Source organism: Anser cygnoides, chromosome Z, assembly GCF_040182565.1.
Source record: "Anser cygnoides isolate HZ-2024a breed goose chromosome Z, Taihu_goose_T2T_genome, whole genome shotgun sequence".
In the NCBI taxonomy this organism is placed as follows: domain Eukaryota; kingdom Metazoa; phylum Chordata; class Aves; order Anseriformes; family Anatidae; genus Anser; species Anser cygnoides.
The window spans coordinates 50,499,004-50,787,361 of NC_089912.1; the positions used below are offsets into that span (position 1 = coordinate 50,499,004).

The 288,358-nt window shown below is 38.7% G+C and overlaps 3 protein-coding genes and 1 long non-coding RNA gene across 10 annotated transcripts in view; 1 reads left to right on the forward strand and 3 right to left on the reverse strand.

Moving 5' to 3' along the window:
* Positions 1 to 61,008, reverse strand: part of ADAMTSL1 (ADAMTS like 1) — a 481,138-nt gene extending 420,130 nt beyond the window's left edge. Inside the window, exon 1 of one of the 2 annotated variants that reach the window (XM_066987715.1) lies at positions 60,789 to 61,008. In XM_066987715.1, the coding sequence (XP_066843816.1) occupies positions 60,789 to 60,866 (78 nt within the window). In that variant the 5' untranslated portion in view covers positions 60,867 to 61,008. The remainder of the gene's footprint in view (positions 1 to 60,788) is intronic. The other variant, XM_066987719.1, reaches the window with a different exon arrangement.
* Positions 61,009 to 123,019: 62,011 nt separating this feature from the next.
* SH3GL2 (SH3 domain containing GRB2 like 2, endophilin A1) lies at positions 123,020 to 220,697 on the reverse strand. 2 transcript variants are annotated; one of them, XM_048051341.2, is made up of 9 exons: positions 220,510 to 220,697; positions 142,311 to 142,379; positions 139,954 to 140,026; positions 135,929 to 136,072; positions 133,934 to 134,067; positions 132,971 to 133,129; positions 131,349 to 131,452; positions 129,530 to 129,660; positions 123,020 to 124,510 (listed from the first exon to the last, which is right to left on the reverse strand). In XM_048051341.2, the coding sequence occupies exons 1-9, from the start codon at positions 220,552 to 220,554 to the stop codon at positions 124,311 to 124,313; spliced, it is 1,059 nt and encodes a 352-aa protein (XP_047907298.1). In that variant the 5' UTR covers positions 220,555 to 220,697; the 3' UTR covers positions 123,020 to 124,310. The 2 variants fall into 2 exon arrangements, with proteins under 2 accessions (XP_047907298.1, XP_066844241.1); XM_066988140.1 differs by lacking the exon at positions 220,510 to 220,697 and adding an exon at positions 170,729 to 170,797.
* Positions 220,698 to 226,748: 6,051 nt separating this feature from the next.
* LOC136788958 (uncharacterized) lies at positions 226,749 to 237,057 on the forward strand. Its single transcript, XR_010827611.1, has 4 exons — positions 226,749 to 226,876; positions 227,428 to 227,521; positions 227,903 to 227,970; positions 236,676 to 237,057. It is a non-coding gene; the product is annotated as an uncharacterized lncRNA (long non-coding RNA).
* A 10,901-nt stretch (positions 237,058 to 247,958) lies between these two features.
* The window catches only part of CNTLN (centlein), a 208,095-nt gene continuing 167,695 nt past the window's right edge, over positions 247,959 to 288,358 (reverse strand). For 3 of the 5 annotated variants that reach the window (XM_048051337.2, XM_048051338.2, XM_048051336.2), the window contains 8 exons: positions 286,765 to 286,929; positions 283,389 to 283,486; positions 281,505 to 281,631; positions 279,669 to 279,806; positions 279,144 to 279,329; positions 258,212 to 258,397; positions 256,729 to 256,806; positions 247,959 to 248,699 (listed from right to left, as the gene is read on the reverse strand). In XM_048051337.2, the coding sequence (XP_047907294.2) occupies positions 248,598 to 248,699; positions 256,729 to 256,806; positions 258,212 to 258,397; positions 279,144 to 279,329; positions 279,669 to 279,806; positions 281,505 to 281,631; positions 283,389 to 283,486; positions 286,765 to 286,929 (1,080 nt within the window). In that variant the 3' untranslated portion in view covers positions 247,959 to 248,597. Of the gene's footprint in view, positions 248,700 to 256,728; positions 256,807 to 258,211; positions 258,398 to 258,429; positions 260,650 to 277,226; positions 277,608 to 279,143; positions 279,330 to 279,668; positions 279,807 to 281,504; positions 281,632 to 283,388; positions 283,487 to 286,764; positions 286,930 to 288,358 lie in introns of those variants that run through there. The other 2 variants (XM_048051339.2, XM_048051340.2) reach the window with 2 other exon arrangements.

Consider the following 288,358-nt stretch of genomic DNA (forward strand, 5'->3'; position numbering starts at 1 on the left):
TAACTAGACCCAACCACCATCCAAAACCTCATCTGAAATTTCTTAACGTTAATAAAGTCACAAATGGCATGTAAAATCGTGGAAATTATTCAGATATGCTTGTAATTGGTTACAAACCTATCTGCAATTAAATTAGGATCTACAGATCTGCCTGTTGAAAGGAACGTGGCAGTCAGTTCACTTTTCTCCTCATTTCTCTTTACCTTTAAGAAAACGAAGTTTTGTATCCAGCTTCGCAGTCCCAAGAACAATATAGGATACAGGATCTATATAGTTACATTCTTTTTTTTTTGCTACAGCTTGCCTAGCATACAATGGAACAGGGTATTTTTCCAGATGCAGATCAAGAATGTGGTGCTGGTACACACTATTTAACTCATTTCATTTTTATAAAAGGTATCAAAATTGCAAAATTACAAGGAAACAAACAAAATCAACTGCAGTAAACAAAAAGAAGAATTAAAAAAAAAATTACAACCACCAAATAAACAAATAGCCAAAACCCAGGAGATAGCATAGCAGAAGTGTATGTCAATAGTTTGGTTTTGCCTTTTGGAACCTGAACGGAAATTAGAGTAGAGCCTGGCTTATTCTCAGAACCCACTCCACAAAAGAGGTTTACAACAGCCAAACAATCCTCCTAACAGCAAGAGGCATGTTGTAAAAGAGGAGTTTATGTTATGTGACAGCCAAGCTTTTCAGCAAAGCAGCTTTTAAACAAGGGCACGTGCTGGAGAGGATTCCAAAGTATCTTTTCTCTACTAGTCTGAACAATTTTAAAAAATATTAAGACCGTTTTAATTAAAAATACTAATATGCATTTCCCAAAGTAAATCTTTTTTTTTTTTTTTTAATGTTATATATATAACAGGGGAAATGAAATAGTCACTCACCTTCCTGAATTTCTGTGAGGGGTGCACATGCACTCTAGGTAAAATGATCAAGCAAGAATACAGACAAGTATACCACATTAAAATACACTTATGATTACAGAACACGGTTAGAGTTTTCCCTTTCTATGCATAAAATACGTCAGAAAATTAATTATAAAGCAGTACTCAGAAACAACTGATAGTCTTCTTAAAACATGTCCTTAGAGCTAGTTAATATTAATGTGACATCCTGCCAGCCTCTCCAGTAGTATTAAAGCAGTGGAAACAATGAGTGGTCTTTGAAGATTTGGCCCAGCAGTTCTACAATAATACCTCCATTGAAAAGCTTCCTATTAAAATATGCTCTGCCATGCATCGCACATTAACCCTGCAACTGAGTTGAGAAAATTTCTGCTTGCAAAGAAGTGTGATGTTTCTCTTCCCTGGGAAAATCTTATATTAATGTGTGGTTGATAACATTCACTTTGTCAGTTTTCCTGAGCTAAAGTACAAATACCTGTTCACTATTGTTTACTGTGAGTTTCATTGGGGGGGGGGGGGAGGAGGGGGTGGGAAGGGATAGGAAACAGATACTTTTATTTCTTTCAAATTCCAAGAGAAAATAAATTGCTAATTTTCTCTTAGAGGAAAAATAATGACATTCCAGGTAGCTTTACTGCTCAAATATTACTGCAGGTAACAATCAGGGGTAAAAACGCTGTCATTGAGATTGCCTTTGAAATTAAATAGCTTGCATAGATGGTGATAAAAAGTGGCATTTTTAATGATTTACAATGGGCATAGAGTACTCTATGTTCTAAAGACACTAGACAAATGCACTATACAATGGCAGACAAGAATCATTTCTGGACCAGAAGAGCAGCTCCTACTTACTGAAATTCTAATATCAACTATTTTCAGGCAAGAGGGGAGATCTACAGACAAGGTAAAATACTAGTGGTGTATCTCTCTACCCTTCAGTTATACACATTTGTAGTACCAGTTTTAATTGTTCTTCTAAATTTTACTTCCATATTCCCAGTTACGCTTTTAATAATTTCCCAGTTACGCTTTTAATAATTTCTTTAGCATTGGCTGAAACCACTCAGGATCCACACTGGGATTATGAAGTTTATGATAAAGAAGTAATAGTAGAGGCACTCTCTCTGCATGCCTGTAGGAGAGTCTGGAAGCCCACACAAACCAAAGAAATCACTCTTCCTGCACAGTTGTTTATGTTTTCCAGAAACAGCAGCAGACACATGCTATCTTTTTTAATGACAGTGAATAAAATTGCAAATGAATAGTCAGCACTGAAACAACCATGCAAGGGGGCCCAAATGTCAGGCAGAGATTTACAAGCAGGATTACAGCCACTGTACAAACTCCTAATCTAGGTATTTAGCTACTAAAGAAGCTTTCTATGATGGAATGTGTGGGCAGGATAGGAGAGAGATTTAAAATATCAAGAGATTCAGACAGCTGTGATTATAGTGTAGAAAAGTGAGATATCTTTCTTTCCCTTCTCTTCCTTTCTGCCAAGAATGCATAAACTTTGCTAACATTGGGATTATTCCATTTAGACTATTGTTTGCGTCAGGTTAATGTAGTGTAGAGCATGCAAGCCAAATCCTTTCAGGTAGATTTCATACTATGTTTAATTATATTTAACAGTAATATACAAGCGTGAAACTTGCATTATATTTGAAGTAATAATAGTATGACATGGAAAAAATTGATTTGAAGGAGATATTTTTAATTGTGATCCTCGAAATGAAAAATTAAAGACATACAAAAGAAAGATGAAAAACTTTAGATTCCAAGACAAGCAAATAATCCAAACAACTAAAACACAGACACCCCCACTAAATTTCAGCATAACCAACATTTTAAATTATGAACCTCACATGGGACTGGCAGAGTAATTTGTTAGAAACTTAAGACTGGCAGTTATATCTGTGTTTTTTCCTGCTGGAATTGTTCTTGCAAAAATTTATGAGATATGAACATTCTTCCTTCACTTATTCATAAAAACAAAACACCACAAATTCCATAGATGTACAGGCAAACCTGTTTGGGGTTTACTTAAGGTATAGTGTTTCTTATCATTTTTTTTCTTCCTTTTTTTTTTTTTTTGAATATCTGTTCTTTAAAATTTAAGATAATATCAACTTTCAAAAATTCTAATGTTTCAGTTAAATGAGTTTTCAGTGATTCTAGACTTTTCATAAACATGTGTTGTGCACACTCTGTTATAATCGTATTAGAATATTTGTACACAGATCAGTCAGGCAAAACCAGTATTGCCATAGGAAATGTTTTCTGGTTATAATTATGCTAAATTAAAATTGATCCATCAGGAAAGAAGATGATTGCCTGGAGGATTTTTCATAGTTTTTTTTCCCCCTCAGCTGGGAAGAAAAAAAAAAAAGGAAAAAAAAAAAGTTTTTCTTATCCAGATAGAGAGTGTGGTTTTCTTTTCCAGATAGAGAACTAGTGTTGATTTCGATGAAATTTTCTAGTAGTACTCTGCCTCCACCACAGCCAAAGCAATCACTTAGGGGAGAGTATACAAAAAAAGCAAATATAAGCTTATTTTAATCTCAGATAAGTCCTTGATCAGAAGGCATATCTCCATATTTAATAGCAATCCAAAGGTTTTCTTCTATTAGTCCATATATATATGAACTTTTAATTTTTACCTTTCTATTCTTTAGAAAAGTGCCTTTTCCCTCCCCCACTCCACCCCTTTTAATTTCTCATATACCATTATAACTTGATGATTCCCCAGTTCTTGGACTGGAAAAAATAATAACCACCTATTCTTTATCCATGGGCTATCCATGCCATTCATAATTTCATGAACTTCAGCAACCTTTCAGACAAATGAGCTGAGCTAAGATAAAATCTACAACTCCCCATGTCCCCCCCACCAACAAACAAAAATTAAATAAATTGTTACCATTCCCTTCAGTAGCAATTGATCAGTACAAATAGTATATTTTTTTAAATTGCTCAAACTGTGATTGGTCATTTTGCTATATCTGAAAGCCTCATTTGACTGTTTTATTGCAGAGCATTTAATACTCCTTGAGAAGAATAAAACCAAAAGCTGTAATGCTTAAGTCAAAATCTCTCATCAGGCAGGACCCAGCATCACAAACCAATTCATGTGAGCAGTATAACCAAAAGGCCTGCTCTCTTAAAATCTTCCAGTATGGAGTGACTTAATGTGTATGCTTCACCTTATTTTACAATTACAACAACAAAGAGCAAAAGATTTAAAACAGTCTCACCATCATCAGAGGTTCCTTACTCCTCATGCAGTTTCTTCTGCACCTGTACTTTAAATCACAGAAGTCCAGGTTTGGAAAAGTTTCTGCCCCTTCCGATGTGACTTACTTGCTCTTTTCTTCTTTATTTTTCCTTACTTAACTGATCTTGTTCCTTGTAATTGTTAGAAATAAAGCCAAAAGGACATGAGCTATCCTGAATTTCTCCACTTTTTCTCTCCACGTGTACTTGGCTCTGTGTAACCTTTCCCCACTAACCACCACAGAAAACACTTATGGAAAGACAGTCCCTCTGCATGGAAAGCTAGGAAGCACTAGGGTAGACAAAACCCACAAACACAAAGTGCTAAAGAATTGGAAAGGGACATCTTTATGTACATCACAGCTCTCAATTAGGTATACAAGAAGGGAGAGGTCAGAAGTCGGAAGAAGGAGGATAGACACTGAATGAAGGCAGTCACCCTTCTTAGAGATTCCCTGTCAAATTGTGCCTTTCTGAATGGGTGAGGAAAAAATAAAAGTCAGAATGAAGATAATGAGCTAGCTCACTGAAAATCTTTTCTACTGCACTTTAAGGCATGTCTATTTAAGAAATTATATATTAGCTTCAGTAGCTCGTCGGAGAATTATGCCAGGTATTTTAAACTGTATCTGCCTTTTGGTCATTCTCTAAAGCGTGGAACGGGAGAGTAGTGTATTTCAGATCACCTTATATCACCACAAGAGCTATTCTTTTCATTATTACATGTGCCTACAAAACCAAATTGTCAGCAATGTGTGTCTAACCACAGTCTAACAGACATTCTTTATACAAACAGTATTATTTAGAAATCATTTTCACACTGAATAGTGCAAGAAACAAAAGCTGATACACAGACAAATATAGGATTTCCACAAGGGTGTAAGCTTGTCCCACTCTTACTTATTCTTGATGTGAGAAAAATAGGTATATAAAAATGCTGTAAATGGTTTTGAGTGAATATATTTCTAAGGTGTTAGCAATAAGAATTAGCAGATGTCCTAGACTTATTGAGAACGATCTATATATTTGCTTGGACGACCAGAGTGGTCAGGCAAAACAAGGATATAGAGGCAAACCCTAGAAGAATAGTTTACAACAGTTGGCCAACTGAAAGTGCACAAGTGACTTCCAAGCTGGGACTACAGATTGCACTGTAGTGTGTTCCTCACCTTGGAAAAACATAGTTACAGTAGGAGGACACAAGAACATAATGAATGCAACAGGAGCACTTACAGATAATTTCCATTGGCTTCTGCCAGTTCCAAGAAAATAGAGTTTAAGTTATGTGCTTGTACTCCTAACTCTTCATTTCCTCATCAAGCATTTGCTGAACTCATTATCCTGGGAGATCACATGGTGTTAACCCATAGCCTTTAGCATTTTCATTTATGCAAAGTAGTAATTAAATTTACAGGTATTAAGTGCAAATGTACAAAAATGTACTCCTTCAACATGAACCAAATATCTTTTCAGGGAAAATTTTTGCTGTGTAGAGAACAGGGTGTCAAGACATGAAAGGCAGAACTACACTGGAAAGATGATTACTAGAATACATATAGTTGTTCAAGTAAACAGTTAAGCAATGGACTTCAGGAAAAGCACAGTATATTATCCCTTCCAATAAACTTGTTGCTTCTTCTTTATAAGTATTAAAATTGTTTATTTTTCCATTTTAAAGTTATTGTGTATTTCCAAATGCAGGAATGCACCTTTGGGGCAAATCAGTTGAAATTCTTTGAACTATCGATGGAAATAAGTGATTTTTAAAAGGTTTTAATATATAAAAGAACTATCATAAGCCGGTGTCTTCAATCTTAATCTTTCTGGATGCGGTATCAAGGAAGACATATGGAGGTAGCAAAACAGAAGAAATGCCTCAAAAGAAGGGATGTGTAAATGATTGACTATGAAATGTTGCTGTATTAACCATGCTTTTACGTAAGAGTCACTTTATATACAGGCATTAAGAAAACTCCCCTATGTTTTTCATTGTGCCTATATGGTCTAAAATGATCATGCCTGTGGTCACTATTATTCAGTGGTAGGTCCCTTTTGAGAGTAGTCTGTCACTTCACATATTACTTTACTCATTTAAAATATCTTTCCATATCAACAGCAATTTTATTCCCACTCAGTAAATGCAAGTTCAGTGTCAGATTTTTATTTTTTTAAAATTTTTGGTTTAGATAGTCTTATCATTTTTAACGTAAAATCTTATCCTCTGCTTGGAAATTTCACTACTTAAGAAGGGAGCTGAAGCCGATGAGTGAGCATGACATCTTGTCCTTTTACTTATTTGGAGAAGAACACTCATCATCCAGCCACAGGGCTGAATACTGTTTTCCATAGTGAGACAAATTCTTTGCCAACAAATACTTCTCTAGGTTCACTAAGAATTATATGCCCTCTGAGACTTTAATTCCTCTAATTTCTCTGTGCTAGAGATAGTTCATGCAGAAGTTTTGAAGACAAGATTCTCTCACTTTGCACTTTATATTTTTGTTTAAATTGACATGATATGATTTGTAAATAAATAGAAATATGTTGTTTTCTGCATTCCCTTTACTTACATTTGGACTTGCCCCAGATTTGGAGGGCTTTAATAGCTGTTTTTAACATACCTTTGGAAAAAAAGGATGATTAACTTACACACGTTAACCCAGCTAGAAAACACACAAATGTAGATGTTAGTGGGCATTTTGGCAGGATTTAAAACCAACTATAGAAGAAAGAATGATGAGGCTTTATTTGTTGGTCTTTATTTTGGACAAAAGAGAAAAAAAAACCACCCTTACAGTATTTAATTTTGATTTTTTTTTTTTTGAAGAATGTGAGATCTTTTGTCCAATGTTTGTCTTTTTTAAGATATCATGATATCAGCTCTATTTCCATTTCTTAAGTATACTGAATAGATGTTAGAACTGCTTGGAGTGTTTTGCAAATCAATGTGAAAAAACAGTCCTGTAGTCCAGTGCCCTCATAACAGATCTAGTTCGTCTGCTTGTTGGTATGAAAGGCATGCCATCTAGATCTTCCTTAAAGTAGTTTTTGTTTTTAATCCATATTCTGGTCTATATACATAGAATATAAAACTCTGCAAAGGTATCTCTTTTTATGACAGACAAAAATCATACTGATCCTACAAAGAATGCATTTACCATAGTGGAGTGAGATAGATAGAAAAATATGGGGAATTATATACTCCAACAGAATTCACTGGTAGGATACAGGAAAACAATGCTAAGTTTCTTCCCCTGAAGCGAAGGTGAGAATCACAGTCAAAATTTTCACCTCTCCTATGAAGAAAGTCTGAGAGAGCTGGGGGTATATAGCCTGAAGAAGAGAAGGCTCTGGGGAGACCCCCATTGCATCTTTTCAATACTTAAAGGGGGCTTATAAAACAGATGGAGAGCAACTTTTTGCTCAGGCGGATAGTGACAGGACGAGGGGGGAATGGTTTTAAACTAAAAGGAGGAAGATTTAGATTAGATATAAGGAAGAAATTCTTTACTCAGAGGGTGGTGAGACACTGGAACAGACTGCCCAGAGACATGGATGCCCCATCCCTGGAGGTGTTCAAGGCCAGGTGGGATGGGGCTTTGAGCAACCTGGTCTAGTGCAAGGTGTCCCGGCTCAAGGCAGGGGAGTTGGATCTTCCAACCCAAACCAACCTGCTCTCGGTGACACTGTTTCAGCATGGGGACTGGCCTCAGTGACTCACAGAGGTCCCTTCCAACCTCTATCATTCTGTGTCTCTGTGATCCTATTACAAGATGATAGTTCAGCCAATTCAAAGCAATTGCATCCACACAAAAACAAGTATATGGACTCAGTTTTCTGCAGATAAGGTATGCCAAACTTATCCTAATACTAAGCTTAAGTATGATCATATCTGTTCCTGAATCCCAACTGAAAAATTTCAACCCATCGATCTAAATGTTTTTAGGAAGCTAACTGAATACCAACATTTTCTGGAAAATAAATAAATAAATAAATAAATATATCAAAGATTTTTAACTGAGCCCTGCAGGAAATAAAAACAACACTCAGGATGTTATCTGTGTATTAATGTAGACCTTGTATTAGGCTACAAAGGCCTCTTTTGAAGCATCTTACTGTGCAAAAACATGTTAAGAAGTGCAAGAGAAGCTTGTTCCACCATAGATGCATTGTTGTTGTACTAGGATGGGAAAAATGTTTCATGAAAGTAACTAATTCTCAGCAGCTAAACAAATGAAAAGACTTTGAGAAGCGAGTTTATAAGGTAACAGGATGAACAGATAGGTTGATGTTTTTAAGATAACTTTCAAGATGCACACCTTTGCCTGCTGGCACCACTGCAGGAGAAACTTACTTTGTCTTTCTCTGTCACTTTCAGACACAATGTAGTCTTCTGACATTTACTTACGTTTGCCAATTGGTTCCACCACTCAGACTTGGTCTCTTGGTTATGAAACCTTCTCCAACTTTGCTATCTGGATTGATTTGAAAATAACAAAATGATTTGATACCCATCTGTGTTTTCACTCCTTGGACCTTTCATTGAAGCAAGTTACCTAAAAAAAGTCTCAAAAATAAATCCTACTTATTAATTTCCATAAATTTACAAAGCAAGTTGAGCCAAGGACAAAATGACTACCAGGCCAGAATGCATGGGTTTGTTCATTCTTTAACTTTCTAACACTAGCTTCTGTGAATTCCCCTTGGTCCTGTCCTAGCTGAGGTAAAAATATCTTACTTGCAGCACAAATTCTGACTCTGTACATAAAAGTTCCCTGGCTGCTTTCAGTGATGCCAAAAATATCCTTTACTTAGGCTAGGAGGTAGAAGGGAGGATAACAGTCAACTTCTGGCTTGGTGTTCCCTTTAATCTTTGCCCTCAACCATGGCAAAACAGCAACAGTGTGAAGCTATTGTTTCTCCACAGCTACCAAGCTGGCTGTCATGCTTGAGCTCAGGGAAATTCAACTTTATTGGCTTGATTTTGTTGTTGTTATTGTTATTGTTGTTGTTGTTGTTGTTGTTGTTTTGGTATCCCCTCAGAGGTAATTACATAACAAGTTACTCATATCGCTACACACCAGGCTTTTAAGAAGCAGAGGTATTTCCTAGTTCACATACACAAACACACAAAAAAAAAAGTCAAGTGAACGTTTGCAGGTTTGTTGCTATTCCATGCTTTCAAATCCTTAAGTTATGCAACACTAGTCACTTTGTGAACATTTAAATCTTTCCAAGATAAATTCTCCTGCACTGGTGAGAAGTACTGACTACGTACAGATGAGTCAGGAGGGTAAAAATGTATTTAGCTACCACCCAGCAAAGCAAGTCAAAGCTCCAACTATATCCACTGAAAAGACACCTATGACCATATAAGAATTCTGATATTGCAAAGAATTTAAGGTACAATCCAAAGTATGTCACAAAACCTATGAATTCAATTTATGGTCCTACCCCACTAGCATTGCAATTTTAAATAAAATAAATAATTTTATTATTTTGTTCTTTATTTGTTCACATTTAACAGAAAATTTCCACAGACCCAGATTCCATCCTTGCTTGAGAACTGAATTATGATATATACCTGGAAGGAACACCGGTAAAGAAAATGCTAAGAGATAAATCAGAGCTTCACAGTTAACCAGTTTAGCCAGTAGTTTATTTTACTTAATCTGGCACCGAGAAAGTCACTATTTTCATACCTGATATTTTCAGGTAACTCTTCAGCAGATACCTCATCATATCTATACAAACCAATTATAAGTTATAAGTAATAACCAGTTTTAGCAGTTATATAAGTATATAGCAGATGAATCATACTCCAACAGACAACAACGTCCACATGTTAAGATAGGTTAGAATGGTCCCTGGTGTATTAAATTAACCATAAATCATATCCTGTGAAGTTTCAAATGTTGAACAAAAGTTTATTGGAAGTTGTACTTGGATTACATGGTGTACAGTTATATGTTATAACTCATCAATATTGATTTAAAGCAATAACAATATTTAATTGCACTGTTTAAATGAGCATCATTCAAAATGAAGAAATAAATATTACTTTAAACTCCTAATGATAATTACAGCATATCACACAATAATGAAAGTCTGCAAGTACAAAATCTAAGGTATTTTACACACTACACAAAGTAAGTTCTTCAGGTCAGAGTACCACCTCAGACATCTTTATTTAATTTTATGTAAAGGCAATTACAAACTCAATTTACAATCAGTCTGAAAAAAGACTTTAGAGTTAGTCTTGTAATAAAATGTTGGGTACTCATCCACCTCTGGCTTTTTACTTTCATGAAGTTATGTCATGGATGGAACTCATTTATTCTTGATTAAAAGGTTGTTTGCTTAAGCACAACTATGTCTTCATAACTAGTACTACACAAGGACAGAAACTGCCGTCACCTAACAAATGACATCCTTTCAGATTTCACTCAAAATCATATAATAATTTTTGTTATGTGCTGGGATTTGTTATACCATTGATGGAAGTGGACAAGAAATGCAACATCAGAGCCATTCAACTCTTTGCATGCCTGCTGGTAACTGACAAGCCAAATTATATGGCTAGGAAGAGAGACCTTAAATTCCTGTAAGCTACTTTTTCTTTCCTTCAAATAGGATATTCATTTCAGTGGTGTCATTATATGTCTTTATGTCATAATAAATCTGTGAGATCTTATAAATTTCAATGTCGCAGTCTGAAAAATGTATTTCTGGTTTTATTTCCATGAGTTTTGTTTGCATCAGCAAATCAGCCGAATTTTGGTCTTGTCTTCCCTGTTTCTTTTTCACTGCAGGGATTATGTGTTACTGAGCCACTTCTGTCAGGTTTTGTTTTCTAGACCCTGACATTACTTTCAGTCCAATAGAGAAAAATTCAGACTTACATCTGTAAACAGTTAAAGGCGTTTTATCCTCTAGTTAAGAGATGCTATATATATGATTTAGTCCTTATATTACTTGTGAATCTTAACCAAGATAACTTTTGAATCTTAACCAAGGTTAAGATCTTTAAGATCTTTAACCAGGATCTTTGTATGTGTTCAAATGTGCACCTCTTCTTTTCAACTCTTAAAGCACTATGAATACCAAATGCACATTCTCTGGTTGGAGGATTTTATAAAAGTTTAGTTATGCTTGTTTTACAATCACGTGTTTAGAGTACTGATGAGGCTATCATTGGACCACCTAACTCAGTTTTAGCTTTGACACTTCAAAAATGATATGGAAAATTTGAAAAAAGTTATGGATTTATGGACTACAAAAATAATGTGAGGAATCAAGGAAGCATTATGCCTCATAACAAATGCTTTCAGAAGCATAAAATAAATAAAATAATAATAGATTTTTAAAATATAATTTTAAGTGCCTGCATAAGTTTCAAGAATAGATAACTCAACTGATAAATGAAGGTATAAAAAGATCTAATACATAGATACAGAAGCCAGGCTATATTGGAGTAGAAACTGTTAGAAAATATTCGTTATCAGAATTCTTTTATAAATCTAATTGGTTATTATAATTGATTACCTAAGAACATTAAAAAAAAAAATGAGGCCATCACCATTCATTAGTATAGATTCAAAATATTTCTTTTTTTTTTTTCAAGCAGTTGACGTTTCAAAACAAAACACTGTTGTAAGACAAAACAGACATCTGAGAATTTAAAAATATGGTTAGAACATGATCAAAAAATCTTTTAAACTTTTTGTTTGTTTCAGTTTTAATGAATCTGCATTTTCTGACAACAACAACACAAACGAATAATAATAATAATAATAATAATAATAAGTATGAAAAACAAACAAACAAAAAACCAACCACATATCTGTAGTGTACAGTTCAAAGATTCCAAAAAGGTAGTGATCATGACTACCAAAATGAGAAAAATTGATACTTTCTGGTGATGAACATCGAAAAAATATGTTTAGAAGGAAGGGTTCTGTTTTCTTTATGCAAGCCAGGCAGAAACAACAAATGTAAGGCATCAGCTCAACAAAGACTCTCTTGGCTGGGCAACATCATTGAATTCTATGCTGCTTAGAAATGGAAGAAAATGCTCTATTGAGAAAAACATCTGAGCATACTCAGGCATGCTTTATACCAGGATTACCTCATGGCTGCACTCCAGAGCTAAATGCTTTTGTCCATCAAAGCAAAGCTATGAGTACCTCTGAATGACAGATTTTATGGTGTTTTATCCAAATGTGTTAGAAATCTATTACTGTAGTATATGTGTTTTTGTCTGTCACAATTGCTGCAGAATTGACAGAGAAAGAAAAGGAAGTGCCTGATGAGAAAGAGTTGCCTTGGGTGACTGATACTTTAAACTGCAAGAGGTAACTCTCTGGATCTTTGGAATCCATAGTTCCATGGATTAACAGTCATTATAACTTTAGTCTAGCTAACCAAGTTAAAATAGGCATAAACTCTTCAGAAAGACTTACATGCATCCTGGATGTTATACCAGACATTCTGTGTTTTATTTGTATTGTTTTGGTTTTGTCACTTTTGATTTCATTAAAAAAAAAAAAAAAAATATATCATATCTCTCCTACAACTGTTATCCATACTGCCTATGAAAATTAGCAGATATCTTCCCACAAATAGCTGCAAGCAGTTTTACACATGGAAAGATCTATAATGCTTTACACAAAAGTTTACTTCAGTAGAATCATTCTGTTCAATTTCCAGTGCAGGTAAATGCACAAACCTGAACTACATATTGGTCAACCCACATCTTCCAAAACTATATTCCAGGTCTCCAGGAATGATAATGGTAACATAAAATTACAACGGAAATCTTTATGATTTTTTTCCCTTCCTTGAAACTGCTGGAATTCACATTTAATATTTTCTCCACAACCAGGACAATTGTAAACTTTTTCTTTCCAAAGGAAGATTTCATTCACACAGCTCCACAAGAGGGAGCTTGAAAAGAAAAAGAAAAAAAAAAAAAAGAATTATGATAAAAAGCATGATAAGTGCTGTATTTTCAGAGGTATTCTAAGCTTACCTCTTTATTGTTTGTAGTATCAAGACTACATACTGTTAAACAGATGCTATTACCTACCTAGCAGATAAATTATATCTTTCTTATGTGAAAAGAAGAAGACAAATTCAAAATCTTTAATTGTATGCATCTATCCTGCCCTTGCGGTTATTAGAGGAACATACCCATATAAACTAAAAACAAGTCAAAATTCATGTAGTTTGACAGAGAATTAACAGATTTTTTGTCCAAGATATTCTGTTATAATGTCATAAATAACTATAATTCTTTTTACTAAAGCTTCATTGTCAATAACAAAGGAAGAAATAGTTAATTCTTCCTTTCTATCTGAATGACCTGCAATGAGGTCATTATCATTTTTTTTAAACCATGAGCTAGTTTAATATTCCTTCCTGGGAGGACTGCATGTAGATTACAAGTGATCCATCTCTTCTGTGTGGAAAAAAAAATTATATATGAAATGATTGCTAAAATTATGCTGTTGAGTTTTCAAGTCAGAGATGTACCAAAGCTAAGACTCCTATGACCTCAGTTATGCTTCCTAACATATATGCATATATACTCATATATGTATATACACTCATATATTAAAACACACTACAGTTTTTTAGCTTTATGCATTTCACTCTTGCTTTCTTAAAATCCTAATCCAGATTGTCATGTATGGCCATGTGCTATCCCATACGTGTCAATAATGGAAACCTAAAGAGCACATTTCTACAGAAGATAAACAGGAAGAGCTACTTATACAGAAGACATTATGTAAACTGTGGTTTCACTTTCTGGAACTTCAAAGCATTAAAAAAAACTGACAAAGAGGTATGCAAATTCCATTTCTGCATCTCTGTGCTCAGACCAAGCTAGAATTGCTAGTTCTATTGCAAAATTTCCTATTTTGAAGTCAGAGCCTAGACCAGACTAGGTTAATGACAAGGAAACTGCCACCAAGGTGGCTAGTCCGCACTTGCTTGACTCTCACCACTGCAAATAAAAATATGATAACATATTGAAAATATGTTTGAAAATAACATTATTTCTGTTGATTAGGTGCAAATTAGTGTGTAATTTTATCTGCAAGTAAAGAGTAACTAGAGCATAACAACACAACAATAACATATAAAGGAGAAGCCATGAAACTGCATGAGGACGTAAGAAAAAGTGATTTTCAATAATTTTTTGGTATAGGTATAATGTCAAATTCCTCTGTGTTAGTCGTATACCCAAGTATCTGTGTGGCATGGATAGAATTAAAAACCTTTAATGGTTTGACATTTACTTCACCATCACTCAATCTGCTCATTTCACAGTTCTCATCCACCACTGTCAGTGTTGTCACTTATGATTCCTGCACACCAACACTGCAGGCAAAGTCAGCAAAAGCTCTAAGCTAAACAATTGCAGTAAGATATCAAACTCTCTTCCCAGTGTAGACATATGGGAGGAGAGTATAGCTGACTTTTTTTTGTTAGTCCTTAATTCCTGCAAATGTCCCAGATTTTCTTTAAAAACCTTATGTGGAACAAACCACTAACAATCAACACATTCGTTATAATTACCTTCAGCAGTTTTGATGTCACTTCTTGATCCAGTGTTTGTGTAAACCATGTGTAAGCTGGTCTGTGATTTCAGCTTTAGGGGAGTGCTTCATTTGCTTTTTGATTTGGGGTGGGGGATGGGGTACTGGCTACTGACCACCTAAAATTTCTAAGAGGTGTTTCTAATACATCATAGAAGCTTGCACGTAAACTACACACTGAAAACTAACTACTACCACTGTATAATCCCAATAAACAAATGTATTTATACATAGATGCATGCACAGACTCAAAAGAGTTGTTGATCACATTCATCAGATAATCCCCCACTAAGACACAAACAGTGAGAGGCCCTATATTGAAAAAATAAAAATTAAAAAAAATCATTGTATACTTGCATTGCGTGCCTAAAATCTCTTGGCACTCACTATTGCCTGATGTCAGAGATCAAGAGCATGGGTTTGATGGATTGTTGTTTTCACCCAGTCTTCAGATTCTTATGTCCTAGTCAGATAGCACCCTGGGCACAATTCTACCCTCAAGGTGACAAGGATTTTGTCATATTCATGGCATCAGGGTGTCATAAAAAATATTCATCCAAAAACAACACAGAAAACAGAAAAAAAAGGAAAATCTCAAATTCGTATGTGATTCACAATTTTTTGTTAAGGTAAGCATGTAATTCAGTTTTATGGGTGATTCATAACTGATGAACCTGTTGGCTTTTCATTGTTTAAGCACAAATTCTTCTCTGTAGTAATGTTTTTAGAGTTTTGTTTTGTTTTGCTTTGTTTTTTTCACACTTACTTGCAGCTTTGAGCATTACTACATCATCATGATGACCATTTCATATAATCATGATTCTGTTATGTTTTGCAGTCTACATACACACAATAAAAATCAGAAATCAAAGCTGTGTGTTAAGTACCAACCTGATCTTACAGGTGGATAAATGGCAGAACAATGGGAAAGACAGGGAAGCCTAAGCTACATGGAAAGTCTGTTAGAGTTAAAAACAGGCTAACATTTCCATTCCAATCCCGGTGTTTTAAACAAACAACAACAACAAAAAACCTATATCCGCCCATATATTATCCTTCAAAATCAGCTTACCTATTTTAGTAGGCTTTTATATCCTCCCCATGCATTTCTGTTTACATTCTATCTCAAAATGTATGATTTTTTTTCCCTCAGAAATACATACTTTTAAAATTTTGTGGCTGATGATTGAATATATGAGGAATTCCATCGTGCTTATGAAACAAAAATATAAAGTCAGTGAATATGACTACTATTTTGTCATTTTAAATGTACATAACACTGAATTTGTCCAAGTGATACTGAAAATTGCATTTTTTTTATTTTTTTTTTTGCCTCAAAGAGAACATCAAGGTTATGAATTTTTGAAGGCCAAGTTGCTGGTTTCTATGTTCCATTCCATCTTTCATAGTATTCGTATAATTCCACTGTCCTAACCATGAGAGGTGAGACTGCCTAATAGCTTAGAAGAATACCATATCATTCTGGCTACTTGGCTTTTACCACTGCAGTGTGGTATCCCAGACCTGGAAATACTAAAACAAGACAACTTTCTAGCACTTCTTACTCAAGTAAAACACTCTAAGCTTCATTCCAGGTGTATTTTAAGTGGAGAGGTAGAACTGAAAGGAAGAATGTCTATAACAAGCTTTCAAGGTATGGGATAATTCTCCCTGATTTTAATATTTCAGTTTATTGGATAAGTTATGAAAATAAGATTCAAATAAATAAATAAACAAACAGACTAATACATTTCAGAACTGTGATATCCAAAAAATGAAATCACTGTAATGTCATCTACAATTCAACCTCAAAAATTACAGCAATTCTCTTACTAATGGCTACTAAATCTATAAAACAGCAAAGCAAAGCTCTAAGATTCAAGAGAAGCTTTTTCACTGCAGTCAGTGATGCTACTGGAGTTCTTCAAAAGATTACTTCTCAAGTAACTGTGGCTGAGCAATAAAAAACAATGGAAGAACATTACACCCTCCATGTATGTGTTATTTAAAAGAACCTGGTCAAGAACTATTAGACACTGACTGTACCTGAACGCTTCTTTCTGCTTTTGTACACTTCTGGCTGTTGGGTAAGCAAGCCAGCCCTCAGCACAGCAGGCTAACAGTGTTTGCTAATACAACCACTTTGTTAATCAGTATCCGCTGCATATAAAACTGAACAAGTTACCATCCAACATGTGTTCTTAGTCTGCCAGTTATATAGACACAGTGTCACCTGCCAGTAACAACACCAGCCTGCCCCAGTTCTCTGCACTTTACATATGTCATATGTGACATACGAGGATAATGTATGCTTACAATGACCACAGTGGGACCTTGACCAAGTAATGGCATTCCACATAATGAAACAAGAAGAATTACTATTGAGTTTATCAAATTGGCATATCGGCAGATGTTGTCATGCATTATTTGCTGTAATGTCATCACGCCATAGAAGGATTAGCTCAGCTATGCATTAGCACTTGAAAATGACAGTGTACTTCTTTTCACTTATTGTGCACTCTTCATTAATGTTATTTTTAGATAGACCTGTTATTTACATTAAGATTTAACAGCAAGTGTACCTTGGAGGTGATTATTCAAAAATAAAAACAAGAAGTTTGAATTGTGATGGACTATAATATTTGCAAAGATGAAGTATCTCAAAGCAGAACTAATATTTTACATTTGTAGGCTATATTTTTGCTGATGTTGCCCTGAAAATTTTGTAAAACTGAAGAGCCACACTCTGTACTTAGCCTAGGAATGTCTCTGATCATAAGCCAAGACTGATCATAGTCTGTGAATGATCACATTCTTGCAAAATGGAAATCAACTCACTCAAAACTTAGAATTGTTGCTGTGTTCTTAAGCCTGTGACTTTGTAAGAATTCATTAAGTTGCACTCTTTAATTAGATTACATGTTTATCCACAGAACTCCTGTCTCATTCATTACACTGACAAACCCTAGGACCAACTTTGTCTGTATACAGACTATAGATCTATGTGACAAAATGTGAACATCATAGTGGACCTAATAGGCTGTGGACATTACCAGAGCAGCTAAATCACTAAAAAAAAAAAAAAAAAAAAAATCAAGATTCACATCTAGTAATAATAATCCTCTTCATTAAAATATTTAAATTGAAATATGGACCTTATCTGGAAAATCACTGACAATGCAATTTAAAACAATCTGCCTTACTCTCATACTGTTGCAGATTATGCTATTGCAAAAATGGTGGAATAACATTAGTAGGTGGATTGCTCTTCCTGTATGAATAGGAGCATACAAATCCTCTCTTCGCAGAAAAGAGCTGGGCATGGTCAGAATAATTCTGGAGAGCAATAATATACTGTTAAATATGTACTCTTTTCTAGACCACTGTTTTGTAATATAAAAAGAAGAGGACCTTAAACTGGCAAGATATGAAAGTGAAATATACTTTGACACAACTGGGGAAGAGAGGAGACGAGAGAACCCATTGATTCACAGAAAATTTGAAACCCTCAGGGCTTATTTGTTTTCTGCAAAGAGCAAGGTTTTTCTACCCACTGAATCCAGTGGAGACCCAATTCTGAGTATCAAAACAGTGTAGCTAATACTGAAATGCATTCCAGCATGTAAGTTGCTGAGCCTGGTTTTAATTGGCACATGTGCTATCCATTATCACCTAACTGCTTATACTCTCATATTCACTCTAAAGCTAGTCTTCTCAAACTCAGTAACTGTTTACAGTAGATTAAATTTGAAATAATACTACATATTTTCAGAATTAGATATAAAACATTAAAATTAAGCCTTCAATATCTTTGCTTGAAGAGGAAAGATTTCTGTGTTTTATACTTAAAAGAATATTTTGAGGAGCATACCTCAAGAATCTAACTAAACCAGGAAGCAGACTGTAGTCAACTACTTTCTGAAAGATAAGTGGAGAATTGCAATTACATATAAAATTATAGTTACATTGTACAAGGGAATTCAAGGTGACAGGTGGCTTCTCTTTCCATCTGACTTCCAAAATTTTAACACAGATTGCAGTGATGGGAGCCTGGTAAAACTTTTCTGCCTTAAAGAGTTCATTATGAATATAAAGCAATTTGAAGTTTCTAAATATGTTTTGCTTTGTGTTGCAAGGGTGAGTTACATCAGCAGACTTGAAAGATCCTTCGTGTCTGTGCATAGCCTGTTTGTTCACAGCATCCTTCTCCCTCATCAACATACCACTTATGGCTGGATTATAATTCAGGACCTCATGAGACAACCCCAAATCTGACCACACAGAATGTAGTTTGAAAATCTGCAGTTAGTTACTTGAAAATAAAAGTTTTAATAGACGTTTTGGAGCAGATCTTATGGGACTCTCAGTTTCAAATGTTATATCACATGGTGACCTTTCTCTGATCTCTCACAGCATGGCTGAGAGATGAATTTCAGCACTGACATTCATAACATTTTAGATTAATCTTGCCCTTCATGAAAGGGCATTCTGTATTCTGATCCAGCTCTTCAATAAAAGTGAAGGTGAGGAAACTGAATCCCACTTAGGATTCAAGGACTATCAGGATGTAGTCTTATACCTCCTGAGCATTACCACTATCAGCTAGGCTAGACATTGTAGTGTTAGCACAGGTAAAATGGAACGGACAAAATTTTGTATGTCAGTTTGATTGCCTCCTGTGGTCAGATCTTCTTTCTTAAATTAAATGTCCGTTCCATTTGTCTTGTCCAAGGACAGAGAAAACCAACTCAGACTTTTCAAACTAACAAATGAAAAGAAGCCAGAGATAATAGTTCAGAAATCTCAAAGTATTTATATTCCAGGAACTTACATGGAGTTATTAGAAAAATCCCCACATAAAACCAAAGAAAACATGTCTTACATAAAATATTTTCTTGTGGCTTAAAAGGCTCAACTGGAAATATTTACAGGTATATATAATTGACATACCAGATAGACAAAGTCTGTTGCAGTAAGTAAGAAAATAAAGAATTTCTTACAAGTAGAAAGAGGCCTATAACACACTTCATGTAGTAGTACAGTTGCGTATTACACACAGAATGCTTTTGCTGAATCCACCTAACGATCAACATTACATCCTGCGCTGTGATTGCTATCCTTTGATGGTACCTTCACAGTTTAGAAAACCACCTACACCAGTGCTTGCAGTGAAAAAACTACTCTTTCTGGTAAATTTTATGACTCATTTGGTTTGCCTTCCTGTGTCACGGAATCCTATAACTTTACCAGTAGCTGGATTGCCAGAAGATTGCCTTTGCCTAGCCTTCCCTAGGTGCTCACATTCTGACCTTTCTACCCACTCTCACCCATCCCCAACAGTGCAGGAGGAAGAACTTTTTCCTAAAATGTCAGTACTGGTCTACTTCCAATGTGGTGACAACACCTTATTTGCTTTGTATTTCAAGGAATGTTTTTTTTAGAGATCACAAGACCTTCAGCTTCAATGTGGCTGGACATCCAATCTTCTGTGCTAAATCAGGTTACTTCTCTCAGTAGAGCAATGCCTGATTCTGATTCTTTACAGCTTTCTTCAGTTACTAATCCTCTTCATCCTGCTTGTCTCACCAGGAGGCTGCTAGTTTCTCACATAAGAACTTCTGCAAAACTTCTTTTAAGAAGTGCTGCCATGCTAGGCATGATGTTGCCATCTCTGAAATTTTATAGAACCACTATATATGTACTATACAGAAGCACATGATATTTTTAGACCTCCATATCTACAAGGGTAAAAAGTCTGGAATATGAAAATGAAGTCACTGTCTATTAAAAATAAACTGCAGGAAAAAAATGTTAACCTTTACTGTGCTCTTCATCTCTGAAAGAGTTTTTATTTAAAAAAGATCTAGTATAATGTATCATCTGGCTGCACAACCGTATGTATAATGGGAGATCCCAAATACAATATTTTCTCACAATAAGTGACATAGTTAAGGCCACTTAACTTAACATAGTTAAGGCCACTTTTTCTGTTAGCTTTTCTTATGGACTTAAAATCAGAAAATAGAAAACAGGTGGCAATTTTATCTCAAAGTACTAGGAGTGTTCAAGCACAGGTATGCCTCAGCTCAAATGAAAATCCAGAAAACAATTACCTGTGAATTTGTATGCTTTCAATGGACACACTAAGATGTATGTAGCAAGCACAACACATTGTGAAGAACATATCTTTTGCTGTTTTTTCTACTTACGTAATTTGAAAGTAACACTAATAGTACTGAATAGAGGATAAGCAATTTAATGTAAGATACGATATTTATATCTATGTAGTTTCTTCAATGGAGACTGAAAATATCCAATATTACATAATTTTGTGTATTTTTTTAATATAAATTTATCACTTTTCTCTCAATGATTATAGATGTATAAATAGAATAAATCACTGCAGACCTTGTAGATCCTAATCTATATTTGGATACAGGATCCATTAAGGATCCAGAAACAAGAGATCATTTCTAAACTGGGTTCAACTGGAAGAAAAAAAAAATAGTCTCAAAATTGAGATTAGTTGATTATGAATGAGGAGTCTTGTATTCAGTTCTTGAGTCTGTGTCCTTTTCTCTGTGTGTCACTGAGACTGCTCACTTTACAGATGAGAAATCATTACACAGAAGCTGGTCAGAGGTAATGAAAGTGTTGAAGTGTTGAACACGATGGTGCGAAGTTTAAAATAAGCTTATAGTAATTATGTAAGGACAGGAATCCCTACACAGAGTCATATTTTTTTATTAGTATTTTTTAATGACAGTGCTAGAACTGCCATTTCTGCATATTCCTTTATTAAAGAGATCCCACGTTATAAGTTACTTTGATCTTAAATCATTCATAGGTCATTTAGACACTTAGTATTTTATTTTATTGTATTTTATTTTATTAAGTTTTAAAGCAAATATTAAATTAGTCTAAAATTTTTAAAAAGGAGCAAATCTTTGTTTTCTACAGTCAACTGAGATATTCTTTTTCTTACCTGCTTTTAAACTTATCATCTTAAAAGGCTGAAATCTCATTGTTGAATATAATTTCATGGACGTAATAACTTTTCTAACTTGAAGGATGTAATAAATGCATACATTCTTGGGGGTTGGTTTAGAAGATGAGGAATCTATTTCTTTATATCAGATGACTGTAAATCTGTAAATACTATTCAGTTGAAAAGTGAAATTCAGTTTTAAAAGCCCTGTTGCTATTAGCTACAAAGAGATAGCTATACACCGTACACTACAAAGTTGATCACAACTACTCCTAAAACTAAATGCTTATTCAAAGATGGCCTGCGTACATTGTAGCTAGTAAGTTGAACCACTTTTTATCACGCTGTATGTGATTTTTAAATTTTAAGGGTAATCCAGTTATTGAGGAACATACCACTAAAATGTATAAATGACAGTTCTCCGGCACCCTACCAAGTAAGGTCTAGTCAGTTTTACTCTTGCTCCAGAATTTTTATCTGTGTTGCTAAAGTATGTACAGTACAGCTTTAAGACAGAATACAGGAATCCACTGAAGGCTTTTAAATGGTACAAAAGTAATGTCATGTCCAGTACAATATAGTCTTCATGTTTCCTGATCTAGTGAGCATAAGCAGGGAAAAAATGGTACAGGTAGGGCTTTCACATGTTTTACTCATCTCCAAATTCTGTAGAATCTCTAAGCTCTAGAAGATCTCTAGAGCAAATGGCAGCCAGCTGGCTTCACAGCAGCTGGCTGTGATTTATACTGCAACTCCCCTGGTACAGAATGGACACAGAACTGACAAAATCAAGGTTACTGTTTGACTGCCCACCAACTCCATTCATCCGGGAGCTCCTTGGCAATGAATAAAGAAGCAGTCCAATCCAAAATATATTCTGTTATGAAATGAGAGAAAACTTTTTAAAAAGTCTAGTATGTGTGGTTTTCTTGGAGAAAGGTGAAATGTTAATCTCAAAACACAGAAATATCATATTATCCAACAGAGCATATGGTACAGTTTAAAACTTTAAAAGAACATTGAAAAGAGTAAGAAACAGGACCTACTTTTGTTTTGTTTTGAAAACTTATCTCTCATTTGCCATAGGTTTCATCTTAGTCCCATTTCACAATGTAACAATGGTATTTTAAGCTGTGAATTTTGCCCTTTATTAGCACTTACAGACTACATCTTAGCAGTAAGGTTACTAGTCACAACACTGACAAAAAGAAATCACAAAAATCGCAAAGCTAGTGAAACAAAGCTTTTTTTTTTTTTTAATACAGAGGATTTATAGCTCCCGCTAAAATAAAATAAAATAATAAAAAATAAAATAAAAAATAAAATAAAATAAATATTAATATTGCTCAACATTATAAAGAAAAATCTTTGCAGGAGCCTCTGTCTTATACTACATTTTCTACTTCCTAGATTAGTGAATCTTTGCGATTTTCACGGAGCACATAGGTAATCAAACCAAGTCTCTTTTCGCTAGATACTTCAGATATAGCTTTTCTCAAGTCCTTTGAAGAGAATTAGTCCATTGAATTTATCAGAGATAGCATGCGACCTGCCACAGTTCCTTTTTCTTAAGGAAAACAAAACAAAACAAAACAAAAACCAACCACTGTTCATTTATAAAGTTTGTAATGCTTCCACAAACTATCTGACTTTGTTTCAAACTACCTCATTCTGTAGAATTTTTACATACGTTATCAAAGCAAAGGTCTGAAAGAATGCTGAATTCAGAGGATGCATTTGACAAATAGCACATCCCACTGAGCTGTGTCCCAAGAGGAAGGAGAAGGAGAGTGAGAAAGGAGATACCGCTGAATCATTCACTCCCATCAAGCATTTGAAGACCTTGCTTTCAGTAATGGTTCTCAGTCTGAGTAAATACTATTCATTCTGCTTATTCCATTCTTAGAAATAATTTTGCAAAATATAAGATCCTCATCTATACAACAGAGAAAGAAATCAAAGCCTTTTTACCATGGCTGATAGCTGTTTTACCCAGAAACATCTAAGCCTGCAAAGTCTACCGTGTTTCCAAACCATAACTTCAACAGTGTTTCCACTCTGTAGTTTTATCAGCAGATATAACTTGAGGAAAATAAAAAGATGGAAGGAAGGAAGGAAGGAAGGAAGGAAGGAAGGAAGGAAGGAAGGAAGGAAGGAAGGAAGGAAGGAAGGAAGGAAGGAAGGAAGGAAGGAAGGAAGGAAGGAAGGAAGGAAGGAAGGAAGGAAGGAAGGAAGGAGGGAAGGAAGGAAGGAAGGAAAAGAAAGAGAAAGAAAGAAAGAAAGAAAGAAAGAAAGAAAGAAAGAAAGAAAGAAAGAAAGAAAGAAAGAAAGAAAGAAAGAAAGAAAGAAAGAAAGAAAGAAAGAAAGAAAGAAAGAAAGAAAGAAAGAAAGAAAGAAAGAAAGAAAGAAAGAAAGAAAGAAAGAAAGAAGAAAGGAAGGAAGGAAGGAAGGAAGGAAGGAAGGAAGGAAGGAAGGAAGGAAGGAAGGAAGGAAGGAAGGAAGGAAGGAAGGAAGGAAGGAAGGAAGGAAGGAAGGAAGGAAGGAAGGAAGGAAGGAAGGAAGGAAGGAAGGAAGGAAGGAAGGAAGGAAGGAAGAAAACAACAGTACATAAACCTGGGACTTGTCCTGTCTACTGCTCTAAACTAAGTACAGAATCTCTCCTTTTCAGCACATCCGTATTAGGCTTTGGCAAAACCTCTGTGAGGCATAAGGTTTAAGAACTGAAGCATAGTACTCAGGCTACATGGCATAAAGAACAGACTTCTACAAGATGCAGCCACTTGGAGAATCTAATTAAGAGCTTGGTTTTGGACAAGTTAGTATCTTTTAAAGATATACACTTATTCTCAGATCTATTTGAGTTTGAGTTACAGTCCAACCCAGTTGGGACAAACCCAGTGCTACCCTGTACCCTTTAATACTCATAAGGAACTAAAGGCACTTGTGGAATGCAGCAGTTTGCTGGGAACTTCACTATCAATTGCTCAGAGTTAGGCAAGCTGCCTGTATAAATGGAAGTCTTTTTCCTTTGCATCTAAAAGGCAAAGATATTTAATTAAGAATGCTGTTATCTCCAGTTAAAAGGAAATACTTTTATTTTTGTGGTAAGTAATGCAGCATTCATGACTGTAGTAGATTATGTTAGAAAAAGCAAAACAGGATTGAGAAGGATTTTGGCTAGCATTATTTAATAAAATAACACAAATTTCTAAGACAGAAAAAAAAAATTGGGATTAGCCCACAAAAACTTCATACTGTATAAATTATTCCATTGATATTACTTTAAAGTCCTTAATCTAACCAAAAATTTGTTTTGTAAAACACTCATATACACCCACATTTCACTGAGTTTTAGTAAAAGATTTTCACCTCTGAAAATAAAATGTTGATATTTTAACCTTTTTTAATATTTTCAAAATTTTTTTCTTATCCATCTATCCCAAGTATATTCTGGTTTATCCAATTACTTGTTCAGGACACTATTTCTAGTTCATAAGGTATATTGTTACAGAACTTACATTAGAGGTCAACTTCTGCTTAGGTTTTTGAAACAGTCAGGTTTCTTCACAATTTGGTTCAAATCTCTGAGGCTCTTAAAAGCTGCAATTTTTTAATTTCAGTATGTCCGTGGGTGTTAAAAAGTTATATATAAAAAGGTAAAAGGTCTCTTTGCACAGTGTAACTTTTACCTCAATTTTCAGCAAAAGCCCTGCATACAAGCAAAGGTGATTAGAATGTCTGTCAAAATATTGGAATAAATGGTTAACTACCTCTAGGTAAGAAAACAAACTGGGTATTATTACTACTCTGATTCAGAAGATCCCTACATTCTTAACTTTCTGACTCACACATGTACTGACTTGTTTCTCTCTTGCCCATGGAGGTTACATGCTCTTTTCATTTGCAGTATTGCACACAGTACACCTTACATGACACAGAAAGCCAGGGCACATGAACAGTTTTTCCAGTATCAGCAAGAAATACTATTTGTGCTCCAGATAGTAAGAATAATCAAGTATCAAATTAAACAAGAGCTAACACAAAAAAATCAGTCTGTTTTATAGGCCTAGTTTTGCACTTGTAGTGGATTACGTAGATACTTCATTCACATCCTAGCTAACAGCTTATTGCAAGTAGAAAGCTGAGATCAGAACTGTGGTTTAAACAAAAAATAAAATAAAATAAAATAAAATAAAATAAAATAAAATAAAATAAAATAAAATAAAATAAAATAAAATAAAATAAAATAAAATAAATTGCCAACTTGTCTTATAAGGGCTCTCTTTGTTTTGTGTTTTTTTTAACCTTTGTTTGATTGTTTGTATGCTTTTGAGAAGCTTATTGTTCTTTATATCCATTACTATGTTTTATTTTTTTATTTTTTTTTTTATGAAAACCATTTTGTGTACAGAACTGATTATAAGTGAAATACGACTATGTCATTGCTAATGTGTGGCAGTGGATGTTTTGTACTGTGACCTAATGTCAACTGTACATTTTTAATCCTGTGTCAATGACTAAATCAAGTCCTTTTCTCTAGCAATTTTTGCCGTGATGCACAGCTTCTTGTTACTAGTTGTGTTACCTCATGGAAGAATATTTATACAGTTAGGCAAACAAATGGACAGGCTTCTGCCTTTTTAGTCAAGACTCATGAATGTACTTCAGAGGCCCCCAAGTGTAATTTCAAAGTATTTCTCCCACCTACAGAAAGAGCTTTGAAATTGATTTTCTGAAGTGATACAGTTACATTACGTGGATTTGCTCTTTATATGGATAGTCATGCTTCTTGATGAAAAAAATGGCATATGTTAGCTCTGTAATCAATAAGTAACTGTAAGGATCCCCAGGGGCAAGGAAACTTTAGCATTTGATTTGACTGAATCATACATTCATTACCATAAGTGATATTCATCCTGCCAGTTTGAGGTTGCTTCTCCATAGAAAGCCAAAATATAAGATCCAGTTATTACTGGGCTTTTCGCATAAGAGTTTTAGCAGACCTATTATATTCTCAGGAAACCATTAACAGATATCAGGGTCAGTTTGATTCTCCCAGGTAACTGCTATTTGGCTTCTGGGTGCCCCAATAATGGACTTTGAGTCACTAGCATTGAACTAACCAGTAGCTGAAATATTTGCAGTTTATTGTGTCTTGCAAAGCACTGGAAAATCCATCTGTGACCTGTCTTTGCCAAGTTACCCTGTCCTCTAATTCCTGAAAGAGTTAGCTACCTTGCTGTTGAAGTGAAATATTCTTTATATCTCTGTTAGATCCATTTCCACATTTAGAGGCTCCTGAATAACCTTTGATGCTTCCTACCAGGTTTGAAACCTCTTAGACATGATCTACACACCTAGTTTTTATGAACTGCCACTGTGGCAGGAATTTCTTTCTTTCTGGTGTAATAATGCTCCTTCCATAGTCAGTAATCTCAGTACACACAAGCTCTGCTATGTACTTGGTTATTCAAAATAGCTTAGTCCATAAGAAGGGACTTCTGTCAAGGTAAAATGCATTCACATAGCTATATGTATCAATTATATATTTAAGGTAGGCAACAAACTGCTTTGACAGTTATTAACCCAAGCAAGATCACTAGAAAGTAAGAATAAATGGTCTTCTCCTCCTGAGGCTGAAATATCAATATGAGCATTAACAGAGGTATGCAGGTACATAAAAAAAAAAAAATACTGAAATGGTCAGTTACCTGATGATAGCCTCAAAACTGATTTCTTCTCTTTGGAGAGTGATCTTCTAAGAGTGTAGAGGCGAAAGAAAAGGAAGGAAGGGAACAGGTGTGTACTTTTCTTTAATATAGCTTAAAACAAACAAACAAAAAATATGAAGAATTCGAAATATCACACTCATCATGACCCATTCATTTAATATGAGATTACAGATCATACTGTGCAAACAAAGTTCTTAATTTGGGCAATATAGCAGTATCGTCAACTGCATCAGTAACTCTTGGGCAGTTGTATGCACTCCAGAAGGAACTTGAATTCTTAGGACACTCTTTTTTGGCAATCTTCACTCTGCAGCACAGTAGACTCTAACTGTCAATTCTGCTTACACACAATTCAAGCCATAGCAAGCAGATTTTAAGAAGAATGCAGCATTTCATTGTTGTTCAGACCAAAGTAGCCAGAAGGCTATGCTCTTTAAACAGACATTAAAAAATGGATAAAGTTGGTAACATAATTTTAATGGGTAAAAATAACATCTTAATAAGCATTAATGATAACTGATTATTATTCAAAATATAGACATGATAATTAATTAATTAATTAATTAATTAATTAATTTAATGGCTGGACCTGATTTGAGGCTACAAAGTGAGTGAGTGTTAAGAAACAATCATTTTTAAGAAATAAAGACAACAGATACAATGTATGTATGACTATAGCTCATGGCAATGGTTATCTCAAAAATTTTAAACCATCACATTCTTTTCCTGCTTTATATCAGGAGGAAAAAAAAAAAAAAAAGAAAAAGAAAAAAAAAACGATCATTTGGGATTTAAGCACAACAAGTTGAGACATAGCATATACAAATGAATACTCCTATTCAGATTCCTGTGACACTTCCAAACCAGCTCAATGCCTTCAATACCAGGCTGCAGAGTTAATCTGTCATTGGACCACAGGTTTAAAGTAGTTCATTAGAAAGATTCTGGACATTAGCTACATGTACTAAATTTAGACAACAGTCTTTCTAAGAAGAGAGAAAAATAAGCACTTTCAGAAAACAATTCTCATCTTCCAGAATGTGCACAAAGTTGTCATCTCTTGACAGAACAGGGAGCCTAAAAGATTATTCTGCTGTTAGGAGACAGTTTTCTTCTTCAACCACAAACCAGAAGACTTTGTAAATAATTATCAGAGACAACTTGCAAATGAAGTGTGGGAGAAGCAGATTCAGCCCCCTCACTGCCCAAGTGTCTCTTTCTTGTCTCTGTAAAGGGTCCTCTTCTTTCTCTTTTTATTACTGTGAGACAAGAGAACTACCCTGAATACAGAAAACATTCAGAATAATTGATGAATTTCTACAAAATGTTTTATCAAACAAATGTTAGGCAATAATTTTAAAATGTCAGATAGGAAATTTTGACTAGATCATTTTTTCGAAGAACATGTAAACAAAGATATATTTTGTTTAACTGATAAGATCTCACATGCAAAGCAATCACATCCATTTATAATCAAGGTTAGGTATTTATATTAACCTTGTAATAAGACTGGAAAATCCATTTGAACAAAGAAAATGTATCAAAGAAACACAAAGAAGGCTGAAATCCACCCTACACTCACAGAACACGATGTTAATGAAAGCTTTAAGATAGTTTTATCATGAAAAGATGAAAATAGTTTCTGTGCTTTTGTTATATACAATGTGGCATTAGCCAGTATTGATTAAATTAATGGTATTTATTCCTTTTGATATTGATTTTCTTTCTAAAAAAGAATGCACACACACACACTACTTGGGGCTTAATTAACTCTGTGCTAGATCTGAGTATCTCTGAATGGTAACCAAAGGTATCGATAAATAAGCAAAGCAAAGTGATGTCTTACTTTAAGTATTCATTACAAATAAAAGAAAAAGAGTAAATTTAAGATATTACTTACTAAGAAACCTCCACTTACTGTCCATTACCGTATTCAGAGTTTTTAATTTTCTTATCAAGACTCTAAATAGTTCTTCAACATTTTACAGGTAAGCAATTAATGTATACACTACATTATGCATATATAAATGCAGAGACAAGCTATATTTTTCTGTATACTGACAATACCCTTTCACTGAGGACTGGGAGTGGTAACACCCTGTTATTGACGTCAGTAAAAAGGGAAAGTTAAATCATTAACAGACGTTAAAAATCAATTTGGCTACGTCTGGCAGGTGAAGTCACATATTTCATTATAAAACGATGAATCTTTTGGCCCTTTCTTTCAATAAATAGATTTTTTGAAATAAGGAGTGATAAGGGAGTTTTATGAAGTATAAACAGTATATATTATAAATGGCCCTAGAGCAAATGGTGCTGTGATTGATCACAGCAGCAGAATCCCTTGAGTGACTTACAGCATAGTCACATTGGTATCATCTATTGTACAATCCATATGTTAACTAGATAACTGCCTATTGTAGAAATTTATAAAATTAAGTCTAATGAAACAAGTTTTTTTGCTAGATTTAACTCTTACTGCAGAAATGATGTAAATGAATGGAAGCACAAGGCAGGTCTTCAAAGGAGTAAATCCTATCAAATTCAGAGATACAGTTCTCTAAAAGTGAAGAATAGTTTTGATTGCACCTTCTTAAGATAATCAGAAGAGAAGAGAGGAAAAAAAATACAAGCCAAAAAACACTCAGTCTTTGCCTGTATCTGCTAGTTCATCTTTACCAGTGCAGTTCCCCAAAGTGAGCACTGCCACATTTCAGAGCAAAGGGACACAGTGATTAACACCAGACAATACAGATTCAAAACTACACAAATAAATAAGTAGGCTCAACAAGAGTTATCATACCGGTGTTCCAAAACAGTTCACGCAGCCTATGTGACTCAAGCAATGAGGCAAAAGCTCAATAACAGATGCCCCTATGGAAATATCAATAAAAGACAAACTTACAGGACCCTCCCAACTAACATAGCAGCTATTGCTGTGTAAACCTGTTATGGGAGCAACCTGGTTCTAACTCCCTGTGACTGAGTCAGCACTTTGTTTTCACTTTTCAGCAGTGAGTTTATGGATCTTGACTCTGCTGACATTTGTTTCAGAGAGGAAAAGGAAAACTGGTCCATAAAGTTCCCAATGGCTGAAAAGCTAAACCAGGAATGCTTGTGTGAAAATTGAAAGCAGATTGCTGGGTGGACTCAACTGCCAGGGGTCTTAGAGCTGGTAGGCCCCTTCTTACCAGGTATTATTACAGAAATTGCTTTAAAACTGGCTTGCTACTAGCTGACTGGTAGCTCACAGGTAATTAGGCCTGAGAAAACAGGCAGAGAGCTGCAGCTTGGTATGCTAGTACACAAAATGACAGCATGACTGCTTTGTTAACATCCCTTAAACATGATAAATAAGAATCCCTATCATCAAAAAAGGAGAGATTTTTCATTCCAGTGGTTAGAGATATCCATACATAGCTTATCCAGCAAACATCAACTGTTTCCACGCACCAAATAGTGAAATAAGCTACTCTCAGACAGGTGATCTATGCAGTAGTAATGGTCAAGTTGTGTTTTTGAAAGGAAAAAACAATATTCTTTTTCATATTTTAACACATTTCTATTTTCTTTTATAGCCTTTCCAGTTGTGCTGGTGCCAAATATGTTATGAGGTAATGTTTGCACCAGACAAGTGTTCAATTCCAATCATCTGTCAAAGGGAAAAGTCAAATAGTGGCACTGCTTCCACACCTGGTGCTTGAACAAATCCATTGTACTGTATCTTTATGACAATCTGTGAATGAATTATCATTTGCTTGCATTGGAAAAGCAGTGGAGGAGATCTCATTGGAAAGCCTTCAATTCATCTTTGTCAAGAGACAGACTAGAACACAAATGTGATGATATTAAAATAGCTCTTCTTCACTACTCTATCTAAACCAAAGGCTTTCCTCATCAAGCTGTCTTATGGTTCACTGAATTCTCCACAAATACATGGAAAGAATTTACATGTGGTCTACTGACAACACTACCCTTCTCTCATCTCTTCTTATACTCAGCTAGACAGCGACTTTCAATTGTCTGGCATTTTTTGACCATCATGGTCCTTCTTTCTGTCAATTCTAGTCAAGTGCCACCATTTTATTTTGACATATCAAATGCAATAAAATTTTCTATTTTGTATTAAAGAGCATTTAGTTCATATGAGGATCAGGAGTGTCTTTCAAAGTCTTAAAAAAAAAAAAAAAGTCAAAAATACATGTCCAACAAATTCAGGAAAATCCTATATTATGAGAACTATCCTATCCTCCATTAATTTAGCAGTCCTATTCTTCTGAGAGTATAGGATATGCAAAAATGTAATAGTGAAAATTTAATACGCAGCCTCTTTAGAGATTGCATCTTCAATATACCAAAGAAGAACATATCAGAATCATATATTTTTCCTGTCAAACTGACTAAAAACATGACTTGCCAGTTTTCAAATATATCTGTGTTTCTTTCCTTAGTCTATGAGTCTTCCACAAAAGTGACTCTTGGCCACCATATTGTTAACTATATTTAAATGAGTACTTATACAGTGCAAGGCTAGTTTGACACTTTAAAGATATGAATTGGTTTAACATTTTTAAAAGGTTGATTTATTATATTATTACTTTTTCTCTTGTTAGTAGCAGGAGGATATAAGTTGTATCTAAAAATTATTTTAAAAGAAAAGAATATTTCCTTTTATAACCGAGCTTTATTTTGCATATTCTTCAGTATCAAGCTGTTTTTGACAGACATAAAATCAGTAGTTTTCTCTAAGTATGCACATTTGTATAAGAACAATTCTCAAATCTCACCTTATTCTTATCTGTACTTGCAAACATACATATATATATAAACTTAAACATATATATACATTCTTTTAAAGTGTGCTATTACAAGGGGTGTGCAGTTTGTTTTATTTATTTTTCTTGAAAAAAGACTGCTGTGCTAAATACTGAACCAGTAAGATCACGGAACATGCAGTACATGTTACTCAGGAACTGAATGTACCCACCATACCATACATGGTGATTTTGGCATGTTGGCTCACTCAACTTTTAGAAAAGAAAAGGCTAATGGTTGTTGCTCTTAGCTAATATAGCATTCCAGCAAAGCGCTAAAGAAAAAAAAAATGCAAATAAAAAAATTCTTATAGTGTTTATGTTCTCTTCAGCTCTAATCTAGCCTACTACCATTCAAATTGTTCAGTGCCCTTCGATTCTTTATAGCAGTGTCAGTTAAAAACAGAAGAGTAATTCTGCAGCACAAGATTCAAACTTTGCCATTTCTTTGAAGAAAGTGATGATCATACTAAGTATTGTTCTCTTTTAGACTATTTGATCTACGCAGCGTTCCTATACAGTCCAGGATGGTTTTCAAGCAGAAGTAACATGTGCAAACCTGCTTTTCTGCTTTCCCACCTACTTAAAATGGCATCACATACCTTACAGAGTCAAAATATGCATCTTTGGCTAATTGCCCACATTCTGGAATGTGTGCTTCATTAGCTCTATCAAATTTATCCCTTTGTGGTTAAATTTATCTCCTGCTGATACTGACCATAATACAAATGGCACTACAGAATTCCTTATATGCTCACATATTTAATATATAGCTGATAAACATGTTTTTTAGTCATATGTGTCTGATGTGCAACTCTGTTGCAGTGCTATGAGCTAACTCACATGAGCAACAAAAGACCTCCAATAATGTGGTTAATACTATATAATTCAATTCCTCACGTAAAGGGAGAAGGATCTGTAAAGAAACCCCAGGAACCAGCAGGCTCCCAAATCCAACCTTGTCCCAGGACAAGGTCCCAGTAGAGTCTTGCACCCCTGCTGCCTCTGAGCTCTGCTCACCAAGATGTCTGGGATATGTCTGTGGCTCTTAGCTTTAAGAATATTTTGGCATAAAACCCTGGGTTACAGGGTCTGCCATTTCCATCTGCCAGTTCAAATAACTATATTGCTCAACAAAAAACATCTCTTATATCATGTGGAAATGTTGTCTTCTGTAAGGAATAAATAGCAATAGTTTTGAGCAACAATGTTATTTCTGTATAATTAAAAATAAATAATTTTACGTTGATATATGGGAACTCCTACAGCTAAATTTTAAATTTAATGTTCGAGCTACAGATTCTTTGGGTAAAACTCTATGCAGAAAGTGAAAATAAGATGATCAAAACAGTGTTGAGCTGTGTTTAGATCATCTACTCTACTCCTAATTACACTTTTCCATGTCAATTATTTGCAGCAATTGTCTGCAAAAGGATGCTAATTCTGACTGCTGTTAATATCACCCTCATTTATTTTTCTTCAGAAGAACTAAATCAAAACAATACCAAAAAGCACCAGTCACACAGTATCATTTTCCCCCTCTTGTTTTCTATCCTTCTGGATTTTCTGTGTTTGTGTCTCACACACAACTCTACTGTACCAACTCTGCTCTAATATCACATTTGCTCTTCCCTGCTTCTATCATTTATATAGTCATATATCTCTTTTTCCCCAGTTATTGCATATATGTTGGCGTCTTTTATCCCCAGCATGCTTTTTTTTTTTTTTCCTCTCCTGGTCACAGGACTTCAAAGATAGACAAAGATAGACCTTCTTATTTTTAGGTCTCCAGGGCAGGACAGTGTATTTAAAAAAAGACACTTTCTCTAAAGTTTTCTGTGAAATTGTGACAGTGCACATGCAAGATTTGGGGTGAGGATGGGGATAAGAACAGGGAAAAATGTTAGTGGAGAAATAATATCAGCATTATAGCCTGAGTTTTTAATTCAATAGTGCCTATTAATTCACATCTGGATAAATCAAGGATAAATGTAGTTCTTAGTTATTCAGTGTTAATTCACTTATTCCAGATTATAAGTATTAATTGATTTTTCTTTAGATATTTGTTTTTGTTATATTTTGTTATATTTTGTTTTAGATACTTGTGGGGGTTTTGTTTGTTTTTGTTGTTGTTGTTTTAGCTTCTAAGAAAATAAGAATACAGAAATATTTAAAAAGCTCTATGACTTTTCCTAATGTAGAAAACTAATATATTTTTCACTTAAAAGTGTATGCACTAGTAATTTATTTCGATTAGAAAACAAAAGTTTAATGAAGATTCAAAAAGTTCTAATTTTCTGGTGGTGCTTTCTTTGTCATATTTCCTTCTATTGAACAAAACACAGCTACTGAGAACAGAGGCCCATTTATCTAAACCAATCTAAAGTAAAAGGCTGACTCAGAGGATTGATCACTGTGAAATTTTGTTACCATACTAATCAATATGGAATGTTTGGAGAGCCCATGACGATGGATAATAAAAAAGCTGGTAACTAATTATTTACAAAAAACAAATACATGTCAGAGAGGTGAGCCAGTTGGGGGTATTTTTTGTGTAGGGCAAAAAAGAACAGGGCTGCACAGAGTCACCTGGGTCACTAATTTCGCATAAGAGGCCAATTTCAGAAAGCTCCACAGCATGCTTACCACACACATACAACAAAAATCCACTGGGAAGGATGGTTAGACACGTCTCTTTTGTACAAAGGACATAAGGTCACAAAACAGTGCACTTCACTAAGAAGGGAAAAATCAAACACATCATTGGCACCCCTACAGCAAAGAATTTGTTAAATGAAACTTCCCAGATGACCCTGAAAAAGTACAGTGCTGCTGACCTAAAAATCTGGCAAGTGGTTTAAGAGTGCAGCAAAATGACACAACCAAGCACCAGGGAAGTTTTTCAAGTAAACAGCAACACTTGCACATGCAGCTCAACATCCTTTGAGCCATGGCAAATGTCCAGAGCTTTAGAGGAATGTGGGTGGAGAAAGAGGGGGAGGGAGAAACAAATATCTGCATCAGACGAGGATGTAAATAATTCTTCCAAGATTCTGGAGATAACCAGCATGTCATCCTGTTGTTCAAGGTTATGAAGAAATGAATTCCTGCCTCTAATATCACTGTTTAAGTACAATTAATATAATTAAAGATTTGTATTAAAATTTGCTTTGAACAAGACAGGATGTGTAATTGTGTGGAAAACTTCTTTTTGCTGGTATACTTGAGGAGGTAGAAGAGGAAGAAGAGAGACGAACGTGGGAAAAGGCATGTGTACATACAAAATGCAATGGTTATAGCAATTACTCAAAGACAAACTAATACCAGCTTGTACCAATTTTAAATATACATATATATTTAAAAGATGAATAGTTAACCAAAAGAAGTCCAGTTCTAAAAACTACATCAGAACAAATGAATATTTAGTTAAAGGCTTGTTCAAAAATATTAAATATTAGGGAACACTGGAAGGATTTACTTAAGTGATTGTGTTGTGCTTACCATAATTACATTCTGGTTATCTTCTTGGTTAATTTCTGTCTACACTTTCCTCTAAACCCCTTTCCAATGTGCAGTGTATTACTGCACATAAGTTTACAAAATATCTCCCGTGAGATTCCCGAACCTGCATGTGAATGTCCCTAGGAGTACTCAATAAATGAAAATCCAGGGTCATCTTCTATTCTGTCCTCACAGCTTCCTCTGAACCATGTCTTTTCTCGTTTTCTTGACTTTCTTTCTCTTGGGAACAATATTCTCCAAAGTATGCTGGTCTGCGGATAACCTTGCTAGATTTCTGGATTCATAACCAGTAATTATGACAAACAAACAAAATATACGGAAACTGCTTCAAAGCATTACTGACACACACTAATCAGGAAATTATATAGAATAACGATTTTTTTTCCTTTTTTTGTTCTCCTAATGCAAAATAATATAGCAGTTTTGATATTGTTAAGTAATTTACTACTGCAATTAAGAATAAACATTTATTATGTGTTCTTTAAATGTTGTGAGTTATCTGAACAAGCTTTCCAAAGGTGAGCGTATTCTTTTTTTGACCAACAGTTTAAACACAGTAACTGTGCTTTATCATTATAACTAGAGCTGAACTACGTGCTGCTACTAAATACAAACACTGTCTCAATTTTCACAGTTTTATTACATTGTACATAATTATTTCAGTGCATCCCTGAGAGTAGGAAATCGGGGAAGGGGGGCACGAACCCTGCGTGGATGAGCAAGGAGCTCATCAACAATATCAAAAGGAAGAGGAAGGTCTATGAAATGTGGAAAAAGGGCCTGTCCTCTTGGGAGGAGTATAGAAGTGTTGTCAGGGCCTGCAGGGATGTGACAAGGAAGGCTAAAGCCCACCTAGAGATGAGGCTTGTGAAAGAGATAAAGGATAATAAGGGTTTTTTAAAGTATTGAAACAGTAAAAGGAAGACTAGGGATAATGTGGGTCCCTTGCTGAACGAGGGGGGTGTCCTGGTAATGGGAGGCGCAGAGAAGGTGGAGATACTGAATGCTTTCTTTGCTTCAGTCTTTGCTTCAAGGACTCCCCCCTGGGACTCCTCAACCCTGGTGGGAGGACAAAGGGTCTGGGAAATGGAGGGCTCCCCCCTGGTTGATGAGAGAGTGGTTCGGGAGCGTCTAAGTGGGCTCAACGCACACAAATCCATGGGTCCCGATGGGATGCATCCACGTGTGCTAAGGGAGTTGGCAGAGGTGATTGCCAAACCACTCTCTATTATCTTTGAAAGGTCCTGGAGAACAGGAGAGGTGCCTGAAGACTGGATGATAGCCAATGTCACTCCGGTCTTCAAGAAGGGCAAGGAGGATCCGGGAAACTATAGGCCAGTCAGTCTCACCTCTGTCCCTGGAAAGGTGTTGGAACAGCGTGTTCTGGATGTCATCTCCAAGCAATTGGAAGAGAAGAATGTTATGAAAAGTAGTCAGCATGGATTCACCAAGGGGAAGTCGTGCTCAACCAACCTTGTTGCCTTCTATGATAGCATCACCAGCTGGGTAGATGGGGGGAGAGCAGTGGATGTCATCTACCTTGACTTTAGCAAGGCTTTCAATACTGTCTCCCATGACATCCTGATAGCAAAGCTGAGAAAGTGTGGGATAGAGGAGTGGGCAGTAAGGCAGGCTGAGAACTGGCTGACTGGCTGAGCTCAGAGGGTGGTGATCGGCGGCACATAGTTCGGCTGGATACCTGTGACTAGTGGTGTTCCCCAGGGGTCGGTGCTGGGTCCGGTCTTCTTCAATACCTTCCTCGACAACCTTGATGAGGGAATAGTGTCCGCCCTCAGCAAGTATGCCGACGACACAAAGCTGGGAGGAGTGGCTGACACGCCAGAAGGCTGTGCTGCCATTCAGTGAGACCTGGACAGGCTGGAAAGATGGGCAGGAAGAAACCAAATGAGGTTTAATAAGAGCAAGTGTAGAGTCCTGCACCTGGGAAGGAACAACCACACATATCAGTACAGGCTGGGGGATGACCTGCTGGAGAGGAGCTCTGAGGAGAAGGACCTGGGGGTCCTGGTGGACAACAGGTTGGCCATGAGCCAGCAGTGTGCCCTCGTGGCCAAGAGGGCCAACAGGATCCTGGCATGCATTAAAAGGAGCGTGGCCAGCAGGTCAAGGGAGATGATCCTCCCCCTCTATTCTGCCCTGGTCAGGCCTCACCTGGAGTACTGTGTCCAGTTCTGGGCTCCCTGCTACAAAAAAGACAGGGATCTCCTGGAAAGAGTCCAGCGGAGGGCCACAAAGATGATACAGGGCCTGGAGCATCTTCCCTATGAAGAAAGGCTGAGAAACCTGGGTCTGTTCAGCCTGGAGAAAAGAAGACTGAGAGGGGATCTTATCAATGTGTATAAATACCTGAAGTGTGGGAGAGAGAGGGATTTGGCCAACCTCTTTTCAGTGGTTTGTGGGGACAGGACAAGGGGTAATGGCCACAAGATAGAGCACAGGAAGTTCTGCACCAACATGAGAAAGAACTTCTTCACCGTGAGGGTGATGGAGCACTGGAACAGGCTGCCCAGGCAAGTTGTGGAGTCTCCTTCTCTGGAGATATTCAAGGCCCGTCTGGACGCCTACCTGGGCAGCCTGCTCTAAGGAACCTGCTTTGGCAGGGGGGTTGGACCAGATGATCAGTTGAGGTCCCTTCCAACCCCTTCAATTCTGTGATTCTGTGATTCTGTGATTTTAAATACTTTCAAATTAGTTCTGCCTGAAATTCATGCTTTCTTCTTACATAACTTAATGACTTTTTTCCTTGCATCTGAAAATCCACAGCAATGTACAGTAAACAGTCAGGTTTCAGTGCACTGCAACGATTTCCTACTTTCCACATCCTGTTGAAAAGATGAAAGATGTGTTCCTTCAGTTCAACTATGAGAAGTTAGAGATTTTCTACCTATAGTTGACCTCAGTAAGATCAATGACAAGCTCACCTAAACCAATCAGACTTCACTATAGGCGAGAAGTCTTACAATTTCCAAATCTAATGATCTGTGGTTTCTGAGAAAGAAGTCATACAAAAACCATAATGTCAGGTTAACATCAAGTGAAGCTGCCATTGATCATACACCAGGTAACCCTTTTAATGTAAATGCACATAAAACAAGGTCTTACCAGTAACATGGAAATTGAAGGTATATATCCAAGAATCTGCATGCCTATCTGTCTAACACATTCTGTAAGTAAGTTTAAAATTAATTAAATTTAAAAATCCAGTATCACTTACTTATCATTCTCAGAATTACAAGTGCACATCTCAGAGTTCTTAAGAAAATAGTAATTTTGGATCCCCAGATTTCAGGTATCAGATGAAATAGGAAAATTTCTATCATTTTGAAGTCCCACATTGTCTTCATCTCACGGAACTATCTACATCTTTGTAACTTAGGTCATTTTACAAATTCAGTCTTTCATGTATGCATTTTGGAAGATTTAAAAAGAGTAAACAGAATAAATGCCCAATAAAACTAGATATGAAAAGAATGAAGTGTTTCCAAAGAAGACCTAAAAAAAAAAAAAAAAAAAAAAAATCCATCTACTCCATCTACTTTGTTATAATAGGATGTTGTAGTGGACAAAAATAATTGCTGTAAACATTATTTTGGCCTTATTATATTTGATATTCTGTGCTTTTTTGTGCAATCAAGAGTCTGTTCTAAATTCTGGGTTCATGATAGATGCCTCTGCTGATACTAACTGCCTACTGCAAGAATTGCAAATGTTCAAAAAACCCGTGTTCATGTTAAATAGTCCTAATGACAATTTTGCTTACTATAAGGTTTCTGTTTGATATAGACAATCATCTAGACACATATACCAATATGTATAACTGTTATTGGAATTCTTCATGAAGATGGTGTATCCAGAATATGTGTTCTGCCTATCTTTTGGCTTTGTCACCTCTATTTCAGCTATTCTAGAAAGTGTTGACAAAAGCATTAAAACATAGCATAAAGAAAAGAAAGTTTTCTTCCTAATTCTGTTGTACAAATTGTTTTCCAGAACATCATTTTATCCATTATTATAGACAAATTTATCAGCATCTGTAGTCCTTGAAAAAGCAGAATATCATAACTAAGGCAGAGAAGGCAATGGAAAGAACACTGTAAAGAAGTTTGGAGGATACTTGTTGATGACTGATTCTTTACATGTTGAAGACTTTGAGGATGCCACTATAATGTTGTTATTACAAGTACAAAAAAAAAAAAACAAAAACAAAAAAAACCCAGCAGATTCTAGTTGAACTTTAGTGCTGAAATTCAAAAGTCTAATTTATATCATTTTAAACATCATTTTCAGGTGTTAATCCTGTAATCCAAAAACATTCAGCAAGCAAGAATGCAGCTATCAAGGGTTCTTCTATTAAAGCCTGTTTTTTTTATTATTTTTATTTTTTATTTGTTTTCCATTTTTATTTAAATTTCAGTGTTTTCTGGAAAACAATGCTAAGAACTAGGTCACATCGTGCTGTGTACTGCATGAAGAACATACAAATTCCTGCTTTGAAACAAACCAACACTATAAAAGACACAAAAAAAATACAAATTATTTTCTCTGTTTTACAGATTTATACAAAGAGTATAAAAATGTAGAGCAACTAAGAGACTTCAGACATTCAAGACATCAAGGAAACCTATGTCAGGATATATAAAAATAATATCAACTTTTGCATGCAGAGTTGTATGGGACCAGGAAGAAAAACAGAGAGGTAAAAGGTGTTTAAGAGGCTCCAGTTCATATCCCAAATGAAAATAATAGTAAGATTCAGCTCTAATGTCTCCCCTGCAGTCTCATGTTTCTATATACACCAGTGTTAAAGTGGTCTGCAAAAGACAAACTGCAATTGCTTTTCCCGTCTTGCTGTCATAGGAGTTTCCCCACACACACACCCAACACAGAAATGGGAACTATACAAAAAGTTGTCTTTTTCTTCAACATTTGAAGTTGAGGGGAAAACCTTAAATATGGTATCCATGTTTAAGTTTATGAAAAGAAAAATATTGCTACCTCTTTTCTTTGAAATGTAATTATAGATGCTAGAAAATATAACTTTTCCAATTTTTTTTTTACTTTTTTTTTCTTCCTTGATGGTAACACTAATCCATTTCCTCTTTTCAGTCACTTTCAACTTGTTTTGGTACTTGTATCCTTTTCTAAATAGTCCATATCAACCCTGTCTCCTTGTTGCAGGATATAACACTCAAAGAAGTGAACCTTCCCCTTCTGTCCCATTTGGCCTAAGACCAAAGAGATTTTTCTGTGAGCATCTGTTCTCATCCCTACAAAAAGAAAAAAAAAAAAAGAAAAAAAAGAAAAAAAAAAAAAGGACAACCAGTTCAAATGGAAAACTTAGACTTTCCCTAATACCCATCATACATAATTTTGTGCATCTCTCCAACCTCTTTATCAAGCATGGGCACACACACACACGTCATTGAACTCTGGCCTTTTAAGAACAATTTTTAATTGACAATTTATTAATATACAAGGGGAATTTTCCGTTAAATTAGAAAATTACAGGCATTTTTTGTATCTGGCATAGCATTCAGTAGACCTGTTCTGTAGCTTGTCAGTACAACAGCTATATCAAAATGTTATTAGTCCATTTTTATTACATGCTTACGTTACTGTTATTCAAAATATTTTGTCTATATTTCAGCAACACTGTCAGTAAGTACAATAATTTTAAAACTTGGTGATGTCTTTGTGGTTAACTCTTAAATTTTATTTCTAGATAACTAGGCACCTTTGTGCTCCAGGACAAATTTTCCTCTAGGAGGAAAAATAAGAAATGAATTTCATCTGCTCCCTCACAATTGATTAGAGGCAAAAAACACTCAGATTACATCAACAGTTTGGGATTTCTGCCTCCCCAAATAATTGCCTGCTAAGCATGCTTTCATTACATATTCTTTATTATGGAAGAAATACTTGTGGAGAAACAATATGCCACCTGAAAGAAGTTTTGTTTGAAATGTTGACATTACCAGCCCCTCCTACCAGGTCTCTCCAACCCTTCATTTTCATAACACTGCTCAATCATTAACATTTCTGTAACAAAATAATCTTTCAATTGTCTCTTCAAAATTTTTTTAATTTCTGACAAAGCTTAAAAATAATTTATTTTGGATAGAACTTTGTCCTGGTTTCAGTTAGGACAGAGTTAATTTTCCTCCTAGTAGCTGGTAGGGTGCTATGTTTTGGATTAGGATGAGAAGAGCGCTGATAACATGCTGATGTTTTAATTGTTGCAGAGCAGTGCTTACACCAAGCCAACAACTTTTCAGCTTCTCGCTCTGTCCTGCCAGCAAGCAGGCTAGGGGTGCAGCAGGAGCTGGGAGGGGACAGACCCAGAACAGCTGACCCAAACTGGCCAAAGGGGTATTCCATACCATCTGACATCATGCTAAACAATATATAGGGGTGGCTGGCCGGGGTGGGGGGGCTGGCTGCTCGTGGATAGGCTGGGTATCGGTCAGCGGGTGGTGAGCAATTGCACTGTGCATCACTTGTTTCATACACATCATTATTACTACTACTACTATTATTATTATTATTATTATTATTATTATTATTATTATCCTGTCTTAATAAGCTGTCTTTATCTCAACTCACATGCTTCACTTTCCCGTTTCTCTCCCCCATCCCAGAAAGGGAGGGGGGAGGGTGAGTGAACGGCTGTGTGATGTTTAGCTGCCGGCCGGGTTAAACCACAACAAACTTAAAAATAAAGGACATTTTGTTTTCAACAGTCTTTACAAATCTATTCCTCCTGCTAGTCCTCTTCTTCCTCAGTTAGGTGAAGTATAATCATCTTAAGATAATCACAGTCGCTCCATAGCTTTTCACAAGGCCAAGGAGGTTTTCTGTTGAAGCTGACAGTGAATTCAAACCTCTATTATCCTTAATGAGTAAATAACCAGGACTACATGTCTTCCTTTTTATATTAGTTTGTGGATTACCTTCAGCATTTAACTTCATGTAAATGTCATTCCTTCCTTCTCAGATAATTTACTGACATTGATTGATTTATTTTAGTGGACCTTTTCCTGGGTAACCCTAAACCAGTCAGAGTCATGTAACCTTATACTGCTGAATGGCTTACCTTCTAGAATAGGGTATATAGACTTCAAAACAATGTGATAGCTGTCATGGATTAACATCCTTTCACTATAACAAAGACAAAATCTGCAATAAATATTCCTACTATAAAACACAGTTCTACTTGTTAATACAAGTTACCACAAACAGATATGCCATCTGTAAACATCTGAATGAATGGGAATCCACTCTGAATACAAACACAAGTATATCTTGTAAAAAAACAGATGGAAAAATGTAGCATACATTGAAGAGAGCTTTTTTTTATTTTTATTATTATTATTAAAATGCACTCATATATGTTATGGTCCTATATAACTGCACTCCTAAATAGTTACAGGACAGGCCTATAACAGGACAACCCACAGGAGAAATCACCTTATAGCTAATCCATTTACACATACCTGATCTACCACTGGCTGATTTCAATTTACATCTTATCATATCTGACTTGGTAAATCCTATGGACCCTTAATCATGAAGTAAAGTGGTTTTATAAGGTTCTCATGTTATGCCATTATCTATCTTTAGAAAATAACAAGAAAAAGAAAAGCAGATATCCTGGGTAAGCCAAATAGTAGGTGAAAGGAATGTGCCAAATCGTTAAAAATCAGTTCAGAAAACCAAAGATGTCAACTACAATTCTGTAAGCTTGTTTTAGAAAGTCTTAAAACCAAAAGGAAGAACTTTCAGCAAAATCTAAATATACCACACCACTGCATTCATGCAAGTGAAACAAGAAAGTGTTTCTCTTTTTCTGTTGCTATTTCACTGAAGATGAACCACTTGCAGAAATACCTTCAATATTTTTTTTCAAGTCTGATGTACAGAACTCAGATGTAACAAGATGTGCCAGCAGTAGTACACTTCTCTTAGTTTCATGCATTGTTATTGCATAATAATCTCTGCTACTATCTGCTACTATCTGCCAAATTATATTTATGTGATCCCACTTCATTTTGTTTAAGAGTACTCTGTTCAAAATACAGAGACATTACATTCTTGCACACATTTATCTCACTCTGAGGTAGAATTCAAAGAAGTACTATTGCTGGCCATTTTTAGACAAGCTTTTTTCTCATTTTTCTCTTCTACATCTACACCTTTCTGTTTGAACTGTACAAAGAATTCAACATGTGCTGAACACTTATAACTAAAGTTACAAGTATAGAGATGGTGATTTTGTGCATTAAACATGCCTATCCTTTAGCCCATGCCTAAACCTATAGCCAGCTATCACACTTAACTTGTTACTAACTCTAAAGATAAAAGTTGCTGTTGGACACTTCTACTTATTTCAACATATATCACTTGCTTCCTAACAAAAAACATTCCTTCCCATAACGTACTGAATTCATAACACTAGGCTCTTGCAGCACTCATAAAATCAGCTGGTTAACCTACCTGTTCGTGATCCATTCCTAAACACAAACCCCAGACCCAATGACATCTGGTCAGCTCTACCTGCGACTAAATCCCATGCCTGTATCTTCCATCCAATGCAGCCTGCATACCCCAGTCTCCACTTACATCTGGAAAAAGTCTATGAATCAGGTTGGTCCACTTAATTCTATTTTCCATAAACCTAATTGCAGCTTGATCTCTGTCCTTGTCAGGGCATGTGGGCAGTAGAGCAATAAGGAAATAGGAACTTGTTTCCCCAGACCAGCCCATCGCTCTCTCAATGGTAGAGATCAGCCGATGAGATCAGCTCTTCCTGCCAGACTTACTAAAACTTCAGCCTAGACTTAGCTTTGGCAAATCAGCCTAGGTCAGCTAATTACATTCAATTTTTTCCCACTTTTACATTTGTTTTTAAATTCAGTCCTTAATTGTCCACTTTGTTGACTAAGAATCCCAGATTTCTTAGGAAATTTTCATTTTTAATTAACATTTGTTGGAAAAACTATTTACATTAAAAAAAAAAATAAGACAAAGTAAAGCACTGATTCATTATTAAGCTTCTATTAATTATAATTTCCCCTTTAGCAAAAAAATTAGTTCAGTTTTTGTGTACTGTTATTGCTCAACCATGGGCCATGAATGTTGTACAATGTTATGCATGGAGCTTCACCATTTATCCTTCTTCCCTTTAAGAGGAGAAAAAAAGAAAAAAAAAAGAAAAAAAAAGCTTTCATTAAAATTTGGATTATTTTTTATTGTTTAACATTTTCTTCTCTCTGTAACTGAAGGTCGTAAATCTGATTCCTCTAGTGCTTTGTTTTTTCTTGTTTGATTGTTTTGTTTTGTTTTCTTTATCTGTAATGATATCAATCATAAGAAGCGCTGAAAAAAGAACAGTTCATTTTCTCGTGTGCACAACGTACAGCGATTCTTCAGCTATGCTTTTAAGTTGCTGTATGTACACAATATTATTGCATATATCTGCCCCAGAGCACCTCTGTCTACAGTTTTGAAGCTATTCATCTATATGAATTATTCTTTTTCCTGTAGATATTTAATTCTAAATTGTTTGTGAATTTTTCAAGTCCAAGAACAATTTTATTTTCACTGGAGTATTTTCTTAAAGTAGTGGGAGAATGAACTGCCAGTCAATACTGCTCTTACAATACACATAAAAGCCTGAATTAAGTTATATTTGACAGAATGCAATGCAAAGGTATATTAAATGATCTTCCTCCCCCAGAAAATCTATGCTATATAATAATAAAAAAGAAAGAAAAAGAGGTAACTGTGTAGAGGAATTTCACAAAGTAAATTTTGGGTTTCATAGTTGGGTAAAACTTTCTGACTGAAAATGTGATTGTATTCCTCTATCAGAATCTGGAGAAATGCATTCAAACATCTCTATGAACAGGCTTTCTTCAGCCCAACAAATTTTTTAAATTAATAACTTACCTGTTTTGTTGCTTATAGTTTTTCATGAATATATGAAAATACTGGGTATTTTTTCCATTTTAAAATACAATTCGCTCTTTCTCTGAACTTCAGGAAACTGATTTCTATCCAAGAATCTAGGGGCATTAGGAAAATATCTATTCTTACATGTGTAAGCCTGGTGCAGTAAACGATATATATTCATACACACTTTGTCAGACACACAGATTTTTTCAACCTAATAAGTGTATTTTAGGTACTTAAAAATTAGTTTAGCAAAACTTTTACTTCTCCATAAGCATATATTGTAATCGTACCTAGTGCTTTATATGAGCCAGTTACACTGCAGTATCAGGAAAATGAAAAACAGCCACACCTCTTTCCCCTTCATTGAACGGAGTGAGGTCAATTTTCTAAGCTGCAGAAGCCAAGACTCACCAGAGAATAAAATTTAAGGTAAAAGAAAATGACACCTGGATGAAGGTTTTCTAAAGTGTCTCACCTTTTCTATCAGGAAATAAAAAAAAAATAACAGCACACTGTGCGGGGGATGGGAGCACCAGGGCAAAATTAGTCTCTTATGTTCTTTCCCTCTCCTATTATTAAGCCTGAGGAGCAGGGAAAAAAGCTTGTCATGTTGGCTTCCAAAAGATGCATCCAAGCTGCCTGTCCCTTACAAACAGGTTTTTGGATTATTACATTACTCGCTATCCTTATCACAATCCAACTTCCTCTCTAAAGAACTCAAAAATCTTACAAAATTGAGGAAGCTGAAGCAATTACCTGGAAATTTGCTATTTTTTTTAATCTGGTTTGCATCCAAATATCACCAAATATTATCCAAATATAACCCATGCCATTTACAAGAGGAATTGTAAGGGAACATGAAGAAGAGACTACATGCTGCAGAGGTTTACATGGATGAAAAATAATGGCTTTGTTAGTTACAATTTGTTGGGCCCTATCTGATTCTCTTTCCATGATAGGACCAAACAATGTCCTTCTCATATAGCAATCACCAAAAAAAATAAAAAAAAAATAAAAAAATCTCAATACACATAAAGATAGAATTTAGCATGTTTTAATTCCACCACAATTTCTTAAGTATAAGCAAAAATTCAGGGCATCTTTAACACCTTTTTCCATTTAATACATTGTTTGGGAAGGAGACAGACTGGTAAAATTGATGTACCATTTTTTTTGTTATTAATCTTAGCCTTGATAAGTCAGGTGAGCTTTAATCAACAGCAGGATTCAATATTGAAGTAGAACAAGTAATTTTGCTTCTTAAAAAAATTGAGAAATTTAAAATAAAAGAAATTCAGAAATGATCACATCAATTTAAGATTGCTACTTTTTCCTTTCATATTTTACTTAAACCATCCTAAAGTTCTGTGTGTGTACCCAGAAAATACATGATGTGAACAGACTTGGAGAAGATAAAAACTAAGTGCACAGAATATTTTACCTTAACTGAGGGGTTTTGATTGTTTTTAATTAAAAATAAATAAATAAATCATAGAATTGAAAGCATTTATTAACGTATTTCCATCTGGGTTATCCATGACAAAGAAACATATAGCAGTCTTCCTTTCACCATTTGTAGTTATAAACAAGATGAACAGCTAAATAGGCTATTCCCATGACTGCAAAATTTACATAGATCAAGTCAGAGGAATAAAACATCCAAAAATCAATGTTTAGCTGCATGATCTTGAAGACATCTTTATAACACTATTAAAGTATTTTGAGAACCAGATTTCTGCAAAATTCCTTTCTCACATACAATATATGTATATATATATCTTTTTTTTTTTTTCAGATGGGCAGATTAAAGCCTTGCAGATATTAAAAGATAACAAAATATATTGAAAATAGATGGAAATGCAGATCTCTCCTTCCCCTCTTCTTTAAATATAGTTTATTCTCTGAATATCTAATGCAATGTGAAAATAAATAAATAAATAAATAAAAATAAAATAAAATAAAATAAAATAAAATAAAATAAAATAAAAATAAAATAAAATAAAATAAAATAAAATAAAATAAAATAAAATAAAATAAAATAAAATAAAATAAAATAAAATAAAATAAAATAAAATAAAATAAAATAAAATAAAATAAAATAAAATAAAATAAAATAAAATAAAATAAAATAAAATAAAATGGGTTCTTTCATAAGATGCAAAAATTGTCTCCCACATTAATCCCAAGATATATTTGACCAAAAAAATAAAGAAATTATTAATAATAATAATAATAATAATAATAATAATATTCAAGCCAAAACAAAATACAATAAAAGTTATGCGAGCTTTTATTTGTCTTAACTAAAAGTTTTAGATAATCATATATGCTATAATCTTAAAACCATTACTAGATGATGAAATATTTTTGGATCATATGGATTTTTAATTAACAACATACTTAACTAAGTTTTCCTAAATAGCTTAATAAACTACAACATTGTATTAGATTAGATGTTCACAGTCACCCTGTGAACAGTCAACTTTCTTCTTTAGCTTCTGTTCACCATTTTAGAACATGTCCTGTCACAGTTCAAATCCCATAAGAATATTACAGGAGCCTGATGTGGCTCTAAATATACTTTTTTAAAATGCCTGGTGAGCAGTCTTCTTCCTGGTAGATGAGGAGCCTTCTTCCATGTTTTCATCCCAGATGGAAATTTTAGGGAGACCTAAGAAGATCCAAGACCTCAGGTTCACAAACCAGAATTTGTTTTGCACAAAACCAGACATAGACCACGGTCCCGCCTTTGCATGGAGTTATCTGAGTGAAACCAGATAACTTTCATATGGAAACAGACTGCTTTTTTCTTTTTTGATAGTAAACCATTTTGAAAAGGGTGCATTAAATATTCATTTTAATTGCACTCCAACTTCCAGAATTCTTTATATGTGACTTGACATATAAAATTGTGAGTCTGGAGTCTCCAAGACCAGGAAAAGATCTGTGCCACAACACAGACCATTTCAGGGATCCTGTTAAAATATTGTCTCTCCTTTCTGTTAGTGAGTAATCAATTAACAGCAGAATGGCAGAGCTAAACATGTGGCAAGAATCTGCAACTACAGTAATCAGATACAATTGAAGATAGTTTTGATGCTATTAAAAGCCTCTCTCTTCATTTCTCCCAGCCTATTGCTGTACAGCTGATATATGGAATGAAACTTGTTCCAGATAAATATTTCTCCTGAAAGCTGATGTTAAAGTTTAAGGAAATGAAAATAAAAAGCACAGCCACCAAATAAACAAACAAACAAAATTTTAAATTCATATAAATAAGTTCAAACATCACTTCATCGCCTCTCTTTCTCTTCAGGAGAGAGAGAAATAAGGATATGGGGCAAGCTAATTTTAGCATTTTAAACCTAAGTAGAAATCCATGTTCTTCTTTTACTGAAATTTGAGATATCTGAATAGCAGATCTCCACACTGCAGCCCATGGGTGGAGGAGCCCCCGGTGGAGCAGGTGGAGGTGGCCTGGAGGAGGCTGCGGCCCATGGAGAGCCCCCGCAGGAGCAGGCCCCGGGCCGGAGCTGCAGCCCGTGGAGAGGAGCCCACGCAGGAGCAGGGGGTCTGGGGGGAGCTGCCGCCCACCCGTGGGGGACCCGTGCTGGAGCAGTTTGCTCCTGGGGGATGGACCCCGTGGTACAGAGCCGTGTGGGAGCAGTGCTTGAAGAGCTGCTGCCTGTGGGCAGCCCCCGCAGGCTCAGTTCGAGAAGGACGGCATCCCGTGGGAGGGACCCCACGGGGAGCAGGGGGCGGAGACGAAGTGTTAGGGACTGACCGCAGCCTCCGTTCCCCTGCACTGCTCTGGGGAAGGAGGTGGAAGAGGGCGGATGGGGGGAAGGTGTTTTTGGTTTCTTTCCTTTGTTTCTCACTTATCTAGCTTGTTAATAATGGGCAATAAATTTTACTGTCTCCCTACTCTGAGTCTGTTTTGCTTGTGACAATAATTGTTGATCTCCCTGCCCTTATGTCAACCCTTGAGCCTTTTTCATCATATTTTCTCCCTCTTTCCCTTTGAGGAGGGAGAGTGAGAGAGCAGTTGTGGTGGAGCTCAGTTGCTCACCTGAGTAAAACCACCACTGCAGGTTTCACTAGATAAGTTAATTTTAGAGTGCTCCTCTTTGACAATGTTTCAGATAATTACAGAAACAAAATAATTTTGAGCCTGGCAAAATCAGATATACTTTTTTTTTTTTTTTTTTAATTTCAAATATAGTTCAAGGCAAGCTGTTAGAAAAATAATAATAGTAAAAAACACTAGAGTTCAGGTTTTCCTGAGAAGAATTTCTTTCTGGTGTTTAGACATTTCTTTAAAAATGTTTACCTAAAGCTTTAAAATCTTTCTCCAAAACTGTCTTTTAGCAACAACTCTCTAATAATTTTGTGGAGTACATATTCATGTGCACTTCTAGTACCATTTTCCCACTGTCAGCTTTCAGACACTTTGATATTATCTAACTGAATTCTTAAACACATCACATGTCAGATTTTTGTTGGTTACCTGACTAGCATAGGTCACTCAGTCAAGGAAAGTGCAGAAACTACTGCTTGTCTAATGAATTTTGTTTTATTTCTCTGAATTGCTACCAAGCATTCAGTTTACTTTTTTATTTCCCTTATGTGTCCTTTCTGGCAAGCAAAATCATTCTTCATTTGTGGCTGTCCAGTGCCTTGTTAATTCCACAGCCATGATAATAAGAATATTCAGTTACATTTCTAAATCATATTAGAAGTTAACAGCAGGAAGATAAACCCTACACTCAGCTTCCTTGAAAGAGCTGATCATCAAATAATAAATCCTGTCTACACTGCAACCCCCTTGTGGTGAGGTTCACCGTTCACCCAGGAAAAATATTTTAAATTTGCCATTGAAGATGTCTACATTCTACCACCATGCTGTTTCAAACTGTCTCAAATCAGGGAAATTGAATAAATAAAACAATACAATGATAGAGTTTCCTGGACTTTGATGAAAAAAAAAAAAAAAAAAAAAAAAAAAAAACAGTCCTCATTTCAGTATGTTAATTTACTCCAAAGTACAAAACATCATAACAATGTTATGATAGTATTGCCAAAAGTATCAGAGAATGAATACAGGATGGGGAGGACAGAAAACTTTTTCTAATAAAAACATGAATACAGCACAAGCTTCTAGGTTAAAAGAAAAACAGATTTCTTTCCTGACAGTATGAAACCTGTATTTGTTCTATATGTTAGTTTTATCTACTCCAAATTAAGCACATTTCTTAGTGCATAATTCATATTCAGAATGACCCAGTAAGACATCTTCTCTCTAGCCTCTGTATGTTTGTCCTGAGGGCAAGTAACTTTTAGATGGAGGAGGGATTTTTTTTAATGACTTCTATCTGTGGCTCTCGCCATATATATATATGCAGGTGTCCATGTGCAAGACTGTAGTAACAGTTTTCCATTGTAAGGGACTACAGGGTAAGTGCACATTTTGTTAGCAAATGAAAATGCTTAGGTGTTTATGAACTATACAACATAAAAATATGAAATTTAAAAAGCAAATGCTGAGCTCACTTGCTTATAAAATGAACTTCAGTATGAACCTAAATAGCAACATGAATATTCGTATGAAAGCCAAAAGTTCTGGTCCATCTGGCAACTACTCTTTAATCTTCTGAAATACTTCATAATAATTCAGCATCTCATAGATGTTAACCCTAAGCACAATAGTTTCTGTAAAAACATATCTGTAGACAAATCATTAAATATTATGTTAATAACTGAAATAAATAAATAATCTCTATAAAGAAATGTGAAATTAAAACATAAAAAATAAAAAAATGTTTAAGAGGTTACATTCAATGTTTGAAAATCACTCACTTCCAGAATAAACACTGTTTTCGATTAATCATTGCAGTACAGCACAGAAACTCCCAGGTACTTTATTTAACTCCAAGTGGATTTCAAGAGTTTACCTTTTGACAGCAGTCTTCCACTAAGCAGAAATTGAAAAGCTACTATTCAAATCACAGGTGAAGCGTTATGTTTCAGTGACAGTACTCATAATAAACCTTTGCGTGCAATATCCGGTGCCATTATCTGCAAGTTAAAGGTTAGAATTAAAAGGCAATGGGGGAGAACATACCAAACGCAGAGATCTTGTTGCCTTTCTATGGACTGTTCAGACACAGTCTCCAAATCTGCAAACACATAAATGTGTGTAAGTTCATATGGCTGATATCCTACATTCACAGGGATCACCTACAACCAGTGTTACAAACACTCAAGACATTTTTCAGCAGGAGAGCAGATGTGGCAAGAGAATACCAACAAGGGCAAGAGAATAACAAGAAGCAACATGAAACTAAGGTAGCAAAAGAAAAAATTATCTGGAAATTGATTTCTGGTTTTACATAGGCACACCTCTTTCCTGAGAGATTTTGTAAAGGCAGCTTTTTCTTACTGAAACCTACAGATGTCTAAAATGTCAGGTATTTCCAATATCAAAAAAGGATAACTTTCTAATAAAACTTCTGAAAAATATCTGTTTGCATTTCAAAATGTTCCCATGCACCACTCTGTGGATGAGCTTAGCACGGTAAATTGCCATAAAATTTCTCACACTATTGCAGTGAAGCTGTTATGTTTTCCATGGGGGAAAAAAAAAAAAAAAAAAAAATAGTTTTACAAATGTGCCATTTTTCAAGCATTAGTTAAGTAAAATTATCACTTAGACTTACAGTACTGACCTCTGCTGCCACCTTAATTCTCCAGACAACTGCAAAATCTAAAAGCCTAAATATCAAGTTTTTTGAAATCCAACAGAAATCTTGAAGTGTCATTCCTCTGTTCATCAATCATCAGACACATTTCCCCTTATTCATTTCCCCTTCCCTATTTAGACTTAGGTCAGTCAAGACATGGGAAAAAAAAAAAAAAAAAAAAAAAAAAAAAAAGGGCATTCTTCATGGCTGTGAAGCATGATGCAGAGCAACTGGTCAATCATTTCTGGGAGTTAGCATAAGTCACGATGTGTCTGGCTCCTTTCTATTTCCTCTAAAAAACAATAACAACAACAAAACACCACACACACACACACACACACACAAAATGCAGCCACACAGGACTAGTTTTTGGCTATTATAGTTACATAGTAGCACGTTCTTATATATGAATTATTTCCTTTGTATCAGCTCTCCACATAAACATGTGCAGTCATAAGAAAAGAAAAATGGGTTTCTGTAACCCACCTGAGCTACATGGAGAGCAGAGATATTATTATAACTAAGTCAAAATCCACAAAGAGGACTTTCAGTTCAACGCAATACATGTGGCTGTTTAATCTGTAAATCAAAACAAAACTAAATGAAACAATTACTGGCAGTTTTGTACAAATTCACTCTTCCATTATTAAATGCCTCATTGAAAGACTGACACATATGGGGTCAGTTTAAAATATGTATATACATGTACAGATGAAAATTCTGGAAACATTTGTTCGAGTCAAAAGTAACAGTATCAAACAATACTTCACTAGCCATATCTGGGACTGATGTAATGCAGTCATTATTCATGGCACCTAGCCATGTAGGACTATGAGCAAACTGAAGCAAGGATGCAAGAATAAACTTTGTTTAATTCCTGTGATGGATATTATTGTCTTAGCAAGGTACATCATATGTGTATTAGCAAGATACATCATATTGCTCTCGTATAGTCAGTAGAATAACATGGTTAAAGTACCGTGTTTTCTGTTATCTGGAAGAACGCATTGTTATGATCTGATGTCCCCTCTATGTTTATTCCAAATTATGCAATATTTTTTTGTCCTTCTTCCTTTTTCTCCTATTTTTAGAAAGTGTATCTGTGTGCCAAATAATACTAGTGATCCATTCCTCCCATAATTTATTCTAAGGTATCCAATTTATATTGGAACATATATGCCCCTACCTAATATATTTATTACAAATACACACATATATAATATATATATTAAGCTCCACATAATATATTTCTGAAAGGCCCTGAACTGTCTCTTTTCGTTCTATTTCTCCACTTCTTGGTAACTTTCTTTGTACGTACATGTCCAACAATTATGCTGACTGCTCATTTCTCTCAAAAGGTACACGAAATACATACCTTTGAGACTGCAAAGGGTCTAAAGAGTTTAATTAAATTTAATAGGGGCATGACTCAAATGTACATGGTGTTATTCACCAACTCTTGTAAAGGACATGTTGCATTGCAGTTATATTGCTTACTGAAACAGAAACATGTTGTTTGCAGCTGGAACAAAACTACATGTTTGGTGTGCAAAGAGCCTCATGGTACACTATAATAAGACCATAGAATCATAATATCATAGAATCAATTAAGTTGTAAAAGACCCTTATGATCATCAAGTCCAACCATACACCTAACACTACAAAGTCCACCATTAAACCATGCCCCTTATTGCCATGTCCACACATCCCTTAGATACCTCCAAGGATGGCAACCCCACCACTTCACTGGTCAGATCTTTCCAATGTCTAACCACCCTTTCCATGAGGAAATTCTTCCTGACATCTAATCTAAGTCTCTCCCGATGCAACTCAACGCCATTTCCTCATGTCCAAACACTCGTCACCTGAGAAAAGAGACTGACGCTGTCCTTGCTGCAACCTCCTTTCAGGTAGTTATAGAGAGCGATGAGGTCTCCCCTCAGCCTCTAGACAAAACAACCCCAATTCCCTCAGCTGCTCCTAATATGTCTTGTTTTCTAACCTCTTCACAAGCTTCATTACTTGTCTTTTCACACACTCGAGCAAATCAATGTCTTCCTTGTGGTGAGGGGCCCAAAACTGAACACAGTACTCAAGGCGCAGTCTCACCAGTACCCCTTACAAGGGGATAATCACTTCTATAGCCCTGCTGGCCTACTCTGTTTCTGATACAAGGCAGGATGCCATTGGCCTTACTAGCCACCTGGGCACACTGCTGGTTCATGTTCAGAAAACACATATACATGAGATGTTATGGGAAGGTTTAAAATATGGGAACAGAAGCATACAGAGAATATTTGATTTATTAAAACCAGCTAAAGACTTGATAGTCTACTCACCATACATTATCCCATTAACAGAATTCATCAGGTTTGATCATATTTTTGATTACAGGAGAGGCACACATTGTATTTTGTAGATAAATAAATAAATATATATATATATTTTAAAAGAAGACACTGGAAAGTAAATATATTGGAGTGTGGATTGCAGTGAAAGAAGATTAAAAGGACATCTGGGCTCCTCATTTTTTGCTTTTTCATGTTAAGCAAGCTAAAGATATAAGGAAAAGATACAATTTCTAACCAAGATTTTTAAAACTCCTAATACAGGCTTATCTAATAATCACAGAGAATTCCTCAATCTCTGGGGCAGCTACAAGAAATAATTTATGTGTTTGATGTTTCCATAAAGTCCTAGTTATATTCACTTTTTGCACACACTGTGAACTTCTAAACAGGGAACAGAACTTCATTTTAATGCACAGGTTAAATTTTTATTAAGAGAAGTAGTTTTCAGGACACAAGACTGGAACACAATAGTGGTAATGAAAGCTAAATTATCAAAAATTATACCTTGATTTTTTGAAGGATATGTTCATGAATCAGTTCTGCCATCAATCATTAATTACAAATGTTCCATGTCTCTACCTAACTGTATGATTGCTTTATCAACCCAATTTTTCTTGAAATACTCACAAATGGGAATTTTCTTTAACTTGATGAAAATTGGCAAACAGCTCTAAAAAATAAGAATAAGATAGAATTTCAAACCATATAGATATCATAATAGTAGAGTTTTATTCCTTTTTTTTCTGTTCACACTGAGGGGGCAAAAGCTAATACAGAAGAGTTGGTTATTGGGGTCACATAAGAGAGCAATGAAGAATATCTTCAGCGATCATAAGACTTGATATGTCTGAATCTGTACAATCAGACATATGCTAACATTCCCATTCCCCATGTTTACCTCTTGATCTGTTGTACCTGGTGCTTGACCTCCATTTGAATTGCACAGCTCCCTCATTCACCCCACCTTTGCACATGTACAGATGAAAACATGACAGTAGGATTCAGATGTAGTATCAGTTTGTGAATAATTTCACTTTCGCTCGTGCAACCAGAAGAGGAAGTATCTTCTTCTTTGACATATGTACATATTCACATACAGCCTGTGAAAATTTGTGAAAATGCTTGTACCTTAGATCTCAGCTGAGCTGCAGGCTCAGAGACCTGTAACATAAACATATTTAGTCTAATTTTCACAGTATGAGCAATAGATGTCTTCAATGCAAGGCCTTCCTCCTGCTAAATTTTAAACTCTTCTCCACAAAGAAGACAAGGGGCCTTATGGCCTTCGTGAAAGAAAGGCCATTAGAACTGTTTTAAAAAGCAAATATTTTCCCCATACTCTGCATTTTCAGAAACAGCTCTACAATTTTGAATGAAATTTTCCTAATATTTGATTTTAATGAGTTGCCCTGCATGGTTAAAAGTTAGCCAAAAGTCTTTTCTTCACCAAATATTTAAGTAAGCTTTGCAGAAAAGGCAATTTGGCAGAAAAGGACCTGGGAGTCCTGTGAGAAAACAAGTTGGCTGTAACCAAGCAAAGCACCTTTTTGGCAAAGAAGGTGAATAGTATCCTGAGCAGCATCAGGTAAAGTACTGTCAGCAAGTCAAGGGAGGTGATCCTTTGCCTCTTCTCAGTGCTGGTGTGGCCACACCTGGAGTACTGTGTCCAGTGCTAGGTTCCCCAGGAGATTAGATGGACATAGTGGGGAGAGTCCAGCAGAGGGCCACAAACATGATGAGGTGTCTGGAGCATTTCTCCTGTGATGAAAGACCAAGAGAGCTGGGGCTGTTCAGCCTGGGGAAAAGGCTCAGATGTGTTGTACGCATCAATGTGCACAAACACCTGAAGGGAAGGTGTAAAGAAGATGAAGATAGGCTCCTTTCAGTGGTGCCCAGTGACAGGACAAGAGGCAACGGGCACAATATGAAACACAGGAGGTTCCTCTTGAACATCAGGAAGCAATTCGTTGCTCCACAGTTGACTGAGCACTGAAAGAGGTTGCCCTGAAAAGTTGTTCAGACTCCCTCCTTGGAGATCTTCAGAAGTTGTCTGAACATGGCTGTCTGGGCAATATGCTCCAGGTGGCCCTACCTGAGGAAGGGTGTTGGACCAAATGACCTGTAGAGGTCTGTTCCAACCTCAATCAATCTGTGATTCTGTGATTTTAATCAGAAGGGCAAAACGAGTCTTACAATTTGAAATGAAATATGATGATAAAAAAAAAAAAAAGAAAGAAAGAAAGAAAAGAAAAATTCTTCTAGCTCTAAGTTTTCAGCTGTCACTATAACCAGGAACCCATTTCATCTATTACAAAACTCAAAAGACAATTCCAGTTGTTAAACTAGCTCAAGTCTTTTTAGGCTTTTTACAACAGGGTGAAATTTGAGTTTGCTCAACTTTAACCAGCCATCATCCATAAGTGTTAATCAATCTAATTAATGGTCATAATACTACCAAAAGCCATAAAAGCACACTACAAATATTATTTTGATAGTTTCAAACTGTTTTGAAGAAGATTTTACACGAAACATGTAGGGCCATGGTGTTATTTCAGTGCTGGCTGACGAGTTGAATCATGTAAGGTTAATACTTGTATTCTAAGATTTTGTCTTCATCTCTTTCTTGCCCACAGTTTCAATTAAAATGTTCTCATTCTGAACAAATTTAACCTTCTAAATGTAAAATGATTTTTTTTATTTTTTATTTTTAATATACAGACTAAGAGTATATTCATATTTTTACAATCATTCAACAGCTTTGTTTTGGTCTTTATTCAAAATAAGAAAAAGTTGTAGACTTCTCTGGACAGTACAGTGCAACTCAGTGGATTCATACCTGGCAAATATTTTGCAGAAGAAAAGATAAAGCTAAATTCTTAATATAATTTACTATCATGTCACTACTTAAGTCCAATGCCCCAGAATTCATGATCCAGAAGGTCTTCTCCAACCTAAATAGCTCTGTGATTCTATGATTCTACAGCAGGTGCTTTAGAAGGATTCTTTCTTCCCCATATGAACAATTTGCTAATACACACAATACATACAATACCTCCACTTCTTTCCCTCCCACCCTATAATACATACTGTGGATATGAAAAAGGGGGAAGTATGTATCAGCCACATTGCTTGAATATGAAAATAGGATAGGATATAGCAAATATGAGGCACACAAAGTCTAGGAGAACAGAGACAAGCATGAAAATTCAATCTTCCAACAGTCTATGCCACTTCCAGACCAAAACCTACTGGTAGCCAGTCAGTCCTTAAAACAGATGTGAAAATGCTTACATCCATGAAGTTCATACATGAACTCTTAAGCAGAGCTAAAAGTTGAGTCTTCTACGGTAACTAATACATCTAAATGCAATTAAAAAGTAATTTTATGTTCTTCTATTGGGTTATCTACTCTAATCTCTTCAACATGATTGCAACAGGAAATTAAAAATGAAAATCACCATGAGAAGAATCACTCTAAGAATCTGAGAGTTGGTGGTAGCCATTCCTAGTCAAAGCTATGAGAAGAGATGAGGAAATTGAAATTCCACAGGAAATGTTGAACTGAGGATGCGTCATGAACACAGGTCATCTCCAGCAATCTAGCACTTAATTCCAATATACAACATGAAAATGAAGTTTGGACCTGTAATTATTAATCTATCTTTTTAATTAAAAGAAGAATTAAAAGAACCCAATTTGGTCTCGATCATGAAGGATTTATAAAATAGTAATAAAAACACCACACAATTAAAAGACCCAGTTTACCTCTCCCTCAAAAAGAAATGCAATGTATTATTATCTATGTTCCTCTTTATCATAGTAGGGTATATCAATATCATCCAGAACCTAAATTCATGGTCATACTAAGAATATTCGCTTTTCATCCTAATTTAACCTAAAATTTATATTAATATTATGCAGTGCTACAGAATTACAACTATTCTGAGTATCTTTCTCTGCAATACATCCACATACCTACGTGTGCTTAGCAAAGCATAACTTTAATCCCCACATAGTCAACTATCTCGCATTACAAATGCTAGAAAAACAACAGGAGGCTTGCTGGGCTGATTATGGTTTTGGCCATAGGAAATGCTGCCCATGAGGACAACTGATTTTATTCATGCTATCACTGTGTAAATTTGAGACGAGAGGCAGGAGGCAGTGCCAAGCTGCTATTTCAAGAGTAACACTATCTCAATAACTGTAAAATGAAATTCATGCAACTCAGTATCCAACATAAAAGCCAAAGGAAACTTAACTGCCTTTCAGTTCCAGCTCTCAGACCTCTGCACTGCATCTCACTGGCTCCACACTTTTTCAAAAGTAAGCCTGAATATTCTGTATTTGCATGTAAAAAAAAAAAAGAAGTCAGGAGATATTTTAGTTCTCCATGAAGAGGAGCTGCTTGCAAGAAAGAGGACAAGCAGGTGCACAGGGCCAGGGTAAGCAGGGACAGAGCTGAGTGCCAGGGGAGATTAGCTCAGCTTCAGTCCTGGGAGCAAAGCTGGTGACTGGGATAAAAGATGTGGCAGATGAGGTTTCCGTTGGAGGACCATGGCCATTATGGCACTACTGGCCTCTGTCAGAAACACATATAGCAGATCACACTAGAAATTGGCTTCTGCGTGCCAGCCTGTGCATTTCTGAGGTACACAGTGCTACCAGCACACCCTTTAGCTTTTTGCCCAAGTCTTGTCCATTGAGAGAGTCGCCATCCCATTTTGACTGCATGCCTGCAGGTGCAAACTGACATCACTCCTCACCACCCACCGTCCCTGCTGCGGGCTGCTGAATCATCTCCTTCGCACAGGGCTGGTGCAGCTACAGAAGGCAATGTGATCTGGCATAAAAGTTTTTCTATCAAAAGAAATTAAGTTTATTCAGGATCACTAGGCTAACGAGCTCACAGTCATGCAGTTGCCACAGAGGTTCAAGGGAGGAGAAAATGCATGGTCAGGAGCACAGGGGAAGATCACAAATGTCCTGTTCAGAAGCAGCCTGAAGTTACACAGTTTTGTTTTCTTGAGAGGGTTAAATTAAGCTAATGCCCTAAATACAAACAGATCATCATCTTTACTGCAAATATGCCATTACTTATTTAAAACTCATCTTAAAACTTTAAGAACAAAAACAAATGGGAACGATTTAGGAGAGCTGTGTTCACACTTGCTTTTCTTTAGGGCACATACAAGGCTGAAAGTGAGTTCATTTATTGTCTCCAGAGGGCTGGATGGGGCACCATCAGGGAGGCTACTTTTTTTTTTTTTTCCCTTGGCTACAGTCGTTGAAATAAAAGCTGGGCAATAGCACATAGATGACTAAGTAAAGCAAACTACCTGTAGAGCATGTTAGAGGATGTAAATTACACCCGAGGGAAATGCAGCGACACGGCACAGCTCCGCGATCTGCTCTGAATAAAACACCCGCTGGAGAAAGGCAGGCGGGGCGGGGGGGACGGACTCCCAGAGCTGTTCTGCATCTTGAGGAGTATCCCCCCGACACAGCCCAAGGGAGGCTGAGAACCTCATTTCCCGGCGCCCGGAGAGACTTAGCAGCACCGCTCACTTTTCCAGCGACGATCCATCCCATCCTCCCCCCGGGGGGCTGTAAAACCAGCCTCCCGCGGCCCCCGGCTCGCACAGCTGTGCTCCAGCTCCTGCCCGAGTCCCCCGCAGCGGGCAGAGGGCCGCGGGACCTACCTTCAGCCCCGGGGGGGCCGCGCTGCCCGGCGCCGGGAGCATCCCGGCGGCCGCAGGTGCGGAGCTCCGGCTCCCGCGGGGGGGGGTTCCCCGTCCCGGAGCTGCCCCGCACTACCACCGCCACCTTCCCCGCGGGGAGGCGGCCGCCCCCGCCCCGCCAACTTCCTTCTTACCTGCGCGGCGGCGGCGAGGAGCCCCAGGGCGAGGGCCAGCAGCGCGGTGCCCCGGCGCTGCCCCGCCGCCGCGGCCATCCTCCTTCCTCCTCCTCCTCCTCCTCCTCCTCCTCTTCCTCCTTCTCCTCCTCCCGCGGCGCTCCGGCGCGGTGCACCGGGGGGGCCGCCCCGCTCCGCCGCTCCTTGCCCGCCCGGCGGCCGCCCCTGCGCGCCTCTGCGAGCGGCGCGGGGTGCGCGGCGCCTCCGGGCCCCGCAGGGCAGGGAGGTGCGCGGGGGCGCGGCCCCCCGCTGCCGAGCGGCGGGGAGGGAGGCGGGGAGCAGCCGCCGCCGCCGCCGGTCCGCCCCCGCCCGCCGCCGCCTCCCTCGGGGCTCCCCCGGGGCTCGGACGGAGCGGGTGGCGCAGGGGGAGGCCGGGAGCGCAGGCGGGGGTGCGGCGGTGCAGAGACATGGGACGCGCAGGCAGGGATGGGGTAGGGATGGGGAAGGGATGGGGCAGGCAGGGATGGGGCAGTCTGATAGGGATGGGGCAGTCAAGCAGGTATTGGGCAGGCTAATAGGGATAGGCTGATGGGGATAGGGCAGTCTGATAGGGATGGGGCAGTCCGGCAGGGATGGGGCAGGCAGGGATAGGGCAGGCTAATAGGGATACAGGCTGACAGGGATGGGGCAGGCAGGCAGGGATGGGGAAGGCTGATAGGGATATGGGCTGATAGGGATAGGGCAGTCTGATAGGGATGGGGCAGGCTGATGGGGTTGGGGCAGGCAGGCAGGGATGGGGCAGGCTGATGGGGATGGGTAAGTCTCATAGGGATGGGGCAGGCCAATAGGGACAGGGCAGACAAGTAGGTATAGGGCAGTATGATAGAGATATAGGCTGATAGGGATGGGGCAGGCTGATAGGGATGGGGCAGGCTGATGGGGATAAGGCAGTCAAGCAGGTATTGGGCAGGCTAATAGAGATGCAGGCTGGTAGGGATGGGGCAGGCAAGCAGGTATTGTGCAATGTGGTAGTGATATAGACTGATAGGGATGAGGCAGGCAGGAAGGGATTGGCAAGCAGGGATGAGGCAGGCAGGCAGGGATGGGGAACGCAGGAAGAGGGCACACTGGCCAGGATGGGTGCAGTGGCAAGCACAAGGCAAGCAGGCACAGAGAGTCATGCAGGCACAGGGCCCGGGATGGGCCCCCACCTGGTCTGCTCTCTTCGACGTGCCTGCACACTATGCTTGTGACTGTGTAACATAACTCAAAACACACTGGTGTGCTGGGACACTTCTCACCCATGCCTCCCTGGAGGGAAAAGCCTGGGGGATCAGAACCCCTTCATACAGCTTTCTGGGCTGCCCTCAAGCCTTCTCTTGAAGGTGTTGGCTGGTACCTTCAACTCCACCGTCTGCTAATGGAACAGCCAAAATGTAAGCAGTGGCAATCAAATGAGAACATCAACCTGGCCGAATTTGTGTTGGCAGCTTGTGAAAGGTTTGTGGCAGCTCCTATAAGTCTCTTGCAAAACCACAAGAAAATGTATTGTTATTACACACGTTTCTAAAGCTCCCACCATGAGCCTATTTGAATGCTCCCATAGCGTCTGGGCACCAGTATTTACATACTTGGATTATCCCTGGAAAATGCACACCTCATTGAAGAGCCAAATAAATCATATGGGAATCCTAAATAAAACTATATGTTGATGAAGCAGCAAGTGCATGGACTAAAGACTGCCACATCTCTCTTCATCTTTTACGCATTATGTCAGCCATTGTTGAGAAAGTCTTTGCCCTGTGCAGTGAAGGCATGTAGGTTTTAACATTTAGACCTGAACTTGAAATCCTAACAGCCCTTTCACTCGGAGACTTATAACCTATTTCATCTGATAACACTCTATAACCTGTTACTTATACAACAAACAGAAGTGTGATGCTTAACATTTTAGAAATGCCCTTTTGAGTATAGCTACATAAAGTACAGTAGCTTAAATTGAAAAGTGCTTGCTTATTCAAGTACCCCCAGGAATAATCTATGAATATGTATGACAGATGACCTTCTGAAATTTTTGTTTTCTTTCTAAAGACATATGACTGGGTAAAGATGTAAACATTCTGCAGTTCTTGTTTTTATTAGCATGTAATTACAGAGGTTAAGACTCCCTTTTGGAGTGCATGGCGTAGTGTGGTCTAAAATATGTCATAAATGCTGCATGATCCAAGAAACACAATTTGGCTGAACATAACATGACATCCAATTTGTCAGGAATGAGCTGTATACAAGTTTCATGTTGCAAACTGTGCTTATTTTTCAAGAAATGAAGAGGATATTTCCTGGCATTTACAACTGTGTGGAAGGCCTAAGGGTTCAAGGCAATATCAAGCCACATATTAATTGTCAGGAAAAGCTATATTGACAAATATTACTATTTATATTACGAACTGTGTGATATTAGCGTATAAAGTGTATGAATTCTCTGTTCTCACACTGGCCTTCCTGCTACAGGTGATTTTATACTCCTTTGATATTGCAAGTGTACCGTGGTTGTCTCAAACTGATATAACAACGACAACTACTACAACGTTAGTTTTCTTACAGTTGTATCTGGAAATAAATAAATAAATAAATAAATAAATAAGGCAAGAAGAACCACAGAATTATGCATTAATGATAGGGGAAATAAGGGAGTTCTGAAAGTGTTGTCTCTAATTGCTGGACATGAAGATATTGGGTAACGGTATTTTTAACCACAGAAGAACTTAACAGGACATACATATGTATTCTCGTTTTTTTGTGAACATCGCCAGGCACAAAATATCAAACATACTCTGTCATCAACCCAGAGATCTTAGAAGACTTAGGAAGATTTACAATATTTTAAGATCTAAGAAAAGACCAAGGCTTCATGCTTAGGGGGGGAATGCACATAAGGAGACTTCGTAAGCAATGCTTTCTTTTTCAGAAAAAAAAAAAAAAAGATAGATGGATTAAAAACTCTGAAATAATTTTCAGCATTAGTTGGAAAAACGCAAATAACTTGATTATCAAGGATATGTTTTTCTTCACATTTAGAATGCAGGCAGGATATGCTCTCGGAAAACATAACTTTTTCCTCTCAGCAACAAAGACTTGGTATTACATGATAGGATTCTTTTATGTCTCCTTCTGTTTCCTATGTAACTTTATTTCCCACAGAATTGGCAATGCATTTTTAAACAGAGATTTGCAGCTCTAAATTCAGACACAGCCTCCAAGCAAGTATAGTACATGGTAGGTTGACATCAAAAATCTGAAACTTTAGGCATTTTTGTAGATTGTTCTCAGAATTGCACATTCGGTTTGTACATTTGGTCCTACTCTTCCTCCGCACTACAATCCTGATGTTCCATGTCCGTGTCCGTGTCCATGACTCCTTCAGATTTAATTCCAGAGGCACAGGTTTTCCAGTAGCTCAGAACCTACAAAATGGGCACATTTCTATTCGGAGAGTCACAGTTTCCATTTAGAAATAAATCTGCTTGCATAAATAGAACTTGCATTAGTGAGCAGCAGATCATATTGTATGTACACAATCCTTTTTGTAAACATAGGCAGTTGTTGATACTTTGGTCTTGCTTGGATGGTTGGAGTGTTCTGAATGTGGGAGCCACCAGTGTCTTACAAAGATGGTAAACCCTTTTTTCCCATGTCAACTGTTGGTCATTGTAGACAGTGAAAAGCCCCAATACTTCTCAAAGAATATGGAAAAAGCATGTATAAAATTTGCATTTTTTTTCTCCCACTGTTTGCCACTGATACATACAGCAATTTTCAGCTTGCTTGCCTGTTTCCATTCCATAGGTACACACCATTATTTCAGGCACAGTGTGGATGAAGTACATAGTGTGTAGTAATATCCTCAGATTTCTTTTGCTCTGCATTCTTTAATTATATGGTATTCAAAATCATTAATAAATAATTAATAAATTATTAAATATAAAACAAGATTTTTCTTTAGAGTTAATAACTGGCACAACTTTGACTTGAACCTCAGATGTTAAATATCTGATGACCAGTGGAAAGAACATTTTATACCTCTGAATAAAACTTCAGTGTCGGAAATGTGAAATTTGTTGCTGAGGTAAAATTCTTGAAAAGTCATTTTTTTTCCTTAGAATATGTAGTTTTGACTGTGTAGTTTCATCCCTCACTGTGAAACTGAAAGAGATTCTACCTCTAGAAATATGCTGTACTATCACTGATTAGAAAAGTGAAGAATATCTACAAATCTCCTCTCCTCTCCTCTCCTCTCCTCTCCTCTCCTCTCCTCTCCTCTCCTCTCCTCTCCTCTCCTCTCCTCTCCTCTCCTCTCCTCTCCTCTCCTCTCCTCTCCTCTCCTCTCCTCTCCTCTCCTCTCCTCTCCTCTCCTCTCCATTTCCTGTCAACATTTTTCATTTCCTAAAACAAACAAAGCTACCATTTTTTTTGGCTGTGTGTGCATAAACTGGATTCCACCTGTTGGCATCTGAGCTGATGATCACTTTTTAACTCTAGCTGTTCTACTTCTCATTTTCATCTGTCTTGGAGACACTGTGCCAGCAAAATACCAGAGGTGCTCTTTCAGAGTCTTCAAAACCAGTTCCCTTATAAATAAGAGAATATGGTAAATTAGTAAAAAATGACACCAAAATTCAAGAATCAGCAAGGGAAAAGAGCAAGGATTTATATGCACATTTAAACATTAGTAGTATTTTGAATGAACAGCAAAAAACGTATCTATACAGTATTATAAATTTATCTATGGTTTTATCTTTCTATATTCAAATCCACAGTTTATCGGAAGCAGAGCAAAGGTGAAGAAGACAGTTTGAACTAAAGGATGTAACTAACTGGGTGAAACATTAACGTGTTTGGAATACTTAATCTCTAGATTTTGGCTTGTTTAAAACTCAGACTCAGAAAGTGACAGCATTGGTTTTTCTTAGCTTATAAAAATGACATCACAAACTGTTAAGATGTTAAACAATGTAGTCCAAATTTGGGGTGGGGGGAGGGGCGTGAGAAGAGGTTGTTTTGTTTTGTTTTGTTTTGTGTTTTGGTGTGGGCTCTGTGTTTTTTTGTTTGCTTGTTTGTTTTGTTTTGTTTTGTTTTGTTTCTGGTTCATAGGTTATTTTTGTGTGTGTTTTGAATGCATGTTAGTTTCATGGAAGAAAACCTGTTCTTTTTATAAGAGCTCCCAACAGAGACTGCATCTAAAACACTTAACATTCCAAAGTATAATAACACATATAAACTCTGTTGGGTGAGGCTTTCTGGGTGAGGCTTAACTAGCTATACAAGATGTAGGATTAATAACAATAAAATGTTGAAATTGTCATAGAGTGTTTAAAGACCTTCCTGAATCACTCACCATCCACTGTTCCCTGTGGATATGCAGGAGATACTTAAAATATTAAGATATGTAACATTTGTGGAAGAGGCAGACAGACGCAGAAGTTATTTCTGACTTCCTTAGCACCTCATCTCCTCCTTACAAGCCTCCATATTTGCAATGTGATCAGGAAGCAGTCACACATAATGCAATGAATTTAGTTTCAGACTGCGTTTGGTAAGGCTATGCTGTTTCAAGGACGTCTCACTTTTTTTTTTTCTACCCCCCCCCCCCCCCCCCCCCCCAATATTTCCTTTATCCAAATAAGGAAGGCCCAGAAGTGGAAGTCAACAATGCTGCCAAAATATGTGGTCATGTCTACAATAAGAGGTACATCAATTCAGGGCAGTTCCAGAACAACCTCTGGTAGCAGTTATCTATCATCATTTAGGGAAAAGAGATAATAACAGTGTGAAAAATGCAACTCCCTTGGCTTGTGAATGTAGTCTGTGATGTAAGACAACATATAAACCCAAACTCATCAACAGAAACCAGCAGGCCTCAAAGTTACTTGCTAGTATCCTTTTAATATATAGGCCAAGTTAGATTCATCCCAGGAAAAGTGTTGCAACATATCAGGGAATGAAGTCTCTCCCATATCTGTTTAAAATATGTTATCTATTAGAATGAATCCTGTTCTTCATCCTGCACCTGCAGTTCTTGGTCTCTTCTTAAGTGCTGGAAGAAAAGACAGGTAGTAGCAAAATTCTGTCACCTCCTTCCCTGCCCCAACCCTTCTCATTGAATCACTCAGAAAAGGGAATGGGAGCATAATACAGTGATCAGTATTTAAACATGTTATGGAAGCAGCTGTGGAAGAACAGATTCACTTTCTTGTTGAACTGTAAACGACCATTTGTGATGCAAACTACAACACTGTAGCACAGAGATTTTAACCCCTTGCTGGAAGATGAAGTGGCATGGCAAATGAGTTATTGATACAGGAGTTGTTGGGTGGTTACACATTCCAGCTCCAGAAACTATTTTCTGCTGCAATAGAATGGCACTCTCAGACTTGGCTCAACTATTTGTTTGCATATTTAGGTGCTTTTTTTTTTTTTTTCCTCTTCATTAAAACATCATGCTGGCATAGAAGCAAGGAATTTTTTAGTATTATTGTGTACTTATATCATACCTGGAAAACTCTTCCCTGAAGTTTGGTATTCATTCCAAAACAAATAATGACAATTCTTACATTCAGTCACAACGTTTTAGCAATATGACTTTTGGTTTTTATTAAGTATTTTTTTATTAATCTTATCTCGTAAGAAAAACAGTCTAATTTGCCTCCTAAGCAGCTTTTCAGTACCATGAACTTTTGTTCATGATGCTCTCACCCTTAGGGAGATTAATTGTAATCAAATCAGAATAGATTTTTTCCCTCTAAAGTGGATTGTCATCTGCAGACCCCTTCTGCAGTACCAAACATACCAATGATTTCTATTAACCAGCTCCTTTGGCCCTATTTTAGAGCAAAATCCAGTCTTTTATTGCTCACAATCTAGCAGATTTATAATAACAGGCAATGAAAACGCAGAAAATAAACATCTAAACCCTTTGAATTCTAAAGGTATGATTAAAAAAATAATAACAATAAGCAATTTAATACAATTGTTTCATTTGTTCAGTTCAGACACTGGTAAATTGCCATCAGATTATATTTCTATAGTTTTCCATGTTACTGAAATTTTAGCAAAGTATCTATTGTTTTACCTAAAGAAAATCTTGTCCGTAACTATTGTATCACTTCAAAGACATAAGTCTCCAGGCCAAAAACATTTCTGAGCTAATTTCATTCAGTATTTGGTACAGAGCACCAAACACGTCACAGTCAGTAATCTGTTTGGACACCACTCTCACTGCAGTTCTTGCTGTGAAACTCTGATTTCATATCTGGTAATAAACTGTAGGCAGGAGCCACAAGCTACTTCTACTGTATCATTCTACAATACCTGAAAGCTGGCAACTTCATTAACTCAATATTTAAAATTATATTCTAAGATATATATATATATATACACATATTAGGAGGCAAAAGGTACCTGTGTGGTTATCTATGCTAATTTACTGTGCAAGATGGGCCATAGGACTGGTATAAACTGATTTGAACTACAGCCTAATTATCAATATTCTGTTTCCTTGTGGATATTTATAGTTCGTGACCAAGCCATGATATATCCTTAAAAAACAAAACAAAAAAACCAAACAAACAAAAAAATAGATTTGATTCTCTGAGTCTTTCCTTAATCACTCATTTGGCTTTTCAGGGCCTACTACAGTTTAGCTTCCTGCATGAATTATGGATGCAAGAAAAAAATCACCAATACTTGCATTTGTGCTAGATACCCTGGTAATATAAGCTATACTCTACTAGTTACTTTTCATTTTTCGTACTCTTAAGGGCTGTATTAAACCTTTTGGCCACTGTACCATTGGATCATAATATCACCTCCGACCTGTTGATCATTTTCAGAGCATCTATTTCCTAGATAACATGTTTTATCCTATTATATGAGTTGAATTTCTTTGGAGTTACACGTAGGAATATACTTCATTTAAAAACATGTATATGCAGCCTGTTTCTACCTACCTATCTTAGCAAAATGTAGAAATTATTAAAAGAAACAAACCAGAATAATCTCCAGCATTTGGGGCTAATCTGTTCATTTTTGATTGATTGATCTTGTTCCTTCCTGATGTATTGATTTTGTGTAAATAGAATGGCAGCGGTTTTGGAAGGATTGTTCTTTCATTGTATCTTACTCTTTTCTTTAAAGAAGATAGAAAAATTCTTGATAAAAGAAAAACTATTTACCTTATTCCTTGTCTGCTCATTACAGCCATGTCTTCATTTGTTTTAAAGAAGAGTAAGAGTTTTTCAAGAGCATAACCTGATCTTTTCCCTTTTGCACCCCCCAAAAATCTCAGAAGTCATTTATAAGCTCCAAGGCATTCTGTGAGCCATTGTCTTTTGACAGTTTTTGAAAACCAAAATGATTTGGTAAGATAAAATATCCAGTTTCAACACTTATTTATTTATTTTTTTTAAATTTTATTTCAGCTTGCTCTCTCCCAATACTGAACTCACATTCATACATCAGTCTGAGGTATAGGGGAGCAGACCACCCACAATTTCTCAAGTTAAAAGGCTGCGTAAATAATCCACATTTTTGAAAATTAGGCCCACAAAAATTATTCTTTAGCCCGAATACTCTTTCTTGACGGAAAAATTTGGCCAATTTTTTTTGGTGGAGTTACATTTGATCTGCAGTTGGGTGAAAGCAGAATCGGGCCCCAAATCTTTGGGAAGCCTGGGCTGTCAAGCCTTCTGTGTGGAAGGCAGGCTATCGTTCAATGGAAAAATTGCCAGCACAGAATTTCTTCTTAACCTAACATATACAATGTATGCATAGTAAAAACATTTACATTCACCAGTGGCATGCACAGATAACCAAACTACTTTTCTTGTTGTCAATGATCAGAGAATGGTCCATGTGCTCATAAAGGCAAAGCAACCTGAAAAGTTAAGGCAGTTTTAACAAGCCTCTCCTTTGACACCAAGAAACACATCACATATCAGTTTTAAAGTGCAATGGTAAAATAAAACAGAAATCTTGTTGTCACTAAGTGTTCTGTGCAAGACAAAAGCAGTAATCAACAGTAATGCACATCGTACCCTGACAGTATGAAGCAGACCATTACGGGATTCTGCAGGTGTGTGATGGACTTGCTGAAACAGTTTGGAAATATCTGGTCTCTCCATTTTTGATTAACAGCAATAACTCTACATATGTGATCCTGAGATAAGTTAGTGAAAAGCAAGCTCTGAACTGGACATTTGCTCAGCAGCTTAACCATAAAGCAAATCTACCTCTCTTTCTACTGATTGATACTCATGTGTCTGACAATATGCTTAATAAACAAACAATTAAAGCATTAAAGTATTTCAAAACTTTGCCATTTAATTTTATTTTTTTTTTCTTTTAGGACGGGTGCTTATTTTGGATTGCATTTTCCTTCTCTTTACAGCCTAAAATGAGTGTTCTCCATCCAAGGATGAGTCAGAAAATGCCAGTCAGATGGTATTTGAACAGATCATCACTGCAGTTACAACAACTTCTGAACAACATCAACATAAATGTAGACAGCAAAGTCAGAAACTGCTAGGAATGAACAGAAATATGTTTAAGATAATATATATATATATTTTATAGATAGGTAGATAGATAGATAGATAGATAGATAGATAGATAGATAGATAGATAGATAGATAGATAGATAAACAGGTTGATCCCACTCTTGAAGCCTATTGATAAACTGTGGATCAGGTGTAGTCTTCTTAAATATCATTTCTGGAGTCAAAGTTCAGTGCTACTGGTGGGGATGCAACTGGAATCTGATGAGAAAGCCATCAATACCCTCTTTTCTGAGATGTAAAAAGCCATGTCTAAACATAGTGAGTCCTAGCTCATGTCCAGTTTTGCATACATTCAAGTTAATTTCTTACCACAGTTCATTTCTACCAAAGACTAAACCTCACTACACCACCCCATATCATATTTTCATGTAAGAACTTTCATTCAACTTGTTCATAGTGAGGGAGCAATTATACTGCTCCATGTCAATAAGTACAGCTTAGCTCCATACCAAAGTAGAATTCCTAAAACATGGAAAAAAAAAATCCTTTAAAACTTGAAAAGTGAACTTACTATAGCCACAAGATGTCACTGAGGCTAAAAAATCTCTGGAAGCCAAATTGGGCTAGATATCCTGCAGGGAAAATATCTGTAGTTCTAGAATAAGGTGTACAGAAAGAGTCAGGGACAGGTTTCAGGTTCCTGATATCTGATGAGGACTAGGCACACTCTTGACTATATTCTAGCCTGCATAGCTGCAGTCTATCCAACACAGACAGATGGAGCCTCAGCCGAACTGGCTACTGATTTTGCCTAGTATGGCAGCTCCTGTCTAAATAGTTAAAAACAAGGAACAAAAAATCTGAGGTCAGCAGTAGCTTTCTGTGTGACTCCTATCAATGAAGAACAGATCTCACATTAGGAAGGAAGGCAGGAACTCACCTTTGAGTACTAATTCCTCTTTGAAATACATTAGAAGATACCCAGACACTCCCTACCATATTGGTAGCTGATCTCCAGGCTGCAAAGTTTGCTGCTCTCATGAACACTGGATTAGACTGCTAGCTGTGTATATAAATGCCTCACAACCTTTTTCATTTCTTGACCAGAAGTTAAAAAAAAAAATGTATTTCTAGAATCATAAAATGGTTTGGGTTGGAAGGGACCTTAAAGATCATCTAGTTACAACCCCCCTGCCATAAGTAAGGACACCTCCCACTAGACCAGGTTGCTCAAAGTCCTGTCCAACCTGGCCTTGAACACTTCCAGGGATGGGGCATCCACAGCTTCTCTGGGCAACCTGTTCCAGTGCCTCACCACCCTCACAGTAAAGAATTCCTTCCTTATATCTAATCTAAACCTACCCTCTTTTATTCTAAAGCCATTATCCCTTGCCCTGTCCCTACACTCCCTGACAAAGAGTCCATTCTCATCTTTCCTGTAGGCTCTAGAAGGACACAATAAGGTCTCCACAGAGCCTTCTGTTCTAGGGATTAAATAACTTTCTCAGTCCTGAATGTATGGTATTTTTAAGACATACTTTAGAGACTATACTGTGCTCTAGTAGTCATTTCTAGGCACTTCAATTACATATAATTTTGAATTTTCTCATTTGCCCTAGAATTTCTCAAGGTCTCAAAGTCTTTGACATTATGCAAATAGAATTAATAGTTATCCTAAAATTGCTCCACAGGTGATTTTTATTCATCTCTGTATAACAAAGAGGAGAGGAAATGTGAAGGTCAGAACATGAGCAGTGCACAGTCCACTATAGGTTCTGGCCCCTACATGTTATCAAATCAGATTTTTCTTTTTCTTTTTTTTCTTCTTCCTTTTTTTTTTTTTTTTTAATAAAGAAGAAGAGTTACAAGTAGTTAAATTTGATTACTTATTTGCTGTCTTGTACTAATGCTTAAGTAAATTTTACTTATTTTAATAAAATCTTTCAAGCTTTGGAAAGCCTAGTGCATGAAAAGTGTATGTGAAGTTAAAGATTTGTTTAAAAGAGTCAAAAAGAAATAAAGGACCTCCAGTGTTTATGGTAAATATATCCTGGTTACCTTGGTGCAAATCACAGCAGAGTATAGACTGAAATCATGCATCCAAGAACGCCCAGATTTTAGTGATTTGCTTTCAGCTTTGGTGGACCTGAACACAGGTGCTAGCCTCCACTGTATTCTCTAACAAAATATAAACCTAAATCACCCAGTTTAGGGAAGGTGTGGCTTTGGATCCGCATTTTACAGGTTGTGTACTTTTTTCCAGCTTTCAGTCAACAAATGAAAGAAAGAATAACTATAAAAAGCCTTCACGCATCACTAATCAAATAAAATTGATGCCAATTTTCTGAGGTCTATTTTGAATCTTTTTAAGTCTATAAGGATTCATATTATAAAAACTGTTTCTGCCACTGGTATCAACCAACACTGTTTTAAGAGTTTCAGCAACAACGCCAAAGACTTAATGCACTAACCAGCACCAGCGCATTTCTCTCTCATTCCCTTCTGGGCCAAGGTGCAAATACCTTGTGGGACATCATGGCACCACCTATTTTCTAACTGCAGACTGTGATTTAGCACATTCCACAAGCACAGACATCTGAACACAGTCATGAGAACACAGGTCTGATTTATGCCAACTATTTGCCTACTGTGAGGAAAAAAAAAAAAAAAGTATGAGAAACAATACTTTAAAGAACACTCAAATTAAGACACATTCCAGTTTTCACTAAAGTAAATATTTGAACTTTTAACACTGTAAAAATATATGTATATAATAATAATAATAAAATACACATTCTACAATAGAAAACCTGACATAAATTTTTTACTAAATGATCCGTATGTGTGCTTTGCATACTGCTCCACAGAAGAATTAAAAGCTGACATCAAATTTGTTCTTAATTTCTCTATTGTTTGGATTAGACTTTTAAGGAATTCAATAATTATGTCTTCTCTCTTTTCTCTGCAGTAGTACTACAAAGCTGTCTACTGCTTTATCATGCCTATCAGTTGACAGAAGCACAGAATGAGATAGGTTGCATCATAGTGCCATTGCCAGTTTCTTAAAAGAGAGTTTTAAACAGTTCTTCACTGGAAATTAGAAAAGTGTTATCGTCCTTGGATTTTATATGACATTCATTCTTTTAACTAATAACAGAAAGTGCTCTCAAACACTAAGAAGCAGTTGCATACTATAAAGTTGATTTTTACATAACATTTTTGTTGCTTATTTTGTTTTTGTTTTTAGAGCCATAAACTACTTTCTAATTTAAACCATAAAATCAAGCACGTACACTCCTAGCACACAGTCTTATATAGAAATAGCTTTTGCTAGAGAAAGAATGTAGTTCCTTCTCTACAGCCAACAGAGCTTTGATCTCTTGATTAAGATCATTTGCTCATAGTGCCAGTCCTTTTAATGTGGACACTTGCCCATTTGGAACAAGACTTGCACTAGGAATCCACGTCAAGAACATTAAGGTGAATATGAATAATCCAAGGCAGGTTGACATTTCCATTTCATCCACTGCTATAAGTGAGATTCTTTGCTTTTAGAAACACCCTTTGGACTTCTGGAATGCCTTTTGTGAAGTAAGAGTGGCCTTGGACTTACACAGAGAGAACAGGAATTCAAGAAAAAAAAGAAAAAAAAATCTCACACACACACACACAATGATTTCCACAGCTCTCCCCCTCCCAACACATACACCAATTCAAACTCTTTGTTGGCAAGCAGAGATCAGAGGGCCAAAAACATTAAGTGATTTGGCTATTTTTTGTTTATTTGTTCCTAATGATATCATTTCCAACCTATTGTGCTGCCATCTATCAATGAGATAGCTAGAGATAGCTATGTCTCTATCAATGAGAGTTGCTCTTGGAAAGCAAGTTCTGTCCAAAGAGCTGGAACTGGCCAAGGCTTTGCAGTTTCCTACTCATAAGTATATAATATGGAACATTTCCATGAGGAAATGGTTGGCGACCTGCTACGGAGCCTGGATGTGCGCAAGTCGATGGGGCCGGATGGGATGCACCCGAGGGTACTGAAAGAACTGGCGGAGGAGCTGGCCAAGCCGCTTTCCATCATTTATCGGCAGTCCTGGCTATCGGGGGAGGTCCCAGTTGACTGGCGGCTAGCCAATGTGACGCCCATCTATAAGAAGGGCCGGAGGGCAGACCCGGGGAACTATAGGCCTGTTAGTTTGACCTCAGTGCCAGGAAAGCTCATGGAGCAGATTATCTTGAGGGTCATCACGCGGCACTTGCAGGGCAACCAGGCGATCAGGCCCAGTCAGCATGGGTTTATGAAAGGCAGGTCCTGCTTGACGAACCTGATCTCCTTCTATGACAAAGTGACGCGCTTGGTGGATGAGGGAAAGGCAGTGGATGTTGTTTACCTTGACCTCAGTAAGGCTTTTGACACCGTTCCCCACAACATTCTCCTCAAGAAACTGGCTGCTCGGGGCTTGGACTGGCGTACGCTTCACTGGGTTAGAAACTGGCTGGATAGCCGGGCCCAGAGAGTTGTGGTGAATGGAGTCAAATCTGGTTGGAGGCTGGTCACTAGTGATGTCCCCCAGGGCTCAGTACTGGGGCCGGTCCTCTTTAAAATCTTTATCGATGATCTGGATGAGGGGATCGAGTGCACCCTCAGTAAGTTTGCAGATGACACCAAGCTAAGTGCGTGTGTCGATCTGCTCGAGGGCAGGAAGGCTCTGCAGGAGGATCTGGATAGGCTGGACCGATGGGCTGAGGTCAACTGTATGAAGTTCAACAAGGCCAAGTGCCGGGTCCTGCATCTGGGGCACAACAACCCCAAGCAGAGCTACAGGCTGGGAGATGAGCGGCTGGAAAGCTGCCTGGCCGAGAAGGACCTGGGAGTATTGGTTGATAGTCAGCTGAATATGAGCCAGCAGTGTGCTCAGGTGGCCAAGAAGGCCAACAGCATCCTGGCCTGTATAAGAAGCAGTGTGGCCAGCAGGTCTAGGGAAGTGATTGTGCCCCTGTACTCAGCTCTGGTGAGGCTGCACCTTGAGTACTGTGTTCAGTTTTGGGCCCCTCGCTACAGGAAGGACATGGACGTGCTCGAGCGAGTCCAGAGAAGGGTGACCAAGCTGGTGAGGGGTCTGGAGAACAAGTCTTACGAGGAGCGGCTGAGGGAGCTGGGGTTGTTCAGCCTGGAGAAGAGGAGGCTCAGGGGCGACCTTATCGCTCTCTACAGTTACCTTAAAGGAGGCTGTAAAGAGGTGGGGGTTGGTCTATTCTCCCACGTGCCTGGTGACAGGACGAGGGGGAATGGGCTAAAGTTGCGACAGGGGAGTTTTAGGTTGGATGTTAGGAAGTACTTCTTTACCGAAAGGGTTATTAAGCATTGGAACGGGCTGCCCAGGGAGGTGGTTGAGTCACCATCCCTGGAGGTCTTTAAAAGACGTTTAGATGTATAGCTTAGCGATATGGTTTAGTGGAGTACTTAGTGTTAGGTCGAAGGTTGGACTCGATGATCTTGAGGTCTCTTCCAACCTAGAAATCTGTGATACTGTGATACTGTGAACACTAAAACTTCATATACAAAATTGTACATGAAAGCCATGGACTATTCATTGACACACACAGTGGATCTGCAAAAGTTACCATGTAGAGCTCTGTGCATCAGCACCACCTTGTATGTGATTGCTTTGGTAGGTAATGAAACTGGACACTGAACCTTATTTCCAAAATTCTGTGAGATCTTCAAATTATTTTTTTTTCACAGAAAAATTACCCCAGAAATTTTACTTTTACTCACAGAAGCTAACATACACTTAAAACAAGCATTTCATGTTCCAGCACAATGGAACTATCATCCATTTTAAGTGAATTCCATATTTTATAGGTGAGGAGATAAGAGCAGTTTGCTTGGAGGGTTAAAATAAACAGATAAGGAGTCGTTGTGACTCTACTTGTTTATGCAGCATTCCACACTTTCCTAAGAGAGCCTACGAATATTGCAAAAGGTGCATAACTTCTTCCTGAACTGATCCCTTCAGGGCTAAATCAAAATTAGCATTCAGACTGAGTGAATCAAGAAAGACATGTTTAATTATATTGCCAAGCAATATTAACTTCAAAATATATTAAAAGCCTACAGCTCATCAGTCTAAATGAAAACAATTTGAAAGTCTCAGTTGTCTTTTTCTCTTTGGGCTTTATCAATTATGGATAACATACTTGCCAGAAATTATGCTATTTTTACTGATAATAGAACAAAAAGGAGTCTTAAGTGTTTGGGCTGTATTGGATATTATAGCTCATATTCACTGATATTCATTTGATATCCCCAGGAGTTTGAATTTCTCATAGTAAGATTTCGTAAGAAGATTTTTTCCAATAGTAAAAAATGGCCCATAAGAGGAAGAAAAATGGCTATGGGCATAATAGTTTTTTTTTTTCTCTTTTTTTTTTCTCTTTTTTTTTTTTCTGTCATTTACTAATCAGCAGTTTCACCCCAGAAAAGCTTAGAAACATTTCGCCATTGATATAATCCCAATAACTAAACTATTCTGTGTAATACACTACTATGATTTCAGAATCTAATTTTAAAACATCAAAAGACTATATATGAATCTGTCCAGCAAAGAATACATTAGTCATTTACAGCTATATAATAGATAGCTTTTTAAACAGTTTGGAGCAGTTTCTTTAGAGAATAGTGTCTACTGTTGAAAAAAAAAAAAAAAAAACAAAAAACAAAAAGTTAAAAAAAGTTTTATATGAACTGTCGCTCTTTGACAGTCTTATCAGAAGGACATAATAGGAACAGAACCCAAGTTGTGTTGTTTTCAGGATGGACAGTGTTAGTTGTAAATTAGGTTTGGCTCAAGTACTGTATGGTTGTAGGCATTCCTTTCACCCACACTTCTGTGAATGTGGTATCATCCAGTGCTGTTCAGGTGGTATCTGTCATGAACAATATTCTTAATTTAAGTCTGGCTGTACATCGTAACATCTAAAAAATCTTGATCCAAAAAACTCATAACTCATCTTAAAAATTAGTGGAAAAAGAGCAGAGAGAAGGTAATGAGATAAATATTTTTTAAAATAATGATTTATAAATAATCAGACACACACACAAAAGAAAGTGTGAAATGTGATGATGTGGACCACAATCAAGGGACCATTTTATGTACTGTTCTTCCATTAGCAATTTTCAACATGCACTGCAAAAAACTGTCCATATAAAGATCTATGTTTCACAGATTGGGAAAGAAAGGCACACAGAGATACAGCAACTTATTTAAGAGTTGGAAACTGTCTTAAATAATAGGACTAAGGGATATAAACACCAGCCACCTGTGGAGCCCCTTGGGAGTCAGTACTGAAGAGCAGAGGGGTCCAGGAAGGCTGAATGCTACTCAAGAAGGAAGTCTTAAAGGTGCAGGAGTAGGCTGTCCCCAGTACGGCTGTACTGTAAAATGAGCTGGTGAGGAAGAAGACAAGCGTGGCTGAACAGGTAACTTTTGCTGTGTGTCCATGAGAAAAAGAGAGTTTACGTCCGGTGGAAGAAGGGGCAGGCAACTTGGGGAGAGTACAAGGAAATTGCCAGCATATGCAGGGAGAAAATCAGGAAACCCAAAGCCTAGCACAAGCTCCATCTGGCCACTATGGTTAAAGATAACAAAAAATGTATTTATAATTATATTAATGACAAGAGGAGGGCCAAAGAGAATCTCCATTCTTTACCGGATGCAGGGGGGAACATGACTTCAGAGGATAAGAAAAAGGCTGAGGTTCTTAACACCTTCTTTGCATCTGTCTTTACTAACCATACCACTTATCCTAGGGGTACTCAGCCTCCTGACCTGGAAGTCTGGGACGGGAAGCAGAAGAACGCGCCCCCCAGTTCAGGAAGAAAGAGTTAGAGACCTGCTGCTCCACCTGCACTGTCACAAGTCCATGGGGCCAGGTGGGATCCACACAAGGGTGCTGAGGGAGTTGGTTGATATGATTGTTGGGCTGTTTTCCATTATTTATCAGTGGTCATGGTCATCCGGAGAGGTCCCGGATGACTGGAGACATGCTAATGTGATGCCCATCTCTAAGAAGGATCATAAGGAGGAACCAGGGAACTACAGGCCTGTCAGCCTGACCTCAGTGCCAAGAAAGGTGATGGATCAGGTCATCTTGAATGCAGTCACGTAGCGTATGCGGGACCACCGGGGGATCAGGCCCAGTCAGCATGGGTTCATGAAAGGCAAGTCCTGTCTGACCAACCACATCTCCTTCTATGACTAATGCATACCTATTTTTTCAGTATATGTGTGTTACAGAAACAAGAACCTAGTCAAAATGGAGATATGTGATACATAATGATCACTCAGATATTTCACATCCCCTTACACTGTCATAGGTAGTAAGTAATCCATAGTGGTCAGAATTAAGAAAAAACTTTAGTGCCTAAATAGGTGACTCATTCCTTCTTATACATTGCTATTTGTTACAGGCATACTTGTAATCATTTAATGAACTCTATAATAAGAATTATGTCCATGTTACAAGATGCTCTGTATTATATATGTAGAATTTACTATGTATTACAGTTTGGCACATATTACTTATTTACCACAACTCACAGTTTACAGCAAAACTGAAATAAATCACCTAGTTCATCTACGGTAGTAACAGCAGAAGGGACTTGGAAGACAACTCATCCAGTCCAGGGCTAAGATATGCTTGTGGTAAATCTTGAACTATGGCTTTTTGTATTGTACCTACTGTAGATTTAAACAAGATATGAAGTCCCAGATTTAAAGAGCAAAAATTTCTGATACAGACCACCTCTTTCTCTTGTTAACAAAACATTTGTATTTGATCTCTCAACACACAACAAGCATATTTGTCAGAAGTGATGAGTAGTGGCTTAATTGCAATTTAAATTTAGAAAGGGACAAGAAAGATGATAAAGTGAGATTGTAGAGACCTTTACAAATACTGAAAGTTTGTAATATCTAAATACTTGTTCAATATAAAAAGTTATTTGTCATTCAGCTTAAGAACTCTTTCTTTGTACTCAATATCAGCTTTAAGCTTGAATTGTATGTTGCCTAAAATCTCTCAAACTAACATGTACCAAATAAATTCCTAGTTTTTACATTTTTATATGTAGTAGCAGGAAACAGTGCCTGAATACCCACTGTGTATTACTTCTGTTAGGACAGATTAAGTTTTGATTTCTGGTTAGTGACTGAAGAGCACCCAGGCTCCTATATCCAGATACATGCTTCCCTGCAGCTGCCGAGAACAGCAAGTGCATCATTTCCCTGCTTGCCCTGATTACCCTGGGAAAGAAAGCTGCAGGAACAGGCAGAGGAGAACCATTTTGCACTCCCAGTGTCTCAGGGCAACAGAGTGCACCAGCCATGCAGTATAGGGTTAGGAATTGTCGGTTCCCTGTATGATAATGCACGACAAGTACAAATTAACAGTGCAGTGGAAAAAAAAATAAACAGTGCAAATAGTAATAATAATAATAATAAAAATTAATTTTGGTCGGCTTTCATATTTTGCTCTTTTTTTATAGATTTTTTTTTATGGTCAGCTGAAAATAAGGTGATATTATGCAATGTTTCTTAAAAAGTAATATGAATTCTTGCTTCAATTTGAATTGTGAATTCTCAACCCTTAATTTTAAGCTCTGGATTCAGGCTTGCTGATGCCAGCAGTAGATGAGAGTGTACTAAAAGAAGATTTTCCCAGATCAGGGCCTCTGCTTTTAACTTCTTGGTGTCATGTCCCCTCATCCTGAGACTTTTCAAACAGCTCTGACTTACTCTGCCTGACAAAGGCTTCAAAGAGCCTCTCTGGCAACCAGATTGTCAAGTGTACAGAAGAGGTAGGCACAAACCTTTGCACAGAAGCATCCTCTGAGATAATGCCAACTTTTGAGAGAGAGAGGGAGAGAGAGGGCAGCAGAGAGAAAGAGAGCAGGAGGGAGAGAGGAAGAGACACAGAGACAGAAGATAGAAGGAAGAAAAAAAAAATCTGCTGTGTTTTCAGTGGTTTGAAAATCATCTTTTCAAAAGCAGAAAGAAGGTACAAAAGCACCCTCCAATATTATCATGGCTGGTGTTGCAGACTGTTTTAAAAGAATGCGCTGTACAATAAAGAGCATCCAAGCCCATTGGTGGAAACTAAAAGCTACCATATTTAAACCACATTTGAAATGTGTGTGAACTATTCTGAAGCCTCACAGAGAAGATGAGGAATGACAAAGGAAAACTGAAATAGAAAGCAACTTGTTTTTAAAGCATATCCTGAGCATTAGCAGCAGAATGTGCCCACATACCTTGCTTGTATATGCAATTTCAGAGAAATGTTGACAATGAAAAGTGACCATCTGCCAGTAAAAATGACTGTGAAGTGGTTGGCAACCCCAGCTGCAGCCATTTCCCATTTATTTAGCATTATAAACATATCAAAAGATTTCAACTATTTCCTGTGCTTCATGGTATGGCCTCCCACACCCGAACTACTTTACATCATCCTGCTAGTATGTCCTATGGGGAATATCCACTATTCAACAAGGAACAGTTTTATTTAAGCACAACTGCATGGTTTGTTTTTTTTTAGGAAGTGTCTTCCTGCATTCATTTTGCATTCAGATGTTATTTAAAGGTGCTTGTGCTTCATTACTTTCCCATTTATAGTCCTATTTTCAAAAGTATTGAAACACCTGTTACACTCCTTGTAAGTAGCTTGGCTAGCTCAGAACCTCTGACAATCAACAAATTAATTCACTACTGTTCCACTGCTGTTACTTTTTAAACCTCTCCCATTACTTTGGTACACAGAGTTAGAGCACAATATAGATTGCCTGGAAGATACAGTTTACTACAGAGATATCTTTGTGGTCACAAATGAGCTAAGTTCAAGGTTTGAAGGTAAGCCAGGATGTGTCTGAATGTGCCAGCTCCTACATCACTTCAAAGGCAGTTTAGAGACTTCATTTAGAATAGCAGATGGCACAGTGTAAGACTTGCCACAATATTTATGTTCCCCCTCACAAATCTATAATAAATAGTTCATGGTTAATCTGTAATTAATAAACAGTTGCAGTCTCCATTCCCTATCACTTTAGGGAAATCTGGAATACAGAGAGCCATGTAAAATGATTGCACAGTTCAGTAAAACAGATTCTCCATATGTTAAAAACTAGATGGGTGCCTTAATCTCCCAGAATCAGAAAACATGGACAAAATGTTCCCTCAAAGTAAATATCGCTGTTAGCGCGATCGCAGGAAGTAAAACAATCGCATTTAAATAGATGTTACATTGGTTTAAAAGGTTTAATGAAAGCAGCTATAAGAAACCTAGCAGGGAATATAAGAATTTAATAAGTGAGAAAAATAAGATCAAATATAACCAAAACAAAACATCCATATGTCCAAAATTTCATTCATGCATGCTGGAGTATTGAAAGAATAGAATCAAAAAATTCGAAAGGAAATTCCAGGTGAGACTATCAGGTTTTCACTCCCTGTATTAACTCTCAACTGATATATAGGTTTTGTTAGCTCTTATTAACTATTAATTCAGAAAAAATGTCTAATTGATTATATATCATTGCTTGACTAATCCGTAGTCCTGTAAGTATATCATTAAAAAAAAAAAAAAAAAAAAAAAAGATGAGAATGCATTTGGGAATATTTACTTGGCTGCCCTGGTTTTGGAAAATGAATGTACCACTTTTCTTCCTACAGTAACTACAACTAATAATAACTATATAACTTTTTTAGCAGAAGATTCCTCTCCCACACTATAACAATAATTATAGTTTCCATTTTCTCAGAATTTCAGAAAATCTTTGTTCATTCCTGAGCTGCTCTTAGAGTAAGAACTACAGAAGTACTTAGAAAACAAATCAGAAGATGGTCAAAAGAAGTGCCAAGAATATACAGCTACTCACAGCACATCACAGTCTTTTTACCCCCTTCTGTGCCCATCGGATTCTGGGAAAATAATGGGCTTTGGGTCCAAATGTTTGAGCCATGCTGCTGCACAGGGTGTGCAGTGTTGCCTGACCCATTCCCTGACACAGAGCAATAGTTTTCATGCACCCTGATGGCGGGTGCAGTGCAAAGCACTCTGGGGCCCTGCAATATTCCCTCCACCCTGTAAGGGATTTCAGCTGTTTGTACTGGAGCATTGCTAATCCTCAGGGACTACAGATATTGCTGATCTGCAGAGTGTGAGAGCACAAGGGCAATATCCTCGCGCACTCCCTCTCTGGCATCGTAGTGCAGGTTGCAACCCAGCCCAAAGTGATTTTACTTTTTTCCATTTCCCTATTCTTAATAGCGCTGTACTATCAGAAATATTCTTTTTTGTTGTTATTGGATAGAATCCACTCCACCACCATCGTGGCCACAATAACTTCATTTGTTGGTAGGAGGATGGGAGGGGGGAGGGAAGGGTGAGAAAGAGAGAGAGGAGACCTGCATGCTTGATGTTGAAGAAAAGCCTGTTTGTGCTTAATACATTGGAGAAATTGTTCAAGAACAGTTCATCCATGTGAAAAACATAACCCTTATATGGCTGCCAAATTCAGTAAAGCCTAGTATGATCAGTTATGTAAGTGCCAATCCTAAAACTTGAAGCTGCCTGGAGGCAGTTTCAACCTATACACCCCATTTTTTCTAAGGCTACAGAATATTTGGTAGAGATGTTAGTTGCTTGTTTATATAAGCTTTTTCTTTCTCTTTCTTTCTTTCTTTCTTTCTTTCTTTCTTTCTTTCTTTCTTTCTTTCTTTCTTTCTTTCTTTCTTTCTTTCTTTCTTTCTCTTTTTCTTTTTATCCCTTTCTTTCTTTCTTTCTTTCTTTCTTTCTTTCTTTCTTTCTTTCTTTCTTTCTTTCTTTCTTTCTTTCTTTCTTTCTTTCTCTTTTTCTTTTTATCCCTTTCTTTTTCTTTCTTTCTTTCTTTCTTTCTTTCTTTCTTTCTTTCTTTCTTTCTTTCTTTCTTTCTTTCTTTCTTTCTTTCTTTCTTTCTTTCTTTTTTCTCCCTTTCTCCCTTTCTCTTTCCTTCCCTCTTTCTCTCTTTCTCTCTCTCCTCCCTCCCTCCCTCCCTCCCTCCCTCCCTCCCTCTCTTCCTTCCTTCCTTCCTTCCTTCCTTCCTTCCTTTCTTTTTTCCCCTGCTTATTGTAAACTTAAAAATACAGTAAAAAATAAACAAATAAAAACACAATTAAAAGGAAAAAAGGTGTAGACGTGTGTATCTGGCAAGTTCTACAAAATCAACACCTAATTCCAGAAGTTGGGATAGGGACATCATATGATGCAAAGAGACCTGAAAGTGACTGAACACTTACAGGAAAATCATGTACTTTCATATGTTTTATGGTACATCTAGTTAAACATAATCCATGGATTTTCATACTGTACCAGGATCAGCTGAAGGCAATTTCTTGAACTGTCATACCCACTTGTTCTAAGACAGCTCTGTGATTGCTTGAGAAATTTCTCAGATACAAAATCTGTATTCATTTATGTACAATATATTCAGATATATAAATATATATGTATAAAGGAGTGTGAAAATGTACCTAAACATTTATTTACATGTACATGCAGTATTTTATGTCTAACTATATATATAAACATTTATAAAAATACAGAAAAATATATATATATATAATCGAAAAAAGCATAGGTATGAAATGCATAAAGCATTATTTAATAAGAGCTATTAGAATGAATAATGAACATTTAAATGTGAATAGCAAGTAATTAAGTGGAAGTAAAAGATCAAGTCAAGGTCTCACCTTTGACCCGGCTGCAGAAGAAAGCCCACATGTCTGGGGGGGGGATGACTTCAACAGGACTGTGGGGTACCAGAAGGGTGGGGGACCATGCCTGAGGACTACAGTTCCCTCCTAGGAAGCCCACCAGGGAGCCAACAGGGCAGACCTCAACACATGAGAAGTGACCAGTCCAGTGCACTGCATGGTGAGGCTCCTACGCCCCGGCTCAGCACAACAGGTTGGCCATGAGAGGTTACTGGAGCAGGCCTGGGGCTTTGCATGGTGCTGAAAAACACAGGTAACACTGTCTGCAAAAGAGGAAAACCAGAGCACAATCCCAATTTCAGAAGAATATGGATGCGGGAGCAATAAGGAAAAGACCTGAAGAGGATCCCAGAAAAGACCGGGCAAGCCAGAAGAACTGAGCAATGGGACTGTGAACCACAAACTACATTTTGAGGTCAGTGTCATATAAAAGGAATGGGGAGGTGGGTTGCAGGGAGCGCTGTTTCCCTGTGATCATAGGGAATCTTACAGTTACCTGTAACACCATTACGAGCTGCAGGCTGATACTATATGTGTCTCTATATCCTTAGGCCGATGTTGCAAATAAAGGCTGAGAGCTGAGTATGGTTGTCCTGTTAGATTGTCTGGATTGTTGCAAAAGCAGCAAGGCCAAGGCTTTGAGACACAGACTACAGACCCATGTTGTCAGAGACACCAGCTACTGCAGAAAGAGCAAGAGGATCACTGAGAGCAGTGGGGATTTTGCAGAGCTGCAGGACCGTGATTTCTTCTGGTACTGAGGAGCAGCCAGCAGGATGCTGCTGATAAAAAGGCAGGCAGTGGTGTAACGACAGAGGCTGTCAGAAGTCAGGGAAGTGGTCATACGAGTGCTGGCTGTGCTGGTAAGTCTGTGGCTATTGTTCAAAGGACACTGAAGGAAAACACAGAGTTACAAACAAGACCATTAATTAGTTCAGCAAAGCCTTGGGGGGGGGGCAATAGTAAGCAAATGGTTTTAGCGCACAAAAGCCATGATTATTTTTGAGCAAGGAGTATTAGGCAGGATGGTGGTGATAAAAGAGCTAGAGAGGCATTGACTTAGAAGCCAGCAAAGCGGGGGAAACTGTTAAATGGAAAAAATGCTAATTAGGAGAGCTAAAGGAGGGGACATTTAAAAGCCCAGCTTTACCTCCCTGGTGTAGCAGGTGTGAAGGAAGCATCAGGCTACCTCGTGGCTCCCAGGAAGTGTGTTTGGCAGTGAGACTGGCTAATACAGAGGTTTGAGGCGAGGTGATGTGCAGAAGAATACAGATTTGTTAATTTATATCAGGTATCACTGCATGAAGGTTGTGAAACATTTATTCAGAGTATAGAGAAAATTTTTGATCATTTACTCCATTCACAAACCTGGCAATTATGAAGCTGTTCTTCAAGCTGAAGATTCAAGCTGAATCTTGAAGCTGTCAGCCTGATGATTTAAATTCTCCCACTATTAATTTAAACAGTGTGAATGCTGCAAAATTTTTAGGTTGGGTCAGTACTCTTCTGCAAAGAAAGAGAGAGCTGTGTTTTGATCACTTTTCACCTCACTGTCGTAACAGTAACAGCCACTTGGGGCAGGGTATGCAGAAACCTGCAGTCTATCCCCTGGTGCAAAATCACAGACAAAAAGCAGAGCTATTTAAATGCTCTTGGTAAGAGTGTCAATAATCTCTGTTTTGCTGGGATCTTCATAGTGGTTACAGCCAAGAGGAACCTGACAGATTTAGAATTGTTAGACACAGCAAAATATCTACTTGATGATCCGTGGTGGTCAGTGCACAGGAAGGTCATTCGAAGTGATATTTCATTGAGATCTGCTAAATGTTAATATACTTATCATTCTCCTATTTGAGTGGTGAAGGGTTTGGCAGATTTTTAATTCAAACACCAGTCTCAGATATCCCAAGAACTGTTTCCTCCTTTTACAGGATAAACATTATTGTGTCTGGAAGGTATTTGGGGTAAGAAACTTTTGTGAGCTTTGTCATACATTGTATAACTATGACCATAGCTGTAAATATTGATGGCTCTGCTTGTCTCATTTAGCCTGGGGACAAGACTATAGTGCCCTAATTGTAGGCTGTTTTGCAGGTCTGGGGAACACTTACAGAGAGGCACAAGGCCCTGGATGTTAAAAAACAGAAGTATTGTTTGGCTATTTTTTTTTGGCTAATGTAGAAAACTAGCATAAATGTAAAAGCTGGAAGAACAGAATGCTATAAATGGGCCTGTGATGTAAATCAGTACCAGTGTTTCAACCTTATGATCTAAAATCTAGGGGAAGAGCAAGGCAGTATTATCAATGACATGGAATGTATGCAGGAAACCACAACACATATCCCAAACTTCATTACATGCCACAGAATTAGCACCGGATACCCCTTCAGATGTATAAGAAAGGACAGAAAGAAAAATTGTACAAGAATGGGAGTTTAAAGAGATCATGTGTTTTGTGGACTTTATTCAGTCATTTATGGACACACTGTTGAGGAGTTACACTTTCCTAGCACAAAATGCCGAAGGCTATGATATCTACTTTGTTGTTAGTTTCTAAATGAACAGAAGGGAAAATGTGCAACTAATCACCTAAGGTAGTAAACTCATGTGCGTAGAGGTACTCAGCCTGAGTATACATCTCACAGACTACATTTTTAACCCATGAAATTAAGCAGTCTGCACCAAGCTTTGAATACCAAGAGCTGTGAAGGTTATTTCCCACAGTTTTTCAACACTGCCAAAAATTGAGTGGTGGACCCTCTTTTACCAGCAGAATATTATGGGTTGGACAGCATGATGTTTAAAGGGAAAAGTCATTTCTTAGCATGACACAAAAGTAATCAGGAAAGTTTTCTGACTTGCAAAAAAAACATGTTACAATTGCCAAAAAAGATGTAAAACTTCTGAGGGAACTTTGCTGGTCATAAAGGAAGGAAATTATGAGGATTGCATGTTGCATATTCCATGAGGAAAAGGGCAGTGAAAATGTGAAGGTTTATCACTGCAGGGATCCCTTCCAGAACACTACACTGGCCTATACTTGCAAGTCCAGGTACTGATTTATGTTCCTTAAACCTAACACAATTGCATTCCTCTCTCCAGACAGCTATCATCAGAGGAAAAAGAGGTATGCAGGTCCCTCTATTCAAGCACAGAATCATAGAATCACAGAATATCCTAAGTTGGAAGGAAACCACAAGGATCATTGAGTCCAAATCCTGGCTACACACAGGACCACCCAAAAATCATATCACATATCTGAGAGCATTGTCCAAATGCTTCTTGATCACCAGCAGGCTCAGTACTGCGACTGCGGACTGCCCTGGGGAACCTGTTCTGTGCCCAACCACCCTCTGGGTGCAGAACCTTTCCCTAAACCTCAGCCTGACCCTTCCCTGTCCCAGCTCCATGCCATTCCCTCGGGTCCTGTCGCTGTCCCCAGAGAGCAGAGCTCAGCGCCTGCCCCTCCGCTCCCCTCGTGAGGGAGCTGCAGGCCGCCATGAGGCCTCCCCTCAGCCTGCTCTGCTCTGGGATGGACAAACCAAGGGACCTCAGCTGCTCCTCATACGTCCTGTCCTTTGGGCCCTTCACCATCTTCATAGCCCTCCTTTGGACACTCTTTAGTAGTTTTATGATCTTCTTATATTGTGTCACCCAAAACAGCACACAGTATTTGAGGTGAAGCTGCATCAGCATACAGCAGAGCAGGACAATCTCCCCCTAGATCAGCTATGCCTGATGCACCCCATTTGGGTGTAGCCCTTTTGGCTGCCAGGGCACACTTCTGGTTCACGTTCAACCTTCTGCCAACCAAAACCCTCAAATCCTTTTCTGTGGAGCTGCTCTTCAGCCTCCTTTAGCTTATGTATGTGGCCAGAAAGGAAAAAAAGTCCAACCTGTCACATGTTACAAGGTAGTGAGTATCAAATAGAATCGTACTTCTTGGATGGCTATGCAGTCATACATGGGGTGTTGACAGCTTTTAGATATAATAGGTGCTTTCTCCATGACTGTATCAAATCCTACCATGAAAATGACTGGCAGGGGCCACATTTGGGTATTTGCTTTACACGACACAGTATGGACCATCTAAAGAGAGCAGGTTTAAACATCAGATCTATAAGGGGGCATGATTGGGTAACTCCAACGAAATCAAATGGGGAGCTTGAAGAGTTCTTAGCCAGGGCCAAACTGCCCACACTTCTGGTCCCCAGAGATGTGCTGTTTGGTAGCAGAACAAATGCCATTTTTTAGCATTACAAAGCCAACACTGAAGAAAAGGTATGCCAGCATAATTTTGCTAGCCTCTATCCCTTCATCAGTAAAACCAAGCACAACCCTTTGGGACCCTGAAGTTATTTTTGAAAGACTTGACACCCTGGTAGCCTTCTTCAGGGTGGTCAAAGTAAAGGTGTATTCACCTTTACTTGTGAGCTCTTTCTCCCTGTAGTATCTATGAGTGTAAATGGCAAGCTACCATTTCCCTTGTGCTGTACACGTGCTGAAAGCAGGCAGGCCTTTGGCACTCACATCAAAGAAAGAGGAACACTTGTAAGCACCTGGTATTCCTAAGAACTGAACAAGGCTCTAGAGAAGAGTTACAGGATTTGTGACATCTCTGAAGTTTGGTATTTTGAACAGAGAATTAGGAATCTTTTCCCAGATTATATGAAATTCCGCCTCTGCCAGAAGCAGGAAGCTTCAGGCTAGCCTGCCTGCTGCACAGATGATGACAAAAAAAACTGAAAATGTTGAAGATTACAAGCAGAAAGAAGACGTCATTTTGTGGCCTGAGCTACTAGCAAAAACCCTGCCAAATACCAAATTGCAGAACTGTTATTGAGTTCTCTGTGGGGAAAATTTAGACTGAGATCCAACCAACCCAGCATCACCATTGTAAGAGAACCAGATGAGTTGCATAGTTTCTTCTTTTCTCCAGCTTACATGTCCTCCTGTGATTTTATTGATAGGGACACGGCAACTGTTTCTTGGACACCAAAGGAAGTGTGAACCTGGAGAGTAATGCTGAGATTTTTATAGTGTGCTTCACCTTGGCATATGTGTGCCTTGAGCTTTATGATCTCTTGGTGCCCTGTAAGACCATTGTCTTTATCTCATATCTGTGATATTAGTGAATCACATGTGGGACAGGAATCACAGAATCACAGAACTGTAGGGGTTGGAAGGGACCTCGAAAGATCATCGGGTCCAACCCCCCAGCCAAAGCAGGTTCCTTAGAGCAGGCTGCCCAGGTAGGCGTCCAGACGGGCCTTGAATATCTCCAGAGAAGGAGACTCCACAACCTGCCTGGGCAGCCTGTTCCAGTGCTCTGTCACCCTCACGGTGAAGAAGTTCTTTCGCATGTTGGTGCAGAACTTCCTGTGCTCCATCTTGTGGCCATTGCCCCTTGTCCTGTCCCCACAAACCACTGAAAAGAGGTTGGCCAAATCCCTCTCTCTCCCACACTTCAGGTATTTATACACATTGATGAGATCCCCTCTCAGTCTTCTTTTCACCAGGCTGAACAGACCCAGGTTTCTCAGCCTTTCTTCATAGGGGAGATGCTCCAGGCCCCGTATCATCTTTGTGGCCCTAGGAAGGCCCCAGCTGGCAGCTATTTAGATGAGTAACTGGGTGAGCTGCCACCAGATGAGCACATTACGGAGCTTTTGTCCTCAGGCCACAAAACATATGGATATTTGCCGTCTGGAGGCAGGTGTTGTTTAAAAGTTAATTACATTACTCTAAATGCTTTATCATGATCTTGTACAACAAAAGAAGAGTAGTAATTACAAATTTTAAAAGCCTCCCCTATGTTTTTTGATCATGAGCATGCACTGGAAACACCCCTCTTTAACTCTTCTGGTAAGGTCTGGTAACTGTGGGAAATACTGTTTTGTAAAAGTATCTTGGAGAATGCCAACCAGTAGCCAGCTATCTATTATGACTGGGAATATTGTGTGGTGTGACAGGTGTTGGCAGAAACTGCTCTCTAAATATCCTTTTATCACATTTGTGGTGACTTACCTGAAAGTCTTAGAGATAACCAGTTTTTTCCCCCTAATAAAGTAAGCATGATTGTTATCAATTATCTGATGAACCCTGCTAGTGAGGGTGACAAAAATTGAGATTTTTTTCTAAGTATGTGCATCCTAAGAGTCTCAGCATCCTGCACACGTCCAGAAAGCTTTTTGCCGTCATAAAAGGAGCTGCACAATCACACACAACACAACCTATGTGATGTTAGTAAGAATCCCCAAAATAAGCTCTAGGTTGCATCCCTGGCAAGGCTCTGTTTTTTTCAGAATCATTTGGAGAGGTTATGAAGGTAACACATCGATAGCTGTTTGTCAGTTAAAAACTTCTAACTGAGAGAATTTTTTGGCTAAGGACCAGACTTTTCCAGCCAGAGTGGATGGCCACTTTCTTGTGGTTTAACGCTGATAAGCAGCTAAGCACCATACAGCTGCTCTTTCACTCCCCCTCCTCAACAGAACAGGAGCAGAAAGTATGATGAAAACAAACTCATGGGTTGAGATAAGGACAGGAAGATTGATGACCAATTATCATCATGGGCAAAATAGACTCCATTTGTGAAAACTGATTTAATTTATTGTCAATTAATAACAGCACAAAGTAGTGAGAAACTCAAAACAAACTGAAAACACATTCCCCCTCCCCAGTCCACTCTTTTCTACGTCGTTCCCCTAAGTGGCACAGGGGAATGGGGGCTGTGGTCAGTCCCTGATACTTCGTCTCCGCCGTTCCCTCACAGTCACTCCGTGCCCCTGCTCCACGCGGGGTCCCTCCCACGGGATGCCGTCCTGCCCGAACTGAGCCTGCGGGGGCTGCCCACAGGCTGCAGCTCTTCAAGAACTGCTCCCACACGGCTCCGTACCATGGGCCATCCCCCAGGAGCAAACAGCTCCAGCACGGGTCCCCCACGGGTGGGCGGCAGCTCCCCCCAGACCCCTGCTCCTGCGTGGGCTCCTCTCCACGGGCTGCAGCTCCGGCCCGGGGCCTGCTCCTGCGGGGGCTCTCCATGGGCCGCAGCCTCCTCCAGGCCACATCCACCTGCTCCACCGGGGGCTCCTCCACGGGCTGCAGCGTGGAGATCTGCTCCGTGTGGGACCCGTGGGCTGCAGGGGGACAGCCTGCTCCACCAGGGGACTCTCCACAGGCTGCAGGGAAACTTATGATCCAGTGTCTACAGGGTTGCTTCTCTCAACATTTTCTCACTCTTAACACAGATGTTGCTACAGTGTTTTTTAACTTTCTCAAATATGCTGTCACTGAAGCACAACCAGTGTCTCTCATTGTCCAGCAGTGTTTTTGCTTTCCGGATGTATTGAACAGTCTCTTACCTGATACGGGGCAGTTTCTGGACTCTTCTCACAGAGGTCATCCCTGCAGCCACCACTCCCCTTCCTCCCCTTCCCTGCTGTCCAAACCTTGCCACATCAACTACATTTACATATTGAAAATAAAAATGACTGGTTTCAGCAGTAAATAGTGAAGACAGAGAGTGACAACCCTTGTTGCTATCAGTGCTGACTTGGGAATACGTTGTCCCACTGTCCCTCCTGGACCTGTTGGTCTGGTCTGCCTCCTTGGCAGAGGGAAGCAATAGTCTGCACTGCTTCTGATGATCTGATAAAGATCATTTCTGAAACTGCCCTGTGTACTGTGAAGGGAAGCACTGCATAAACACCCCACCAGATACATGTTTTGAAACAAGTTTGCAGATTCATTACAAGCTTGAGTAATAACCAAAAGTCAAAATCCTGTTCTTGCAAGGCTACTGTAGGCCTTTCTCAATACAAGTCTACATATCATGGCAGTATTTCCTTAAAGGAAAGCACCAGTTAAGGCATTTACTCTGTCATCAGAATTGGATTACATCTACAGTCTATCAAACATCGACTCAAAATCAGAAATGAAGCTTTAGTTTAGTAGGCAGGGTGGGTTCTGAGTAGGTTGAATGGATACAATGCACTTCATAGCAAAATGTCCTTTCAATATATTGCATTTTTGGCACCTATATTATAATGTAGTCCCAAGCTATGGACCTACAGACAACAATAAGATGAATGGAAACACTATGGATTGACGATTTGTCTTTCTTCTCTTCATTCCTTAAAAGAAGAATTTTTACTACAAGCTTCTGAAGAGACAGAAAATAATTTTTCCTAAAATAAATAACTAAATAAAATTAGTTGTGTTAATGTGACATGGGCTTACAATTAGTCACGATAAGTCATAGACTCAGGATAAGGATTAGACCAGATCATCTAGGATGTTATTTCTGCAGGGCACTTATGCCTGTTTCCACTGGTGTTGGTGCCAAGATTTCTGTTAATCTCTTAAGCAAGGTGATCTGATCTAGACTGAAGGCAGAAGATTCAAGCCTATTCAGATCCCAAAAGTGGAGTTAAAGTTACTCTAATATGCATATAAAAATTGTGTGCTGCCTCTGCCTGCATAATCCACTGAATCACACTCAGCTCTTTCCCTTTGGGGTTTTGGACAATGTTCCGCCTGAGCCTATTCAACCAAATTCCTGTGGGCAATGTGAAAAGATCAGGGTCACAGTCCAGAAGGTTTATACTGGCTTAATTTTTATTTCTGACTAAATCACATCAGATTTTGTTTACCTGGTGACAGCAATTTTCATTCCTGGCTGCAAAGTTCTCCACTGCAATTGCTTGTAAGTCTTGATAATTCCCTCAAGCCTTGCAAAGGAGCTAGCAAGAAGAACAAATAAATTGTGAATTGCTGCTAGGCATGTGAAACTTGGAGGTCTGAAAGTGCAAGGTTAGATGATCTCCCAGGATACATCTTAAACCCACATTTGAGCCTATTATTTAGTGGAATGAAGCTGGTGGAAGGAGAGGGAAGAAAGATTTAGCTGTTTAAACTAAATAATGAATAGTATGGGAGAAAGGCCACGTTAAAAAAAAAATCAAAAACTAACAAACAAAACCCAGAGTTTAGAAACATGTACACAGTTAGAAGGCTGGTTCCTTACTTTCATGCCCTTAGCTGTGTCAAGTCTTTTCATTAAAAATTTAAAGATTTAATTGAATTCAATTCTCTTTGGCAGTTAATGATTTGAAAAAATCATACAGCCTTACGAGACACAGGTGGGATGAGGATTGCTATTAGGGTCAACTGACACCACACATTGGGGGTTAAAGAAAGCATGCCACAGTTTGCTTTTTCTTATTCAGGCTTTTATAATAGAGAAGGGAGAGGGAAGGGGAAGGGGAGGAAAGGAAAGGGGAGGAGAGGATTCCTCCTCAAAAGCCAAGTACTCACACAGTCCTCTGCTTCATGGGAATTAATGATCCCCATTCAAAACTGCTACATTCAGAGTAGCAGGAAAGACTTTTCATGCCTTTGTTGGGATGAAAGGGTGGGTCCCTGTTGACTTCCATGAAGTTTGACTTATTTATGCTAGCAGAGAATTTGGCCCTGAAATTATTAGTTGCATTATGTGTACCTCCCTCTGCCAGAGCAGGATTATTCCCTCATTCAATGCATTTTGCAGTCTAATGTTAAACATGAAATCTTCAGCATTCCATATGACAGGGTTTTCCCTCTGTCTGCCTCTTGGGATGCTAACTCATTAAGAACTTTTTCTGATTGCTCAACTTATGCTGATTTCTTTTTATTACCATCTGACTCCACTACTCCCAGTTCTACCCCATGGTACCACCCAAAGCAATTCTCCATCCCTTCTTTGTGTGTAAGTCTCATGTTTCAGGAAAAGGAAAGATCCTCTTTTCATAGAACAAACTTATGCATATCTGATTGTTCTGCAAAATGTTCAACATTTATTACTACAAGAGTTAAAAGTTAATTTAAAAAATAAGCAAAATGTCACCTTTGATCTTCTTTATGTGCTAAAGGGAGTACAAAAATTCTTACTGAGCAGGTTGCCAGGAAAGAGGATGTGAAGAAATATAGTATGCTTCTGCCCCTACATGTAGGTGAATGAAGACTGCCAGATGCACCAGAGGCACTCTTTAAAGGGGAACCATAAAGAAAGCAGAAGAGGAGCCTCCTACTTCTCATCTGGAGCTGGAAGTACATTCTGTACACTCCCTGACACTGCTGCTAAATGCCAGAGATTGAACCCTGCTTGTTGAGAAGGATTAGACTAGCAGTGCTCTTAAAAAAAAAAAAAAAAAAAAGAAAAAAAAAAAGGTCAACGACCCTTTGGCCCATTGTAAGGCCACTTACCTTGGGTTCTCCAAGACTGTGAAGATTCTGCTTTGTGGTCTAATTTTGCTTTGCTTATGTATGTTGAATAGTAATTTACCATTTTTGTATCCCCTCAGAGCTCAATAAGACAACTTATGAAACAAAATAGTATTCCATTGGCAGTAAAGATGGCACACAAAATTGCCCCTGAGCCATCCTTTTAAAAATCCTGTCATTAGACAGCTCAGTAGGAGTGTAGCCAGTATACATACTTTCATACTATCCTGAGTTGCAGAAGCTGGAAGTCCTTCTCAGCTCCTGACACAGTAATTTACATGTTCTTTTTCTAACAAAAATATGCATCTCATGCTCTCTTCTAATAGATCTTTCTAAGCAAATATTTACACCTCTGCAGAATACTACAAGTAGCTCCTACTGATATACTGTGAAATAGGTCAAATTGAATGCAGATTGATGTCTAATATAAAAGTGGGGTCTATAAAGTGAGAAGTTAGAGCACTGTGATTTTGGCTGCAGAGCCTCACTGGACTTGAGCAGCTAAATTGTTGGAGCCCAATTGCTATTCTGATGCCAAACATTTCTTTGCACACTGTTCCTGTGCAGCTCAGGCTCAGCTTTGTCAACATCCCTGTGACTTAGAAGGCACTGCTCCTCCTAGCCTCACATGTTGAAACTGTCCCCTGTTAATGAAGTCATACTGACTGAACATAGCTTGCTCCAAGCAAACACTGATCGCAGGGCACGGGAGACACACAAAGAACAGCCCTGCCCTCCCCGCCCCAACACACACCATTTTACAGCCCACGGATTTCTAGCAGAGAGAAAATGCAGAAGTGTCACATCTTCCAGTTCTGCTGAGAGGTGCTCCCAGCTTTGCCTCCGGCTGGTCACCACCTGCTGTATGCTTCTGCAGAATAGAAACATGTTTATGAGGCAGGGAATTCAGTTTTTCTTTTTGTATAGATGCCACAGAACAAATTATTTTCAAATACAGCCCCTCCTAGATGAAGGTTTAATATGCATACTGCACAGCCTACAATACAAAGTTAGTAGAATATTCACTCTTTTTAGTGAAAGGTACTTACCATCACAGAGCGCTTGTTTTCTATATTAGGTAAGTTGACATAAAAGTCTATCCATGTTATTGGCCTCTGGGCTTAGCTTCATCAGAAAAAAAAAGTTCCTTGAAGTGTACTCTGCAATGATACAGGTATCAGTGATATCATTAGCTTAAATCATGAGGCTTTATCCTTCCAGGCTTATTTCCATAAACAGTTCAGAGAAAGTACACATTCAAGAACCATGGCACTTTTCAACTCATTGAAATGTTATCATGTGTAGAGGAAGCAACAAATTGGTCACAAATGGGGAGTGGAGTTGACATGTTGGAGTTAAGAAATTCCAAAAGAAGGAACAATAACTTCATAACAATATATGAAAATGCTAAATCTGCCAGTGTATGGCAAACTGTGTGATCTTCATTATCTATATGTTTTTGGTTTTGACAACAACATATCTTTGATTCTTTTATCCAAATGACACCTTTTAAACCTCAGTATGAACCTAACACAATTGTGTAGTGAGGTAAAACTTCAAACTCAAATCTCACATTTGAAAAACGTCTGAGCTCCATATTTTAAATTTTCAGTAGTTTGCTTAACTGGTTTTATAAAGCAGTAGCAATCACTTGAAGATTTCCAGCCCCTGAGGTGATACATGGGATCATTCCAAAATTCAACAGTAGAATCTCACAACGAATGAATGCAGCTTAGCCTCCATACAGTATCATGCTATCCTCTGTTTCAATTAAATATTAAAAAGTCAGGATTAAAGGAATCTCAGTTTCAAATACAGTCAGCATAAATTTTACTTTCTCAAAAGAGATGTATCGGATATAAGACAAAACTGAAAATGTAAGTATATGAAACAATATAAGACAAAAAATGAGCAGAATGGTCCAAGCAATGAATACTCCCCACCAAACATCTGGTCACTGCAAACTCTGAGGAAGTTACTGCATCGGAGTCCAGATTTTGCAGCTGTCTTGTAACGAGCTAATCCAAAACCTTGGATCTGTTCATATCTGAGTTTTAAAGATGTTTGGATTTGAACCTCAGTTTTTAGCTCTGGCCCAGTTAAAATACATGCATTTTAGATGTTTCTGAGACACTAAAATGATTGAGATTTGTAAAACAAACAAACAAACAAAATCAATATTTTGAAATTTATTTTAAGAGATGTTGTTTTACCCTATTAAGAAACTGGATTAATTAAACTTTCTTATTTGGATCATTTTCATGTATTCATTAAGGTAAAATTTTAACTTTACATGCTCTACAAGTTGCACTGAGAGTAAGTGTGTTATGTGTCCATAAGTTTCACCTTTTAAGTTCCAAAGGAGTACTAGGAGTTTAAGAGGCTTCTAAAAGTTTTTTATCACTCTTGCTAGTGTTCAGTATTACTTAGCTTAGTAAGCACAAAGCACCATCTGTCGAACTGGTCACTTCTTTATAGTGTGGTTTTTCACATATCAGTCAGAATATTTAACATTTTTCCTAGGTCATTTAAAAATCTTGAAGATCTTTGGTATTCACCAGAATATTTTCTCTTGCAAGATAAGAAGCTTTTTTGTTTGTTTGTTAGAACAGAAATGTGAGCAAAGAACACTTCTTTATTTCCTGGTTTGCCATCATACAGATTCATTGATTTTGTACCACAGAGAGACGAACTGTGGCTTCTTCAAATACCATTCCCATTAAATCTAGTTACTTAACTATTTCATATATATCTTGTGACCTAGAAATGCTTACACAAAGAGCAACTGACAGCAGTTTCTTGGAGAAAAATTACTGTGAGCCAGAAGCAAAGCCTGAACCCCACTATAATAACTGTGAACCCTGTAGGTGCACATCGTCAGGAGAGTTGATTCAAATACCTGGCCAGCCAAATAACTGTTTGAAAAGGTTAAAGTTTTGCCACAGAACAGTGTTCGATATCTCTTGATGCCAGTAGACACTGCTTCTGTCCCTCTTTCCTTCCTCCCACCCCAAGCCCCATGCTGAAATCTTCACCATTCTCTGATGCAGACTTTGTAAAGAAAAAAATCCTGTCAAAAGCCTGATACCTGCCAAGTACTTCTGGAAAACGGTTGGTGTCCCCTGGGCTGCAGTTTCCTTAGGTAACACTCACATTATATGAAAGCTTCACCTCAGCCAGAAGACAGGTTACAGAACCAGTATGCCTGAAAGCCTAGCAGAACGGGAAGTGAAATTGCACCTTTATCTATCTCTCTGTGGGGAACTGAATTACAGCTTTGCTGAGGATTGCAAAGACTTGTCAGCTGTACTTAGCAGCGCAGAGCAGCTGTGTTTTTAGTTTTTTTCATGCAGAAGACTAAAACAGCAGCAAGATAACAAAAACACCTTTAAAAGGTAACATTTTTCTTGAGAGAGAGAGTTTGGGGAAGAAGAATTTCCTCTTCCTTCAGGATGTATTTTTGCTTTTCATACCTTTTCAGAGAGATGTGGATCAAACAGCACTTCTAATATGATGCAGATTACAATCACAAGCTGCTATTGAAAAGTACGAGATTCTTAAAATCATTAAATTCTTGTTGTAAACATCCTTTTTATCTGTCCCCATTTTTTTGAGACTTTAGGAAGCATTTGGAAATCTTATAAACATTCTCAGTTTCTACATGAGCAAGAAACATACTTGAAAGATTTCTCAGTATCCATTAATTTCTAACTGTTAGAAGTTCTTAAATTAAACTGGACATATGGCAAGAAATAATGATAATGAACTTTGAAAATTGACTGTAGTGGTCAAGAGAGCTACAATAAAACTATTTAATGAGCCGTGAACATAATCCAATTCTTGTTTTCATACCTCTGTGTCTACTACCAGAGTAATTAGACAGAGATCAAGCCTTGAACAGTGATTTAAAATAGGGTCTTAAACACACTACTGCCTTCACCTTCATATATCCTTCTTCACCCATTTGTGAACTGTAGTTAAAACAGCACAAAGGAGTTCAGTATCAGCACAGAATTTTGCTTATATAGACTGAAGTTTTGATGTGAACCAAGATGAGTAAATGAAATTGAAGTCCTGGGACTTAGGAAACAGCCATGAACTGGCTATTTAACTTCCAAGGATTTTCAGTCAGTCATCACAAATATTGGATGATATCCATACTGAAATGGAGATGGGGCATAACTGGCACATTTTGCTCATAAGCTTTAGTTAGATAAGTGAAATCTAGATCATCAGTGATCCTGATTAAAGTAAGAGGATAGCAGGCAACTACACTGGCAGGTATCACCTCTCATTCACCCACTGAAAACATAGGTAAAACAGATAGTTAAAATGTTATAACTAGTGGTTAATTTGCCCTGCAGTTCTACCTATCCATGCTTCATGGGAAACATGGGAAAGAGAAGGATGATGACGGAGTGAATGTCTTTGATTTCTGCAGTCATTTAATTTGCAAGAGGAATACATGATATTAGAACGAATCACAGATAACCCTTAGGAAAGCAGCAGGAATGAATTCTTCAGTTTGTGTCATATGAAAGATTCAAATCTCACAGGCCTGGTAATAATAAACAGTGCTTTCTGTAGCTAAACAAAAGTCCTGTTCTGCAGCTATTATAACAATAAAAAATAATCAACACTCTTACTGGCAATTTAAGCTGAGTAACTGAGGATTTAATGATACTCTTAGGTATAACCCTAGAGTCCATGGTTCCAGCAATCATGATAATAAGCTTGTTTTAGATGATAATAAGCTTGTTTTAGAAAAATAAGATTGAATAGGATCAGAGAGTTAGCCAAGTCCTGTTCTTGAAATATAAAAAGTACTTTAAAAAGGCCCAGCTTAGATTACTGTCTACACAATTTCTATTCTGTATTCAAACACAGAAGCCATAGCACTTTTAAATACCCTTTAAAAAAGTTAAAGCTAAATGGAGAAACTCCACAACTATGAAGAAACACGGGAAAAGACCAGAAAGGACTGAAGTTCTTATTGATCATAGCTTCCTGATTCCAGGGTCCCCTTTGATGAACCTCCTGGTTAGTCCTCAAGAGGAAACCATGACTCACATTATTACTGAGAGGGGAAAAATCATTTTTTTTTCTTTCCAATTTGATCTAAAGCTAATTTATTTATTTCTCCCCAAGCTGACAACTGGTTAAATCCTGAGTATATTCATTGGTCACACCTGTCAGACACCTGCTAAAAAAAATAATATTAAAAAATTAATAATAATAATCCATAGGCCATAACCACAGTTATCTAAATTTATTTTCAATTCAGTGCTTCAGAGAAATATGACAATGTCCAGAAGCCAATCCCTTAAGTGCTAATGGTGGGGCTAAAGGAGGGAGGAAGAGAGGGAAGGAGAAGGATCCTTCCTTCCTTGGCATGGAAATAAAACCCAAAGCAACTAACAGAAGAATCAAAACATGGATTAACATAACAAAGACAGACTCCAAACAAAGAGTAATCCAGCCTCCTTTCAAACTCCTTTGGGAATATGATGTATTGATATATCCAAAATTTCATTCTTGATCTCTTAGCAATTATCTTATTTTAAACATAAAACCATGTTCATAAGTTTCTTAAGCTTCATGTTAAAAGAGTTTGGATTTCTTGACCCTCTATCCTATTTCGGAGAATATTACAGCACATCTCCTTAGATATCTGGAGATACCATTGTAACAATATTTCAGCTGGTATGCTCGTGTTCATTAGTATGAATTTCACCCTAACTAATGTATAACCATTTGAATATGCACTCTTGTCATCCATTAACTTCAAAAGCCTTTCCTCTTCCTCAGATACACTATTTTGTGAATCTTCATAGTAACCATTCTGTGCATCTACTCTAATATCGTGTTGTCTTTCTTCAGTACAGGTGATGACAAAAGTATAATATCTAATATTCCCGGTACCTCCTTAACTTTATAAAAATATCTATTTATAGAATTGTAAGTTTTCTGTGTTTACAATACATTAACCTCTTTTTGTTCTTTAACCCTGGTAGGCAGCTCAGCCCCACACAGCCGCTCGCTCACTCTCCCCAGGTGGGATGGTGGAGAGAATCAGAGAGGTAAAAGTGTGAGAATTCTTTTTCCCATCAAGACCTTTTAATAAAATATAATAATGTTTGTACCAAGAATCCTATTTCCAGTAGGAAAATTACCACCTAAAGTGACACTCAAAACATTCCCAATTTTTCTAGTTGAATTCTTACTTGACCTCTAATTAAAATAATCAGTGCTAGGCAATCCGTTTTTGCCAGCCTCTTAAGACTAACTCCTTTATATAGCTATGCAGAACAACTTAGTTGGTCCATCATTTTTTACATTTCCTTTGTTATTTATTATCTGGCATATTTGTGCTTGGATAAGAATAAATTTGCTGACAGACAAAATCCTGTATTTGTGACTTCACATTTTGTTGCCATGGAAATGAATACAGTGTCACAAATGTAGCATTATTATGACCTACGCTTCTGGATCAAACTGAAGGATGCTATAAACCTGAAAAGAGCAAAACATTTTAAGTGCAGTAATAGTTGAATAGGGCAAAAGGTCTTTCAAGAAATGATTGGCAAGGTTGTGCATAGATTTTTCTTGAAATTTAAAAATTTGTAATTTGGCTCCTATTTCTTCTCTTCTACAGACTTCATCTTGTGGCAAAACCTCCTAATAATTTTAAAAAGGAAGAATACAGGCCAAACAATAAAATTTCCTAACCTAAAGTGAAAAAGGGGCTGGGAAGACAGTGAGCTGTTGGGCATTTACTGGCAGCAATTACAGAAGACTTTTTCTTAGAAATTGATCTGTTTACTTCAAAGGCAGTGAGTTTATGTAGTGGTTTTACTCAGTTGGGCCGCTGAGCTCTACCATAACTGTTCTCTCACTCCCCCTCCTCAAAGGGAAAGGGGGAGAAAATACAACGAAAAGGGCTCAAGGGTTGAGATAAGGACAAGGAAATCACTAAACAATAATCATCCTGGGCAAAACTCTCAGCATAAGGGAGATTAATGTAATTTACCTACTACTAACAAGCTAGCGAAGTGATAAACTAAAAGCAAACAAAAAACACCTCTCTCCCATGTACCCACTTATATGTCCTCCCCCTGAGTGGCACAGGGGAACGGGGAATGGGGGCTGTGGTCAGTCCCTAATGCTTCATCTCCGCTGCTCCCTCACGGTCCCTCTCTGCCCCTGCTCCCCGTGGGGTCCCTCCCACGGGATGCCGTCCTGCCCGAACTGAGCCTGCGGGGGCTGCCCACAGGCAGCAGCTCTTCAAGAACTGCTCCCACACGGCTCCGTACCACGGGGTCCATCCCCCAGGAGCAAACTGCTCCAGCACGGGTCCCCCACAGGCGGCAGCTCCCCCCAGACCCCTGCTCCTGCGTGGGCTCCTCTCCACGGGCTGCAGCTCCGGCCCGGGGCCTGCTCCTGCGGGGGCTCTCCATGGGCCGCAGCCTCCTCCAGGCCACATCCACCTGCTCCATGTGGGCTCCTCCACGGGCTGCAGCGTGGAGATCTGCTCCGTGTGGGACCCGTGGGCTGCAGGGGGACAGCCTGCTCCACCAGGGGCCTCTCCACAGGCCGCAGGGGAACTGCTGCTGCCTGCCTGGAGCACCTCCTGCCCTCCTGCTGCACTGACCTGGGGTCTGCAGGGCTGGTTCTCACTCCTCTCTCTCCCAACTGCTGTTGTGCAGCAGTTTTGTTTTATATACATATATATATATATTTTCCCTTTCTTAAATCTGCTCTCCCAGAGGTGCAAACAACATTGCTTATTGGGCTGGCTTTGTGCGCCCCTTTGGAGCCAGCTGAACCTGGCCCTTATTTAACATAGGGCAGCTTGTGGACTCTTCTCAAAGAGGCCACCCCTGATGCCCCCACTACCACAACCTTGCCACATAAACCCAATACAGTTTGACAGTGTATCTGTGTTGAAAATGACCCAGATATGTCTGATGCATCCCTAGTGAATCATCCTGAAGCTAGTGTCTAAGGGGCAGAAAGTTGGAAAGAAAACTTGTAGGCTTTCTAAGTCATTTGTATATTAAGCAGATAATGAATCGTAAGCAATGTACTTTGCAGTAAATTTTCACTTTCTGCCCTTACAAGAGTTAAAACCAAATATGCCCTATAAAAGACAAATTGACATAGTGTGAATTCTGAAGGTTTTTGACCAGTTGGGTTCTTGGAGCACAGGGACCTAGAAATACTGTTTCTTTGGGGCATATAACATTAGGTAGGGGTATAAAGGTGCACCTGGACAGAGGAGTGAAGGAAATGCAAAGGAAAGGAAATACAAACTGTAAAATAGCTAGGCTAGAAGAGTGTAATAGTATAAAACATTTACATCTTGCTAGATTTCAAGGAAAAAACACAGGCACCACAAACAGTGGGACAGAATAAATTGTTTAATTTGCAGGAGATATGAAGGGAAAAATAGAAATAGGGCTTATCAGCAACGAATTTTTCTGTCTTTACAGTGAGCAAGTGGCATATTTTTAAATCCACAAGGAGCTTTGTGAGGTTGGACAATTTAAACAGGGCTATTAGCAGCACAGAGAGTTTTCTATGAACAAAAAAGAAAATCAATTTTATGCTTGTAGTATTCTGGCATGAAATAAATTGAAGATATCTTTTCATTATTTTACAAATACTCTTGAATCAAGTATTAAAATCTGTGTCCCATTCATAACAAAATATGTGTTAAAACTTTTTTTTTTTCCCAAAACAAAATTGTATCCTATCATGAGATCTGCACTCCATAATCATTTCTGAAATAACTATAACATGTTGAGGTCTTTTTGTAGATGTTACCAGCCAGGGCTAGCGAAAGCTGTTTAAATCTAGGAACTCATACTAAGAGCATTTCTTCTTTGCCAAAATGTATGTTACTCTGAAGTGCAATAATTCTTATTTGGTGATGACCTGATATTAGATGTGGAGTGAAAGGTCCTAAAAAAAAAATCATATTAACGTTAGTTCTAACAACAAATAATCAATGATGTACTAATGACCTGTGAGAACAAATTCACTAATATTTATACCAACAACAAACAAACAAACACAAACTTTGGAAATCATGGAATCATAGAATGGCTTGGGTTGGAAGGAACCTTAAAGACCAACTAGTTCCATGTTTCTGTCATGGGCAGGAACACTTTCCACTGGATCAGGTTGCCCAGGGCCTCATCCAACCTGCTCTTAAACACCCCCAGGAATGGGACAATCAGAACTTCTCTGTGCAACCTGTTCCACTGCCTCAGCACCCCCTGAGTGAAGAACTTCCTCCTCACCTCTAATGGCTTTTAAAGCCATCCCCTCTTGTCCTGTCGTTATTTGTCCAAGCAAAAAGTTGTTCTTCATCTTTTTTATAAGCCCCCTTTAGGTATTGAAATGCTACAATGAGGCCTCCCTGGGGCCTTCTCCAGGCTGAACATCCCCAGCTCTCTCAGTCTTTCTTCATAGGAGAGATGTTCCAGCCCTCTGAGCATCTTTGTGGCACTCCTCTGGAATTGCTCTAACAGCATTAGAAAAAGTCTAAAGCACATCCTTCTGGTGCTTGGGGCCTCAGACCAGGATGCAACACTCCAGGTGGGGCCTCACAAGGGCAGAGCAGAGGGGCACAATCCCCTTCCTCAACCTGCTGACCATTCCTCTGTTGATGCAGCCCAGGGTGTAGTTGGCTTTCTGGGCTGCAGCCGTGCACTGCTGGCTCATGTTGAGTGTTTCATCCACCAGAACCCCCAAGTCCTTCTCTGCAGGACTGCTTTCAATGAGTTCTTCTCCCAGTCTGTGCTCATGCCTGAGATTGCCCCGACCCAGGTGTAGCACCTGGCACTTAGACTTGTTGAACCTCAACAGGTTCACATGGACCTACTTCTCAAGCTTGTCCAGGTCCCTTTGGATGGCTTCCCTTCCTTCTGTTGTATCAACTACACCACTCAGCTTGGTGTCATCTGCAAACTTGCTGAGGGTGCAGTCAATCCCCCATTGTCTATGTCATTGTTAAAGATATTAAACAGTACCAGTCCCAAAACGGACCCCTGAAGGACACCAGTCACCACCAGCCTCCACCTGGACATAGAGCCATTGACCACCACTCTCTGGGTGTGACCTTCAAGCCAATTCCTTATCCACAGAATGGTCCACCCTTCAAATTCATATCTATCCAATTTGGAGATCAGGATGTCATGTGGGACCATGTCAAAGGCCTTACAGAAATCCAGGTAGATGACATTGGTCGGTCTTCCCTTGTCAACTGATGCAATTACTCCATCATAGAAGGCCACCAGACTGATCAGGCATGATTTGCCCTTGGTGAAGCCATCCTGGCTGTCTCAGATCAGCTCTTTGTCTTGTATGTGCCTTGATGTTGCTTCCAGGAGGATTTGTTCCATGATCTTGCCAGGCACAGAGGTGAGGCTCACTGGTCTATAGTTCCTTGGGTCCTCCTTTCTATCCTTCCTACCCTTTTTTAAAATGGGAGTGATGTTTCCCTTTTTCCGGTCACCAGGGATTTTGCCTGACTGCCAGGACTTTTCAAATATGATGGAGAGAGGCTTGGCAACTCCATCAGTTGGTTCGCTCAGGACCCTGGGATGCATGTCATCGGGACCCATAGACTTGTACCTGTTCAGGTTCATTGGGTGGTCTCAAACCTGCTCTTCGCTTACAGTGGGAGGGATTTTGGTACCCCAGCCCTCATCTTCAGGTTCAGGGAAATGAGAGTCATGAAAAGCCTGACTGGTAGCGAAGACTGAGGCAAAAAAGTTGTTGAGCACCTCAGCCTTCTCCATGTCTGCAGTTACCAGTCCTTCCTTCTCATCTGTCAGATGGGTTACACTCTTCTTGGCCTTTCTTTTCTTGCCAATGCACCAATAGAATCCCTTCTTGTTATTTTTTGCATCTCTTGACAAGCCCAGTTCCATCTGTGCCTTGGCTTTCCTGATCCCATCCCTACACAACCAGACGACATCCCTGAACTCTTCCCAGGCCACATGTCCCTGCTTTCACTGCCTGTGAATTTCCTTCTTGCACCTCAATTTGACCATCAGGTCATTGCTACGCCATCCCGTTTTCCTGCCCTCCCTGTCCACTTTCTTCCACACGGGGTTGGAGAGTTCTTGTGCTCTAGGTAAACATCCTTAAAGAGTTGTCATCTCTGATCAGCTCCTTTGTCTCTAAGGACATTGTCACAGAGGATCTTGTCCCCTTGGTCTTTAAAAGTCTGCTCTCAGAAGTTCAGGGTCCTGGCTTTCCTCTTTGCCAGGCCCATATTTCTCAAGATCACCAGCTCAAGCAGGACATGGTCACTACAGCCCAGACTGCATCCAGTCTTCACCTCTTCAACGAGTTCATTCACCATGGTGAGGCCCAGGCCCAGTAACACTTGTCCTCTGGTTGGCTTGCCTAATACCTGGATGATGAAGTTATGTACTCCAGGAATCTCCCGGATTGCTTACAGCCTGCTGTGTAGTTTTTCCAGCAGACATCCAGGTGGTTGAAGTCTTTCATCAGGATGAGACCATGCATGCATGACACTTCTTGTAGTTGAAGCAGGAAGGCCTCATCAACAGGCTCCCTTTTATCAGGTAGCCTGTAGTAGACCCCAACCACAAAGTGTCCTTTATTGGTGTGGTCCATAACTTTCACCCACAAGCTCTCAACTGCTCTGTGGCTGTTTCTTAGAGGCATCTCTTCACAATCCCTTCTCTAACGGAGAGAGCAACACCTCTGCCTCTCCTTCACTGCGTATCTCTTCTGAAGAGCTTGTAGCCCTCTATTCCAGTGCTCCAGCTGTGTGATCCATCCCACTGTGTTTCCGTGATAGCAATCAGGTTGAATATTTCTAATTGCACCATTGTTTCCAACTCCTCCTGCTTGTTTCCCATGCTGCATGCATTGGTGCAGAGGCATAGCTGGGCTATCAGTCACATCACCTTTTCAGATGAACACTTCTTAATTGCTTTGGGAAGTGCCTATACAGGTGTGAGATTTTCCTAAATATTTTGCAACAGATTGCATCACTAGATGCAACACTCCTCCTTGAAACACTCTCCATTTATTTCAGGATCTTGTTTGAAAATCTTTGGCATGAACTGTCCATTTTTACGGGAAGTAACATTACAGAGTGCTGAGACATAGTAGCTTTACCTTGTCTTATCTTTTCGTGAATTCACCCCACTTCTTCTAACTCCATGAAAGGCTTATAAATTAAGTTTCTTTCTCAGGGTAATATCTGAAGTACAGTTCCTGCCTGTCTTTTTTTTTTTTTTTTTTTCAAATTGCTCTATAGAATCCCCAAGGCCTCAGAAAATAAGGATCTTTCATGTGATATTTTCATTTTTATTGGTGAAAACATGGAAAACAAAAGAGATCATTAGCTGATTAGCTGAAAAGAGTAAGCTGATTCGCCATTTGTAGCACAAGGTCACCATTGCCAGAAAACAGGCACATTTGCTGAGACTGGTAATGCCACATTTTCCATCCTTAACATAACATTTTGCATATGATTAAAGTTTTGCCAGTAATCTTGTGCTAAAGCTGAAAAGCAGTGATGTATGCATAGGTGTCTCATAGGAAAAAAAAAAAAAAAAAAGGCTCTTAGATCATGTCCAAACACCAAGTGATAAGATGAGGGGGAATGGCCTCAAGTTGCAGAAGAGGAGGTTTAGGTTGAATATTAGGACAGATTTCTTTACTGGAAGGATTTTATGGCATTGGAATAGGCTGCCCAGGGAAAAGATTGAGTCACCATCCTTGGAGGTCTTCAAGAAACACGTAGATTTAGATCTTAGTAGTGTGGTTTAGTGGTGGACTTTAGTGTTAGGTTAAGGGTTGGACTAGATGATCTTAAAGGTCTTTTCCATCCTGAATGATTCTATGATTCTATGTATTTACATACTATTATATATAGTGTATTATATACTGTGTATATACACACTATATATACATACAGGACTTATGTCCTGATAAAAAGCTCACTGAGCCAACAGTAACACTACGTTAGGTTTTAGTTTAGATCATGTCAATATGATCAGTCATAAGTATAGGATATTTGCCTTAAACAGTGAAAATTCACTCTTTGTTATCCAACTGAATTTATTAGGGAACACATAGCAAATTTTTTGGTAAATTTTGGCCACCAAAAATCATTTTACACAGAGCAGAGCAAACTGGTACTTAGTGTGATGCCAGTAAATGCTACTCTAACAGTCACATGGGCAGCAATTTTTCACTAGATTGGGTAATATTAAAGAGAGTTGGTGAACAGTTGCTGCTGAGGTACACAGAATAGGTTTTGCTCAGGTGCACAGAATGAATCATCGAATCTGAGTACAAATCACAATCTTCTACCTCATAATATCAAATAATTGGGCCAAATAAAAATTCAATGTTCAGTACTTTGCAGCACTGAACTGAGTCACTTAGATAATTCTAATTGATTTTGCTTTATATGAAACCTAAAATATAGCACTAACATGAAGTCTGGATTTTTACTGCTTACCTTCAATGAATTATAATTCTGTTTCTAGGATTAACAGAAAATGTGGGACAATTTAAAAGTCTTTCTAAAACATTGACAGTAATGAAAATTTGAACAACTGTATACCAGATCCTGTAACATAGGCTCTAGCAGACAGTTTCATGCAGCCATTAGGTCAGACAAAAGATTCTGGATTTTATTTTCCTCCTCAACTCTATCAGTGTCTCTACAACTCCAACCTTTAAGACTCAAATTTACCTTTTCATGAGCCACTTTTGAGACCCTTGGGAAAGAAACACTGAGTTAAACATATTAATGATAAAGTAAACAAAACTCCATAAGAGGTGCTTTCTGAGAGCAAACGAAAAAATGAAGCAACCTATTGAACACTTCCAAATGCAAACAGTTTCCCTCTTCATCACCAAGATTCTTCTAAGACAGTTTGCCTGGATGGTATGCAAGCCTTTCTCACTGTATTAAAAATATTTGCAGGTATCCATTTCTTTCTGTCTTGGCCTTGTGCCTATTGCTTAAAGTTGTTGGAGAGCTGAAAGTAAGACAAAGCCTTCCTAGTTTTGCATGAAAAAGAGCCCACAGATCATTTGTTAAAAGATTTGTTCTTGACATATATCAGTTTGTTTTGCGTATCTCTAGCCAAAAGCTTGTGTGAGCCTTACATGTTATACTTTACCCACTTCTGTTATCTGAAGAAGTTGTTTGACATATTTCAAAGGTTATTCAATTATTATATTTTTACTGTACAAGGAATTCATTTCTTTCCCTATTACATCCAAAAAAAAAAAAAAAAAAAAAGGGAACTGGAACAATGTAGCTCCTTTTGTAAAATGAAAATATGCAGGGAATCCAGAGGTGTGCTAATAATGCTTGACATCAGGAATGTTTTCCATAACAGAGAAAATAAAAGAAAAAGCACTTGTTTGCAAGCTAGGTGGAGATCTTAAATGTGATAACATTTCTATCGCACTGTGCAGTTCTCGCATGCAGTTACAAGCGTCCAAATAGAGCAGATGAACATTCTTCAGGACTCACTGGTGCTAAAGCATCCATTAAAACTTTAAAATCACCTGTCGTGAATGTAAATTGCATTGTTCTTCCCGTATTACAGAAAAATGCATACACCTTTGAACTGAAATAGATGGAGTCAGGCAAATTTACAGTGCAGGAATTATGTGGGTGAAGTGCTGAAATGTTTGACTCTATAATGCTGATGAAAAAATTTACACAGCTGTCCACTTTAGAAAGATTCTTTTGTTATATTCTGTTTCTAAAAAAAATGAGTGCGAATCTTCAACTTCTAAGAGTACTAGAAAAAGCCAAGTATGAGAGAGAAGGAACTCATTGTGAGTTTCCAGAGGAGAAAAAAAAAAAAGTGTAAATCCAAATAATCCAAATATTTCTGTTTGATTTTTAGTGAAAGTTAACTTTTATTAATCAGAACAAAGTTCTCTCAGGTCATGAATGTTGCATAGTTACTGTTAACTACAGATATAAGAAGCCATTCTCCAAAGCTCTTCCCTTGTTTGAAGCAGTAAAAACTGCTGGTCAGAAGCAATCATATTGTACTAAATTATATTGAGAAACTATGCAATTAAAAGCACGCTACGTCTTCTTTTTTTCTTTTTCCTGACACTTCTTTGAACTGGAATTGCAATTTACAGTGACACATTAAATATTGGGACATTTTCATAAATTCCCTCATTCATTCTTTCAAAATACCTTATTTTTTCTGCACATCAGTACCACTAAAGACTAGTTTAGAATTGAGCTGCCATAATAAAAGATTGGGATATTTAGCAGGTTTCTGACAGCATACCAGGGATATAAAATTTGAGTTTTTTAGACCCTATGTACCCACCCCTTTCTTCTTCTACCTTCTAAGTTCATTGATTGGATGTTTCCCTAACATTCAAACAACTTTTTTCACACATTTTTCAATTTCTTTGTAAATGTTGATGTTACAGCTGTATTCAATATTCTGGCATCAGTTTCCCAATGATATATATTAGACTATAATGTCCTCTCTATGCCTACTAATTTATGTACTGCCCAATTTACATAATTTACATAATTTACATCATTCAGAAAGTTAGTGTAGCTGTTGTTAGGATAGAATTATGGTATTTATTTCCAAATGCTGAAAGCAGATGACAAGTTAATAGTAAGTATGTGAACAAGACAGTATGTCAGCTATTAAAATCTATCATTTACAGCCCAGGCCTTATTTCGAACACTTCTCCCCAATGATGTTTAACAAGAATATTGCACCTGACATCAATTCAGCTTCTCAACATGTTCTCATGTGTAAAAGTTTGTGACCTTTGTTTTTATGTTATTATTTTGGCTAAAATAATGATGTTATCACCTCACAGTGATTTTTATAATCTCTGTTTATCAGCCTGTAACAGTAATGCAGAATGAAAAGCAAAGAATTGGGCAAACTCCGTATCTCTGTTCATGCACCAACAAATCATTGTTGCATTATGTTGCATTGTTGCATGTGAAGTAAGAACATAAACATTAGTAGATGGGGAAGAAAACTGCACAAATCTTCAGACCTCTCTGATAGCCTTCTGAGATATGTAGGTGTGGAATTTTGATCTGTTAATAAAGAACAGTCATAAGTACTCACTATTAATTCATCTAAATATCACATCACCTGCACAGAATTGTTGGGAAAGATATCAAGATTTAAGCACCTATAACTCAAGAGAAACTGGTCAGAAGATGTAGCCAGTCTTTTTTAAATATAAAGTTTTACGAAGTAAAAGCATCCATAGTATCTCATCAATGTGGTTATCTATCCTTGAGTCATTTTCAAGGTGTCAGAAACTATCTTAAGCACAGTTATATGGAAAGCTTTCACAGAATATTTCAACTGGTGAATCAACAGTTTGGGAATATATTTTCTGGAAAGGTTTAGTTTTCTTGTTCTTAAGTGGAAATAATAGAAATAGAAACCGAGATGCTCACATAAGAAAATGTCTTCAGACTTGATGGGAAGAAAAAAACATATCCTGAAGCTTATTCTCATATCACTCTGAGGGGAGAACATTTGGTCAGAAGCTTCTTGCTTCCTTTATTGGTGTCAAGCTTAGCTGACCTTAGATGGCATCCTGCTTGATACCACAGGAATTTCTAATTATCTCTTTCTATCTCCAGAATTACTCACCAGATTCCTAGCTCCTGGCATCTTTTTCTGTCTCCCTCTGCGTGCAAAGCTCCCACTAGCTTCTCCTTGTCTTCAGGAGTACAAACCCCAGGGATAATAACTGCACAGGGTTAGCTATTCCTAAACATTGCTACCGAAAGACACTTGGCCTGTTATGTTTTTTCTCTGTAATTGCGCTTGAGCAGCATCATCTGAATAACGTCATTACAATCTAGATTGTCATTACAGACCTTAATACTGGAGATTTTTAAAAGCAAGCCTAAATAATTGGGTATTATAGAAAATACACAGAAAACCTGCTAAGGCCAAGATCAAGATGTAAGATGGTGTCTACAGCTGCTAAAGCGTGATATGCAGAATTACCATGAGCTTGCGTCATATTGCACATTACACTCAAAAAACAATACTGAGATATATTTTTTTTGTTTTTCTGTGCTATGTGCTGTAGAAATCAGCTAATTAATTGCCTAGGCATAAGACCAATAGCTGAAAGACATGGGTGGGGGGGTGGGGTATACAACCTGTGACAATGCACCCCTACATGCAGATATAAGGTATAAATTAGAAGATTTTACAAAATATTTTCTCAGATAGATCCCTGATCTCCGAGCACTGAATACAATAATAATAATAATAATGATAATAACAATAATAAAAAAAACTCCACAAAGTTTTACAGAATGTTAAGTAGATGAGGACAAAGGCCAAATGCAAAAAAAAAAAAAAACCAAAAAAAAAAGTTGCAAAGATTACTGTGATACATAGCCAGGAGAGCTGAAAACAGAAGAGGAGTTACTATTTTCAGTCTATGCTGGAATGTGACCAAATTCTCAAGATTTACAGTAAATACATGAGAGAGGGAGGTGATGACAGGAAAAAAAAAAAAAAAAAAGGTAAGAAAAAGAATCTTGATAACAGAAATTTGGAATTTGGGATTACCTTTATAAAAATTATCTCCTCAAGTACAAACTCATTAACAAGTAAAGAAGTATCCTCTATGGACACCAAAATTATCAGCCATGAAAACATGAAAAAATACAAAATATAAAGCTGTTGCTTCCATCAGTTCACTGGAATACTAGTGTGGGGCAAAGACATGGTACAAGATGTCCAGTATTCTTTTCTTGTCATACCTTAGCAACTATGGATATCATTTTACATAACAGTAAGTGTATCTTTATCTTGGCCTAAGCAGCTTTTTTGTAGCAAGGTGATGTCTCTGAATAATGAAGGTACTCAAGAGCTGACTGAAAATTTTTGGCTTTTGTCAGAAAAAAAAAATATGAAAAAAAAGAAATTTTAATTACAAATTGTTTCCAGTGGCATGTTTCTTAGAATAACAAGTCAGAGTAGAATACCTGAGGAGTGTAAGAGTGAATGCTTTAAATACTTTTTTCAAAATTAGAAATATTCCCTTGTTTTTCCAGTGTGTTGTTTCACATGCTTTCTTTTCTATCAAAACGTGGGTAAAACATGACATGTAAAATGTATAAGACAGAGAAGATAGCTTACATTATATTTGAAATGTTATAATTAAAAACAGAACAGAACATTAAACCATACTGGCTCAAAAGCGAGAACTTACCAATTTTTTTTCCTCTAATGATGAGATTTTTGCAGAAAACATTTTAGTAGTTAAAGAAAGTTGTAGCCTTCCCCAAATATTATGAAGCAAGATAACTTCCGTGGTGTTTGTTTATTCGTTTGCTTTGGTGGTTTTGTTGTTTTTGTTGTTGTTGTTTGATAATAAAAACAATGTCACAGAGGGAAAAGGAAAGCTAGATAGCATGAGATGGCTGAGTAAAAGGACCAAAAAAGTGGGATAGACTGTGTCAGATAAAAGTATTGCATTCATATATACACACACACAGAGTTAACATATATAGATGTGTGCATGATTCCCTCCAAGTTCTCATGTCAGATATTTGAAGCTGCAGAAAAAATGCTACTCTCTTCACCCATTCTATGGTGGGCTCTGCCTAGGGACTTGTCACCAATGTTTTAACAGTTGCATCTTGGGTCTTCTGCTTCTATGTGCTGCCAGATGTCCACATATCAGTTTTCCCCAATCCCTGTTACTGGAGTGTTTTGTAGCCAGGTGTTGTCTCATATTGGTGCATGGTGGTATCACACTCTGCCTTTTCAGCAGTTTCATGTGTTGTTCTCCTGTCACTTGTTGATCCATAGCCCACACCAAGGGTCATCACACTTGGTTCTTGCTTGCACAATTGTGTTGGGTATGGCTTATTATGCTTAGTCACCTGCTTCTTATGCTTCCACAGTAAATAAACAAAAAAATTTTTAAAAAGATAAAAAAAAAATAAAAAAAGGTTGGAAGGGGATAAAGAGTAAAACATCCTATGAAAATGATTTACTTTCAGCCATCACAAGATGTTTTGCCATCATCACAGAAATTTTGGAAATTTACTACAACACAGAACATGAATAATTTGAATCTTGTCTTCAGAAGCCCTGTGGTTTGTAATCACAAGGGAATTCCCTTAGGTCTTCAGAAACAAAGTACCTGCTAAAGCAAGTGCTGTCGCTGATGATGCTTTGAAAAGACACAAGAATAAAGACAGCAAAGACTGCAAGGGATTTTCCAGTGCTCGTCAGTGAAAGCTTTCTGCTTTACGAGTTCAAGAAACTTGCAAGAAATATGTTGATATCATCCTTCCTGCAGCACAGCATGTATGTCATTCCTTGGACAGTGGTATATAAGTGAAAGTAGCAGCATATACCCATTAAGTTTTATCCTCATGATTGTGTTCTTGTATTTCTATTGCAATGACAAGAAAAATAAATAAATAAATAGATAGATGGATAGATAGATAAATAAATAAGAGCCAAGTTTCTTCTTTTTAACCCATTCTAAATAGTCAAAATGAGAGTTATAAATGGTCAAAATGTCAGGAAAAGTGGTTTCTATTATACCAAGCAGAAATGCATCTTACAAAGCACTGCCATTGCTGATGACACCAGTCCAGCTCTCTGGTGGTGCCATGCAGGAGCACATATGGCAGTGCTTTGCCATCGCTGCTCCTATCCCTTTGACATCCAAAGTATGCCTTGACTACACCAACAATAATGCCTCAGGTTATTATCCTTTTGCCCCACACATTGCCTCCTCTTGCACATGTACAAGTGTTCATGAGGTGGATAGTCTTAAAAGCTGTTTTTGAGGCTGTTTGTAAGATTTCACATTGATGAGTAGTTGTTTCAGAACTTTGACAGGTGCCTTTTGGCTTAGTTGTTTACCAATACGAATAACTTTTGGAAGGTCTCTGGATAACCCATCTTTACTCCTTAGGGTCAAGTTACTGATTAATTAAATTCCATTACATAATTAGTCCACTCAAGTCCCCTTACTAGTAATACATCACTAGAGAAACAACCAAAACACATCTGAAATTATCCTAAGCTTACTGTGAAGTACAACCTGGCACTGAAACAACTACTTCAAGATATGTTTTGGAAAAAGCTGGTCTTACTCACCTATGCCTCAAGGGCCCATATGTAAAATGGGTATAATAAAAAAGATTTTGCTACAAGGCACCTCAATTAATATGCATGAATTATTTGGAGAACTTCAGATGAAAGGTGCTATGAACTGTCAAAACATTCATATTCTAATATCTTCCCTGAGACAGTTTGGCCCAAAGAAAGCATAACTCTCCTTCCAGCTAGAGGCTGACAAGATGTATTTCATGATGAATAGTTTGTGCTTGAATGAACAATTCCAGAAGTGATTCTGATTTTTTTAATGTTTTCTGAAGGTAAGCATCTGCAATTCTATTATTATAACGGGGTAAGGGAGAAAAAAAAATATCCAGGCATGTGTGTACCTGACAGAAATTACCAAGCTTTATGCTGGGAGGATCTGTAGGTAGGAGATAGCTAAAATAACTTTATTCGGGGCAGATGGGTGATGTGAATATATGAGTGCTATTCAACTGTTTTACTGGACTTTTCAACCCTTACATGTCTTTCGTTAACCCATTCTGAAGATCTGCATGAACAAAAGATTTCCTGTATTATACAAAGATGAAGTATGCCAAGATGATATATGGAAGTATGTAGGGTGAGCTTTGGCAAATTCCACAGGTTTGGGGTATTTTTGTTTGTTTGTTTGTTTCCGTTTTTTGTTTGTTTTTGTTTTTTTAATTTCAATTTTCATGTTTGGGTGATATTGAAAATGCAAGCTTTCACAATCACTTCTACACAATGGCCATTACCTGTAGGAACCTTTACATTTGTTAAAAGTATCTTTTAAAACTTTAAATTTGACAGGAAAAAAAAAAAAGTATCTACTAGTGTAATATTAAAATTAAATGCCAGAGTGCCCTCTACTGGCTCCCAATATTAACAGCAAACTAACAAAACGCAAATACTTCTAACCTGGCAGGAGCTATGATACAAAATTTATGAGAAGTTTGCCAGCTGTATTTAATTAGAACATGCTCGGCTTGTTAAAAACAGATTTGGGTCCCTTCGTTGTCTTGAGAAGGTGGTGGAAGCATATGTGGTATGCAGCTTGAAGAAAATGACTGTCTTACCCAGTGGCTGCTGATGCCTTCCTTACTGGAAGAGAAACCACATTCATATTGCAACAAAGAGGCTTCATTGTTATACATCACCAATCAAAAAACGCTTTGCAGGGTATGAAAATAGAAACAAAGCATGCCCTATTACATTTTCTTACAGCTCGTGGGAGCCTATAAGTTCAGCAGGGATTATGAGATTCCTGCTCTTGCGCAGTCCTTCCCTGCTGTGGTTTCCCACAGGAGCAATGACAAAAGTGAGCTGCTAGGCTGTATTAAGTTTAGAACACAGACTGACAGTCACACACTATCAAGAGGAATCTCTTTACCTCAGAGATCAAATAAGAGGCTTCTTGCACAAACTGGAAATACTTGCGTAGAGGTGACTGCTTATCTTCAGGAAGTAGTGCCCCACATATGAGGAATATGAGGCATTTTAACACCTGCCTGTGCTTCCAGCTTCACCTCCTAGCAATCTCTAAAAGTGTGTATACCGTGCTACAAGTCAGATCAGCAGACTAGTTGTTCGTATGTCTACATACTACAATATTGCAGAAAGCAACAGATAAGTGAGACCTTACTGTGTCCTTTTCTTGGGGTTTAAAGAGTTGGAGAATTCCATGAACTTCATTTAGACATAAAGAAGTGAAAAGCATACCAGCTAATGGGACTATTTTTCACCTTTGCAGGCTTTGAAGAATAGAGAAAGAGCTGTTTGTGTTGTTTGTGCTATTATTTCATAGGCACTCTGACATAGAGGTGTGGAGGAGCACACCTGCTGTTAAGCTCACAGCCTAGTGAAATGCTCAAGTTCTGGTCTCCAGATATTTGCCTATGAAATTGCAGCACATTAATACCAGTATTTGCCAAACATCACCCTAATATACACTGGAGGATACCTTCAGCTTAATTCCATTTTCAGTCTCTCAGCTGAAGTTTAGGGTACGAAAGCTTAGCAAGTATTCTAAAACAGCCAAAGGTAACACTTCAGAGTTGTAATTTTGTCCTTGGGTAAATGCAGAAATTTTTATTTGGTTGGACTAGTGCAACAATTGCACAGAGCAAACTGAGCAGATTTTTCCTCAAGTCTACAGTGTTAAGTCTGAGAGCTTCATGCACATTAACACACATTCTCAACAGCTCTGTGAAGCATGGAATTATTTTCAGTCCTTATTGTACAATTGGAAGTCTAAAACTAAATGCATGGACCAACTTCTGGCAGCAGTTCTCTGACAGCGCTGGAAATCAAATCTATGCTGAGCCACATCCTAGGACCTTAAACAGATCTCTGTGTGCTTTGGAAATGAATATGATGTGACCTCAGTAACTTGGGGATCCCCGTGAGACCCTTTTAGACTTCCAGGCCAAAACAAATAGTAATTTCTCAATGATCTAGAGTGAAAGCAGGGAGCAGTTTCTGGGAGAAGAAATGCTGAAGAAGCTGTGAAATTGTCTATACTGTCCTATTCCTCTAGAGGCTTCCTCATTTTACACAGTTATTTCAACTTCACGCACAGCTGAACACAACTACTGCTGTTCTTTTGCAGTTAATGTTGTGAGTCTAAATTATTTTCGTCTAGTGTGTCTGGCTTTTTATCCTTTTTCTGACAAGTGTTAAAATGATGGCATACACAGTCCAGATGCCTTCTATTTACTTAATATCTGTAATTCATTATGCTCTTCGAAGAGCAAGCTTTACTGCACCTGCTGGCTTACAGGAGCTGATGAGCTGCCCTACCGTTATCCTTCCCTCTACTCCACTCATCACACAGAAACTGAGTACAACATTGGATCAGAAAATTGCTGTAGTATTGGATGAAGCTGATGCATCTGCAATTTCCTTTGGACATCATCATCAGTGTATGCCAATGTCCATCATCATACCATATCTTTTCCTCATGGTTCAAGTTTGCACTATGGTAACTGTGAGGTGTTAACAAGCTTGTTCTGTCTCCTGCACAAGAGCTATTGTCATAGGCCAGCTCCTTCTCTCACTGAAAAAGTAAAGTATGCTTGCAAGATTTTCTGTTTGTGTCTCTATTTTGCTCTTTATGTCAGTATTTGTCTTGGGACCAGCAAAGACCATTCTGACTGCTTTTCACTAAACAGTTAAAAGTCAGAGAAATTCCAGGAATATAAGTCCCATCTCTGCTGAAATAGTTGAAGATAAATAAAATCCCTTCCCCATTTACTTACTGAGTAGTCTGCTGTTTCCTGTTGATTCAGCAAGCATTTATTCCCCAACACCACCTGAAAAGTTAGTGATAAGAGAGGATAGTTCTAGCTCTGAAGCTTCCTGCAAGCAGACCAAACATCCTTTGTGCCTCTCCTTGAGTTGCCTTCTTCATCATGCAACACCATACACGGGCTGAAACTTCAGACATGACAATTTTGCTTTACTACAGGAGCTTGTGGTTTTCATACTCTTCTGATCTCTGGAGGGCTCAGGCAGAAGGGGACATAAAATATCTGTCTGGGACTGCCCAACTAGAGTTAGTGCTATAAATTTGCTGAGAGTGCTTAAAGGTAAAATCACCCAGCAGGCCTTGATATAAGTTAAGAAAATATGAGACTGCAATGTGGACTGAGTTCTGCTTGCAATATTGCCAGAGTATTACCTAGCCTGTCAGCTGCAAAGGGTCAAGGTTGAGTTTTGCCAAGGCTTCAGTGGTTCTGGGTAAGACATGCAGACACTTGACGAACTTTGCAAACAAAACCTGTAATCACCACCAGCCTAAGTGGCAACTCAATGGGCACTTTAAGAAACCAAACTTTATGTATAGGCACTTACAATAGATGTTAAATCCTTGAAACCTAGCCAAGGTATTCATGGAATTCTCTTTATGCAATTAACTCAGTGTAATCACTCAAACTGTGTATTGTCATTTCCACCATTAGATGCCTCACTAGCCCTCAAGTACTTCATGTTGTCAACCATTATAGCCTTAACCGTTACACAAAGCCATAACTAGTCTTGACCTCGCTGTGCATAACATACAGGCTTTGGAAAAGGCCTGTGGACATTTGAGTATTTGACGCATAACATAACAGTTAAATTTTACAGTTGGTTAAATTTTACAGAGGCAGCTGACAGACAGAACAGTTTGCACAGCTCTGATGTGAAGGACATGGGGGACCCAGTGTATGCCAAGTTGACCACAAGCCAGGTGTGTGCCCTTGTGGAGAAGGCCAACAGGCTCCAGGCTCCTTTGGGCAGCATTGCCAGGAGGTTGAGGGAAGTAATCCTTCCCCTCTCATCAGCACTGGTAAGCCAAATTTAGAGTCCTGGGTCCATTCTTGTCTCCCCAGTACAAGAGAGGCATGGATATACTGGAAGCATTGTCCATAGGTGAGATTGGTCAAACCTGGGGGCAGAGGGTGCCCAGAGAGGCTGTGGAGTCACCACAAATATCTGTGGAGATCTTTAAACCTGACTGGACAATCTGAACAACCTGGACCTGAACAACCTACTCTAGCTGGCTCTGCTTGAACAGGTATGGGACTAGAGAGTTCCAGACAGCCTCAGCCATACTGATTCTGTGGTGACTCATAGCATCTCTTTTTACAGAAAAAAATATAAACAACATAATAATTAATATAATTAAATAATAATTCTGTCCTTGAGGGGGAAAAGAAAAAAAAAAAAAAAAAAAAGATGAGTGTTTTAGGTATTAGAAAGCAGAGATCTCAAAAGTGTGCTTAGCTCCAGGATTTGAACAGAGAAGATGTAATAGTATTAGTAAAACATTTTAGATGCATAGCAGATAAAATTTTTCTTTTCTTTTTTTTTTTTAACTAAAAATTTGACTTTAAATTCTACACTGCATAACTGCATATGGTGCACATTATAAAGGACAACTGTCTTAAATGCTACTCAGTTGTGCTCTGTTATTAGAGATTTTTGCACAAAAGTTTGCAAAGGACAACTTTTGCAGTTGTATGCCCTTACTGATCTTTTCAAGGCATGCATCCTTATTAACTTCACCTGAGCTTTTCTAAACAGAGCTAAGGGGTCTTCTTTCTTGTTTCTTTCACTTGCCACCACTCACAGGCTAATGGCAGTGTGCTGGGTTTATATGCAGATGGAAAATTGATTAGTAATGTATTTTCTATAAATGACCTGGTTCAAGAAAAAAAGACCAACACACATGGGTCATGACTAAAATTGTGCTATGTATACTTAGATGTGGCTTGCAATTTTTTACAAAACTTGGCTAAGTTATTCCTTATGTATTTGTTCATTATTCATCAAACTAATTAAGTGGATGTTTAGTCAAAATCTTATTAGCTCAAAGTCTTTCACTATTTCACTTTAGCCCATCACTCTTGCCTGTCTTCATATATCAATAGTTAGATATAACTATTAAAGGTACATAGCATAGAATTGATCTGTACTTTACAGTTCACAGGAAGATTTTTTCACAAAGCTGTTCCCATCTTCCACAATATTTTGGGCCAAATAATGAGGCAAGATAGCAATACCTTTTGGAAATTCCAAGTCTGCATTTGGACTATCAGTTTACAGATTAATAAAATAATGCATACAGAGCAGAAAATCTGAACTTAAATTCTAATTTTCTTACTTGCATAGTAGGCTAGTTAGTAGGCTAATTGCATAACCAACCTACTGGTGCATTACAGAGAATTAACACCAGGTTCATTTCAATAAAATGGAGTCAGATTTATATAGTGCTACTTGGGAATGTGCCCTAATTCACTGCTTAATATGCCCATCTTGAACACGGCCTACTTTTATGCTGGGAAGAGACCCATATGTACATAGACCCCCATACACCCTGCTCCCTGCTTTTACAAAATCTATGCAGTTTTCATAGCCTATTGATGTGACAAGCGTAGGGCACATCTTGGAGCAGAACTATTGCTCAGCTTAGATGGTGCCATCTAGAAAGACCTAAAAACGTGAACCCAGGAAAGAAGACCCCCTAGCACTTTGCAGGTCTTGTCTCCTTATAAAGCAAGAGTTGTCTGCATAGTGCCATAATTCAAATAAAAAGTTCTCTGTGCGACTATCATCTTCTTTCAAATTTACTGGAAGGAAAGGGATATTTTAAAAGAGAGAGAAAACTAAAAGGCAAAACAAAACCAGTTTGTTTGTTTGTTTGTTTTTGTAATCCACAACTGTTCAGGGGAAACCTTTGTGTTTTTTGTTTTTTTCCCCATTTTTGTTTTTCACAGTTTTACTTTGCAATAAATGAGAAAGAGAAAGAAGGCAAAAAACAGAACAAAACAAACAAAAAAAACAACAAAATATTTAGTTGTATTCAGCAGATGATAGCTTATGCTGGGAGACTTTCTTTTTTTTTTTTAATTTAATTTTTTTTTTACAGAGAAGTTTGATAATTAGGCATCCATACCAAATTTTAAAAATGTTTCTGAAAATATACACCTTAGGAAGCAGGATTTCAAAAGTTATGTCTGCCAGTGAAACAGAATGTTGCCTCCCATCAGTAAAATGTTAGAAGGGAATGGAGTCAGAGCTTTGTAGAAAAAGCTTTGAACTACCTGGGATGTAAAAACAGTTTCCTGTTTTCTTCCTTTCCCTAATCCTATCACTGGAGCTTTAGATGCAAACTTTTGTCAGCCCTAGTAATCTCTGTTGTGGCCAAATAAGGTTTTGATCCTACTTAAGGATTCCTACTTAAAGAATAGAGCGTTCTTCAGGGATCATCGGATGAGACAGAAAACAGAAGCACCAAGAATACAACATGTCAGGTCTGTTCCCATGTCACAGGGTGATGGTATTTAACAGATTTTTTGGACTCTTTGTGCATTCTTTCTGGCCTTATTTGTGGAAAGACGCATTTCCCCCCTGTACTCGGCTCTGGTGAGGTTGCACCTCCAGTACTGTGTTCAGTTTTGGGCCCCTCGCTACAAGAAGGACATGGAGGTGCTCGAGAGAGTCCAGAGAAGGGCAACAAAGATGGTGAGGGGTCTGAAGAACAAGTCTTACGAGGAGCGGCTGGGGGAACTGGGGTTGTTCAGCCTGGAGAAGAGGAGGCTGAGGGGAGACCTCATCGCTCTCTATAAGTACCTTAAAGGAGGCTGTAGCGAGGTGGGGGTTGGTCAATTCTCCCATGTGCCCGGTGACAGGACAAGGGGAAATGAGCTAAAGTTGCGCCAGGGGAGGTTTAGGTTGGATATTAGGAAGAACTTCTTTACTGAAAGGGTTGTTAGGCATTGGAATGGGCTGCCCAGGGAAGTGGTTGAGTCGCCATCCCTGGAGGTCTTTAAAAGACGTTTAGATGTAGCCCTTAGTGATATGGTTTAGTGGAGGACTTGTTAGTGTTAGGTCAGAGGTCGGACTAGGTTATCTTGGAGGTGTCTTCCAACCTAGATGATTCTGTGATTCTGTGACTTCCCTATGCTCTAAAAAACAACTCCTCAGCAGGGTGGGAGTGGGGCAGCACTGCATACCAATCATCTTTTGCTCTAGATCATACATAATTTTCTCTAAGATAGTTGCTGTATACTTGCACACCCTACAAAAACAGTACAAAATAGTAAGCCAGCAATAATCTTCTGGATGTGCTCCATGACACCTGAGCAGATACACTCACTGCAGCACACAGAGAGGCCACACAAAGAGCAGGGCAAAGGTGCAAGGAGGAAGGGGAAGCAGAGAGGAGCTGCTCTGGACCGACCACAATCCCAGCTCGCCAGCCCCATGGGCTGTTTGGGGAAAGAAGAGTCAGGAGGGAAAGAGTGAATTTGAGCTTGGGAAACAGGGCAGGAAAGGTGTTATTTTAATGTTAGTCTTTTTCATTTCTCACTACCCAAACCTATTTTAAGTGATAATAAATTTCTCCAGGTTGAGTCTGTTTGTGACAGTAACCAGTAAGCGATCTCCCCATCTTTATCTCAACTCACAAGTTTTCTCATTGTTTTCTCTCCCATCCCACTGAGGGACCGTGAGGAAGCGGCTGGATGGGTGTCTGGCTCTTTGCCAAGGCCAACCCATCACAATATGTGTACAATAAAGAGTATAAAATGAAATTAAATGCTGAATTATATAAAACAAATGAAATATTACTACAAACTACTAGCATTGTAGTAAGCATTACTAGATGTTTTTTTGAAAACCATCCATCTTTAATGGGAAATACCATGTCTCCACAAGATTGGATGCTGGTCTTTATGACATTAACTTAATGTGCTCAGTGTTCAGCTTACCCTGTTTATGAGGGCTATTATACATATGGGTTGCAATTCAGAGAAGCAATATAATAATGTAAAAAATAACTTATATATATAAACATTTGCAGGTCAGGTTTGAAGAAAATGCTTTCTGAAACAAAATTCTTATTAGCTGAAGTTAGCACAACAGATTTATAAGCACTAAAATAATAATACACAACATTATTCCAGTTATTCTCTCAGCATTTATTTGAAATATCAATATTTCCATGATACAGTTTATACATAAAGCAGTAGGGAATGTCTTCATTTCACATCATCCAGTACTGAAGTGGCACATTCGAAGCAGCACATTAAACCTCTGAAAGAGTCTGTATAGTTTAGATAAATAGAACTCTGGACAACTAAACTAACAGAACCTTTGCAATTGTTACCAAAAGAACGCTGAGAAGCTAGGCACAGCACTGTACACACCAAGTGCAGTAAGGAGGAAAAAAAATAATGAACTAAACATATGGGGAAGTGTTTTTGCATATACAGCCACATGTCTTTAATTGCTCAACACAAAAAGAAATAAGTTTTATTTAGTCCTCATTGAGGGCAGAATATGCACAAATGATGTTCGAAGAACACATGGTAGACAGAAATAAAAGAAGGGAGGGTTGTGTTTGGTTGGATTTCTTCCCCAGTGAATGATTTTACAAAGAATATCTGGTTCTTAAGCAGCATGATTTTGTGCCAAAAATTGACAAGAAACAGTTAACACTTAAGCAGTTTTATCCCCTATCTTGCCCTCCTATTGGCATTTTGTTGAGCATGCTCAAAATTTCTGAAGGGCAAATTCATGTGGTTTGTGGTTCAAGCTTTTTATTATAGGAATCCCCTTTTTATGGTTTACAGTTTACTTCTGGATGGAAATAGGTTTTAAATAACAATCAAGAATACAAAAATGAGCATAGATCAGAAGGGCACACAGTACAGTGGTTCACTTTCTGAGAAACCAGAGGGTCTACATTTATACTGTCTCTGTGAGAATAGCAAGCCATTTTGGTCAGAAGACACAATTCTGGTTAGACAAGGTTAGACCTGTGTGAACTGTACCATAAGGAAGGGAAAGATGGAATGGTAAGAACTCTTCCCTCTTTTTATAGAGAACTAAGATTGAAAAGTAATACAGTGGTGATAGGCATTATCTTCCCAATACCGCCTTCACTTCCTGCTACTTCACCATGAGTCATCTGTCTGGCTTGCCATTGTCTTCCCAACTCCGTCTCAGCAATAGCTCTGGTTACCACCAGGCCAGCATGGCCAAGTGATCTAACACTGTGTTGGCTCACAACATTGTGTTGGCTCAGAAGATACCACGCATCACCACTACGTAGTATGACAACACATAAACCAAAGATGCTCAGTGGGACTTGATGACTCTAACCACTGCAATTTGCACTTGTAAGGTGTAAGAAGCAGCATTTGGAAAGCAGTGGTACTGACATTACTATCTGGGTCAGGTGGTGAATCAGCCATTCTAATTGGGTAAAGGAACTAGAATATCAACATAATTGATAGGGAAGAAGCCTGACTGGCCATGAAGCATCCCTTCATACCAGTTTTCATCGATCTGGTTAGTAAGGGTAATAATATCACCCTCTTTAAATCCCAGCTCCCCCTCATTTTCTGGTTCAAAGTCATACAGAGCTCGGCAGCATGGCTGATCCATGTGAGCACCTGTGGAGAAGAAACAGAAAGAAACAGCATGTTTAAAAATCTTGACTGTTACAGTATCCACTTAACCCTCCTACTTTCTACAAATTTTGCTGTTCTGAGGTAATTCATATGGTGATGACAGTCCTTTCACAGCATCTAAATTTGGACTGCTAAACTGCATTAGAAGGTAGTTAAAAGCTTTTGACAGCCTTGAGTCTTCATATGTGGTTCTGTTAGTAAATGAGACTACTAAAATAACTAAACTACAGTCAAGCCCGGTCCTAAAAGAGCGGCTACTACCAGTTTGGGATCTGATTTTTATCTGTTTACAAAACACACAAAATGAAGCAAAAGCCCAAATAAATTTCCATCTTTACTGGCACAGATGTTTTGTCTGGGTCTCAGGTAAACAGTGAAAGGGTTATATTGAAACAAGAGTGAAGATTTAACTATGCCTTTATTTGGAATCTTCACTGGTACAGATATACTTCAAACAGTCATACATGATCCTAATCTTCAGAATTTAAAAGAGAGGTTTCCAATGACATTTTCTCCCCATTATCACAAAAAAAAATTGATGATTGTGTGGCCACCAGGGTAGATTTGGAACAAGTTTAAAATGGAAAGCTTTCAAATATGGTAGCTGATAAACATCATGTAAACCCTTTAGAATGGCTAACAGATATTACTATAAGTCATTAGTTAGTTTAGATTTTCATAGCTTATATGAAATTAAGAAATATGCTTTCCTTCTTGCCCCACCCTTCTACCTCCCAAGTCTCTATAACTTCAAGCCTACCAAAAGCATAACTGTTCCTGGTCAAAATATTTAGGATTTATCAGAACTAAAATGTATGAAACTTATATTCCTACCTGACTTCCCATAGTAAAAGTTCACATACTTCCAGTGGTCAGAGTGAACTGATGCATGCCATTACCCTATAATGACATTTCTAGGAATACATATTCCAGCTTTTTCATATGTACTGGCTTCATGATGAATGAAGACCTATGCTTGAGCTACATTTCTATAGATGTCAATACAATAAGCTTTTCAGATAGTATATTTAATTTATGAAATTCTGTAGTGAAACCTCCTTTCATTTCTTTATATATTGCTCACTGTTTATTTTGCTGGAGGAGTAAAGTTAAAGAGAGCAGACATCCTTTATTTTTCATGAAGTCTATTTTGCTGGCATCAACAAGCCTTATGATGCCTGTTTGGTATCCTCATCACTAACAGCTGAAACATAGAAGACTTAGCTATGAAAGGTAAACTAGAACTAAAATTCAAATGAACACTGAAGATCTGAGCTTTGAATGAACCAGCCCAAACCTATATTAAAGAATTTTCAAATAAGAAGGGAATTCTCTGAAACTGATGAGAACCTCAAAAGACAGAATCCCTATTGAAGAAAATGCTAAATATTGCTCTCTGAAAAGGAAAACACAAATGCTTAAGGGATACAGGAATATCAGTCTGTACTGCCTTTGCACAGACAAGTGTTCATGACACCACAAAAACACAAAGGAAGAAGAAAATTCTGATGACAAGACAGGAAGACCTTTACTATGCAAGACTCAAGCCACACTCATACATAAGGAATCCCTAGTATAACCCCCCATGCATAATCCCCTGTATAATCCCCCATGTCTTGCCAGCATAATGAGAAAATTACTACTTTAGAAGGCTATGCATGACAATTTCCAGTTGCAGGTGCCAAATGGAGATGCTGTTGCTGCCTGTACTTGGGAGAACATTAAATATTCACATCAGGATACAACAGGAAGGAAGGAAATCCTGACTAAAGATCTAGTGAAGAACCACTGTCATGCAATACAGAATGTGCCTGCAATTGTCATTGAAATCAACTGGAACAGTTGATGTCAGGGACCAGACAGAGGACAACCATCACTGTAACATGGAATTAACAGACCATTATTGTGAGAAACAAGTGACAAGGCTTTCTTAGTATGTGCTGATATGAAATAAAGTACATCGTTAAGACAATAATGATGCATGGTTACATAAATGTTTCATCCTGCTCCCAGCTGGATGAAAAACTCACTTCGCTTTGTTCTTGTTTTTAGTGATTTTTAATTTCAGGCTGTATGTCTGTCTTTACAGAGCAGGATAAGATTATGGAGTTTTTTGGGGTGTCAGGATTCTGCATCCTCATGGAAAACTTACAGCTGGTCTTTGGGTTTTCTAAATGATTGTTTTGTTAAGATCTGTATTTCAAGGTGAATTTAGTATGGCAGCATCCCTTTGTGTTTCTAGGACTAAGGAAACTTCTGACCCAAAGACAGATTTAAAGCAGTGGATCCATGTTCACATGCCTGAGGATGTGAACATTTCAGAAAGAATGCTGTACTTCGTTTTGCAACTGGACCGTGTCCTTTGGTGGAATTGGTATAGCCAGTTCAAACAGTTTAAGTAGCTCACCTGTACTATCTTCAGTCTGGGGGACTTCAACTTCCCAGACATATCCTGGAAGCACAACACAGCCCAGAGAAAGCAGTCTAGGAGGTTTCTGGAGAGCGTGGAAGATAACTTCCTGACGCAGCTGGTTAGAGAGCCTACCAGGGGAGGTGCCCCGCTAGACCTTCTGTTCAGAAACAGTGACGGACTGGTGGGAGATGTGGTGGCCGAGAGCTGTCTTGGGCAGAGTGACCACGAAATGATAGAGTTCTCTATTCTTGGTGAAGTCAGGAAGGGGACCAGTAAAACCGCTGTCTTGGACTTCCAGAGGGCTGACTTTGAGCTGTTCAGGACACTGGTTGGCAGAGTCCCTTGGGAGGAGGTTCTGAAGGGCAAAGGAGTCCAGGAAGGCTGGGCACTCCTCAAGAAGGAAATCTTAATGGCTCAGGAGCGGTCTGTCCCCACGTGCCCAAAGACAAGCCGACACGGAACTAGACCGGCCTGGCTGAGCAGAGAGTTGTGGCTTGAGCTTAGGAGAAAAAGGAGGGTTTATAGTCTTTGGAAAAGAGGGGGAGCTACTCAGGAGGACTATAAGGATGTTGCAAGGCTGTGCAGGGACAAAATTAGAAAGGCCAAAGCTCATCTGGAGCTCAATCTGGCTACTGCCGTTAAAGATAACAAAAAACATTTTTACAAATACATCAACGCAAAAAGGAGGACTAAGGAGAATCTCCATCCTTTACTGGATGCGGGGGGAAACTTAGTTACAAAGATGAGGAAAAGGCTGAGGTGCTCAATGCTTTCTTTGCCTCAGTCTTTAGCGGCAAGACCGGTTGTTCTCTGGATACCTGGTACCCTGAGCTGGTGGAAGGGGATGGGGAGCAGGATGCGACCCTCGCTATCCATGAGGAAATGGTTGGTGACCTGCTACAGCACTTGGATGTACGCAAGTCGATGGGGCCGGATGGGATCCACCTGAGGGTACTGAAAGAACTGGCGGAGGAGCTGGCCAAGCCGCTTTCCATTATTTATCGGCAGTCCTGGCTATCAGGGGAGGTCCCAGTCGACTGGCAGGTAGCAAACGTGACGCCCATCTACAAGAAGGGCCGGAGGGTAGACCCGGGGAACTATAGGCCTGTTAGTTTGACCTCAGTGCCAGGGAAGCTCATGGAGCAGATTATCTTGAGTGTCATCAAGCAGCACTTGCAGGACAACCAGGCGATCAGGCCCAGTCAGCATGGGTTTATGAAAGGTAGGTCCTGCTTGACGAACCTGATCTCCTTCTATGACCAAGTGACGCGCTTGGTGGATGAGGGAAAGGCTGTGGATGTGATCTACCTTGACTTCAGTAAGGCTTTTGACACCGTTTCCCACAACATCCTCCTCAAGAAACTGGCTGCTCATGGCTTGGACTGGCGTACGCTTTGTTGGGTTAAAAACTGGCTGGATGGCTGGGCCCAAAGAGTTGTTGTGAATGGAGCCAAATCCAGTTGGAGGCCGGTTACTAGTGGAGTCCCCCAGGGCTCAGTGCTGGGGCCGGTCCTCTTTAATAACTTTATCGATGACCTGGATGAGGGCATTGAGTGCACCCTCAGTAAGTTTGCAGATGACACCAAGTTAGGTGCGTGTGTCAATCTGCTCGAGGGAAGGAAGGCTCTGCAGGAGGATCTGGATAGGCTGGAGCGATGGGCTGAGGTCAACTGTATGAAGTTCAACAAGGCCAAGTGCCGGGTCCTGCACCTGGGGCGTAACAACCCCAAGCAGCGCTACAGGCTGGGAGATGAGTGGTTGGAAAGCTGCCTGGCAGAGAAGGACCTGGGAGTATTGGTTGATAGTCGGCTGAATATGAGCCAGCAGTGTGCTCAGGTGGCCAAGAAGGCCAACAGCATCCTGGCTTGTACAAGAAGCAGTGTGGCCAGTAGGTCTAAGGAGGTGATTGTCCCCCTGTACTCGGCTCTGGTGAGGCCGCACCTCGAGTACTGTGTTCAGTTTTGGGCCCCTCGCTACAAGAAGGACATGGAGGTGCTCGAGAGAGTTCAGAGAAGGGCAACAAAGATGGTGAGGGGTCTGGAGAACAAGTCTTATGAGGAGTGGCTGAGGGAGCTGGGGTTGTTTAGCCTGCAGAAGAGGAGGCTCAGGGGAGACCTTATCGCTCTCTATAGGTACCTTAAAGGAGGCTGTAGAGAGGTGGGGATTGGTCTATTCTCCCACGTGCCTGGTGACAGGACGAGGGGGAATGGGCTAAAGTTGCGCCAGGGGAGGTTTAGGTTGGATGTTAGGAAGAACTTCTTTACTGAAAGGGTTGTTAGGCATTGGAACGGGCTGCCCAGGGAAGTGGTTGAGTCACCATCCCTGGAGGTCTTTAAAAGACGTTTAGATGTAGCCCTTAGTGATATGGTTTAGTGTAGGACTTGTTAGTGTTAGGGCTGAGGTTGGACTAGATGATCTTGGAGGTCTCTTCCAACCTAGACGATTATGTGATTCTGTGATTCTGTGATTCATTTTCATTTTCCCTCACTAATGAAGAATTACTCTCTAGGACGAAGCATGGAACTTCTGCATTGTAGTAAAATTCAGCCAAATTTGGCGCTTTTTTCTCACATTGTTACTGCTATTACCTGCTGGTTTGGGAGTGGTGGCATGGGATATTCCTCCATTGTGCTGAGTATTGTCACCAGTTGTGAAATCCAGGCTCATACGAGGTTTGGGCTGGTATTCTCTTTTGGGCTGAGATGATGCCTCTTTTATTCTGCCAAAACATATCAGTTGAATGTCAAGAGTTACTTTCTTGTCAATAGATGAGATGCAAGCATCTTTATTTCCAAGGCTAAAGTTAACATCCATCAATCAGCCTGTCTAAAAAAGTTTTGGGATTTGGAGTAATTTTTATTTAATGTGTTAGTTCAAATTACCAATAACGACCTGATGCAACTGTGCCATGGAGTTATTAATTTTTCTTTTCCCTTAAGAAATAGCGTTTTGGCCAACTTCCTTTTGTCTAAGAATAACAAAGAGCTTATAGTGGAGAAAAACCCGTGATATGATCTAGAAATGCTTAAAGGACTGTACAAATATCTCTACCCTCATTTTTAGCTTGACTGAAACCTGTTATTTTGCTGCTGTTTTTGGCAAGCCTTAGCTATTCAGTTGGTTGATGCCAACTCTTGTCATTTTGTGCAGAGACTGTGTGGGAATATATTGACTTCAGCTGTATTGACTCCATTCATCTGTAATTTGGAATACTTGTTTCACAGAGACGTGCAACTCCAGTTTTCCTGGATTCCCAAAATAAAAATATTATGCATCATTCATTTTAATTTATTCTTTTAATTGAGAAGTCTAGAATTTCTAGGAAAGGGTACTTTTTCAGATTCATAGTTAAGGTTGATAGAATGAGAGCAATTTATGCAAAACAACTTCCATAAGTAATTCTAATACCACTTAGGGAAGAATATTTAAGTCAAGATCTTTGCATTTAAAGTGCAAGTTGGTTTCTCTAACTGTCCCTAGTTTGGCCCCAGAGTTGTTGTTGGTAGCATTTTGATTTATGTATTGAAAGAAACTGCTTCTAACTTAACCAGTTTTGCTCCTGATAACAAGAGTCTCTTCGCCATCCAAAATATTATCAGTATTAGTCAGTCCCCAGAAATTGCTTTTCTTCTTCAGAAATATAAAACAGAAATATATTTAAAAGAAAAGTAATGATGTTGTCAAAATAAATATAAACAAAAAGGCTTTGTTGTATTTCATTCAGTTACAGTTCTTTTTTTCAAAACAGTAAAGCTTTGAATAAAAAAATACTTAATTCTATTACACATAATATTTCTGTGAAGCAGATACCATTTTTCACAGATTATGAAGTTGAAGATGACAGTTTTAGTGACTTGCTAAAATCTCTCCAAAAGCTCAGCAAGAGTCTTGTTTCTTCAGAAAAGAAATATCTCCAAGGAAACTGTTCTTGCTTTCCAGCTGCTCTGTCATGATACTCCTTGTACTTGATGAAAAAGAGAATTTAAAAGGAAAAGTCTTTGCTGACCTTCCAGATTTTATGAATTTTACTCTAAGTCTTCCAATGTTTGCCAAGTCCTTCCCTGGAATCATGGTATTTTAAGGAAGTTTAACCCTTCCATTAATGTGTAGAATGACAAAAGGTTATCTTTTGGAACTTGTTAATTGTGTGGTTACGAAAACAAAGACTGTCTCACCAGGCAACTGCAAATTAAGGTTTATGTGTTTTAGAGATGCAGATGATTCTGAGTATGACTGAGTAGAGGAAAGCATCTCAGCTCACTAAAGCTATCAAATGTGATTTAATTGAAAGCATGTGTTTATAAACATTGTAAGTCAGCGTTACATACATTTTGCATTCTACTTATAGGTTTTCTGCCTCTGGAAAACATAAAAAGCAATTCAACAAATTTAAAGGAAGTGTATTACCTGTCTTCCAGCTTAGAAGTAACTCGCTGAAGGATCTGTGTGGCCTGCTTGTGGTACTCCAGCTGGGCTTGTACAAGAGCAGAAAGCTGGCTCACTTGTTCAATCTGAGGATTGACATTAAAACATCGTATCTTAGGTCAGTACCAACACATCAGCAGTAGAAAGCAAAGACCACTTTCAAGCTGACACTGCAAAGGCAGTGCCTTTGCTTATCACTCTAAAAAATTCATCCATCTTTGTAGTTCATAAATAGTTACATATCAGCCTTTATGTATTACCATGTCTCGTTATGATTGGATATGGAATGGTGACTGCAACTTTTCTCTGTTGATCATCTCCATGGCCTATTTGCACGAACAGTAGCCTACAGACCTACTTCATTCAGGAAACACTGTGAAAGTAAAGATCAGACAGTAATGAAAACATAGTACACCTTCTCTGTCCCACCCTTAGATGGGCACAAAATGGTACAGAGTACAGTCATGCTTCTTATGCATTCTGGGCTGTGAAATAGACAGAAACAGGAAGATGTTACATCCTTTTGTATGTAGGGTATTTGTAGTGAAGTCAGACAGAATTCTACTTCGTGAGGGAAAAATCATCCAAAGCTCTTGTGAGGGTGCTGTAGTTCCCAGCAGTTCACACAACACACTTCAACGGTGTCATGCAGGCCAGGACTATCTAGTTATATGGGGATGTATTTTAGTACAGGGATTAAAAATACAAATTCATTATACTTTCATTTTAGCACAGCTATATTTCATTTATGACATGCAAATGTTTTCATTTTTGTTATGTCCCCTCTAAAGCGCTCTGGCAACAAAATGAGGTATTAAGTTACATATGAATTTAAACTTAAAACCAGTCATTTCCTTCAACTGGAATATTTAAATAGAGTATCAGTTGACAAGATACCCTGTAAGACAGACTTCAGCTGTAATGTTTGTTTGTTTGTTTTCATCCAGAAGTAGCAACTTTTTCTTCTCATTCTACAGTTTCAAGATTACTTACAAATAGAAAATAAAGAAAACTAATAGGTGCTCATTCCTCAACTAGTGTGTAAGTGAAAAATATGCTGCAAAGTCATGTTTCAGCAGTCACATTAAGTTTGGCTTTTCTATTCATTACTGCATACGATTACGGCAGAGACCATGGGGGTTGTGAGCTCATCATCTCTGACATTTACCAATCAGCTCAGCAGCATACATACTTGAACAAAAGCCTCAGATCATACCCCAAAACAACAGCAAAGTAAAAATCATGATTTACATTTATATAATTCTAAATAGGAAGGTATTGTGTCTTTGTAAGTGACACTGTTCAGTAAGGAAGCACAGCGCTGTTACAGATGATTGACGTTCTTTATCTCACTTATTTATCAAACACCTGCTAAATTAGTCCTGCATGTGCATGCTGTACATTACTACAGCTTCTCACTGTGTCTCACTGAGTCTAGTGAGGTAGGAAGTGCTTCCCAATTTTAAAGTTATAGGAAACTGTGGCATCACAGACTTATAAAGGTTTTCAAGTTCTAGACTGCTTTAGATTGCCTTCACTGCTGAACAAGCATCTTTCTTTCGTTGTTAAGATTCAGCTCAAAGCATAAATGAGGGATATCTCACATCCATCTCCAGAAGGTTGAACATGCTTGACTCAGCAATTTCTTTTGATTCATCAAATTTCTCCAGCGCTTGGCGAAGCTCTTCATCAGGGAGCTTGCCCTGTCTTTTCTTCTTGTAGTCAAAATCCAGGCGCCGACCCTCCATTTTCTTTAGGTGATGCTGAAAAAACAAAAACGCAAGCACAGAATAAAGGGTGTTTCCCAACTCTCTTTAGCCAAAAGCTATCTGCATTGTAATCAGATAGTCCATGTAGATTTTCAAGTATGTGCTGTTTGCTGTATATCATCCCTTCCTCAGAGGGGAAGAACAATGATGTGGTTTTACATCTCTTTTGAGATGCTCTGCCCTCTAAATATGACAGACATTCAGCATTAAAAAAGGCCACACCGAATACACACAGAATGGATAACTGCAGTCAATACTTGTATAAAAGATATGAGAGTTTCTGACATTTAACTCTGATGTAGAGTTGCCTGAACACTGTTATTTTCCCCCAGAAATTTAAGGGAAAATTCAAGTAAAGTCAAAAGGTTGTACATTTTTGCTTGCATAGTAGTTTTCATGAACAAAGCAACAGAGAAAATATTTTTAATCAATTTCATCAGATCACCACAGGAACTTAATGTTACCTTTTATTAAAGATTTTCCAGTTTGTTAACTGACAGAACAGTCGTGTCATTCTATTTAGTACTTACCAGGTCAACCCCCCAAAAAGTTAATGCTACCAGCCCCAGAATGAATACTTCAGGTGTTTACTTTCCCTTGGAAGAATCAATGTTAGAATTTTGATCTTTCCCCTTGTAAACCATCAATGAGAGAGACAGGACTGGAAAGTAAAACTCAAATCAACAGACCAAATCAGATCCTCTGTAGACAAAAAGCCCTTTTTAAATTAGACAACAAACCGATTTTGAACATTTACATTTTCTGTACAGAGTACAACTACCACATTTAGGACAATACCTGTATTTCTCTCAGGTCTTTGTCATGGAGATTCTGAAGTGGGTCAATGAAGTTTTGTTTAACTTCCATGTCTAAAGAGTCTTTGACCTCAGAAAGCTCCTTCATAGCTTCTCCCACATCTGCAAGTGCTGGTCCTGAAAAAGAAGATGCCCAGTTTAACTTAAGATAACTTAGTTCCAAGCACTGTAGAATGAAATTGACTCATGGCAATTTCAGTTGATATTTAATTTTCAGCCTCAAGTTTAGGAAAGAAACAGAGTATGACACACCACGTGAAAGGGCAACATGTATTTTGCATTTCTGCAGCCCCCAGAGTTTATGCCTTGCGATACACCTGAACTTGAGAATTCATACTGCATAAAGACAGCCTGCCCCTACACACACCTCATTGTGCACTCATTCCTCAATCTGGTGAAGAAAATATGTTAGAAAATAATTATATTTATTTGCTCCAGTGTTGCTGCCAGACATTAGATTGCATATAAAAATAGTTTTAATGCAAGTCTATGTCTTCCTATTTGTATCAAAGAACGTAAAAATAGTTAACATTTACAATGTTTTTTTTGTTGGGCGGGGTGGGGGAATGAAAGATTCTTTTGAAGAAATTCTCAAGTTCATACCCTTAGACAAGTTCATATAACTCAGTAAGAATTAGCTGCCTGAATTTCTGAGATCTCCTCCAAGACTCACTTGATGTCCACAAAAGTTACTGTTCTATTTTATGCCCTCTACATAGAAACAAAAGCTCAAAAATACTCTGTGGTTTGAGATGTACGATGGTGGAAGAAAGTCCACTTTCCTTTCAAGAAAAGAAAGGGTCTGAAAACTTAAAAATGAAAGGGATCAGAAGGAGCTTTGTCTCCCAAGCAGGGGATGCCAGCAGTGCAAGGCAAAATTAGAGAGCCTGCCAGACCTGGATGACAAACAGCCATAATAGCTCCTATTACTTAAGAATGTGAAAATAATTGCCATATCTATTCTGCTGTGTACTAATGCAATCATCAGAGAATACACAGCAATTTGCACAAATTAAATTCTATTAGTTCTTCATTTTCACTTTAAAAATATATTTGAAATTCAGCAAGTCAGAGGCAACCAATAAAAAAAATAATTCAGCAGTGTTTAGTACAAACCAGCCTACATTTGCCAAGCTAGTCAATTACTAGTCAATAAACAAGTACCTTCTCCATTGCACTTGTCTTTATGCCAGAAACAAAGGAACAACATGCTATGAAGATTCAAAGAGGAATCAGAATTTTCAGGGTCCTATTTGAATGTTTGGGGTGTTGACATATAAAAACAGCCAACAGAGCTCACACAATTAGGACACAAAGGATCCTGCTATGAATGCTACCTCTTTTACTTAGACCTCTAGTGTTAAAGAACACCATGCAAAATCTTGGTTTAATATTTCTAACTCAGGAAGCTGTAAATTCATATGGGGCTTGGTGGGAAGAAGGATTTTACAGGTAAGACAGGAGTATTCACTAGTGCCTTAAATGTGTAAGCTGGCCAGAAAAAAGGCCAAAATGCAAGGAATGAAGATTTTCAGTAATGGCTTTTAAAAAATGGATTAGCCTTAATTTCTTGCCTGTAATGAAGACAGTAACATTAATTCTGAGGTTAAAAGGTTCTTATTGTACACACATATAGACAATAATACCATTTCTGAACACATATATCTTCCACCACAACGAAGTCCCTTTAGCATAATCTATGACAGAGCCTAAAGCCTACATGGGTATGGTTCCAAATGGAAACAATTAGACTTCCAGCTCCAAGAGAAAAATCTCTAATTCAAATCTGCAAAAGATACTGGAACCACATCATCTCAGCAGGTTGACCTCAAAAGGTTAAGACTGATGAAGCTGAACTCTCACATTTTTTGCAGAATTTATTCCTTTATAAGAGCACAAGACTTCACTAATGAAAGTAATACTAAATTTTGTTACCGTTTTTATTTCAGTATAATGGAAAGGGAAGTAATAAAATTACCAAAGTTGCATTCTTCTCCAAGTTCACGGCCAAATTTCAGCATTGCATCTGCCAGCAAGGCTTCAGCCTGTGGGTAACCTGGTCCCTTTTCCTGGCCTCGAATTTTTGACATAGTGTTGATCATGCTGAGTTTAGCTCTGGAAGCTGAAAAAGGAAAGTGACAGAGGTTACAAACACACAACAGTTTGAATATGCAGACTCTGTTGTGAACTTCAAGTCAAAAACTCCCTTGAAATGACTCAGACAGAAGAAAGTCCATGAACATTTTCAAGGCACAATGTTTGATGTGCTACAACTCAGGAAAAAAATCTTTAAGCTATCCCCAAATTATTAAGCTTAGAATCCGTGACTAGCAGACAGATAGCAGATTGAGTGAGCCTTCCTGTCAAGGACAAGTCAAGACTAGGCACTCTCAAGATTAAACTTGTGGAACCCCAAATGTTTATGTTTGACAGTTTTTCATCTGTAGAGTATGAAATAAAAACTTTGTTCCCAAATGTCTAAAAACCTTTGAAAAAAAATTATTTTTTTTAAGAGAATTTTGGAAAACTCCTACTTCAATATGTTTTTGACTGTACTTTAGTTTATTTCAAATACACAATTGCAGATCAGAAGAAAGCATACAATTATCATAATTGATGAAAACAAAGGCAGCAAAAATAAACTAAATAATTTGCTTGACGATGTGCTTTAAAGTGAATTTTTGCAACTACAGAATGTGAATGGCCTGCAGAGATTGAATTAAGTAATTGCATTTTACTTCAAATTTTGCCAGCACAGCTGACTCAGAGTATGCGTCTCTGCCTACACTACTGCATGTGCTACAGGACGGCAGCTGTGAATGCCTCTACTTTCCTCCATGCAAAGACTCAATTTTGGCAGTTGCTCATATGAGTTAGCATTTCTGTGGAAAAAAACATCAGTAGCTAATGTCATTGTTCAACACTCAGCCTTGAATGCATTTCCGTAAGACGAAAACATCAGCAGGCTGCAGTCAGCAAGTGTTTTGCTCTTAATTTACTGATGAATAGCGTATATCAAAAGATGTTTTTCGTTGCTGAATGTATTTCACTTTGAGGCATATGCACAGACATAGATGTGCAAACAAAGGAAAATAAGGCAAATGTCATAGTACTTATTTTGCCTGGGAAGCAGCTATGAAAATATAACATGTTTTTAATATATAGTAACCATATTTTTGCAAGCTTTCTCACTGCACTTCAGTGACATCAGATCATGCTTTTCTGCACTTGGAATTGTTTGATGCCTTGTGTTGCTACCCATTACAAAACTACATTCAGCTGACTAGCTGACTGCTCCATATAAGAAAATGCATTTTAATGAAGTGTGTGGCCTTTAAAAATGGCATTGAAAGGATGGTTGAAAAGGGAAAATACAGAAGCACAAAGTGGAACCCAGGCACAAACAAAATCAGTAGGACAAGAAATGGAAACAGAGGAATAGAGGCAGCAAGCTGAATTAAAATGGGAACAAATGGGAATAGTTTCAGAAAGTAAAGCAAAAACAAAAGAGGGAATTTTAAAAAACAACAATGTGACTATATTCTAGATAGACTGGCAAGAGTAAAAAGAAAAATGTATAGGAAAGAATGCAATAGATGAAAGAACAATAAGGGAAGGGCAAGAAGAGGAGAAAGGTAAGAATGAAAAATTCATGCTTCACTGATTCATCTATTCATTGTAAGCATTAAATTTGGTTTCTACAGTTAACTTTATTGGAAATTTAAAGTCCCAAATCACATTGTTTTAGTATAAAATCTTAGAATACATCCACCAGTGTCTTCATTCCACCTTCCTTCTTTTAAAGTTGATTCCAGTAACTTCCAGGGGAGCTGAGGTACGCTTGTGCTCAGTCAGTCTGAAAATCCCATCCTGACCCATTTCAGTTCTATTGCTTTTGCTGTGCTAGTGCCACATACTTTCTTTTATGTCTCAACCTGAGTGAAGACAGGCAGAGATTGACAAAGCACTACATGGTGGTGATCTGAATGCTTGATTCTTTTTCCAATTCTCTCATTTGTATTGAATTCCCTGCTGTCATTTATGATTCACCTTAATAGCAAGTGTTAACAGACCCATGGTGAAACATAATTCTTTATTCTGTCTTTATACTCATTATTTCTACTTTCAATCATGTTCATCTTTCATCTCTTTTTCTTCAAATTACATGTACATCTTCATGGAAAGTCTCCAAGCCTTCATCATATTTAATTTTAGTCATTTTTCAAGTGGCCTTCCTTTTTTTTTTCATAATTCGGAAGTCTACAAAGCTTTTTCCTTCACAGTAACCTCAGCCCAACATCTCTTTCAATAACTTCACCTTTGTCATTAAAATTCTTCTTTCTCTGTTCTTCTCCTCATTTCCTTTCCCTTCTTTTCCTTCTAGTATCAGCTCACTAACTGTTTATTGAAGTTAAGCAATGGTGCTTACTTCATTTTTTGATCCCCCAAAGTACCATGAAGACAATAGATCTCTCATACTGCTCTACGTTGTTATACAAGCATAATGCTGTTTTCAGGGCATATCCTACTTATCAAGGAGTGTGCGGTGCACCGCAAACCTTCTTTATTCTATGAAAATCAGGTAAACTCCTAAAGAAAATCATATTGTTGTTAAAGTGGTTTTTTTTCATTAATTTTCCCTCCACTTCCTAATTTAATGTTTCTGTTTCTTATTAAAACAAACAAAACAAAACAAACAAACAAACAAAAACAGGAAATAATGAAATAATGGAAATAGGTAGTTTGGATGCCTCAAATACTGTTTTGGCAAATACTATATTAGTTGTACAGAAATAATCTTTTTTCTTTTATTGAAGAAGAATGTCATTTTTCCATGTAATTCACATCACTATATAGGAGACCTTTTGCAATCAGCATAAACCAATCCAAGATCAGGTGAGAGCTACAAGAGGTAATCCTCCTTTCTGCTTACTCCATCTGCTACCTCTGCCCAGGTGGCAAATAAGGTGATCTCATTTCATATGCAAAAAAAGTAAATCTTCCCCTGTCTATTACAATTTTAATCTTTGGATACTCACACACTCCACAAGCAAATGAAAAAAATGTGCAGCTGGGGTATGGGAACTGCTCCTTCCTGGAGCAATGCAATCTTATAACAGCTTCAGGTGCCTGAAATCACACCCTGAACTACTTCCAGAGATTTTGTTCTCTGCTGTTGCAGTGAGCCTCTTTTGTGATTCACAGCAATCATAATCACTCAGATGTGTCAGGAAGGCAAGCCAGAGAAGCACAGAAGAGCCAAAACTTATTACTCAGTCTATATGATGTTGGACAACAGCAGCTTCACAGTAGTTAACAATTTTATCACTAGCCCCATGTTTGTCAATCCTATTGCTTTTCCTGCAGAGTGCTTGTTGATGATGAGCAATGTAGCTGTGGACTCAAGTCATAAACAGTATTCCATCTGTTGACATAGAAACCATTTTAGTCATTATTTTCTTTTCAACAGTTCTTGTACTTGTAAATATTCTTCCTCCTTTTATCAATCCACTGGCAGCATCATCGAATTATCCTCCTTTCCTCTGTGATCTAACATACAAATGTCATCAATTAAGCTATACCAGCAATGGTCCTTCATTCTACCACACTAGCAATACAATGTTTCACACTAGCTTGAATTTGTTTCCAGCTATTAAGAGACACTGAATGAATGCGTTTTTCTCTGTACTTCCATAAAACTCTAAGACACTAATAGTAGGTACACAGACTAATTTTACTTCCACATTAATTCTTCACTTGCATAACTCCATTGATGCCATCAGTGAAGCTGGCATTGACTCAAAACCCTTACATTCCTAGATCACTATGGAAATACTTAAGTAATTGAATTTAAAGGTGTACAAGTGACCACAGCAGCTCCACTGACTCCGCATTAATCTCAGCTGCACCAGTAAGGATGAGATCTGTCAGGCAACACACCAGTGAGAAAAGAGTATTTTCAAAAAGTGCTCCAAGTACTGTGAGATTGTGAAATTATATTACCTGGATTGGGCTGAAGATATTCTATTGTCTTCGCCATTATTTCCATAACTGCCCTGCTGGTAACATCCACTTTCTAAAGGACAGAAAGTTAAACAAAAAGAAACATGAAAAGAGATGTCAGATACGCGCAATATGTGTTTCACTCTTCTTTTTGTTCTTATGAATTCTTTTAACTGTTCTTATCATTTTAATTTTGTGTCCCTGAGCACAGCTGTTAAGTAAATCCAGCTCTGGTTCCAGCATGGTAATAATGCTTGAAAAAATACCAAAACATGAGTCCATCATTTCTGCTTGTAGCAGAATCCCTCTTAAGTGAGGCCATTAGTACAAAGTACCTCAGGATGTACAGGGAATTTGATACAACTCTTTGCAATGTACTGATGTTCTGCATCACCCTAGGAAGTGTCCACAACAGGGATAACTTTTTGATAGAAAGGTCATTGAAACCTATTTTAAGAATTAGTAATCTTTGGTCCCTTAGTAGCTGGCAAACCAAGAGAAAAGCAGATGCCAATCAAAACCAAACACCAGTGATAAAATGCACTATCTACATCTTTCAGAGTGAGTTCTGGTAAAATTTGGATAGGGAAGACAAAGTATTTCTTGCCATCTGATTTCAAGAAAATTATCAGCTTGAAGGCATCAGCCATTTACTTCCTCTGGATCACTCCATGAAGAAGTATTTTGTATTTTGGAATTTAAAATAAAGCAACAATTCAGAACTATTATTACCCTCTTTTACTGTAGTAGGAATTCTTGCTTTCTTAAGAAGTGTTCTGCATCATCTTCCTAAGTCGCTTATAGTGAAATATACAACTATTCTATCTCTTAGAATCAGAACTCAAAGGAAAAAATGCTGTTTTGGCAGATTTGGGGATCCCTGTAATGTGTTCTGTACTCTGCATTTATGAAGACACATTGCTTATCTCTGCAGGTAGCTTGTATCCCACAGAGTGAACTTCTTTACCATAATGGCAGGTTCCTATTTTAAAAAAGAACATCTGAGATAAGTTGTTTGCAACATGCTGTGACTGACCTCTTTCCTGTTTTCTATGGCCATTGCCATCTGCCAGGCCTTGCTCTATGTTTTACACAAAGAAGCAGCAGAGGTCTGCCTGCCCTGGGTGAACAAGTAGCTGAACTGCCTCGTAGGGAGCCCAGAAATGGCTAGAAGGTTGCGGAGGAGAGTGGGGGCGAGGGAACAGAAGGCCATGGACAGGCAGAAGGAGCATGTCGTCTGCCTACGGAAAAGCTGGCAATCGACACAGGGCCTGGCGGGGAGTGGGGAGGCAGCCGATGAGCTTTCTCTGTTCTCTTCTCAGCTCTCAGTGCTCTCATCTTCTGGGCTGCCAACCCATGCCACCCACAAGCATATGTGGGACCCAGCCGTGGCTGTTGCTCTGTCCTACTTCCAGCTCTAAACCTAGCATCAGTTTTCTGAATTTTCTTTAACAATTTCCAGTTTTGATGGCAGTGCTTAAACCTGTGACACATTCAAAGGGAAGCTGGGGGAAGTGAGAAATCAGAAGTGAGAAATCACTTCTGTAATACCTCCACTGTGTGAAGAAGTGCAAAGGATATGCCCTTCTCCTTTATTTTCCATCTTCTCCTTTATTTCCCCATCTCCCTACAAAAATGTGCAAATAAATAGCTTCTGGTTCTCTTGGCTGGTATCAGATACACACCCTACAAATCACCTAGCAGTAACTAATGTTAAAACATTTGATGGTAACTTTAAAAGCTGAAGTTAAAAAAAACTGCCAACACTGACCTTTCAGCTAACATATTTGTACTACTACACATAGCGTGGGCTCTTCTTTCCATGAAAACACTTGGTGCTATCACCGCAAGCCACACTGAGAAGTCCATTGGGAGAAATTAGCCCTCATTCCCTCATTTTCCTGAAGCATTTTGTCATTGGAGGCTGCCTAACTCTGAACCTGTGAGTGAATAACCAAGTGATTATGTCAGCCCCCTCCCTCAGACAGCTCTTGCTCCTCTCAACTGATGCTCCAGGAGCTAAGAATTACAGGCACCCTCTGCCACTGAAATGACCATACTTGTAAACAGACTCTTTCTGCTTACAGGGATCTTCCACAATAATTTACCTGAAGGTAATTTGTAGCTGGCATCAGCCTCAATCTCTGAATGAAATATTGGCAGTATAAAGAGTGCCAGACATTATGTATTCCTCAGTCAAAAGATAAAATGGGATAAGAATCCAAAAATTCAGTCCTGACAAATAAAAGTCCAGTCTTTCAAAATTACTCAAATGGGGACAAAAGCTTTGAAAATCCTGTCCTAGAAAGGAAAAAATAATGGTAATAGTGGATGTACATATCTGCATTTAGACTTACCCTTTCCATTTCTTTGAAGTCATCATCTAGCTTGGTTCCTTCTGCACCTCCTACTTTTTCACTCACTTTCTGCAGTTTAAAAAAAAAAAAAAAAGAAAAAGAAAAACATTCAGCAATAACATCAATTTTGGTCACCATGTTTTTCTGGGGAAGTGTTGTTTTTTTTCTCTAAGTTGGTACAACATTCAGATGTATCGTTCTTTCTGAAAAAAAAAAATTCAAACACACTTCAACATAAGTTAAGCAATCAGATAAAAAAAAACACACACACACACAAAAAAAAACTATTGCATAAGTCTCACAGACCCAATCCTCTGCTGCTATCAGAAGACATACATACTATCACATCTTTGCACTATCACACCCTTATTCCTCTGTGGGATGGAGGTCTGTATCTTGAACTTATCTAGCAACTAATTAACAACAGAGCTGTATTCAGCAGACAAATATCCGTGGTCATGTGTGCTGGTGAAAAAGGAAGTGACTTGACAGAATGAACTAGGAAAAGAATCACAGCACGAAAAACTTTCTCATCAGAGCTGAAAAATGTCCCTGCTGCATTGTCCCGTACATATCAATTCAACGCCAAGGATAATAACCATGTATAAGCACAGAGCAAGAAGCTCCCAAGCCATGACTCCAGCCACACAGAAGGCAACAGGCATCCATGCCCTTGAACTCTCAGAACATATTGACTAAAGCCACAACCAGACGTTTTACATTAAAAATCAAGTTTATAAATAAAAGGGATACATATAAAAATATACATACATATTCACACCGTACAATAGCTTGAGCATCACATGAATTCCACCCTGATGAAGGCTCGGAGGGACCTCACCACAGTATTCCAGTACTCAAAGAGGACCGCAGCAAAGCTGGAGAGAGGCTTGCTCTTCACAAGAAGCCACAAGGAGATGAAGGGCAATGGGTACGGGTTGCACATGTAAAGGTTTTGTGTTCAAATATTTTTTTTACAGTGAGAACAATCAGTCATTGGAAAAACTTCCCTAGAGACTTGGCAGAATGAATCCCTGTCACTGGAGGTTTTCAAGATGCAAGTGCTTCTTTTTCTCACAAAAGATCTTACTTGATCATTTTTCGAGATTCCTTCCAACCTGGGCTCTTCTCTGATTCCATCATTCAATGTAGAATATCTAGCTGACAGACCAATTAGGAATAAAAAAAAAAAGTGAATGCTGGTGTCATGTTTTTAGCAAATATTCTTTTTTTTTTTTTTAATAAAATTCTCATTTGGCAAGCAAATTGGAAAACGACATGATGCTACCAACAGCATCCTGGCTTGTATCAGAAACAGTGGGGCCAGCAGGACTAGGAAGTGATTGTTACTCTGTACTTGGCTCTGGTGAGGACTCATCTTGAATACTGTATTCAGTTTTAGGCCCCTCACTACAAGAACATGGAGGTGCTGGAACATGTCCAAAGAAGTGCAGTGAAGCTGGTGGAGGGTTGAGAGAACAAGTTTTATAAGAATCAGCTGAGGGAGCTGGGGTTGTTTAGCCTGGAGAAAAGAAAGCTCAGGGGAGGCCTTACTGCACTTCAGTGTTCTAGTAGACGAAAAGCTCGACATGAGCCAGCAGTGCACCTGCAGCCCAGCAGGCCAACTGCGTCCTGGGCTGCATCAGCAGAGGGGTGGGCAGCAGGGGAGGGAGGTGATTGTCCCCCTCTGCTCTGCCCTTGTGAGGCCCCACCTGGAGTGCTGCGTCCAGGGCTGGGGCCCCCACCACAAGAAGGACGTGGGGCTGTTAGAGCAGGTCCAGAGGAGGAGGGCCACAAAGATGCTCAGAGGGCTGGAGCACCTCTCCTGTGAGGAAAGGCTGAGAGAGCTGGGGATGTTCAGCCTAAAGAGAACGCTCTGGGGTGACCTCATTGCAGCTATTCAGTACTTAACGGGATAGAAGATAGAGAGCAACTTTTTTTCTCAGTCAGATAATGACAGGATAAGGGGGAATGGTTTTTAACCAAAAGAGGGAAGATGTAGATTAGAGGTTATGAGGAAATTCTTCACTCAAAGGGTGGTGAGGCAACGGCAAAGGTGGCCCAGAGAGGTTGTAGATGTAGTCTTCTTTAGACCATTTTAACAAAGTGTAAATACTGATTTCAGTAAAGTGACTCCTGCATTAAACAAGCAGAAATTAAAGAAAAATTGGACTATTTTTTTGCTCTTAGTTTCAACCCATGTTAGCTCATTCATATCTTTCTTTCACAATATAGAGAAGGACAACCCACAGCCTGCCATATACCTGCTATTAATAAAATTCAGGCATCTGATTAATTTCATATTCACCACAGTTCACTCCTACAAAGCTGCAAGTGCAGCACAGCCAAGCACTTATTAATGCAGACTGTTATGTTTGGAATAGAAAATGGCTATCAGTTCTGTTTGTTTTCTGACAGCTCTTTGCAAATAAGTACCAAAAATCGTGCATTACTGATACATCAACACGAAAAGCTTAAAAAAAAAAGAAGAAAAAAAAAAAAAAAGGAGAGACTTATCCATTTCTTCCTATACAAAATAGATGTCCAGATCACACAGACACTTTCCTGCCATTAATTTTAATGTAGAAGATAAGTTTGTGTGGTCTGTATTACTGAATTTATGCCTTAAAGAGATTAGTGAGGCACCACAAAAAGTCACAGATTTCAAACTCTGCTCTGTTAGGAATAATTCCACTGTGGACAATAGGTTGATTCAATGTCCTAAAAGATACTATTCATCTGCAGATTCTGTGAAAAATGGTAACTAAGGAACCATAAAGGCCAGAAGTTTTCTTCATCCATCCATGAATGAATCTTCTGCAAATTGATCTCCTATTACAGCTAAGATGGCAAAAGCTGCATAGGAGCTATCTAACAACAAAGAATTCAGGTCCCTGAAAGCAACAGCAAAGATGCTAGCACTTAAATATTCAAAGCAGATTTTGAATACATGAGGTTCATCTCTAAGGATACAAAGTAAACAAAGGTAATTATTCCAGCCTCTTCTAGTTACAGCTTTTCTTTTTGTACTTCTAATACCTTAGGATCTCTTCATAGCTGATGAGGTTTTGCAGACGTCTTATCATCCCCAAAGATCCCCTGAAGATCCCATCTCACATCTACAAACCTTAGCAATTGCTCTTTCCCTTCATATTCATCATTACTCTAGCTGGAGAATACATGACACTTAACCATGCAGCTCTGTAGTCAGCTGGAGTGATCACTGTCAGGTCAAGTCAAAAAGGCAATTCACTCCTTTATTCTCAGCGTGCTTTACGTTTTTGGTCACTTTGTCAATATTAGTTTTACAATCAGTATTAAGAGTCACTCATTTATGGTGACAAACAGAAGAGCCATGTTCTACACATCAAATTAATTTGTACAGTTCTGGGTCAAGCGCTGTTACAAACAGCGATGAGTCACAGGAGGGAGGCAAAACATGAAGCCTTTACTCCTTCTGGAGTGGTGTGACTCTTCTCTCAGGGTTAGTTACATCACAGACCTTCAGAAAGTACCTTCACCTCCATTATCCAGACAAAAATCCAATTTGGAGAAGTGCTGACACCTTAGGAAAAGAGCAACTGAACCACCATCATATCTGAAAACTTAAATGCTACTTATTCTTGAAAGGCTACAGGCACTCAGCAGCCAGAGATAAGAAATCAAATTAAGGGTTCAAATTTAAAGGAAAAAGAAAAAATCAGAAGTTCTCTCCCCTTAGGGCAGAAGGGGGCAATCTTCTCAGAGGAGGATATTAAGACTCCGTTTCAAGGCCATAATCTAAGGTGGTCCTATGGGAGCTGTGGGCCTGAGAAAGGAAACTGAAACATTTCCAACTTAAACCACATCTATGTCATCACTGTATTGATTAAATTTAGAGATATTCCTTAGCCTGCTTATATCCATCCTCCTAATCAATTGTTAAAGCATTGTTAAGGCATTTAATTATGGCTGGTACTTCCACTGTTCTCTAAGATTGTCAGATTCGATTATCATAGGTCAGGAAGACAGAACAGCTTACATCATCTGAAGATCTGCTTGTGCCAAAGATTCATAAGCAGTCAGAAAAATCCCCAGCTACAAACAGCAAGAAAACAAAATCCTCTTTTGCCCTGTCATGTAAGTCAAGGTTTCAACATTTTTTTTCTTATTTTACAATGGAATGAAGATTAGAACCTTGAAGTTGTCTTTACCACATTTCTCCTAAACCAGTCGTCATATGGAAGAAACAAGGCCTAACCTGATATCAGGGCAATATTATTTAATCATTTTCTGATCATGAGTTCTCTTTCTATTTTTGATTATTGTTTCATCGTGTCTCCAAAAAGCCTTTACAATAAGATTATCATAAAAATATACATTTATTTTCATGAAAAAAGACAGGTTCAACAAACAAGCATTATCTAAGTGTGGGAAAAATATGAAAAGCTTTTTTATGCATCGAAGGTATGCAGAACTTTCCTACACCAAAAAATGTGATGTTTTATAGTCATGATCTTCAGGTCTTATATAACTGAAAACAAGTGCTGTGTGCATCAAAGCACAGTCCAATTGTTTAAAGATCCCATCTCCACTCAGGTAGAATATTAACATTACATCCAGTGGTCAGAATGGTTTCGATACAGACAGCAAAGGTGTCACGACAACATTAAGCCTATTTTTTTTTCTTCTCCAGAAGATAATTTTTTAAAGGTTGTTTTGTTGTAGATTCTGACAGGACAAGGAATATAAGCCATTGTGACAGCAGACAGCAGTGTGATTTGGTAGATGGAGTTGTTGTGAAACAGGAAAACAGGTCTTGGCTATGGAACCCCTGATTCTGTTTTCATACAGCTATGCAAATTACCTGTTTTGTATTGCTGTGTCACATGCACTATGTTGCACAGGGAAAAAAAAAATTATTGTGCAGTCACTATGAATATGCTGAAAATTCCCATTACCTTTTTTAGAATACACTGATAATTACTTATACAACATCCTATAAAGCCATCTTTTAACTAGTAATGATACAAATCTGACAGTCATCTCTCACTAATCACAGGACGTTAAATCAAATGTGCATTAGGTTGCTATTCCATGAGAATTATGTTCTTCCGTAGTATGACGCTGCATCCTATCAGGCCTGTCAGTCTCACATCAGTGCCTGGTAAAATTATGGAGAAGATGATCCTTGAAGTTATTGAAGCACACCTGGGGGACAATGCAGTCATTGGTCCCAGCCAACGTGGGTTCATGAGGGGTAGGTCCTGCCTAACAAATTTGATTTCCTTTTATGATAAGATCACCCATCGAGTCGATCAAGGGAAACCAGCTGATGTGATCTTTTTGGACTTCAGCAAAGCTTTTGACACGGTTTCCCATAGGATCTTACTAGACAAAATGTCCAGCATACAACTAAACAAAACCATCATACGACGGGTGAGCAATTGGCTGATGGGCAGGGCTCAAAGGGTTGTGGTAAATGGGGCCACATCTGGCTGGCGGATGGTCACTAGTGGGGTCCCTCAAGGCTCCATTTTAAGGCCAGTCCTCTTCAATGTTTTTATAAATGATTTGGATGTAGGACTAGAAGGTGTTTTGAGCAAATTTGCCGACGACACCAAACTTGGAGGAGTTGTGGACTCGGATGAGGGTGGAAAGGCCTTGCAGGGAGATCTGGACAGATTGGAGAGGTGGGCGATCACCAACCACATGAAGTTTAACAAAAGCAAGTGCCGGGTCCTGCACCTGGGACGGAGCAACCCTGGCTATCAGTACAGACAGGGCGACGAGATGCTGGAGAGCAGCCCTGCAGAGAGGGATCTGGGGGTTATGGTTGATTATAAGTTGAATATGAGCCAGCAGTGTGCCCTGGCAGCCAGGAGGGCCAGCCGTATCCTGGGGTGCATCAAGCACAGCATTGCTAGTCGGTCGAGGGAAGTGATTGTCCCGCTCTACTCTGCGCTGGTGCGGCCTCACCTCGAGTACTGTGTGCAGTTCTGGGCACCGCAGTAGAAAAAGGACATTGAACTGTTGGAGAGTGTACAGAGGAGGGCGACAAAGACAGTGAAGGGCCTAGAGGGGAAGACATATGAGGAGCGGCTGAGGTCACTTGGCCTGTTCAGCCTGGAGAAGAGGAGGCTGAGGGGGGACCTCATTGCAGTCTACAACTTCCTCGCGCGGGGGAATGGAGAGGCAGGTGACCTGTTCTCCTTAATCACCAGTGATAGGACCCGCGGGAACGGTGTCAAGCTAAGGCAGGGGAGGGTCAGGCTGGACATCAGGAAAAGGTTCTTCACCAAGAGGATGGTCGCACACTGGAACAGGCTCCCCAGGGAAGCAGTCACTGCACCAAGCCTGTCTGAATTTAAGAAGCGATTGGACTGTGCACTTAGTCACATAGTCTAAAATTTTGGGTAGACCTGTGTGGAGCCAGGAGTTGGACTTGATGATCCTTATGAGTCCCTTCCAACTCGGGATATTCTATGATTCTATGATTCTATGATTAGAGTGCTTTCTGAGCAATTCAAACAGAAAAATCAATTCAAAAAAGAAAATCTTGCATGCACTATCCATACATGAAAATGCAGCAAAATCATTATCAAACCACAAGAGTAGTCACCTGAGTCTGCAGCTCTACTAATTTTGTGAAATACAGTAATGAAAGGAGGTTAGATATGCATGATGGAAAACAACAATACCCTCTGTAGTTCATGCTTATTAAATACAAGTCACCCTGTTGATGTCTCACTCCTTAGTACCTGTTCCATAGGTTCCCTGTAATTCCTCCATGCAGTTTTTGCCTCTTTGACTTTTGCCTGTCCTTATAAGGTTTCATGTTCTGGGAGCACAGGGACAGAAGTATATTCAGGTTTGCTAAGGATTTTCAAACAGGCTCTAACATGCTGTAATGCTTTGTTAGCATTGGAAACAGATGAAAGACATAGCTGGCTTGCAAAAGAAAGTAGTGAAAAAATCCACATTTTAATGGGAAGAAGTCTGTGTACACATGGTGAAGGTTTGGCAACACTTCAGGCTTCTCAGAAGGAGAAAACATTTGAAAAAGAACATTTATAAAAAGTACACTCTCTAATCTAGATTTTTTTATTTATTATTCTATCGCTTCCCATTCTGTCACTTCACACTTGCAGGCTAATTTTTCTGCCTGTTTGATTCCTGTACATTTTGGCACTTCAGGTGCCAGAATTTGTTACCACAGGAAACGTGACACCTGAAATTCCAATTCATGATCATGGCCCTGGTCCAATGAGGCATACATCCTGTAGCAAATCATACTCTCAGCAGTAGCAGTAAGCAAGAGAGGAGATTCTCTGGTAATTTCAGACAAACCAGAAAATAGACTAAAAGAAAGAACTCACCTCAGAAGCATAAGTAAATTAGCTGTACTTGAGACTTCTGCTTCTCCAAATGACATTAGAATAGTAAATAAAAGAGACACCTTTTCAAGGTTACTTATCTCCTGTAACATGGAGATAGCTCATCTTCAGAAATCTTAAGAGGCTGTAGAAAATAACACTGTTGGTTCAAAGAACCTTATTCTGTACTGAAAATGAAATTTACATCTGGTTTCAACTGAGGTAAAGTGATCTTGCTCAAGTTTTTCAGAAACAGCCATCTAGATATGGGAATTCCCAGTTTACAAGTAAATGATCCAAAACCATTAGCTTTGGACAGCTTCAGAAAATTCAACAGGTCTGACACAGCTCACCAGAAGAATCTGATTTACCTTACAAAGTATTCCACTCATTTACCTTACAAAGTATTCCACTCATTTATTGGAAAAACTGAGCAAAAACCATATTTTTGTTAGAGAAGATTTCACAGGACAGGAAAGCTTATCACCCTCCCCCTTGCACTTAATATTCTACGTACTTTATTCTATTTTTCTTTTAATTTGTAAACACATTGTATAAAATAGGGACTGTTAATTGGATGCAGGACAAGCCACTTCAGTGGTAAAACACAAATGGGATCCCAGCTTTACACATGTGGAAGATTCAAAAGGACTGTAATGCTCGTTTACTTTCCATTAGTAAATTTCTCATTCCTCTGTTGTGACAGCAAGAAGAGCAGTCCAGAATGCCAGCTGGGGTTCGTCAGCACAGGATCCTCCCCTTGCAAAACTGAGAAGCACAGTGACTGTGCTGCTACAGCAGAAACCGTAAGGAGTCATGAAAACAGTGTGAAAGGCAAAAGGGAAAAAACAGACGTCCAAGAATCTCCAGGGAACTTCGCTGTTTCTTTTCTGTTTGCACTGATACTTTGATTATGCCACTGAAGCTTTGCTTTCTCCCTGGCAAAATGAAGAAATACACTTGCCTACCACATGGGAAAATTGTGAGCATTAATTTGCACCTGCTACTGCTTGTAAGCATGAGCATATCTAACAAAAATGTTAGTGATATACTTAAGACAAGCATCTGCAGCCAAGTCTGAGATTATCTTTTCTGTTCCTTTCTGTCACTTGACAGATATATTTAATCAGGAAATAATATACTACCTCCCCTGATAGCACTCCAACCACTTTCTCCCTGCTAGAAGTCTTTTTTCACTGATCTGTTCCACCTCGAGTGCACACCAACCACAACTGAGTACTTCTGTCCCTTCTTAAAAGTTCCCTTGACTCTGATGATGTTGGATGCAGAATGACAAGAAGTGCACTATCCAAAGATTGGTAAGTGAACTGAATTTGGGAAAGTCAAGAAGAAAAGTGAAGGCTGAGACTGGCCTACAAAAGGCTTGCCTTTATCTCTCTCAAAGCATCTTCTTTAAGTACTCTTTATACATGTACGATAGCTTGGCCGTGGTAGTTCCTGCAGTTGCTAGTACCAGGGCCCGCAGCCTTGTTAAGAGCCTTACTTGTCTTGGAGGCAGTTCAGGAGTCCAGGAAAGTTAATAATAATGTGGCATACTGAATGTGACAATTAAAAACAATGTGACATACAGAAGAAACAGGACTTGGCAATCCTAAAGACAACCCACTGACAAAGCTTGTCAAGTCAGGAGCAAAAATCTTCATGGGACAGGTTCTCCAGTGACTCCAGTGATAATCTGGAGCAAAGGCAAAATGGTTCACTGGAACATTTCAAGACATCTCAAGGAATCCAGTGTAAGAAATAGCCATAGTGAACCTGTCCCATGTTCCTACTCTCATCACTTAGAATAAATCCCTAATTTGAACTTTTTGTAATTTTCAGCTGAAGCTGAAGGGAAAAGAGGTTGTCTGGATCAGTGATTACTTTGCCATTCTGGTCTAGCATTTTGCTCCCTGCCTGGTAGCAAGGACCACACCACAGAACTCCTGCTACGCCAGCATTGCAGAGGGAGTCCATGCTCAGCACGAGCACACAACATAAAAGTACACCTGCCTCTGCGCAAGCTTCTGCACTGACAGCAGTGACTGCAGAGCCGCCGCTGCAATGCCACTGCATTACACTGGAGACTGGCCACTGGTGAGAGAAACAGGGAAGGGTGAGAGCAGGGACAGAAGTGCTGAGGAAGTGCTGCTGTACTAGTAGCCTGGGCTGTACCCCCACGGAAAGTCCCTGCACAGAAGCACCCACCCCAAGAGGTGACTGTAGGCAGTACCACAGGGAAGACACAAAATTAAATGGGTATTACACAATCTAGTGACAGAGGTGTGCTGGTAACTTGAGACACTGCAGAGTATCCACGGTGAGCAACGGAATCTATTTCATATGTTTACGCATATTACCGAAATTGCACACATTTGCCAAATGCATACTTGAGGAGTTCTGTTCTCTGCAAAGTTTGCATTCAGCCAGGATGCCAGCACCTTGATGTTTAGAGTGGGCTCAGGAGCTGGCAGAGAGAAGCTGGCAAAAGCTGCCAGGGATCTGAGGACAATCAGAACACTGTGTGCTTTTTCAACACTACCTCTCTGGTCCCAGCAGGACACCAGCACTAGCAGCAGAGAAAAAATTGTTATAAAAAAGGTGCCTGTATCACCTAGAAGATGTGCCAATCTCTACTTTTTTGTTGTTGTTTGTTTTTGCAGTAAGGAGGAGGGACAGAGAATCTACTCCCACATGGTATTTCTGCTTCTGATGACAACAGTACCATGATCCATTCCCTGTAGTAGACCTGCGGGCAATAAATAACACGTTCACAAGCTTTTCACACCTGTGCAAAGGAATATGGATTCAGACCCACAATCCTTAAGAGCTCCCCACATTGCAGCACTGGGAGCTCTGCCCTACACTGTACTGTCACAGAGAAAGGTCACATCTATGCTCTATTTCCCAGAGCGCAAAAAAGTTTGGTAGCAGCATGAGTGTTTTTCCAATGTAAGCAGCTCACTCAGCTGGATGGTGGTAAGGCAACTCTGAGGGAAAGGCAAAAACAATGCAAGAATACTACCAGTTTTGGAGGTTTGTTGCCAGGAGATGGGAACAGTACCACCTGGAATGCTATCAGTTGTCAGCTCCTGACCCATTGTGCTCTATTACTATAAATAATGTTATTTTTTTTATTTTAGATGGAGAGTGTGAACCACAAAATTAATATTCATTCAATCTTCCATATCTTTTTTTCATGTCTCCAAAACAATTTTTATGAATTTTTAAGGGGGAAGATGCTTCTTATAAAACTCCTGGGTAGGTAGAACCTAGAATTGCAGCTTCAAGTTTTGTTGCTGCCATTTGTAAGAAGAGTTGTGGATATTAAAACCATATACAGAGGTGTATAACAGCACACAGAGTGAAAAAAAGGCAAAGAGAACACAGACTACGTATCCATCCAGTCAGCATCCTATCTGAAACTCAGGTACAGTGTGCTTATGGATCATGATCTATCTTATCTGCATACACATGCATGCCCATAGCTTCTGACTTCAGCAGAAGTGATGATCTCTTCCTTTTCACTGCTTCAGCTGCCATATGCTTACCTCACCACCTAGCAAACCTGCTCTGGGCACAGGCAACAGGTGACTTAAGCCATCCCTTGGTTTCTTGTCACCAGGCTGCCTGAGCTCATCTGGACCATTTCAGCACAGAGCTGTGTGAGGAAGCTTCCTGTCGCTGTGGTTTAATCTGCCAGCTGAGAAGCAGAGCTCACCTTTACCCCCCATGACAAATAATGTTTGCATCAAAGTTCAGCTTTGAAATGTTGAGTGTTTCACATGCAGTCATAACACATAGAGAGCGCAAGGACATTCTGCCCACCACTCAGGTCTTACAGACTGTGGAGCCCAAATGCCTGACCAGCATTACACAAGCAGCGATGCAATCACGTGCTGTTCATCAGTAAAGTACAGTCTGCTGCATGTGACTCTGTCGGGCAAATCAACCACCCATTTTACACAGTATTAAAGCTTTGGAGTGACATAATTTTCTCTCTTGGTACAGGAAAATTAATTAGGTTTTAGTAGAAATAAATAGGGCATACTCAGGCCTAACAAAGCAAAATAACAGCAGGAGAAATTTATAGCAATTAAATACCATTTAAGCCGTATTTTATAACTCTTCAGAATGTATGCCAGTCTGCAGGCCTTTTGCTGGGTGAAAGTCAGGGTAGTCCTTAACATCTGGAAATGTGGGGATGCTAGGAACATTGAGAAGCTGCTGCAGACCGAAAGAACAAAACACGGCTTAAACACGATTCATCATTTTAACAGCTGCACAAACTACACAATTGTGAAGTCGATCTTTCTACATTTGAAAGTTCATTGCTAGACTCTGTCAGTGAATTAACTGTTATCTGACAAAAACTTGAAGTTAGGGGTAGTTTGCAAGGGAAAGCATGTCTATAAGCTGTTGCTGGTAGTGAAGCACATTTATTTCTAGTGTTCTTATTATCACACGGTATAAAAGGCTGCAGAGTCTGTACAGCACATCAGAGTGCCAGTCCAAACCGTTTGTATATCTCCTTATTCTTTCGGCAGCAATGAGAGTTTATTCACTACATACAGATCAACCAAAAGCCCAAAGCCATCCACCACCTTCAGTTTAATAACAGAATATTTAGACACTGCTGAAAATTGACCTAAGTTTTTCACATGAGCACTACGTTTTCCACATGAGCACTACTAAGCTGAATGCCCTTTCCTGAAATTCACGTCCCCCCTGCACATGCTCTCACACTCACTGCACACCAGCAGCGTGGCCCAAAGCACCGCCTGGCTGTCAGGGCAGGGGGGCATAGCAGCAGGCACTGGACATTCCTGGGGGAATGTCCTTGACCAAACAGGCAGACTGCCTTTTTGCACTCCTGGGATGTACACCAACGAGCAATGAGAAGAAAGAGGGGACTGGGTGGGCTAGGACTGGGTGAAACATGTCGAGAGGTAAGTACAAACATGAAGGGTGGAGATGCTGTGTGGCATCACCAAGCCTGTTGTGCTGCACTATGCAGCAGATGCAGGGAGCAGATGCAGCTTCTCTTCTGCGGCTGCAGCAGAGGGGATTCTGTCAGTCAGAGTGAGAGGGAAGGCCAGCCCTTTCTTGCTAACATTAATGCTTAGTCACAGCCCTCAGGTATTATTATTTAAATTTGCAGATGATCATATTTCTCCTCTTTCCTCCTTACATCACTGTGTGCACCAGTTACCAATGGCACAGGACATTATGGTAGGTAAGGAACCAAAACTTATACAACAAACAAGAGCCCCAAGACCTCAATTCCGACCTAAACACTACTGCGATTCACAAAAAACACCTGAGTCCAGGCAGTTGAACAAGACATACCTGCACTAAGCTACAGCAGAGCCGAGTGTGCTGTTCTGTAGTACTTATTTGGGAATTCTGAGAGGTACCAAAGAAAAGGGGAAAAATGACCACAGAATCCCCCCCGGAGGCAGATGATCTCACTAACTAGTTCATTACCACCACCAAGACTGATAATAAGACCACACAAATCAATACAACAAGCTGTGCTTCACAAGCGGAAACAATTTGTGTCTATGGTTCTAGCTAGTGTTAGAGATAAAGACACTTCAAGAAGTCTGCCTTGCAATGAAAACCTTTCTTTAGGTTTTTATCTAATTTACAAAGCAGTTTCTTATTAGCAGGAGGGATAAAAAGACTTTTCAGATATAATAATGAGACAGGCAATTTTTCTAATGTTATCTTGGAATTCATTTGAACAAAGGAAGTCAGATGAAAATAAAATAAAAACGAACGCTGGGCTTGGTAAAAGGACCTATGGCCAGCTCAAAAATTAGAAATATTTACACCTTTACATATCTCAAGATATTCACGTAATGCAAAAATTTTCAATCAGTTTTTCAGTCTTTTACAGCATCTGAAGCCAAAAACATTGTGTATGAATTATATACACACCTGATGTTCCGCAGAAAAGAAAGGGAGAAATGCTTCTCTGAAAGAGCAAATTCAGTTGCCTAGTTATTTTTTGCCTTTTTGCCTAGTTATATTCCCTGTAATTTTAATTTCAAATGAAAATAAACTATTCCATCAACAAGTTCAGCTTTATAAAGCTATTAGATTTTATTGACTTTTCCTAAAAATATTATGGAATCTTCACGAAGATTGCACTGGCTGTGCAGGCTCATTTACAACTCCTGAATTTTAAAACAAGTTAGGAGGATACAAAAGTGGAATTGCTTACATTTCCCACTCAATACACAAGTGTGAAGATTTATTACATACTCTTTCTGAACTACTTTCTGAGACAATCCATTGTTACTTCTCCCCCTGCCCTCAGTGTCTGGAATTCCTCTGTAAGTTCACTATCCACAATAAAAATTATGTGCCCACTGCACCGGCCCATGCACAAAAACAGGCAAGTTAGATGCCCATGTGCACAGGAACATGCAGGTAGACTACTTTCAAAGGTAGACTACTTTCAGAGAATAAGTAAGTCTAAAAAATAGTGAAGTCTCCATAAAACATAAAGGGAAGACCACGTCTGCTGAAATTCCATCCTTCCTAAGTTACACCATAGGCATGTCCCATCACAGAGATGGGCAATTACCTTTTAAACTGCACTATGAAATAAAACCATAGCTGTATGAAGGGAGTAATATTCACAGTTTAGAGTGCAGAAATGGATGCACGGGAATATACTTAGTAGTAACAGCCCGCCTGATCCTCTCAGCAGGTACATGCAGGTGAAGAGTCAACCTAACAGCATCCTTTTAGAAAAATGGCTGCATACATTTAACAAGTATGGTTACAGAGCCATGGTCTAGACCATTCTCATCGCACTTAGAGAGACCATGGCTGTCTCTGACAGGTGAGGGAAGCCAGCCCCAGTGGCCCACTGCCACAGAAGCTGCCTGCCTACACAACCACAGCCATCTCACTAATGCCTGTTTTCTCTGGACTGGATCTATTTTGCAGAACATACCTGACATCAGCCATGCTACACAGTCCTTGCCACATGCACAGAGGCTTTCCGGCTGCTGTAGAACAACTGGGGCCTAGTACCTTCCCCCTGCAAAATACCCATATCATCTTCTTCTGTTTTTCTGAAAACATTTATATCATGTTGCCTCGTGCTGATCTGTGGTTTTGTTTCGTTTTTCCAGCTTCTATCCAAGAGGCACCACATTTCAACAAAAGGTATTAATGTACTTTGCAGAATGAGGTGTAAGGAAAATAAAAAATAAAGCTTTTAAATTTGTAGTATTTCTCTTCCATTTGAAATAAGCTAATGGAAAACTTTTTTAAGGATAATTGCCTTACACTGCAGGTGAAAATAACACTTCCTCTTCCCTCCTTCCTTGTTGTTATTTTCCATGCTCTCAAGTCTTAAAATTTGTCTTGAATTTTGAGATTTAAATATCTCACAGTCTTCATGGAATATTAAAGCATATATGATCCTTTACGTCAATCTGCTAATTAAATTCAGTAGAGCAAATTTAGTATATTCAATACTAAATCTACTGTAAATTATTCTGTGGTGGTGTAAAAGCAAACACATGGCAACAAATACAGAGCAGGTGAGATTTTCAAATGTCTAAATTCGAACCTCACAAACACAATTAAAAATACAGCATTAGCCTCTTTATGTAATTAGTTAATTAGCCTGATTAGCTGATGTACCCACATATTCAGATTTAGTGTTCATCGTGTAATTACTACAGTAATGTGTTCATTACATGCATATTGCTTTATCTTTTGGCGGTAGGGAGGATAAGCTGGGCTCTGTATTCTTTCACAGCCTTCAGATCAGTAGTGGGTTGTGAAAGAAGAAACGCAGAGACAGACAGAATGCTTTATTCTGCATTAAGATGCTTAGCACTTAAAATAATTCCTGAGAAATCTGAATCTTTTATACTGTCATTGCTTTAAAACACTGTGTTTGAATTAGTTTCCAAAGGCAACATACAAGCAGAAATCATGGACAGAAGTGGTTGGTTTGAAATACATAAACATACTATGCTAGACTTCAGACATCTTAATACAACTTCAAATCTGGAGAAGATCCCAGGTTAGCCAGGACAAAAAGGTCAGTGACAGGCAGAAATTCCTGGCATTCATCACAGTACCACCTGCAGCTTATGGAGTCACTGAGAACACAGATTTTTCACTGTCACCTTCTTATGATGGTGCCTGACATTTATGTAGCTTAAAAATCTATTTTAAACTAATTTATTCTCAGAGAAAGGAAGCAAACAAGGAAGGCCTGTACTGCAACTGATGCTGCCTCCCCACAGACAGCTTCAGACACCATTTCCGCGTGCATGTGTATCTCTTTAATACATACATAATATACAACTTTCTTCCATTGAGGTATCTCATTGACTGAGTGTGGCCTATGCCTAGTTATTTAATCTACCTGTGGTCAGATTTCAGCACATATGCACTTTTCCCTACACAACGTCAGTACAAGGGTCATTTAATTAGCCGTGATCCCAGTTTCCACAAATCTTGGAGCTAGAATGTTTGCAAATCACAAATTTTCTTAATGGGCAGGCAGCAAACCTTGTTTCTTAGCAAACGATAGCTTCCAGAAATGACCTTTTACCACAAAGACAGGTAGAAAAATTCCCACTGACCTTATTGCCATAGGATCAAGCAAAGCAGAAGTGATGCAAAATGCTGCAGTCTGCTTACCAGTAATCTCATTTTTGTCAGTCTTACCAAGGTCAAGATTTTCCTCATAAGCCTCTGATCATCCAAATACTTCTTCCATGATTTCTTGAGTCTCTTATGTTAACAAGAAATGACTGGAGTTGATAACATCATACTAGACAGATTTCAGAAATACTGGCACAAAATGAAACACCAATGTTAGGTATTTTTAAAGATAAACTTTTACAGAAACTTTAACCTTTTAATGGTTTTGCACTTCATTAGTATTTAACTGCTGTTGTTTGAAACAATACAAAACAATCAATATTTAACAACTATAATGTGATAGTCTACAGTTAAATCCATTATTCCCTTGGTTTTAAGCACCATTTTAATTGATTTATAAGAATACATAAAAGCTTTGCGTACTCTAGGGAGTCTTTTGCAAAAGAACCTCCTCCATGGCAAGGAGTACCCTGGCTCCAGCAGGACTTCATATGCAATGGCAATCCGAACACTGCTACTTCTAAACCTGCACAGGTTTTCACTATGCAAAGCCACGTTACCTACCTACACCTGGACTCCCAATACAGTCAGCAAAGGTGGAACTCAACCAGCTTAGCACTTCTCTGTTGCTAGATGTGATACGGCAAGGACAACTGAGACTTGAAAATGGCTGCTGGAATTTAAAAAGCATAGCAGCATGCTGAATTACACCTACTGTTGCACGCATGGAAGATGGGAAAGAAGGAATGAGAGAACATACAGCTACATTTTAACTATGAATTTCCTAAATATAAATAGAGCATTTTGGTCCTGTAAGTTAAATACAAACGTGGAAGGTCAGGAATTGTGTACACAAATTGCAGCATTAGCAAGCACCATAACAGCATGCCACCCCTGTTTCCTAGGTGATTCACCCTTTATACTTAGCTCTACAGGATAAAGACACTGCAGCATTCAAATAAAGAAAATCTGCTCTTTCTCCTTAAAAATAAAAAACTATCTGCATCTTAAGCTTCTATATTGCCAATAAATATTTAGTGTTAAATTTGTAGTATACCTTTTCATCACGTCACATACAGGCATTGCAAGATGTACAAATATAGGTGAGGTGTTAAATTATATAGAATTTGGAAGTCTCTAGGCAGAAGTAAACATGCAAGTATTTCTCTCTTTAGCTAATGGCGATGCAGAACTGAGGATTTTAGTGGTGAAAAAGTATCTAGAACTGAATCTAGGGTGTATGGAGACAGAGAAATCACACTGGTTTTGCAATATCTCATCTTTCATACTTTATTTATGCAGAATATGTCACTCACTTTGAAGTTGCGTAGTCTGGTGGACAGTAAATAAGTCATGTTGTGAATATGCATGAAACTGTGAATAACATTTTCTGTGTCCTAGTTCCTAGGCTTCTGCGTGAAATGATAGCCAGAATAAACCCAGAATAAACCATTTCTGTATCTTCTCCTTAAAGTGTGCCTAAGCTGTGACGGCATCCACAGATCAGTTGTGTTCCACCATCTAGTTATGATCCTACTAACTCATATGCTAGCCACCCTATGCCTACGTAAGCATCAACAGATGGTAGAAGAGAACTATGAAAAGGTAATATTCTTTAAATATACACTTAGCAACATTTTTCAAAAGCCAAAAGAACTCCACACGCTAGTAACAGTGAGAAAATAAGCTTCATATATGCAATCACAGAATCCCGGAACAGCTGAGGTTGGAAGCCACCTCTGAAGGGCATCTGGTCCAACACCCCTGCTCAAGCAGGGACACCTAGAGCTGTTTGCTCAAGACTATGTCCAGACAGCAACTCTGACAAATTAGGCAGATCAAAAAAAAAAAAAAAAAAAAAAAAAAGGGGTATATATACTGGTGATACTGTCTCAAGACTTAGTATCCACTTCTTATTCTTCAAGCCTCATGTTCATTGCCTCATTGATGATATGTGGGCCATGATCATTTGAATCCCTTCTGTGTTAGGGCTTTCTAAAGAGCCATATGGCTCTAGCAGTGGTGGGGAAACAGCCTGGAAAAGGCTGCCTTCCAGCACCACAGAAATGTTTAGTAAGGCAACGGGTATTGCCAATACCGGCATGCTTCTGAAAGTGGAGAGTATGTAGGAGTGTCATGGTTTTGCCTGGAATAGAGTTAATTTTCTTCACAGAGGCTCAGATGTTGCTGTGGTTTAGATTTTTGATGAAAATAGTGGTGGTATCACACCACTGTTTAGTTGCTGCAGAGCAGTGCTCACACAGAGCCAAGGCCTTTCCAGCTCCTCGTGCTGCCCTGCCAGCGAGGAGCCTGGGGGTGCTCCAGGAGCTGGGGGGGGACACAGCCAGGACAAGTGGCCCAGATGGACTACAGGGATGTCCCACACCATGTGGTGTCATGCTCAGCAATAACAGCGGGGGTAAGGAAGACGGAAGGGGAGGGAAGGCTGTTCAGAGTAATGGCATTTGTCGTCCCAAGAAGCCATTTGTGTGCTGAGCCCTGCTTTCCTGGAAGTGGCTGCACGCCTGCCTGCTGTGGGAAGTGGCGAACTGGTTTGGCTTTGCTTGTGCACGGCTTTTGCTTCGCCTGGTGAATTGTCCTCAACCCACAAGTTCTCGCACTTTCACCTCTCCAATTCTCTCCCCCATCCCAACTGGGGAGAGTGAGTGGGCGGCTATGTGGGGCTGAACTGCCCGCCGGGGCTAAACCACAACAAAACCACCAACAACAGCAATTCTTTTTAAAGACACCAGAAATGCGCAGGCCAACACTACCTTCTTTCTAAGGAAAGAAAGTTTAGCCCCAGCTATACACCGTCTCCTGCTCTTCACCAAGAACATGAGGCAGTGTCTAGTGGTGGAGCTGTGAGAAAAACGATTACAGACACAACCTCCTGACCGTTTCCAGTCACCAGGTACCACACAAGAATGTGTCCGTGCATCAGTTCTGCCATCAGCCACCCTGACTCAGTATTTGTATGGTTCCAGCACCAGCACGACTGGAGTCCTTTGCTAAGATAACCCAGCAGTGCACGACACTCTCACAGCTGCTAACCTATTTTAGTCAGCAGAAAGTGGGGGAACGAGAAGACTTTGCTGCTGTGCAGTTTCCATCTCAGCTTCAAGCTCATCTTACCACGGCACAGCCAGTCTGAGGGATAATGGTACTTTAAGTTACCGAGGAAACTGAAGAAAGAATTACTGTGCTTAATGCAAAACAGCATGTAATTTGCTCTTGTAAGAGACATTGTCCTTATCTTTTGGAGTAGCTGGTAAGTTTCTACTTCTTTTTTTGCCATATAACATTGCTTTGTGAAGTTGGTATTTTTCCAGTTCACTCTTCCCTTAACATATGAAGTTGCTAATGTCAAACAGAGAAAAATGAACATTTAGAATTGTAAATTAGTATTTCCTTATGTTGTGAAATTATCAGTGAAAAAAAAAAAATAAAGAAAAAAGGACATTTTCAAAGGCTTATTATGCCCTGAATATTTTATCAAAAATTTTACATTCACCTTTACATTTGAAACTGGAAAAATAAATCAAATCAAAAGAATTAAAGGTTCCAATTTTGCTGTTCTGACACAAGAAAAATTCCTATTTAAAACCAGAGAAATGTTACCTCTAAAATACTGCAGGATTGGGAACAGATGCACTACTCATAAAAGCCAACAGAGCTAGTCATGTCTTGAAATGAACTTGGCAATGTTTCTGTGTCACTGATTTTTGAGTAAGAGCAATAGCTCCCTTTTTCTCCACTTTTATCTTTCTTGCATATTTGGGCTGTAAGTCTGCCTGGGTAAAGTCGAGACTATTTGTATGCAGAGTATACATCATCAGTCTGGTTCAATCTATCAAGACCAGAGGTTTGACACTTGCTAGGCACTACTGCTGAGGAGATCTGCCTTCATTTTGACATTTTGCAAAATTAAGTGAAAATTATCCTTGGGCATTTTGATAGTGGAAAAGTCTAAAACCTCTCACATTCCTCATTTATGCAAGCTTTATAGCTTCCTGCAAACTGCACATAAAAGCATTAAAACTGAAGTTATTACAACACTGGGCATCTCATATATGACAGTCAAGGAGATGACTGATCCAAGCTCTGTTTAAACAGCTCAGATGATAACATACGAGGATCTCTTGCTCTTTCTTGAGAACTCTGCTATGTAATAGATTCTGATGATTCAGATGGCCTTTGTAAAGATGGTGGAGAACACAAAAGATCAGCATGTTAAACAATTGAGGAAGTATTTTTATAGTTTAGGGCATGTGAATGGTAATCACAAATGGTAACTCTGCCTGTATGCTATAGAGTAACCTCATAGATGCAGAGTATTTCATAGTTTGACAGTTAATGTCAATTGACCAAAAATACTTTTGGCAGGACTTCACTAGTTTCAGGATGACTTGAGAAATGTTTTCTCCATGCCTAGATAGCTATTCTGTTCAAAACCATACAGAACAAGTGACTCCGTAACTGCCCTCTGGGAACCTCTTTCACCGAAGAGACTAAAACATAGGTTTCTGACATAGCACAGCCTTACCTGTTCTCTGACAAAAGTTATGCTGGCCCAGTTAACATTTGGATGCAAGGAAAGTGGAGAAGGAACTCACACAACATGGATCATACAGTTCACAGGAGAAATCTGAGTGGACAGTATATACTTAGGTAGGCTACTCTCAACTTTTACATAAAAAATTCCTCTGCTATCTCAGAACTGTCTCCAGTGCCATGCATGTTAGCAGATTTTCTGTAATCTCAAACAGACGTACAGACTAAGAAATCATCCTTTTCCTAACCTGATGAATTTGTTTCGTCAGACTTGTTTCATACAAATTCCAGGTGTGTTGTGTTTTTAGCAAATGTTGTGGAAAATATCTTGCCCTGGAGGTCAATGACAAGTTAGTTTGCCAACCCCATTTCTGTCAGGATAGTATTGAGAACATTGTCAGCAGCTAATATGTGTTCATTACAAGGTAAGGTAAGAAGCGAAGAAGATAGATAGCACTATAAATGCAGAATGTGTGAATCCCTCCATACGTTCAAATCATAAAACAACAGCCTTGGTTTGCTCTGCTCTGGCATCACTGAAACTTCTTTTAGATGATTCCTGCCGTAGAAAGTGTCAGAAAGAGCTACAGAAACTACATGCACAAGAGAAAAAAATTTTTTGCACAGCAAAAATACAAAGGAAAATTATTTGTGACCTGTAAACCTAATTATGTAACATTTCTTAATTTAATAACCCATTAAAAGCAATTTGTCTATAGCTCTTGAAAAGGGAAATGATCAATCCTGCTTACTCAGGCAAAGGCATTCTGGTACTCATTACTGAGCTAACTGCTACTAACACACAGTAAATCCTCCCTTCTTTTGTATGTAAGCACAAGTTATAATCTATATATTTCTATTGCACTGTAATGAGTTGTTTGAATCATTTCATGGTGGCCTGCTGCACGTAATAGAAGGTTTTACTGCATCAGCTTTCCCAAAGGATAATGCAAGTGCCAATTATTCACAGCAGAATGATCATTTTCCTTTAGATTTGTCAAGTCTTTCCGATGTAGAAAATGGTCAGAGTTTTCAGACAGGCTTTGCTACTTTGATGAGAGTTTAGACAAATGCAGCAATGCAGCGTGCAGGGTTGCTGGATTTTAGCCCAGGTGGTATGTGTAAAACCTTTCAAGAACCGAGTAGCTACTCTGCTGGTGACTGGACATCCTGCTCTCATGCTTAACCTTCAGTTCTACATGCCTCATTACCTCAGGGAAATACTTTGATCAACAGAGGCAACAAAACTTGCTGATATTATGGAAACTGGCAAAGCTGCAAAATTTGTGATTAGCATTATACCAATTCCACCACAGTGACAGATTTCATTAGTCCCTCTGAGCAGCAGTTGTCTAAACCCAGATCTTCAAAAGTTTGAATTTTGTTCCTCAAAAGACCTGTGACTTGTGCTGATGTCATTTTTGGAGCTAAGATTTGGGTTCTCCAAGTCAAGCAGGTTTTGCTACAGTGAGTGTAACTGTGCTTAAATTCTGCCAAAATCTGTGCTTCCAGTTTTGTGCCATAATGGTCAGCATATGTTCTTTTTCTACACCTCTAATGGTGTTTATGGACTACAGCCCTGTTCTTAGGACTACTGAAATTTCTGTAGTGTAAGACTAGTTTCCACTAAACAGTGGAAGCAACTGTATTTATAATACAGATATGGTAAAGTCCTTGTTTTGTACATCCTACCAGACTGTATGCACTAGGCAATCTCTGGCCAAAATAGGATAACTTGCTGTTATTTTTCTATTTTAAAACGATCCATAAAGAGATAAAGGGTAACTTTTTTGCTGTGTTGGTCATTACTAAATTAACTTTTAATTGCTTTCTGCTACAAAGCAATTACAAAAAGCTACAAAGCAATTATAAAAGTCATTTTTGGAGCTAAGATTTGGGTTCTCCAAGTCAAGCGGGTTTTGCTACAGTGAGCGTAACTGTGCTTAAATTCTGCTGAAATCTGTGCTTCCAGTTTTGTGCCATAATGGTCAGCACATGTTCTTTTTCTACACCTCTAATGGTGTTTATGGACTACAGCCCTGTTCTTAGGACTACTGAAATCAAATTCTGCTGAAATCTGTGCTTCCAGTTCTGTGCCATAATGGTCATCATAAACACATAAAGGGTAACTTTTTCCCTGTGTTGGTCATTACTAAATTAACTTTTAATTGCTTTCTGCTACAAAGCAATTGGCTAGTTTCACTGATTTGAATATAAGGTATTTCCTGAGAGGTGAGCAGCTGTTGCATGCAAGTAATGCCAAAACATCTAATTTCTTGTCTTCAGCCTCATTAAACTGACTTCCGCACTAGGCCAATTTCAGTAGCAATGCTAGTGGCACAGGTTTCCTAAATTAGCTCAGCTCAAATTAAATATTTAGAGAAGAAAAGCTTTTAAGGCAGCAGGGCATCATTAGGCCACAACTGGCGTGCACAGGTACTGAAGTGTCACCTCAAAATGCGTGCAGAAAAAGCAATCTGCTGGCTGCACGGGGGATAATCACCAGGCATCATAGGTTAATATAAGGATTCAGGAACACAGTGCAACAACTTGCATTGATTTATAAACTATGAATATGTATCTCTTAAAAAATCAAAGGGATGCCAGAATTCTAAATTAAGTAAATTTAAAGGAAAAGAAGACAAAAGCAAAACTTACACTTTTTTAAAGCTGCACTCTCCAACAGTGATATCTACTGAAAATACTGGGAGATAAGACAGGTCCCTCAAATCACTGAAGAGTGAAATTTTGTTTTTCTCAAAAGAGCAGTAACTGTTCGAAGAAATGGTTAATTCATACCAAGTAAGTTCACTAACTCAAGTAAATACACTTATCCAGGCAAAGCAATGGATGTATGCTTTACTGTGAAAATCTGTGCGTCACTGATTTCACATGCAGAAAATGCTTCTGTGTTAGACCTAAATTAGAATTCCACAGAGAGGAAACAGTGTTCATCATATAGAGGTTTGTACAATGCCTTTAATAACCATTGCCATTCTAACCATAAGAAATTGGCATAGATATAGGTTCATTGCAACATCTCAGAAGTAAAATTTCTCTTCATTCAAAATTTGTTTTATTTTTCATTGCAATTTCATCCTTAAAATTTTCTCAGAAAAGAAATATACTACCAAAATATCAGCAGAAACGTTTGAAACCACAATCCGCATTAAAACCTAATTGCTTGTTTGTTTGTTTTCTGCTTTTGTTTGTTCTGCTTTCTTTTGCAAGCACTCCCAATGGCAGCTTAAAAGCAGAAAATTCTGAAGTGTGCTATCAGCCACTTACCACCCTGACGTGGATTTCTGCCCACTGTTTGGACTTTGAGGGGCATTCTCTGAGGTGTCATACCTCAGCCTTAGACAGTCTAGCTCTCACTTCCCACACAACTAGCATTTATTACTAGCTTGTCCAATTTATTATCGGTTCTGCCACCGCTGTTTTAGTTTTATTAAGAAGACGTCAGATGAGCCACAAGTCACAAGAGAGATATTACACAATGCCATGAACAAAAATAACAAGATGCAAGGAGAAAGAAAACAAGGAAAAAAGGCTCCATCTCTTTGTTGGTAACTTTTGAAGCATCTTGGTATAGCCCCAGCCCTGATACAAAATGGATCCTGACACGGTTTTTGTACACTAATTTCCCCACTGTTGAAAGTAATTGCTGCCCAACCTCTTCATATTCCAACTAGCAGGCACAGGGTACTTTTAAAAAGCGTCTGAGTAAAACGGAAAATGCAAGATAGCAGGTAGTATAAGAGTATTTGATGTGCAGTCCTGTTCATGCCTAAAAAATTCAGCCATAGGCAGTTCCCTGTTCTGGCCAGACTGTACCGCCAACCTACAGTAAAATAATAATCCATCATCCAGTGACTGCTGAACTCCATTATTCCATGAGTTTCTCCCGCAGCTTTGTTATTGTCCATAGTGCTTTTTTCAGCCATTGGACATCCTTCCATGTCCCTTCTTCAAATCCCAGCATGTTCACCTCTCTGTACTTCAGATGCTTCTCTCCCAGCCCTCTCACAGGTTTCCCTCCCTTAAGTATCTGTATAAAAAGAACTATCTGACTGCAATCAGAAATCTACTGAAATATTTTACTAAATACACCTTTCATGAACAATCTGTGTGTGGCAGAAGTAACATTAAAGAAAGAGAAATTACAAACACTGAAGCTCAACAGGAAACAAATACAAGTTCCTGGACATAAAAGATGCAACCTGCTAGTCTGATGAGATGTGAGGAAAAGGATGCCCTGAAAGCCTCAGATCATTTGGCTGCACAGTTTGATCATATTTAGACATGATTTGCGTCACAAGTTGCATCACAGTTGCAGCCACACATGAGATAGCGCTTTTTACCAAATCAGAGCACAAAAGTGAGAGAGCTTTCAGAGAAAAGGAAGAATAAAATAACATCCAAACATATGTAATACAAATTATGTCTGAAACTCTTATATGTACAAGAGACAACAAAAACATATTGTAATCAGCAACCTCAGCTAACAATATTAGGTCGCTACAATTGCTTTGCCTTGAACTTATAATGTGCACATTGAGGAAATTCAGGAAAGCTACTGTAGCATGACAATGAAAAATCTGAGTACCTATTTCTAGTCTCAGGCAGTCACCTGTGCTGCATTGCTTTTCACACATCATTCCACCTGCCTGTACATTAGTTTCTCCTCAAAAGGGAAATAATACTACTCTCCTTTGTAAAGCATATGTATATATATATAGTGCATGTCTTCTTTAATCCAAGGATTCCTATTTACACATCGAGATTAAAAATATTCTATGTATATTCAGAATTTTTCGTAACTTAAATACTTAATGAGAAAAAAAAAAAGTTTCCAGTGGAATCTTTCTCTCCTTTAGTCACTTCCTCTCTTCTTCACAAAGGCACCATTACCAGGAAACATTGTATTATGGACAGTTCCTCAAATCCATGTTGGTTAAACTCTAAATCACATAATGTGTGCAGTCTGTAACTGTAATCACATAATGTGTGCAGCCTGTAACTGATGTTGTCATTTTAGCCAATTACTATCTACAGGGATATCTCTTAAATGTTCTTTGATATTGAAGGTGATGATACTGAAGACCGATTTTCTCAGGGGTTTCTACCATTATGTTAGACTCTGTATTGCTATTTTTAGAAACACATCATACTATGCTATTGTCTGCTGGAGATATTAGAGACTTTTTAAAAGTTACTATGTTTGTCTGAAGGTATTTCAGGATGAACCATGCCCCAGTTTCATTCTTCAAGATGCTGTATTTGTACTTGAGCTAAGCTAATGTTTCACTTGGAAAAAAAATATAAAATGCATCTCTGAAGGCAGCTGAGCTTCACCTACATCAGCTATATGAGCAGTGGTAGAGCTATGACTCAGTGAATGCTATCTTTGAGCTGTGTTTCATAACCAGGACACAGCTCTCTGCTCATTACAGATGGTATTGTGTTTTTTTCATTTTTTTTTCCCTCTTGGACATGACACTGATTTACTGCAAGTTCATCATGCTGCTAACATATAACACTACTAAACTGAAAGGTTTTTTAGAACTTTCAAGGCCTATGTAAAGACTTTTCATAGATCAGCTGCAGAACAAAATTTAAACCAGCAACAGTTGCTTAAATTTTACCCTGTAGCATCTGTAATAAGACAACTAAAGAGCATCTGCAGACTTTGTGCACAAAAAGACTTCTCCCTGGATTCAGCTTTTTCAGAATTGAGGTGTTTGTATGCCAGTTTCATTTCAGTGTTTAATTTCATATCCTGTTTTACCCTATAAAGGAAAATGTGATTGATTTCAAGCTTACTGTTGTTTACTGAGACGACACACTTGTACCATGAAATCATTATTCAGGGTCAGCAACCTTTTTTTAGTAAAGGACCCAGAATGGTTGAAATACATTAGCTGGTGGTCATAATCTGGTGTTACCACCCACATGACATTTTAAACAAAGACTTCCCATACTTGGATTAATATCCGCATTGCCCTTGACGTAGCAGAGATGTCATGATCTAAAAGTCCACAGGATTAGAGATTTCCAGTCATTGTAACTAACAGTTGAGCTGCCAGATATCATTAAGCTTTTCCCACATAGGAGCCTGTGGTGGTTTTACTCAGCTGCGCAGCCAAGTTCCACCATAACCACTCTCTCGCTCCAACTTCTCAAAGGGAAAGGGGAAGAAAATACGATGAAAGGGGTTCAAGGGTTGAGATGGGGACAGGGTGATCACTCAATAATTATTCTCACGGGCAACAGACTCAGCATAAGGGAAATTAATGTAATTCATTACCTATTACTAACAAGGTAGAGCAGTGAGAAACTAAAAGCAAACTAACAATACCTTCATCCATCTACCCTATTCTATGTCTCTTCCCCGAGTGGCGCGGGGTAAATGGGGAATGGGGGCTGCAGTCAGTCCCTAACGCTTCATCTCCGCCGCTCCCTCATGGTCACTCCGTGCCCCTGCTCCCCGTGGGGTCCCTCCCACGGGATGCCGTCCTTCCCGAACTGAGCCTGCGGGGGCTGCCCACAGGCAGCAGCTCTTCAAGACCTGCTCCCACATGGGTCCATCCTTCAGGAACAGACTGTTCCAGCACAGGTCCCCCATGGTCAGCAGCTCGTACCAGACCTCCTGCTCCAGCGGGGGCTCCTCCACGGGCTGCAGCGTGGAGATCTGCTCCGTGTGGGACCCGTGGGCTGCAGGGGGACAGCCTGCTCCACCAGGGGCCTCTCCACAGGCCGCAGGGGAACTGCTGCTGCGTGCCTGGAGCACCTCCTGCCCTCCTGCTGCACTGACCTTGGGGGCTGCAGGGCTGGTTCTCACTCCTCTCTCCCAGCTGCTGTTGAGCAGCAGGTTATTTTTCCATTCCTTCAATCTGCTCTCCCAGAGGCCCAACCAGCATCTCTCACAGGCTTGGCTCTGGCCAGTGACAGGTCCTTTTTGGAGCTGTCTGGAGCTGGCTCTGGTCTGACATGGGGCAGCTGCTGGGCTCTGCTCACAGAGGCCACCCCTGCAGCCCCTCCACTACCGAAACCTTGTCACATAAACACAATACAAAGCCTTAAAGAGAGAGAGAGGCAGACAGACAGAGACAAAGAGAAGAGCATAAAGTTATCTTGAAGGTGCACGAGGTACAAAGCAACCAAGGAGCTGAAGAGGATCACGAAGTCACACGGGTCAGAATGAAACAAAGCATATATTCCTTTGTACAAGATTTATTGCTATTTCCTCCCTTTCCCCTTTCTTCTGCGCTACGGATTATAATTGCACTTTAGGCTCGCTCTTGGAGAAAACTAACAGTTCTGAAAAGCTCCCTGTAACACTCTCTCTTTTCAGACGATATAAAACTTTGCTAAGTATTGTCTTTTGTGGTTCTGTACACAATATCACAAGTTAGACTCAAGGACAGTTTTACAATACTTCTGAAAACTGTAATGTCATTTTACAAATCTCAAACTGACAGTAAGGTTGCCAATAGTGTTTCAAAGGTTAAAATTTCCAGGTTAAAATTTTACTTTTTCTGGCTTCTCAGATGAAAGACAACCATTGAAAAACACACAGAACAGAATAACTTCAAAGACAATAAAAACAATATTCACAGGTGCAGGAAAAAAAAAAAAGGGAAAAGGAAACCACCTAGTATCAAACTAATGAATGATTAAATTGAAACTGTGTAAACAGAGAACTGAAGAGAAATTGCTAGAAGCAAGAATAAAACTAGCTGAACACTTGAGTACAAGGAATGGCAATGCAAGCAAAGATTTTTCAGCTACACAAATCTAAAATGGAAAAGGATACTGAAAACAGCATTGTACACTTGGAGCTGCCTGGCTCATACTCACCAGCATGAGAAATGCCACAACAGATGGTGTGCACACAAGGGAGGAGGGAACCATGGGGAGTTAAATGTGAAAGCCAGCAACAGGTGGTTTTCAGGTAGGAAGGGAATACAAGCAAAGCTTCTAACAGATGAAGAGAATATGCAGAATTATCCTTACCCTGTGGTCTACAGTTCAGCTAATCTGGACAGGAGGGAGAAGTTCTATTACTTTTATTTGAAAAACACTGGAACAATTTCTTCTTGGGGTGGATTTTTTCTCTCACTACAAACTGGACATCTGTATCCCACTTAAAGTTCAATATAGAGCTGAATACAGAGCTTTGCAACAGGCATCAAAATGTCTCAAGTACAGAGAAAGGATTGTTTTGAATTTGGCTAGCTCGAACAAAGCACTAGCTCTAACCTGACTGCCTGTATTCCCTGAGCTTTGCAGCACCAAGGACGTGACCCAGTCACACCTGCCATCTAAACGACGTGTTGCTTGCTCATCCTTTCAGAAGGACCTTTGTGACTAATAATGGTGACGCAGCCCTCGCAAAGCTTTGCGAGGGTCTTCTGCAGAGCTGAGTCCTCCACATCCTCCAGACTCCGGTTTTCATTTTGTGACTGAAGTTTCCAGGCAGACACAAGCTGAATTAAAATAACTGTGTTAAATAGAAATGAAGTAAAAAAAGGAGGTATTGCTACAAATGCAACAAAGTATTTTTGTAAAAAGAGTAGCAAACATTTGTTTCTTAACTTGGACCTAAAAGGAGTAAACACTCTTATAAAATGGCTTTATAATGGCTATATCCATGGCTTTAACTGAAATTTTTCTATCTTTGATTCCCTCTCTATGATAACCACCTAAATAAAGTTTCAAGTAATTATTTTTTCTCTGTCTCACACAGACATTTATTATTATTATTATTATTATTATTATTATTATTATTTATCTGAGCAGTAGCTAAAACTACTGAACAAGGATTACATTGCAAGCAGATATTCACTATTATGAGTGGATCCAATTTTTGTTCTTGCTTTAAATTAGTCTCTCTGTGTACTGGCTGGCTATGTAACAGTAAGAAAACGTGTGATTATAACAGTCTCTTTTTCTGCAGTAATAACGGTAGCAGATGTGTGAAGAGAAATTAGCACACTGTTTTGTATAATTGCAGAAGCATTAAATTCAAATATAAGATTAGGTAAGACATTTCTCCTGTGAATATGAAATGAAATTTATAGCAACATTTGAAATCTGAAACTGTACAATTTATTTATTTTTTATATACCATCAATTTAGCCCTTCTGCACTAGCCAAAATGTTTGCTATGTATATTTTTAGGGTTGAAGAGGTCTTTGTGGCAACAACAACAACAAAATGTCTAAAATTCTGCAAGATCTTGAGCTGTAAAAGCAATTCAACATCTGCAGTCTCACCTTCATCCAAGCATGTGACAATGATCTCAGCAACACATTCTACCTGGTTTTGTTTCACAGACCTCCTGCAAGATTTGCAAGTAATTTTGTTCATATTTTTTATTCTCACATGCAATGGATAGGGAGACTTTAGCTCAGAGAAATAGCTACATTTCCTCCCAAATGGACGGCGCTGAACACAACTTGTAAGTAAAACTGAAAAAACATCAACTCAAAGTTATTAGCCCAAAAAACCTTCCCTACATTCTTCTCCATGACATACTTGAAATCTCACAACTCCATTATGTTTTTGGAGTATCTTCAATTCTAGAGCAACTTAGAAAAAAAAAATATTAGATAATGCCAGTATCCCAAAGCAGCTGACTACCATCCCACTAAAAAATTTCCATGCCTCACGTACTCAATGGGCCTTACTACACTCCATGTCCTACAAGCAGGACACATTGTACAACATTCCTTGCAGATAATGCCTGCAAACTCTGGGCCACTTTGTAACTCCCTAGGGTTTCAGTTCTGAAATTAACCACTGTGGTTCCACTTAACCACACAAACGCGGACTGATAGGAAAGTGAAGGTAACACTAACACTCCCTTTATATCCTGTCAGGTAAAAGGATACCTTTGTAAGAAAATGATGCAGTGCCTCCACACATCATGTTTACCACTGCCATCAGAAAGTCACAACAACTCACAGTTCTCTTATCTTAGCACTCTTTAACAATTCTCTACTACTTATCTTCTATGGCATTTCGTTATTTGAAGCTGAACAGCATAGATTTCATAGATATTAAACTCCATGAATTTTTACATATAGACACAAAGAATCATAGAATCATCTTGGTTGGAAAACACCTTCAGAACCCCGAAGTCCAACCATTGGTCTGACCTAGGGAGTCCCATCACCAAACCATGTCCCTAACTGCCACATCCACACATCTCTTCAATATCTCCAGGAATGGCCGTATCCACGGTATCTTTGGGCAGCCTGCTCCAATGCCTAACCGCCCATTTCTCCATGAAGAAATTCTCCCTAATGACCAACTTAAACCTTCCCTTGTTCAACTTGAGACTATTTCCACATCCTATCCATTGTCACCTGAGACAAGAGACAGACACCCTACACACTGCAGACTCCTTTCAGGTAGCTGTAGAGAGCAATAAGGTCTCCCCTCAGCCTCTTCTCCAGACTAAACAACCCCAGTTCCCTCAGCTGCTCCTCATAGGACTTGTTTTCTAGTTTCCTCACCAGCATTGTTGTTCTCTGCACACGCTTGAGCAACTCAACATGCTTCTTGTAGTGAGGTGCTCAAAACTGAACATAATTTGGGTATTTAAATAATGACATATAAAGACTGGTTTCCTTTTCTTAAATTCTATCAATTTTAATGAGAAATAATTGTCTAGTTGCAAGGATACTTCCTATATAACTCCAAATAGCAGACAGAGATTTTTGATCCCCAAATTTGCTATTCCCACAAAGACCCTAACAACCTATACAGGTGAATAAACAGTGCAGGATTCTTCTTCAATAATTAAAATATCATGTGCTAATGGAATAAAAGGAATGTGAAACTAATTGCCCTGTGTAGTCAGACTGCTGAAACAAAAGTAAGTAGTACAATTCTTTACACTTTCCTGAGCAGGTTCTGCAAATATTGGCTCACATACCAATTAATTTAGTCAGCGACAATTCTATCAACAGGTAGAAACACCAGGTCTGCTTAGAAAATGCAGAAGAGAACAATATATTCTGAATTCTGTAGCATAAACAAAAGATTAGAATATGCTTCTTGCCAATACCAAACCACATGAATATCACAGAAAAAAAATGGATTCTAAAAGCAATTATTGCTGGGAAAAACAAACAAACAAAAAGACAAAACAAAACAAACAAAAAAAAAAAAGAGAAAAAGAAAAAGCAGTTTCATCTTATGAAATTGGCCCTCAAGAAATTGGCCTAACTTGAAAGCTAGTGCTCTCATTCTGTACCTGTTGCATCAAGATATCAATATAATTGTACACTAATAGAAGTATATCACTCAAACAAATCAACGTCGCAACTAGCAATTGGGCCAGGAGATCACACTACATTACCAGATTAAGTTTCTCATACAGCACAGGCAAAAACCTGCACCGAATCCCAACATTCTTGGCACACGAGAACACACAGTCCCAAGGATGCTATCAAACAGGTCCATTAGAAATGGCATCTTTTTCCTTTCCGATAAAAGACTGAGATAACCTGTCACATGGACTGCTTTCTTGTGGAGACAAACCCCTCACAATAGCCTAGATATGTCCAGACTGGTAACAGCAGAAGCTTGAAAATAAGCTGCTGTCTCACCCTGTGTCCACAGCAATGCTCTGGCAGTGAAATGGTCAGTTTTGTTTTACCAGTTCCCTGAGTACTTCTAAGCAGGACAGCAGAAAGAATACTTTGAAGCAGACTAAGAACATCATTACTTTCGTCTCCACCTACCCAGCTCACCTTCATACTAGATGGTCACTTAAAGTTCAAACTCCATTAACCTCACTACCCCTGTTATTTAATGACCTTCAGACAGGTCATTTAATGGCCTTAATAGATCATGTGAAAACATATTCACATATCCTATGTTAAAGTAGGTTACATTATTCAGTTTGTTATATATTCACCTGTTGCCTCTTCAACTCCCAAATCATCCTTTAAACACAGGTTTTCTGACATAATTTCTTCAAATGTATAAGCATTAGCTCAACTTAAAGGACCAAATTTCCATGCTTTTTCTGTGTATAGTTTATATTATTTCAGGTTGGATTTGCAGCAATGTAAGAATTAGAGCAATTGTGTTATCTTAAAGTAGGAAATCAAAAACTCAACTCAATCTTGTTCTTACCATTACCTGCAAAAGAGAAATAACTTTACAATCACATTCTATGCAGAAAGACCTCTGTCCACAGAGACCCACTCTGACAGCTGATGTCATAAAAACCAAGACAAGCAAATCTTTTTTTTTTTTTAATAGTCTAGACTTTTACTTTTAGTCTTAAAGCCTCTTTTCTTTATACAAATAGAGTTTTGCTTTAGGAAACTATGAGTTCATGTTCTCACTTAAAAAATCCTTCTGAGAGGTTAACAGTAACACTGGGTTCTCAGCCTTGAAGAGGCTTTATATTCTGCTTTGTTTTCTGGAAAAAGTGGGTGTTTTTTTCATAGCCTCTCTAACAGCACTGAGTAAAGCACTTTAATCAATTGTGGAGTGCTTTCAAGCTGAGATGCCTATCTGAGAGGAAAGTCCTGAGACAGTGATTGAACAGTTTTCCTATTTCTCAGCATTACTACTGTGATTCATTATTTGCAAGCCTCAGAATGACTTCCACAAGTTCCAGTTTTACAGAATACAGCTGCTCATCAGTTTCTCAACGAGACCTGCAGGTCAGATCTGTGTACCATGCTGTATATCTCTGCAAGGATATCTAACTCCAACATAGTCAACTCTTTGACATGAGTTTACCAACTTTTAAAATGAGGTTGTTACATAATCACTGATAAACAGTCTGTGGTTTATATTCATTTTGTGGCTTTGCCATGAGCCTTCAATGAGGTAGAAGTTGAAAAAAATATCTGAGATAGAGTTAAAACACATGCAAGTTCCTCCAGAGCTATAAAATGTGGCATTCCCAAGCAGATATAAACTGTTAAAAAAAAAAAAAAAAAGCACTCTACTTTAAATACAGGCTACTTGCATTATCACGCTTGTTCTTCTCTTACTCCAGCTGAAGTTCAGAATTAGCTTTAAGATTAAATTGCTGTTTTGTAAGATTATCAGTGGTGCATGTTCCAGATCTCCTTTATAACTTTGCATGGATGGTATGGGTCACACATGATGTAGGACAACAGTGTTATCCGAAGAAACACACACAGTCCCAACAAGCCATAATAGCTCATGCTCTAGAACTCTGTGCATTGTGAAAAAGGAACTTGGACCACTAATGTCAAAAAAATACCTCAGGCCTGAGCCTATGATGCACCCCCCATGAAATGCAGCACCCCGCAAATGATTAAGTAAAGAGGGCAGCTAGCCATCAGGAGTCCCTAAAGCAAATACTGTCCAAGGACAAATGCTTCATATGTTCAAATTTTGTATGAAGCAGTCAGAGACAACCAGAAGATAATTAGCTTTATTTTAACATCAATTTTTCCTTAATTTTTAGGTAAGCCATAATTTCACAATTAGATAATTTTACCTGAATGTTTCAGAAATGAAAATGTGATTTACTCTGGCTTGCAGAGAAGCTGGTACTGGCAGCTCTCATGCAGCACCACGGGTCCCTTGTTTTCCCTGGGGAAAGGCTGCCAGGCCTGGGCTCATGACCTAAAAATCACTCCAAATGCCCCAGTGAACCCTGCTTCTCTCCAAGTTCCTCCCAAGCCCGCCCTCGTATTTCCCAGGCGTTTCACTCGGCACACACAACACCTTGAACTGGCACAGTCCAGGGTGCACCACCAGCCTGCCCCTGCCTCCCCCCTCCCCAGCAGACAGAGACACCAGGTGTGGGCTCAGGAAAGGCAGTCCCCAGAGACATGCTACCCCACCAGATGAAGAAAATCAGGTTCTCACACCAATCTCACCCCAGAAGCAGATGTCACCCGTTCCTTATAAAAGGGAAGAGGTTTTTTCACATTAATCTCCTTCTAATTTGAAAGCCAGAGACGAATATTTGCATTCAGCTACAGAGGAACCTGTACTTCAACGTTCAACCACTGTGCCTTTCACTGCTGTCAGTGACACTTGGTGATTACACCTCTGAAAGGACAAGTTAACTACCTGTTACTTGCTTGCTGTACCTTAACATATGAGGAATTCTCCCATCTACTAGAAACATAGACATACAATGAGAGTACAAAGAAACATGGTTTATGTAAGATGTTTTTTGCTCAGAAAACAGCTTCACATTGAGCAAGCAGACCTAAGAACTTATAAAATTATTAAAGTGCTGTTGCCTGGATACAATTTTTTCTATTTCATTCCGAAATGACTCTAAAAAATCCAGGTTAGCTTTATTCTTACTGTTCAACTGAAAAGTAAAAATTCCTTAAATTTCAAAGAACTACTCAAGCAATTGTTGTAAACTGAAGTTATTTATTCGCTTTTTGGAAATAAAGAAATACACTAACATTTATAATTTAAATTAATATTTACAACTTCAAGAGGGCAGCAACAGAAATGCCATGTTGGGTGATTCACAACCCTTTTCCCTAGGCTTAAGTAAACACTCACAAAATCACCTCCTTCATTTCAGCCATGAAGTGTGCACCAAGTTCAGAGGATGATTAAGAGCAAAGAAAGGATAAAAAGTTAAAAAAAAAAAAAGGGGGGGGGAGGGAGGGGGAGAGGAGGGAGAAAAAGAAGAAAAGAAAGCAGAGTATGAGAAGGAGAAAAGAGAAAACTGGATGGAAGACCCTACAAAATGTGTCCCTTCCACCAGGAGTCCTTTCTTGCAGAGCAGTCTACTTACTGTTTATGTGATTGATGGAATAAGCATAGTGCTTACAATTTATTTCCTGAATTGCAGCTTGGTGCTTATTTGTTGCATAACTTGAAAAAAGCCAATCCTTTAATGAAATCATAATTATTTTTATTATATAGAGTCACATTTTATCTAGCTCCCTGCAGCATATGCTGTCCCGTCACATAGTGAAAGACCTTGTACTGTGCCCCCAGGAGTGAAGGTTGTCATGACAACTATTACTTCAAAAGTCCTGACTTTTTATGACTAACATTTTATGTTTAAAAATAGTATTACAACAAGACATAAAAGACAAAAAACACTTCTCTGGGCATGGTGCTATGGAAGCACAGTAAAAAAGCCCCTTTCTCTACACCATTTAAAATCACGCTATATGAAAGCAAAGCAACTTTGGATTGCTTTTCCATGCATTTAGCAAAAGCGCTCTTTAATGTCTGTAAAGAGACACTGTTTCTAAAAGCATGATGGAACTCAGGATAAAGTCCAGCTTTAATAAAATGCATTAAATAAATTGTCACAATTCAAATAGTTATTCCTGTATGATCAAATTGTACTAACAATTTGTTACATGCGCAAGTACTGCGATATTTTTATGTCATGAGGAGACTTCTTTTATCTCCACAAATTTTTCAAAGTCTTGCTCAATTAAGAGCCACAGAATCATACTACTGAAATAAAATACAGGGAAGAAAAAGAAAATACATGATATCTGGAATGAAAGTCAGGCTTCACAGGGAGAGTACAGAGCTGCAGTTTGCATCTGCAAGTAGAAAACATGAAAAGCCAAAGCTCAACTTGAGTTGACACTGGCCTTGTGTGGTGTTAAACAACAAAATAAGCTTTCTTCAAATACGTCAAATACATCAACAGCAAGAGGACGTCTAAGGAAAACATTGAACTGATATATGTGATGCAGGTGGTAACACAAGTAAAGAGGAGGAAAAGGAGGCATTTAATACCTTTTTTGCCTCTGTTTTTAATATTAGTGACAGATTTTGAGCTGCCCTGTATTGCAAGACCATGACTGGGGGATCAGTGACTTTCCATTTGTGGTTACCAAAATTGTAAGGGAACAGCTGAATGTTTCGAAGTCCACACACAGGGCATGACAGGATTCACCCGTGTGCTGAAGGCATTAGCAGATGTCATAGCTGGAACCCTCTCAACCAATTTACCAAAGGTCAGGGCAGTCTGGGGAGTTCCCTGCTGACTGCAAGCTAGCCAGTGTTATACCCTACACCTACAGGAAGGGCATGAGAGAAGATACAGGAAACTACAGACCTCTTGGTCTAACCTCACTGCCTGTACAAGTTATGGAAAGTATTTTGGAGGATACCAAAAGGCACTTAAAAGAACAAAGCTATTATCAGGCATAGACAACATGGATTCATTGAGACAAAGTCCTACTTAGTAATTTGATCTTCAATGATAAGGCCGCCCTCTTTGTAGATGAAGGTAATGCAGTGCATGGAACCTCTGGATTTTAGTAAGACCTGGGAGGGACCTGCTGTCCCTCACAGCACCCTTCTGGTCAAATAGTCCAACTCTGAGAGGAACAAGTTCACGCTACAGCAGCTTATCAGCTAGCTGAATGGTAGGGCTGTAGCGAATGGGGCTACATCTGGCTGGCAGACAGTCAGCTAGCGGTGTTCCCAGGGCCCTACTGTAGTGCCAGTTCTGTTCAACATTTTATCAATGGTCTGGATGCAGGAGTTGAATGCATTCTTGGCAGGTTTACTGATGTACTAAGATGGGAGGTGCGGCTGACTCTCTGGAGAGATGAGAGGCCTTGCAGAGGGATCTAGGTAGACTGGAGCACTGGACAAACAACTTCTCCCGCTATATTTAGTGTTGATCCAGCCTCGCCTTGGATGTTGTGTGCAGGCATTCACAGTGTTCATGAGGCATTTGGACAATGCCCTCAGTAACATGCTTTGGCTCTTGGTTAGCCCTGAGGAAGTCAGATGATCTTGGTAGGTCCCTTCCAACTGAACTAATTCTATTCTATTCTATTCTAATTCTATTCTATTCTATTCTATTCTATTCTATTCTATTCTATTCTATTCTATTCTATTCTATTCTATTCTATTCTATTCTATTCTATTCTATTCTATTCTATTCTATTCTATTCTACTCTATTCTACTCTATTCTATTCACTTTATTACTTTTCTACAGCTATGTTGCTTTAAGGAATGGAAATATTTTCTTCTATTTTGGGCATTGTGACTCAGCTCTCCTTGTGCAAGACAAATCATGGGGATCTCTCCCTGCTGAAACTGCCAACATCAGAGCTTTCATTATCTTTTAATGAAGTACGTAAAAGCGTGTTCCTCTGTGTAGCAAGTGAGGTACATTACTCCGTCCTTGGACCCAACTTGAATTTACCTTCAACTCTTTTGTCAATTCATATTTCTTCCTCTTAATGATATCGATAGAGCATACAAAATCAGTAGAAGATTTTAGAATCTGAGATTTCAATTCCCTGTTGAAATTCAATGTGTATATTATTTCCAGTGAAATCAATTAAGCTATACCATTTCTGCATCAGTTGAAATCTGACACAGAGAGAGCACCTAGAGCCACTTTTTGGCTAGGATGGTAACCAAATATATTTGGCTAGGATAATATATATGCTACATTTGTTCTTGTTCATTGCTGAAGACACCCTTTTTCCTACCTGCTGATGATGTGGCTTGCAGGACAAGAGCTGTGTGGAATCCTGTCCATCTTTGTTTGTTTGTTTTGTTTTAATTCTTGAGCATGAAAGGGAAGATAAAGAAGATTCTCTTCTTCACTGTCTGCAGTGAGCTTTCCATACTAACATCAAACGGATTGTCTAGCTATAAGAGCCTGTCTATGATAAACAGCTGGACTACTCTAAGATGTATTTATTGGGTTTATGTGGCAAGGTTTTGGTAACAGAGGGGCTTGCAGGGGGAAGGAGCAGCAGAGATCAAGGGTTATGGACTGACCACAACTCCCATACCTCATCTCTCTGTGCCACTCAGAGGGGAGGAGGTAGAAGAGTCAGGAGTGTAGTTGAGCTCTGGAAGAGGAGGAAGTGAGGGAAGTTGGTTTTGCTTTAATTACTCACTGTCCGACTCTGTTAATAATTGGCAATAAATCAAATTAATCTTCGCCGAGGTGAATCTGCTCTGCCTATGATGGCAACTGGTGAGCAATCTCCCTGTCCTCAGCCCACAAGCTTTTCATCTTATTTTCTTCCCTGGTCCTGCTGTGAAAGGGGAGTGGAAAAGCAGCTTGGTTGGCACCTGGTGATCAGCCAAGGTTAACCATCATCACAATGTAATGTAATTTCAAATTGACTAAATTACAATTAATTAAACCAAAATGAAACATATCTTGCTTAAGCAAGAATGTATTCCAGAAACATTCTGGCTCTGTGAAAACAGTTGTGAAATATTCTTAAAACAAACAAACAAATAAATAAATAAAATATAATTTGCAGCAAATATTGTAAGGATATTTTTTACTTAATGGTGCTACAACACAAAACCACGTACCCCAGAAATAATTAGGATACAGTGGCAGAGAGAAATCTGCAATAAAATCCTGGTTTTTAGGAAGATATTAATGGTAACATGCAAAGCATAAGAGAAAGAAGATTTACACTTTAGGCTTAAAACACTGGGTTAAGATTTTGTAAAATGCGCTAGGTGCATTTTTGCCCAGCTGCATTTATCTGGTGGTAAAGCCAGCTTCAGTCAGAGGGTCTCTTAAGCAAGTAAGACTTACTATGAAGCATTGCACTTTAAAGAAAGTCCTATCAGAACTGTCTAACTTCACAGTTAAAAGGCTGAAAGGTCAGCTACACTTCTGAATATGCAAGAAGTAATCTGGTGGTGTAATATGCTTCTTAGAAATGCTTCTGTAGAGAAGAAATGCACTTTTTAAGCAGAAAGGGTTTAATGCTATTTCATTCAGGGTGAATATTTCCTTTCTTGTTATGTGATCTTAGATTACGGGAAAATGCCCCAGAGCACAGAATCACAGACATGTTAAATAAAGGTGCAGTGGTTTATGACTTCTGGCATCTTCCATCCCAATGAATAGTAGTAATGTTTACACATCTGCACTTCTGATCAGGATTCAAAAGCTACTGAGTATGTCAAAAGGGAAAATACTCAGTAACAATCTACCTTCTCGTCGATTAGCTTTAATGTAGGCTAACCTTCTAAATGCTACTGATATTAATAGCAAAGGAGAATCCTAAGGGCTTAATTCAACTGTCACTTCTGGCGTTGGATGGATGTAAAGGATACAATCAAAACTAATTTTGACTTTTAATGTTCTGCACAATTTCAACACCATTCTTAGCACAGAACGTCGAATAAGATCCACCCACCCCCCCACCCCCCCCCCCCAAAAAAACCAACCTCTTGAAAAATGCGCATAAAAAGAAAGGATACCAAACCATCACTTTATCACTGGAAACCTTAATGTGAATGAAAAGATTGTTGTATTTCTGAAGGTATCTCTCTGAACTGTAGCATTCAGAATTTTTCTCTTCAATGTACATCCAGAAGTATGGCTTTTTAGGAGTAGAAAAGATACACTGTTTTAATTGTAATCTAAAGAGATGACTTTCTAAGATACTTATGCCAGCAGAAGTAGACTCTGCTGTTCCTCTGTATATGGAGAGTATGGTATTTTCTAAGTAATCTTTGGGTTCCAAATAATTCTTTATAGAACCATCTTTGCCAGTATCAATCCAAAATGAAGAACAGTATTAATAGAAAAAGACAGTTAAAGGTTAAGCCAAAGTGTTTCTTAACAAAATCGATGTACACATAAACTCCTACAGGGGCTTGGTTTCTTGGAAATTCACCTGTTATCTGGCCAATAGGCTACAACAGGGAAAATGCCTCACACCTACATGTTCCTGGTAAATACAGAAGCATTAATATACCAAAGAATTACATAATTGCATGTACCAGGTGTTCCTGAAAAATGACACTCCTCAATAAAATAGAATATTGAATGTTTTTACAGAAGTGCCCACACAAAAATTAGAAGTACATTACATTAAGTGCTCAACAACTATTTTCAAGATCTGCACCAGTTCTATATCCTTTCAAAACCTACATCAATTCAACCATGCTCAGAACAATCCATAGTTCCCTTCCTACTTAAATGATTGATTTTTAATGGAAGGAACTGATGATAAACCATTATCCTGAATGACCAATTGTCATTTGGTGCTCAAAATATTGAAGTGTTAACTCCGTAAGAACATAAAACACATGAAATGAGTAGCAGAACAAAGAAGACGACAGAGAAACTGCATCCAGACACTCCATGGGAACAGTGAGATGAGAAGTCAGACTTCCAGCCTCTGAGTTTGTCTTTACCGCAGTTACCCTTGGCACTTGCAGTATGACTATTTGGCTTCATTAGGCTCTAATGAGAGTATCAGCGTTACAAAGTTCTGTCTGGCCTGGTGGTACTGTAAGATGCTGTATGTTTTACTGCAGCAGTAAATACTAGCTGCTTTATAAAGCTGGCAAAAACATATCACCATGGACGAATTATGATTCTCAGGACTTAATGAGTCTCTGGCCTACAGTTCTAGTACGAAGTGTCAAGAGCATGACTCATATACTCATGAGCAAAGTACTCAAAGCCAAATCTACATCTCTGGGACCCAGAAGATAACCCCGACGTGTAACACTAACAATTTTTGGGTAAAGTTTCTGTGTATAAATGGAATACAGGGAATTCACGTGGTAATTCTGTAATGGAGATCAATCCTTGTGATTCATGACAAAGATCAGTCTAGTCTATGTGGGCATACCTTCTGGGTAAAACTGGCAAATGGGAGAGAGAAACAAAAAAGAATTCAAAGACATTATTTTAAATTTCTTTCTCGCACCTTTTTTCCTCCCCCCACTATTCAAAGAAGCTGCCACTGCAGTTGTTTTGGACTCAAATTACTTCATTTCAAATGTCTTAAAAGATGGACCATGCCATATTTCAACATTGCCAAGGTTGTTAAATAAACCAACAATTTTATCTACCCATCTATCTAAAAGTTACCTGCTTTGCTTTACTTGCACTATAATGTTTGCTACCACAGATGCAGAACTACATATAGGTTAGCAAACTGCCTTATTTAATATCTGCATGTTTATTACAGTGTTTACAGGGCACTGCTTCCACACCAATGAGGGACACTGCAGATATATTCCACATGTATATTTCACACACCCACACACCCGGTTTCACCAGCACCTGGCTATTCCTGATTCCCTGAGGCTATCTGTTAAACAATTCCTTCAAACTCTGATTCTAGAAGACATCACTCTTCTGCGGCCCCTCAGAAATTTAAAAGCATCATGTAACAGATGCTAGGAGCTTGGATCTTAATTAGCCATGAAAGCTCTGAAGAGAAGGAACCACTAACAAAGTAGTTTTTCTTTACAGGTGTAGTTAATCAACTACAATGATCGTGCCAACTCATACTTGCTAGGATTACTCCAAAGCAGGCAAGAATGAAGCAGGGGATTGTGGAGGTGTCTGTATTTAGTCCATGAAATGTACATTTTCATGCTATATGCAGGATTCTACTACAGGATTTTCCATTACAAATGCCAGAAGACGCCACTTAGGTGGAACTGTCTCAGAAAGAGATGATTTTGGCTAAGGTCCCTTTCCTCATTAACAGAAAAATGCCACCTTAAAGCAAAGCAGAACAGCAGTTTGCACTTACTGCCACAAGCAGAGAGGCTTCTGTGAAGGGTCATCTAGCAACTTGCAGCCCAGGCAAACTGCTGTCCTCCAAATTTAAACACGGAGTCATTTTCAAGGACACTGACTACCATTCAGCTGAGTTTTCACACAGTCAGCCATTCGTAATATATACTGAAATGCTTCCTGGCCATGCAAGTGTGACTTCTGCAGTCTGCAGGTCCAGGGCGCTATACCTTGCAGATGCAGAGGGACATTTCACTTACACTGGCATAATTTAGCTCCCAGGGATGTCTCACTCAGCTTGAATTAAAGAATATCTGAGGTCATCACCTCCTCCGTGAAGGACTAGTGATCAAATACAAAATTACCCAATCCTTAGTTATTAATCCTTAGTGGGTCTATATGGAAATATGCCATCCACCAGAGCAGTCAGCAGTAACGGAAGCCAAAGTACAAAGTAGTGAACTCCTCTGTTTTATAAGAGAATGCAATTCTTAAATGTATGATATAAACACAAACTTGTGCAAAGCAGTACTTAAAGGGGGCCCTACAGGAAAGCTGGAGAGGGACTCTTTCCCAGAGAGGGACTCTTTATCAAGGAGTGTACTGATAGGACAAGGGAGAATGGTTTTAAACTAAAAGTGGGGAGATTTAGATGTTAGGAGGAAATTCTTCAGACAGTGGTGAGACACTGGCACAGGTTGCCCAGAGAAGCTGTGGATGCCCCTTCCGTGGAGGTGTTCAAGGCCAGGCTGGATGGGGCTTTGGGCAGCCTGGTCTGGTGGGAGGTGTCCCTGCCCATGGGAGGGGGCTGGAAGTGGATGCAAGGTCCCTTCCAGCCTGAACCATCTTGTGACTGACATAGCACACATGTTCCTTCTGTACTTGTACACTTGCATTTAAAGGATAGGGTGAAATACATTTTTAAGGTTTCTCACACAGATGTTCAATTTTTGTTTCTTTTGAATTTTATTTTTTCAAGTTTTCTTTTACTCTGGAGTAATATGATCAAAAAACAATGTATTAGAAGGAAAATGAGTATCTCTAAGGAAGCACAGACTTACAGCATGATTTGAAAAAGCATCCCGTACTAGTCCCCAATTTTTCTTAGAAGATACTTTTTTTTTTTAAAAAAAAAAAAAAAAACAGCAGATGCAAACTTTTTGTCTAAAGACAGCTCCAAAAGAAACAGAGCAGTTGACCAGTTCCCCTGTCTGCATATTATATTCCATGTGCTGAAGTTACTTTACAGACTTTTTTTGGTGGAGTGAATATTCAGTCTTTAAAAAAAAATAAGTAAAAATGAGTTAATTTCTGTTGACAAGTGCTGATACTATTCAGTCATCTGAAGAAATCCATACAGTCTTTATTAACGTAGTACTGCATCTCCATCATAAATTCCTATCATCATGGCTTGTCTTTGCCATGTTTAACAAGCACAATGTAATCTCTTTACAGAAGAATATTATGTATGTCTAATTTCTAACTGACAGCTTTATTAATGAGTTCTCAGTGCCATCAAGTAGTTAATTTCAGATTATCTGTCACAGTTGATGGTCACAGCTGGAAAACAAAAGAAAATTAACAGAGTTCCTTCTATCACTTGATGAACGACTATTTTTAGAAAGTTTTAAGATAGAAACCTAGTTCTTAAGCTGTAAGTATTACAAAAGATATCAGAACTGGACACAATTTATTGATTCTGTTTGCTTTCTACTTGCAGGTATTCTATTCACCAAGTCATTAAATGAAATAAATTTGGAAACTAATGCAGAGTTTAATTAGCAGACTGATGTTCTTAACACAAGCTGTTCACTTACATACAGTGCCTGTTTATCTGGAAGGGGAGCAAGTGCATCTGGATAGTTCAATGCGGATTTTAACACAGATACAAGTAGCTGTAACATAATCACACCTCCATTTTTATCCTTACATCTCTGCCTCATACCTCCTCAAATAGGTTTTATCATATGTTCAAGAGTTTTTAAGTAAATTTATGTTAGAGTAATCCTGGCTGGTGTTAAGTCCACACAATTCAACTAGAACCGTGATAAATCTGTGGGCATCTACATAATTACAACAATAGATGAATCTGCATAGATGAATCTGAGTAATGCTGTCTCCAGAGTCCTGAGGAGGATCTTCATGATGCATTCTCTCACAGTAATCAAAACAGCCTTTGATTTCACTAATATAAGAAGTACATGCCATAAAAATGATACTTGCAAAGGAGAGCTGTCTTAGAATTTCAGCCAAGTAAGTTGCCTAGCCCATTGCCTCAGTTTCCTCATCTGTGAAAAAGAGACAAAGATCTCCGAGATGTCATGGGAGGCACTATAAGTGGAAAGTGCTAATTAGTGTGTGGATGAGAATTTGCTCAGCTAAATCTCTCAGTCTCCTGTGAGGCCCTTCTCTTTCTGCATGTTTTTCTCCTTTTTGAAAGCAGCTTTTACAGAAGTGATTGCATGTGATTTTTAGAAGAGCTTTGCATCCACAAATATTCATGGAAGCAGTGGAAATTATAGGCAGCTTCTTAGCATAAAGCAAAACGTGGGTGAAGTTAGACTCAACAGATGCTAGGCTACAGACATTCCTCTCAGAAAAAGACGAACAGCTGTTGAGTTCTGCTTTGTGGGGCCTAACTACTCCAAAATGATAAAGAGTACAGGAACAGACATACAAACTTCTTTCTTGACTGCATATGAAAAACAGACAGGGTATCTTTTTGGCCACAATACCTGGACACACCGATGCATATTCTGTCAACTGATTTCCCTCCCAGTCCTACTCCTTCTATATTTCAGCAGATGTCTCCAAAACCTATTTGACCCAATTACTCTAAATGCACAGGGTTAATTGTAACCAGTTGGCACAGTAGGCATTTAAATACCTTGTGAGGAAGCCAGAACATCAGACAATTTTTTTCTTCTCTTCCCTCTTTTCTTACCGCCCCTACTGCTAAAACTCATTTTGGTCTTACAGATGCCAGCAGGTTCTGGTGTCATGTGGAATGAATGCTCATGATGATTTGCTGAAAATGAAAATGTACCGATCATCTAATTTAGAGACCATTTAAAGTTCCACTAACATACACATGCACCACAGTGAGTTCAATTTTCAGTCTTGTTTGCTATTCATGTGTTTTACCTTTCCTTCACATGCAGAGTTTTGTTCCACTAGAAGTTTTCCAAGCCCTCAGAGAATGGTTAAGGGAAAGGAGTAGAGAAAAATACTTCCAGTAACTGCACTTTTCTATGGCTTCAGTTAGGTTTTTATTACAATGCTAACATTTAAGACTCTTTGGAGAATCCTGGTTAGCATTAAATAACAATTTGTTATAATGAAAATGATATAGCAGTAAAATTATTCAAGCGGGAGGTGTTACAAGGGTTGCCTCCCCGGCCTCCCCTTGTTCTCCAGACAGAGATCTTCCAAATCCCATACGTTCGAGCCAGGTACAGGAAAATTATATCTTACAGCCATGATTCCATTCACTTAAAAGATCACATCTTCATTCGTTATATCTGCTTAAGGAATAAAGTATAACAGACACATTTTGGTGACTGTGAAACTGTTAAGAAAAATAGGAGATGGGACATTTGAGTCTTGAAAGCCTCAAAAAGAAACCTCCCATTTTCTGAACGAGTGTCTTAAGGCCTGGTAGAAGAAACGGTACAATGAATGTACCACAGAAAGAGAGATGACCATCCCTACATTTAGTACGAAATCAAGTCTTACCACAAGGAAGGCATGAAGCACTAGTCTCTTTAGGGAGAGCAGACAAATGAACATCCAGTTTCTTAACCCCAGTTCTGACCTATGACCAAGGTGCTAAGCCGCTAAGTTGCCTAAAGGCAATTCAGCTGGTTATCCACAGACACAAAACTAAAGCCGGGGTAAATTTTAAAAGTCAGCAAAATTCTGAATGCATTCTGGGTTAGAGGGTTTCAGATCCAGCTGTAAGGATAAATGGCCTGTAAAACATATACTATTATTGTTTGCATTGGAGAAAGGAATCTGCCTAATTTTTACTTCTCAAGTTAAGTTTGAAGCCTAATATTGCTAAATAGAAGATCATTGATTTTAGGATGCTGTATAAAAACACAAACCCAACAACAACTCATAAAAGGCAATTTTGGCCACCTTCCAAAGTAAAACTACACAACTGTAAGGTAAATATAATATTGAAATGCAGCACCTTCACACTATTTTGTTAGCCAAGAAATCATATTATACAGAGAATGCCAAGATCCTCCCCTAGACTCAGAAAATAGTAAACCTATGCAGAGATAAGAATGTCTTATTAACCAATGATTAATTAATTATTTGCTTTCCCTGATGTGCCCTAAATCAAAAATACCAATCAGATGGCCATTTCTTACTGATTTTGATTGCCATCTATACCCGAGCACAAAGCTTTTCAGTGAAAGAAAATAGGGCAGGCTCACTGAACTACTTAAAGTCAACTGACAGGGAACTATTGCTGACTGTACAGTCTGAAGGAAGTAAAAATCACAGGGCTCCACCCCAAAGCAGCACCCTTTTAAATCATTCAAAAGCACTCTTTACACTATCTCCATTTGCCATTTAAAATGACAACTGTAACGACTTAAGAAGTTTAACTGCTAAGAGGCCAAGATAATGTATTTTCAAGCAAGAAACTCAAAATGAAAAAATATATGGTATAATAGCAATAAGAGGGTCATATATAGTGATGACTACATGAGATGGATTTTAGGCAATACAAAAGTAAGCATAATCATAATGATTCATTAAGAACTCTTAACTTAAAATTGCTTAATTTAGCAGCTGACAAGAAAACTCAATAGTTTGTAGTGAGATGTTTCATTATGGTTTTCAACCTGTTATTACATTTACTTTGCATTCACTGAACTATTGCAATCAGCCAAGCAATGAACTCCACACCACTTTCTTCATATCCTATTTTTATTTTGATTGATACAACTTAAAGTCTCAGAAATCCGCTTTGTCTTAGTCCACAAAAATTTTAATATTACATAATGCACAATGGATCCTCTGGTAGAACTAAAATTTATTGTAAGCCATGATACCAGCTAATAGAGTAGCTATAGCAAAAGGTTTCTCATTCTGGAGCACCGACATCTGTTCTCTATACCCATAGTGTTTTAAATTCTCTCCTCCTTGCTCTTAATTAAAAAAAAAATAAAATAAAATAAAAATAAATTAGCCAGATCCTTCGAGGAAAAGTCCGTAAAGTCCAAATCTCAGAGAAGCCTAGAAAAGACTGTATCAGGTTATGCCAGAATACGATGTATCTGTAAGCTTCACACCAAAACAACAAAAATGTGTCTTGCCTTTCTTTTTACCTTTGAGGGTTGAATAAAAAGCTTATGGAAGACATGTCATACAAACTCTTTAAAAAATCACAGAACTTAAAAACTCTGTAGAAAACAAACCAACAAACAAAATAAAAGGTTCTTCTGTAGCTCACGGGAACTATGAGCAAGCCCAGGATGGGTACACTTAAATGTATGAGCCAGTAATTAAAATGACTTACCTTACAGGTACTCCTTACTGCATACACCCTGGTGGTTTCTCAGCATCACCACACTATATTATGTAAAGAGTGGTATTTCATTAGTATTTCTTCTGGCTGCGGTTTTCTCTGCGAAAGTGGCAATAGGCTCATTTTGAGGGCACAGTGGAAGACATCAAAATAGCAGAGCAAATCCAAGGTAAGTGATTGGCACAGTACTCTTTTTCCAAGTGGTGAAAGCGGGGAAAGAGATTATTTGTTTTGTGCTTGGACATAAAAGTCATCAGCATGCCATTAACAGATTCTCATTCTATGTTAAATGAAAATCTTTTGCCTTAGCTAGGTTTCTTGGTTACATGTGCCAGCCAAGCAATAGAGATATGTAGATTGTGTAAAATGTGGAATATGAGTAGATTTCAAGTCACTGGAATTTGGGCACTTTACATAATTCAGTGTTCAAAAATAACAATTGCTTCAAAATATCTGAGTTCCGACAAACACATTTTAAAGTACTGGAACACCACTGACCTAACTATGAAACCAGTAAGATGACAACAACACAAATTGACTTTGTGGCTTTAGGTGGGAGATCTAAAACCACCATGGAATAAAGTAGTCTGGTGAGTCTTTTTTTCAGTCTCTGTTCCTGTTCATGCAAAAAACAAAACAAAACAAACAAACAAAAAAAACACTTCATTGTGCAAAGATAAGGGCAGAAATATTAAGAGTGGCTGTCACTAAGTATGTCTACAACAAATACTACTTTAGCAGCTATTATGCTGTAGAAAAGCACAGCTGACAAGATCATCTCTTTCTTCTCTGTATATGTTGAGAAACAAATTATCAGGGAGAAAAGGAAAATATAGGTAAAATGCCATGTCACAAAAGTCCAGTCTCCTCCACTTCACCAGCTGATTTAAACTTGGAGTTGCATACCATCACCTGAGAAAAATGTCCACAGTTTTACTGTTACTAGTCAAGCGAAGCCTTAATGAAGACTGTGGATATATTCCTTGTGTTAGGACTAAATAAAAGCATCAGAATTTACACTACATAGAAAAATTCAAACATTTCATTAACACTTAAACTCAAAGGACTACTTTAAGAAATAACATTTACACATTAAATTTTCAAGGTATCATTTTCATCTTTCTTGAATTCAACAGAGCTAGCAGAATTGCTGAATGAAGCTAGTTTTATTACCTTAAAGTCATGTTAAATTGTTCTTAACAGCATACAACAAATTAAATACAGTCAAAATAACATTATCTTATCCATCCGCCATGCCTTACTGGGTTGAAAACTAGGACTCAGAAATGGCACTGTATTCCTTTTAAGCATAACAATCTATGATCCTCCTGAAGTCCACCCTTCTGTAGAAGTCTTTATAAGTAACATAACTCATAGATACCAGATCATCACCCTTTTTGCACATCTGTAGGCCACTTTGAAAGCTCAGCCTGTAAAAGGGAAAAGACACCTGAAATACATCTCCCAGCAAAGGAAAATATTTCCTAATCATACTTTTCTGGATTTAACATAAGTCTAAAATTTAATCAACTGATAATTCTTGTGAAAGTGAAGTTTACCTGAAAGACTGATTTTTTGAAAAGAAAAAACGTAAGCTGAAATGGAATGTTACTGGAAACACTTTAACCCTGCCTGCCTACTTTCCATGTATTGGCTCCACTAAAGATGGGTTTGGCAAGATCTGTGAATTAATTTTCAGTGAATAACATGGAGAAAAAAAAGAAAAAAAAAGAAAAAAACAACAACAACAACAAAAGCAAAACTACAACCCCCTCCCATATTTGAAAAAAAAAAAAAAAATCCTCAGTCTCTCTTGGATGCAGTTCTTTGTGTTTGGACAAGAGACATATACCAAGCTTCATCATAATTATATATTTTCATCAAGTAAAAAGTGACAACTACTGCCACAGGAGAAAGCACTGGAGTGTATCAGCATGAAATGACAAACCCTGTACAACTCTCCTCCAAACTCTTCCTTTGGTTATGGTTTTAATTAAGATGAAAATCCCCTCAGGACGCAAGAAAATGAGAAGGAAAAACATTCTCTTGGAGTTCTGATTCATATGCAAGCTGTAAATTAAATAGGAGAATAGAAAAATAAGATGTTTGTTAAGAAGTAATCAGTGACTGATAAGGGATTGATCCACCTAGGATGAAAAAAAAGAAAAAAAAAGAAATCAGAATGAAGCTGCATTGAGAAATTATTTAGTAAGGAGAGTAACCAGTGGGAATAATTTCCCTTCAGAAAATAAACATATAAAGGCTTGGAGGAATACAAAAGTCATGCAAATAATCTCATATCATGGTCATTCAAATAATTATATAATTGCATATCCCTTTCAATAAATAGAAAAATAATTTAGATTTTTTACCAACTTGCAAATGAAAAAAACAGTGCTTAGACCTTTTTAAATCTACAAAGCGCATCAAATTATTCCAAGTATGGACCTTCCCATGTTTCTGTATTGGATTTACCTGGCAAGGTTTTGGTAGGCGGTAGGCCTCTGTGAGCAGAGCCCAGCAGCTGCCCCATGTTAGCTCAGAGCCAGCTCCAGATGGCTCCAAAAGGGACCCGCTGCTGGCCAGGGCTGAGCCAGGGAGCGACGCTGGTTGGGACTCTGGGAGAGCAGATTGAAGAAAGGATAAAAACTGCTTCACAGTAACAGAGAGGAGTGAGAAAACGTGAGAGAACCAGCCCTGCAGACCCCAGGGTCAGTGCAGCAGGAGGGCAGGAGGTGCTCCAGGCACGCAGCAGCAGTTCCCCTGCGGGCTGTGGAGAGGCCCCTGGTGGAGCAGGCTGTCCCCCTGCAGCCCATGGGTCCCACACGGAGCAGATCTCCACACTGCAGCCCGTGGGTGGAGGAGCCCCCGGTGGAGCAGGTGGATGTGGCCTGGAGGAGGCTGCGGCCCATGGAGAGCCCCCGCAGGAGCAGGCCCCGGGCCGGAGCTGCAGCCCGTGGAGAGGAGCCCACGCAGGAGCAGGGGGTCTGGGGGGAGCTGCCGCCCGTGGGGGACCCGAGCTGGAGCAGTTTGCTCCTGGGGGATGGACCCCGTGGTACGGAGCCGTGTGGGAGCAGTGCTTGAAGAGCTGCTGCCTGTGGGCAGCCCCCGCAGGCTCAGTTCGGGCAGGACGGCGTCCCGTGGGAGGGACCCCACGGGGAGCAGGGGCAGGGAGGGACCGTGAGGGTGCAGTGGAGATGAAGTCTTAGGGACTGACCGCAGCCACCATTCCCCTGCACCCCTTGGGGGAAGGAGCTGGAAGAGGGTGGATTGGGAGAAGGTGTTTTTAGTTTGCTTTTAGTTCTCACTACTCTATGCTATTATTAATTGACAAACTCTATGCTATCATTAATTGACAACAAATTAAATTATTTTTCACAAATGAAGTTTGTTTGCCCAGGATAGTAATTGGTGAGCAATCTTCCTGTCCTCATCTCAACATTTGAGCTCTTTTTCATCATATTTTCTCCCCTCTTCAGCAGCGTCGTGGAGTTTAGCTGGCCATCTGTTTGAAACCACCTCAGTTCCCCAGAACCAATAGTTTAATTTAAAACCATTTCAGAGAAATCCTTCAGAATGGATACTACTGGTGTTTTGCCATTTTTATACAAGTTTACACAGAAAACCAGAGCAGTAACAGATCCTTTAATATGTCAGTTTTCTGGGGACTATTCATTTCATTTAGCCCCAGAGACGTGAAAATTAACATACATTATTATTTCAGAAGCAAACTTTGTTTTCAGAAGGATAGATTTGCATAAACTTTGCTAAAGGTTCAGAAATACTGACCAATATTTCTGTCACTTTCCATCTTCTTCACAAAGAGTCATGAATGTTTACTTCCTCCAAGAAACTGATTAAAATTCTAAGATGACCTGCAATGAAAAGCTCTTAAGACTAATGACATAATCATAATACTCCAAAATTAGAATGCAGTTGAATCAACTTTAGGTATCTGGCGCAGGTCATCAGACTACAAATGAATACTTCCAGTACAGTTACACATATCAGAGTTTTACAATGTCCTGTTCACTGGAATGGATAATCTCCAGGAAGCTTCTGCTGAACACATGCTTATTCCAGAAGCTGCATCAGTTAAATAACAGGCTAAGACAGCTGGGTTCAATTTAGGTTGAGGATTACTCATTGAGTCAAAAAGATAAATGCTGTTATGGCAGTGAAGCCAGCACTGCTATTAATGAACTCAGTTGCAATGTCCAGCTTTCTTCTATTTAGGACATTAAGGAAATATTTCTAAAATGCTACTTTTTTCTTTTTTTTTTTTTCTTTTTTCTTTCTAAAAAAAAAAAAAGAGAGAGAGAGACACATTTCACTTCTAAACAATAATTATTTCCCCTTAAAATAACTACTATTCTTAACACCCCAAATTAGTATAAACTGAAGAGATTATAAACATAGGTATTTGAAATTTTCAGCTTATTTGAGAACAATCATGTTCTGTATTTTACTGTGCAATTGATTTGTCATTTTCTGCCTAAAATCTTTGTACTGGGGGAAAGGCTCTGGAGAAGGACTATTGTTACAGATAATGGCAAGATTCATTTTCACTATTCAACTCATAAATACCTTATAGGAGGTGATGCAGTGAATCAAGTGTGTGTGTAGTTATCTCAGTCTACCTACTTTCATTTTCCAACTGTCTCAATTTCGATCTACTCATTTTCTGACAAAATTCTTGGCTGGTTATACACTGACCTACATAAACAAAGGCACTAAAAGATTCTCTGTCATATCTTCCATAGGATCTTTGGAAAAATATGCATTTAAAACACATGGCCTAGGATTTGATATGATTCCACGTAGGCTCAAAGGCAAAATCTCTACCTATTTTTTAGCACAAAGTATTTCTGGTTTTACTGATATTTTTTTTTTTCTATCCAGATATGATAAATGTGATACTAAATTCTTTTGAAGTATCTGAAGACAGCTTATGGTTAAATGTACTTGTTGATCACTCACATTTGACCGCAAGAATTTCCCATGTGGCTAACACATAACCTCACTACTTATCTTATTTTTTCTAGAGTCTATTTTAGGGTATAGACTTCATCTTTTCAAAGGTATGTCTTCAGAAACTCTTGACAAGGCAGAGATGAAAATGACCAAAACTGCTGCAAGAGTATCCAACTGCTGTCTGTGATTTTTTTATTTGTAGAACACATTAACGAAGTTCGGAGTGTCTGACTAATCCTATCTAATGGCAAATCTCCACTCACTTACTATTCATCTTTTATTTCTTCACACAATTGCAACAGTCACTTTTGGAATATCTTGTCTGTAAACTATGTATCTCCATGCTTATGAAATGTATTAAGAGTATCAATAAACAGGTCAATACCTTGAGAATCTGTGTGTCATAAGTATCTAAGATAAATTAAAAGTATCACTTCAATGCAACACTGTGACTTGTAAAGTTTCTGCATATTCAAGGATGGAAACAAATAATCTTTCCAGTATTGGTTAGTTTCTGGGTCTGAACTTGAGAGTCAATTAAATTAGTGTGATAGTGATTTTTTGTAGTAAATTCTTAATTTTCATGATTGAGCTCTAGTGGCATTCCCCTAGAAATGCAACATGTTTAACAGCCTTTGCGTCACTAAAATAACAAATTCCTAGCTTTCCAAAACAACCACAACAAAAAAATCTTCTATAAAGAAGCAAGAATATCCATGATATAAATAAGCAGTTAAATTTATACCAGTTAAAGCCTGAAGATAAGCCCTCAAAGATAAGTAGCCCATATCCACTTAAATATTTTGCTCTCCCAATGCACATTAGTATTACAGACATCAAAAGTTTTTATGTCAAAACATGATGAACATAATTTATACTACATCTGGAAGCATTTGACATTTTATTCACCATCAACCATAAATAGTTATAGGAGGTCCACAGCCCTATCATTGCTTATGACTTCAATGGAAATAATCCTGTGGGAAAGTAAAGTTTGCTGTCCGTGACTACTGGTAACTGGCTATATTATAGCAGTATAATATCAGATTCCTTGATCTTTCAGAGTATTCACATTGGTATTACATTCCACCTCTGAAGCAGCACATTCTAGTAGGTAAGGTGCTTCAGGCAAAATCCGAATCTCACCAAAGTACGTGAAAGTTTAGCAAATGGCAGAACATTGACAACTATTTCACGGTATCACCTTTATAACTAAATTCAAGACTGCAGAAAAAGAAAAAAAAAAAAGAAAAAAAAAGACCTTTTTCTAGATGCTTTATCCTGGTAAGAGTTGGCCATAACATCCTTTATAAAAGGCCACATGAAAAGGAAGAGCCATTTCTAAATAAATGCATAAATACGGGTCCTGACAATAGCACCGCAGCAAAATGTTTCCTGCCTATCAGTGAAGAGCCAGCCCAAGACAAAGTGAGCCCCCAGCCTGCATTCGTGAGATGTTATGTAACATACACATAAGCCATACAGATTATCAGTCCCTGTGACTAAACACAGCTTTACTTTGTATCAGGCAAACAGAACACAAGTAGGTTGTACTGCTTAATTAGCCGGCAATAATCAGTTTAGGAGGGTAAGGGGCAAGGAGGTCTGACAAGGCATAGTAAACCGTAATTTCTCCGATCGGTTGGCCTCAGACATGAAATCTTGAGACACTGTAATAACAGTGTTATGTAAGCACCTAATGCTCTTAAATCAATGGGAGAGGGCCGGGCACAGGGCAAAGCACGGATACCGTGCTCCCATAACTGAAACGTGCTGCATGAGGGCCTGGCCCCAGGCCGCGCTTCAGCCCCCAGCAGCCTGCCTGGGCTTGGGTTCCCTCGGGCCTCCCACTGCTGCGAGCATCAATGGCGGGCTTCGTAACTCCGTAACCGCTTCTCAAGTGGGTGTATTGCTCTGACCACTCTACAGCCTGGAGAGAGAACCCTGCAAACAACCAATGCGGTTCTCTGAAGAACAAGGATAAAAGAGTTTGGCACAGCTGCTTTCAGTCCTACCAGGAGAGAAGGTGTTAACCCGTGCAGCCGATGCAGCCCCAACAGCGTATTTGATTATTTGGAGATGAGGACGAGGACAAAACCTCTACAGCAAAAGCATGTTCTAAATACAGCTCATCATATATTGATTGACTTGGGTCTCTTTGAAAAATAGCAGAGGACTTTATCCATTATCCCGGTTTGAACTATCTACAGATAAAGAGTATGACTCTTTCACAGGGATGGACATAACGATTCAGCTCTGCTCCATTAACGACAGTTCTTTTCTATCCTCTGTCTCTGTAGAATATAAACTGGCCATAACCCCAGCCAGGGTGGATTGGGATCCAAGATTAACCTGAACCATCCTGCATTTTTAGTCATGGATGTTCCTCATTTAGCACTGAACAGTAAGCCCCAATAGCAATCACCATCAAGCAAGGAACAGAGCCAGGGTCTCTGACTGAGACTGTAATAAGTGAGACCTTGTTCCTACTTTTATATGCATATAAAAATGGAATTGATTACTTTACAATGAAAAAGTGAAGTTTTCATTTTAAGAGATAGTCTTGAATGGGAAGGGCACTTATTTATAGCCAGAAGTGCAATGAGGAGCAAGGTAGTACCACAGAGACCTCCATTTTCCTTGGTGAATCCTTGCAGGAGCCAGTCTTCACCTGACTGTAAAATCCCAAGGGCTTCTGCTTCCAAGCTATTAATAGTGAGAAGGTGAAGGAATTGCATGCATAAGAAACTTTGTACCCCCAAAATGCCATGGTAGAACAGCAAAGTATTATTAATATTTTATTATTGTACACAGATGTGAGAGTTAAGTGCAAAATAATACCAAACAATATGCTTACGCTAATGATACCATTGGTCCTCTTACGCAGTCTCAAAACACAGCACTATTCAAAGCACTAGCAGCTCTTTCATCCAGCACCGAGATTATGCAACACACTAGGATACATTTTTAATGTAGTAAAATGCCACTTCAATAACTTTGTCACTAAGCCATTTTCCAGCTACCAGTGGATATTCCGATCTCCACAAGGTATGTCTGTTACCAGGCTCTCAAGTTACAACAGAAACAGACTGCGCCATGCAATGTCTGGAAAGCTGGTATTGAAACAATTCCTTCATTTCTAACCATTTCATACTCAGTTTAAGATTGATCTCCCTGTCACTCAAGTCAAATGCAATTTTCCACACTGCTTTCAACTACAGAAGGGATCCAGCCGTAGATGACAGAAACAAAGTCACTTCAATTTCCTGGCTACTGTGACCTTCAAGAAGTCAGCTGATGATCCCAGATTACTTTGTTCCAAGAACATACTGAAATGACAGCAAGCATACTACTGACATTTCAAAAAAGAAGTTAAGTTTACGAGCAAAGAGGGCTGATAACTCAGTCTTTCAGAATCACAGCACAAGCTTAAGTATAAATTATTCTAAGGTACCATACACAATTATGCTGAGCCAAATGAACACCTTTCTCAGGGCCACCTACAAAAACCTGTTCCGATAACTTGCATAGCGTGCGTGAGCACAGGACTTCCACAAGTAAGAAATTCTCACTGCTCTCTCCTTCCACTTCAACCCACCAACAGTGTAAAATCCACTCCAGCGGCACACCATTCCTGGCTCTAAGTACTTTTTAAGTCCTAATGACAACTTATCTCTGTCAAAGTGATTTAGCAGGTCCTAGAATGTCAGGTCACTCTTACCATCAACTTGCCTTAAACATCACTGCAGACTTTCAGCAAAGAAATCCCAGGTTACACATCCAATGCATCACTGCTCTGGGGACAGTACATAAAACACAAGCACTCAATAGCCTATTCCCTTTGCTCTTACAGCAGTTTCACCTCCTTCCTAGTGAAAGATGCTAAAAGCTAAACCACACTGCTGTTACTCGAACTCTGTCAAGCCGTTGGTCTGGCTATGACAATGTTCTTCCTAGCTTCCAAATCTCCCTGTGATCACATTCCAGACAAGAAACAAAGGATAAACAATTAAGCAAATTTTTGTTTCAGTTCTGTTCCCTGTTCAGTCTGCAAAAGTAAAAATTAAACCCAGAAGCACTTGGCCAAAGCTCTCATTTTCCCCACTGAAACAAGTGTTTGTCATCTTTGGAAACATAGATCTTTTTGTAGACAACCAATGCTGCTATTTTTAAAAAATAAATCTTGTAGTGAAAAATTAATCTTTTTTTTTTTTTTAATCTTCTGATGAAAATGATGACTATTTTCCACTAGTTCAACAGTACAAATTAGCTGAGTTGGCCTGTTTTGTTGTTAAACAATTCATCCAAGTACTTGGTTTATGAGAATTTATGACTCCATCAAAAGTGAAAATTAGCTCTACAGAAGGTACTATAAAAAGACTGAAGAACTGAACAGTGAATGCCAAGTTGATAGAAGGAATTCTGGTTCCTATTAAATTTCGCTGGACTTCACCACCACGGCAAGGATTAATCTAAAATGGCAATACTAATACTACATACTGTTACCACGACCAGCTTATTTCAACAAGGTTACTATTACATGTTTTCAGAGACAAGCTGATGTCATAGACCTCACCCGGAGTACTGAGTTCAGCTCAGGGGCCACCAGCACAAGAAAGATGTGGGCCTATTACAGCATGTCCAGAGGAGGGCCACAAATGTTGTCAGAGGGCCGGAGCACCTCTCCTGTGAAGGCAAACTGAGTTGGAGCTGCTAATCCTAGAGAAGAGAAGGCTCCATGAAGACCTTAGAGCAGCCGTCCAGTACCTAAACGGGGCCTACAGGAAAGCTGGGGAGGGACTCTTTGTCAAGGAGTGTGGTGATAGGACAAGGGGGAATGGCTTCAAACTCGAAAAAGGTAGATTTAGATTAGACATTAGAAAGAAATTCTGCAATGTGAGGGTGGTGAGGCACTGGATCAGGCTGCCCAGAGAAGCTGTGGATGTGGATGTGAACACCTCCCCGGTGGTGTTCAAGGCCAGGCTGGATGGGGCTTTGGGCAAGGAAGTTGAACCCTCCTTCTAGTGAAAGGTGTCCCTGCCCATAGCAGGCGGGTGGAATTAGATGGCCTTTAGGGTCCCTTCCAGCCCTAACCATTCTATGATTTTATGGATTCTATGTTGTTAGTTCTGCAAAAAACATACTTTCATGTATGCTTTTGTCTTCACACACCATGAAACTGGCTACACAAACAGAATCAGATTTGTATTCCAACAGCTTACTGCAATGTTTGTAAGCCAAGACAGACTTCCCCAAAAGTCTGAATTTCTTTTCTTTCTTTGCAAGTGTTGTTAGTTCCTGCAAATTTGGATTTTTATTTTTTTTTCAATAACTGGGCAAGACCAATGTCAAGAGTTACACAGGAAAGAGAACACAGAAATATAAGACCATTTCTTTCAGTCTCTATCTTGCAGTAGACATTTAAGATACTTCTGAATGGAAAAAATAGTTCTGGTGGAAGAAATGTAAGAGCAGACAAAATTCCCCGCAGACAGATTTTCCTTAGGCTGAAATAAAACAAAAGCAAGAGCTGAGAATATAGGCAGCTTCCCCTTAAGGGGCGGTCACACAGGAGCATTATGCTCTCGGACACTGCCACACAGCTCGCCCTATGCTGGAAACCACAAACTTGACTAAAAGTGCTCTGAGCCAAAACAGGCATCACTGTTCCAATGTCACTGGTCTCTGCACAAATAAGCACAAAGGAAAGAGCAGTGGAAGACTCAGTTTTCAAATCAGCAGTGTTCTGGGAATGCTGAAAAGAAATGTGACCTTGTAACATCCGACAGATAGGCATCGTTAACATTCTGATATTAATTTCAGGTCAGTACTGGCTTTCAGCTGAGTATCTTCTGTGATTCCTGAATTGCCAAAGCTCAAAATAAATGCATTTACGTAGCCTCATCCATAAAGCCAACAAATCAATGTATCTATTTTTACTGTCTCATTTGAAAACACTCTTGACAAATGTAGTAAACTTCTTTCTCCAGCTATAGTGTGATAAATCCAAACTCATTTAACCCTTAGTTCACTAGTAATTCATCTACTGTGCATAGCAAGTAGCTACATCTGAAGCACATGTACGAAGATTTCGGTATTTTGAACATCAAATTTATATAGAAATGGATATTTCTGTATAAAGTTAAATGGCAACACTGTGTGGGTTGTTTTTTTTTAATGATGTTGAACTTCTACAACGTCCTTCTAGTTGTTTCTCTGTTGTTTTGATCAGATATGTTGTTCCTACAAAACACAATTATCTTGAATCTTCCATACAAATCAGATTTCTTCAGATGGCCTATGTAGCAATATATATATATATTTTTGGGGGGAGGGGGGGGAAGACAATAAGCTTGAAATCCTTCAACAGCGAATAATCCTTTTGATAGTGCTTGACTCTGCAAAGGTTAACACTCAAAAGGAGTTTAAAATTATTTACTAAAGAAGAACAGAACAGAACAGAACAGAGTAGTTCAGCTGGAAGGAACCCTCAAAGACTACAGAGTCCAACTGCCTGACCTCCTCAGGGCTAACCAAAAGCCAAAGCATGTCACTGAGGGCATTGTCCAAACACCTCGTGAACACCGAGAGGCACGGGGCACCAACCACATGTCTAGGAAGCCTGTCCCAGTGCCTGACCACCCTCACGGCACAGAAATGTTCCCTAACGCCCAGCCTGGCCCTCAGCTGGTGCAGCTCTGTGCCGTGCCCGTGTGCCCTGCCATCGGTGACCAGGAGCAGAGATCAGCACCTCCCTGCTGCTTCCCCTCCTCAGGGAGCTGCAGGGAGCCGTGGGGTCGCCTCTCGGCCTCCTCTTCTCCAGGCCGGACAGCCCGACTGTGCGCAGCCTCTCCTCACGGGCATGCCCTCCAGGCCTCCTCCCGGCCCTGCTGCCCTCCTATGGGTGCCTTCAAGTACCTGAACACCCTTTTTGTGCTGTGGGGCACAGACCTGCACATAGCATTCAAGGCGACGCTGCACCAACCCTAAATATAGCGGGAGAAGTTGCATTTGTGCTTGCTGCAGACTAAAAGCATGCAATACAATAGTTATTATGGCTTTGTTGTGCTGTGGCACTTTTGTTATGAACATTACAAAATGCGTCAGATCCTGAGATGTGTCAGAACTTTAGGCATCGTCATGTGACAAAGATGCTTTCATCTGCACAAAATGAGACTAAAACACCAATGGTTGCTACTATCATCTGGACAGTACGGTCAAACATATTCATATATTACCATGCATGAGTAATTTCTTAACTAAGCAATTATCAAGATTTTCTAAAGTTGTTTTTATGTGAACATTAAGGGGATTATTGTGCTGTTTCAGCCTGTATTATACAGACTGCATCCCCATCTGGAAACATGCATCAGCATTTTTCCTCCCTCAGACCAATTCTAAAAACATGTATTTTTTAACCCCAGCATTTGTGGTTTGAACATTTGTGTTTTTCCCTCTTAGACTACTTACAATGGAAACTTAAATGTTCAAGAGTTCTTTTTTCCTCTTCCAATGAAAAAGACATTATTTAAGTGAAAGGAATTAATATCCCTTACTTAGGAAAATTATATCCTCTTTCATACACGCACAACTAGAGAGTTTTCACAGGAGGCCTGAAAAAAAGTATAATAAGTACACCTGTTTGATTTAAAACACCCGTGAGGCTGCTACTACCAGACTCCCCCACTAATCTTCACTGCTGTGCTCATCTACAACCTGTTTGTTTTTTTTTTTCCTGAATACAGTGTTTTCCAGTGTGATGCTTCACAAAAGCCTTCTGCTTTTTTTCCTGCAACAGCAACTCTGCTACCACTTGCATCCCTGATGCTGAGGAACCAACACTCAGTCATCTGAATCTAAACTGACTTTACTGACCGAGGCAGCATTAAGACCAGCAGCCTCACCACAGAAATACTAGATCTGGAACTTGTCTGTGAGAAACAGGCAGGAAAATTAGAAAGAGGTTATTGCAAGATACAAAGCAGCACGTATCTCCTTTTACTTCATTTATTCATACAGTGAATTCTTATTCCCAAGTGAGTATTTCCACTTTCAGTGTATTACAAGCCAAACTGGGCTCTAATTGGTGTTCAAATATTGTTTACTTGTAAAAGAAGATGCCATAACTCTCACAGTTTGACTTGCCTCTTACCTCAGAACTACAGACAGTTTTTCCCACTATCACCACAGTAGCTGGCATCATCCCTGGGTATATTATTTATGTCCACACCAGACTCTTACAGCATTTGTGTTTTCAATATTCTTCAATACACCAGGAGTAGCTCAAAGAACAATTTATTTGAGAATTCAGGTTAAAAAAAAAATCACTGTGCAGGACCTGAAGTAGAAAAATAATCTATTTTCCTCCCCAAAATGCAAAGCAAGAAACCTATAATAAATCATAATGTAATACTAAGCATTAGGATTTTAAGAGCTTACAAATTTCCATGCAGCTTCAGTAGTTGGAATGAAGTAAATTACAGAAACTATCTATACAAAAATGTTTCATATGTTACATCTATCTATCTATCTATCTATCTATCTATCTGTCTATCTATCTACCTACCTACCTATCTTTCTATCTATCACAAGCCCGTTTACTTCAACACATCAGAATCCATCCTCATAGTCTTAAACCAAAACTTTGAGCCTAAATAAAGGATCTGAAAGTACATCTGAATGTTTCAAGAAGCATCACATTTTTAGGATCTGTACAGTGCCTGCAAACCAGGCCCTGCATCCTCAGAGAATCTGGAGATTTGGGTTGACCTCTAAGAAACACCCTGTCCCTGTGTGGCTTTCTGAATCCTGGCCTGCCTCCCAGGCTAGCCACAGCTCATTACTGCTTTGGACTCTGTGGTCAGTGTGAGTGATACTGAACAACCACCCTGGTGTCCTTTCATTTTAACAAACACCATCCCAGGCAGATCTAGACAGCATTTGCCCCAGTGCAGTTATCTCAGCATTGACTGGGAACTCACTTGACTCCCAACCTGCAGGCCAAGAGAAGTGGACCAAGAACAAGACCTGCAGTGCCAAGAGAAGCCATTTGCAAAGTGGCAACGCCATTTTTCTTCTGTAGTTTGTTTTACTTGAATGGGATTTATAGTGGCTTTATGGACTTTATAGCTTGTCATGATGGTACTGTTAATACAACAATCACATTATGAGTATACTAATATTTGCATATTGGTACAGTAATCCTCATTGAGGTACAGCTTTCCCACTGCCACTGAACAGCATCCTATGGGCAGGATCTCTAGCACACAGCGCTCATTTTGTGAAATTTACCTGGAGCTGACTCCCTCTACTCTGTGCAAAACTGAGTTGCAATCCTGCTGTTTTTATAGAACTACTCCACTGGGGTCATTATATCACCCAGCATAAATGAGTCACCACTGTAGTTGTACACATGGTGAATCAATGCACAAAGGAGAACTGGAGGAGATGAGAACTACAGCGAGAAGACCCAGCAAGAATTTTCATGACGGTTGTAAGGATTGGTTAAAGAAGTTTCATGCATTGCTGGTGTAAAGATAAATAGTAAAAAATGTAGTATGCCATGTGAGGGTTGTGTAACACTTAGTTAAGGCATCCACTATCCATCATTTTTTCCTAGCAAAGCGAAACCTGTTTAGATTTGGAAGAGTATTATCCCAACAACAACAATGGAAGGAAAAGGCCATACACTATACTTACACTATGGGGGAATTTACTTTACTGTAAGTTCTGAGCTTCCATTACTTTAAAATCTTGCAATTTTATTTAGTATTTTCCTAAAAGCTCCAGATCCTGGATGCAAATGATGGTTTGGAAATACCTGCTTCATACACTTCTGAAGAAAGCCTTCTTGTAAGGTTTTTAACATGAAAATGTTTAGGATCAAATCAAGAGTAATAAAAAATAAGTCCAAAAGTGTTTTTTTTTAATCTTTTAATGCAACCTCTTGGTATTATAATGGCACACTTCATGATTTTAAAATGTTCACAGTTGTTTATGCTATACCAAAATAACACTGCTTGTCTCATTATATGGCCATAATTAACAACTTGGATATGCAACATAAAATATTAATCACCACTGCAGAAACCACTTTCATCCGTTAATTTGTAATAGGATAATGTTCTCCTTAAATCTGCTCTAAAAAGCCTGCTAACGTCCTTTCTGTCACTATCCACACTTTTTCTTTTTGTGTTTGCAGTGGACACATTTACAATGGAAGCACCACTCTTTCGCTAAATATCTGAATAATGCATTACATCTCAGATATTTTGTGATGGTCAGATAGTGGCAGTAGCTTGAAATTTTCCCTGACCTACCTCTTCATTCTAAAGTCTGCTCAATTTGCAGTCTGCAGATGGCCAGAGATGGGATATATATATCTAAAGATCCCCTATGCTGCACATGAAAAATTCAAAACATACACAAAAGGATGTATCTCTTTTGTCAAGTATAATCATGGAATCACAGAATGGTTTGGTTGGAAGGGACCTTACAGACCATCCAGTTCCAACCCCCTGCCATGGGCAGGGACACCTCCCACCAGACCAGGTTGCCCAAAGCCCCATCCAGCTTGGCCTTGAACACTTCCAGGGATGGGGCATCCACAGCTTCTCTGGTCAGCCTGTGCCAGTGACTCACCACCCTCTGAGTGAAGAATTTCTTCCTAACACCTAATCTAAATCTCCCCATTTTTAGTTTAAAGCCATTCCCCCCTGTCCTATCACTCCACCCCCTGACAAAGAGTCCCTCCCCAGCTTTCCTGTAGGCCCCCTTTAGGTACTGGAAGGCCTCTAGGGTCTCCCCAGAGCCTGTTCTTCTCCAGGCTGAACAACCCCAACTCCCTCAGTCTGTCTTCATAGGGGATGTGCTCCAGCCCTCTGATCGTCTTTGTGGCCCTCCTCTGGACTCACTCCAACAAGTCCATGCCCTTGCAGTGGGGTCCCAGAGCTGAGTGCAGTACTCCAGGTGGGGTCTCATGAGAGCAGAGAAGAGGGAAAGAATCACCTCCCTTGCCCTTTTGATGCAGTCCAGGATACGCTGGCTTTCTGGGTCGCAGGCACACATCACCGGCTCATGTTGAGCTTCTCATCAATCAGCACCCCCACATTCTTCTCCTCAGGTCTGCTTTCAATCCGTTATCCACCCAGACTGTATCTGTGCTTGGGATTGCCCTGGCCCAGGTGCAGGACCTTGCATTTGGCCTTGTTGAACCTCATGAGGTTCGCACAGGCCCGCCTCTCAGTCCTGTCAAGGTCCCTCTGGATGGCATCCCTTCCCTCCAGCATGCTGACCGCACCACACAGCTCCACACAGCTTGGCGTCATCGGTACACTTGAATATGTATAAATAATGTGTTCATCCTCATGGCTGGGAGCACTTGATACATAATCATATAAAGTTCTACAAACAAGGGATGTATTGCAGTAATTTCACTGCTAGTTCCACAAGGACAAGTGAAGTAGAGGAACTTGAAATCAAAAAGGCTTGCATGACTACAGGGAGACACTAATTGGATCCCAGAATTTTAAATCTATCTCCAAATGCAGAGAAGCAAAGACTGACTCACAGGCATTTCCGCAGAGCACGCAGAGGTGGAATTAGCTGGGAAGGCAATGAGTATGTATGCAGTAGAACTGGTATAAAAACAAACACATTTGTAGATGAAAAAAGCAAATGCAAGTAATGTATTTATAAGGCTCCTAAGAGCTACATAGCTTCTAAGAGAGGCACACTCTCCACTCCTCAGAGGGACATGTAGTCCAGGGACTTCCTATACTTACCTAAGATACTCCTGTTCCAGAAGGAACTTTGCCTATCTAGCGTAGATTAAATCCACCAGGTCTTCCAACCCCACTGAATACTTCATCAATGGCAAAATCTCACCTGACATCTCATGGAGAAATAGTAGGCCTACCTCTGGCTGAAAACCCTCATTTTTAAAGCAATATATTTCAAACCACTGGCAAGAGACAGGAATGGCAGTATTATTGCCCACTAACATTGTACATTTGAGCAATTTAGCAAATCAGGAATTACATACCAGCCCTCTGCAGCCAGAGCAGCATACAGCAAGATCATACTCCACTGTACTCACTGGGCGAATACTGTGGTTGCATAAGTGCAATGGCTCCAAACAGAGATAAACAAAGAGATACGTAACAGGAGTAAAAGTCAGGATACAAACATTTGTCCTTAGGGCCGTATTTACAATAGCAATCCTTCCTGGCACACCAAGAGATCAAGAATTCACAGAGTCTTTTCACTGGCTTTCAATTGATCTTTCAGTGTCACAGGTCTGGCAGATGTGTGAGCACTGATACCTGCCTTAGTTGGCCTAAGAAGTAAAGGATGTTTAACCACTTCTTTTCTGTACACCTAGATACAAGCCGGGCTGTAGATACTCCTAAGGGATGCCCAGTGGCAGTGCAAGCTTTGCTGTGAGTTCCCCTCCCTCTTTTGCATTACTTTTGTCTCATCAATATGCCCAAACTGTGACCTCTGCTGGGTAACACTGGGTCATCTGCACCGGTTGTTCTGTTCTGCAGACCCGTGCCTATTGCACCGTGTGACTTTCCAACACAGACATAGCCTCGGAATTTCAGATCAGCTGATACATCACTCAATATGAAAGAAACCAAGAGGGAGGGGTATAACCATGGCTCACAGTCAAAGATCTGGCATGCATTCTGAACTAGAACAGCTCCCAGAGGAGACAGGTTGCTAGAAGACAAAATGACTCAAAGGAATTATTGCCAGGTCTTCGCAAAAGCTGTCATCTGCCTCAAAAGTCTTAAGTCTTATAATCATATGATTATATGAAAATCTTTTGCCCTTAAAAGAACTGAAAACTTAAACCCTGAAATCAAGGGAATATAGAAAAGAAAAGAGAAGACAGCACTATTAATTTAGCACTATTAATTTTTAGATGTCTTGATTCTGTAATGATTTCTTAATGTTTGGGATTATATGCTGAAAAAAAAAACATAATTCAAAAAAAAGTTCTGCTAAAAGTGACTGCTGAACACTTGAAATAAAATAAGCAAAATAACCCTAATCAGTAGAATAGTCAGCAGAACATCTGTTTTGCTGCTGAGTAAAGGTATATAGCACAAATACTAGTGATCATCTCCCACCTACCCGGTCAACTCCATTGTTCACTTCCAAGTCTTAAGAGACAAAATTATGGCAACATTTCTGAAAGTTTTCAGTATGCATTGTTTGCTCCCACGCTCTTTGAAATTACAACATCACCTTCTGCTTTTCTGAACTGATTTATCTTTTAAATATAGTATTTAAAAATTAATAGCCATACAATGCTGTTTTATAACTTTGAGCAGTTGTTAAAGACAGAACCCTTGCTTTTTAATAATAAATAAGGTATCAGAACAAACTCCAACCTTTCCAGCCTACAAACCAAACACACTTTTTCAGAAGAGCCAAGGGGACGGAATGAATTAATTGCTTCTCTTAAGTTGCAGCTCCTTGGTGACACCGAAATGGTTGTAGAGGAAACCAGGTCCACAAACCCTGCCAGAAATTCTTTAAATGTCAAAGGATGGCACTGAGAAAGAGACAAAAGCAGCTCTTCTCTCCCTGCTGGTCACTTTGCAGCAGAGACCTGGATGAAATGGATCACTTGGGAAGGGAAACGGGTGCAGAATAGTGCACTGCAGAGAAGTTTTCCCTGTTGGCTGAGGCTGGTGAGAGTTGTAGCAGGAAATAAAGTTGCTCTAACTATATTTTGGTTTCTTTTTTGTTTCTTGTTTTTCTCCCCACTCATCCCTGGGCTTTTGAGCCTGGGAGGTGGGTTTATCTATGATAGGTCAGGACCGAGTTCCTGTCTCCTTCCCTCAAGGCTGCCCACAGCTGAGCACAGGGCAGCCAGAAATGGCTGCTACTCTTTTCTTCATCGTACAGAAGGCAACCTCCAAGGGCAGCCCATGCAACTGAAAAAGGGGCAACAACACTTCGAAGCACTCCTAACTCTCAGCTGGGAATACCGTGGGGCAAGGTGGCATTATCTCATCCATGCTGTTTCAACACTGAATGTCTTATATTTATAACCACAAAACCACAGCTACTCTCTAGGGCAACAGCAGAGACCTTAAGCCAGAAAACAGGCACCCCAAGCTACTGCTGACTTCTTATAGAGATACAGCCACAGTATGCTGTCTTACCATGACTACTTGCATGATGGTGCACTAGAGAACAGAAAACCCAATAAAGGAGTCATAGCCTTCCTCATAAGCTCTTCTGCAACAGTGTCGTGCTAATAAACTTTCCAAAGCACAGCAAACAAAGGCAAGGCCTGTTCCCACTCTCCCGTCTTGCTGGCCAACTGCCACCTGCTCCTTCGCACCCTCTCGAAAGCTCTAGGATTCAAGGAGGCTTTGCCACTGGCTCGGACACGGCACAGGATTGTTTCTCACGCTCCTGATCTGGTCTTCATTCTTTAACAACAAAACTCATTTGATATGTGTGGCTTCTCTCCCAGATGCTTAATTTACCTTCTTAAATTTAATTTTATTGCAAGAAAATGAATTAAGCAATTAAAGGAAATACAATTCTCAGTAATAATATTTTACAAATGTTTCAAAGAAATATCAGGAGGAAATCCGGGAAAAAAAGTCTACAGCAGTGAATCTGCTTAAATCCATGTAGATGAAGAAGTTCCCCTGGACACAAACATAGTTAATCTGCAAACACAAATGAGCAAAATATGGCACTAGAATAGTCTGTTTTATTGCAGCTTCATTAGATTTTCAATTCTCCAGCGCCCTAAATGAGAAGAGAGAAAAGAAGTCCTTCACAGAATGAAAGTGAACAAGATGCAACAGCACCATGGCAGCATGTCTCTAGAGAACTTTCCAAATCTGCTCGGGAAGACTGTTTTTTATAAAAGTTGCTACAAATCCCACATACCTGATTTTAATGTATGATTTTGGAAGTGGTCTTGTTCTCAAGATGAGAGGAGTAAATCAGCAATTACCTTTACAGAGCCCATAATTACAGCAAAAGAAATGAGACAGCACTGAATTTTCTCCTGTACAATGGCAGATATTTTTAGATTTAAGACCACCTACATTCTAATTTGTTTTTAACTTAGGAATTAATTTTATTATTAAAACGTATTCTGCAGTAATACTCGTAGGTATCAATCAGAAACTGAACCCAAGCATGCCCAGCTGCTTTCTTGGCCGGTACATTGGCGATGTGCATCAAGAAACACAAAACCCTAGCTCCTGGAACTGAGGCTTTCTAGACCTCAGCATCACAACCCCTCATACGTCCAGCGATTAAACTGGAATATGAGCAAGGAGGCAAAAGAATTCAGTCACTTTTGCTACGCACTTATCAGCACAGAACAGAAGGATAACTCATTTTCTAAAGACACTCTACAACTTTTGTCTTAGAGCTGCACCAGCACTTCTTTGCATTAAAATAACACAGTTTTCTCCCTATGTCAGGGTTAGGAAGAAGCAAGAAAAACTGAGACCGTCTTGTCTTGAATCACATGAAGCCATGCAGCAGTATAGCCAACAAACTAAACACTTCATTTCACCTTCGCAACTTATCCAGGTACTTTCCGTCACTGGCTGTACCAGTGGACCCAGCACAGATGCCACGGCATTTCAGAGAGATGCAGGAATATGCTAATGCAGAGTTCAGCTTCTGCCCAGAACACTTCTGAACTTCACTGTTACCTATTAGAATGAGTAAAAGATTTCAAATAGGCACTTTGTTCATCACAAGCTTGCAGAGCTTTTGGCAGTCGACACTGAGGAAAATTTTCACATACTTAAGGACTGCCACCCTGTTTGCTACCCAAGCTCAAACTATTGGAAGGAACAAGCACCCGAGTCACAAGTGGCTTATTTTCCAGACACTGTCTGGAAGCTTTTGTTAAAAGATTGTTCACAAGTTAGACTAGCTGACTCTTTTCCCTTTTCCTTATTCTTTCTCCCCAATGAGACAGGAAATTTGCAACAGATGGGCTTATCATCACAGAAATAATGTCGGCTTTTCCTTCCTTAGTCATGTTCGATTCCGTGTACACTGATGGACACCGTTAAATCCACGCTGACCTCTTTAACCACTGGTTTTACTGAGGTTCTGTGTGTTTTGGGAATGCTGGCCGTCTTGTCTCCTGTGGTGGAGCAACACATACTGTCATAGTGTCCAGATCAGGAATTGAGGACCCTGGATACAGTGCACTAATGGAGCAGAAAATACAAAGTGGCAGCTTCATTCACCAATGCCTGCCATTTCTCCTGGCTCTGATAGTCAGAGTTATCCATACAAACATGAGCACAGAATTTGCCTCTGTTGTGGTTTTGAGGCTTTCTGCTGAGAACTTTCCTACTCTTTCATCCTCATTCATCTTCATTTCAGGAAATCTTATTCCCACCCATCTTTACAGTTAAATAAAAACTACAGTACTCTGAAGAGAACACCAAAAACTCTACTACCTATTTCAATTATCACAGGGTGGGTTTTTTGGTTTGTTTTTTTTTTTTGGCTATCAAAATGCAGCCATTCTGAAACAAGCCAACCAGACCTTTGCGGAGAGATTTGACAATTGTGAAAATCACAGGTTCCAAAATGAAATTATTTTGAATTAAGACATTGCAAAATAAAGTGAAGTTATCTGCCTTTTGATATCAGGTATTTGTGGTTCTTACTTTAATAAGAGAATCCAGTTCCTACCATGCAAAGCTTAACTTTTGCTGCCACGTGCCCTTTGTAGCTGTTTACAGAGGCAAGACAAACTGGTCAAAACTAACAGAGGAAAAGGTATTTTTCTGCATGAAAACAGAAGTTAAAGACCTACATTACTTATTTCAGAAGTTTCTAAGCTTGTGTCTTTTTTCAATAACTGAGTCTTCCTCTCCTCCAGAAATTCACATTTTTCCCTGTCTATACTTAAGACAGGCAAGATGTACAGCATATTATACCTACTGCCTGCAACAGAGTCACATTCTGACAGCAATGAATCTGCCTAATACATAGTAAAATGTTTTTCCGCACTTTTGTGGAAAGGGAAGGAGATTTCCCCTCAGTCTAAGAAACAAATAGTCCTATTTTAGAAACAAATTTAGAACATAAATAATAGAGACCATATGAGTACCGTAAGATCCAGCCATTCGTCCTGAAAGACAAACTTCTATTTTTTAATGTTAGCACAAGGCTCCCTGGATTAGACTTCATTCTAGTCAGTCAGTCAGGTGCACATATGCTTATTCTGCATTTCAAAGTACATTTCTACATTCAAACTTTTTGGTTCCTAAAAAAAAATATTTGCATATCACTGAACCTTCCTCATGCTGGAGCTGTTTTAAGAGTTCTTACTTCCTTTAATAACTGTAGGAAGTAAAATCAAATCCTTCCTGTTCTTGGCCAAAGCAAGAAATGGGATGAAGCAACCAACAGAAAACTCAGTTAAGACCTGCTCCTAAGTACTAAAATCTGCTATTACTTCAACTGGAGCAATAGCGACCTTTAACTAACTCTGTTTCAGTGTCAAAAATAGCATTTCTACAGAAAACAAATTCAGCCAGTGAATTAGTTGAGAAAAATATACCAACTGGTCATCTCTAATGCCATGAACAGTTCTGTGCAAACACTCTGATTCCAGTGGAAAGGATGGTGCTTCATTTGCTGTCCTCAGATCCTTTTCCAAACAATATCAATTAAGTGGAAAAGCTACTCAAAAAGCTACTCCTATACTGACGGGAGGAAATCCATCCATCCTAGAGTTATACTTCTAAAAATTGCAGCACTTTAAATTCAGTCCTCCGATTATGATGCCATAACTTTCCAAGACAGACAAGCTCTAAGTGACTCATCTGGTAAGACAAACACTATCTTTGACATTTACGTCTTATGAATTATTAACTGGTTTACTGCATCTACATTGATTTTGCATGAAAAGGAATTCTTGGCACATTCTTGAAGGCTGAAAATTGCAAACTACAAAAGAACTCAGCAAAAATTATATAATCAGCTACTGCTGTTTGAAAGTCCTGTTAGTCTACATAAAGTCATAAAAGATGAAATCGAGAACAGTTTTCAGGGGAACGTTCTTTCTAGGGAAAAACAAACAACCCCCCCCCAAAAAAAACCAAAGAAACAAACCAACAAACCACCAACCTTAATCTCACAGAATCACAGAACCACAGAGTATACTGAGTTGGAAGGGACCCACAAGGATCATCGAGTCCAACACCAGGCTCCACACAGGACCACCCAAAAAACAGACTGTGTGTCTGAGGGCATTGTCCAAACACTCCTTGAACTCCGGCAGGCTCACTGCTATGCCCACTGCCCTGGGGAGCCTGTCCCAGTGCCCGACCACCCTCTCGGTGCAGAACCTTTCCCTAACACCCAGCCTGACCCTCCCCTGTCCCAGCCCCATGCCGTTCCCTCGGGTCCTGTCGCTGTCCCCAGAGAGCAGAGCTCAGCGCCTGCCCCTCCGCTCCCCTCGTGAGGGAGCTGCAGGCCGCCATGAGGCCTCCCCTCAGCCTGCTCTGCTCGGGGCTGAGCAAACCAAGGGACCCCAGCTGGACAGTCCCTTCCCTCCATCAGCAAGCAGCACCGTGCTTGATGCATCCCCGGAGCATCTATTTTGGATCGTATTTTGCATCACCCTATTTTGTTATTGTGGCACTTTTCCCCACAGAAGCAGAACAGAAGTGATGTTCGGTGTTGATATTTTAAAGTCAAAGAAAAACGAAGTGTGTCCTCAGTGCTAATGAATTTTAACACTACCTAAATTCGTTAACACAAAAGTGAAAAGTAAGCCCTATTTCAAAATGTTTAGGTAAATGGTCTTCACATTTAAAGATTTTTTTCAGCCAGTAGAATAACTAGGCAATCTAAATAAATAAATGACATGTATGTTCAAAAATCAAACTGCAACCCATAAAAAGATGAAGACAGAGGAATCTGTCAGCATTTTACTAGTATGGGGTGTAAGCACCTTTTCCGTCACCAGAATAGGGGGAAAAGGTGGAAACAGTCAACACTTTTCTCTTTTTAGAGAAGTTCTCTTTTCAGAACTTCAGCTTACAAGAAATCAGTATAATTTCCCACTCTGACAGACAGATTACAAATCCAAGGTAGATATGACCAAAACAGAGCCCAACTGAAAATACAAAAATATGATTTCAGCTGTTTTGTGGCCAATGAACTCAGCCAGTGGCACCTATCTCTTTTGAAATATACATGGATTCACTTTACCAGCCCTCTCCCAAGTGGTGTGCCTGTTACCTGAACCAGAACCAGTGGTTTAATTTCTCATTCTTTCCGGAGGCCCTCTGGCATCACATCAAGCCACCTTTACAGGCTGCTGCTAGTAAGGTTACACTTGCTGCTGTCTCAGCAGCACCTCTGCTGGGATCATGTAGCACCCCTTCACTGGTGGGTGAATGGAGATGAGGCAAACCATTGCCCCTTGGTGTGACCCATACAATGCTGCAACAACTACTTCAGACACTTTCAGTCTAAGAAGATTCTTTTAAAAATGCCATTTAGTTATAAAGACATGGCCTCCAGCATGGGCAAAAAAGCATCATCAGTAGCACATCAGTTACAATGACAAGCCCACGAATCATCCTGTCTGAGACTGTCATTGCAGTTTCCATTTTCAGATGAATTAGAATTACCCTGAACTTCGAATAGCTGCTTATTTTTTATTTTCTTCCATGAAAAGTCTACAGGGACTCCATAAAGGGAAAGCTTGTGAAAAACATTAGCACAGGAAAAGTAAAATTCTTTTCTTTTTTTCCCCTCTTCAGTACAAAAAAAAAAAAAAAGTTATTTTAATTCCTGTCATTTCTGTGACAGGTTGGATGGATTCCTCTAACATCTGCTATAAGCTCAGATTTAAAAAATGTACTCTTTCTTCTCCAAGATTAAGCGCAGGATTAGATAATCAGTGGAAGGCGAGGCAATTCTAGGTAATTCTGCTGTGGCAAAACCATCATAAGAATACTGTGCTTTAGCTTAGTGCTCCTTCGCTGCAAATAGACATATATCTAAAAGAGTATCAGCACCACTGTTGTCCACCAGGGACCAGTACGAAGACAGTGAGGACCAGAGTCAAAGAAGCTTCCAGAAGGCAGCACAAAGCAAGAACTTCTAGTTTTAGGAGGAAAGGGTGTTTGCAGGCAGCTCTGGTTGCCTGTGAGGGTACTACAGACTTTCGCTAAGAAGAGGGGCCATGGGTCTGCTTAATTCCAGGCACCTCCCACCACATGCTGTCCATTCACTACTTCTCTTCAGATTTACTCACAGAGCTGCAACAGTTCCCCATGGCCTGCAAAACGTATTTTCAATGCTGTCTGTCCTGTTCATCTTTTAAAGTCAAAGACGTCACTAGCAGATTACTAGGTCAAACAGTCGATGTTCAAGCTCCTCCAGCCTCCACAAGAAATGTGTACAGTCATCCCAGCACCTTGTTTAAACATGCACTTGACAGTTGTGTAGCACAGCATAATATTCTGCAGAGTAACCTCTGCAGAGTCCATTTCTGCTAAACCTGTGCACGCTGCTTCAGCACTTCTTATGAAATGCCATTAGCATGACAGTCACGAGGGCATGTTTAGATCTTAGACACTGCTGTACAGGAATGACCAGGAGCACTCCATTCTTCCTATTTCTTTGCTGTGTAATACTTCCAGTGGTGATGAAATCAAGACAAAAAACAAAACTCTGATCCTAGTTGTGCTTTGAACATAGCAACCACAAATGTTCTTTGCCTCCAAATATCACTGGGAGAAAAATTGCAAATGGGTGTCGATCAACGCTTCAGCTGTGTGTATATACATACACACATACAAAAAATGGGAACCGCATATAACAGGTGGAAAGATAGTGAAGTGATAAATGCCTAAGAAATACTGCAAAACAAAAGAAAAAAAAAGAGCCATTATCTTTTTTACATACTAAGCAGTTGTTCTTTCTTTCTGTTAGATGTAGAAACAGTTAGAAACTGGAGCAGATTGTTTAAGTCATCAACAGTTCAGAAGGGTTACATAATATCCAAGTAATGGGCAATTCAGATTAAGGTCAATTTTTTCACCCTTTCAATTATGTAATATTGATAAAAGGACATATGGGAATGATGCCAACTATGAATACTGTATCTGGCACACAAACTAAAGTGCACAAACAGAAGGAATTTCCCTACCCGAAGCTGAAAATATTCCTCCCCACATTCAAGTAAATAACTTTCTCAAAAATTGTCTTTACTCCCAGATCAAAAACTTGCTCCCTTTCCCTGACCTAAAAATATACCACTCTGCACTGAGAGAAAATGACAGACAGGGCACACAGCCCTCAAAGAGAAGTTTTTAACAGCTAGTTCGAGTACTGACCTCAGCCGGCCACCTCACAAATGTCCCTTTTTGTCTTACCTCCACCTGCTCAGAACCTCCCACACCATGGGAGGTGGAGGCTTCCTAAGTCCAACGTAACCAATTTCAAAGTGCAACACCCCCACTAGGAACAATATAGCATTGTCCAACTTCCCAAACTAGTCCACATACCTCTACATGTATGGGAATGGACAAGAATTTGGTGGGTAGCGCTGAGAGGAAACATGCAGGGAGATCGGCAGACACAGTGTGAGTCCAGTTTCAATCAAAGTCAGTGGGAAAAGGCAGGTGAAGTGCTTTGCCTGGAAAGGTTGAAGTTGGCAAGCATGCACATGTCCCACTAAACACAGTGGGACAGTCACATATGTATTACAGAAGATGGGGCTGGATGGGTATTTAGGAAAATACTGGTATCAGTATGTCACTTACCATGTCCTCTATCAGTACAAAAGAAATGCTAAGAATTGGCTAGTTGCAGTCTGAGAGCAAAGCCAGTATAGAAAACATGTCGTGTCTAAAGAAAGACTGCTTTACCCACTGCAGTGAAAAATATTTTACACATTCCTGAGCAAGGAACTAGAAATAAACAAATAAATTAGCTAGATGAACCACAATATAGAAAGCACTTGAAAAGATAAATTTTTGTCATTCTCATATTCCCACTGATTTCAATGGAACCCCTCACAAGTTTATGGGGTTACACACACTCAGTTTTGCTGGATCTTTCCTAATAAGCAGACATTCTTCCAGGAAAAATTCAATGCAGACGTTCAGTGTTTTCTAACACTGCCTCATCTCTAATGTGGTCTTCTGGCGAATGAACCTATGTGCCAAATCCATGCTGGCGGTTTTAAAGCCATACACAAACCTGCAGGCTGCAATAGTCTCTCTTTCATGCGGGGATAGTGCTAATGGCAGAGGAGTCTGCACGCCTAAAGGAAAGGAGACCATTTAGAGGCATAGGATTTAGTTACCTATTTCTGGGAAAAATATAAAAAAAATAAAAGGACTTGGAGCAATCTTCTTAGCTCCAGGATGTCCAACAGATTTGCAGCAGCACAGTTAACATTCAAATGTGTTTATTTTTCTTCCTTCAGCACTCTGTGGATAATTGACGTAAATGAATAGTCTAGCCTGCTCACCACTCGTCAATTTAACTTCTTATAATTCTGAATAAATGTCAAGAGTTCCAGACTCACCCTGGTTTTTACAAACTCAGGAATACTTCTTCTGAACTTTATGATGCTGCCCAGAGGTAAAACTATTATTATTATTATTATTTTTCTGAAAGGCAAAAGGGTGAACTCCCCATTCATTCTAGAAAGAGCAAAGTTCCCACCTGCTTTTCAATGACTTACTGCTGCTGCAGCTGGTGCAAGGAATTTGACAGACCTTAAGTTCTTCAACATGACTTCTAGTTAAAAAAACAGAGTGTCAGTATTTAATACAGGTGAGTTTGATCTTTCGCAAGTCAAAAAATGATGAATGAAATCAAAAATACTTGCACAGTCCAAAACAATCCAGATATGGAAGTCACACAATTGCAAGTTCTGCTAGGGACGTACTGATGTAAGAAAAATATTTTTTAAATATTTAAATTGTGCCACAAATCTTTATACTAGCAATTGGAACTGTATTATTTAATAATAACATTGTATGCTCATAATGCACCCCTGTGTATAAGGGCTACTAATTTTACAACATTAAAGACAGAAAGAAACTAAACCAAAGACTTCAAAACGCTTAACTGGATTAAAGGACACTGCAACCTCAGAAATAACTTGAAATCGTTCCTGGTATGATTTAGGACTCTAGTATGACTGCACACCATACACAGGATCTTATGTGAATAAGAACCAAGGGAATGAGTCAGAAACTTTAAAACTTCGAAACTGTTTGGTCATCTCTGGGAAGCTTTATTCATAGTGGCAATGCCAATCCATATTCCACCTGGGGATTAATCCCTGATCAAAAGGATTACTCCCAGGAGTAAGGTCAGCACAATCAAGTCCTGGATTTCTCACTCCTACTGAAAGCAAGACAATAAACAGATCTGTCTTGCAACCTACTTGTGAGTCATTCTCACACATGAATGTGTCTTCATGCCCTGCATACAATCTGTGAAAGTCAAGGCTGGGCCCAAAAAATCCCTGGGTCATCTGATACCAGGCTGCTAAATCTGGCAGCAGAAATTTACTATTTTGGTTCCAGCCAGCTAAAACTCTTCCTTCCTCCCAAATGACAAGTATTGCTGACAATCAGTGTGAGAGTGTCATCTGAAGGACAGAGCAGCATTCACAGACCTTTCACACCACGCTCCCTCTGGAAAAGATGCTTACCCCTGCTGATGTGGAAGCACACTCATTAACTTACAGTAATGGTGAATCAAGACACATTATTCAAAAGTGAACTGCAGCTTGCCCAGGTGACACAGACACTGCAATTCGTATGTTTTGGCACCAGAACACAGTGCAGCGGTGATGGTTTGATGGTTCTCCGGGCTCCTGCTAGCGCCGTAGGTAGTAGGGGGGGATAAAACGAAGTAGCAGCAGCAGATGGACACTGCAGCATGGGCTCAGTAACGCTGAACTGCTCCTTGCCGCATCTGCCAGAGTACAGCAGGTTTCTGTGAGGACTGTTTTACCAGTGATGCAGCATAATTTGGTAAGAAAGGTGAGACACAATGTCACCCTGTTCCTGCATTGGCCCATGCAGGACTTGACATAACCTGCTGCACTTGTAGTCAAAATGGGTATGGTACAAGGACTGCAAGAATGAGAACTGGGACTACTTCTATGAGAGATCATTCTTTTGGGCAAATTTCGCCAACATTGCAACAAGAGATGAGATGAAAAAGATGAGATGGATGAGAAAAGGGAAAAGCACAGGTGTTGAAAAGCCTAACGGCTGCTGCACCTTGCATGTCTGCACCTACAAATTGCTTACAGCAACTAAAACTGCTACCTGAAGATGCTTGCAAGGACAATTAGTGGGTCGTAACCGGGAGTTTTGCACTGGGTTTCACATAAAATGAAGGAGCATCAGCACAGGTCTCAGTCTCAAATCTCTAAATCCAAGGAAATTCCCCTGACTTCTGTGAAAGCATTTTACATTTATCCCCGAAGCATGTTAAGTCAGCCCCTGGTTCAGGAATTGCACCCTTACAGAGCACAACACGCAGGATTTTGCATTATGAAACAGATCGAAGCCTGGTGAAACGGCCACCCTGACCTTCCGCAATAACACACCATGCCTAAAGCAACACAGCCAAATCTCATTATTCAGATTTTGGCTGTACTCGGAGGAAGGCGGGGGGGGGGGGGGGGGGGGGGGGGGGTAAAGAAAATTGAAAAAAAGGTCACTGTACCGCGGATTTAGAAAGTCAGACCGAGCAAATGCCAGCAGAACCCCAGTCCTCGGAACGGGAGCTCCGAGGCCCACGCGGGGGGAGGCAGTGCCCAGCCCTGCACACGCGTGAGACCTACAGACCCACGGACACCCGTGCGTGCCCACGCACAGCCCTGCACACTGACACACTGCCTGAACCCTTGCACACTCACACACCTGTGCATGCTCACACACTCGTGCACCATGCATTCCCAAGCATACCCATGCACGCCTGTGCACCATGCACACCCATCCATGCCTATGCATGCCTGTGCACACTCACACACCTGTGCACGCTCACACAGCTGTGCACCATGCACACCCATGCATACCCACACCCATGCACCATGCATGCCCGTGCACCATGCACACCCGTGCATTCCCATGCACACCACTGCATCCTCACAGATCTGTACACACTCACACACCCGTGCATGCCCATGCATACCTGTGCATGCTCACACCTGTGCACCATGCACACCCTTGCACGCTGACAGATCCGTACACACCGACACACTCATGTACACTCGTGCACGCCTACGCACACCCGTGCACACTCACAGATCCGTGCACTCACACACCCACCCGTGCACCGCGCACACCCGTGCATGCCCACGCACACACGTGCACGCTCACGCACCCGTGCGCCGTGCGCACCCATGCAACCCGTGCATTCCCACGCACACCTGTGCACGCTCTCACACGCGTGCACCGCGCGCCCTCGTGCAAACCCACTCCCCTCGCGGCCCCCCCCCGTGCGCGCACACACACACACACACACACACACACACGCACGCACGCACACACACACATCCCGGCGAGCGCCCCGCACGCCCCCTGCGGCGCGGGCACCTGCGTGGCTTTGTGGAACTGCTTCTTCAGGCCGGCCACCGACATGGCGCCAGGCGGCCGAGCGGGGCCGAGCGGGGCCGAGCGGGGCCGAGCGGAGCCGAACGGAGCCGAGCGGTGCCGGGGTCTCCCCGCGTGCCGCTGCCGCTGCCCGCTGCCCCGCGCTGCCGGACGGGGCGGAGGCAGGCGTCAGGCGGCGGCCGCGCGGCGCTGCGGGGGCGCCGTGACGTCAGGGCCGGCCGCACCGCCCCCCCCCCCCCCCCCCCCACGAGCCGCCACAACGGCCGGGGCTAACGGCTGGTGCTGCGCCCCCTCAGCCCGTACCCAGCCCAGACACAGAGCCCGGTACCCACACAGAGCCCCCGGGGACGCAGCCCAAGGCGGGCAGTCCCGGTGCCTGAAGGAGCGGAGCAGCCGTTCCGGTTCCTCCAGGCCCCCGGTTTGCCTCAGGGGTTCCCCCGACGCGCAGCTCGCTTCTTCCCCCCCTCCCCGTCCCTTGCCGGTGACACCAGCAGGGAGCCAAATGTGAAGGCTGCCCTGCTGGCACGGCTGTTGGCTTCAAGGTAAAAAGCCTCGATTGATATCTGGGCTTTTTACTGCACTTGGTATCGATAAACGTCGATACCAAGTTCTCTAGCATCTCAGTCAGATGGGTTTTAAACACTCGCGGAAAAGTAATTAACGATTATTTGGCGCTGCCAGCAAAAGCCTAAACAATGTGAGAGCAGCGTGATCCAAACGTAATGATCCTTCTCTGCAGGCTGGACCCATCGCGGTGCATGTGCGCCGCAAACCAGCACAGCCAAGATGTGTGTTCACACAACGCTCCGCCAGCTGGCTGAAAGCAGCCATGCTACGTTGGCTTTGTAACACCGTCACAACAAACACTCAACACAAGCTAGATAGGATGATTCACACTAGACGGGATGAAAATATTTTCAGAACTACCTGAAGATGTTTTTAAACTGCACATGGACTTGCCGTGGTGTACCACAGATGCTTGGTGCACCCAGCAAAGCTGCAGCACTGCACTGTGCAGGCCCACATCCCACTTCTGGCACAGGCTGCCCAGAGAAGCTGTGGGTGCCCCATCCCTGGAGGTGCTCAAGGCCAGCCAGGATGGGGCTTTGAGCAACCTGATCTACTGGGAGGTGTCCCTGCCCGTGGCAGGGGGATGATTGGAATAAGAAGGTCCCTTCCAACCAAAACCATTCTGTGATTCTACGATACGATGTGATACGATCTCAGCTCTGTGAAGCACATGAAAACACCAAGACCCCATGCCCCTGACCCAGAAGTGCAGTTCTCCAAAGGGACTTGCAGTGAGGGAAGGAATCATGATCGCAAGTCACATCGCTGCTTTCTGAAGCATTACCAACATTGTTAATAATGAAGAATGGCAAACCAATAATACCACTCTGCTCACTGTAGAATGAGAGCTTGCAACAGCCAAGTCCTGGGCGCAGCAGTAGGTGCTGCTTTCTGGCCTAGTCCCAAGCCACATAGAAATACTTCCATCCACTTTAGTGTTTGTATTATTTTGAAGGATGAAAAACGAGACTGTATGGAGATTCTAGGTGAGGAGTGGGAGTTTCTTGTGCTTGCCGTTGTGCGTTTGACAGAAAACTTCCACTGTACATACTACTTGGGAAAGGGCTCTACAGTCTGCACACACAGTTAAGACATAGAAAGTAGACCTAGGAAAACTAGAAATGTTGTCATTTTAATTACTTATGTAAAATTAACAATATTTGTCCTATGTTAATGAATCACTGCTGCATTTCAGTATCTGCAGGTTGCCACTGCAATTTCAGAAAAATAGATTCTGGTTCATTAAAGGTTTTATGTGGAAATTATATGAATGAGAGACAATGTTGGCCTAGAAAAAGTCCATCAAAATCAGTTTTTAGGGATAAACTGGAAATACAAGGCATCCTTTTAGAGTATTATGCCCCTGGAACTCCTATTGCAAGTTGATTACAAGTATGCTGTCCACCTGTAAATCAGCCAAAATAGTAGTTGGAAATCCTGACTTACATACCGTTACTAGTTTTGTGTAGTTGCATTCTCACAGCTGAATCTAACACTACTAATTGTTCTCACAATTTTTATTTTATTTCAGAGAACACTTATATTCCTGGAAGCTGAAAGTACTTTCTTTACTAAAATACAATTCATGCTTGTCAGTGTCAATGGACTTACAACTACGTTGACTAAATTAAATGGTGAAGTTTGTTGTCCAAAGACAACTTTGTTTGGTACATGCTTTTCAGTATATCACATCATTTGTGACTCTGGTTATTGTTCATTACAGTTTATTAAAACAGAAGTCATCGCACTGAAGTGGACTTCAGAGCATTACTGACCTAGATTTCTCCAAGAGAATCATAGAATCATAGATAATAAACTGTAGTGAACAATAACAAGATGTTTGCTTATAACATATCATATCTCATTCTGCAATATTTATATTTACTTATGATATATATAGATATATGTACATGCAAAATGAATTAAGAAAATATCATTGTTCCATATCCAAGCAATAACCAAATGCAGTAAGTATTTTGTTACAGGTAACCCTAATCCTGTCTTTTGTTCACACTGTTACAACTTTGAGTGGTTAATCACTGTTTTCTCATATAACACATAGTTGATTCTGCAAATTTAGAACTGCATGCTACTTCTAGCAATATTTGCATTATGTGATGACTTTGAGAGCAAAATCCTTTACTAACTTAAAAATGCTGTGCAAGTACAATGGATAGTAATACTTAGAAAGTATTTCATATGTCACAGAAAGAATTGTTTTTTTGACTACCCAAGAGCTGTAGTGTGAACTTGTAAGCACTGATAAAATGGTAAAGATCATACAAGTTTCATTTCAGAGAATTTAGAATGGCAAGAATCTTCCCTATTTCACCAGTTGCCCGCACATGAATTCTTCATTTTTTTAAAGAAGGCAAAGAAGAAAACATATAAAACAAAACAAAACAAAACAAAACAAATAAAATAAAATAAAATTAATTAAATTAAATTCTCTACTAGATTATTAAAGCAGCAATTAATGAGGTAGTTGGTATGTTAAGCTCCTGACTCAAGTTGTCTGATTTTTGGAACCCGTAGAAGTAGACATTGTCAGGCTAATTGGGACAGAACATTGCTGAAAACAATACCTTGGCTTTTTCTAGCAGAATGCACAAAATTTCATAATCTTTTTCAAAATATAAGTAATCTAAACTGCATTATTCAGCAAAATAAGGTGGAAAAGTCTTTTGTGGTTACCTAGATGGTAGCATGAATTCTTTATAAAATGTAGCAATTTCCAGCTCAGTACAGTAGTAAGCTAAAGCCTGATGGCAGAAAGAGTTTTTCATTGATGTTTGAACATGATCTTCCTTAACACAAGTAAAAGGCTTCTTCCCATTTACTTTGCACCTTGATTTCAGTCTAAAGTTTTTGTTAACTTCTTTGGGCACAAACACAGTAACATGCTTGTTTTTTTCCCAAAACCCTCATTTCATTCTTTTGCAGTGGTGTTTCAATTATGTTGTTTGGCCATTCTTAGCTTAATTCTCAAGTTATGCCTCATATTTTACTCCAAGGAACTGAAATCCCTTTTACAGAGAGAGAATAAAGGGGAAGCTCAAGTAGATCATTTTCAGGGAATTGGAGCTTGATATAATTCCCATTGTCAGGAGATCAAGATGCATAGCAGAGCTCCAGAAGACTTCAGCCTCTACTGATACAGAAATCTAGACATCTTCCAGCAGTGGTAGGAGACAGCCCCCATGCTCCTTTCATAAGCAAGAAGTTTTAAAGATGCAATCTACTGTACAGCTCTAAAGCCAGTAAGAAATGAACAGCTATTTTAATTCTGAAAGTCATTATGTGAAAGAAGTGGAAAAAATATGATTAATTTCAATAGACCCTGAAGAATTTGATCCCTATTTTTTTTTAATACCAGCTCCATCTTATGTCTTTTTTTTTTTTTTTTAACTCGGTTAACTAGTATTTCCAACAGCACAAAGAGATGTAAAGTATAATAAAATTCCTTGATAGTTTGCCCACCAAAATAAAATAAAATGCTAAGAATAAAAGAAAAACATTAGGAAGAGTTACTTGAGCCAAAGAATTCAAAAATAAATTCCAGGAGAGAATGTTGTGGCTACATATTACAGGTTCTTGCAGAATGTGCATTGGAAGCAAATCACTCTGTTCCAGCAGTTATGAAGTAATAAAGGCACACTGAAAGACCAAAGGTCAATGTAATCAAACAAGATGAAACTATCAGGCATTATGAACACAACTCTTTCAAAATAGATAACATAGAAACACCAGAATGTACTTACAATGTTCACTCACACGTCACTGGGGAAATATTTGGGTATTTATAAAGGTACTTACAGTGTCCCGTTGATGATCTTACATGAAAACTTTGTTGATATTATACACACTTGCTTGTGTATGATAGAAAATATAAAACAACCTTACAAATGGGAATCCAAGCTCCAGGGAAGGTTCAGCCAATTACCCACAGTTGCTCAGAAACTGTGTAGGTCAACCAGAAATTAAACGAGAAACTCTACCTTGCATATCAAAGTCATTGTTCAAAACCTAATCCATTCAGCTACTCTTCTATAAGTCAGCTAGCAAAGACAGGTGAATTCAAAGAAGGTAAATCAGCAGGAACTGACTGATCTTATGAAAATAAAACCAATTATTTAATTGGTCAGTTTATCAAAAGAGTGAAAAAAATAGATGTGAATACATTGTGTTACTCTGTCCATCACCACAGCAATTGAGCATGTAAGTAAGACATAAAGGAAACAAAAAGAAATTCCATTATCCCCTTATCTCTTAAAAAATGAATTCCTACATTGATTGGGAAATATTTTGGCAGTTCAGATGGTACACAATATGTACGCAGGTAGTCCCAAGGAAGGGAAAATGGAAACACCCAAGAACAAAAGAACAAAACATGATAAGCAGGTTTTTTTCTATCATTGAAGTGTTATTATTCTTCCAAACAACATTATAGAGAAAGTAAATATCTGAATTTTGGTGTTTCAAGCATTATATAAATTATCCAGATTTAGTCCCAACAGATCTACCCTTTCAAACCATCCAATTCCAGTCTTATGGATTTAAAACTTCAATTTTCTTTCTTGGTACATGATTGACAGATGATGTTTCCTATAGAGAGTTCTTATTTATAAAAGTGTACAAAGCTTAACTGGACACAATACTCTGACACTGCACTTCCTCAACATGTGTTTATTAAAGCACTGCAGATTTTTTGTCACTATGCTCAACAGAAAACAAGGTATGTGTCTTTTCCATAGTACCTTGCAAACAAGCATTTTTTGTTTGTCTTATCCGATGAGAGCCTTTTATGACAGCAAGTTTCTTATAAGGCTATTGCAGAGCACTGTGCTTTTCCCAAAGATACTTAAATAGTTCTCTGCTGTGTTGAATGAGGTCTGCTCTTACTCCTGCTATTCTGCACATATGTGTTCCCTTGTCAATTTTAATCCTATACTGGAAAAATGCAGGACCAAGCAATCATGAATCTTGTCATTGTGGTTTACCGCCAGCAGTAAGCTAATATGTTTGTGTGAACTGCTCCACTGGTTATTAAGAGAGAGAAAGATGTGTTCTTCTCAAGCTTCAAGTCTCCGTTTATATCAGCCTAGCCAGAAGTTAAATAAGTAGTTAGATCCCTCATTCGCTGGATGCTGGCTAGTCTGGATAATAAATAGATCTTTAATACACACAAATAAAATCAATTTCCAGCCACCATCCGTCACTGACCAGCATTTTTTAGCCATGCTTTGTAACAGCAGTCATGTATGTATTCCACCATAGCAGCTAAGCAATACCAGAAAAACGCATGTGGAGAAGACAGAGTCCTTTGCCCCACCAACAGCCCTTTTTCCTGTTTGATCCAACACCAGGTCATAGCTAGGACACCTAGCATCACGAAATAACCTAGCTCAACTTCAGATACACTGGAGCTCTGCTCATGTACTTGCTGCACTGCCTAGGTAAAGGTGTCTTAGTAGGCCAGAAGTCCTGGGACTAGCATTTTGGATATCTTCAAGACATTTCTCATGCAGCCAAGAGACATATATGCACATGCATGTATTTGTGTGTGTACAGTAGAACAAGACACCTGCTTTAGGTGTCCATCTAGCTTGGGTTTTTAAATGACTGCTGTTGTACTCCAAAATTTAATCAGCAGAGTAGCGTGGCTTAATTTCTCAGATTCGCTCCCTTGCCTATTTGTAGCAGGCTATCAGCTACTACGTGGAGCAGATGTTAGCATGTCCACATCACCAGCTCCCAGGAGGCAGAGCACAGTAAAAAGGTAAGCATCATTTGTTCTTGCCAAAAATAATGAGTGTTCCTTGTCATCTGTTTGTTTGTAGGAACCCCTCACTGTACTGTATCAGCAGGCCTGCCATAAATAAAGCTCTGCAGCCAGCATAGTCTTATTTCTGATAACTTAAATTAATCTAATCTATACAGTGAGATATTCCATCTCTTGATTTATTACAGATTACATTACATGTAGATAAATAAAATTTGATCAGAGAGTGTGCAAAGTGGGAACTCATCAGACTGCTTGCAAAATTCTTACTCGGTTTTTCATTCCTGTGCTGTAATTCTGTTTTACCTAAGTGACCATTTTATTTTTACTCATGTTGTTATTACATTGTGGAAGTTTTTAATATTTTAATGTTTAGAAACTTTTATCATATTATCTTTATCTCCCTGTGCCACACATGGAGCTGATACAAACTAACATAGACCATCTAAAGAAATGTCTGGCTTTTCAGACTACAAGGCTTGAGAATCAATGACTAGCCAGTTTTTCTTGACTTTCTGCTCCCCTTTAAAATTTATTTTCTTTTGCAGAAGCATGGGTTGGCTAATAGAGAACAAAATGTTCCAGACAGGTGAAGTGAGAGAGATATACAGAAATACAAGTTGGAACTGCAGAACATCCAAGGTAATTTTTTTGGCAGACATTGTTAAGGTGAAAACATCTTTGGGGATTCAAATTACCATTGCAGTCAGCATGAAACAACCACAGTTTCATATCAAATGATATAAGAACATGAGCTTTAAAGAACAAACAGCAGTTCCAGTTTTGCAGCCACAGCTGAATCAGTAAATTCTCGTGCAGTAATGTGCCATTAGCTCTTAACCTCCATCAGAACAAAATGCACAACTTTTTACCCATATATGTATGTTTCATAGTACTACCACTAATCCATATGAGGTTTGGGGTACAGACTGGTTATTCTGTCATGTTGAATGTCCAATAATTACTGTGATCAGATAGCATTAAAATCATTTTGTGTTCAATTGTTCATATTTTTGTCCACAGGTTCAGAGGCTATCCCATCCGTGCCTGTTTGATGCCCTGAGAAGAATTATCTGCCACGTGTGACACAGGTTAGTCATGAAGTTCACAGATGTTATGACCTATTCCCCTATGAGCTCCTTAATGCAAGAATGATGGTACGACATTAATGCAAACGTAAGGCTCCACAAGCTTCACATTTTACAATGGTTTAGTCTTTGTACAGAAAGACTGCTTCTGAGATTTTTGTGTAGATCAAACAGGCCATGTATGGGACAACAGAGGCAATGAAAGAGTAACTGAAGTATTCAAAGTCTTCATGACTTTTATTCTTGAAAAAAGACCTGGTACACCTTGATTTTGACCTGCCACATTGGATAGCTAGTAACATGAATGAAGCACCCACATCTCTCTCTCTCCTTCTCAAGCTTTGTGGTTGTTTGTTTGGTTTGTTCGTTGGTTGTATTTTTTTTTGGTTCGTTGGTTCGTTTATTTTGTTTCTAATTTTCATTAGTTGTGTAAAGATTATCAGTTCCAGTAAAAAACTTGTGGTAATAATTATCACCTAAGAATGCTATGTGTTGTGTACCACATAACAGATCCTAGCCAAGTTCTGATCCAGGGACCTCAATGACAAACACATGTACCTTGAGTACCCTAGGCAGGATATTTAAGCTGGGAAGATAGAGACCTTTGCTATGCAGTATGCATTGTGCCCCCATTAAAATGAATGTTCCCACACTCACTGTTTTTAGTGCTATAAAAGAAACAGTTTTAAGAAGAGGCTAGGATGCCTCAGGTTCTCAGTCCTTCATTAACTACCCTAAGTGAACAAACTGGCACGGGGATCCAGGTATTGGTATGAGAAAATAAAACAGAGTGTCATTCCAGAGCTTGGCATCACCCATACTGCTTTCACTTTATAGACCCTTCTCTATTAATTAAGTAACCAGTACTTCTCTCTCACCAAGATGATCAATATTCCATCTCTTTGCTGCACAGGTGGGGCTTTCAGAATGCCACTGTTTGTTGTTGTTGTTGTTGTTTTTTGTTGTTGTTGTTCCACTTCTATGACTGAATTCAAGTTATAACAGAATTTGCACAGAAAACAAAGAATTGACTTCCAATATATCTCCAGTGGTTATAGAGAATTTATACAATGAGTGAAGTTGTTTTATATAATTGATTAGGAATCACAGTTTGGACTAACCTGAAGTCTTAAACTGGAGAGTAAAATATAAATAGCAAGTTTTGCTGCTTCTACAAAAACAAAACAGATAACAATCAAGTCTCCCACCTCCGCTGACTACAAAAACAAGTGACAGTTCTGGTCATACACCTGCTAAACAAAGATTACTCCTCTATTCCCTACAGCCTCTGTTTCTTTGCTGCAGGGCATCCTAAGTATTTTCCTCAAAAATGTGACACAGGGTAATTCACCAAAGTGTTGTGAGATAATGAAGCTATATTTTCCCATAACCTTTTCTATAACTGCATGAGAGAATCAATACAGCCTGAGCAGAAACATGCAGAGTATGTATGACTCTCTTATGTACGTATATATGTATGTATATATATATATGTATATACGTATTTTTTGTATGTATGTCTAAATAAGTATGACTCTTGTACTGTGTTGTGGGGAAGACAGAGATTCATAAAAGCAGGCAGCACGCTCTTGACAGGGTACAATATTTTTTCAGAAAGGCTCCAGGATTTAGATTTCATTAGCCCCAGAAATTCAGCAAGGTAGATAGCAGTAAAAGTGTTCATTATTCCTTAAAAATTAATCTAAATGCCCTACAAGAAATAGGAGTAGAAAGTCAATGAGAAAAGAGTGAATACTGAGCACTATGCAAACTTCTCAACCCATCTTTCTCTAAGCAGCCTAAGGAGGTCATGTCCGTGTCCATTGCCTAGCCTATTATTTAACTTTAAACATAATTTCTGAGATTCTGTGTTAAGTGTTCTCTTTAAAGCACTGGCCAGCTCATTTCATTCCCTTTTGTCTGCATTATAGTCAAAGGTTACAGTTTTGTGTTTCCTGCTCCTAACATATATATATATATAAAACAAACGTCTTTGTCCCAGAGTACAATGGGTTTTGAGGCAAATACAGAAATTAGCTAGTTCTCATGAATCTGCTTATGCGAGAGGTTTAATATCCAACTAGAAGAGGGATTGACGACCATTTCCACCTGTAATTTCAGAACCAGCCTATAACCATCTCTCTCTACTCGTGTATAGAATAGAATCATAGAATCATCTAGGACAGAAAAATAATATTTTTGCTGGAAGTGTTTCAGTTTTTTAAAGGAAATGTTTGGTGGAAATGAGGAAGAAGGACTGCAGGCTGATGATGTTTTCCAAAGCAGGTAAATTAATAAAAGAGAGCTGGTTCATACATTAGGAAATGGATGTTGTCTCCCCTCCCAGTAAAACAAGTATATGTATGCTTTGCTGAAGTCCCAGTGAGACTTCTGAAAGAGACAAACACTGCCTGTGCAAACAGCATAAGTAAGTTGCATTAACTGAGTACACACAGCTTTTTGTTGAAATGAACACAGAACATGCTTTATAGCTAGTTTATTAGAAAAGAAGGATATGGTTGAAAAAATCAGGAAGGATTTTGTTTGTTCCCTTCTGTTTTTGCATTTAGAAGTCATGATGACTTTGTGCAGGAGACTTAGTTTTCTAAATATGCCAGTATGGATATTGAAGAAAAGGGAGTACCTCTCCCTGTGAACTTGAGAGACCTTCTGAAAGATGGATTCAATCTTCGAGGGGTGCTCTCCTTCCTCAGCACATAACGTAAAATCGAATACACTGAACAAAATGCCTTGAACTTTGCTTCTGTTATTTCTTGGCCTATGCTTGTTAAATTAATTGTTCATGTTAAAAGGAAAACACATTTTAAGCATCCCTGGTTTTGTTTACACTTTCCACTAGAAACTGAATTTTCAGCCTGGTGAGAAAGTCAGGCATACTGTAAAGGAGGTGGTGGAAGCTTCAGTGTCTTCCCCCAGCACTGGATGTGGGTTATTGAAGTTACACACACACACACACACACACACACACACACACACACATGAAAGGAAAAAAAAAAAAAAGCATCAGGTTCTGCAACGAACTAATTCAAGCAGTAAAAACAACTTCTTTAGTTTCTTCTTCCGAAGAGCAGTGGCTTGCCTTAGGCCTGCTCTGAAGAGAAATGTTTAAATCTTTTAGATGCACCTTTCCATCTGTTGTTCGGTTTGTCAGAGACCATTAGGATCTCTCGAACTGCTCAGAGTGCTTCTGCCTTGCACTTGCCTCTGCCACAAAGCTTTAAAATACCAGTACTGGAAAGTGACCTTGGATGGTGTAGCTCTGTACTGTCATCAGGCCATACTTTCTAATGTCATTTTAAATATGCTGTCAACATCAGTGCATGCAAGAAAAAATAGGCCAGCTGCTCCCAGATGTTGATGGGATGCCAGGAGTCTGAGCTGATAGTCAGAAATGAACAATTGAAGGAAGCACTTGCTGCTTTCCCATACAACATTCAAGACTTCAGGCACTGCCAGACTATAAATATCTTCAGCTCAAGCTGCTTAAGGTCACTGAACTAGCATTAACAGTGAACAATCATTTACGCATTAAACTCTCACATCATCACAATTAGTGGACCTGCTGAGAAAGCAAACATTATAGAACAACTGTCACTAAGGAATTAAATCCTTCAGTTGTATATTGTGATCCTGTGCTCAAAGAAAAATAGGCTAAAAATTGTGCAGTTTTGTTCTTATAGCTCTAAACAGGTTCTTATTTTAGACCACTTCCTAAATCTTGGCATTGTGCTTTCTGGATTTATTTATAGCATGTGTGAAAGGGCCAAGCATAATCACTATTCTAGGGAGTCCTTACAAAAATCCCCAAATCCCAGTTCAAATCTTCCCAGTTCCTGTTCAGTAGACCTCCCGCTACATTGCTCTTAACATTGCCTTTATCATGTGTTTAGATAGTTCCAGATACATCACTATACGAAGAAGCTAAAGAGGTGCAGTACATCATGTAAGATAAGGCACACAGCCTGTATTAATCATTCAAGGAACAGTCTTGCACATACATTTTTAAAGCAGTCACTGAGAGCCATGAAAGCCATCTTTTCTTGTATATTTCTTCCTGTTCCTCGTTCACCAAACAAAACATTTTATTACTTTCCATTTCTTTTTACATAATCTTTCTTTCCCTGGGTATTTTATCCAGTGGCTGCCATGCTATGTTTGTCTTGAGTTCTCTTCTTGACAGCATTTTTGCTTTCCAGTTCACGTTAGATTTGACTGCATCTGTATGCCATCTTTGCACTTCGATATTTCCAGTTCTTTCCCTTCAGCCACAAGGATGTGGTAGGAAGTTACCTGAGGTGGTGGGAGGATACCATTCTTTCTCAGAGATGAGAGAAAGGAAACCAGAAAAGCTAATGCCAAAATCTTCCCACAAACTTAGTTAAAAACAATGGCTCGTGTTTATGAGATCCTTCGGAGATTAAACTGGGGGATTAGTGACGCCAAATTCATTATCATGTTAAAGAGGTTGAATACTGTTGTGTCTGGTACAATTAAAATCACTAAGATTTTCATGTGCTTGCTTCTGTCAAGTACCAGTTGCCAATACAGCTTTTTCCTATGAAATACAGAAGCCAGTGTAGGAGAGCTTTCAGAGTGAGATTTACACATTGCCTTACTTAGCAGATGAGGGCAAGATGAGCGAGAGATTTTGGCTGCTGCAAAATGGATTCACTAAATGCAAGAAGTGGTGCATTACCTGTGTAAAAGTGATGTAGTTATTTCCAAAGGGGAGTCAGAAATCCAGAATGATTTTCAAAGCTGTCTCTTTTGATAAGTGCAGTGATCTCAATCTGAGTGGACTTTCCAAAGAGCAAATTGAGTATAAGAGCAAGAATGGGTTTCCAGCTTTGAATTCATTAAGATCTAGATTTCAGTGAAAAACATCTATGCTTTTCAGTTGTAAACGAAGAAAAAGCAAGCCTTTTGGATTTGCCTTTTAAAACAAACATATGAAGCATTGTTTTCCTTCATTTCTACTCACTGTACCTTTATAAGCGTTGTGGCAGTGTTTAGACTTTTAAAATTAAAAAAAAAAAAAAAAGGTTTGAGTAAAGAGCAATTTCAACATCACTAGATAACCTCAAGGCATGATCTTTCTCTGCATGGTGATCTTTGCAGTGGGGACTCTGACTGCTGATATGGACACTAGCACCATAGTGTCTTCTTCCTTCAATGAAAATTTTTTTTTTTTTTTGAGACTTGGCAATATAGATGTCTGAAAGAAATAAAGGTTCCTTTACTCTGAAATGTATGGTGGAGTAAAATACATTGAAACTCTGTATCCCATAGGAGTATTGTACATTGCTGTAACAATCGCCTGTTCATCTGTTTAAGAGGCTGGGTGATCATTACTTTGATGCCTACAACGCCTACAGCATCTGCTGAAATTAGGCCTTAGGCTCCTGGATGCAGGATTGTTTCCACTGGGCTTAAGATAATTTAACATGTGCTGAAATGTTTCCCTTACAGGAGTGTGGGGAAATTCTACCAAACTCTGCACCATAGACATATCCACAAGGTTGGAATCCGAGCTGAAATCAGTATACCCGAAGTTTAAATTGAGGACTGTGTTCCTAAAGCTCAGTATTTTAAGAATGTGACTGCCCATGTGACTTTGTGACTTTTAAGAATGTGACTTTTCTGCCCATGCTACTTTGTCCATAGTATACAGCAACTCTATATTTTTCTACAGGTTCCAATCAATTCTGCCTTTGGCATCTTCTCCAGCATAAGCACTCTAAGCATGCTTAAAGAGATTGAAAGATATGTTTAGCACACAGCAACCAGCAAGGACTACTTTGATTTCTGTGTTCCTCAGAGCAAAATCTTTATTCCATTTAAATCAATGGGGGATGTGACTTCTGAAGCCAACAGACTCTGACCCATACCTTCATTCCTACAGCACAGGAAAACCTGCATTTAAAGGCTCAGCATTACGTCTTGGGCTGGACAAGCTGCCTTGTTACCTAAAGGGTATTGCAGGTGAACACAAAGTCGATCTCTTGCAAGAAGATTAAGCCATGAGGATAAAGTTCGTGCCATTTCTCACTCTTTCTCAGCTTGTGTTTTTTTTTGTTTGTTTGTTTGTTTGTTTGTTTCTGCCCTTCCTCTCCTCCCCGTGCTGTGACTGGCTGGATTTCCGCAGCCCCACAGCAAGCTGGGTCAGGAAACTGATACAGCTGAGAACTAACCAAATGCAAGAAAATGGGTTCAGTTTGTTTTCACCCACATAGCTACCAGCAGTAGCCCAGAGGGAGCAGCCCAAAGGCACATGCAGACAAGTGAGGGAGTGATGGAGAGATCCTTGTTTTTTTATGGCAGGCAGCATTCCTGTTGGTTTAATGTGATTGCAAAACCACAGCCTGAGTAATGCCTGGTCACCACTTAGTACTCAGCAGAGAAAGAAACCCTAATGGGAAAGATGGAGCAGTCAAAACCACACTGTAATTTAAAGTCTTTGTAGATGGGTACCATATCAGAAAAAAATAAATTTAAATAAAACTTCACTTGGAAAGCAGAAGAGAAGACAGCAATTGGTTTTGAAGCCCATAATAAACATCTTTTAGTTTAGTCAGGTGCTGGCAACTGAATCCTATGAAACCAAGGAACTCCATATAAAAGGAGAATGTAAGAAGACTCTTCTATATTAAAAAAAGAATAGAGTGAAAATAAAACCAGTGAAGAGTGTGTGGCTAATCTCGTCAAAAAAATAGAAAAGGAATCTGGCAGTTTTGGAGAGCAGATCAGGAGCAGATTCTGGGAAAAAAGCTCAGAGAACATCACTAGGGTAGGGCAGGGCGGAGGGGAACACCATACATTCCTGACAGAACAATAAGACTTTGTCAAGGACAGGAAGTCAGAGTCTGTTATGAAGCTAAGTGAGAGCTCACAGCGCTCTGTATCTGAGCATCCAAATACTACAAGAAACAATATCTGAGGATGGCAGGTGTGGTTTAACCCCTGTGGGCAGCTCAGCCCCACACAGCCACTCGCTCGCCCTCCAGTAGGATGGGGAGGATAATCAGGAGGGTAAAAGTGAGAAAATTCATGGGTTGAGGTAAAGACAGTTTAATAAGTTAAGCAAAAGCTGCATTTGCAAGCAAAGCAAAATAAGGAATTTGTTCACTACTTCCCATCAGCAGGCAGATGTCCACCCCTCTCATGAAAGCATGGCCCCAGCATGCGTAATAGCTGCTTGGGAAGACAAATGTGATCACTGTGTACATCCCCTCCACTCCCACCGCTTCCTACCTCCCTTCATCCAGGTTTTTATTGCTGGGCATGACACCACACAGTGTGGGACACCCCTCTGGCCAGCCTGGGCCAGCTGTCCTGGCTGTGTCCCCTCCCAGCTCCTGGAGCATCCCCAGGCTCCTCGCTGGCAGGGCAGCACGAGGGGCTGAAAAGGCCTTGGCTCTGTGTGAGCACTGCTCTGCAGCAACTAAAAACATACGTGTGTTGTCAGCACTGTTTTCATAACAAATTCAAAACATATGAGCTGCTATGAAGGAAATTAACCAAATTAGCCAAAACCAGTACAAAATGGGTAAAATTTACATACAATTCTTAACATGTAAGGAAAACAGCCAAGAAATAAAATTCCTTTCCTAAGCTTGCAAGCATAAGCAGAGTATGCTCACTGTACAAAGATGACATCAGTCATGTTTTCAGATGAGTTCTTCTGGCAGTGGAATAAATCTGGACAATTGTGGCACTTACACATCAGACACAGGAGGAAAAAATATTGTCATAGCAATGCAGAAAGTATGGCGGAGGAGGTGAATAAGATTCAGAGTGATGAGCTTACCCTGATAGAATAATACAATTTAAATAAACTAATTCAGTTTTATGAACTTTCTCCTTCAGCTTCCATTAGTAACAAAACCAGAGTCTAAATTAAACCCTTTCGCAGGTTAACCACCCCAAAGGTACCCTAGACTGCTGCTCTTTGCTCATAAGTTGTTGCCCAAATTCAAAGACCTCAGCATTATCCCATTCTCAGAGTGAACTGTATCATTTTTTCTGTGACTTGTGTTTCTTTAGGAATCAACATCTAAGCTATGGTGCTCTTCTTCATTAAAACTATTATTTTTTCTGGTTGTCTTCTTGGTTTAGTTGGTGGGTAAAAATATTACATAATTATTTTATATTATAATACATAATATATAATATTATATAATTATATTATAATTGTAATATAATTATTAGTTATTAATAAGTTGATCAGAAAAATATGTTTGAACCATTTTCTCCAATAATTTTTTTTTTTAGCAATGACAACTCATATTTTTTCATTAGTAGAATTAGGACTGCTCGCTTGAAGGGGCAGCTGTATGAAGCCTAGAATACATCTAATATCTAGAACACATCCAATAACATGTTTAACTCACAACAGTTATCAAACGGGTTATATTTTTCCTTTTGGCTTAAGGTTGTTATGGCAAATGAAGGCTATAAAAAGATGTGCTCATTAGGAAGAGTCAAGGGTAGACAAGGGAGAACATACACATGTATATTTCATTAAGCCAATAAAAATGATATATAAACCACAGTAATGTCAGAAGCAATTTACTGCTACTCAGGGTTGAACTCTACTAAAAATTTCATGAGCATAGATCAGGATTATTTTGTGGGACCATCTTTAGGCATGTTACAATTGATTTATTTTCCTCTCTCTATTTTGACAGACTGATGCGAAACCCCCATAAAGCCATTGGATATTTCACAAGAAGGGAAGTTTGTTTTTCTCTCCGTCTGCACTTTCTTTTAGACCGAGTCATTGATTACACAGGGGACATAAGCAGTTGATGAAAAGGTAAAGCAAGGTAAAGCTTGTTGGAAAGTCACTGTATTTTTTGCAGCATTCTAGGATTTATGACTTCAGCCTGCAGACCATAACAAGAGGCAGATTCTTTCTGGTTTATGTGTGTAGCATGTCACACATTACCAACAAACAGCATGCAGTAAAGCACACACAAGACAATGAGTCACTGCCGTTTTGCAGCCAGCGGAATTTAGAGCAACAGAGCTTAAAAATGAATAGCCATTATTTCTCCCTGTCACAGAGTCTTCTTAGAAGTTTGGAGGGATTGGGGACTGAAGGAGGGAATCACTGATGTAAGATTTTATTATTGTCCAATGTAAATATTGCATTAGAATTGGCATAGGTTTGCTTCTTTGTTTATGAATGATTAAAGTCCTCTTTTTTTTAAAGCCATATTCTAGACTAGTGATTTTTATTTTTTTTTTGGAATTGTTTGTAACAGACTTAGTGTAACTATTAAAAAGTGCTTCACAGGTTATTTCCTTGCTACAGATTTTCCCCATCCTTGTCGGAGTATCTGCGCAGACTCCAGTTCTTTGAGCATGTCAAAACAGAATCATTGGTCATTTAGGTTTAAGTTCCTGAAGTACAACCTATTGGCACAGGTCACTGTGCAGCAAAACAGTGTGACAGGAAAAGTAGGAGGGAGGAAAAGCAGCACGGGTGTCCACATCAGCTAAGAGAAACACAAACTCCACTGGCTGTCATGTCTGATGACAGTCTGTGATCTGTGTGTTGCAGCACAGGGAAACAGCTCTGACTTTTATGCCTGACTTGGTCCATGACTGATAGATTCCATACCTCTGGATGGACCTAGTGGTACTGCCCCCATATTTCAATTCCTTGGGTGCAAAGTGTTCTTCAAATGTAAGACATAAATAATACTAGATAGCTTATTTCTGTATGTTGGCTTTTATCATTGAGTTTAAATGTTAATTACCAGACAGATGCTGATGCTACTCTGGTTTCAATGGCACCATTTGCCACTCTCCATCATACAGGTCTGTAGGCAGAAACTTACTGATCTCAACAGACAAAATCTCATGGACAAAGGTGCTCTGGAAAGCTGCTGAAGAGCAGACTTTGCATACAGAGGAAGCTGGGAGGCTTCATTCAAGTAATGATTGTGATAAAATTTATAACATGAGAATTATGACTAGGTTATATTTACTGTTCAAGGGAAGAATTTTTTTTTGAAGAACTGAGCAGTCTCTGGTACTTTACCTATCTGTCACTAAAAACAGGATCATATTCCAAGTTATTTAAAGGATCAAAATTAACAGCACATGTTCAAGTAGAAGAGGAGAAGCAAATCATAATGAAGCATTATGGCTTGGAAAAGAACAATGAATCAAGAACAATACTGCTTATTACAATTTAGGAAAAAAAAAAAAGAAAAGGAAAGTTAGAAAGCCATAAGAAGGAATCAGTCCACATCCAGCTCCTGCAATTAGCTTCTGTTTTGTAGCAAACAAGTGACTTGACAAAGTCTCAGAATAGGAGGGATCCTGCCCTTTCATTGCTCTACTAAAGATAAGACATGAATATCTAAGAGAGCTTTAAGAGTGACAAAAACACACATCTTAGAATGTAGGTAAGACAACTTCCTTAAAATCACCCCAAAATTGATTGAGACTTTCCTTCTACAGAGTACACAGAGGGTGCAGATAGGAGAAGGCAGGAAGGAGGCATTGCCACTGGTCTGGGATCTGGTGCCTGCATTGCACTGTCATTCTTCATTCCTTTAATAACAGTCAGCAGTGACTCAAGAGGGGTTGCCTAGGGGACTTCTAGTGTGCTTAAAATTCAGGAGATGCTCAGTTCTCCTCATCCTGGCTGTGCCACTGCAACCCCCTCACATTCATGAATACTGAAATCTCCCTCTTAGAGATTCTCAACAAATTGTACGTGTTGCTCAGCAGGGAAGCCAGGATCATAGGAAACCAGACAGAAAGCTGGTCTGCACTGTATCAGGATAGAGCTCTTTGCCTTGAAATCTAAAACTAAGTTGTCAAATTGTCACTGTGGCAAGTGTCTGCAGAGTTTCTGTCATAATGCCAGGATTCATACTGAATCAGACCTCACGAATGACTTGTAAATCCTCTTTGCATAGCACCTTAAATACAGATGCTATTTTGGGGGAGGATAATACCAGGAAAAACCCTTATCCAGTTAATTCCACGCCAAAAAAAAAGCCTTATAATGGAACTTAGCCTCTTCCTCTACCCTACTTGTCTTCATGTTTTGTGCTTCAGTGCCATCCAGTGTTAGACACAAGGTCATTTACATAAAACACAACAAAACAGAACAAAACAAAAAAAAACCCTCTGATACTTTAATACTTCACTTTCTGATTTACCTTTCCATGTCCACCGTACATATATCCAGTATCACAGAACCACAGAATTGTAGGCGTTGGAAGGGACCTCAAGAGATCATCGGGTCCAACCCCCGGCCAAAATAGGTTCCCTAGAGTAGGTTGCCAAGGTAGGCAACTCAACCCAATTAATATTTTAAAAATCTTTTAGAAATATTCATTTTTTAATTCAATTACAGATTTCAAGTGCTAAACATTGAAAAGGATCACAGTGATTTGACAAATCCTGTCCCTCCCCCCACCCCAAATAAAATAAAGGTTCTTTAATCCTAGTTGACTCAGTGGCAGTTCAGATCCAGTGCAAACTATGTATGTGCACCCTGTTAGTTTGTTGCCTGGACAGAAGGTCTGTACTGTCTGCAGAACACGTCCGTTTCAATCCTAAAAGACTGAGAACATATCTTGCAACTACTCCCTTGTATAGGAAGCTCCAATAAAGTCTTTTTGTGAAGAAGAGTACTTTACTGAGAGAATTTTTCTTAAAAACAAAAACAAAACAAAACAAAAAAGAAAAAAAACAACAAAACAACAACAACAAAAAACTCATTTTTCCATTTGGACTTGAAGACTGAATAAGAGATTGTGGCATTTCATTGCACTGTCTTTTAAAGATGACCATCAGTCAGTGCAGAACTGATGAACTTCTCCACGAACCTTCACTGGGCACCACCTGGCCTGAGCTGTGCCCCAGGAGAGCCCATCTCCGGCCCTGTCACCTGCTGCTGCTGCCAAATTGCTGTTTGTCATTCCCGGGCTGACCCTGGACGTAAGCCACCACTTCGCATTGCCTGATGGCTAGAGGCCTGTCACAGGACCCTGCCGTGATGGCTCTGAGGCATGTGCCATGGGAGCCATCCCTTCTCATCCAGGGCTGGGCACTGGAGGGGTCTGTGCTTCCTGAACAAGCACACAGCCTCCTTTGCAGGCACAGCAGAACCTACTGAAATCATTGGGATGATTTCCTGGTACCTTTGGGCTTTCAGGCCATGAAGCTGCTCTGTTCTGCCTAAAGAGATCATGGGTTCCCTGGGCTAGCTCTTGTCTTGTGCCAGCTAGTGGCCTCACTTGCTTTTTAATACTTGGAAAGCCACACAACAATAAAATAATGTAGAGAAATTCCTGTCTTGAACTAAATCCTTAAGGGCAAGCTGTTTGGAGAATATAGCAATGGCATCCCTAAATCTCTAAATTTCCTATATATACAATATTCCGATAGTACAATCAGTTTTAAGTTTTAATGTATTATTTTTCTTCAGAAGAAAAAAGGCTAATTTTGAAAAACAAGTACAGAATCAGCAGCTTGACTATACAATCATCTGATTTTCACACTGATAAGCTATAGGTAGAGTTCCTGTTGACTAAAGTTACTTATGATGCGTGATAGTGCACAGAAGAAAAAAAGACCTTGACCATACCTACTGAATGACAGTGAATCCCTTGGAATACCCAGTTCGATGTGAGTTCCTGATGCAAAGCTGTAGCTAAGAGGGTAAACGCGATCCTTGCATGTATAACTAGAAAAAGATCAAATAGAATATAGGAACAGCACTACCTTTTGAATAATAATCATGTAATGAGACCACTGCTTGGCGCATATTTTCAAGTCTTTTTGCAGGTTGAACAAAATATAGAGACATAGCAGAGATGCATTACAACGCTTATGGTCCAGTCATATCCTCCTCCCCACATGCACACCATGGTGAAATTAACGTTCTGTCTATCTCACAGCCTTGATTACCTTCATGGGAGATTTTTCTGATAGTAATGAATGCAAAGCTTTGAATCTAGGCAATCTGAATGGGAAATCTTGAATTGTGAAAGTTGTTGATCTTAGTATCACAGTATCACAGTATCACAGATTTCTAGGTTGGAAGAGACCTCAAGATCATCGAGTCCAACCTCCGACCTAACACTAAGTACTCCACTAAACCATATCCCTAAGCTCTACATCTAAACGTCTTTTAAAGACCTCCAGGGATGGTGACTCCACCACCTCCCTGGGCAGCCCGTTCCAATGCTTAATAACCCTTTCGGTAAAGAAGTACTTCCTAACATCCAACCTAAAACTCCCCTGGCACAACTTTAGCCCATTCCCCCTCGTCCTGTCACCAGGCACGTGGGAGAATAGACCAATCCCCACCTCTCTACAGCCTCCTTTAAGGTAACTGTAGAGAGCGATAAGGTCGCCCCTGAGCCTCCTCTTCTCCAGGCTGAACAAGCCCAGCTCCCTCAGCCGCTTCTCGTAAGACTTGTTCTCCAGACCCCTCACCAGCTTGGTCGCCCTTCTCTGGACTCGCTCGAGCACGTCCATGTCCTTCCTGTAGCGAGGGGCCCAAAACTGAACACAGTACTCAAGGTGCGGCCTCACCAGAGCCGAGTACAGGGGCACAGGGGCAGTATTGTATTCTCCACAGCATCAGTTTTTCAGCCCAGGTTGAATGCCTTTTTAAATAAAAATTGTAACAACATATGCTGCAAGTTCTGCTTTGTTCCATGACCCACAACCATGAAGGAAATGTGACTTCTATACAGCTGAGTAAGATGCAAATACTAATCCAGCTAGCTCTGAAAGGTTGGTACTGTGACCTAAAAAATCTCAGAATATCAAGCCTCAACAAGCTGGACCCTCTGCTTATCTGGCTCGGGACCTGTCTGGGGACAGACTCCCTTCACAAAGTACTCTTACATCCAGTTTAATCACACCAAACTATCCAATAGTGATGCTCAAACTGTGGAACACAGCCATTGAAAGAGAAAGAGAGATTTTTTTTTCTTTTTTTTCTTTTTTTTTCTCTTTGTTCCGATTTTCAGATTATAGTTTAATGAAATATTAATTCATTTGTAAAGATGAAACAGAAAAGGCAATTAACTTAACTGAGAGAATGATGGCCAAAATTAAAATACAGACCTTCCTGACTCCATAGTCTCTCTGCATTCCTGAAAATAAAACTAAAACTTGGCACATGTAGCAGCACAACTGAACTGATTTATGAATATCAGACTACAACAGAAGTCAGGGAGCGTTCCCTACTCTCTCAATCCTTCATTATACTCCAGAAAATCTCAGACCATGAAATCTCAAAATTAGACTTTTATTTTATGTAAGAGATGAGTGCATAACAACACAGAGTGAAGCACAGAAGTAAATGAAGGGGGTTCAAGGACTCAAAGACACAGAAAAATAGAATAATATTTAATTCCAATGACTGTACTACACTTCACTTCAAGGCACACAGAGAAAAGATAATGGTGTAAACAGCTCTCTCTCTCTCTTTCCCTCCCTCTCTGAAAGTAAAGAGTGAGAAACCATGCAATAACTACATGAACATTTTGCCATTTTGAATTTCTCCCTGAATTCCTCTTTACTGTGACCACTAGGTCATACCATATCATTACAGCTAGAGTCTCATTCATTTAAGAATATCCAGCCTTATCTTGCACCATGAAAGATACCAGGATTATTCAGACAATGCCAAAGTGCCAAAGCACACAGGGAGGGAGACATGCACAGTGCTTTCTCTAACGGCAAATCATCAGGATAGAAACAGATGGGCATCATTTGTCATAAGTGATCTACATTTTGGAAGACTCATGTCTCTGATTGGTTCCTATCAAGGTAAATTAGCATTTGTGTGGGTTAGACAGATGGCACTAGAGAAACATAATGTGAAAAGCCATTATTGACAGATGCTGACTTTAATTTTGACATTTTAGAGTACAAAATGAAGATTTTTGAAAGGCCTGGAACATTTACAAAACTCTGAAGCCTTCATATTTATGTATGCATGTACATGCATGCATGCACACACAAGTATACATACATATATGGCTGCGTGTGTAAATACATAAAAGTTATGTTATAGGGACTTGCCTTTGTGACACCTTACATAATGGCTGTGAATAGCCAATATATCTCACACGTTGCAATATCAGCTATTGCAGCCTGAGTGACAGGTCTTTCTGACACAATATTTCAGAACTTCCAGGAATAAAACATCCCAGCCAGGCTGCACAAGTGAATCTACTCACCGAGTCCAGAAATCAGCAGCGAACACATTTTTTGTGAAAGTTTGCCATCTAGAGGTCATTTCAGGAAGCACAAGGATATAAAATTACCAGAAACATTGATTAAGTGAATTTTCTGAACGTTCATAGGTACAGATAGTTCAAAAACTTTAAAAATATTTTATATTTAGCTTTTTTAGCAACACCATCTTGAAATTGTCAATCTGGTGCTTCCCCCCAAACCAGAATCAGTTCTTCACTAGTATGTAACATGCTTATGAAATCTGGGGCTGGTTCCAGTGAAAAGGGATATTTTAACTGTTCAAAAAGCATAATCAAGATACATACTTTCATCCTTTTACAATGAGAAAGATTGCTTCAGAAGCCTTCTCTTCAGCTGGTGAGGAAGAGCTGGGATTAGAAAGAAAAATAAATATGTTCGTTTCAGAGACAGAATTTAACATTAATGACAGAGAAATGTAAAAAAAAATGTTTTCTTTGGAACATCAGCATTTTTATCCTTCTTGCAAAAATGTCTAAAACTAGATGAAAATGCTTCTTCCAAAAATGCTGATACTTCCATTTTCAATTTTCATATTAGATTAAACAAGTTTAAAATAAATACCTTTAAAATACCTTTAACAGATAAAGAAACACCATCAAAGATACTTGGCAAGCATTCCAGTGAAGTTTGCAGAAAGATTACCAGTGCTATAATTTCAAGGAGCACATGGACACCAGTAACATTTATTTTATTTCCTCCTCTTCGTTTCAAAATCTAATTCCTGTGTTTTGTTGTTGATGTTTGTTTCTTTGTTTTTCCTTTCTCATTATGATACTGGGTTTCCATTTTCAACCTTAAAAAAAAAAAAAAAAAAGTTAATCTGTCAAAATACCCTGCTTTGCACACTTTCCAAAGAGGAACAGATAAGGTAACTTACAGTTTAACTTCACTAGTAGATGACTGGCAACTCTTGATCTCAAGACTGTTACCTATACGGATTTGCTACAGCAACCTGTGTCTTGCTACAACATGTACTATGTTTAATTTTTCATTTGACAATGAAATAAATGTTTTTGAATTTGAAATATGCGCGTAGTGGAGGGTGGAGTGTTACTTACCAGCTACATGAACAAAGTTTAGTCATTGCCTGTAGTACAGCAGGGAGACACTGCTTTCTGAATAGGCTGTGCTTATAACATGCTTCACAATACAGTGTGAAGACAGCAGAAATTCACAATCCTGCACTTTTGTTGAGAGGCTTCCTTTCTTTCAGAGTTGTGAGGGTATTTCCTTCCTTTCCTTTAGAAGGTGCCCTTGCTCCCCAGCTTGATGCTCTGTGAGGCTGGAAGCCAATTTGCAAGGTAAAGGGCATGCACAATCACAAGATTGTGATAACTTACATGGAAGAGACACCAAAGACATCAGAATCCAAGGAGAGACATCCCTGTGTCTGAGTGCTCCTATTTGCAAAATGTGCTTTTTGTCACGTTTCCTTATTGTATTCCAGAAGCGGTGAAATAACAACATACTGGTGCTGGGGGTAGGTTTTAAAAAACCAATTCTTAAAATACACAGTTTAAGTTAATCTCCTCTGAATCAGAAGGAACAACTTGGTGTAGCAAAGAAAATGTCGTGAGGGCTTCCTTCTGCCTTTCTCCACACGTGTGCCTTGAGGAGCCAGCACAGGCTGGAAACAGGCTGAGGAAACAGAACTGCCAATTTTGCGTTTTTGCTGGCACGCGAAGCTTGCAAACACTGTCTTCTCTGAGCAGGCTGGTAGGAATGGCAGAGAGGACCTTGTAATTCTAACTTTAGAAACTGAAAAAACACCACCATAGGGGCATGATACATTTGGGGAGTTCATTTCACTGTTTTGCCAGATTAGCGAGCATGGAGACCTATGACCGAAGCGAGCAGCTGGGCCTCTGAAAACTGCTCGCTGGAGCAGGCTGAAGACTGCCACCTGCCTAAACATCCCCAAGCCACAGTGGGGCATGCCGTGCAGTGCATACTTCAGGTCACCAAAACACAGATCCTGAAAACTTTTAGATTGTGTTTCCAACCTTCTGGTCCAGTACTTTACCACGTGCTTTATCAGTATAAACTTAAGGCCTTACTGTTTATCTCACAGTAGGGGGATAACCTATATGCATACCGCTGCATATATATGACCTATAACCACCAGATAATCTATGGGTCTACCGCTGCGTTAGGCATAGCGGTGGGTTTTGGGGCAGGTGCGGTGCCGGGCCCGACCCAAGCGGTGGCTGGGGAGTGCAGAGGGGCCGCCCACAGCCAGCCTCGGCCAGTTCCAGCCAGCTCTGCACCCACCTGAGAGCGTGGGGTGCCTCTGTGGGGACGTGGGGAGGGGGACGAATGCCTGAAGAGAAAGGCACAGAAAACTGGAGACACGGGGCAGGGCAGGAGGTGTGCCCAGGGAAATGGGAAACAAGAGGGTGCTAGGAGTCCAGCCCCAGCCGGCAAGGGGCAGAACCACGAGCAGGGAGCAGCAGAGGCAAGCTGGGGTGTGTTTCCCTAACAGCTTGTTTATTTGCTTGATTTCTCAATACCAGAGTCAGTAATTAGAAGTTTGTTAATTAGCAATACATTAATTTGATTGAAATTCCCCTACACGGAGCTGTTTCATTGCCCACGACAACAGGAAAGGTTAAAACCCCCTTGGCGTGTGTGGCACTGGTGTGTCCCTCTCCAAAATGAGGTGCAGAATGGCTCTGAACGAATAAGCTAGCTGCATGGAAACACAGATCTAGCTTCTCCTGATAGTGTAGCCCAGTGCAGTACGATTTCAGTGAAGTCCTTTAAATGAAGCTAATCTTTTCTAAAGGCCTCTTTCTGGACCAACTGATGAAGGGGATTTTTACTTTATTGGAATTACATGTGAAGTCCTTACATGCCCGGCTTGTTGCGTGGTTGATCAATGCACTGTGCTGCAGCTATCTGTGAGTCACTCACGTTGCCAGTCGAAGCTTAAGGCCTAGGACACAGAAAGTTATGGAGAAATAATTTTCTTTGTAGAGCATTGATGGGTCTCTTGATGCACAAGCAAAACAGCTGCAAATAAAAACGTGCTGTATTTTCGATTTGTTGAAAAAATGATGACAACTCTGGCTCCACATGAGTTTTAAGGCTTTCGTTTTCTGTTTTTTCAAATGAAATAAGAGAATCATTTGGTTCTGCAGCATTCACTGCTCTTACTTACTCTTGGTACAAAAGAGCTCTTTCCATATCCAGGTACCCAGGACATACAGAACTTTGTAGGGCCAGGAAACCAAGAAGTTTTAAGTTAAAAAAAAAAAGAAAAAAAGAGAGGAGGAAGAAGAATAAGAGGAGGAAGAAGTAGGAGGAGGAGGAGGAGGGAGGAGGAGGAGGAGGGGGAGGAGGAGGAGGAGGAGGAGGAGGAGGAGGAGGAGGAAGAGGAGGAGGAGGAGGAGGAGGAAGAGGAGGAAAAGGAGGAGGAGGAGAAGAAGGAGAAGAAGAAGAAGAAGAAGAAGAAGAAGAAAGAAGAAGAAAGAAGAAGAGGAAGAAGAAGAAGAAGAAGAAGAAGAAGAAGAAGAGGAAGAAGAGGAAGAAGAAGAAGAAAAGAAGAAGAAGAAGAAGAAGAGGAAGGAAGGAGAAGATAGTCTGGAACTTGTCTTTAGAAGTTCTTTGGTTTCCATTGAATTAGGTGACGTTCTCTGCTCTTTCATCAAAACCTGAGACTCCTAGACTTTCAGCAAAAGGTCTTGCAGAGCAGGGAAATGAAGACAAAGGGGCTAATCTTCACAGAGCTTTGGATTTACAAAGATATTTCCACTGCCTGGTGGAAATGACCTTATGCTGAAATTATATGCAAATACATTTTGCTGCAATTACTGAAAATCTATGAACGTGGTTTCTATTTATTTTGATGGATTTCTTTTTATTGGCGTAGGAGTCCATTTTTTGTTTCAGTAACGCCCACCCTGAAGACAGGAGTTCCACAGCGCAGCTTTGCCTGGAAATGGTATCTTTTTGCTTGCACTGAATACGTTGTGATAGTTGATATGATGTACCTTGATGTCCCTGTTTCTTGCTTTGGAAAAGGTGGTGGTCAACCATTCCTAAAGATGTGTTTCTCTTTTTATAGGGCTTTTTCCAGGTCTTAAATTACAGATCCTTGTGGAATATGCTTGCTCGATTTTCCATAATTCAAATAAGAATTCTCTCAAGCCCCCATTGTCATCAGGTACCCAAGCAGATGCTTAGTGATGTCTTCCCTTCCTCATACTTTCCTTAAAGACACCAAGTACTGAACTCCATGAATTAAAGGAAGCCTGTTGACATCCTATGATAAGCACATAACTGGCAGGCAGAAAACTTTTCTGTTTCATGATTCTGTTGAATGATCTTAGGTCTTTTGACTTCTGATTCCCTGTCCCATATGAATAATGATACTGACATTCTTTGTAAAACATGATATCCATAGACGAATAGCCACATACTCTTATATGTTCAATGTCATTAAAACATAAATTCATAAACCTTTGTCTTTCCTTTTTTTTTTTTTTTTTTTTCCCCACATGGTCCAGAGGAATACAAACTGTTAAGATCAAAGATGTGAAGAAGAAGGAATCATTTGTTAGTACTGCCAGAGAAATCATGGTGGAAACAACTAAAACTCTATACTGTTTTCACAAAGTGAGGGCTTGCAGCTTGGTGTTAGCTGAGAAAGAACTGAGACCACAATGGAACTCTGAGAGAAAAAAATTCAAAAACCAAACCACATTGGAAAAAACTTTACTGTATTGAATTTTTTGAAATACAATTAAATTAACTGCATACAATATAATCCTACTGAGAAGAAAATACAACTTTTCCAAGAAGTATCACTCTACATTGAATAGTTTTTCTTCTACAATCATTCATTTTCTCATTTTTTTCCAACATACAGAGAGTGCATATCATATTACGTAGCATATATCATAAAGCTGGGATTTACAAACAAGCTAAAATAAGGTATTCAAAATGCCACTGATGTTTGCAGTTCCTTTGTAAATCCTAGTTCTACTGTTCTGACAGGTACAACCGTGAGTTATTTGCTGTTTTTCTGTACTTAGAGATGTGTATCTGTCATATCAAAAACATCCCCTCTCTACAAAACTCACACTGGTGTTTGCTGCCAATGCACTTAAAAGAAAATCATGTTTAACTCGTATTGATTTGCAGCAATTTTTGTCTTCAGGAATGAAACACTACACTCTAAATAGGAACATAACTAATTCCTCTTGTTCAACAATTAATTAGTTCACAGTTTCTACTTATGTATTGAACGTGCTTATTGACAGTTCTTTATGTGAAGAGGAAAGATGTTAGGAAGCAGCACACATATTTTAGTCACCCTTCGCAAAGTCTCAGCAATATCATACAATGCGTTTCATGAGAGAACTGTACTCTTCTACCAGTTTCTTCTTCTCATTTAATTTTTCCAATATGGCATCCATTAAATATGAAGCAAAAGGAAACTGAAAAAGAAACATAGTAAGAAAAATGACCATTGAACTTTATTTTCTTCATGTGAAAAACATTTATTAAATATCTTTAAACTGTTAGATTTCACTTAGTTCTGACAAGCACCACGCATACACACATCTGATCTGTAAAGTTCACCTGCCTGGTTAGTGCCTGAAACTTTGCTCTCTATCATAAAAATGATAAAAGAACAGAGTAAAATGAAAAAAGATAAACGCCTTATTGAACAATTCATGCTTTACTGACCATGTTAATCATGTAAACTGCAGCACTAGCATCTCTGTCATTTATCTTCAACCAGCTGATCAATAAGAGGTTACAGTCATCTCTAGGGCATGCAGAAATCGTACTGCATGTTCACTGGTCTCAGGAGGATGAGTCAGAACTACCAGTACAGCTCTCAGTGTTGTGACAATGGCAGCAAGTTTAGACTTTGACATCAAAACTTGTAAACAAAAACAAAACCCCCAGTCCCTGAAAGCTCCAATTGTATTGATTAGGATAATACACAAAAGTCTTATTCTCTGAAGTATGATACCAAAGATCTGCATTTACATAATTACAGAAAATACAAAAACCTCTTTATATCTGTTCTGATATAAAAAATATTTGCACAGTGTCTTCAAGTAAGGAGATTTGGTATATTTTTCTCCATTATTGCTTTAATACTAAAGAGGTTTTCTTTCACAATCTTGCTGCATGAATGCACAGTAGGGAAGTACTTTTGAAGGTGGTACAAAGCACTAGTTGTTGCAACTCCACCCCAAGAGTTCACAGCAGTGTGCCAGAGGAGAACCAAATAGTTTTAGTTCATCCTTGGAAAAGTCTCTGTTAGTTTCAGGGAGCTCTGTCAGCTTTCTTGAACCAGTAAGATCAGTGATAACAGAGGGGACAATCCCACAGAGAAACTAACAGCTGCCACTCATATCAGCAGCAAAGATAATTTTATTTTAATAAGGCCAACAGAAATAAATTAGGTAAAATACAGCAATTAGTTGAGCAGGTCATAGAATCACAGAATGGTTTGGGTTGGAAGGGACCTTACAGACCATCCAGTTCCAACCCCTTGCCACGGGCAGGGACACCTCCCACCAGACCAGGTTGCCCAAAGCCCCATCCAGCCTGGCCTTGAGCACCTCCAGGGACAGGGCATCCACAGCTTCTCTGGGCAGCCTGCTCCAGTGCCTCACCAACTTCATAGTAAATAATTTTTTCCTTATATGTAATCTAAACCTACACTCTTTTGGTTTAAAACCATTCCCCCTTGTCCTATCATTATCTGACCGTGTAAAATGTTGCTCTCTATCCTTTTTCTAAGAACATTTTAAGTACTGAAAGGAAAGTCAATCACCAGCTTCCTCTGTTTTTCATAACTGTAGTTCAGGGCAACTCTTTTTGCCACCGGAACCATTCTCAAAGTCTACATTCAAGTACCTCTGCTCTGATTTTACTTTTCCCCTTCTCTATTCCTTCTTAAAGATGAAACTGTATCATAGTTATACCAGATATAGAGTACTGCTTGTTTATCCTAGGTATACATAACAAGCAATAATAGTAAAATAAAATAAAATAAAATAAATACAATAAAAATAAAATAAATACATTTGTAGGATCACGCCAAATACATATGCTGGTGTAATGGCAACATCCTGATATTTATCATTATTAACAAGTCAGAAAAAAAAATATCCAAAATGGTAGCAAGGAAAATCTTTTTAATAGCAATCATCTACCATGAACTGACAATACTGGGACATGAGGCAATCCTGTGTTCTGCTCAACAGTCAATCTGCAGTTACGGAAAAGGGCTGGCAACATGCATTATTACTCTTTTCTACAGGAAAGGGGATTTTGTAGGGCTGGTACTTGCTGACCAGCCATGTCTCTGTCTGTCATAAATAACTTCTGTCTGTGATAAGAATTTTCTCGTAGTCATCTACACCTGTCAGCCTTCTCCAGTACACTTCTGTGATGACTTTTTGGGGAATAGAGGGATCCAACACACTGAGCACAAATCTATTCAGAGTAACACAAAACCTAATCTTATCTGAAATTCTGTGACATTTACTTGCTACTGTGCTTTAAAAACACTGACCCTGGCATCCTGTTCACTCTAATTGCTCTCCCTCCTTGTCTAAATACGGTTTTACGAGAACACTATACCATTACCTCAAAGTCTCTAATTCTTCTTGCCAGCTTGACTACATTCATTTTTGATACATTTTACCTCCTTAATGTTCTGCCCAAGATGAATGTTTTCTTATTGATGTCTCTGGTTCATATCATTCTAGCTGCATTTTACTTGCTGCTTGCAACTCTCTGTGGCTTCCATGTCATAGCAAAGTGATTTTTAAAGAAGTCTTTCCATTTAAATCATTCATTTAAATCAAAAGCATTTGAAAGTTGAACATTATGTCATTCTTTCCTATTTGTTGGTTTCAGAGAGTACTGTATGTTTTTATCTGTTTTTCTTTCCATACAGACACCCAGGACTGGATGATCTCTACAGTCTTCATCTTTAATAGAAGCCTGTCAGGTTTACTTTTAATGATGACTCTGTAACTATCCTGGGAAGCTTCCCTCTACGTTTCCCCCCAGAACTTCACAACCATAGACGATGTCTCTACTCCATAGTATTTATCCCAATTTCCAAACTTGCCATATGCTTGGGGAAGGCTTTCAGAGTTCAGCAAGTGCTAAGCACACACCTAAGGAGTAAAAGCTTGTTTATACCAGTGATAATTATGTACAGAATGATACTTCCTTCAAGTGGTTTTCAATTATCTGTGCCACAGCCAATTTATCTGAACACTGAGCATTAACAATGATAGCAACCCTAAATCAGTACGTTACGAGAGGCTTTTGGAGAAGTAGTATTCAACTGATTTGTATAAAATCAGAAAACTTGTGAAAGCAAAGTATGTATGTCTTTAAAGATTTTTATTTATCTAACTCTACCTTCTATTTATTTAACTCTAGAAATTATAGATTTCTTCCTTGGTACTAAAAAGCCATAAAGATGAAATGGTGCATTTTTTACACATCTTATCAGACAGATATCTTGGTGTAAGTTAACACGGTCCTAAACAGTCAAGAACGCTGGTAGTTATTTCTAATTCTCTCACCTATTTATTCTTACTTTGAGTATGCTTCTTTCAAAGATCCCTTCTGTAAAAAAACAGACTAATAATGTCTATTGAACTTACACTACATTGCTGAGTCTCACCCAGCATAAACACACAGCTTTCTGATCTGCCAGTGAAAAGACTCGTACTGAGTGCAAGGCAATATTGTTGTTTTAATGAGACACATCACCATTCATGGACTGCAACATGACTTGGCCTCTGTTTCACAAACACTAAAATGTGTTAACGTAGAAATAATGGTATTTTATTTCTGAAATACACAAATCAGTGGTTACACCTAATTTAAATCTCCCTATAGGGATCATATGTATAACACATTTGCCCAAAAAACTATCCAAACTCACTGCAAAGCTGCCTCAACGTGAACTGAGTGAACCATTAAGAATAATCTAAAAGTTAAAATTAAGTAAAAAAGGAAAGCAAAGAAAAAAGAGTAAAAATGAAGAAACACTAGTTTATGACTAAAACCTCCCAATTTTACTGTAAACTATAAGAAAAAGTAAAAAAAAAAAATTGTGATATGCTTCTTTTCAGTATTATTCTTTGTCCTGCTTTCATATAGGTGTATGTACTTGATTAGATAAACACATTTGTGTGAGTCTCTGTATTCTTATCCTGAGTAATCAAGACAATTTATCCTTGTACTTAGTCCACGACAAATTGTGTAACAAGTTTTTTTTTCTGTGCATGAGATGAAACAGATTTATACCACAAAGGATAGTCAACTTTCAGGATGGAGCTCTTAATCTTGCAGTAAGAACAGTCTGATGGTCTGATACTAATGTTAATAGTATCCAGGACATGATTCATACTGCACTGCTGCTGCTTTTTAAGGTGCAGATACCTGAATCACCTTGTGATGGTGGTAAGTGTGCGTGTGTGTGCACAAGTGAATACATACATGTGCATGTGAGCAAATGGCAGGCAAAGCACAGACACCTGTTCAAAGAGAAGGGGGAAGACAGGCTGGAGACAGACTGAGGAAAGCAAAGCAGGTGAGTTGTAACTCAGGAAGTTTGAAATTAAACAACTAGAGCTGCTAGTGTACATACGTGGATGAGACCAGAGGAAGTCTGTATTTAGAATCCAGTGCAAATCCTAAAAATGGGCTGGGCAAAGTCCTTACTGATGAGGAGTGTGTGTATTGTTCCAACCCCATGTTCTAGAGATGGGCTATACACATACCTACAGAGAGCCCAGAGAACATAGGGGAGGGAGTTCTGGAAGTTTTTACCACTGTGATATGATCTGTATATTAATAATGAGGTCATGATAGAAAAGATTTCATTGGGCGGCTTTGTTTATGTGAGATATGATATCCCAAGGAGGACCTGAAGAGGGAGGGAAGACCAGTGCTGCTGTCTATCTGATAGGGGACATGCTAAATCAATGCTGACATTTGGTACAGTGCTTGGAAGAGTTGGGCAGATGATTTGTATTTTATTAAAAAAATAATTATTGGAGACTTCAGGCACTAACCTGGATTGAGGCTAACTCTTGTACTCGCAAACTAAATTGTTAACTGATTGCTTAGAGATGCTGTTCCTTATGATCAGTCACAATGAATGAAAGCCTTGGGTGGTAGGAAAAATCTTGTCTAAGCTGTGAAAAGAAGTCATCCTATCAATTTGACTATATAAAGTTTCTTATGATGGGAAAAAGCTAGAGAAGTGTTTTTTTCTTGATGATTATAACAAGAGTACTACTATAGTACTAATGCCAGGTTCAAATAATAAGGCACACACAGAGGGGAGACACATGGGAGAAAGTATGTAAAAACCTCATCACAAGTCAGGCAAGCTATAAGCACAGCTATATATCGAGATACCCATACTTATGCCTTCCTTCCCCAAATATCATAAGCTCTCAAATACTCAGTGCTCTACAATGTGATGTATCTCCTGGGTTCTTTCTCCCATGCCCGCTCACTAACACATATTCAGCCTGATGTCTCTATACGGGGCTCAGCTACCCCACTGCAGAGACACCAGATACCTGCATACACTCAGGTGAAGTGTCTCCACTGTACTCTTAGATTACACAATTCTTATTTACATAATAACATCCCGAAGCAGAGATGTCTCTGTAAAAGTTGTAAGTTTCCTCATGTAATGTTTTGATAGCATTTGATAAAATGACACAAATTCTGACGGAGGACTGTGAGATTCATGAACACAAAAATATTTAGCACTGAAGTATTGACATTTTTGTAAAGCTGACATAAACTACACTTTTTTAAGTCATAAGTGCTCAGCAAATAAAGGTACAGATGAAGTGTAAAACGGAGGTGTGCTATACTTTATGATTACACTTTAGGGGGATCTATAAAATGACAGTAAAAAGCAACTAGTGCTTTCCCCAGTCCCCCCCAAAATTCTAATGCAGCAGTAAAATGGCGTATGTCAGTAATAAAAATAAAATGTCTATGACATTTTAAATGTTATCGTACTGTCACGGTGGAATAAAATTAGCTTGAAGAATGATCTAAAGGGATATGATGCAGTTCATTATGTATAACAGCAACAGCAGCAGTTTCCCAGTGTTCATAAAGGTTTCTCCATTAAATTTACCTCCAGTCAATAATTAGGAGTCCACAAATAAACCTAGGCAATTAAATCAATACTGCTGGGCAATTATGTTCCAAAGTCCTGGCTCAATGGCACAAAAAGACACTATATCAAACTGCAATATTAAGTGATCTGATGCAATTTTCAACCGAACATTTTCTCAGAATAACAGAAAAGGTCATGCCTGCATCTTTGTTTCAGTATGCAAACGCATACACTGTTTGTCAACCTGTATCACTAAATAAGCAGTCTGTTTTGAGCAAAGTCTTAACATAAAGCGTTCATTTCACCATGAGCTTTAGTTTCCTGATCAGAAATATTACCAATGTCTGCTAAAGAAAAACACAACTAACCTCTTTACAAGGTACGAGTTAAACAGTTTAAAGGGCACAGACCTCTTCTGTGAGCTGCTCCTAAACAGAGACCAAGAAATCTAAGCAATTTCCATTCATGTGACTGAGCAAGGACGGAAAGGAAAAGCAGAGCTGGCTACTCCCAAAAAAGCATTAATTCCCCTGCCATTCTAAAGACGATTGATTTGCCAAGAATTACTTTTACCTTCGGAGCTCCTCCTGTGGAACCCCACAAGATGGAGCAAAAACCACTGAAAACCACTATTAACTTGTATACAAAGTGATGTGGCTAAGAGCAAGGAGCTCCCCCATCCTTAGTTAACATTTACAATCTTAATATAGTTGGTTGTATAGTCAATAATCCCCTCACTCTCCATGCCCTGGCTTTTGCTCTCTCTCTACATCAGACAAAGAGATGTGATAAGATTCTGCTTAGGATTTTTTAACAATCTGCCATGGAATGACAATAAAAATAGAATCAGAATTCCATGTTATATTCTGCACAATCTGATTCCTAGTTTGGAATCTGTGATATGAAGAGAATCTTGAAATTCACAAATTAAAAAAAAAAATAAAATCTTACAATGCAGGCAATTTAGTGAATAGAAATACTTGTGTATTTTCTTCTGAGTTCCATGTAACACTGTGAGGTGTTCAAATTAAAATGCCAGTATTTCTGACAAAGCCAGTAAAGCAAACTGCTCTTTCTATCTCTACTGCAGCAATTAAGCAGTCTTAATGGCAGCGAGTTTTGATAATGAAAGAGGAAAAAACTGTAATTTCTTTAAAACCTGGTCATAGGACACAATCTAGACACAAAAGCTATTAATGATAAAACATTTCAATCTGCAAGTGATTGTTCCCTTGAAATGGTTTTCCAAATATTTTCAATCCTTCACGTTCCTAATAGAAATGTACTACATTGCTAATGGACACATGCTAGTGAATATGCATTAGGAACACTGGATTTATAAATCAAATTTTATTTTATTTCAGACATCAGCTACACATCATCTGAATAAAGGAGACAACTAAAACATAATGGAAAAGTTTCAAGAGTCAGTGCATGTTGTCAGTGATGTCCAAACAAAAGCTGACTATGGCTAGAAAAGCAGGGCTCTCACCTGCCAATAAACTGCCCTTGATCACTTACAAGAGGGGAGCATCCCAGCAGACTCTGTGTGTATTAAAAAAAAGACTTGAAAGAGAAGAAAAAGTATCACACAGGTCACAGCGGCAGTCTCAATGGACCCCTCAGGGATTTCTGCTAGTCTCAGACTTGTCATCCTCTATGCAGCTTTCCTCTCTGCCCAGAAAATGTCGATAGGAAAATGTTTGAGGGGCCTCTGGTGGAAATTTTTTCATTCTTTCTGCATTGACAGGATGCCAAATCAATATTTACTTCCCACTAACAAGCTGCTCGAGGTCTCAGTAGAAAATATTGTAGAGAATGCGGGAAGACACGATAATAAACAGCTGTCTGGCTATGAGGAAAACATGAATTGACTGGAAACAGGTCCACAGTAAAAGGTCACTGAAACCCATGAACTCCTCAGGTGTCCGTATCAACTACTAACTTTAAAGGCACATAATAAAAAATCTCTTTTTCCTAAGAGGTATGAGAGGATGGATTCGTTTCACTCTAGCACACATTACAGACTGTCTCAATAATTTAATTAACACATTTGCCAAGATCTGTGCTGGTTTTCTCCAGCATTGTTTCACTGTTTTGAGCTGCTGAGTTAGCCATCACAAATCCTAGGTTAACATCTCTTCAGTTTTATCCAGTGACTCTTATTTTAAAAGAAATAAAAAGGAAACAACACAAAATGAGGATTTTATCGCACTTACTAGTGGCATAGTTACAAGGACAATGGATTATTTACAACCTAAAAACACTTAGCTATTCAGACTAAAAAAAATATAATTCATTAAGGGAAGATATAAATATAGAACCTGTGCTTCAAGAAGCTTCTGTATCTTGTGCAGCCATTCCCTGTCTTTTTCAGATTCCATTTTTGTCTTTGCTGTTTCCTAAAAATAGAAAAATATAAAATATACACAATTTTTTAACACCACCCGAGAAGAACATAATGAACGATAAAGGACGTGTATAACTGGAGACATATTAAATAAACAAAATGTAGAAGTCAGAAATGCGCTCACAGAACTAGTTACCTGAAGCATGCTCACTGAATATGAGGGCTCTGTTAAATTTATAAACCTATCCATGTTTGTGTATGTCCCTAGAAAGTTGCAAGGCATGTTCTTTTCATATAAATATACAGGTATATATGTGACCTATGTGGAAATCTTGTGAGTTCAGTTTAAATGTTCCTGAGCCTACACACTAATAAATGCAATATGTATCTAAAATTTGTGTAGTGTAAATTCAACACTTGTATTTTAAAATTGTTTTCTGTTTATTGTTGAGTATATCTGTGTGTTTTACACATACATCCTCCACACAGCTTACAAGCAAAAGAAATAGGATATAAAGATTTCTTTCAGAATGAGGTAAGCATGCAACAATTCTGTCAAAGCCAATCACTTTGTAAGGGTGTAGAAATGTTTATAAACAGGGCAGGAATCAGTCCATAATATTTATATTTACAAATGTAACCTGTGTCAGTGCATACACATAACATGCACATTAATTTAAGTCAATCAAAAACTCTCGTTTGTGATTTATACGATATAAAGCTCCAATAAGGCTACGGCTAAGCCATCAGTATCGTATGGTTCCAGCCCAATAAGGGTCAACTCTGAGGCACTTATTAAATGCAAGTGCAGGGGCTTTGTCATGTATTATATGATCAGGCCTAAATAACTCTGGACAATAATTCCTATTACTGTATTTCTTTCATTGAGAGTGACTTGATGAACACTATCAACTATTTCATAGTAATATGATTTTTTATTTTTTTTTAATCTGAGGTCTTTTCCAAAGTAAATGATTGTATGATTCTATGAAAATGCATGATAGAATCAACAAAAAAAAGGCAATGGATTCCTCCCGAAAACATATGTCTACCAGAATACCTTTAATAGGTAAGTATGACAATTGAAGAAAATAAGCATCCTCTGAACCAATTTGGCACAAGAGACATTCTAATTTTTTTTTCATTAATGCAAAAATCTATTTAAAATATACAACCCTGCCAGATATTCTCATGAAAAAGGAAGCTACTTTCAAATAGTGCCTCTACACCTGAATGCTCAAAACAGTGTATTTATATTTTATTTATGTATGGCCAAGGTCTTGACAACTTAGGAATCTCTAACCTGACCTTTTTATTTAAATTCAACGATTCTGTTCTTCTTGTGCTAGATGCTGCACAATCCAGACTTTAGCTGGAAATTCTTTTCCAGAAGAAACAAATTTACAGCATCTTCTGATCTAGCCCCTTTTTACTGTAGAGTCCTTAAAATAACTTACCTCATCATCTTCTACTTCTAATATCTCCTCAAGATCAGTTGTTGAAACATTAAGGATAGAAGCTGCCAACTGAACCGACTCTTGGGAAAGACCTTTTTTACTTGCCCTCGCTTCTTCCTTCTTTTTTGCCTGTTTGATTTTTATTCTCAGCTCTTGTATGCTGTGCTGTAACTCTGTGCTTAGAGCCTGGAAGATGCAAGCAGAAAATAAACCAATGCAATTTTTCTTAAAGTACAAACACTATGAAAAACACAGTATCATTTAAACTAAGCTCCTTTAGCTAGGAACTATCTTCATTCTGTGTTATTGGTTGAATAGGGTATACGCTGTAATATGAAATAACATATTTAGAAAACATAGGATGAATTAATACATTAAACATAAAATGTTCTTAAACATAGGTACATATTTTCTTGGTATGCTTTTAGAGAAGTAACTATATTCATAATGCCATCAACAGTAAGACAAAGCAGATGCTGCAAAATCAATTAAAAATGCTTTTCTGATTCAGTCTACCAGACTTAACTTCCGTAATGTGGTATATACTGCTAAGCCAGAAGGGTGGTTGCAGCTTTAAAAAAAATCCAGAAAAACTGAAGAATATTGTTAAGAGAAAACTGATTGGTACATTTTGGAAAGGGCAGCTTTTTGAAAGATTTAAGTGACAGGAAAGGAGAACCATTATCTGGGATGGAAAAAAAAAAGGACTTATGGGATTTAACAATCCTGATGTAAAACCTAGGCAAAGTTAAAAAATCGAGAGATGGCTGGACAAAAAATTGTACTCTCAGCTAAATGGAAAGAAGAAACCCAGTCGGGGTGAGGCTGCTCTCTTAGTTTAAAACTAGAATTAAAAGTAACAGTACAAAACATCCTCCTGAAGAGACTGTTTTAAGCTGAATGAAAACTGGTTTTGGTTTTCGTTCTCCAACAGCATACAAGTACTGAGCTTGACTAATACCTACCAAAGCTGAACATGCGCAAATGGCTTAACAAAGAACCGATGCTTCAAGTTCTTACCTATCACATTCCTAAAATTTTCTGGTTCATTGAAATAACAGAAAGCATACATAAATCAAACATAACAAAACATCAACACAAAGCAAACATAAATCAGCAGTTGTATAATCGAAATTATTTTGTTTCAACATTTATGCACGTATGACAAAAAGGTTTTGTCAAAAGCACAGTGAGGCAATTTTATTTAAAAATTGTTGGCTGAGAGACAAGAGCAGTAATTCAATGTCAGAAGATCCTCCTACTGTATTCAATGACTGAAGCAGAGCAGTGATTGTCAACATAGACACTGTGGCTGAGTTTAAAATGAGAGAATAAGCTTTTTTTTGATCGTCATATGTGGGTCTCATCTTATTAAACTATTTCTCATGAGTAGCTGATAAATTCCTGGCAATTCTTTTGCTGCAGAATGCCTTCATCTCTAGAAACTGACTGCAGAATTATGAAGCCTGTTTATTGGAATTTGGGGTACTCTACAGCCTCTAGTGTATTCAAAATATGGTCATTATAGAGCATTTGCTAATAAATTTCAAAGAAATCACAACATCTGATTCCAATATTTATTTTTCTATCACTTTCCCAATTTAACATTTTTTCTCTATTTATCTAAAATTTAGTTGTTAAAAAGAAATACCCTACCACAAATTTGAGGAGAGAACATACAAGGAAATTTGTCCTGTTTTCTGATTCAAGTGTGGGTCCCTCTATACACAGTATTTCCAATAGAATACCTTGTACATATACCTGTCTGCAAATACAGAGCTGACAGGAATGTAGAAACATGAAATATTATATATGCAGGGAGCTAAGGCCACTTGGACAAAGCTGATAGAAGGGAACAGACAAAGAAAAAGCAAAGCCCCAAGCAGAAAAGCACGTGTTATGAAAGAAAATTACAGATGCATAATTACATGTTTTTGTGGCATTCAAAATGGTCCAACAGTAAGTCGGCTACTGCAATATGAAGGAGACGTATTTAACAATGGAAAAATACGTACTTTTTCAATCAAATATAATCAACTTACAAGATTTTAAAAGTAATGAGGTGTCTCTCAGATATGGATGATCAGGCTAAAAGGTTCACAGTTGTATATTGGTACAAAGAAAAAATTTAAGTTAAAGGAGCAAAGCATCAAGGAAATTAATTGCAAAGCTACATGGAAAGTCTACAAATAATGATGAACAACCAAACACAGACAAACAAAACACATTTGTAAACAAAGCCAAACTTTCACCAGAACATCTTCGACAACAAATAAACATTGCTAGACAAATTAGATCATTTTTATAGGTTTATTTAAACTCCAAAAGATGTTCATGATGAATGAAGAAGCTAATATCAACAGCAGTAGTGGACCCCAGAAACTGTCACTCCACTGTGCTCAATCTGTTATGAAGACACCAGAAAGGGCCTGAAAAAACTGTAGCAGCAATTAGAAAAATAAACAGCAACAAAAACATAAAAAAGAAAGGAGAGAGAAAAATACAATTAATAGGTTTAGATATGCAAGTACATATGTTGTATGCAATCACAGTATAGTGAACTTACATTTCACTTGCTTTTTCCTTCAGCAGTTCTAATATCCTAAAGCTTGTTTTCTAGCATACAACAAAAGATCCATCTACTTCACAGACTTTTGGATTAGATACTGAGAGATCAGCTATTTTTGAAGGTTCATTCTTCACATTATTAAGTTGTAGCAATGTTTTGATACACGTTTTTCATTGGACAAGTGCCTTAAAACATGGTAACTTCCCCATGTTTTTCATTTGCTTTTTCTGTTGACTTCTTATCTGTTTTAAGCAAATAGATCCATGTACTAAATTGTTTACCTGTTAGTGTTTTCATCTATATGCCAGTTCATACTTTACTACAGAAGTGTTAAACGTCAAAATCACAGAGGTCTTTAACTGAGTTAGGAAGAAACATTTCCAAATTGAAAATGACAAAACACTAGCAGTTAACCAATTTTTAACACAGTTTTTGTTGATGAATATACTGAAGCCAGTATAACAACAGTCTTTGGTTAAGAAATTGATCCAATGCATTCTGGAGCTAAGAGCAGGAGCATAACATTTCCCACTGTGCATTTCAGAATTGCTTCTTTTTAAGCTTATAAACATACATAGATGCCTGCAATGAAATCAATATAGAATATGACTTCGATACTATATTGATGTAAAATAGCAATGCCTTTATTAGTACTAGTAATACTAGGATTTGATCTTTTCTCTTTGTTTTCCTTTGGTATGAAATCTGAGGGATATTTTGTTGCTAAAGCCATTCTCCCAACTTAGCTGTTACCATCAGTTATTCCTACGGGACACACTTAGCCTCTACCAACCAACTAGAATAGGAATCCCTGATTAATTCCTGAAAAACAAATCTAAAATACATCTCATCAGGCCAGTGCAATTGCTACTGGTCCAACTGCAACAAAAATAAGGTTAAAATTCTGACAGCGTAAGTTTGAAGTACACAGCTCTTTTTAATCAGTAGGAACTGTTGCATTATCTACCAACTCCAAATGGCTGCATTGAATATATTACATCCACTCGGTTGCATACAATTCTAAAATATCTCTTTTAAAAGATGTATTTCTATTTTATTTTCACAATGCAAAATAGTAATTTGTAAGATAATAGTTTTCAACTTTGGTTTCAGCAAGCAAACATTATTTAGCAATATATATATTTTGCCAGTTTTGAAATCTACAGAGATCACAGAATCACAGAATTACAGAATCGAAGGGGTTGGAAGGGACCTCAAGAGATCATCGGGTCCAACCCCCCAGCCAAAGCAGGTTCCATAGAGCAGGCTGCCCAGGTAGGCGTCCAGACGGGCCTTGAATATCTCCAGAGAAGGAGACTCCACAACCTGCCTGGGCAGCCTGTTCCAGTGCTCCGTCACCCTTACCATGAAGAAGTTCTTTCACATGTTGGTGTGGAACTTCCTGTGCTCCATCTTGTGGCCATTGCCCCTTGTCCTGTCCCCACAAACCACTGAAAAGAGGTTGGCCAAATCCCTCTGTCTCCCACACCTCAGGTATTTATACACATTGATGAGATCCCCTCTCAGTCTTCTTTTCACCAGGCTGAACAGACCCAGGTCTCTCAGCCTTTCTTCATAGGGAAGATGCTCCAGGCCCCGTATCATCTTTGTGGCCCTCCGCTGGACTCTTTCCAGGAGTTCCCTGTATTTTTTGTACCGGGGAGCCCAGAACTGGACACAGTACTCCAGGTGAGGCCTGACCAGGGCAGAGCAGAGGGGGAGGATCACCTCCCTTGACCTGCTGGCCACGCTCCTTTTAATGCACACCAGGATCCCATTGGCCCTCTTGGCCACCAGGGCACACTGCTGGCTCATGGCCAACCTGTCGTCCACCAGGACCCCCAGGTCCCTCTCCTCAGAGCTCCTCTCCAGCAGGTCATCCCCCAGCCTGTACTGATACATCCGGCTGTTCCTTCCCAGGTGCAGGACTCTACACTCGCTCTTATTAAACCTCATTTGGTTTCTTCCTGCCCAAAGATCAAGGTCTTTTTTCATTTAAAAGGTTATACTTATTTAAATGCTCAAGGAAACTGTGTCGTACTGACTGACAACACACTTTTAATAAGGTCTTTATATCCCAAAAAGCTTTGACACCAGTTGGTCCTGGAATTGACATAAATCGATCAACAGCCCCAAGTAATGCTACATGAGCAAATCAATGCCTAAAATTATTCTCATAATTACCATGTTAATTTACACATTGTATTGTTATTGTTTGTACTACAATAAAACTTAATGGCTACAAGACAGACGAAAGTCTGATGCACTGTAGCTACGTATAGATTCAGTCTTGCAGTGGTGCAGATCTCATGGCAGAAGCCACTTATGGAATAAGAAATTTTTCAGCTTTACTGTGCTTTATACAAAACAATAATGTTCTACTGGGTATGGCTGGGATGGAGTTAATTTTCTTGTAGAAGCCTGTATGTGCAGTGTTTTGGATTTGTGACTAAAACAGTGTTGATAACCACTGATGTTTTAGTTGTTGCTCAGCAGTGCTTGCAGAGAGTCAAGGTCTTCTCTGCTCCTCATGGTGCCCTGACAGTGAGGAGGCTAGGGGTGGCACAAGAAATAGGTAGGACAGCCAGAACAGCTGGCCCAAACTGGCCAGAGGGCAATGTAACATCATACTCAGCATTAAAAACTGAGGGAGGTGGGCAGGTCTGGCAGGTAGCTGTTGCTGGGCATTGGTCTGTATGCCTTGTTTTGTTTTTGTTTTTCCCCTCATTCCTTCATTCACTAAACTGTCCTTAACTCAGCCCATGAGTATTCTTGCTTTTGTTCTTCCTGTTGTCTTCCCAGTCCTGCTAGGAGTGGGGAGAGAGCAAGCAGCTGTGTGGTGCTTAACTGCAGTCCAGGGTCAACCCACCACAAATACATAGAACAGTATAACATACAGAACAATTCTGTATGTTGTATTTGGTGTACAGTTCAACATGAAAGTGTCTTTAGGTACAAGTAGTGCGTTCTTAGAAACTCACTTGTCCTGTAGACTGGGATGTTGTAAGGACTCCTATACCATTACACCAAAAAGAAATAGAAAATCTTTTCTGAAACAAGGTTAGTTTCCTAAACAAACAAAAGTATTGTGAATATGTAGCAGCTGTCCGTAGAACGATATCTAAATTTCATAGAACTGAATGGTGAGTTTAAAGAACTTCTCTGCTTTAGCAACATAAAAACTACAGCTGGCCAAAGGTTAGGGCATATCCTAGCATTGCAAAAAGTTGAGAGAGAATTACCACCCCAAAGAGCATTTGATAATAGCAAAAATCAAAATGAATGGACAAAGTGACACAAAGATGATGAAGTCATGTGTTGTTTCAGCAGCCAAAACAAGCATTCAAGTTTCTGAAAGTTCAGTTATTCGGTCCCTATTTCCTCTCTAAAACTGACTTTCAAAATGCTTTGAATACTAATGTTTAAGCTGATCTCACAACAAGACTTCTGTATGTCAGAGAAAATAAAAACTGTTCTCCAGTAATTTCATTTTTTAATATTCATTATTCAAGTTTCCACAACTACCATCACTTGAACAGATATACCTCTTAGTTGTGTGTGTGTGTGTGTGTATTTTGGAAAGGGACAAGAATGTAGGCGAGAAATAAAGACAAGACAGACCACTGCAATAGATTTGTCTGGGCAAGGACTATAACAAGTATCATTCCAACTCCTGGGAATCAGTTAGCCTCAGGAGGTTCAATTAATTCTTATGATCCCCAGAGATCACACATGATTTCAGAGAGTCCAGCAGATGCCCTGAAAGCAGAGTGAAATTGTGTACAGGAAATATAGACCAGTCTTATCTTCCTCCTCCAACTTCAGTATTCTGAGAGTGCCATTATCAGATATTAAAGTAGTAGTAATTCTTTTAATAATGTAACACAGATCACATTTGTAAGGTGTTGTGCTGGTTTTATTTATCTAATTTCAGAATGACTGCTGTCACAGTTTCTTCTGTCATTCTAAAATTTATGAATAAATATGTTTAAGCTATATGGTTTGTTTCTTAGATCTATTTGTACATATTTGGAGGAACTAAGATAGACTTTTACTATCTTTTCCATCAACATAAAAGAAAACAAAAATTGACAAGCTCTAGAATGTATTAAAACACAAACAAAACAAAAATATTCACTCAAGGGAATGTATGAGTGACAATATTATCTAAACGCTAGCAAAGCTTTAAAGTTTCAAAGGCTGATTCAATAAAGAGCTGAAAGCGAGAAATACATCTACTAAAGTAGGTAACCCATTGATATATACAATTTTAAAATAAACAATCTTATGTTGATTAGCACAGAGAATAGCGCTCACAACTTCAGAGAGATAGTGGAAGATGAAAGCACACATTGCCTGGAAGAAATGTCTCACCTGATGACCTGTTAGAGTTCCATTTTAAATAAAGATTGAGAAATTGCAGTGCGCACATACAGAATAATCTAATACTGCAGTTGCATCCACAACAAAATTTTCCACATTCATTAACACAAGCAAGTCTGAACACACATGAGCACAATTAAGGATCTAACAGACAAGATCTGAAAGATTAATTGAAGTCATTTAAAATATTACCAGCCTTTTCTACCCTTGTGGCAAAAGCTATCTCCTGTTTGCAGTCCAACATCCCAGCACAATCCTGCCTTCCTTATGGCTCTGAGCTACAGATGATGGATGGTGAACTAAAAAAAACCAAATTCAGTAACACCCAAAAACCAACTGTAGTAAGAATATCTGGAAAAGATTAGACAGATTTGCATAGTATTGTTTTTCAAGAGCTAAATCCACCACAGATTTCTTGACAAAGCTCTTGAGTCAGACAAACTGAAAAAGGGATGCAGGATTTTAGTATTTGAATGCAAAACTCTATTTCCTGGCAGTTAGGAGTTGGGGGGAAATGTAAGGCCAAAAAAATCCATTAAAATGCAACACTGAAGAAAAACATTAAGGTACAATGACAGAAATGAGAAACAGTATTGAATAAAAATTTATAATCTCATTTAGACTGCAAATAAGATTTGAATTTGTGCAACTGTGTGGCTAAAGTTGTGTTATTCCTGCTTGCCATTAGGAGAATTGAGGGGGAAAGGTCTCAGTTAGCTGGAAACTTTTTAATACTTATTTCTCCACAATACTTTTGCTACCAGTCATTCTATGTCCTCTAACCAATTATCATTCTTCCTTGATTCAAAACCATTGAAAATAAATCACTTCTTTATAAACACTAATTTCCAAGTACAAAATTGACAATATTCTACTGACTGTATTCTCTTAATCAGCTCCAGGTATGAAAAACCATGGTGAAGAAGATTATAAATATAACATACATATGACAATTAAGAAAATTCAGTACATTTTAATATTTCCTAAAAGATAGTATAATTTATCTATAAATCAAAAAAAAAAAATCTAGGTCACAGCTAGTTTTTTATTTTAGATTGTTTTCAAAGCAAACCACATTTAAACAATGGACTTATTCTTGACAATTACAATGTAGTTTGTATTTACGTAGAGACGTACATACTATTATTAATTAGTAATATTAATGCTTAGGAGTGTACTTCCATGTTTTAGAATTCCCTTTGTGATTCAAAATTATTTTTTGCATTTCTAATCAGCTTTTTCTTTTTTTTCTTTTTCTTTTTCTTTTTCTTTTTCTTTTTCTTTTTCTTTTTCTTTTTCTTTTTCTTTTTCTTTTTCTTTTTCTTTTTCTTTTTCTTTTTCTTTTTCTTTTTCTTTTTCTTTTTCTTTTTTTCTTCTTTTTCTTTTTTAATCATCCTAAGATAACTGCTTAGTTATCACCCTTTCACTTATGCCTGAAATCTTGCATTAAAACTCTGCTTATTTTCATAGCATTCTTTGTAACATGACTTTGGGATAAAAGAAGCCTCTCTTGTAAAATCAAATGGGCACCTCATTTATAGAACATACCACTTATTGATATGTGATACCTTCGGTCATATATAATATTATAGCTTTATAGTTATTTAATCTTTCCTGTACATTAAGACTGTCAAAAACTTAACTTGTAGGCCCCAATGTTTTCAGACTGAGGCTTTTCTTACATATCAGAAAATACTCCATAGTTTTCATTGTACTGCTGCTAAATTTTCAACACAATTAACATGTTTTGTGATCTATAACAGGGAAAAAATAATAGTTTTCTCTATAGTAGAGAATGAGTTGAAATATGTATAATCAGTGTGGGATGACAGGCAGAATATTTCTGTCAAAATATATTGGTTTCTAAAATTATATTTATGTGAAATGGGCAATAATAATAATTTAAAGTCCTATTTACTTCAGCATTTAAGTCCCACCTCATTTACATGAATTTTTTTCCTGCTGTAAATTCTCTGGTTTCAACAGAATTACCTCTGATTTACAAAGGTGCTAGCAAAACTAGCATCATTTCTTTAAAATGTCATATATTACAGTTATTTTCACAGGGAAAAAAAAAGGTGAGGGGGGGCTGAGATTGGAGTTTTGCACACGTAGTAAGAGATGGCTGGGATTTCAGCGAACTTATTATCTGAACAGTCAGGGCAGACAAAGTCAGCACAGTTATACTGGACACAGCAAACAAAGAATATTCAGGGCAGACCAAGAAATACTGAGGTGAAGCAACACTCTAAAGGTCACATTGCAGGTCAGTGACCAAGATGTGAAGCACACCAAGATTCTCCTGATATTCAATTCAGTGTCTGAGCTTATGCTGCCTTTCTGCAGAAACCCAAACAAAGCATAACAATTCTAAACCGAATGCCCTGTGTATGACCACTGCACAGCTGAAACAAACATGTTTGAAACCTAATTTAAGAGGTCAGCTCTACATTCCTTATACTCTTAAAGAAATTCTTTGAATCAGTTGGCCTCTTATCAACTGTACTTTTTTAAAAAATGCTGTCACTTTTTGCTTTTTATGGTTCCATTCTCCTAGAGCTCTTCCCACGTCTCTGGTAGCACTTTCAGCATGCCCTTTGGGCAATTGCCTCAATGCCCACCTTTCTAAACTACTGTGGAGACTTACTTCACAAGGCTCTGTCCGTGGATGTTTCTGTTCTCTGTGCTTGGACTTTCTTAGTAATCTGATCAACATACACTGAACAATTATTTCTATATGAACTGCTAAATAAATAATTGCTGGAGACCTTTCTCCTCCATTTCAAGTGTTGCTATTTTTCTTGTCATTTTCCCAATAGGTGTTCCTATCAGTTTAAGCTCAGAGCCTTGCATCTATCCCCCACATCTTCCAGTTGTGACATTTTCCAGACAGAATCACTGTTTCTATCTTTCAGACCCTGAACTCAACATTACCTTTAAACTAGGCTCCTTTCAGTACCTCCAAATTATGTACAGAGCTGAAATATCAGACTTCAGAAAGCAGTCTCTCCAAGTCATTTTGTGACAGTGTACTCCCTTCCCTTGCCCAGCCTGGCCTTTCACCTGAAACCCTGCTCAAGCGATAACCACCAGCAGCGACTGTGACAGATGCATATGATTGTGATGGCTGTAACCAGCTCAGTGTGGATTCAGGAGAGACAGATAACACACAATAGCCAAGGGGCAGGCTGAGCAACATGCTTACCTGACCACAATTCTGGTCAATGCTGGACTCAAGCCAGATTTGGAAGACACTAACATCTGCAGTCAGTATGCAAACATAACTATGAGTCAATCATCTTACTCCATAGACAGTGAGCAGGCCAAAAGCCTGTAGAGCTCTCCTGTATGGCAGCAGGCTGCAGGACAGATCTCCTGTAGAGTAGGGATGCCTCTCAAGGTTACACATGCTGCAGAGAAAGAGATTCCTTGCCACAACAGATCCTTGGTGAGTGATTAGTAGATTGCTAAACTTTGTAAGCTTCGCTAAGATTGTATCTTAGATTGATTGTGCACATATAATCCTTTAGACATAAACCATTGACCAAGTCAGGGACTAGGAGAGGATTCAGCCACAGCTAGGCTCCTTACTTCTTCAGTTCAAGGAGTTTAGAAAGCATGCAGGTCCACTCTGTACCTCGTGACTCAATGGGAGGATCTCCTCAACCTTTAGACATAAACTGTTCACCAAGTTAGGAACACCTGGGCTGCTCTCTGAGAAGGAGTTTAGAAAGCAAGGGTGTCCATCCTGAATCTTGTGACTCAAGGAGAGGATCTCCTGACCGTTCCTCTGACCCTGTCCTCTACGCAGCAGATATACAAGTGTGCATTGCCATCCTGAATCGTGTTGAGTTACTGTCTAATTTATGATTAAGCTTTGTTAAATAACTACATTATATATATATAAAAAATGCTGTTTCTCTCTTATGAGTGAAGTGTGTATCATTTCCATCCAGAGCCTATTTAAAGGAGTTACAGATGGATCTATATCCTTCCAGGGAGTACAATGCAGAGGTCTCAAGTAGCTTGGGAATAGGAAGTTATTTGCAAGTTGGTGAAAATAGTTTCCTGTTCAGATTTAGTATGTTGGAACTGTTTGTACAGTGACTAGTATTAGGGGGTCATGGTCTGTGAGGATGCTTCCCAGTCACCATAACAAAAATGAAACCAGCACTATCAACAAAATTATCCATGTGAGTCAGACATGCACCTAAACTTTGCATGAGACATACATGTACAGTTAAATTGGTTGGATCACTTAATCAATTCCTCCAAGCTGTTAATACAGAAAGGGATATAAAAAACCACTGTGCAAAATATTTTAAGCCATATCTGTTATCATCCTTACCTATCACAGTCATAAAAAAGCAAAGTGAAATGCTATCCTTCTAAAGCTAAAAAGAAAAGAAGAATAAGGAAAAGCTTTCCAAAATCCTTCCATTTATTCTTCATTTTTAGTAATCAAGATTTTATCTATTAAGACATCTACATTATACTCTGTTCCTGGCATACTGTATGCATCACTTACCATATGCCTTCTGTAAACTATAAGAATTCAGCCATTCACTTCATTCATTAAAATTCACAGGGCCTATTATTCTGTTTACAGTCTAATAGATATTCACTGTCACTATTCAGGCCTCTGATTCAATTTGCCTAAATCCCAGACGCAGAGTAATCCTGATGGAGATTAGCTTAATTTATCACCAATTTCTGCATAGAACCAAGAAAGGTTGGTATTTCATAATAAAAGCTGTGGTTCGCCTTGTTTCCTAAAGCAGCACACATAGAGAAAAAGAAGCAGTGAGTGCCTGATTTTTTAAATGGTAAGATTTTTCAGCTTCACAAATTTGCTTTTCATGTCAAGATGACTTCTCTTAAAGCTCTGTATTTTGCAGATAAGAAGACTGGTAATCATCAGACTAGAACACCTCCCTGTAACCATATATTATGCTGATTCTGACTGGACATAGATTGGCAGACTCATCATCTGCTCCATACAATACAAAATAATCACCCTGGGTATACTTTTCTAGGTAAAGTGTTGACAGTTTGGAATGTAATAAATGAAATATATTTACTTTTTCACTTCTAAAGGTTCCCAGTGCAGAATATTTTATAGCAACTTGAAGTCATGTGAAAGGTGTCCACTTTCAAAGCAAAACTGACAGTGTTGATTTATGAAAGTGATACTATCTTCTGTCATTTGCAAAATGTCCCAGTGACCCACTGAAGAAACCTTCAGTCAGACAAAACTTCTAAATCGGCATGTTTTATCTACAATTGTGTACTTTCAAAAAGAAACCTGTTTTCATCTGCACGACAAAATGCAGTTCCATATTAATGAAAATTTAGTTCCTTTTTCTTTTTATAATTTCCAAGTATAAGATTTTACAATTACCTATTATGCTTAGCATTTTTAAATGAAGAAATAAATAATCATTTGTACTGGGTTTACATGGCAAGGGTTTGGTGGCAAGGAGGGCTACAGGGGGTGGCCTCTGTGAGCAGAGCCCAGCAGCTGCACCGTGTCAGATCAGGGCCAGCTCCAGATGGCTACAAAAGGGACCTGCTGCTGGCCAGAGCTAAGCCACAGAATGATGCTGGCTGGGCCTCTGGGAGAGCAGATTTAAGAAAGGGAAAAAGAAACCTACTGCTCAACAGCAGCTGGGAGAGAGGAGTGAGAAGCAGCCCTGCAGACCCCAGGGTCAGTGCAGCAGGAGGGCAGGAGGTGCTCCAGGCAGGCAGCAGCAGTTCCCCCGCGGCCTGTGGAGAGGCCCCTGGTGGAGCAGGCTGTCCCCCTGCAGCCCACGGGTCCCACACGGAGCAGATCTCCACGCTGCAGCCCGTGGAGGAGCCCCCGGTGGAGCAGGTGGATGTGGCCTGGAGGAGGCTGCGGCCCATGGAGAGCCCCCGCAGGAGCAGGCCCCGGGCCGGAGCTGCAGCCCGTGGAGAGGAGCCCACGCAGGAGCAGGGGGTCTGGGGGGAGCTGCCGCCCGTGGGGGACCCGTGCTGGAGCAGTTTGCTCCTGGGGGATGGACCCCGTGGTACGGAGCCGTGTGGGAGCAGTGCTTGGAGAGCTGCTGCCTGTGGGCAGCCCCCGCAGGCTCAGTTCGGGCAGGACGGCATCCCATGGGAGGGACCCCACGGGGAGCAGGGGCAGAGAGGGACCGTGAGGGAGCGGCGGAGATGAAGCATTAGGGACTGACCGCAGCCACCATTCTCTGTTCCCTGTACCCCTGAGCTGCTCGGGGGGAGGAGGTAGAAGAGGGTGTATGGGGGGAAGGTGTTTTTAACTTTCTTTTAGTTTCTCACTGTGCTAGTCTACTACTGATAGGCAATAAATTATATTAATCTCCTTATGCTGAGTTTGTTTTGCCCATGACGATAATTGGTGAGCAATCTCCCTGTCCTTATCTCAACCCTTGAGCCCTTATCATCCTATTTTCTCCCCCTTTCCCTTTGAGGGGGGAGAGTGAGAGAACAGTTATGGTTGAGCTCAGCTGCTCAGCTGAGTAAAACCACCACATCACTCAAATGGCATTCTGTGTTTGATTAAAAGGATGGTCTGCACACCTTGGGCGCAGAAGGTTAGAGTAGCAGTACTGCTAAAATTAAATCCACAGATTTTGGTAACACATTCACCAATGGAAATGCCCTATGAAGAACATTTCTTACTGTCTAACTAGAGAATTCTGAGAGTGCACTGCAAGGACTTTCTTCTATCAAAACAACTGACTGTAGTTTGACATACAGTCAGTAGCAGTACTTCTATTGCTCTCTTGTTGGAAAGGAACTGATCAAAAGCTGCAGAATATTTTCCAAATATTTGAACCTTCCAACACAAATCATCTCTAATTCTATTTAGTTTCTCTTTTTCTCTCTTCTTGAGATAAAGAGCAAATAGGATATCATCTGCACATGGCCATTCCAAGAAGAACATGCTTCATGGCAATGCTCTGTCTTTCCCAATACAGAACAGTTCAAGAGAAAATGACAATGATAAATATTAGAAATTTGTCAAATAGCAGGATTTTTTAACAAGAAAAGGGTGAGTCATTAATTAGGCCCTTTCTTTGTAACAGGAAAACTAGCTTCATATGATAGTTTCAATCAGAACTGCCACTAAAAAGGCAGCCCCAACATCTCTATCCTGCATCTTTGCTCTGCCCCCTTGCTGGTGCACTAAAACTGGTGCACTGCATTTTCAAAAGTTTAACTTAAATATGTGCATTTTCCTGAGATAGGTCACAGTTAACCTAGCATAATGTTTATGAAATCTCGAGGAAGTTTCATTAGGGCAGAAATAAGCAGTAAGAGTCACTCAGAGGTGGAACTTTTAAAAGAAGTGGGAGCGTTTTAACTGTCGTGTTAACTTATCTTAAACTGCATATTAAACTACAGCCCAAGGTAGCAGTGAGAAAATATGCCATGGGAAAAAAAAAATGATGCCAGAATAAAGATAAACTGCAGAAAGGTATGAGAGACTGGCATATATTGGGATTTAGGGTAAGTTGACTGAATGGCAAAGGACTGGCAGAACATCACTCAGCTAAGCAGAGGTGGAAGAAGGCCTCTGATGCGTATGGCTGCATGTGGCTATGTATCAACCAACAGAGCAAGGGGAAAATGCAACTAGCTTAAGGCCTGCGCTGAGTAGCAGAAATGAGGGCAGATGTCTTAAGAGAATCAGAGTTAGATCCCCAAGTAAATCCACTAAGCTTGCCAAATAAACTGCCATGGGTCTTGATTTTGGCAGTCAATTTTAACAGATGGTTATATGGGAGACCTATCAAGAACAATGCCAGAACAGACCACATGTGAACTGTACTTCAGGAGTATTCTCTATGGAGAGCAAACACCTCCCAAATCACAGAGGCTTTATGGAAGTGAGAAATGCCCTAAGCTGACTTTAAAGCACTCAGTCGCCATCGCCTATTTATTACAGCAGTAGTTGAGTACAGGCCTTATCAGAATTTTGAAACATTTTCATCTAGGTCAGAAAATTCTGAGATTCCATACTCATGCAGGTGTTACCACTGCAGACCACAAGTGTGTGTGTGTGTGTTCCTGATGTACAAGTTGAATAAGACAGACAATGTTACTGCATCTTGAGCTTTCAGGAAGAATCTGTGGCAGGAATACATGGTCAAACTATAAATGAGTTAAAAAAAAATAATGCACTGTAATGAAACAAAACAATTATGGAGGATTTTGGACAGTTTCATAGCAAACTATGAAAACATGCTCTATCCTATTTTCAATGGGCACCCAGTCAAGTTGGGTTCTTCACAGCACTCTAGAAACACCTAAATATCATGAATTACTTTGCAATTCAACCTCTTAGGTGTTTTTTCATCTATTTAACATATTATTGATATTGCATAATTGTACATTTTAGTGTACATCTGGATATCTCAGGGTGTTAGGTCATGAATTTTAAAAAACAATATATTAAAAAGAATAATAACCTTTATCAACTGACTTGCACTTTCTTCAAGGAAAGAAATCAGGTTTATTCAACATAAATTATTTTCCATAACGCCACTCTAAGAAGTATAACTATGCCTCTATACTTTAATAGTTTAAGAATTTAATTTTGTATCAGATTTTCATTATTTTAGCCAGAAATTAGGTCAGACTAACTGACCTACAGATATCAATCCTGACTGCCTTTTCTGAATATCAACTCAATATTAGCATTTTTAAACTACTCCAATATTCATGCCAGTTTTGAGTATATACTTTGAATACTTACTCAAAATGAGGATTAGCAACTTTAACCAGCCCCATAACAGTGTAAGACTGAGAAGTTCTTAGTTTAGAGTACTACTTCTTACTAGAAATTGTTTAAAATCCTCCTCTGCTTATGAGTAGATTGGACATGTTTCATCATCTTTATATAACATCAGTCTACTTCCTTCCAGATACAGAACACAAATATTTATACAAGATTTCTATCTTTACACTACTACAGAGTAGCTTTGTCTAGTAACAGTTCACATCCAGTATGTAATATCTATCTTCTTATTAGCATATTTTTAAATCCTACCCTTCTGTGGGGCAGAAAAATTCTTGGCCTTGCTAACCAGAGATTTCATCTTATCTTATCCTCATTTCCATCCACTATACCCTATTGCTACTCACATTTTCAGTTTATCACCTATAATCCATTTCCCACTTTCTTTATTTTGCCTTTTTATTTCTAAATATCGTGTTCTCTTTCCTATCATACTGAAATACACATTTATAAGGAGCTATCCTCTAATTATGGAGCTATGTTTTTTTGTTACTTAAACTGTTACAGTGCACAATTTTTCACATCTATTCCTAGCCTAAATCTGCCTTACCACAACGCTGTAGAATGAGCTACTCTGGATCAGCAATTTCAACTATTTCAGGTGCCTTGTTTATTCCCCCTGAATGTGATTTAGGACATAACGCCTGATCCCTATACCACACTCCAACAAAAAATGGTTCCAGGAATAACTTACAACATAATAGATACAGCAACTTTTCTTTCTAATTGTATCTTCCACGATTTTTAGAAGCTATCACTGGAGTTTACAATCTAGCAGTTTTGGTTACCTACCTAAGCTCCCAAACTGTGATCTCCATAGCAATGCAGTGCTTTATTGTACATTACAAATATGTGATTAACTAGTAACTTATCAGATACTCTAATTTGATCCAGTGGTATATAACAAACTCCTACCAGAAACCTCTCCTCTAGGTTTCCTGACTTAGCATATTGATCCAAATGCACTCAAGATCCTGTCATTCTGAGTTATCAATGACTCTAGAAACAAGTAATAGCGTCTTTTAATGCAGAATGTCAGCTCTATCCTCTGCTCTCCCTCCCAGCTCACAGACACCTCTTTTACACATTCTCCCTAATACTAAAATCCTTCTTGAACAGAACAATTATGTGTAACTGGACAAGTATATACTGGAAATGTTTACAATAAAATTATGTAAAATCATCCCACAATGTTTCTTTTTGGCTGTTACATCTAACTGCCATTCGAAATTGAACTTTACCCATTTGCTTTTCTTGTTCAGACATTTTAGTACATAAAACCTTTTATTTTCTCCTTGCATTCCTTGTTAGACAAATCCAATTTGTTTGTGATAGCCTTCATTAGCCTACGTGAGATTTTTAAAAAAAAACTCATTTTATGAAATCTTCATCTTATGCTTATCAGCTTGCTGGTAACCTTCCAATTGCCAATTAAACATCACACTCACATCATTCTGTTTAAAGTTGATTTACAAAGCTCCTCTACCATTAGAATATGGTTCAATATTTCATAATACCAAAGACTTAAGCTTCACCTCAGTTGCACACCTAACTGTAAATATTAGTACTTTCTGCCTTTTTCTCTTGTGGAGACTGACAATGTAATTTTTTTTTTTTCCCTTCTGTATGTGGAACCCTTAACTTTTCCAGTCTGTCAAGTTGATGTGATGCTACATCGTTAGTTCTTGTGTTTTCTGACCTCTGACAATTTGTTGGATACTTATAGTAACATTCAATTTTGCTAAGACACTTCATAATCCCTTTGAAGAAAAATAGCACACTGCTGTCAGTGTCCTTTGCTGAATTAACTCTCTTCTCATAATACAGGGATCCTAGTAGTCATTGTTTATTACAATGAATTAACTCTCTTCTCATAATACAGGGATCCTAGTAGTCATTGTTTATTACTGCTTATGGTCCTGATGCATACTTGCACTAGGTTCCAAGAACAATGACTGTCCCATTACAGAAGCCCCTTCATTCCTTCGAAGTTCGAGCCCTCAATATTCTGTTATTCACTATATATGAATTCTTACTATACATTATAGGTACTATAAGTATTCATAATTCTCAAAATAATATGATTATTTTGGAAAAGGCCAATGCTTCTTGATTCTCCTTCCTTTTGGATCACATACCTACAATCCACTTTTTTAGTTTTTACCTCTAATTGATCCCTACGGGTTTGATTTCAAGAATAACTACTCAATAGTTGCATTTCAAGAACTACTCCATAGTTGCATTTAATTTTCTTAGATGCTATGAGGTATTCCAAATACCTCTTGCCTGTATTTTCTAACGTATATTAGCCATTCCTGCTTCATGTATCAGAGTCATTTTCTTCTTCAGAGTAAAATTAAAAACAGGATATACAAAACACACCACAGTGATTGCTACCTGAATTTTTCCATAACTAACTGCTATAAAAAGAAAGAGCCATACTCTGTTCTCTGAAGATCCCCTATTAGCTGAACCTATTCATTAGCAATGTTGAAATGACTTAATTGTTGTATGTTAAAAAGAACTACATAGTGTCATGAGATACATGGTAAAAATAAATAAATAGATAAATAAAAACTGATTTCAATTGATTAATGAGGAGAAGATTACACTTGCACTCAGAATAATCAAGTCAGGCTTGAAAAATGAACAGAATAGAAGACAAAGGTAAGAGAGTCATACAAACATGTTGAACAGGTTCAGAAAGAGAGTTTACACTTGATTAAATTTGATCTCTATAAAGAAAAACTTTTTTGAATTACTGAGACTAGAGGGAGAACCAGACATCAAGGTCATAGGAAAACTGAAAGCCACCTGGAAGAAGACAGTAGAAATGAGACAGACTGGACTTCAAAGGAAGAGCTGGTGCAGGAAGTAGTACAGCTACTTCTTATTGTGCCATCTTGATCTTCCTATACAGGCTATAGCATGAACTACCTAAGAGTTATTTTGAGGTGATTTACTTGATATACTGCAAAATTCTATTGAAACACCAAGGTTTTTAAGTATACTTCTTACAGTGGTATACTGTGAAAAAACTTGTTTTCAGAGAACTTTTTCCCATAAATGTTTTGTACCTAACTAAAGCAAGCAGTCTTCTAAGGAACTGATGAACTTCTAAGGTTCACCAATATTTGAATTATACACAGCATTTTTTTTTCAAAATATCTTTCTGCAAAGTAGCAGTAGTCAGCAAAACTGTTATTTGAAATTTGCATGCATATTCTTTTATCCAGGAGAAAAACTATATATTTAGCTTTAGTACCTATATATTATTATTATTTATAGAGAAACTGCATATATATTTTTGTGTGTGTGTGTACAGTACAACCATATAAATGCTAATGAATATTTATGGTTGTTAACAGAAAAGCAGTCATATTATTCAACAACAAATGAAGCATCATGATATTTGCTAATACGTGATTTGTGTCACTAATGCTACTTTTGAGAACAGAAGATCTTTTACTTTCTCATTTTCTAATTTTTGATAAACTTTTCGTTATGGGAGTATGTTAGGTATCTATAGAACAAACACTTGCTTATCTCCTTTTTCAATAATTGCTGCGGCATTTTATTCAATGGAGTCAATCTATATCAGCCTGAATGAAGAGTGAATTGTGGCTCTGTCATCTGTCAGGGTGCTTTATTAAAAAAAATAGATAGACATTAGATTAATTCAGATTTTCCCATAATTAGCCAAAAATAACCACGTAGCTATGGAAAGAACACTCATTTTTTCCTCCTAGAGGAACCATTCTGTATTAGAAGAAAGCTAATCTTTCCCCATGAAAATTAAGTTTCAAAAACACGTTTGTGGGAAATGAGGTAGTTCACACTAATCAACAGATACGAGTTGTATTCTCCAATGTGCTGGAAAAATCTTTTTTTTCAGAGTAATTTACTACACAACAATGCTTTTTTTTTTCTTGGAAGTAAGTATGCTGGCAGCCATGTACAAAAAGATGACCAATATGAATGATGGAATTCTAGAGAAGTCTAGGAAAGAGACCTAGAGCCATTGACTCTTTCCTGCCCATTCAGACCAGTTCAGAGCTAACACACAGCCAGTATATGACCTTCAAAGACTGTTCGAGATCAGTGAATGCAGCAAAGACTACAGAATCACAGAATCACAGAATCATCTAGGTTGGAAGACACCTCCAAGATCACCTAGTCCAGCCTCTGGCCTAACACTAACAAGTCCTCCACTAAACCATATCACTAAGCTCTAAACCTAAACATCTTTTAAAGACCTCCAGGGATGGTGACTCTATCACTTCCCTGGGCAGCCCATTCCAATGCCTAACAACCCTTTTGGTAAAGAAGTTCTCCCTAATATCCAACCTAAACCTCCCCTCGTGCAACTTTAGCCCATTCCCCCTTGTCCTATCACCGGGCACATGGGAGAACAGACCAACCCCCACCTCGCTACAGCCTCCTTTAAGGTATCTGTAAAGAGCGATAAGGTCGCCCATGAGCCTCCTCTTCTCCAGGCTAAACAACCCCAGCTCCCTCAGCCGCTCCTCATAAGACTTGTTCTCCAGACCCCTCACCAGCTTCGTTGCCCTTCTCTGGACTCGCTCGAGCACCTCCATGTCCTTCTTGTAGCAAGGGGCCCAAAACTGAACACAGTACTTGAGGTGCGGACTCGCCAGAGCCAAGTACAGGGGGATAACCACTTCCCTAGACCTGCTGGCCACACTGTTTCTTATGCAAGCCAGGATGCTGTTGGCCTTCTTGGCCACCTGAGCACACTGCTGGCTCATATTCAGCCAACTATCAACCAATGCTCCCAGGTCCTTCTCTGCCAGGCAGCTTTCTAACCACTCATCTCCCAGCCTGTAGCGCTGCTTGGGGTTGTTGTGCCCCAGGTGTAGGACCCGGCACTTGGCCTTGTTGAACTTCATACAGTTGGAGGCTGGTCACTAGTGGAGTCCCCCAGGGCTCAGTACTGGGGCCAGTTCTCTTTAATATCTTTATCGATGATCTGGATGAGGGGATCGAGTGCACCCTCAGTAAGTTTGCAGATGACACCAAGTTAGGCGCATGTGTCGATCTGCTCGAGGGAAGGAAGGCTCTGCAGGAGGAATTAGCCCCACTTGTTCTTTTGCCTTTTTACTTTCACCCAAAACTACACTTATTTAGGTGAATACTCAAAAGAAAATCCAAATTCAAACCTTCACAAATGTCACGAACTCTTCTACTCTGTCATTGGCGAGCAGCAGCTTCTTTTGAACTGTTTCCAAAGCCTGCCCACTCTGTTTAGCCAAACCATGTAGTTGTTGAGATGCAGCAGTCTCAAGTTCAGTTATGGCACATTCGGTCTCAATCACTTTGCTCTCTAGATTGGAAAGCTTGACATCCTGAAATACATTGCAGAGAAATAGCAGTGACACAATGAAAGCTGATAGGCAGATATGCTAGTTTACAAACAAATCTCCCACAAAATGGTGAATATCACAAAACACTTAAAATGTGATTTCACAAGAAAAAAGTAATTTCATTTGCTGTCATTACATCCATGTTTCAGTATATACATTTCAGTGACATGAGTGAATGAAATCAGTGACACGCATTAGTATTCTTCTGTTCTTTTTTACCTTTACGTATTTAAAAAGGCTAAGCCAATGACCTTGCAACTTTTCATTTGATAGAGAGATATGAAAAGGTTCCACAGTAAACTCATCACAAAGCTATTATACCTTTTTCTCCAACTCATCTTTAGTCTTGTGGTACATCTGCTCATAATGAGACTTCTCTTTTGTAGCTACATTAAGCCTTTGTTTCAGTGAGTCAATGGAAGCTTTCTTGTTTGAACAGTCTTCGTTCAGTGACTTTAGCTGAAACAAAAGCAATTTCATTAATAGAAATAAAAATTAAAAATAAATAGAAATAAATAAAAATAAATAGAAATAAAATTTAAAAATAAAAATTAAAACTAAAACAAGCCTAAACATACTGCATAACGTACCTCTCTGTATTATATAAATTACTTGATTAAAGTACCTTTTTCTGAAATTACAAAGTCTACCGCTGATCAGGTAGAGATCAGTTTCCACACACATTCCTGTAACATAAAGCCTTGACTTGTATGAAATGTACAGAAAATCTCTTCATTTGCAGGGTTGTTAAGTTTAGAAATATTTTACTGTCACAATGAATCCAAATGTGAATAAACCATAGCTTCTACTGATTTCTTGTATCATTCAGAGGCAAAATACATTAATTAAAACCTAGCTGAGAAAATGGTAACTGTCTACAAGCCAACAGTCTCTACAACCTCTTAGATAATTATTATATTTTTCCATACAATGCAAACACTGATTCCAGATGAAATGAAATAGACCAGCATTCCTAGAAAATCATTCAGCTCTCCTAACAATACTAATTGCAAAGTTGTCCAGACAGTATTGAGTAACAGTGAATTTCTTTGATCTTCTGCTGAAGTTAATGTGAAATTTATGAAGTTGATTTTCCATATGGAATAATCAAGGTAATGTATAGAATTTGATTCTCTGGAATCTGAAGAATGCAGCAGTTAAAATACTCAAAGAACAGGATTAAAGTACGTCATTCCATTCTAAATCTTGTCTTCAAAAGCAAAACCAGGTATTTCTCTCGTTTCATACTTTATCTCCCTTGCTTACTTATGCTTTCACTCTCTGGCCGAGGTTTTCTTAATAACAGCCTGGCTTTGGCATGGAGGGTAAGAGAGTAGCTCTCTCTAGAGCTGAAAGTGCTTAACGACTTCAAGCAGACGTAGTGCCTGTAGTATAAAGCAAGCACTTGCATTCTAGGATAACAAAAGCAAGATGGTAAATTGTTTATTTCTATTTTGGGGTCACATGTTGCATAACCTCACAGATAACAAAATGTCATGATCAGGAATGTTATGACTTTCAGGAATTAAAGATGAAAGTGCAATACATTGGTTGGATAATATAGAAAGATGCCAAGACATATACTAATTCTTCTGGCTTCCATGAAATTGTCCTAGATTTTTGCAGGAGAAATAATTTGCTATAGGAATTAAGCTCTACTTACATGAATAGAATTACATTAAGTGTTAAAACCTAAGAAGTGTGACTCATTTGTAATACTGTAGTCCAAAACAGATTAACACATAAAACCATTTAAATACTATAGCCAGGAGATGTGCATGGACTTCATTAGCATATGTCAAGTAAAATCATCCTTGTTTCAGGTCTATTGTACTTTATGAACTTAGACTCCATAAAACTAAATCTCACTACTACTAAATCTCACTACTTAGAGCATGTCTCTGCAATTCACTGTTCTGAATTCTTCAAATTTTAATTACACATCTAGTGAACATAAATTATGCTGAATACATCCAAACTATCACTATATACTGATTTCATACAAATTACTGTGGGGGGAGTTACACACTTAAATTAACTATACCTTGTTTTCTTAAAGCAATATATTAATTTAGTATGTATAGTACGTTGAAATAACTTATGCGAATCCACCAGCTTTTGTTTTTTATAAAACTACAGCTAGCAAAAAAGAAGTACCTTTCTCTCAAGGCTTTCTAATGTTTCATTACAAGCTTTCTCATTTTCTTGACGTGCTTTTAGACGAGACCGTAAGTCTTCTATCAAATGTCTTTTCATATTAAGGTCCCTCTCCAATCGAGAAATCCTAAAAGGGAAGAAATTACACTGCATGTCACTGTTAGAAAATACTGCTAATATGCAATTTTTAAAACAACTAAAAAGTATAAATGCAGTAGAGAAACTAGCATTCTGTAGCTTTAGAATGTTTTTTAAATACAAGTTTATTAAAATCTTGAAACTTACCTTATTCTTAAACTAAAAGAACAACATTGTCTCTTGTTAAACAGACCTATTTCTAAATATGCAATTTATTTGTGATTTGCTTTTTGCTGTGGTTTATGCTCTAACTTGCATTATCTGAACTCATAATAATACTTCTTAAGCTATGATTAAAAAAAAAAAAGACAGTTTAATTAATTAAACTTCTTTGATGTCTGAAGTACATATCTTTCAAGCATCATTTTGTTCAAAATTCTTTTCAGAAGAAAGTGAAGAGGAGAATTCTTCTTTCATCCAACTCAGTAAGGCACAGATACATGAAAAAACACTACCACTGTATTATAATGCCAGATAAGACAATTCTTCAAATCTGCGAAAACTAGAAATAACATCAACACTCTTCACAAACTTCTGAACTAAAGAAACTTTCATGTACTACAAGATAATCTCTGTTTAATCAGAAAATTATGTTATTCAGCGCCTCCAAGGTTATGATACACATTAAGTATAAACTTAAGCAATACCTAAACACCTGAATTACAGACATCTGGATTTCTTTTTATGAAAGCAAAATGATAATATATTCAGGAAAAAAAAAATATTGTTTGATATCATGCTGGTGTCGTATTAAAAAATCAGGAAACTAATGCATCTTAACATTTCTTCCATCTATTTCACATCTACATTATTTTTGTTTTGTTGATTAAATCTTAAAGTTTATGAAAAAGCAGTTATCTACTATATGAAGGAAACATGATAATTGGTAACTCTATTTGAAAGTTCAGTTTAAACACCATGGTAGAAGACTTCAGTTTTATTTTAAACCAAAAATATACAATATACACAATTTAACCATTTTAAAAGTTCTCTGTTTCTGAAATGAACAAATTTTCAGATAAGTAAACTGCCTTCTTCCTACAAATAAAAAAATTACAGTTGTTAGAGGAGTTAAACTCTGGGACAGGCAAGAAATTCACAGATAAACTAATAGGTTATGTTTTTATAGTACTATAATTGATGAACTGTATTACATCAATTAAAGTAAGAAGGCAGAATAAAAATCTCAGTTACATACTTTAAACCAATACATGTGAATTTCAAACGAGTGATAAACCTTAATCAATTCAAATAAAAACAAATACAACTGTCCTTTTGAACTGTTATGAATGTAAAACTGGATAGTTAATCTTGTTTAAGCATCTTCACCTTGACATGTCTCTTAGCCTGTAGGCAAAGAATTACTGTATTTGAAAGATGGCGTTTAAAGTGCTGAGGAATTCATTTAGACTTACATCAAGGATTAAAAAAAAAAAAAAAAAAAAAGTCCACTATGGTCTGAGTACCAATTTAAGGTATACTTATTATAACACTGATATTGTATCTAGCTATTGTAGCTGAACACAACAGTTTAAACATGTAATTTTAGCATGTACTTCTCCAATTTTTAAAACAAACAAACAAACAAACAAACCAAAACAAAATTAACCTGAATGGTAAGAGTCTGCAAGATTATAATAAAAAGAGAAATCAAACATGCTCTTACACATCTAATAGTAATATAGAACCGATTATACAGCTGCCACTGGGTGGCACCAAACACAACGGAGAGAAAGGTAAACATACTTTGCTTGAAGTTCCCGAATCTGTTCCTCTTTTTCCTGGACTTCATTTTTCAAAGACTTAATGGTGGTTGATTGCTTAGTGATTTCATTATTCGAATTCTATATTGGAGAATATTAAAATATAAACAAATCATACTGAATATTATCTCAGCCAACAGTAAATTTGTTTGAAATAATGGGATCTGTAAACTTCCCCCTATTACATGAATTTTCTTAAACGTTAACTGGAATTTGTTACATTGTACAAAGGGAGAATTTTTACTTTCCAGCAACACTTAAGCAAAAATATTTTCATTGGAAAATATGCTCAAAATCAGTACTCTTCCATTGGTATAAAAGTATACGATTAATAGATGTTCCCCAGGACACCTGCAAGCTCAAAGCAGTATCAGGACCAAATTTTCTCTTGCATAGCACAGTTAGCTAAAAAGGTAACAGGAAAGAAGAGAAGTAAAATCAGTTCTTTATTTGAACTATATCCTTGAATGGTTCTAGAGCACAAGAGAATGTTTTCCAATAATCCCTTTCATCTTGTTCATTTGAATATACAAGAAAACCCACAGCAGGAATTGTTGTTTTTGTGTCCCTTAAAAATCAAAGCAGAAGACAAAACATTTCCATTCAGCCATACTAACACAAATCCTGTATTTCTGTAACAAAAAGGTATGATCTTAATGTTCAAGCACATGTAATGCCAGCTATGAGGAATTATACAGTTGTTACCTTTCGTTGTTGTATATAGTAAGTTAAAAAAAATAATCCTCAACTCCTCCATGCAAACACACATATAATATACCCAAGATTTAGTTAAGAACTATTGAATCACTCTACAGAAACAAAAATATAAAATTTAACTGGAGTAGCCATTTTAGCAATCTGAGCATATGCTTTGAATGCCATTGCTGAAAATGGCAGCTCAAATTTATTGCATGTAGGGATTTCAAAACTCCAAAAGGTGTTGACAAAATATGCATATGCATGAAGGGTATGCACAACACATATGCATGTCTTTTTGCAGGTTTAGCCAATGTGCTAAAGCATTTTACTCATTATGTATAAACAATAAATGAACAGATCAGACATGCTGTAAACAAAGATTCTTCAGGAGAATTTCTCTGCTCAGTGCAGACTTGTAACACCTATTAACATTAATGGGAGTATTGTACATAACTCTGTGGACCTCAAGGGGAGTATATATTCTTGTGTGCATAGTTAGATGTAAAATATTGTTCTTAATAACTTGTCTAGTCTATTTGCTATTATTATAATGTGAGGTATTACCAGAAAATTGTTAAAATGATGTATGATAACGGAATATTCCTGAGTTTCCTGAGACCTGTTTGTTGAGGTTGAACTTCATTAGTATGAAGCACAGCACCCAGTTACATGGTTTACATACCAGATATGAACTTGGATACTTAGGTGGGCCTCTGCAGAGGCTCTGAGGTAAAGACATATGTTTACAGTATTTTCCGTCCAAACTCATCACCCACACCTAACACACTTCTACCTACTGGCAAAGTTACAAAGAATCATTACATACAACACAAACATTGCAAAGTTAGCTCAGAGAAAAGAATGAACAAAACCAGTTACTTTGAGATTTTGAGCTGCAAGGAAAGCTTTTGCAGCTTGTATCTTCAGGCATTCAGAAGAGTAACTTTCTATAACCTCAAACAACAGTTGACAACTTTTGTGGATTTACTCTGCTAAAAATGACTTACAGGGCTTAAATTTTTGAAAAATTATCAGGTCAAAATAAAGCTAACAGTGACTTGATTTAAGTAGCTTTTAAGGCCCTCACAGTTGAAACATTCATCCAATTTATCCACCAGTGAAGTCATTCTACTAACCTGGATTTGGAGTCACATATTATGTTTATTTTAAAAGTGGTTTTGCCTAGATCATTAATATTCCGTTTTTTAACATTGAAAATGTAAGACTTCTTTAAGAAGGAATTGAAAGTCATATTAGTATTTTTGACATCAGATTCATATGTGATGTTAAATATTTCTTGTTAAATGTTTCCTCTGCTAAAGAAACAAACAAAAGAAAAAACTTTCGTTTTTCAATAATGTATTTTGCAGTTCATATGTAGTGGACAAACAATAGATTTCTAGCATGAGCGTTACTTATATTTTACCAAAAAATCCTCATTTTTTATTTTTATTTTCATAAAGCAAACGACTACTGGATTTCTGGATGTCACTCACATAAAAAGAACTAACCTTATTAACATACATTAGCACTCAGCAGCATCAGAAGCAGACGAGCAAAACCAAATCTGAAATCAACACTGAAGCAGTCAACCTGTATGGTAGTAAGATCTCTTTCTCATAAATTAAGGAAATAAAATTATGTGCCTTCCCAGGGTTACTTTCTGCTGCCTGAATCTCTTCATCGATGTGACCTACCGTTACTAATTCCTGACCTTAGAATTTATGCATTCAATGTCCTATGGCCAAGATCTATATAATCATCATTACCATCAATAGTTAAGACGTCTGAACACTACTCTCTCTCTCACCCGACATGAGCTAGCACAACTAATCCAGTACTTAGAGACAGGCACGTAATATGGCCTTCCAGCAGGCCCTTTGGCAGACAGCTTGCTAGTGTACATTTTCTTCTAGCAGCACGAAGCTGTACCATTCTGACTGTCTATCTTTACTCAAATATGAAAAACAAAACGAAGAAAAAAAAACAACCAAAGACACTCTGTTGTACATATATTTCATTCAGTGAGAAGAGAGGAAGAAAGAACTAGTATGTTCCAGGCAGGCCACCCCTTGAGAAAGCTCTCAGATACATCAACACAGCCTAGAATCTACATCATTCACATACAATATTCACCAGAGACTGAAAAATGAAATAATCAGCAAGTCAGTATTTTTCTACCAGCTAATCTACAAAAACACTAATACAGAAAGAATGATCTCTCTTTAAAATCAAGAATAGTAGTGACATGTAAGTAACGTAACACTGTTACGTGAGCTGTACAATGTGCCAAAATTCTAACCTCCTCTTTCACAGATAGCTGTTTGCTTAGCTCCTTCTTAAAAGAAGCAGAGTAATCACCACAATGCTCATTAAAGCCATTCCACAGCACTTTTCAGCAAGATGCATTTAATTATTGTGTGAAAACTCAATAAACTCTCTTTTTGGCCTATCTGATCTGCAAAAATTGTTTTAATTCTTCTGGTTATGACTACATTTCTATTTAACATCAAAGATCTAAAACTTAAGCTGCTAATCATTGGCTAACATATATTAATGATATGCATATGTGAGTGTGTATATATATATATATGCTTGACCCAGTTATGAAATACTGTTCATGTGAATTATCCTCAGCACCAGATAATGTGTTCCGTCACCTTTAGTTTGCACTGCAGCTGTTTCATCTCTAAATCAATGTTCTTTGAAGGAGCTGGTGTGGCTTCACTCTTGCCAGCAGTTTGAGACAGATGTTCTCTCAACTTCAATTTTCCTTGTAAGTCTTCCTTCTCCTGTTGCCACTTGGCCAGGTTAGAGGTCAACACCTGTTTTACAAACAGAAGCAACAATCACAATTGCATCGTAAAAATACTTCTGCTTCATCATATCAGATGCTTCTGTGTTTTATAATTCAAGATGAATGAAACGGTATATATTATCTATAATTATGGTACAAAATGCTGAGTACAATGCTGCTGGCTGGAATCTCTAGTTCATGCAAAGATCAAATCTGGCAGGAAAGAGAATTAAAGTAACATTAAAAACAAGAATTTTTTTAAAGTCAAGCTGATTCAAGTTTCACTGTTGCAATTTCTACCATGACAGGCAAAAATTACCACGTACAATAGTAAATGGTAATTATTAATTCCTATTAGTAATAGTAGTTACTGTTAAAACCTGTTTACCCAGAATTTCTCTGGGATTCTAGAATTATTTCTACACCAATGAAGAAATACCAAGCTGTCTCAGACACCAAGGTGTATTAAGGGTGGTTAAATGTCAAAACTGTTTTAATGGTGACCACTGTAAGCTCACTTGAATTGCTGTGTTGACAACTGCTATAAAACATACACTCTTCTCTTGGCTTTTGTTTTGATATTTGTAGGGCTTGTAGAGGTTAAAGCAAAGTGGACCAGCTGCACTAAATATCTTCTGGTTGGCTGGTCTTTACTCATGTTGTGCTATTTCTTCCCTTTCACATATACGCACCATAGCCAGAGAACCACATATTCCATAACCTTGACTCTAGGGCTGAGGTACTTAAGTGGTAAAAGCCAAGCTGGAGCAGGACAGGATAACAGATGTTAGTTGTTTATTCCACTGGGTAGGTCTTACCACCCTATACTGCAGCCAAAATGCTTCTCATTTAGCAACATAAATGCTAAGTCCAATTAGCAGACGAGGCTTGTTAGGGATTTAGTTCAAATAAATAACATGCAAACTAACTCTCAGTCTTGTTGCACTTGATTGACAACTGAAAATCTTTGTAACAATATATTTCATGGTACTCCTTATAGAGATAATCTTTTAAATAAAATATTTGTTTTAATTTAGATAATATTGAATGTTATTCTATGAAAAGGGGAACTGAAATAATCTTCATGATAGTGCTTAACTTTCACAAATCTGTAGTCAACCCAAATGTTAGGCCCACTGATGGCCTAACAACTCTCTGCTCCTTAAGAGGGTATCTACAGTACTATCTTATTATTCCAAAGAAGATTGTAATATGGTAGTTTAACATAAGGAACAATTATACAAAATGGTATTGAAATCTCTCAAAGGGGAAAAAAGCTTCCTTTGTGAAGAATCCTGATAAGAAACTGGGAAAGATATTACAGCTTAAAATGACTAAATGTGTGCCTGATTATATGCTTGTACACACACACCAAAAATGTGTGACAGAAGGTTAAAGATAGTCTCTTTTTCCAAATGTTGTATTATTTAACTGGAAATCAGATTTTATAGTGTTTG

Excerpts from the sequence above, each read along its gene's own strand:
- SH3GL2 (XM_066988140.1), bottom strand. The coding sequence starts at position 170,782 with ATGGTTCCCTCCTCCCTTGTGTGCACACCATCTGTTGTGGCATTTCTC. Across the intron at positions 133,130-133,933 it reads AAGACCTGAGAGAAATACAG|CATCACCTAAAGAAAATGGA; the intron begins GTATTGTCCTAA and ends TTGTTTTTTCAG. Across the intron at positions 131,453-132,970 it reads TCAACCTTCTGGAGATGGAT|ATTGAACAAGTGAGCCAGCT; the intron begins GTGAGATATCCC and ends GTCAATCCTCAG.